This window comes from Miniopterus schreibersii (genome assembly GCF_964146895.1).
Source record: "Miniopterus schreibersii genome assembly, chromosome: 8".
Taxonomy (NCBI): Eukaryota; Metazoa; Chordata; class Mammalia; order Chiroptera; family Miniopteridae; genus Miniopterus; species Miniopterus schreibersii.
The window spans coordinates 51,688,267-51,976,624 of NC_138109.1; the positions used below are offsets into that span (position 1 = coordinate 51,688,267).

The following is a 288,358-nucleotide window of genomic DNA, read 5'->3' on the forward strand; positions in this document are numbered from 1 at the left end:
GGAAGCAAAGAACACAACAAAAAATAACTTATTCCAGAAATGAGCATTCCCCGAAAGGAAATATTTTACAGTTAGGATTGTCATCACCCTAGTCTTAAGCATGGGGGGGGGGGGGTCTGGGAAATTTATGATATGCATGAATGACTAAATGAATGAATGTCTCTATAAGAAGAAACATACCGGCCTGGCCAGTGTGGCTCAGTGGGTTGGGTACTGTCCCATGCACCAAGAGGCCGCCGGGTCGATTCCTGCTCAGGGCACGTGCCCGGGTTGGGGCTAGATCCCCAGTGGGGGGTGCAGAAGGCAGTCCATCAGTTTCTCACATCGATGTTTCTTCCCCTCTCCTTCTCCCTTCCCCCCTTTAAAAATCAATTTTAAAATCTTAAAAAAAAAAAAAAAAAATCTATTCTTCTTACATTTAATTATTTGCCATGGGGTCACTCTTACCAAAATTTTCTCTGTCCTCAAATAACTGCTTTTCCTAGGATTCCTGGATTGCAATTTATTGCCATTTATTGCCAAATGTAAGACCTAGAGTCATCTCTTAAATTATTTAGCAAGTGCAGTAGTAACATAGCTCTTCTACTTACTCTCGAGGTGAGATTTCCAGAAGCATTTAAAGAAAAGAGGAATTAGAGAACTTAAAAAAGGGGGGGCTGTCCTTCCAAAAAAGTGATGTAAGAGGTAAGCAAGTTAAGAGGCAAAGCTGAACAAATGAGTTTGGGGAGAAAGCTAGCCTTTTACAGACTACAAGGAAACAGAGAGACTGAAGTACCTTTGGCCAGCCTAATGAAGGGTTTTGAAATCGAGGGTCCTTAGAGGAAACCTGGAATTAGAACAAGTTAAAGAAGTAAAGGATGCTGGGAATGAATGGAGAGGCCTTGTTTGTCTCGAGCTGGTGTCTTAATAGAAAAAAGGCAGCCAGATGCAGTGGCCACCGCTGATAGATTGGCATGTAATAAGAATGGGGGCAGGAAAGCACAGTGCTAATGATAGAGATTTTTTTTTTTTTTTTAAAGGAGCACATGACCTAATCCAAAGGAGTTACTTAAAATTACAGCTTGCTTTTTTCTCTCTTTCTCAGAACTGGTTAAAGAGAAGAGGGAGAGGAAAAGGAAAGGGGTAATTTATAGGATGTACCTTAGGAACTATTATTAGAAGAATAAAAAAGAGAACTACTGGCAAATGTAAGTGCATTAGAAATGCAGTAATTAAAAGGTTCTATAAGAAAAAGTGAAAACCAGAGCTAACAGTCTTCTATTAACCTACTGTGACTTATAATTCACGTTTCACTTTTTTCTCCTAGAGCAAATTTCCCTGTTCCTCCTGTAATATCCACATGCAATTTTTGTTGTAACCTCATATATGTAGCAGTATAGATGTTATTTTGTGTTGTTGTTTTGTTTTGTTTATGTGCTTTAATGTTAGGACAGACTTTCTCTGTGCTATGAAAAGCACCCAGCATAGTTACTCTGTTAGCAACTGATGTGTCTATTTTGGTAACATGGCAGTTATCAGTAAGTGATATGGAAAACAATGAAATACATTACAACATTGAGGGAAAGGAAAGGACAAGGCTAGATATAAGTGGCGATAGAGTGTATTTATTCTGGGAAAACTGAGATGGTACATGCATTGTTAGGAAGTGGGAAGTTAAGGATATATTTAGGAAATAAAGTGGGAATGCGAGGAGTGTGATGAATCAATTCTTAAGGAAATTGACCTAAGTTCCTGATGGATGTTTAAGCAGTTTATAAACACGTGAAAGCACTCGTGTTTCTAAATCTTAAATTAGGACGTGCTCAAAATTTCATGAGAAATCAGTATCCATTAAAATACTGAGCACATTCGGCAATGTTCTAAATGCTACTTATGTTATCTCATTTAAAATACGTCTAAATTGTGTAAAATAGGAACTAACGTAACCCCCACTTCTGAACGGGAAGCAGCTTGCCCAGTCACTTGGGCAGTTAAGTGGCAGAAATTTCAAATAGAGGCTGAGTCTGTTTTTGAACGCAGGTTGACTCCCAGGCCACTCACCGGTAACCACTATACCATCTGTGTCCAGGAGAACCATAAAGATAAAATGTTACTATTATAGGTAAAATTTTTACAAAAAAACCCCAACAGCTGTATTTAAGTACTTAATTAAAAAGGCAGCACATGCTGAGGTACCAGGGAGGACCTTAGTGTCCTCTGCCTCAGGGCTGAGGATGGTCTCTCCCGGCCTTATTGCAGTGCACCAAACACAACCCAAAGATAATGTCTCCAAGGGTAAAAATAGAGCAGAGGAGCAAAACAGAACAACCAGATATCCCCATTTAGGTTCCTATTTCTTCGGCTGCATTTTCTTTATAAAATGTGTCTGTTTCCAGCTGAAATTAAATCTCATTAAATTATGGTGGAAGGTTATTTTTGTATGCTATTTAAGAGGTGATACTGTTTCATGAATTTTTTAATGTTATCTCCAATAGCCATTGCACTTCATTTGTTCTAAGGACAGCACAGGAAACGATTTGAGAACAAACCAAAGTACTCCAGTACCTTAATCATTTAGCAAGGGATGGAGAGGAAGTATTTCAGGAGACAATAAATATGAAAGCCTTTTTCATGGTAGCTGGAGGCATCATTCCCTGGGAATCCTTGGTTATCAGGGAATGAAAGACAGTATGTGACCAGGAAAAGAACACTTCATAATACTGGCAACAAAAATAGTTTAACTTTTTTAGCAATATAAAATTTACCAAGTGCATAAGCATGTATCTCTCTTTCCCCCCATTTTTATTTAATGATTTTATTTACAATCTAATATAATTACACAAAATAGACACTTCTTATATCCTGCAATTTAGGCTCAAATTTTAACTTCCTGACATAAAAATTCTCAATTCTTTAATCTGCTTTACACTATCACCTATATTAATAAGGAGAAAACCAAGAAGGAAACTTTTAATGCAAATATATTGTATTTAAAGTGCAGCTATGTGTGTTTTCGAGAAACAGAAAATGTGTGTTTTTTAGAAAAGTCATTTATCCTTTCTTAAGCATCAGTTTCCTCACTTGTAAAACAGGAACAACAATGATTCTCCTTAGGTATCAAACACCCCTGCTTACACCCTTCCTCCTATGGTTTCTAGGCTACCAGTGCTTGTGCATTTTATCAGGGAGCTTATAAACAATCGGAGCTGTTTCTCCCTCCCATCCAAATTTGCTGTCCATCAGGTGCTTGGCTAGTTTTGTAGTTGAGGTTTTGATAAGTACTTATGTGACTTTGTTTACCTTGTAAAGTGGTCTGAGTCCAAAGAATGAGTACTTATGTGCCCATCAGTTCCAAGAAGGATATAATAGCATGCCGGTATGTCAGAGGAAAATCTTTTAATGGATTCAGGTACTGCTTGGTTAAAGACAAATAAAGTAAAATGCAACTAATTATATAATACTATAATGCAAGTGATAAAATGAAAGTTCAGAGTTACTTGTTATATATTCTGATTATTTAGTGGAGAGTTTTTCATTCTGATTTTGATTTCTAGAATACCAATTGTAAGTGGTCATTGCACCTTCGCAAATGTGTATGTAACGTGTAAACTAAATTGGTATATATTTAAAAGGAAGAATTTATTAAAGTTGGAAGTATAAGATGTTAAGTGTTATGAAGGCAAAATGAGTGAAAGAAACAAGTAATTTTAAAACTGTTAATCTATATTTTATGAAATGCCATTGAGGATACAATATGCTATTGTGTAAAGTGTTCTCTACTTGAATAAGTGTACTATATAAAAGTCAAGGTACTGCCTGGGCTGGTGGCTCAGTTGGTTGGAGCGTCATCCCGTACACCAAAAAACAAGGTTGCGGGTTCAATTCTGGTCGGGGCATATATCTAGGTTGCAGTGGTTGGGTGCATACTGGAGGCAACCAATCGAAACATGAATGTTTCTCGCTCTCTCCCTCTCCCTTGCACTCTCTCTAAAATTAATAAAAGCATATCCTTGGGTGAGGATTTAAAAAATAATAAATAAATAAAGTTTCACTAAAAAATAATAATTTTTCCTTTAATACTGTATATGTGCATGTAATGAGAGAGAAAGTGTGTATATACAAACACACGAGGCTGGTAGATTTTGTTATTGGGTTTGTTTAATTTTACAATCTCGTATTTAAATAGTGACTTTAGACACAGACTAACATCATCTTCATTTTACCAAAGACTGGAAATACGAAAGTAGGAATGATTTGCCTAAAGTTATATATCAACAACTAGGAAGAGTTTGAGCGAGGTCTCAAAATTCCTTGTCCAATACTGTTTTTCAGATGGATGCTGCTGACTTACATTTACTAATCTACCCGAGAATTTAACCACTTTCATATTCATATTTTTCTTTCCTTTTAACTGATAATATCAAGTCTTCAAATTTATAATGATATAATTGGAGTAGACAGATATCCATTGAGCTAAGGAATTTTGCTTGAGAATAATGAAGACTTTTGGACCATATCCACAATTTGAATTATTAAAATAGAGTCCCTATTTGTGGAGTTAGTGAAACATTTATCTGGAAAGTGGTTAATGAACAATAGGAAGATTTATAGATTTTTGTCTGTTTCAGTCATTTCACTTTCCATTCATTCTTGTTCAGCAACACATGAGTTCTACCAGCATAATATTTAAAGTAGCATTCAGCTACTACAAAATTATTTTTAAATTAAAAGTTTTTAAAAATTAAGAAGATACTGTAACTCATATAGAAAACTCTACCAATATAAGAAAGTTTCTTTTTTCATTTAAAAATCCACTCAAACTTCTTTCCCAGCTAACTCTTTTTTTTCCCTCCTACCATCCCCAATTTAAAATCTGTTGATATCTCTCCAGTCTTTACAAATGACTTAGATGCAGCTAAGAGTTTATTAATTTAACCCAAACATACTTAAGAAAAGCAGAAAACAAGTATGAGAATAATACATTTCTCATCCTGAGAAAGAGATTCTCACTGGATAAATGACAAACAGGTGACAAGAAAAAAACACACTAAATAGTCTATCTAAGACAGCTCGCCTACTATCACCCCTACTTGTTCACACTCGATTCCACCACCTTTCTTTATTTTCTTATTGGCACTTAAAATAACCTGGCATACCACATTCTACCTATTTATTGCCTTTTTCCCCCTTCACTAAGTGGTAAGCTCCATGAGAACAGGAAATCTGATAGATTTTTATTTTCTTAAACAATACCTGACACTTGTAAAGGTTCTTAAATATTTGTTGAATAAATAAACTGGAAGTTATTTGAGGAATATGATTTTATGGCTAACTGAATAAAACTATATTTGTTGAAAAGATTTCTAAAATGTCTGTAGTGAGACTAACAATATTTCTATTGTAATTGAGTTTCATATTCTTTCTTAGGGTCATAGTTCTGAATATCATTTCTTATTATATTGTATAATATATGTCATGGGAGTTATGGTAAAATTTATACAGGCTTTATGACTGACACTGTTTTGAATAAATCTTCAATGTGGATGTGATTTCTTATAATTGGCCAATTTCCCTGAAAAGCAAGTAAGTAAAATATACTGATTAATTGAGAACTGCAGTTAATTGGGTTTTTACCAAAATTTATTATACAGAACAGAGTAGGCACTCAATAAATATTTGTCAAATATGTGAAGTCTAGTTAGGTAAAACAGACTTATTATTTTGTTTTAGTTTCTCAAATAAAAATAAATTTTCAATTAAATATGAAGGCCATAGCATAAGAATCCACACAGCAGACAAGTAAGCTATTTTAAAAATATCTCAAGTTTCTCTCATTCTCTTCTTCTTTTTCAGTTTCCTTTCCCCTTTCCTACTTATTCTCTTTCCTTCCCTTTCATTCCAAACAATTTAGTCCTAAACCCATTAAGTAGGAGTAAGTAAGGTGGCTTCCACAGGGGGTGTGAGCTGGGAACGCGGCAGAGTCCACAGAGCAGTGTTGACATTCAAGGAGGGTGAGGACATCTGTGTGGAGAGGCTGGGCTGTTTAGCAGCAATAGGATATTGGTTATACACAAGGAGATTGATCAAATAAGTAAATATATTAAAGATAATTGGGAGATAAGGTTTTTGTTGTTGGAAAAATAGTTACAAATATTAAAAGAGAGAAACTACAATGAATCCTGTGGCACAGGTTGGGTCATAAAGATATCAGTGTGAATTCCTAGTGTATAGATATTGAGATAGATAAAGATTATATGTATATATGCATATATATATATATGTATATATATATATATATATATATATATGAATTTTTTCATACATGTATTTCCTTGGTTCCAGATCCTGAGAACAATGACACCCCCTTGAAACAATGGGCACATTTGCCTCCCAAATTTTGGTTTCTAAACACTATTCCCAACTGAAAAAAATCCTAGGACTTCTTGGAAAAATAGCTGATTCCAGAGCTGAGGCATGAAAAAGACAAAATGGGTCTAGAATACCTTTATGGAAGTACTCAACGCCAGGGATATGTCAAAGAAAGAAAAAGCACACTGCCCATAGCTGAGCCTATTTGAACATCAAAGTAAATAATGGTAAGAGCAGATTATAACCCACTGGAAAAAATGGACATTCAGGAGTCCATATTTATATAAAGAAAAAAATAAGTTGAAAGTTAATGTACTTCCCCACAATATACTTATAAAAAAAGGGAGTAAAAGAACAATTTTACAGAGTTCATGAGATTAATATTAACATCACAAGGAATGTGTCAACAGATAGGATGCATTGAGATGAATACTGAATCCCTTTTGCTATTTTCCAGCCAAAGATAGAAAATGACTAAGTAGAAGACAAACCTAAAACGAGGAACATCATACAAAATAAGTAATTTGTAATCTTCAAAAATGTCACATCCATAAAAATCATGAGAAAATGAAGGAAATCTTCCAGATTGAAAGAGACTAAAGAGGCATAATAACTAAATCCAATGCATGATTCTCAACTAGATGTTTTTGCCATAAAGGATGTCATTAAGACAAGTAGCAAAATTCGAATGGGGGCTGAAGATTATGTGGTAGTGATATATCACTTTTCTGATTTTTGTATTTCGGTTCTAAAGGAGAATTTCCTTGTTTGTAGGAAAAATATATTAGAGTATTCAGGAGTAATGGGGTCATGATGTTAGAAAATTACTCTCAAATAATTCAGGAAAAATATCATTGGTACTGTAGTTGCAATATTTTTGTGATTTAAACTTGTTTCAAAATAAAATAATTTTAAAATTTCAAATTCAATATCTTCCATGAAATTTTGTCATAATCCTGAAATTGTTTGGGGGTTAATTTATTTTTAAAATTCTTTCATATTTAATGAATTTTTATAATACAATTTGTGGTATAGAACGCAGAGATATCTCCTCCCCTCAGCCCCTTTAAAAATAAAGTGGAATAATAATGAAAAAGAGCAATTATATTTTGTGGGAGTTATAATGAAAACAAGCCCTCTCAGAGGTTTGGTGCTATAGTTGTAGTGATAGTTTTCTGTTTTCTTTTGTTTTATATTAAAGGCTTTTTTATATACCATAGTAAGAAGGAGCCAAATAGCAACACTAAGTATTAAAATATCAATGAATATTATCTAAACAGAAAATTGTTTATGATACTTCCCTAGAGACAGGAACCTTAGTGAAACTGATTATGTGCACAGGTAACATTTTATATTTACTTACATTCATATAATAAAATTATTTTCAAATAGCATGCCGAATAGTAGGTTACAGTGTTCCCTGGCTGCATGAACTTAAAGTGAAGCCCAGCAAGAACAGGCCGTGCAGGCCCCGTGTGAGGAGAATCTTAGCAGGCGCCGCAGACATCACTGAGTCTATTCAGTGTTATCGGTCTGGCTGTGCAACAGGCACAGCCGAAATTAGAACAGCAAGTAAACTTTTGGAGTGGGGCTTGAATGTGCTATCAAGATGGATTTGCTTAGAAGTATATTGGTATACTTGGGAAAACTGGATAATTTCTTTAAAACAAAATATGAAAGTGTGTAATTTCAGAAATTATGATGCTGCACTATCAAGCTTGACAATTTGGGATTTAAATATTAAACATTTAGAATATTAAGCTCATGTGGTGGAATAAATTAAAATATTTTACTCGTATTTAATCTCTAGCTTAGTGGGTCCATCAAGAAATAATTTTTCTCATATCTGGCACTTAAAATATCTGGAAGATCATCTTCTTATTCCTGTTACTAACAAAGGATCACAGAGGTTGACAATCCTTTCCTAAAAGCAAAGAAAGTTTAAAGGATAGTATCTTTTGACTATGCCTTTCTGTTTAAGGGATATACTCTATATTCTTTTAGAAAACTGAATTGTGGTATGAAGGATTTAGAGTATACCTGGAGAGGTGAAGCACATGGGGGCCCAGGTTATCTGAGATTTGCTGGCCCTTCAAGAAGAGACTTTGCTTCATGTCTAAATGTCTGCCCGCCCATAGGGAGTTCCTCCTGGCCAGGCATCGTGGTATGCTGATAGAAGCCAAGAAATAATAATAAGTCTTCATGAACTTTATGAACTCTTTCTTAATTTGCAAGAAAATCAACTTTTCACAAATATTATGATTTGAAGAAATGTATAGTGTTCATGTAAGAAAATAGAGGTCCATGTTACTGAGGTCAAGGTAGACAAGTAACACATTGGGGTGGGTTCAAAATACAATTCTGCTCTATATTTATGGAAACTTAAACAAATTATTTAATCTGTCTGTGCCACATTTTCTTTATATGTAAAATAAGAGTAATAGTACCCAAATCATAGGATTATATGAGCATTAAATGAGATAACACATGTAAATTGCTTGAAGTAGTACCTGGGACATAAGAAACACTAATTCCTAGCCATTGCTATAATTATGGGAGATCAAGGAACAAAGGCCAAATTATCAAGCAAAAATAGAAGCTACACTAAGAAATCAGCGATTTCTTAGAACATATTTTGATGTATCATTCTCTGAATAAACATTTATTGGTATGTGGCTGACACCATATTAGGGTGTGCAAGTACTCTTTTTTATCTATATAAATGGAGATGATAACAGCAGTATTCCTCACAGCATTATTATAAGAATTTAATTATAAAACTTAGCAATTTGTCTGGCACTACTAATAAGCACTCAAAAAAACCTGTAGCTGTACAACTATTGCTAATTATTATTATTATCATTATCATTATGATCTAATAAGATCTGAGTTTGAGAGATACATGTGAAGGCATAATTACAATTCTGTAGTAAGATAATAACAGAAGAGCTAACGTTTCAAGTCTTTTAAAGAATAAATACGGTTTTTCCAGATGGAAAGGAGGGGAAGAACATTCATGTGTTTTACGTAAACTTGACTTGTTTTCAAAGAGTCACTGGACCTACAATTAATCCACTGAGAAAGCGCTTTTGAATTCACCATGTCCGCACAAACTAATCAATCAACAAGTAATTGAGCACCAAGTCTGTGAAATATTCAGTTAAAATGTAAGACAGCCTCCCAGCTGGTTTTCCTATATTCACGTTCTCCCTTCTTTAGCATACTTTTCATGAGATTGACACACTAATCCTCCTAAATGCGGTTTTCATCATCTGTAGCTGCCTGAGAACATAAAGTCGTTCTCAAATGCCTACTGTATCAAGGCCAAATGACTCTGGCTTTAAGGATCTTCTACAGTCTTGCAATTCAGAATCTTGTACCAGCACCAACACCAACATCACCTGGGAACTTGTTAGAACCAGGTAATCTGACAACTCAATCCAGACCTATTAGAGTCTGCAGTTTAACAAGATCCCCAGGTATGCAAACTGAAGTTTGAGAAACGCTGTTTCACAACATCCATGAATCTAAACCAAACAAAATCACTAACCCATAACAAAACCCATAGTCCTATCAAGAAGAGTGAAATCCTTTCAGTAATATTTTTGCATCCAAAGCAATCCCTTTGCTCATGTTCTTAACTCTACTAAACTAGACATACCTTATTTCCTTCCTGCCTACTGTCTAGTCCCATCCATTCTTGAAGGTCCAGTGAAAAGTTCCATATCTTCCACCAAACTAAGACCATTTCAAGCCACACTAACCTTGCTGAATACTCTTGCATTTAGGTCAACACCATGTTATTCTTATTTATTTGTTTGTTTGTTTGCTTTTTCATCCTTCCCCGAGGATTTTTTCCATTGATTTTCATAGAGGGGGGGAGGGGGACAGGGGGTCGAGAAAGAGAGAAACATCAATGTGAGAGAGACACACTGATTGGCTGCCTCCCGAATGTGCCCCAACTGGGGCCCCAGATTGAACCTGCAACCCAGGTATGTGCTTTTGACCAGGAATCAAACCTGAGACCCTTCAGTGCTCTGGCCAACAGCCCAACCACTGAGCCACACCAGCCAGAGCCATTCTTATTTGTTATTCATTCATTATTCATTGAATAATCATTTTCTGAATGCTTACAATTTTTTACCAGGCCCTGTTGCACTGGCCAAAACACAGACAAAAGTCAGACTTTCTATGCCCTCATTAATCTCACAATCAGAGCAATAATGGTTCTGTAAAGATACCTTAAGTTCCACAGGCAAGGAGTACAAGTGGGTAGATGTAGGGGTGCCGGGCCATATTGGATAAAGCTACATGATTTGTGTCTTTTTTTGGGGGGGGGTTAAAACTACTTAAATAAAGGAAGTGATGCTAAAATATACTTAAAAATTTTATAGACAAACACAAGATATATTGTGCTTTCATTGTTTCACTTCAATTTCACAATCATATAGACCATTGTGTTTTTACAGAACAGCAATGACTTTCTTCATTCATTCAACAAATACCAGAATTTTAAAATAGCTCTTATTTGTCCTTTCCTAACTCCTTAAGTTTAGACATGGTAGGCACTAAATAAATACTTGCTGATTGAAGACAGTCTTTGATCTCAAGTTGGGGACAAGGTTTACACACATGGAACAACCATTGCACAAATGCAGCCCTTTCCTCCTATTGCTGCTATTCATGACATAAGGAAACGTTCATGAATTTGCAATGACACTTTAGTTTACCAGTAGTGTCTTTCAGATCAAAAAGTTCCTCCAGGGTGCCATGGAAGTTTCTGTTTTTCTGTAGCTAATGTTTGTGTTCACCAGAAACTGTGTTGGAGCACAGCCAACCAAATGGAATTGGCTAGTAAAAGCTTTTGTGGGTGAGCATTTTGGAAACAAATTTTAAGACCATTTGCCAGCAAAATCTCAGCAGGTGGAATTTTAAACAACATAAGTTAATGTGAAGGTTTGACCTGGAGGGCAGGGGAGGTAAAATACTTAATAAAGTATGTAACATCTCATATTCTTTGAGGGTAAAAGTTAGCTTTTCTTATTATTGCAAAACCATTCATCAGTTCTTTAGATAGAAACAGATGCTTCTGGTAGACAGTCATTCTTCAAAAGATCTCATGCTCCAAACAGCACTGGAATACATTATTAAGGTTAGATATTATGCAAGACCTTTAGTGAGCCCCTTGGTTCCTTCAATATGATTTGAGAGTAAAATCACACAAGGAAACTTCAAAACCAAACAAAGTAAAAAGACTCTTTCCAACTGACATAAACTAGAACTTTACAGGACCTGGTGTCACACAAAAAGTGGGCATTACTTTGAAGAATTGGTAATTTCCTCAAATATACAAAATCTTCAAATTGGTTACAATTTTCCTTTATCTTACTCAGCAATCTCACTGAAGATGAGCATTCCCACATAATGTGCAATTTTCTCTTCAACTTTTAATTTCTCTGGGTACAGAAGAAAAACTCTGGACCCTTAATTGAGAAATTAATATTTAAGTGAACATAGAGTTTGAAGACAGTGCCAAAGTCTTCCTTTCATCTGGAGAACCAGTCTGGCATAGGCGTGTGTTGTTAGGCAGCACCCCAGCTTTAGGTAGAAGAGCCAAGTCAACACTGAAAGGGGAACTCAGGCTTCTCCTCTAGTCACTCCCTGGCACCTACTGAGGTTCTTGAAAAAATGCCAGTTAGGGCCGACTTGCAGGTTCCCTTGGAGGTTTTAGATAACTCTTCAGGAAGAACTGTTTGGCTTTCACATTTAGACCATTTCTCCAGAGTAGGATTTGCAAACTTGCAGCTGAAAATGCTGTTTGCAGATCATGGCTAGCTTCCCATGATCATACTGACATAAAACACTGGTATTTGAAAAAAATTAAGAAGTGACTCATCTTAACTCCCAGGTCTAAATTTGAGGAGTGCTTCTACTATATTTTCTATAATGTTGTCCCAGAATTCAAGTAACAGAAAATAAAAAGTTCATATGCAAACAGTTCATGGAACACACCTAAACAAGGAAATTGCTGCTTCATATCTTGTGCTATTGTTTAAGCACTTCCAATTGTTTTAAGCTTTTCTCTTTTTTTATTTCTAAAACTTTCTTTTTTAAAACATAGGTTTAAGCTTTATTGTTGAAAGTATTACAGATATTCCCCTTTCCCCCCACCACTGACCCCCTCAACCCCATTCCCGCCACCACCCCAGGCCTTCCCCACACTAGGTTAAGCTTTTCTTTATATAGAGCTGGACTCCACTTATCTGGATTTCTATCATTAGTCTCAGTTTTCTAAAACACTATTGTCTCCTTTACATACGAATACTCCTAAGGTTATATGGCTCCCAAACTTCATCATTAATGAGAAATTAGCTTTTCAATAACCACATTTTGAACATAGTCTGCTAATACTTGGCTCAATTAAAATTAAAAAAATACATACGACCTGCATTTTAAATAATCTTTTTTATGTTTGATTAAATTTTGATTGAATGCTCTATTTAGTCATCTGTAATAGATAAGATGTAATCTTTCTGTAGACCCAGCCATAGAAAGCATATTTTAGGCTTCCTACATTAATGAAAGTTTTACTAGACAGTACCAAGTGTTGATTGAAAAAAATGTTAAAATACTACTGTCAGCCACTAGTGTAAAATTTCTCACCAGAGAACTATACAACTTCAGGATTAAATGTTTACTGTCTAAATACATATTTTAACAGCTACTAAAACTGTTAGGAAGAACTTAGATCACTGCTTCTTAATTATAGTTTCAAAACATTTTTATTGCATAGGATCAAATTAAAATATAGTTACAATTTGCAAAATTCCAAACATTTATGAAAATATAATTTGCTAACACTTTACATCAGAATCAAAGACAGTTTAAATATTTCTTATACGCCCACAAAAGTTTCTTTAGTCTTTCGCAAAATGCTCAAGTGATAATTTGTCCAACATTGAAGACGGTTAATTTTCACCCAAGCGACATCAACAATTTAATGCATCATGCCTTTACTTCTCATTAAAATTGTATTACTGAGGCTTGGGCAAATTATTTCCATGCTTAGCCTTCCATTTAAGGTTGATACTCTACAGAAGTCCTCCTATATCAGGTTTTGCCCTATCTTCAGTTATTATCCTTCTTTCTTTACCTGCTTTCAAGAAATAAAAAAAGCCTCTTTGATGTGCCAATCCAAAGTACGTGCCGATAAAAGGTAAATAATTCAATAGGCTTGTTGGGGGGGTTGATATTTGAATGCTGCAGGTTGTTTTCTTTACTCTTTGGCTTGCCTATTGAGGTCAGATGACCCTGGTAGTGACTTGTTAGAGTGTGTTTTGACTTGGAGAAAACTTCTAATAAAGGAAAGGTGGCAGAAATAGCAAAAGAAATACCAACAACAACGAAATAGGAAAGTCCAAATGCGTATTCTTATCAAGTCTTATACTTGTCCAATAGCTACAAGCCTCTCTGAAAATATTTGTATGTGTGGGTGGAGGCAGGTTGCCCATTAAATTGTAAGAAGTGTTATCAGATTCATCAGGACTTGGTTGTAAATTTGACTACAGTTTTGGCTGATAGAGAAACGAGGAGGAAATATCTGATTAAACTGTGCATTGCTGCTGAGGCAACTGAGTGTTGCCATAGCAATTGAGATGAAATGTGCAAGAAGTAAGATAATTAAATCTAACCCCTTTAATAGTTTTGACAGTCAATGCACTGCCAATAGGAAAAGTTGTCTACGGTATTAAGATAAAACATATTCCTCATGGAAAGTCTTCTTACTAGAATTTTGTTGTACCCTTTCTAAATACATTGCTTTTAGGTGTCTAATTTGAATGTTCTCTTTTAATAATCAAATACAGCTTTGACCTTGGATGCAGCTGCCTAGAATTTCTGCTGGATTATTGTATCATGGGAGTAGACATCTAAAAAATATCCATTTTTTTCCCCTCGAGTTCTTAAAAAAAGTGTACTGAAGCCAAATCTGTCATATTTGAGCTTGGAATTCAATAATATCTAGAACGTGCTGCCCTCTTCAGGAGCTGGTGCTTAAAAATACTTCAATAATTTTTTTTAGCCATTTAGAAATTATAAATATGTCTTGTAATATCAAAAGTTGTATTAATAATTCTTCAGGAATAAAAACCAGATGCAGTAAAGTATTTCTAAGTTTAAATTTTCCATTACAAATCTTTTGTTAAAAAATCAATAAATGCAAAATTTTGAAATAAATTAATATTTTGGATTAACTATAAAAAATAGTTTCCTTAAAAGAAACTGCATTCATGGGGAGAATTCATAAATCAGCACAGAACTTCCAACTTCCATATTTACTATCCAAATGTTTCTATAAGAGTAAAGTGTCTAAAAAAATAAGATATTCTCTTAAGATATTCTCTATGTGAGAACATTAACTAGGATACATTTCAAATCCTAATTTTATTCTCTAGCAAAAAGTCAGCATATTTGTGAAAATCAACATTTGTAGTTTGAAATTTTAGCTAGTTTTCACTTGCAGAATGAACTCAGTATGATTTTTTTCTAAAGTTTATGATACTTAAAAACAAGCAAACAAACAAAACCAGAAAATGACCAAAGCTTAATAACATTCATTATCAGGATATAAGAAAAACATATTTTCTTACACTCTGACATGGTCCTTTATATTAGAACTATTGAGCTTATTTTGTACTAATTATAAATGTGAAAGTAGATGTTCATTTAAAGTTTTCAAAACAAAAAATTCAATAACAAATATCATTTCAAAATACAATTTTGTTTTCATTCTTACCCTGTGACACAATTCAAATCTTGTTTATAATAAAGAGAAAATGATAAGAAAATGCATGGTTCTTTATTATCATTTATTTTGAGTGGAAAAGAAGGAGCTTGGACTCCTAATTTTGTTTCTCAGCTTTTACATCAGATTTTTAGTTCAAGATTCCAAACAGAAAATATGCTTACATATAAATGGATAGAATGGTCATTATGCTGACTCCGGGAAAGCAGACTGGCCCTCAATTTCCCCTTAGAGTTTCAGGTACTCTACAGCTGACCCATGTGTATCAATGTAAAATTCAACAGAGCTAAAGGGTAGAAGGAAAAAATAAACACCTAATGACAATATTCCCTTGATCCTATAATATTTGTTTTGCGGGAAATAAAATGTTTTATTCTTGACTTTGAAAGTACTTATCACAGCAACTGCTTAACCCTCCAGTGTCCCAAGGCATGCAACACGAGCTGAAGGATTCTTAGACACTGATCTGTGTTCTCTGCCGTAGATTTACTTCATTTTTGTTTTGCTGCTGATGTATTGCATTTGTCAGTTATGGCCCATATGGATGGGGGTATAACAAATAATATTTTCTTTGTTTTCCAGGGTATTTATGGCACAATGATAGATTTCATCTTTCCCAGAACGGTGAGTAAAAAGCTCTTTCTATATCTGATAGTGCTGAACACAAATGAGAAAAAGTGAGTTGTTATAATAAAATATCTTTGTTAAATGTGTTGAATGATCTGAGAATTATAAGGTAGCTTATACGCTTGACGTGAATAGATGTTACATTCAAATTCTATAACCATTTCAGAATTCTCACCAAATATGCTAGAGGCTCTTCGAAGGGACCATGAGGTTTTGCTTTCCCTGGTGGACTGCAGGTGAATATAGTGTAGTTAATGTTTTGTTGTCTGGGATAATTTATTTTAAAATATACACAGATCTAGAAATAAGTGTGGTTCACATTCTGAGAGCAGAAAGAAAAAGCATATCTCTGATACATATTGAGACTGAGTGAATAAGAATTCTTTGGAATGTGTACTGTTACATAAAAACTGATTGTGATTTATATTTGACCAGGGCTTTGCAGCATTTGTGAATTTAAAAGTATTTGTTTTCTAAGAACGTATGTCATAACTTCCAGGCAAGTTAGCTACTGTATGATTTTGTCTAAACACATACTTTTGTTATCTTTATGCTTTATGACTTTAAAAGGTAATATTTAATTATAGTCTTTAACCATCACCTCTTTACAATTCAAATAATAATAAAAATTAATCTTATTGAGTGAGAAAAGTTGATGTAAAATGATATTGCTCAGCAAGTTATTACTGTCCCCTATGAAGTAGTCCCCCCTCCCCCTGGGTTCTTAGATATTCCATATAAAAGAAGGAATTTCTCACTGTAGGGGGAAAAAATCACTTTGAAATAAACCAATCATCAAAAAGTGCTATGTTAAGTGAAAAAGTAGGGCACAAAATACAGACATTATATGTTGGGTGCTTGTGTATTAAGGGGAGAGAATATTGGGATTATATTGTAGGCTTAGAAAAAAGATTCATAACAGTAGGAATATGGGTACTTTAATAGTCTTCATTCCTTCTTCACTCTCTGAATTTCTATAGTAAATATGTACTAGTCTTATAATCAAAACAAAGGCATTTTTTGAGAAATAGGCTATTCAAAACAGTATATTTATTATTAATGAAATGTGTATATACAAAATTGAGGAAATACCTCTTTGTACCAATTTTATAATAAAAATGATTTTATACCATTTTTAAAAAAACCACCCAATCCCAGAAAAAAATTCTAAAAATATAAAATAAAAAATTAATTGGATAAAAAATAAAAGATTTACAGTGAGGGTAAAGCTATTACTTTTATTAATTTTACTCTAATACAAAAATATTGCTAAAATTCAGACATATGTGTGAAAAAAAAACACATGTAAAAACTAAAATAAAAAGATTTGCAACTTTACATCAGTTTTCAGTATATAAGAATTTGTTATTTTATGAACTTTTTTCAGAAGAACAGAAGGTCTAGCTAGAAAAAAGCTAAAACATTAAGGCAAAACTTTTCAAATAAACTCACATTTTAAATTAGATCAAATTACTCAATAATAACAGAAACTTTGATCTAAAATCTACTGTATAATTTATCCACCTATAACCAATTGTTATCTTTGTAACTTGAATGTGCAGAATTATTTTAAGATCCAAGATTAAAAGAAATTAAAGGATAGTGGACTTCTAAACAACTATAAAGAAATGTTAGCACAAGAATTGCTTTTAACCTAAAATAATGTTAGCAAATCATTAAATAATGTAAATAAACCAAAAAGTCAATAGTAAACATAAATAGTGCAACTAATAGAATATTTTTGAGATTAAAGATTTCTTCTCAAGACTAATTTATTATAGGGTGAAAATTTACCATAAAAATTTAAATTGTATTTCTATCTCATGTGTCCAGCAACTTTATCTGGAAACAAGGTGATAGTTTTAGGAGGAACCTGGGGAGCGTGGGGGGGGGGGGGGGTGCTCTAACGAGCACCTTTCTATATTTGATAATGCTGAACACAAATGAGAAAAGTGTATTGTTATCATAAAAGTGGAGTAGCTAATGCTATTCACATTAATACTTCCTAAATCCTCACTTCCAGAACCGCCTGTGTGATTGTCTAGCTCACAAACTAAAAGGGATACTATAAAAGCTTAGAGGGACAAGAGAGGAATGCATTGAAAAGCTAAAGTCGTTTTGTACCCATTCCCCAGAAGTAAATTGAGGGACTAAGACCAGTTGTATGATTTTGAGTAAGATATTTCATAGACTTGGTTTTAAAATTCCTGCTGTGTTGAATCAGGGAGTTATACTGGAAGATTTTTTATAAAATCTAAATTCCTTTCTAGCCCTGGGATTTTGCAATAAAATGATATATCCTTAAACTTACTATACAGAAAATGATATAATACTGTGAGATTTGAAGTTGTTGGGATGAAAAAGGTTTTAATGAATAAAAGGGCAAATTTCATTCATTTGCAAAATTCACTTATATTGAAGGTCTCATTCAAATTATATTGCATAAAAGAAGGATTGTGCATTGTGTATTTTGATAACCTTACTTCCATATAATTATTTTTTTAATGTACCTTAAAATTTAATCTGAATTTTCTCACTTTGCTTTGAATGAGATAACACTGTATATTATGTGTGAGAGAAAATTCTAGCATTAGTCTTTGCAAAGACTGGAAGTCCAAATTCCTACATGTATTTGTATATGGAAATGTATATTTTTAATAATTTCATGCTGCCAAGATACTAATCTGCTAGATTGGAGAATCAAAATTCATAATTCTATTTTTTATGTCCACTCTATACCACCTTTAGTACAACTAGCATATCATGACATTTTGGAAAGCAAATAAACAAAATTAACCCTCTGTCCATAACCAGTGCAAGGTCAATATAATAAATTATTGGATAAATAAAACATTTGCTCATTCAAACTCTTTCATTTTGATTTGTAAGTGTGCAAATTTAAGCACACAGCCATTCTAAATTACTTGGTGAACTGAATTGAAATGTAGATATATGTTTTGTTGACATGCGTCTATTAAAGCTGAACTTTTTGCATAACACATGGATGCAGACAATAGTGTGGGGAAGGCCTGGGGGGATGGATGTGGGGTGGAGGGGATCAATGGGGGGAAAAGGGAACATCTGTAATACTTTCAACAATAAAGATAAATTTTAAAAAATAAAATAAATAAGCTGAACTTTAAACAGAATAAATTTTCAGCAGTACCAAGTTTTTAAAATAGTTTAGTGATAAATGCCAACTATTTAAATAAAACAAATTTCTCAGTATAATTAATCTGCATTTCAACAAAAGAGATCTTTCCTTTCATTCCCAATTCTGGCTGTAGTCAATGAACAAAGATTGAATGCATATTTCCGTGAAAAGTCACATCATCTAGTTTTCAATCAATGACATAATATACTTTATTTCTGAGAACATTAAAAAAATGTTCTTATTTCATTAATGACAAAAATTCTAAATTGGAGTTAACTGTAGCCAGTAGTCATTTTGCCACCTATCTTTTAAAATTCCACATTTTCCAGTTTACCCAATGCCAATTTTTAGGTCAGATGATAGTAATATTAAATCATTATTAATTGGCCAACAGATTGGTTACGTTTAAGATTTTGAATAAAGCAAAGATAAAAACAGTCCTCTCCTTTTCCTTCAATTAAAATTTCGTGCAATTATTCTTATAAATTATAGATCTCTTTTGGGATTCCCAGTTTCAAACAAACATTTTGGTTCATTTCACAAGAATAATACTCATCTTAATTAGCAAAAAACAATTGATAGGCTTTTTACAAGAGGGAGTTCATTCTGTGCACTGATTACTGCCACTAGATTATCCCTTAAAAAAAAAAAAAGCCCTGCTTTAAAAGCAGTTGGTTGAATATGTTGTCTGTTAGTAGCCATTGCTTTGAAGACTGGATATCTTTCCTGATGAGTGGTTAATAGATTTTGTTTTAACCTCCAAACTTTCCTAAGCAATATCCAAAGTTGGCTTCCGAAATGATTTATTACCATTTTATATCAGTTCAAATACACAAATCAAAATGATGAAATAAATAAAAAGACATTTCTGGTGTGTTATTGAATTGTTTTACATGGTTTATAAGGTTAAAATAATTGCTTCTTATTTTTAAAGGGAAAATGTGTTTTTTAATATTTAGTAGCTAAAACTAAAATTCTTAATACAGAATAAGAAATAACAAATCATAAATGTCTGAGTCCCCAGTGACCTTTCAAGCTCTCTGTCTACCCTTTTAAAATTCCTTAACCTTCTTTAAGCAAAGCTAAACGTTATCCTAAATTTTCTCTATCCCTTGCTTTTCCCTGTAATTATTTCTCATGTATTTGAATCACTAAACATATTATTGTTTGGTTTACATGTTTGCAATAATATGTAAATGAAAATATATGTATTGTAACTTCTCCATTCAACATATCTTCCTGAGTTTCAACCATCTGCAGCACATAAATACAATTCATTAGTTTATACAGTTTTATAGTATTCCATTCTATGACATCAATACTGACGGATATTTGGGTTGCTTTCAGTTTTTATTTTTGTCTTTTACTGTATCATATGCTGCTGTGAACATTGTGAACATGTATAAGTGGAAATGTATAAAAATTTCTCCAGGGCAAGTGGTTCTTAACCTAGAATGATTTTGACCCCAGGGAGTATTTGTTAATATATGGAAATATTTTTGGTTTCAAAACTTGGGGGATGCTACTGGTTTGTAGTTGGCAGAGTCCAAGGGTGCTCTAAACATCCTATAGGACACAGGACAGCCCCCACAACAAAGAAATATCTGAGCTAAGATGTCAATCATGCAAGGCTGAGAAACTGCTTTAGAATATATGATTGAAGATGAAATTACTGAGTCATAGAAAATTTCATATTAATTAGATAATCCCTAACTGTTGTACACCCCTACCAGGAGTGTAGAGATAAGTGTTCCAACAAGTGCTGCATTCTTGTTAGCACTTAATATTGTCAGGTACTTTTGTTTTTTTTTAATCCATTTTGTGAATATGAAACAAAAACTTCTCATAGTTTCTACCATAGTCTGTCTTAGTAATTTTAAAACTGGAATTACAAAACAGAATCTCAGGCACCGTGAGAATTTATTGGTTGATGGGTCCCAAGGAAGGCTGACTCTGGGCCTTAATTCCAGTTATTAAACATTCTAGGGGGTCCATGAACCAGTAAATTGCCTTTGCTTATTTGAGTTGTTTCTGTAACTTGCAACCAAAACGGTCCTGATAAGTACACTTTTATAAAGAAATTAAATTCTGAGATGGTTTCCCTGCATGCTGATAGTTATAGAAGGCAATGGATGAATAACAACTTTAATACCTTTTTCACCACAAGGGAAGGGAATTTGAAAGAGTCCCTGGGTGAGGTCTTTAGAAGCCCTGCCTTGACCAAAATGTACCTGCTCTCTCCGATTTATTCCAGAGGTGGGTCAAAGTAGGAAGAATTACCTAAGATTCTTTTTTATGGGAAGGTTTAGGACCACTAGTATGTAGACAATTAAACTTCTGGTGTTTAGAGGGATTCTAACAAGAAGCCCTCCCTAGATGTAATATTATTTCCAGTCACTTTCTACCTGAGATTTTGCATAACCTGAATGAAAGAGGAAGGGACTGTACATTAAGAGAAGAATGTAAAAATTATGGACATCATGGGGCGAGAAACAAGATGGCACGTAGGTAACAACTGCACCCGCCGCCTCCCGCAACCACATCAAAATCACAACTAAGATACAGAACCACCAGCACTCAGAGCCTCCTGAGATCTGGCTGAACAGAAGCCCCACAACCAGGGACCTGAAGGAGCATCGGGACCAGTAGGAGACGCGGGCGGGTCGGGGCTGAATCAGAGACTCGGCTACAGGCCCACACCCGGTGCCACGGGTTAAACCCGGGAGGGAATCTCGGCGGTGGGGGTTTCCTGGAGGAGGGAGGGGTCCCAGCCCCACAGCAGGCCCCCAGCCCAGGGCTCCAGGCCGGGAAGAGACGTCCCCATAGCTTCGGGCTGTGAAACCAGCAGGGACTGTCCCTGAGGGTTGCGGAGGCTGCGGGAGCCCCAGCAGCTCCTCCTAAAGGGCCCGGCACGGACTCACTCGGACGCTCCCTCTGAGCCCAGCGCCGGGCAGCAGCCTGAGAGGACCCGGGACACTCGGGGAGGAACTAACCTGCCTGAGATCCGGGCGAGAGGTGGAGGGGCGGCTTCCTCGCAGGCAGAAGGGCTGGCGGAGGCCATGGCTCCTGTGGCGAGTCCTCCCCGCACACAGCCGGCAGGCAGGCGCCATGTTTGAGTCGCCAGCACCTGACTCACACCTTTGGCCCCGCCCCGTGATTCCCGGAGGCCCCGCCCCTCCCCACCTGCAGCTCATCCAGGCCATTTCCAGGGGCTTTTCTATGCAAGTGGCCTCTAGAGCCTCATGCTTAGGACTTTCCTAAAATCTCTCAAACAAGCAGCAGCAGGCCCCATACGGCTTGATAAGTGGCCCCAGGCCTGGCACCAGGGGCAGCCTGCATTGGCTCATAGCTTGGCCTCTCCTGGACACCTCCAAGCCCCGCACAAGTAGCAGCCAACTACGGTTTGCTGTGTAGCTCATGCGGGGTGGCCCTGGGCAGGGCACTGGCAGAGGCTGACTTTGCACCTCCTAGGAGGCCCCAGAGACAGTGCACCTGATGGTCAGACTCGGCCATGCTGGATTACAACCCCACCACATCCACGAGTGACACACTCAAGGGGTGCAGTTGGTGAACACCAAAGCTCCACTGAAATAAATCCTACTCCATAGGGGTGTCTCCAGCACAGCAGCTCTTTGGCTGTAGTTGCAGCTGGTCCTCACAGCCGATTGGCCTGGGAGTCAATTCCTCCCAGTGACGCCAACAGCAACCAAGGCTCAACTACAACAGGACAGTGCACACAGCCCACACAGGGGAGCACCTAGAAGGCCCAGCTCAGGGACTGGGGAGGCCGAGCCACTGGACCCTACAGGCCACCTGCTACACAAAGCCACTCTACAAATTCCAGAAGACATAGCAGCTCTACCTAATACATAGAAACAAACACCTGGAAGCAGCCAAATGTGGAGGCAAAGAAACATGTCACAAAGGAAAGAATAGAAGAAATCTCCAGAAGAGGAACTAAATGAAATAGATCCAAGCATGCTAACAGATACAGAGTTCAAAATTTTGTTTATAAGGATGCTCAACCATATTAGTAAGAGTATGACGAAAATAACTGAGAAAATCCATGACATAATAAAGGACCAATTTGAAATGAAGGCTACACGAACTGAAATGAAGAATAATTTACAGGGAATCAACAGTAGAGTAGAGGGCACTGAGAATCAAATCAGCAATTTGGAACATGAGGAAACAAAAAGCACTCAACCAGAAGATCAAAAGGAAAAAAGAATCCAGAAATATGAAGATAGCATAAGGAGCCTTTGGGACAACTTCAAGCGGCCCAGAATTCATATTATTGGGATGCCAGAAGGAGAAGAAAGAGACCAAGAAATTGAAAACCTATTTGAAAAAATAATTACAGAAAATTTTCCCTACCTGGGGAAAGAAATAGACTTACAAGTCCAGGAAGCACAGAGAGTCCCAAACAAGAGGAACCCAGAGGCCCACAGCAAGACACATCATAATTAAAATACCAAACATTAAAGACAAAGAGAGAATCTTAAAAGCAGCAAGAGAAAAGCAGTCAGCTACCTACAAGGGAGCCCCCATACGACTGTCAGCTGATTTCTCAACAAAAACCTTGCAGGCCAGAAAGGAGTGGCAAAAATTGTCAGCAAAGTGATGAAAAGCAAGAACCTACAACCAAGATTACTCTACCCAGCAAAGCTATCATTTAGAATTGAAGGTCAGATAAAGAGCTTCTCAGACAAGAAAAAGCTAAAGGAGTTCATCATCACCAGGCCAGCACTACAGGAAATGTTGAAGGGTCTTCTTTAAGAAGAAGCTAATGAACAAAAGAATCTGATGAGCTGAATGGATCCAGAGACATTGACACATGCAACATATGATCATATTTCAGAGGAAAGAGGGAAGGGGGGTGGAGGGTGGGAAGAGATTAACCAAAGAAGTTATATGCATATATGCATAACCCATGGACACAGTAAATAATGGGGTGAAGGCCTGGGGAGGAGGTGTGAGCGAGGTGGGGGGAGTCAACTGGGGGGGAAAAATGGGACACCTGGATACTTTCAACAATAAAGATAAATTTTAAAAAAATTATGGAGCATTTTCTGCTATGTTAAGCGCCTGCCTGGTCCATTTTAATTTATTTACTAGTTAGGTGTTACAGGCTGAGTTGTTCCCCCAGTTCCCAGAATACACATGTTGAAGTCCAAACCCCAGACCTCAGAATATGACTATAGCTTCAGATAGCCCTTAAAGAAGTTACTAAGGTTAAACAAGGTCATTGGGGTGAGCTCTGATCCAATATGACTGGTGTCCTTTTAAGAAGAGATTAGGACAACCTGAAACTAATACAAAATAATATGAATGTAAACTGTAATTGAAAAAAAATTAAAAATTTAAAAAAGAAGAAGAGATTAGGACAGACACACAGAGAGAAAGACTACATAAAGATGCAGGGTGAAGACCGCCATCTACAAACCAGGGAGAGAGTTCTCAAAGGAAACAACCCTGTCTGTCAAATCTCCCAAATATCTGCTTTACTCTCTGTTCCAACTATTACTACCTTAGTTTAGGCTTTCCTTTTCTTGTTTGAAATATACCAGTGACCACCAGCTTTCATCATTCTAAATCAAGCATTCGTAGTCATGCCACTTGATTGTGACAGCAAAATCTGCTGGGGACTCTCTTCTCATCCCCAGTACATCATCCATGGTTCCTAAACCTGGCTGTGCATCAGAATTTTGGGTGGCATATTTTTAATTGCAGATTTTCAGGCTCCTGAAGTCTTATTCTGTTGAATAATAATCTACAGGCATGTGGACGAGAAATGGGTGTTTTTTTTACTATGTTCCTAAGTTGATCTTATGACTAATGGACATCTGTTACTTTAATTTGACCGTCTTTTTATTAATGATCATGTGACAGCTTACCCAAAATTTCTTACTTCAGCCTTTTGTGCACTGTTTCTTCTTGCCTTCCATTATCACAGTGTTTTATGAATGATAAATCTAGTAACACTTTTTTGAAGTTGATTCTTTTCTATTAACGGTGTATTTCAAGAATTTTCTTGTTAAAGATCCATATCTATTTTACGTTACAATATATCTGTCTTCCGAGAAGTTACAGAAATACCATAAAGTCACTTTAATATATACAACAGTAAAAATAAATGAAGCTTATCCAGTGTGTTCTCTGCATGTAAAACTGGTGTTTCAGCACGAGGATGTCCCCTTCACTCCTCCCTCCAATTATGTGAAAGAACTGGCTGAAGCATCCACTTCTCTTGTAGTTATTTTGTGGCCTGGCCTATTCATAGTGCTACAAATTGTGTGGTAGGATCACAAGTGAAAGTGGGTTTAGAGATCACCTTAAAAAAGAAGAGTGTAACGTCTCAAATTCTACTATAATCCTTAATATTATAAACTGATGTATGCACTTATCATTTGGCAAACATCTAAAATGTTTTACCCTGAAAAGAAAAATTATACTTCTCTTCTGACTTTAAATCAAAAAGGCTTCAAGGCTGAAGCAATGGGTCTTTGTTCTACTCATAGATAGGAAAACTGACTCTAGGAAAAAATAACAAATAATGACAACCCTTAAGAAAAACTTGCCAAACTGATTAATTCAATGAGTATTTGTTTTGTGTCTTTTATATCAAGCATTACATAATATAAGAAGATTAAAACATGACATGATTCTTCATGTTTTGGAGATTTCAATTTAATCAATAAAACTCCTAGTTTGAAGGGGGGGGAAGTGGGGTCCTTTCACAAGCCTGGAATGGGGGAGAGAGGTAGAGCAGGTGAATAGAGGTCTTGCCCAAATGACACTTCCTGAAGGGACCACTTACCCTGTGCTCAGACGTCAACAGCCAGGAGGACCCTGAAACTTGGATAAACAAATGAGCATTACGTCTTTCAGTACAGTCTTTGCTGTCCGTGCATACTTTGTAAAAGGCTGTTAGAAAACCTAAATATTATCCATGGCCTCCTCTTCCTGTTCTCAATGTAAACATTTATGTATGCATTGCACAAATATTTTATTGAAAGTACTTATACAATAAGGCCCCTTAAGCAGCCTGAAAGGGCTCAGTTTGAAGTGATATACTAACCAATCTCCTGGCCCTTGGGTTGTTTCTTCCTGGCTCCTATTTCTAACATTGTGGATTCTTTGGATTATAATTTTGACCACATAGAACAAGAAGATTTTAGTGTTTCCAAACTTGGTTAGCATCTCCAGGAAGAGCAAGCTCATTATTTCTTCTATCAAGATATTATATATTTGAAAAATTCTGACTACAATGGGTTCTGTTTTTAAATGGAAAAATGCCTCATTGAGCTGCATCTTAATTCAGCTTCTTTGGGCCATTTGGAATAAAGCTGATGCCTCTTCCACATAGGTTTTAATTCAAAAAAAAAATAGGTGAGACTTTTATTAAGTCTTAGTAAAGAAGACTTGGAAAATGGAAAGAATAGGTATAAGAAAGAAGTAGCCATATTCCCAGTACCCAAGGCAACCACACTTAAAATTTTTGTATACCTCTTTCTAGGCTTTTTCTTCAAAGAGTTTTGATTCACTGTTATTTTACAGAATTCATCATCACATACTTAAAACATACACACACACATAACATGATTTTGTTTCCTTCTACTGAGGGAAATCTGCTGCACAGGATCCGTGGGCAGCGCTGAGGAAGACAGGCCTGAGGTCACAGTCCAGCATGGTCACTTGCCAGCTTATGTTGTCTGGGCTTGTTACACAATCTCTTTCAGCCTCAGTTTTCTCATCTGTAACCAGAACCCGCTTCTTGCAGCTGTGACTAGCATTAATTAATGTAAAATGTCAAAAATCTTGTTAGCAAATAATAAATGCTGAGTAATAATCAAAATTATTATTATGTTTGTAGTATTCTGGTATAGCTATCAAATATAACAAAGTTCCCGCTGAAGTGCCTCAGTTCTTTCAGCCTTTCTCATAGGAGATGCAGGTTGCTCAATACTGAAAGTTTTGTAATCTTTCCATTTATAGCTTCCTTAAAATGTTGCTCTCAGAACTGAACATGGTAATTGAAAGAACTTGAAATAGAATCAGAGTATGTCCTCCATTACTCTATGCAATCCTAAACTTATTCAGGAAGCCTAAATATTTTTTCTTCCCCCTCTCCCTCCCTCCCTTTCCTCCTCTCTCCCTCCCTCCCCCTCCCACCCTCTCCCCTCCCCATCCTTTCCCCTCCCTTCCCCCTCCCCTCCTCCTCTTCTCCCCCTCCCTCCCACTCCCTCTCTCCCTCTCCTTCCCTTCTTTCCCCCTCTCCCTCCCTTCCCTCTTCCCTCCCCCTCTCCTCCCTTCCCCCCCACTCCCCTTCTCCTCCCTCTCCCTCCACTCCCTCTCTCCTCCCTCTCCCTCCCTCTCTCTCCCTCCCTTTCCTCCTCCCTCCCTCCCTCTCCCTCCCACCCTCTCCCCTCCCCATCCTTTCCCCTCCCTTCCCCCTCCCCTCCTCCTCTTCTCCCCCTCCCTCCCACTCCCTCTCTCCCTCTCCTTCCCTTCTTTCCCCCTCTCCCTCCCTTCCCCCCACTCCCCCTCTCCCTCCCTCCCTCTCCCTCCCTCTCCCTTCTTCTCCTTCTCCTGTCCCTGCCTCAGCTTCTGCCCCCCCTTCCTCCTCCCTATCTCTTCTCCCTCCTCCTTCTTGTAACCCCCCTATACCATTGATTCACTACCAAGTGAAGCTACTCTTTTTTCCCCATGAGTACTGTTGCTAAGCCACAGATCCTTCAAATCAAATTCAGGCAGTTGGTGTTTTGGTCCCAAGGCAGGTGCTCAATATTACTCCAACCAAATCACATATTGTTAGATTTTGTCCATTTTTCAGTTAAGAACTTTTAGATCCCGATCTATAATCGAACCTCTTTATTTACTCACCTCCCTGTGTGACCATTTTTCAATAGGCATGCCTTCTTATAGCTATATCTCCGCCATTGATAAGTATGTTCACTTCGCACAGGGCCAAGGTCGAAGGCCTGTGGTACCACTTGAAAAACCTTCCTCCAGGCTGACCCAGAATCATTAACATCGCCATTGGGTGCAATCTTTTAGCCAGTTATGAAAACACATAAGAGCGCTAACCCTAAACCTATATTTCTCCATCAGGGCCACAAGGATATAAAGAAAGATCATATTAAATAATTTGCTAGACTCCAGATATATCTATTGCCCTGATATACTTGGTTTATTAACTTTTACGGAAAAGAATCTATGAGATTGAGTTGAATAGCTTATTCTTATTGATCTTATACTTTTCCTAATAATCATTTTTTAAAATGTGCACAAAAGTCTTTTACAAATATAATCCAGGCTACCCACCCCCCCAAGAGCAATATCAGTTTCATAGATCTGATTGTGCAGACTCTACAATTTTGTTAACATAAAGTATTCTTCTCATATCCCCTCTCCTCCATTTCTCAAAGGTAATGAGGTAAATACTTCATAATTTCATTTAGAAGGTCTCTGATAGTAATTCACAGAGGTCAAGAGATATATTGATAGCTGGAGCAGCCAGGTTCTCCCAGTATAACATACAGGGAAAGTACCCAGACTATGGACTTGACTGTGTTGCCTAAAATCCTAGCTCTACACTGCTCTAGTTGTATGATCTGGGACAAATAGTTCAACCAGACAAAAGATTCAACCAGATAGTAATGCATGCTTTCTAGGGTTTCTGTAATGACTAAATGAAAGAATGCATAGAATTACTTAGTGCATGACACCTACTAGGTTCTCAGTAAATGTTACCTATATTATAATCCTTTTATCTATTTTGGCTTTCAATTTTTAACCAATGTCTAATGGTCTTGACTTCATTCATTCAGTCAGCAATGATTCATTGAGTAGTGCTTGGTACCTACAAGGCCTGGAGATACACTACCAAGCAAAGCAGGTTCCCTGCACTCATCAAGCTTATATCCCAATATAGGAGAAAGAAAATTTTAAGTATATAAAGTAATGGCAGTCAGTGATTTGAAGAATGAAAAGCTGAAGGGTTAGAGAGTGTCAGAGAGAATTATTTTAGACGGGGTGGTTAGGGTCCTCTCTGAAGAGATGACAGGCGAGCAGAGATACTAATGAGCCAACAGGAAGAAACATAAAGGAGTGAAGGCGCTTCGCTTTCTCTTTTTCATGAATGAATTTTATGTCTTCTACTTTAAAAAATGGGCCAATTCCTGTATTGATCTTCCTCCTCATTTCATGCTAAGGAAATCATTTTGGGTTCTCTTTAGCATCTTTCACAAGCCCCAGCTTGTGCTTTAGTCTTGCTGATGTTATTTTTATAGCCCTGTGCTACCTTCATCTGCCTGTGCTTGATGACGTGTCCCCTTTGACCATCCTCTGCGCGTGCTGTTTTAAATTCAGAGCCTGTCGGGAGGTCCCTGTGCAGCACACTGGTTTCTTTAGTTTCCTTCCCATTTTCTTGCTCATTAGAATCATTTATGTTTGCATAGGCAGAACACTACTTAAATCAAACTCTAGGAGCACACGGTTGCTTTTCCCCAAGGTTCCAATCATTTCCATTTTACCTACCGGTTTCTGTCAGAATTGGGTCCAGAGTAGGAGTTCCCCTGACTGCTTACTCTGCCTTCAGGGAAACAAAATTATCAGCAAAGCCGGTCAAGAAATCGTCAGTGTTTTGCTTTTGAGGAATGAAAATTTCTGCAGGTACTTCAAAACGAAAGTCCCTGACATGAAGCTATGTTGCTGCCCTGGGAATTTCGTGCTCCGCACTGGGAAAGCATCCTCTGGCAGGAACTCTGTGACTCAGTCTCGTGGTGCAATCCCTTCTCTGTCTCTCAAAATATGTTCATCTAGATTTGTCTCCAGTGTTCCTCCCCCCGCAGGTTCTCAAACTTACATGTAGGTTCATAGCTTCTAACCAGCAAGGACCATTTACCTACCTTTTCATGGGCGTGGCCTAATTATAACTTAAAAGAGTTGGATTTAAAATTAAATTGTTTGTATGACCACACTCTATGCCCAGAAACTAGGAAGTTTCCCTACAGCTTACTATTAGCAAGCAGCATGGAATCCTAGAGCCCCATGGAACATCAGGTGAATTCTCTTCATGACCAAGCCTTCTACTAGCCTGCAGGTTGATCACATCAAAATTAACAGGCCCTTAATTTGAGGACAAAAGATCTGAACCCTCTACTTATGAGCAAGTTATGGCCGTAGAACGTGAGTGGACTTGCCCATAGTATCACACCTAGTTAGGGAGAGTCACTGCAAGAAAAGGTTATTTTTTTTCCTTAGGCCAGTACATTTCTCCCTTTCTATGATTAGCCCAGAGACTTACTTTCCCCTTCTGTGAAATCCAAATAGTAGTATCTACCCTTCAGTGCCTCCAGAAGTTGTGAGAATGGGAGAGATAATAGGTGTGTAATAATGGTGGTTGTGTAAAGTAGTGTTATTATAATAATGATTTTAACGATTTAATCCATAGGTTTCTCTGGGCTTTTTCCCCCTTTGTGTTTAAGTGATTTGCATTTTAAATGTAAATTCATGGTTAAATGTGCTTCCTACTTTGTTAAACATTTAAACAAATTGTAGGCTTCATCCCCCAGAAGAGCAAGCCTGAATTTGGGCATCCCTGAGACCAGGCTGGTCATCTTTCCGCATTCTGTCCCTCCAGGGAAGTGTGGCACCCTCCTCTAATTTTAGTTTTCTTACCTGTTTAAGGGCTAAGCATTCCTGTCTCCTACAATTGTGAGAATTGATACAGAAAGTCTCAGTATCAGTGGTGGTTCTGGTTTCATTTATTTATTTTCTGTATTTTTCTCCTTCCTTGGATCATGAGCTTCTTGACGCCAGAGAGTATTTGTTTATATTTTTATTCCTAGAGTCTGGCACTCCGTAGCCACCCGGTGTGTTTGTTGAATGAATCATTTACCAAGGTGAACAACGCCCCACGTGGGGCTGAGCACAGCAGCGTTTTGTAGGTCTGTGTTTTTCCAACTCTGCCCTTAAGAGCACAACGCTGAATTTTCTGGAGGTTCTTTCGGGGCTGCTAACAGTAGTGAGCAGTGAACCCCTGGCCTTGATCTTGGTGTAATCAGAGCAGACATACCTGTTTCTTTTTAACATATTGCTCTGCCGTGTAAGATTGTTTTCAGAGGAAAGGGTTTTTTAGCTAAAAGAAAGTTGAGGCAAGATATGTAGGCATTAGAGTCTCAAAGACCCATCTTCTACTTCTTTTACCATTCGGCACCTTAGGACAGTTTACCTTTCTTTGTCACGATGTCCTCACGTATCACAGGGCTTGCAGCATCTCAGGTTGGTTATAGATGGGCAGGAAGCTATTACATGCACACCTGCCATTTCCCAACGTATTTAGCCAAGAATAGCAAAGTGGATTCCATCTGGATCCAGGTGGCCATTTGTAGCAGGAGCAGGTGCACACAGACACAGTGTACCTTGGCTTGGCTTTTCCCTTCCCTGCTTCCCTATGGGCCACACAGCTGCCAGGAACACCACTGCCAGCGTTGAAAAAAACAATTTTTAAAACTTAAACTCTAGACGAATTTATACCTATGGCCTAGGCACTTCCATGTAAGGGGGAAAAAAATGCTTACGAATATCAGGCTTCCCCAGTTCTAGAGCCAAACTAGCACAAGCAAGGAAGCCTCCTCTAGGCAGGCTGCTGAGGAGCAGGCAAGGTCAGGACCGGGGGTCCCTGAATAGTATCGCTGCCTCCAGCTTCCACTGTTGTCACCTCCCTGGAGGTTTATTTTGAAGATGAAGTATAGTAGGAGTAACACTGAAATATTTAGTAATGTGTAAATGCTTGCACTTGGGCACCAATAGATCAGAACAGATGTTGGTCATAAACCATCAGCAAGCCTTGCCAGTGCATGCCGGCTGAATGCCAACCCTAAAACAAAGTAACATTAAAATGTCCTCATGATACCTGACACATAGGTGATGCTGGATTAACCTTCATCCCCTATCCTGCTCCTCTCTTCCTCTTGAACAAAATCCAGTAAAAATAAACAAGCAAACAAAGGCAAATCCAAGAAGACATATCCCCAAATAACCTAAGTCAAGTTTATTATTTCATTAGTACAATATATTAATGAAGCATTACTTTCTAACACAATTCATCCTGTGGTGTACAATAAGATGGATATACTTAAAAAAAATTAATTGTCAACTATTCCCTGAGTTAGAACCCAGCTGTTAGCTAACTAGCAGTGTACCTTAGTTAGACCCACTGGGGCCTTTGTTTCTCCTCTGAGGTAATAATTTTCCCTGCTAGGAAGGGTTAATTCATTAAATTCAGTTATATTGTACCATTTGCTTTAAGGCAATGTTTCCCAGGAGTTGGCAGTGGAAATGGGGGATACTCTACCCAAACCACCTGGGTCTCTCTCCCCACTCCCCCAGATCCTTCATATTAAGAATCTGCCAGAGTGAGCCATTGGAAGTATGTGTAGGATTCCCCCCAGTAACTTAGCTTAGAAAAAAGTTAAATTAGCCTTTGTTGTTAAAGGAACCTCTAAGAAAAGGATGGACATTTTTGTAGCAGAGGCAAAACCGGACTGTATTAACTTCAATAACGGAGAAGACAGACCACAAGGAGAGAGGGGATTGCAGGACAAGCACTGACCAGCTTCACCGTTTAGTCAGGGTTCTCTCGTCTCATCCTTAGGTCACGGATTTGCTGGGCACTGGGGAGCTTGCAACAGCCTTTCTCTTTGTGTGGTTCTTAGACTAACAGCTGGCATGCATTCACTGCCTGTATTGACTTTTCCTACTTTTTAATTTTCAATTTTTATTTTCTCTTTGCCTCGCCATCCTTAGTTACTCTTATTAGTTTTATTCCCATTTGTTTGTAAATCCCCTGAAAATCTCCTTGGACTATGAAGGGTTAAAAATCAATAAATAAAAGTTAATGTGCCTATTGGATAGCTGTCTTTGTGTTAGGTCTTTCAGAATATAATCAGTTTAACAGATATTCTTCTAATGTTATAGAGTTAAGAAAAACTAAGCACTTTTGACTAAAAAAGAATGAAAATCATACGCTATGAATATAACTAAGAGAGTGGATTCTTCAATTGCTAACTGATAATAAAACAATCAAAAATACCAGTAACGACACCAGCATACAAGTGATGATAAATTTTTATGTAGTCAATATAAAGCTGTATATTTCAGAATGTACTTTGAAATTTCTTTGCTCTAATACAATCCAATATGTAAGAATATTCAAAATTGTACCACATTAGCTTGTACAATTTTAGGCATTTATAGGTAGCAGCATTTTGATGAATTATCACCTATTTTTATTAATGGTACCAAAATAATAGCAAGTATTTGAAGATTATTATGTGCCAGGTACTACCTATATTAATTCATAAAACCCTCACAATGACACTATAAAATATGTGTAACTATTATTCTCATTTTATAAATAAGGAAAGAAAGAAACAGTTAACTGAAAAATAAGCTTCCATAACTTGCTTAAGGACACACAGCTTAAAAATGGTGGTAGGGGTAGGGTGGGAAGAGGTTAACTAAAGAACTTATATGAATATATGCATAACCCATGGACACAGACAATAGAAAGGTGAAGGCCTGGGGACAGGGTGGGGGTGGGAGGGAGGGGGTCAATGGGGAAAATAAGGGGACATCTGTAATACTTTCAACAATAAAGATTTTGGGGTGAAAATGGAGAAGCTCAGAGCTAAACCCAGGTGATCTCATCCAAATTCTAAGCTTTTAAGTTATGTGGCTTTTCAAAGGGGGGAAAAAAATAAGCATTTTAAAATTAACATTAACCAAAGTTAAGTGAAGTTAGACCTGACTTTAGGAATGCTTTTTCAGATCCCTTTCAACAGATCTTTTTCAAGGTAAGGGAAAAGAAATGGTTGATGATTGATATAGTTTTAATTTTTTTAAAAATAACATCTGTGGCTGTTTTGAAAGAATATGCCAAGGGCTTCCGTGGTGGTGCTTAAAAAACTTTTGCAGAGCAAAGTGATTTAAAATGGTATTTACCAAAATCTTGACTGTACCAAATTGCAGAATTTTAAGTAAGAAGTGAATATAAATGATTTCAGCAAGGTCCAGCTTCATTGGATGCTTATTAAGCATCAAGAAAAGAAATTTCACTTCTCCACGTATGTGTTCTGTTAAGAGTCAAAAATAATAGTAAAAATGTCTCATATTTTTATATGGACATAAACTAAGTTAATTGGCCGAATTCATTATCCATTTTTATGCATTCAATATATCTTTTAGCTTGCAATTTGTCAGGAAAAGTGAAAAAGGAGAGAAGACAGGACTTCTGAAAAGTAAAAACTATGATTACTAGGAGCTCTGTTTTATTTTTGTCATTCAGAGGAGACTTGCTTGGCAAAAAATAGGAAAGACCACTTCTAATACGAAGGGGATCCAATCACATATACCAACATTAGTTTCTAGGTTACTTGGGAAATTATTTGTGGTGTTTTCTTTTAAATGGAGGCTATCCCAACAGTTGACAGATATAATTGTTTTTTAAAGTTTTTAAATATGTTTTTGTTGGTTTTAGAGTGAGAGGAAGGGAGAGGGAGACAGAGTGGAACATGGATGAGAGAAGCACTGATCGCTGTCTCCTGCATGCTCCACGGGGAACTGAACCGGCAACCGGATGGTGCCCGGCCACACAGGCCTAGACTGTTCTAAAAGTTTTAATGGTGAAGCTGCTTAGATAATTCTTTAATAAATGGTAGGTAGGTGTTTGTTCTGAAAAGAATAGTTAAAGTTTTATAAAACTGTTAAATGCAGGAGAGCAGTATTTCAATAAGACTACTACAGCGAACACTCAGTCTTTTCAGAAATTATATATTACTCAGGATTTTAAAAAGATATAAAGGATATTTTGCAAACAATGTAAGTAGGGATTTTTTAAAACTAGCATGTTTCATATAGGTGAGTCTCACTTTGTGGAGTAATTTATTATGATCGTATTTTCTATTTGACATACTTACATAAAGCAGAGTTATTGTCTATGTAAAATGTTTTGACCTATAATCATATTGAAAATTTGTATATGGAAATATAAAATATCAAATTAGGAATAATGATAATAATACAAGTAAGAAACATAACATAAATTTGGGATAGTAAAATATATATATATTTCTAACTCAATTTCAGTCGATAATCTCAATTCTACGTAAATATTCCCCTTTGAAAAGTAGAATGGTAAGAAAGAATATTTTTGAACCTATCTGAGAATATCAGATAGAGCTTTTTAATAAAGGCTTTGCTTGTCTGCCATAAAACATTTTGTGTTTAGCTGTTTCTGCTACACCAGCATATCTTAATTATTTGTTTAACTAATAGCTTTTAAACTATGTGTATTAATCCTTAAAAGGGTTTTTGTTCACATTTGTTTGTTAGGTTGAAAAGACAGAGCCTTTCAGTTGTCTTCCCTTGGTGAACTATATTTACGGGATATTAGGTAACACAAAAATCATCAAAATCATGATCTGTTACTGTCAAGATATCTTACCACATAGAGAAACTGACAGAAAGAAAAGAAGGCAAGAGTCAATAACTGTTTAGGAGTGGCGGAAAGTGGTGTCCAGTGGGGAGAAAAAGAGAAAACCAGTAAACGTGAATGTAAGTGGAAAGGATAAGCCAATGAGTAAGAGTAAGGGGGCTCTATAACTTAAATACTGAGCTGTGCAGTAAGTGCGCAAATGAGAGAGTATATATGCAAAACATTTGGACACAGTCAAGCATTTTACTACAATTCAATACATTTCTTCATATCTTACAATGTATATTGACAGCATAAGTCACACATTCATTCACGTACCAATTATTGATCACTGGAACCCAAAAGATTTAAATGTTCACAGAAGCAAGGCACAGAAAGTTAATGACTGAAGGGCAGTTGGGAGCTGGTTGAATTATATATTCCTCTTACCTACCTATTTCCCACTTTATAGAGATATAGGTGAAGCTACATTTCACTTTCTGTTAATGCCACTGTTAAGTAGAACATAAAACATCACAAATTGGGGGATTCATTGCACAAGATAAGTTGTCTTGCTTTTGAAGAGGTAACAAATAGGGCATGGTGGCGAACGTGGGTGAGTCAGAGAAGAGGGTGCCTGTTTTGTTCTGTTTGAATGTTGTTACGAGGTAGTGTACGCAAAATGTTGCCATATCTTTCCTTTTCCCCCCCAGAAGCTGGAAATCTCTATTTTGGTGAAAACCGTCCTCATTTTTAAAAGTTGACAAATAATAAATTTTAAAAACCCCAGTACACTGTGTGACCCATCTATGGGGCCAGTAAATTAAATTTGTTGCCTAGATTGTATACAGGTCAGCAGTTTGGGACCTCTCTTGTATGGATGCTACGAGCAGGGCATATGGAGTTTAGTGAGATTTTGAGGAGCTTCTTGTCTAGTGGGGATGGAATAACTCAGTAAACACAGTGATGTGTAATGTGTTATGATCCTCAATTTCATTCTGACGGCCCTTCAACACTGAGAAATTCCATGTCGCCAAAGAAAGAGAAAATGATATTTAGTATGATTTTCTTAGATAGCAAAGTGCTATACTAATATATTTTGTAAAGATTTTTTTTAAAAAACTGGAATATAAACAAAAAAAGCATTTAAAGTATCGACAGGAAATCAAAGTATTTCTTCCTTGGAAATTTTGATTAATTAAAGTACTCTTTTAAGGAAATATCATCAAAATTTGCTGGCGATTTGGTAGGAAAAACTTAGTTAAAATGCTTTCTGGCTCTTGGATGTAGGGTTCTAGTCTTTGAGTGCTTAGTGAATCATAAATGAGCTAAGATGAAAAGTATGATACTTTTTACCATAATGTATAAAATGTCAGATGTTTTGCTTTGAATAAAACCAAAGTACTAGGGTGCAAAATATAATCCTTGAAAAGCTTCATGTAAGTCCCATCGATTCTAATTTCTGAGGTTCCCTGGATGCATTTTTATCTTATTTAAGTTGGGATAGGAAAAGTAGAAGGGAGGACTGTTCTATGTAAAATGGGTCATTCGCTTTTCAACTTCACTGAATTCAAAACATCAAATTAATTTCTACCTTCCTTGAGCTCTTTCCCACCTCCCCGACACACACACACACACAGACACACACACACACACTCAATACATTTGCATTTGTATTTACTTAAAAGCACACACACACAAACATTATTAAATTATTTTTTTGGAAAACACTCAAATTTTCGTTGCATTGACTAATTCATGCGGATATTAAAATATTTACATGTGGCCTATGAAAATATTTCAGTAGTTTGACTAAACCAATTTTTTAATAAGTAAGTTTATGTATATGTTTATATGTACACTTGTGATAAGTACATTTGTATAAGATTTTTAGGTTATTGATTTGTAATATCCATACCAGCAAAGCAGTGTTATAATACTTGGAAAACAAGTAGCCTTATAATTGAACTAAATATTATAATGGTGTTCATGATTATAGGATCCTAATTCATTTATTCCATAAATAGTTTTCAACAACCAACTACAGCTCAGGCCCTTTGTAGACAGTAAAGAGATCTTTGTTCTTCAAAAGCCTGAGAGAAGGTGAAGTGTTTCAAAAATTATTTTGTCTGATTGGTGCATCCCATTCTGAACAGTGTAATATCACTTCTTGTATCATACAACTTACAGGTATTTTGGGGGCCAAGTGGTCAGGGAGGGAGGAGCTTCCTTCTAGAAAGGAAGTTCCAAAAAGGAGTTTTAGGTGTCCTGACGTTTTTAAAGACTATTGCCTTCCCAAGAGTTCATAATGCTACTTTGGTATATCAGGGACCTTTAAAAGTTGTATTAAACAGCCGCATCCCTCCTTACTAAGGTTTGAGTACTATGGGTAATCGGTATAAAGTGATATAGTTTAAATGCCACAAACAGATTGAGGTTTTAATATTCATAAAATTAGACCCTACCTGGAAAATTAAAGCTAGAAAGAATTTGTTGAAAAGATGGGACAGAAAATTAAAATAAAACCTGGATGAGCCCCAGCCAGCATGGCTCAGTGGTTGAACGTTGACCCATGAACCTGGAGGTAATGGTTCGATTCCCAGTCAGGGCACATGCCTGAGTTGATCCTCAGTGGGTGGTGTGCAGGAGGCACCGACAGAAGATTCTCTCTCAGCATTGATGTTTTTCTCTCTCCCTCTCCCTTCCTCTCTCTGAAAAGCAATGGGAAAAATATCCTGGAGTGAGAATTAAAAAAAATAATAATAATAATAAACATATTTAAAAAATAACCCGAATGAACCCACCAAAACCTAATGGAGAGGGGGATAGTACACCAAAGGAAAAATTAGATAAAGTTTCCAAAAGAAAGGCAACTCTAGAAAGTAAAATCTATCATCTATCTATCTCTATCTCTATCTCTATCTCTATCTCTATCTCTATCTCTATCTCTATCTCTATCTCTATCTCTATCTCTATCTATCTATATCTATCATCTATCATCTATCTATATCTATCATCTATCTATCTATCTATCTATCTATCTATCTATCTATCTATCTATCTATCTATCTATCTATCTATCATCTATCTATCATCTATCATCTATCTATCTAATCTATCATCTATCATCTATCTATCTATCTATCTATCTATCTATCTATCTATCTATCTATCTATCTATCATCTATCTATCTATCTATCTATCTATCATCTATCTATCTATCATCTATCTATCTATCATCTATCATCATCTATCTATCATCTAATCTATCTGCCTATCTAGCTATCATCTATCTATCTACCATCTATCTAGTTTTTAAACATATATAGTTTAAAGACAAAACTATATATAGTTTTTAAACTACATATATAGTTTTAAAACATGCTGTATGTTATACATATAATATGTAGCATGTTTAAAAAGAAAATTGATGATAACCTGTCATAATTTATTCTATAACTTCACCAAAGTTGGGGGTTTATTCAATCATTTTCATTGTTTTTATGTTAAAAATGAATCTTCAGGGGGAAAAAAGAGCAATAAGATCTAGTTGAGAGAAAATTTTGCGAAGTAATAGTCTGTGGAGAAATGCTATACAGCTAAAATTCCCGAATGCCATGCATATTAAGCATATTATATAAATCTGTATGTCCTAATCACTTTTGCGTATTTGCTTATAAATTCTTGCGTCTATTTTTCATTTTCCACGCGTATCTGCCCTTTGTTTCCACGGAGGATTCCTTTCTCTGGGGAGAGAATGTGTTTACCACTCCCCAGTAGCACCTAGAGGATGAACCGAGGAAAGCAGGCTTTCTGTGAGTGCCGAGTAACTGCCTTTATTGTCCTCACATTTTGAAAGTCCTTTCAGCCACAGTCTCGGTGAAACTGCAGATGTCAAAATGAGTTTAGGGGCCAGTGTGCACGTTCCTTTGACATTGGCTCGCCTGGTTCGGCCAAATGCAGCACAAGCGGCCCCCGCCGGGCCCTGTGCGGCCCGCGGGGCAGAGCCCGGTGCGGCCAAGGGCGGCGCCCCCGCGCTCCGCGGCTCCCCTGCGCCAGCGGGCCAGGGCACACACACAGACACAGGCGTGTACGCGCACACGTGCGTGCGGAGACTTTACAGAATTTAAATAATTCATTCAGATAAATTATTTACATGATTTAAAAATTCCTTTGTCAAACAGATTAATGGAACCTTGCTATTCAAAAGATAAATCATTTTATGTGAACTGGCAAAGACTTCAAGGGCTAATAAAGGTTTTATGAGCGACAAACTTTTAATGAATTAATACTTTTGCACGTACTTATTTTTCCATATACGTAAATACACACACACACATGCTAACAATAATATTTATATAAACATTTCTGGCTGATTTTTAAGGAAACAGTATTCAGTGTTTAAAATAAAGTATTTTTACAGATTTGATTTTTAGGAGCTGATGGGTTATAATTCACCAAGCAAGCAGAAGGAGGTTTAAATAACAGGGCTGTAAATATTATTATATGTATAATGAGATAAAATAAACTTTTTTCTGTTTGTAATTTCTATGAACCCGTAATAATTAGTCTTGAACAATTTTATATATGTTTTCTACGGTTTGAAATGTATTTAGCACTCAAGTCTTTTTGCTGTGTAGGTCTTAATTAGAAAGATATTTTGCTCTAGAAAATTATGGTGAACTAGTATTTTTATAACAAGACCTTAAGACCCTGGGAAAAATTTTAAGGATTTTTATGGAGCTCAGTACACATTCTTTAGCTAAATTTTGGCATTGTTTCAAATTGAGACTCCAGTGAAATTCAATTGGTTTATTTTATAATTAAAAACAAGGAAATCATAATAACAAAAATATATAATGTATAGCACTCGTGTTTATAATAGAAACATCCATAAGGAAAGAAACATGTTCTAACTTTTCTCATTACTCCAAAGGGAATTGCATCTTTAATCACACAAAGCACAACTGCTTTCTAATTTTGTTTAAAGTGTTTCAATACTTACAAAAACCAGATCAGGTTATTGTAAATCTAGAGCAAATTAGAATCATTGGCCTCTGCTCAGCTCTATGTAAGGGTTCTATGTAAATCATAAATTTAATGGCATACTAAGACACACATCTGTTTCAGTTTTGTAGAAGTTAATAATCTAACTACAGAGTATTTAAACACTTCTTTCATTAACTGGAAAATTGAAGCAACGATAGACTTCCCTCAGTTATAAGGTGTAATATTTTACCTCCAAAGTTTGATAAGCTATAAATGTACCTAAGTAGTTAAAGATAGTTTTATAAATATTCAATCTAGTATCTATTTTTGATACTACATGGCTTCCCATGTACAGAAATATTCAATATAAACAGAGACCAGTATTATCATTTCAAATCTATACCTGCAAAACATGTTTTGATTTATATATGTCATATTTAAAATCATTTTGCAATAGGGCACTGGAGAGACAGTAAATTTTGAGTAATTATATAAAATGTCAAAATTCATTTTTAAAAATATTTTTCAGATTCCTTATTTGATTACCTATATGTTTATTTTTAAATGATAAATGATAGTCTTCTGGGGATCCATATTATGTAAAAAATAGTTTATATTCTTGGATTTCTTGAACATTTACATTTTATAACTAGCATTCTTATTCAACTTTTCTTACTTTAACAAACTATAAATATTTTTCATGTTATTTCCGTGACCTTTTTCTTTAAGACATGACACTTCATATATAGCAACAACCCAATGTTATAATAAATAACTGTTTCAATTATCATTAGATAATAAACAGGAAATTAGTTTTTCTTGCAGTGTATTCTACATTGTCTGAACAACGAAATATATGTGGTTTGAATTTGGGTCATTAATTCAGGTAGTAAGGACATAGTACTAATTAAATTGGTGTCATAAATTACATTCCCATAATGAAGGGGAGCACTCTTTTAAAGCACTAATAATCTTCTGTAGTTATATTGTAGATATGTGATTTCTGTAACCAGGACAGTTAAATAAGAGTGTGGATGGTTCAGTTCAACATGTCTCCATCACTCAAACAAAACCATGCAAATAACATATTATCCAGGTGATGACTCAGCAACTTCTCTCTAATGTAGAATAGCTGGAGACGTTATTTGTGTACTTTTATTTTTTAACCGAAAACATTTTTTTCCCCATTGGTTATCACTCAACAAAACTTTATCATTACCAAATTATTTCAGTACTCCTTTGAGATGTAAATGACATTTTAGTAGGATTCTAAATTTGGATGCTGATTTTCAAAGAAATGGACTCTTTTCTAAAGCACTTTTACTTATCACAAAAATATATCACTGTTACATCATTGTTTGGTCTAGGACCTAAGTGACTGATTTCATAGTGACCTTAAGAATGCATTGTAAAGGGTTGCAGTAAGTTGAAAATTCAATTATAAAGATTTAAATTATTCTCAAAAACAGAGATAGCAACATTCTATTATTTTATCAAGAAACTATGACGAGAGCTAGGTTTAGAAGAAAAATCTTTGCAAATTGCTGTTCTCCTTTTCACATACTCAGTTTTTTTTTTACTAAAATATACACAACAAATAAAGGCCTTTTAAAAATAAAGCATATAAGTAGAGTTAAAAAATAACTATCATATTAATTATAGAACAAAAGAACAAAAAATGTTAGTAACGTGTAGTATATACAACAATCAGAAGAATGAACCAAATTCAAGGTAAAACACCTTATGTTACACAATGTTAGACTATAAAATATTTTCAAAACTGAAACAAAACAATTTTTTGTTTAGAAAATACTAAGATCATATATCACAATTATTATTTTATCCTGTATCATTAAGAAAACTTCATGCATTGTAATATGACAATATTAGAAGTGTTACATAATTGTATCTTTGACTCACTTTCTAAAAGGCAAAGAGGGCATTTGTGAGTCTGTTTCCTGATTCTTAAAAGCCTTTTGCAAGTTTTGCTATCCTACAATGAACTGTGATATAAACAATCACAGTCATATTTTCAGAGGCACTAAAATTCAATTTGGAATTCTGTGAAATTGCTGTTTGGTTAACTTTGAGGGTTTAGATTCAATAGACTACAGTTGCATCTACTATTAACATTGCCTTGCTTTTGTTTGCCCCTAAGCTATGCATAATACTTGATGAAGAACTGCCCATTCAAATGTTTTATATTTAAAACCATGAGTTGTATGATCTTAGGTTACTCTTAGTTTAACTTAAAAAAAAATAGACATTTCATTTGTATTGTTGACAGAGGTTTGCGTATATTAATGAAAGGGAGGTCTATTTTTCAATGATATGCTTTAATAAAAAACACTTGATTATTAGTATTTATGATGAATGAAATAATTATTATAAAAAGTTATAGATAGCATTTTAATAAAATGAGCGTTCTTACAGTTATACTTCATGGTTTGACAGAAACATTGATAGAAGATGATCTATAAGAACCAATTATAGAAGATTCTCAAAGTGTAGAGATTAACAGGAGTTATGGAAACAATCTAAGAAAGACGAACTTTGAGTTGTGTAAGACTCAGTGCAACTATGACTATGAGAAATTTTTAAAAAGTTGCTTGCTTTTGAGTATCATAATGTTGATGGTATAAAAAGTTTATAATCCTTTATATACAGTTACACATATGTAAACACTGAGAGCACAGAATGATTCATGCTATCATTGCATTGCTGAATATTTTTAAAAAGCATCAATCACAAAATGATAGGTACTTAAGAACATATATGTGATTATATTCTTCCAAATAATATCATTAAGCATGTACACCACAATCACTTTTATACTATAGTTTAAAGTGTCATTATTTTTGAAGACTGCATTTCTGCATTTTAGATAGAGTTTGGCCTTCTTGGACAAAGATTTAGTTAGCCTGGAGAGAGCTGGGAGAATAGTTAAAAACTTATTGGCTTTGCCAAATGCTTTCATATGTTTCTGCTCTCATGGAAAATGAGTTTTGATTTCTTTTCAGCCAACATGCATGGCGAAGCTAAAATGAAAAACAAAGCTAGCAACTTTCAACCACTTCTAGTTACATTTGGTAGTCACATATTGCTTTGATCTTGTCTAGAGCTTAAAATATTTTCTAGAGCAGGCAAAACCAGTTTCAGCACTAAGCATCACTGAACAGTAACAATGAAGAGGAGGAAACTGAGCAAGTTTAGGATGAAATGTAGCTAATTTAATTTCCATTTCTGTATCAGAAGCTACAACAGTTTCACATGTGTCTTGTTTGTTTGTGTCAGTTTAGAACTCTGAGCGAGCTCCCATCACAGGCCAAAACAAGTTCCCCATCATGAATACCACCTACCCTCACTCATTGTTCTCTGTAGCTGTGTAGTTCAAACTTCACACAATTTTTGGCCCACTATCAAGTTCTGGATCTTCTCCCCACCCCACCCCAGCCCACACCAATGCCAGAGCTGGGTGGCGAAGAAGTTCCTCACTGTGTTCTACAGACTTACAATAATCACACTGCTTTGTAACCAACCCCACTTTCATACTTCTTCAGATTCTTTAATTTGGCACCGAAACTATTGTTATTCATACATGTGTTCTGACAAGTACTTCATCACTTCCCTCTAAACAAAAATGCTTGTATGGTAGATAGCTTTAAAAATTAGCATAATTTCTGTATCAGAAATATGTGAACCCAATGAATAAAATAATCTTCAGTTTCTTAAAGTTGCTTAAATTAAAAACATGAGTTACTACAGTTGGAAAAAACATGTATGGTTAAAATGTTTGAAGCCCATCAATCTCTCTAACCACATAAGCTAATGAGTTCCTTCTGTTTTCTTTGAATGAAATCACCATGAGTGGTTGGATGTTGATTTAACATAAAACAAATGGAAATGGGTGTTTCCTTTGTCCTTTGTAGAATTTATTTTTAAAAACAATTAGCAAGTATTTTGAATAAGTCAATGATTTTGCCATTACTTAAATAATAATATAGTTTGAGTAGTTAAGTTGATTGCATTGTGGGGAATGCATAACATACTCCAACTCCTCTTAACTTGCTAACATCTGCAGACATTATTAAGCTTCTCATTTCATTTTTTCTACCATAACACCTGTATTGTTATAAATTATGTTTTGAATTGTCATGAAATGTCAGCAAATTATGTTTTCTGGATGTGTGTGTGTCATTTAAGTGTTCCTTTGTAATGGCAGGTTTGTGGCTAACAGCTTAATCTTGAATATATTAATGCAATTAAAAGCTATTTCAATTCTTCCTTGTGGGTACAAAGAAAGTTGGAGCATTATTATGTGTAAAGTACAAGGAAAGAATGAAAAATTCTTCAATATTTAAAACATTATCCAAGAGAAGGAATACATTTAGATGCAATTTTAAAAACAAGCTTATTATATTCTTAAAAAAAAAAGGTGTTGAACCCTTTGAACTCTATAAAATACACATCCTATTGAATTAAAATGAAAAACTTGTATGAGGCATTTTCTACTCCCTATAGTTTTAACCCACTTCTGACAACTTCTTCCCATGCATCCTCCTTTTGTGTGTGATGTAGTCCCTTTAGATTTAAGCAGTGAGTAATGATTCACTCATGTCCAGAGCATCAAAAATGTCAGGCCTGTGAATGTAGACTGGGTTCTTCCAGAGATTCTTTCTGAGAGAGTTAAATAAATAAGTAAATAGGCCAACATATGGCCAGCCTAATTCAGGCAAAAATTTCTATTGATTACTTACTAAGCTCACTAAATAAAAACTTCAGTCCAAGTTTTGCCTCCCAAAAGAAAATAGGATTAGACTGATCTATGCACTCATTGGGGCTTCTTGTGAATCATGCCCAGATGAGAGAAAAACCTTCAAAGATAAACAAAAGAAAGGGCTAAAATCTTTTGGTAAATGCAAATTATTATTAGTTTGACATATTTTGGTTTACAATCTTGAATAAACTAATTTTTAAATTCCTAAGGAGACCATGATATAAATGACCTCTGAGATTTGAGAATTCTATATTTCTGCCTTTTGTTCAACTAAAGTAGCCTAATTTAATTTTCCTAGATAGATCTGTTGTATGTATACATTCTGACAGATGTAAAAACTTAGGTACAAATTAAGGTTTCATACCAGCTCTGGATAAATGTTGTGTGTTTTTTTTTGTTGGTTTTTTTTTAAAGACTAGTTTATATCCTACATCTGTAATATTTCAATTATATTATCGAAGACATTCCAAATGGAAGTGTTTATGTAGTTTATAACACAAATGCTCTAAGTGGTTCCTCTCACCTTTTGGAATGGTGAGAATATTAAAACATTAATATATGAAGTAGAAAGAAATTTGATCATTAAGGATTCTCGTTTTAATTTGAGAATTATAATGAATCAACCAAAAGAGCATGCTTCAGTTATTTGCACTTTTGAACTTTTATGATTTTTTCACAAGTTAAGAACACACTTGACCAGTAGCTGGATTTACTTTAGTACTACAAGTATCTGGCTTTGTGACAAAATACTGATAGGTATTTAGAGTCTTCATGTTTTTTTGCACAACCTGCTGTTGACATTTTAATAACATTGTTGTTTGAAATGATTTCTGAAGTATGATGACTGCAACATACTCGCAGCAACAAAAAGTACATATTGTTTCTGAAAGCAAAGCAGCTCAAGTTTCGTCGTATTTGCTGGATTTAAATCTTGGAGACTGAGTTTTTTCTTGAAAACCAGTACAAACATACTTCTTTAATTGATGGTTGCATTCATTAGTAGAATTAGTAATTTAGAAAGAACACCTGAAAACTCGGTCATTTTCAGCTCAGAAATTGTGTAATTAAAAAAAAAAAAAATCCAGGTTTGATTTTCCTCATACGCAGAGGACACTTAACTGGCCTTTAAACGTTTTTCAAGCATGATTTGCCCCGTCGTGGTCTGTGCTCTTCACCTTGGATGCCTCGTTGGCGCTGCCTGGCTGCTCACTGACACTACCAACCGAGAGGTGCGAGGAAGTGTGGTCAGAGGACAGGAGCAAAAGCAGTTTCAATGCAAGGAAATGAGGGAAACAGACCCAACAGCAATGAATGCGCTTGCGAGTACAGAGCCTTGCAGTCTCCTTTCCTTCCTTTGCTTATCCTGGTGAGTTTAATCAAAAACAAACAAAACGCTCTTGTGAAATATAGTCAATAAAGTCAAAGTTTGGCTAGCTCTCTGGAACTACAAAGAAAAAGTCATCTCAATTTTAAAAAATGTAACTTTCATTAACGAGCGCGCCGGAAATCTCAGGTATCAAAGACACATTAACCCTGGAGCGTCCCCCGCGCGCCGCAGCCGGACGGAGGCAGCCGCGGCAAACAGACGTGCTTTCTCCTCGGAGCAGCCACACAAAAGGAGGGCTGCGGAGACCAAAAGTTTCGGGGCCTGCGGCTCGCCGCGCAGAGAAAAGAGAAAACCTGGAGACCGGGTGGGTAAAAGACGCATCCCGGGCGCCCCTTCGAGCGCAGGCGAGGGGAAAGCGCCCGGGCCGGGAGGGGAGCGGGGAGGGGGCGGTGAGCCGCTGGCCATGCCCCTGCGTCCCGCCTCCGAGGCCGGAGCGCCCGGTTCCGCCGCGCTCTCCCAAATACCCTTCACCCCGTTCCAGAAATAAATAAATGTTTAAAGTGCGTGTGTGTGGACAGGATGGAGAGCGCGCGCCGGCGGAGCGCGCGGAGCACCGAGCGCGCAGTGAGTGGAGTTTGGGGGTGGGGGTGCGGGGAGCGGTTGAATGGGTGTGTGCGGATGAGGTCGGGGAGGCTGAATTCGGAGCCCCGGAACTGATGTGGGGGGCGGGGGGGTGTGCCGAGAGAAGGGGAGGGGCGCTAGCCACCGCTGGCTGCCTCCGGGGTGCGTTCCGCGGCCGTGTGCGCGCGTCCCTCGCCGCCGCCGCCGCCGCCCGGACAGCCCTGCGGCCGCCCTGCCGGCGGAGCCGGGGCCGGCGAGTCCTCGGGGGGCTGCTTGGCCACCGCCACTCGTACAGCTCGAGCCCGTAAGTGTCCCCTTTTGCTCCCCTCCCCCTGCTCGGGCGCACTGCCGCCGCAGCTGCTCAAATGGAGTGGAAAATGGCCATTGGGCGGCAATGAGTTATAGATTATCTGCTCCGCGTTTTGTAGTTAGCTGCCTGTAATCTTCTTTTAAGTTTGCCCCAGCCCCTTGCTGGAAAAATCAGGAGGGAGAGATTTGTCCTTTGCCGCTGTGCACGCTAATATGTTTATATGATTAGCCGAATTCCGGCGGGGGCGTGTAGGTGGGGGCTCGGGGAGGAGGCGGCGGCTGGAGGTGACTCCAGTTCAGACCTCTCCGGGAGTCTGTGTCAGGACTTCGCGCTCCCCCGTCTCTCCTCTCCTCTTCTCTCCTCGCCTCTCTCTCCCCCTCTCTCACTCTCCGCTCTCACACACGCAGAGGTGCCCGAGCGAAATCGGGAGCTGACTGGAGAATTCCTTGGGATCGTTGGGGGGGATCTCCCCTCCGTCGGGGTGCGTGGCGCGGCTCTTCCCTGCACCTCCCTGCTTGCCCGAGTCCCGAGCTCTGGCCTTCAGCCTTTCGTGGGGCAGCGGCCACGGCTCCGCTTCGGCCCGGAGACCCGAAATGTGAGGACGGGCCACCGCTGTCGCCCGCCCCAGGCCGCAGGGTCGGCGCCAGGGATGCGAGTCCGGCCGGCGCGGACGGCGGGCTGAGGGGCTTCGCTGGACAAACTGAGTTGGCCGCGCGCCGCCCGCGTCTGCGCGCCCCCCCCGCGGCCGCCGCTCCGAGGGGACTCCCAAGTCTGCGCAGCGCCTCTGTCCGGCTCCCGCCTGCGGCACCTCCTTCGCTCTGATTCCCGAATTTTTTGTTTTTCCAAGGGAGCGTGCGGTCTGGGGGCGGGGGGTGCGTGTGTGCTCAAGACCCCTCTCGCGGAGTGGCGAGTGGGAAACTGCGGGAAAATGTTGACTTAACCCCTGGAGCCGCCCGGCGCTGGCTGCTTGGCTGGAGGTGGAGGCGGCGGCGGCGGCCGAGCAGGAGGACGCCCCGAGCCGCGGCGCTGCCTCCCGCGCGGACTCCGCGGCCCGCCACCCGCTCGAGGCCGGCCTGCGTCCTGACCGCCTCTCCCCGCGCGGCCCCCGCGCCAGACGGCCCGCCCCCGGGGCGCGCTCGCGGACCGAGGTAAGAGCCGCAGGAGCGAACAATGTGCCTCTGTGCGGGGCTTGGGAGACCTGTTTGCATTGCGCCTCCTGCCCGGGGGCGGATGCTGGGCGCAGGGGGAGCCGCGGGTGAGTTGGGGCGCCGCTGTTTGTTTATGTTCTGCGGGGCCGAGGGGGTGACCCGCGCCCGCTCGGGCTGCTCGCCCCCTCCTCCTTTCCCCCGGCTCTTGCCCTCGGAGATCGCTACGCAGAACTCCCCACCCGGTCCAGCCGGCGTCTCCTTTTCCCGTGGAGCTGTTACCGCGTCCTCGAGGCTTCAGTCTAGTTGCAGGGGGCGCCGGGGGAGAGGGGAGTAGGATTGCGTTCTGCATATTTTGGTTTTCGGAAAGCTTGGGTCGAAAGGTTCCGTTTACCTTTTTCCCCTGTGCGTCTGGGGATGGGGGGGGGGGGTATGAGGCGCGCCCCTGGCGGGACTGCTCTGCTCGCGGGGCGAGGCCCTGACCCCCCCCCCCCGACCCGTCCGGGGCTGGAAGGGGAGCGGGGCGGCCGAGCGCTGGGAGCGAGCTCAGTGGAAGTGGACGGAGGGGGGGCCGGGCCGAGTTGTTTCGGATTGTTGATTCTTCTTGTCGGCAGTTAGGTGGTGTGGAGAGGCGCGGATGACAGCAAAGCGCAGCCAGATGTGGCCGGGCCGGCGCTGGGGCTGGCAACGATTAGGGGCCGCCCGGCGGGGCGGGAGGGTGGCGGGGCCCGGCACCCGCGGGTCCTGGGGAGGGCAGACCGCCTCCCGGACCCGCAGTGAGAGGGCAGCAGCGGGCCGCGCTGGGCCTGTGCGTGAAGTTGCGCGTTCCCGGGGTGGCTGTGCGGCTGGGCGCCTCGGGAAGCCCGGTTGGTCGGAGGGGGCGCGGGGTGGGGAGCGGCGGGGAGAAGAAGGCGTGGGAGGAGCGCGAGGGAAGGGGAGATCCCCCGGGCCGGCGGAGCGTGGGCTGCGTGATTGGCTGGGGCGACTGGCCCCTCTGGTGGAGAGGTGAGGGCGAGCGCAGCGCCAAAGCGCCGGGGCAGTGGGGAGGCTCGCCGGCGAGACTCGTTCGCTTGGGATCCGCAAAGTTTGTTCGTTTCGCCGAACCCCGGGGGCTTGGGTCGGGGAAATCGCTGGAAGCTTTACTTTGTGCCAAAGTGTCGCTGAGCGGAGACTAAGGAACGTATGTCTTCGGTGTATTTTTTTTTTTTTTTAAATCCTCTGTTCACACTGTCCTCTAAAAGCGCAGTTGCAGGGACACGTCCTGCGGTGTCCGTCTTTCCCGTCTCCTGGGGACTCCACCCCCTCATCCTTCCCCCCTTCCCCGGCCCCCTCATTCGGTTCTTCCTGATGCACACTGCGTGGTCTCGGATTCAGACCGAGGAAATGTTTTCCTCCTGTTTCTTGAAAGGTGTCAGGCTGCTTAGCAGCTTCTCCGAGCAGCCTGCGAGCGTCGGAGCCGCAGCCACCAGCCATATGTTTCCCGTTACAAAGGCCAGGTTCTGAGACGCTCTTCTCCCCGCCCCCGCCCCAAATTCGTAAATTCTCTTCTGCAGCCCTAGCCCCGCGCGCGCCTCTCTCCCTTCCAGAGGCGTAGCTTTAACGGACGCGGTTGGTTCATTCATTTCCTTGTCAGTGTTTGTGTCTGGAACGGGCCCCACCGGGTGTGCTCTTTGCTCAACTCGAGTTGCACAACGAAGAAAAGTCACATCCGTTTGGTAAATAATTGCCTGTTGGGACGTCTCTTACTAAATCAGATTTGATCTTGGGCGAACCTTCAGAGATGGGCACTAAGGAGGCGACATGCAGCCGTAGCAGAAAAATAGATTGGTTCGTGTGGCGTCTTTGGCAACATTCCAAGTGGTGACGGGACTCTTGACCTAGGTTAAAGGTAACTTTGTAACTTTAAGTTTAGTATCTTCCTGAGAAGCCCTTGATGAAGAAAATCTGCTTCTGTTCAGGTGTGTTACGGAACTTTCCGTGGTGCCTCTCTCCACCCTCGAGTAAATTTATGCGTGATAGAGAGAAAACTGCAGAACAAATGTTCTGTTGTTTAGTTCCTTAAGACATTCCGATTCTCTCCTTTTGTTGCTTGCCTCGAAAAGAGGTGCCATTTCACATCATTCTGCACAAATTGTTTGAATTAATGCAAGTGTGAATTCTTACCGTTTGAAGGGGACTATTAGCATATCAAAGGTTTCTTAGCTTCAGCTCAATTGAGAAAACTTCAGCCTGTCTTCCATTTGCTTCCAAGCGAGGCCCAAAGGGCAATGAGAATTGTAAAGGGTAGAAATAGGGAGGTGGATTCAGGCTGTGTTTCTGAACTTTTACTGTTTTGTAATTATGTGAGCGCAAAACATTGTCTATTGCTATGGAGTCCTTGCAAATGGCAAGACAATTATTTTCTATTGATAAATGGTTTGTTCCCAGAAAAAGGGTGACCTTTTATTTTATGATAGTCACTGTTGCCTGCCTTTCGGGGTCCCTTCAGTGGAAGAGAAAGCTTTTCCTTCCAACTTAATACTTTTCTAGGGCCTATACTTTGTTATATTAATAAAATGGGGGAGAGGAAGCCTTTTCATGAGTCTGCAAAATAATAGGAATCTTGTGATAAAAGCACACTCATTTTTCACCTAGAAATATTTATTTTTAATAAACTTGCTAAATTAATAGGAAAAAATCAGTGGAGGGTTTTGAATATTAAAACTCAGCGTGAACTTTGTTACTGCAACTTCTATTGCAAGTGTTAAGTTTGAAAGAGGATTCTAAGTGACACTCAGGTTTTGTGTGAATTGTATTTAAATAGAGGATTCTGCTTGAATATTGTTTTGTCTCAAGTTTGGCATTTTATCAAACAGTAAATGCTAGAATTCAGAGTGCAGTTGGTTTATTTTTATTAATACTTATAGTGTATTCGCTCATGCTTTTTTACATTTGCGAAAAGATTCATTTTTTGAATTTCTTTTAACGATTCAGCATCCATGAGCAAAGAAGCAAGTAAGAACAAGTACTTGGGTCATTTTATGGCGAGCAGATGTGTCAAGAGAGAACTTTTCTCTTCAACTTTTGGGGAAGTATTGATTTTATTTATTTAGCTTAAGATTTCCTAAAACCTGGTTCAAGATGAAAATGAACCTCAAGGAAGGTTTTGAAAATTTGTAAGTTCTTATTTTTTAAAGCTTTACCTTTGATGGTTGGTTGATTTTGAACATAAATTGATATCCCTTAATTGGAGGAGGGCTTTTTTAAAAAATTAATGTTCATAGCTCCTTGTTTCTATTTTTAATAGTGAAAATTAACACTAATAAACACTTCTGGAGTAAACAGTACTAATTGCCTAACATTTTTGGGCTTCAGCTTAATAGGATGATAATTTCTTTCAGATTAAGATATTTTATTTATTTTTATTTTTTTAGTGGCATTCAAATTGTACATCATTATCCTGAAATCATTTTATGGTAGTTTATTTATCTGATCCCTTCAGTTTTCTAAGAAAACTTTCTAGGTAAAAAAGCGTACATTGAGGTAATTGCTATTATTGCACTTCAGTTGCTGTTTAACTAGTTTGCTTTGAATGCAGTGTGCTATAAAGAAAACATATTATCCTTCAGAGCTGTTAGTGATAATCTAAAAATTGTCTTGAAAACATTGCTCTTCGTATTACATGATCGTGATCATAAATTCAGCAAATCTCTGAAGGTGTAAAATGCAGCAAAAAGACTTTTCAGCATTCAGATGACAAAATTGGACTACTTAGAGAAAAATTAATGTATTGTAGAAGCACTCCAGCTGCCATTTTCAATCATTGTGGGTTACTATGTGTTGGCAACAGAAAAGGAATTTAGAAATGCAGATAGCTCTGGGAGCAGGTAGTTGGGGAAATCAGAATATTGAATCATGTGGGGTAGAACAAACCAGTTCAGGTTTTGACTTGAGAATTTCCAATAAATTTATTTTTTTTCCAGCCTTTTGACTCCCTGCTTTATTAATGGACTAACATCAAAGCAGACAACAAAACTTCCAAATGTTATAAAAACTAATATAAACATACAGATCTCACATGGTGTACTACAAGTCTTAATTTAAGACGAGCTGTTGGAGTTTTTATTGCTGCAATTTTCACAATCAGCAGAAACGTTAACACCAAGCTTCTGGGCGTTTCCTTTCTTAAAATTATCAAGAGGAGAGCTTTTGATGCCAAGGTTTACTTATTAGGTTTAGATCTCTGATCATTATTGAAGCTTTCTGTGCTTTATTAAAAATTTTAAAATAATATTCTAATGTCTTAACTAATATAGGAATATGTGAGGTAAGATTGAGATTTTGGGAAGGTCAGGAGGGGATTAGAAATCCGTACACCATAGAAATAAAATGTTATTGCTTTGTTTTCTATCAAAATATTTATTTGACCTGACTTCAGTAAGTGTTCAAATAACAACTTATTGACAGGTGTAGTATGAGATGAAGAGATCATTACAATTTAGTCTAAGGTATGGGCTAAACACACTGGTATCTACCTGAGATAAATCTGTTCTCATTTTAATAAAAATCCGTACCACTTATCAAATTCCTAATATTTAAGAGCACAGATCAATTGTACTTAGATTAGGAATGAAGTACAGTTTTGGAAATTTGAAGAATTTAGTGTCATAGGATTGTTATTTTTATTAAAAAAGTTTTTTCAAAAACTGTACACTTTGCCTCTTGATGGTCACTGTATCGGATTTTGTGTCTAGAAGGAAAGGTACGCATTTAACATCTGTCTGCTTTTCTGCAGAAAAGGTTCAAGTAAAATTAAAGTGGAATTATTTCCAAGCTAGTACATGTTAGAAATAAAGCGCATAATTATTAAAAAACACCACACAACACGTTCGTTTAGTTATTTGAAAAAATGCCTAGCTAAAAACTGCACAGATTGTTAATTTTGATCGTGGGTTAAAAATAGCAACCTTATCTGCTAGACCAGAAAAGGACTTGTAATCCCGTTTGTGTTTTGGTCGTATCAGTACCTAAGGTAATTTGTTTAAATATTAGTTCACATTACCTAAATAGGTAACTGTTTTGTAACTATTTTCAAGAAAGATGAAAACATTCCTATTTTAAAGATAGATTAAAACCATAGCTTAACTTCTTACATAACACTAATTAGTCTCTAGCCCCACCCAAATAGTCACCTCTTCAAATAATTCTTGATTAAAGGTTGAAAGGTTGAAAAGTATTTAATCACCTAGATTACTGTAATTAGACTCGATGTTATCAGAAAAGCAAACTGTTTTCTGAAATCCTTTTACTACTTAGGATTGGTCAAGTAGTGATTATTATTGTTTTTTAATGCTTTAAGAAAAAGGTTAAGGAAATGGGTTATTTAACCTAGAGATAGTTAATTATTGGAATTAGGGAAACAGAACCCTAAAATAATGACATTTCTTGACCTAGTGTGATAATTTTTAAAAGAGTAACTGTAAGTAGGGTGTGTAATTCTTAAATTTTATTCAAGGCTTCGGTGTGGTGTTTTGGATTTAGGATAGATATGTATTATAAACTATGAAAGTCTCTTAATGCTGTTTTGATGTAAGTAGATATATATTTTTTAAGTGGATCATTTTGTCAAAAAAGGTCCTAACCATCCAAAAATACTTAAAAAATCCCTTTAGGTCATTTATCTGATGGACTAAATGGAGGAAATAATTTGCAGATACTTTCCAGTAGCTTCTTATCTAATGATTTTTAAAAAGCTATTTCTTAGAAAAAGAAAACTTCCATATTTTGCAAATAAAAATTATCTTTAAAAAAGGTAGATTGAATGAAGGAACTAAGCGCCTAACACCTGCAAGCGAAGTGCAGTTTATAGCAAAGTGCTATTGATTGCTTTGGAAGCACAAAGCAAGTTTAAATACAATTTGTTTAATTACAACAAAAATGCAGTTTTATGAAGTAATATAGTTTATCTTCATAGAGGATTTTATGCATTGTGTGGTGGTAAGTAAAACCCCATCACAGTTGTATAAATTTGTTCAATTACCAAAACGGCTAAAAGAAAAAAAAAATCAATTGAAGTTGAAATGCAACAGAAATTAGATTACCTTGGTTAGTAAGAACTTGCCAGCAGTGTCTAAATAGCTTAAGAATATCAAAAGTTACCATGTTTCACAGTGTAAGGATATTGGTGCCTGTTGTAATATACATACATCTTGTTTACTTGGTGGCTTTAGTTATGTGAACGTTTTTTTTTTTTTTTTTTTGCTTCCCATTTTTGTTTTTATGGAAGCTATTACGTGACGTACAAGAAACCGTTTTCACTTGTGTATGTTCCCATTTGGTTTAGAGGTTTGTGTTTTAGGAGTTGCTCTTCTGGATTTCTAGAGTTTGTAATCAGTTGATACTTCAGATCAGTGTCATATCAGATGTGATTTTTGTAAATCAAAAGAAACCTAGTCCATCAGTAGGGAGAGCTAGGTTATTATCAGCAACAGAAACACATAGACATTTTTCCTGTTAACTCTTGAAATAATACACGGAACTGTAAACTCTTAAATTCTGGTGGAAGTAAGGCGGCATGGGATTGATCATAGCAAGTAGCTGGGCACCTGTTTTACTCCCTACACCTTGATTCATTCTGGCACCCAGATTTCCTGAAGTGCAGAACAGGCACAACTACTGTTCACAGCCACTCGGCTGTTTTTAGGTCATGAAGTCAACTTCCTGGAATTTCTGGGGGAAACCAGTTGAAAAGGGAGGACAAGTGTCACTTTAAATAGAGATGTTTAAATCAGATTTCTGCCTGAGGGTAAAATTTAGGTCTCTTTTAGCCTGGATATAATGTCTCCCTCTACAGAGCACAGCATTAATCACTACCTGACAAGAAATCGTATGCTGAGCAAAACAGGCCCTTGTTGGGTTTTTCATTGATCCCCCCCCAATCTGTGAGGACTACATTAAAAACATTAGAATTCACACACAGGGATTACACCTTAATCTCTGAATTTCAGTATGAAATCAGTCACCTTAAAAGAAGTCTGCTTAGACCTGGAAAATCTTTGGGAGACTTTTTTTTTTTTTTAAAAAGGATAGTACCTTAATAAAAATAGACTTATTTTCTAATGTTAAAAAACAGGCAAGTTAAAACAGAAGTTAACTTTCTGGAATACTGACTGAATCTTAATTCTGTTTCAAGATGCATTAAGTCACTTCTGCTTTTTTAATATCTGATAGTGGAAAAAAGAAACAGAAAACGAATTATTAGTTCTTAGCCGTGAGAAATGGCAGAAGTTGAAAAGATGTTTAACCTCAGACCCTGATAATTCAAACATATTTTGTAGACTAAACCCAGATACAACCCTATATCCTTTTCTGGAAGAAAAATAATAAAATATTTAGCCGTTGTAGTAGTAAAGAAGAATGCATTGTGAGACTTTTCATTTGAAAAAGGGTTTAGTTTTGCTCTTTTAATTATTAGATCATACTTTAACTTCTTTCTGGGTCAGATTATATGTAAACACACGTGTATATATAAGCATGCAATTCATGTTATTTTCCTTTGTATATATCATTATTGATTGATTGACAGTTATTGGCCGAAAATTAGCGCAAATGCAAGTTTAAAATGGAAATATGTGTGATTAAGATACTGTTTTTTAAACGGATTTTGCAAATGATATGGCTTATTTAATCTCTGTTTTGTTCTCAAAGGTATTTTCTGCCTTTGGACTGTGAAATGCTTGTCCTCTCCACACTTTGCATCATTTTGTAGGTATTTTACACCGGCCTACCCTTCTGGACTTAGAGGACAGAATAATCTAACCCCAATTACTGTCAAAAATGGTTCTTGGCTGCTGGGGGCAGGCTAGGTGACCTTGCTTTGGACTAATGCTTTCTCTTGTAGAAGATAGTAAATAGTGTCTATCTATAGAGACAGCAAAAGAGAATTCTCTGTTTTGTTTATAATGAGTTCTAATTTTAATTGTTTGTTCTTAAAATTGAATACTGTGACATCAGTTGTCCATATAATGGATGAATCATTACAGGATTTTAGAAGTGATCTTCAGTTGGTATATTTGTTTTATGTAGATTATATTTAATCAGTTTTCAATTACAATGTATATAAAAATCATGTTGAAATGATTTTCTGTGTCTTTACTTTGAAGCAAAGTATTCTATTTGGATCAGTTCTTTATTCCAGTGGAATGGTCCACTCGGAAATTTTATTCCTCTGCATTAAAAGCCTACCATTTTTTACTGTTTATTACTGTGGTTATTGATTAGAAGTTACAGAACACATTTTCTATGCAGTGTTTTATCCACTCGTTCGTGTTTTTAATCTCAAAGTGCTCATGGTGTGTGTTAATTCTTTAGTATAACTGGCTTTCTTGTAGTTAATATCCAAGGCAGTTTGGGAAACACCTTAATTTGCTTCAGATGAATCAACAAATGAAAATTATACTAAAATTGTGATGCCCTAGACTTTTCCACCTTTACTAAGGACAGTTAGCCCTTTTGTGGCCTTTTCAAAGTTCTGTTTGCCACTAGAAAGATCGTATTTAGATGTTAGGTGCTTCCTCTTGAGCGCTGCCTAGAGAGGAACAATAGGGCCATTGCCACCCCCCTCCCATTCCGTTTGCCCACTGCGGATGCTGTGTGTGGTGCCCACAGCCTTGATGGAAGCCACTTTTTTCATATTACTGGTTTTAAACCAGGTCTAGGGCCTCATTCTTTAAAAATATAAGTGAAACGAAATTTCTTAAGCAAAAAACTCAGAGAACAATGCTTGTTGTTAAGTTGCCTTTTCCCTTAACTTTTTTTCTTTGAGTGGGGAAAACATATGACCGATACCTCTGTATGGTATTTCTGTATGTTTTAGCATGAAAGTTAGCATATGTTTTATAGTTTTCGCTTGTTTAGTAAGGATATTAGATTTTTTAAAAACCGTTTTTACAAACCTGCTCATTCAGGTCATTTTTAGGTACGTGAAACTGAAGCTGCCTTACATTTCTGCAAAGGGGCCAGTCTTAAAAGGGGAGGGGCATCAAACATTGTTCAACAACCAGTTTTGGTTACACGTTGCCCCCGAGACCTTGAAACCATTCTTAACATTTTTTCCCTCCCTTGGCAGAGATGCACCTTCTATCTGTATACCTGGGGAAGGGGTAGGGAGAGTGTGTGAACAGAAACCTAAAACAGATTCTGCAAAAAATACTCTGGTGGGGTAAAGAACATTTTGCAAGCGAAATCAATTTTTCTTTTTTGTACTGAATTAATGAAAAATCATTTATTTTTCAGAAGTAAATGCTCTCCAGCTTCAAGTTTTAGAGTTATTCTAAGTAATAAAATGTAGTTGTTACTGCATTCATTCAAAATTGATCTGTATCTCACTGTAAATTAATCCTAAAGTGCCACCTTTATTGTTCACTTTGCAACCCTGTGATGATGCGTCTGGTAAACAGGCTGGGCAGCGTTGTTTTGGGTGGTCTATCATTTTAGGCTGCTGCTGTGTAAGCAAGGTAATGTTTTCTTTGCCTTGAAATGCACCTTGTGAGGGTAGCTCTTGGGGGACTGAAAAGTTTGTGTGTCCTGCCTGTTCACGCTGAATTCTTAGCCATCATGAAGGACAAGAATAATCTTGTTGAACCACACATTCTCAGGAGCAGGTATTTTAATCAGATAATTGGTAAGGAGGAGGGGACCATGCTAGAAAAAGAGTGCTTTTATACAACAGTGACCTGCGTGCACCTTTGTGCTGGGAACTGCCTACATGTTTTGAATATTTTTGCTAACCCTTGTTATTACCTGCAGAGGGAGCTTGTCTATGACATAAAATAATCAAGGCAGTATAAATGGGTAATATCTCATTTGAATATTATGTCTTATTAACATACTTTTTGTTTTTGTTTGAGGAAAATTGTTCTAAGGAAAGTAAAGCATTTTGGGATTAGCCAATTATAGCGAAATCCAGTATAGTAAGTGCCAGGTATTTATCATTCCCTGCATTCACACATTAACATATGTGAATTTGTTAATTCACATTTTCTTCATTAGTAAAAATAACTTGAAAAATAAGGAAGTAATCAGGTTAATTTAGAGAGTCTGCCTTTTTTTTAAAAAAATGATTAGCTAAAACTCTGGGAGGATGGCCAAAGAACCATGTCTTGTTTAAATGTCTAGTAATTGTTATAAGAGAGACCCAAATTTTAAAGATAATTTTCCAGATTATGTAAAAGGTTATTAAATTCATACTAAACCGTGAGTAGTAAATTATATTCCCCTACATTTAATTCATAGATCAAATTATATGAGTTGCATATGTTCATTTCTAAAAATAAAAATGATTACTTTGGACTAATGACTTTTATTTGTGATAATGGACTGATCAGTGCAGTGACACTTAAATAGGGAAACTACCAGGAAAGACATAATATTAAATGGTTTAGAAAACTGCTGACTAACTTGGAAAAAAGTGAATGCAGGCAAGATAGTACTTAATAACTGAATTCTATTTATGAACGCTGTGTCAACTAAATTTCTAAGAAATTATAAGCTAGATACTCAGAAATACTTGAGAGTTTTGCCATCAGGTGTTTTTGATAATCAAGGTGATAAAAACCTTTTAGGAACATTTGGATCTTTTTAGTGAGCAAATGTTTCTACTTTACGTGCATATACTTAATTGTGCCGGGAAACTTTAGGATAGAATATTATATTAAATTCTAATAAAATGAATCTTTGTAGTTTTGGTTTGACATTTTGGCTTAGTAATGTTATTTCAGAAATTGCTTGTTGGGGGAAAAAAAAAGAAATGTTCTCCACCTATACGTCTATAAAAATAGATGTAGCAGTTTATTTTTCCCTTAGTTTACCAAGGAATGATAAGACAGAAATATTTATTTTGTATTTTAAGAGGCTTTGTTTCTTAATGAAATTTATTCTTGTGGACTTACTATTTTATTAGCTAATCTTTGCTAATGTGAAAAGTCAAATTGTCATTGCTGCACAGAATGACCCCTAAGTAAGGAAACTTGTGTAATAAAGAGATTTATGGTACTGGCATGGGCTTTTATATATATATTACCCTCTTAGCATGGTCATGTATTATCTTAATAGGTCTATGCTACATTTGTGTAGAGCATTTTCTTTCCTATCAGCATAAGAGTGTTTGCAACAGCAATTACACTTCAGTAGGATTACGGTGGTATGTTTCACAAAAGTATATAAAGGTTCCTTTTCCATAGAATTACTGATAGGCATCCTGTACTGCCAACTTTACTTTATTGTCTTAATATGATAAAAAAGAGATTTCTTATCATAGTTGGTGCTAAATATAAAAGGCACCAGAAAATCCAGTATTACAGTTCATTACCGTTTTTCCTCAAATGCCACACCTCCTTTCACAGTGAGGTAAGGGTTACTAGAGAAATCATTCCAGAAAAATTGTGACTTGAGGAACAGTAACTGTCATGTAGTTAGAGAATTCATTCCAGGAACATTGTTACTTGAGGAGGTAACTGTCACGTCGTGCATAACTTCTGTGAGGTTATTGGAAAGGCACAGCTAGGGTAAGTACTTGTTCTGTCTTAAATTTGAAGGTAGACTACCTAGTGGTTTGTGAAATAGTGAGATTTGAATCCATCGCACAGAAAATGTGTTATTGAAAAGTTAATTAAATTATTGTTCTGAAAGTATTGTTATTAATTTGGGGATATTTATAACAAGGGAGTTATTGGCAGTTGCTTTTTAGTTTTAAATAATCCTGACATTCTTTGTAAATTATCAAAGAAATTTTTATTAAATATTCTTGAATAAAAAAATAATATGAATTATGATATATCTGCTCATTTGTATATACTTTAAGAGTAAATGCCTTTGCATTAATTGTTCCTGCATCTATTTGAAGTTTTTAAAAATGCTATGTTATGAGTAGAATATAATGTGAATAATAATAATTCTTCAGATAAGGGCAATATGTGTTATGAATATATATTTGAAATAATATTTTAATATAAATTTTATAAAAATGAAGTTCATGTTTAAAAAAAAAAGATGATACATTTTATATACTCTTTGAACCAAGAGTCAGATATTTTACCTTGTTAACATTTTAAATGAAAGTTAACAAAACATGCAGCTAAAAACCATTTATTCAGACATACCAGGATTTAAAAAATAATTACATTTTAATTATAAAAATAGATAAATGTTATTAGTGTTTTTTATGTATTTCAAAGACCTTCCTTTATATCTGTTTGATTTCTTCAAACTAGAATCTAACCAAGATTTAAAAAGACCACTTTTTATTATGTACATTTTTAGCATGATTTTGTGGCATTCACATGATGGTGCATTTAATTCCAAGCTGCTCTGAAGAGTGAATAAATTTCTGTTCCTTTTAAAAAAGAATAAATTATAAGATGTCACAAATCTTCTCCATAACTTATATGTAATTGTGTTACCTTTATATAAAAGTAAATACCATGCCTCAGGAAATAACTGCAATTGCTTTCTACTTAAAGATAATTATATCTCATATTTGTGTGATTTCCTTATAAATATGATCAGTAACACTGCCTTTTTGGATTTATATTTAAAAAGGAAAAGAAAACCCATTTAATTACTGAATTTTTTGTGCAGTGGTTTAAAAAATTTAATGCTATTAAATCACATTATTGATTTAAAAGGCATTTTTGTTTTGACTAAATATAAGTCAAAGCAGAAAGGTAGTTATGACTTACATCAGAGACCCTCAATAAAAAGTTAGTTTAGGTTCAAGGAAATGGCTTCGCCCAGTATTTCACTATTTGTCAAAGCATGATTACAAATGCTTCGTTATCTCTGTAGTAATTACTGGCCCACAATAGCGATTGGCTAACGCAGATATTAATACCTGGACATTTGAAATTATTTGAATTATACTTAAAGAAAATTTATGTTTTAGCTCTTTGCCGTGTGGGATTCAGATAAAGGCTGCAACATATTAAGGTATTCAAGAATACATCCTAAAAGCACTTTTCTATCTTTGTATTTATAAGAATTTGGGGTTGATTCGTGCTTATAAAATATTTTGTAAAATTATAGTGACAGAATTACATTGAACTTGGTGGTTAAACATAACTTTTATACTTTGCCTATTTTAATGTAGTCTTTCACACCTATTTTAATGTATTTTTATTTTTTATTGATTTCCTTGTATTGTGCTACTAATATGTTAGGAAGTCAATAAATTCTTCCGGCATTGCAGCCTGGAAAACTATAATTGGTTTCACTACATGAAATTATGTCTTTTAAAACAATTATTAGTCTGTTAATAACATTGTGATTTAAAAAATCCAGGAACAAATCATAAGTATCTTAGAATTTACATTTTCTAGAGTTGTACTTTTCAGAAACATTTAGAATTGATTCTTAATAATTTAAGAATATTCCTAAAAATAAAAATTGGAGACTAAGAAATAGAGCTTGTTGGAACAATACTAAATTCGATAGCCTGTAATATAACCATTGCTTAAGTATTTTAAAGATACTGAGAACCTTGTAGATTACACACACTAATAGCCTCATTTCTCTATATTGCCTGTTAATTCTGTGAAAATCAAGAGAAGCAAATTCACAAGGTTGCAATTAAATCACAATATTAACCTTTAATTGAAAATAAACTAAAGTAAAGCTTTAATTTGTTAGCTTATTTTATTAAAAATGATTTTGCCTGTTTAAAGGATACGTTAAGTCATCACAAACTCATGTATTTATAAAATTGATAACACCAGATTTTTTTTAGGTTCTTAACACCTTTTCAGCATTTTGTAAATGGTTTTAATATTTTTGATATTTCATCTGATAACATGTTTTCTTCAGATGTTTTAATAATTTGATGTTAACTCATTTCTGAGTTGATGTCTGAGGCCTTATATCTCTTTTTTTTTAAAGAATTAAGCCATATTTTTTATTTAACTTCCCAAGTAAGCTGTTTGTCCTTCTAAAAAGAACCAAGATATAAATTTAAGGGTTAGTATTAATGTATAGGTTTTTTAATGAATGTGGAATTATACGGTGGTGGTCTTCAGGGTGTGTCTATATGACCTAATATATATAATTATCCCTCCATAATTTAAAAAAGGGATATTTGCCATATTTCCATTCTTTGGCATTATTCAGCTCTTATAAAAGGTGTTTTTAACATCTAGTCCAATAATCCAGTTAATCATTGAAACAAATCAGTTATCTTGATTTCAGTTTTCTGGCTGAAAATTAGGTTCTGTTACCTGAGCTTATGTTTCATACTCTTATTCAACCTAAAAAACAGAAGCTTTATTTCATGTACTTTTTTCTCAAGTAAAATATAGAAGTTTTTCATTGAAGCATCTTAAATGACAGATTGAGGAATGTATAGATACTGCCTCCTATAATTAAATTTGTGTTTATGAATAAAATGATTTTAAAAGAAAAAACTAGTTTGTGTATACAAATAATTTGTGTGGGCAGCGACATGGCACAGTTTATGCTTGTGATTGGCCTACCATCCTACTTTGTTTTACTTAGATTTGTTTCAGCCAAAATACGGTAAGGCAAATACATGTATTAGTTCTTGGCCAGGATTTCTTCTTCTCTTGATTTCAGTTTTCTGGCTGAAAATTAAGTTATTTTACCTAAACTTATAAACACTGTATTATGTGTAAGACTTACATATCTGTTGATTTTTTTCTCTCTCCCTATCTCCTTTTCTGTTAGAATGTAAAACATAAACTTTTGTAGTAATTTTACTGTTTTGGTTTGTTGACATTAATTTATTGCATAAAAGATATTTTAAAAAGTATATGCAACCATGTATAAGGGTTGGCTTGTAGATAGAGAACTATAACATGTATTAATTGAAGCTGTTGGAAAGTCAAAAAATACTAGGAAGGATTCCAGGAAACAGTGTATAAACTTGGCTAGTTAATTTTTATTAACACTGCTTATAAAGGTTAATTTTTGGACAGTATCACAACTATACTATGAATTTTTAAAGCTCTGCTTAATCTATTTGAACATTAATTTCTTATGAAAGCTTCAATATTTCACATCATTTTAACGTGCAGTCAGAAATTGATGAAATTTAAGTGTTTAATATCCAGGTTAAAATATTTTGACATTACCTATCATGGTGAGATAGAAACAGCTTTAAAGGTCTGACTTCAGTCCATTTTTTTGTTGTTGTTTCAAGATTTATGGATAAATTGAAAAATACTTTGACAATTCAGTGCAAATTAGAAGCTATCTTTAGTAGTAAGTTTTCTTTACATGGACTTTGAGTTTTATTGATTCTGCAAAAGCATAGCAGATAGAGAATTGAACAATAAATCTAGATCAGCAGTTTATATATATATATTACAGATTTTGAAAATTGAAAGTTCTTAGTTCTAAATATAATAATCAGAATTTTATCTTTATCTTTCACAGTATAGTGCAAATAACTAGTGGTGTATTTGGTTGTATAACTGAAAGGCAGAGATTTCCATCTTTGGATTTAACTTATATTCAAGTATGTATTAATCCAACGAAAACTCCTTAAGCCAACTTTTCATTTATAGGGACTTTATAAGGTACAACTAAGACCATAAAGGTATATTTGAATGAAGTAAATATTAATTTTTGGCAGCCTTGTCACCTTGGATAAATTAAATTGTATCAAGGTTCACAGTACTAGAGAATTTTTACTATATGAAAGAATTTTTTTGAGAGTCCAATTAAAATAAAAGTCGTACCCATATTATCTTGAAAAATCTGTTGTTTCATATGTGGGTATGTTCTCTTCAAGTACATTATGCTTCTGTATGTAGTTCAGAGCAGCCATTCCCAGCAGTGCCGCATATGTCTGAGTGACAGGTGAGGGCTCGGATCCGCTTGACTAATTCACAGTATTTTTATGCTTTGAGTTTTACTTTCAGGATGTTATTTTTGGTTTCCTGCGATGCCACAGAGGTTACTGTGGCAGCACATGTGGTTTTAAAAAAGTGACAGAACTTCTAGCACCAAGTTTGCCAAAATTGTCAGACCAAAAAATTATGTGTTTGCTTGCATTGGTCTTAAAGTCTGTGTTTTTAAACACTGATTGTTTCACCCTTCACAAGAACAGTTTTGTCTGTCAGCTCATTTCATCTAGTTATCCATTAACTTCTGGGCTTTAATTGTTCTCGTCATTGTAGATCAACAGCCGTTTATTGAGACCCAGCCTGGAGAAATGTACTATTCAGGGACTGTGCTTTTTAGGTACTTACAAACTCATGAGAGAAAACAGACATTTCTACAGATAATTTTAATATAAGGGATACTGGGATAAGATGCCATGAAGTGTAGAGGAAGGGCTGTGGAAATATAGGGTCAGTGGAGTGAATTCAAAATGAGTATGGGAGAAAGGAACCCCATTTATGTACACCTGAAGGCAGAGGAGAATTTTGTCAGGTGAACGGTTGGGGGGGGGGGTGGAGACGGGACAGAGGTAAAGACGCTGGGAAACAAAGGCAGAAAACGGTGCCCTGAGGAGAACCTATGGAAGGTACGAATTGCACAGGAGGTGGAAGGAGAGGAAACTTGGATAGTAATTTGGGACATGCTATTAAAGAGCCTAATCTGCTAAGATTATATTCTATTATGTAGGCCATAAAGGATGCTAACATTTTTTATTGAGAAAGTGTTACATTTAATTGCTAACTCTCAAGGTAGTGTAATCAATGAACTAGAGTGGGGAAAATCTGGAGGAAATGGAAACCTAGTTAGGAGGCCTGGATGACAGTCCAGGTGAGAGGCTATGGCAGTAAACAGATGGGAAAAGTTTTATAATGGTGGGATAGAATTTAGGAATTGATTGGGGTAGAGAAGAGCTAGGAATCAAAGCCTAGGTTCCAGAAAAGTCAGTCATTCATTCCTGCCATTAGCCTTCTTAAAAGCAAGGGAGGAGTGAGCCCATTTTTCTGACAGTACTTTGAGGTGCATGCATTACACTAAAAGAAGACCAGCTACCCCCAAAATTGCCCCAAGTTGAAATGTATATTTTTTAATGTGATATTTGTGAAAAAATATAATTTTGCTTCCTTTATAGGTGTTTCTAAAATATTCTACATATGTTTAAATGATCTGTTTCTTCAAGTGCTGATTAAAGTGAAAAATTTTATTATGTGGATTTAAGGTTATAAGATTTTGGCTTGTTTATTTGTATTTTATTTGAAGTTTCTGTAAGATAATCAAGACTATAAAAGTCAGTTATAATCTGGTTAGAGAGAAATCTTTATTTTTGTGAAAGAATACTGTGTCACGGTTAGACCTGTTTAGATACTTTCTTTGTTTAGGGTCATTTTAGTAACATTCTCAATAGCTCTTGAACCAACTAATTTGATATTCTTAGGTTTCTTTAGAGACCAGCCTGCCTCTTTTCAGAAAGCTTAGGAGTTTCTATGCCATCAAAGACTTAAGAAAAATTTGCAATTTGTGATGCTTTCTCTTTTGTTATCACAAACTTATATATTTATTCTTTTGGTATATAAGAACGTTCCCAGCTACATATTGTTCATTATAGGAATGATGAAATCATTTTCTCAATAGCTTTTCAGCTCTTTAGACTCAGCAATAACTTTTTGGGTTTTATAGCTGATCCTTTGTATCTAGTTAATTATGGGTGACAAGGCTGAAAAACAACTAAAAGCTCCTATCAGCACCTATCATCAGTGATTAACTCAGAGTAGGCTCTCAATATATTTTTGAATAAACAGTTATTGTTGTTGATCATGAAGATCACAATAACTTCTGCTAGAATCTAACCAATTTCAGATTCCTCTTGTAGATGTAGGAATGATAAAGGTAATAAATAAAAAGAGTTAGTACTGATATTGTCTTTGCTAATACAAAAGTATTCTTGCTTCCTTATAATAGAGAAGCTATCATTGCTTAATAGAGCTGCATACATGGCAAGCTCTCAGTAAGTGCCTATTATTATTGTTATTGATGTGGATTAAATTTGGTTCACATTGATTTGCATATTTAAGTGGAACATGTCATTTGGCATCTATTTTCACTCTAGATTGTTTCTTTTTTTTTTTTTTTAATCTAATTTTTGTTTGGGAGATTCTTCCTCCTGCTCTCAATTATGCTAAGGGTTTTCTATTATTATTATTATTTTTTTATTACATGGCTTTCTATTATTGTTGCTATCTTCTTTAGATGATAAACCAGCGACTGGCCTAACTGGCCTTTGTTGGGATGGATGCTCTGATAGTGAAAACAGGAAGCATTGATGTGCACCCATGCACCAGAAGCTGTCAGTACTTTCTGCTGTGTGATTAAGTAAAAAGGATAGTTTTCCTCATTTTACTTTTATAATCTGAGGTCTGATTGAATTACCATATGGAAGGCATGCAAGTAGGATTTTTTTCTGTAATTCTCCCTGACCTACAGTCACAGCTCCATATCCCTGCTCCTAAATCATCCCCCAAATTAGGATCCTCCCATGTATTACCAGCTTTAAAAGGAAGTAGAAAAGGGTGCTGTCAGCACGTGTCCTGGTACGGAGGCTGAATTTTTTCTCTCCTGGTGCATCAATCATGCTGAAGGCACAGATTAGCGTAAGATACTCAACATGAAATAAAGGGAGGGTAACTCAGTGTGGTTGTTGATACTGTAGTGTGAATTTTATTTTATTTAGTTGGTTAAGGAAACCATAAAAATATAATAGAAATGTTTAAAGAAAGACAAATACTATATGATCTCACTAATTTGTGGAATTTAATGAACAAAATAAACTGACGAGCAAAATAACACCAGAGGCATGGATACATGGAACAGACTGACAAATGTCAGAGGGTTAGGGGGTGGAGGGACCGGATAAAAGAAGGTGAAGACATTGGTCAGAGAACATACGTGCATAGCCCATGGACACAGCGGTGTGGTGATGCCCAGGGAGGGGGTGTGGGGGCTGGGTGGAGGTGGGCAAAGGGGGGAAATGGGGGACATGTGTAATAGGGTCAGCAATAAAATACCAAAAAGACATTTTTAATGGTCATAAGAAAAAATACGTAAAGTTTCAACAAAAGATTTTAACAAGTATATGGTGTAACCATTTAGTCACTTAGCAGATTGAAACAATAGCATTTAATATCTCATGTAAACTTTTAGCAAAGGTGGCACAGATTTTAGCATCAGAGACCTTTTCTGGTATGCAAGGAGCCATTCTTCAGTGGTAATTAGATATCATAGGTGGATTATCTTTACCTTTTAATTATGAAATCATAGTTTTCATGCGGAGGTAGGGATGGTGGTTGGCCTTCCAAAATCCCTTCTAGTGACCCTAAAATTTGATTAAAACTTCATTGTGTTCTTGCATTCACAGCAGAGGACTACTATAAATTGCACTGTATGAAACTAATAGTAACTATGGTTTGATTTAAAGTATTAATAAAATCTAAATCTGTACATTCTAGCTTTAGGGTTTCAATATTTTAATTTAGTGAAATGCCAGAACAGTTTCTTGTATTTAATTTGACAGGTGTTCTGTGAGAAGGGTGTGTTTTTAAATTAGGACAGACATATATGTTAAACCATTTACAGATTCTAATTATTAAAACCTGTTAGATTTCATACTTAATATTCAGATATCTTTTTGCAAACATGCTGCTTAGTTTTATTGTCAACGTTTAATTCATATATTGAAGTTGATTAAATTGCAAATGATGATCTGAGGAAAGGTGGAGTTAGGATTTAGAAATAGCCATGGTTTTTCAACAGCCTCAGTAAGTCATAAATACTTAAAAAAAAAAAAAAAAAAGCACAAAACTACACTGCTGCATGCATTATAGGAAATATCAGATGACTGAAGTTTAGTCCCCAGTGTGAAATTTACTGCTTTTTTCATATAGAGTTGAGACCTAAGCCCAAGATTGTCATTGGAGTGCTAATGTCAGTCCCATAATTTTGGAGGAGAAAAGAAGTGTGGATTTTAATTTTTATATTCTTTGTTCTGAGTGGCAATAAAAATTATTGTACCTGTATGTTGCCCTCTATTGACAAATTATCACTTTTAGGAGGAATTACACTATTGGAAATAGTATTTTCTCAAATTCAGAATAATGCTAGGAAGATGTGTGGATGTGGAAACCTACCTTGGCAACAATTTTTGCAGTAGGTGGTGAGCACACAATATAATATACAGTTGATGTAGTATAGAATTGTACATCTGAAACCTATGTAATTTTATTAACCAATGTAACCCCAATAAATTCAGTAAAATTTTTAAAAAATCTTGCATTTTTAGTGTACTTTGAAAATAAATGTCAATTAAAAATTTTTTTCCAGTTTTTATTTAAAAGCAAATTTACGAGATTTATAGTGTTGTATAATTTCACATTTTGTAATACTTTAAAAAGTTTCAAGTTATAAATTGTTTTTGTCGACACTGTTAAATTTTCAAATATTTTGAAGCAAAACTTCATCAAGGGATTATTCTGCTGGAATTTGGTTGGACCTGAGTTGCAGGTTTAGTTTCCCCACTAACTGGACCTTACTGCCTCTTCACTCTTATAATGAAGAGGCTCAGTGGTTTTTAAAACTCTCCCTTAAGGGTGGTTTATTTGACCTGTATAAATGATAAAAATGATACAGGTACAATAATTTTTATTGCCACTCAGAACAAAGAATATAAAAATTAAAATGAAAAATGTCAAACCTGATAAATTAAACTTTCTGAAAAATACCCATTTTTATTTTGTGTTTTCAATTGGCATTCCTCAATATTTAGTCAAACATTTAATTAAAAAATAGCCCCAAACAGGGGGAAAATAATCTTTGAAAGTCCTATTTTAGGAGACCTCTAAGTGTGTTTCCAGTTTAAAAAAAGTTATGTTTCCGCCTCCCACCTCAGTTTCTGAATTCCTCTCCCTGCTGTGTGTCCTTCCCACTGCTCGCCTTGGTGACCGCCCATGGTTCAGTTTGCCCACCCAGCTCTTCCTCTCCTCCCTCTTTACCAGCCAACCTGCCTTTTTGTCAAAAGCATTTCTTAGGTGTTATCTGCCAAGCTGGCCAAGGTGCCTGGCACTGAGGCTGTAGATGCGAAAGCCAGGGCTTCCCTTTTCAGTTGCCTTAACGAGGATTTGAAAAGGCTGCTCCGGCCCGGCGTGACCGTGTTAGGTTAGGCGCATTGTGCTTTGGGGGAAGGGAGGGAGTTAGGTAGCCAAGGGGTGGGTCTGGGAGCAGGTGGCAGAGGGCGTGCCAGGCAGAAGCAACAGGGTAGGTAGGCCAACAAAGGATGGAGGTGAGGGCACGCCTCTGCGGTCCCCAAATCGAGCTACCTTAATCCTTCAAGAGGAAGAACAGGAGACAAAGGATGGTCGGTCATTCTCAGGCTCCGATGTTAGCTGAAAAAGAAACCCTTTGAAAGTTATATAGTAATTCTCGAGAAATGTGGTTGCTTTGTTGTTCATTCACTTTATTAATCAGCATCATGATTGAAGGGAAGAGCAAAAGTCAAGGTCCACGTGGAGCACTTACTGTCGCAATCACGTCGAAGCGATTTGACAAGTTACTCGTGCCCTTGGCTCATTTCCGTGTCCCCTGCATCACTGTGTGGCTCCTAAGGATACCAGCCGCAGTGCCTTGAACCAGTAGGTCTGTGTCCTGGACATTTTTTTGGTTTGCTTTGACGAGACGAATGTTGAAGAAAGGTAAATATTGAAAACTTTGACAGATGAGATATTAAAGATAGCTTAAGAGCTTAGTTGAAGAGGAGTCATAAGGTAACAGCTATCATAAAAATGATACAGGTAGTGACCGTAGGAATTTGCTCAGGGAGAGGCCCCCCCTCCCCGTTTGAGGTGGCCAGGTTGGCTTTATGGCCTGGGTGGTTTTTAAACCTATCAAGTCTCTTGATAGGTAGAAAGGAGGGGAAATGCTTTCCATATGGTTAAAAAACAATCCAGATTAAAAGTTAATTTGAAAGGCATATTCAGAATTACTGAGCAAGTAAGTTTGATAGAAGCAGAGAGTTGCATTAAATATTTTTGAAGTTAGATCTGTTGGAGTTCTTTTCCCAGTTTTACTTCTTGCTGCATTTTAAAGTTTTTTTCCATTTACCACCGACCCTCTAGCCCCCCCCTTGTAATTTCCATATTGTTAAAATACAGGTACTACATTTGTTGTGATAATTACAGTGAGATAATAATACATGTACTTACGGGAAAATTTTAAAATCAGCAATTCAGAGACCTGCCTTTTTCAACTCACAATCCCTGTGTTTTCTTTGTCTTGTACCTATAGTGATCTCTAGGATTGGTTCCAGTTTTACACATTTTTATGGTTTAGAGTGAAATTAGGAAGATTAGTGTAATGGAGGTTGGCAAGCTCGATGGAGGGTGAGAAATTAGCCATGAGATTTTTGCAGAAGTTTAGAAAGGTTAGGGCCGAGGGAATTAAAGGAATGACGGGGGATTAAGACATTTCAGAGAAAGTGTCAATAAAACAGTGAGTGAGTTTATACCTCTTTAAAATGAAGTGCCTTTTATATTAACAGAGCTATATTTTACCCATACTTACAATAAATAATGCTCCAGAGGGCTTTTGGTTTTAAAAACTATTAGAGACTGAGCTAATTTCATTTATGTGTATATATATATCTCCATGCACACTTGTACACATTTAGTAAGCGTGGTCCAAAGAAAATCTGTCACTTCATAGTGGATGTGATTTTGTTTCTCTTTTACCATTTCACACTAATGTATTTCTTTGTTATTGTAAGTCACCAATTGAATGATATGCATATAAGTCCATACTTGATCAGTATATTGGTCTAGAAGGTTTTTTGGGAGACTAAGAGTAGAGGCTTCTTTAATACATGGCTATATAAAATATTATTAATGTTAACAGATGTTGCACTTTAATCCTCTAGAATGGTTGTTTGGTACCAGCGGGAGATTTATTAAGCCTGAATTGTGTGAAATTGTGTGTGCCTAAGCTGCTACTTAGATAGTAAAAACAGTACTGAAAACTGTTAAAAAGTTTTAGCTATAATTGGCAGAGAAGTATTAACTGTGCTGAAAGAAGGATGTGTTTATGGTTGGCCCGTGTGCTTTAGCCTTTTTATCATTTATCTTGTATTAATGTCACTGAATTTCTAATTCATGAGCGGGTGTGTGTGTGTGTGTGTGTGTGTGTGAGAAGGCACTATTTAAATATTGTGCAAACTTATCCTTATCTCTAGAGACATGAAAAAAACTCATTTTGTGTTATCTGTAAAATGGAAAGGATATTTTAAAATTTCATTTACGGTAATCCACTTCACTTTCAGTAAAACACCTAGATTATTACTCCCATAATATAATGCTCTTATTAAAAATTTGTAACCTCCACTCTTTTGTCTTATATGTAAAATTGATAGAAAAGTTTAGCCTTCATGTATTTTAATGTGATAACTATTAATTGTAGCTTAGAAATGTTATTCTGCGGTTTGTTAGAGCATGACTGTTCAATTTCAAGAAACATTAGGTTGCAGACAATAAAAATGTTTACTGTAATAGTAGCAAAGTATTTGATCGGGTAGAACCTTGATAGTGGGAATTGTAAAGCTCTAGAAATACTTTTTGTTCTAAAAGAAATGTGCTCATTTATTGTGACTTCATAGTTTTTTTGGACTAAGGTAGGTGATTTTGGCCTCATAGAGTTTTTGGCGTTATAGAGCAATTTAACAGATTAGAATTCAGCAGTTTCCTGTTGAATACGGTGTGGAACTGGGCTATATCCATTGTTTCATATGGGTGAGTAGCAGTGGTGACAGAAATTTCAGGAGTTTGAAGCCACTTTTACCAGCAGCTATTTGAAACCATCCTACTAATGGTAGAATACCTCAGGGAGTCTTGTCCAAACCTCATTACTTTTCAGTCTCCTATTACTGCCTGTTTTGATTGGTTTTACATTTTCTCCTGCCCAACAAAGTAGTAAGATAGGTTACTGTGGTAATGTCCTTTATTTTCTTTTCTGGAGTTTCTCCCCAAACACTGTAAGCTGTACTTATGGCTCTGCTACATACGTACTGAAACACTAATTTGTTTTGGTCAGTATAATGCTGCTTTGTTTTATTTCTCTCATTTCAGCATGGTTAATTTACCTTTACATTAACATTTAAATTAATTTCTTAAAATAACAGGCTAAAGTTGGTTTGATTACTTTGGCAGACATTGATAGTTATTGGTCAGTTCATTACTGGACTGAACTGCATTCAGTTCTCTTTATCTTGTGCCTGTTCATCTGCAGCAGGGGCTGGCAAACTATGGCTGGTGGGCTGTTTTTGTAGTCAAGTTTATTGGCAAACGGCCTTGCTCATTCATTACCCATTGTCTGTGTCGGGTTTCGTGCGACAATGGCAGAGTTGTATAGTTGTGAGAGACTGTATGGTCCTTAAAGCCTAAAATATTTACTCTCTGGTTCTTTATAGGAAAAGTTTACTGATCCCTGCTCTATAATATGTCTACGTAATTCCTTCTAACCTTCCCAAACAGACTGGAATACTACTAATAGTTTTTAGCTTGAGTGATTTGGAGAGTCACTAGTTATTATCATTGGTTGGTATTCTTATTAAGTAGTTTTTGTTTTTTTGCTTTTCTTTATATGTGGTGTATATGGGGTGTATCTATCTCAGTTTTCTGAATTGGAAAATTTAAAAAGTTGCAGAAATTTTGACATTAGTCTTTTACCAAGTACGAGAGTCTTGAAAGGTAGTTCAAGCTTCTAGTCAGTTTTTCTCAGCTGTTTAATAACCTACCTTTCTTTTTATTAAACATCACTGTTTTATTACTACTTTAATGTTATTCGAAATTTTAAGAGGTTATAAAATTACATTTTAAAGTTGAAAACCCCTTTTCTAGAAACCACATACCCCTCTACTCCATGATTTAGTTGAGAAGCACAGGTAAAACATATTTTAATGAACTAAAGTTTTTGTTTTTAATTTTATTTTTAACAACCATTCAAAATGACTGTTAATTATTGTTTCTTATAGTTGTGTCCATGAATATTTCTCTTGCCTTTCCATCTAAGCCTCCTAATAATGCTCTTTAGAGAAGTCAGCCACACCATCCACACAGATTCTCAGTGTAACACTGGGAGTAGAGTCTGTTTTGTTCATTCACTGACCATAACTTTATTTCTAATGTTGTAAGTTAAGATAATTTTCAAAAATAATTGATATATTTCTCTTCTCTACAACTCAATAAAATGCTATTATATTGAGTTTTTCTTGTAGATGCAGATATACAGGGTGTCTCCCCCCAAATGTATACACACTTTAACAGCTGATAACTCAATTTTCACTTTTCTTTGTCTTTTCTTATTATTTTGGTACAAAACACATTTATTACCATTAAGTTTTTGGGAGTTTAGCAATTATTAATTCATATTTTGGGTTTTAGTAATTCTCTTGTGTTTAATTCTTAGAAGATTATTCACTTTTTGAAGGTGGCAATCATATCTTAATCTGTTTTATAACCCTTTAGGAATTAATGTAGGACCAATAAATATATAAGGTAAAAATAATAAATGAATAAGTAACACTAATCAGAACTCAATATCAATACCTAGAACGTAATCACTAGATATTCATTGACTTAAACTGACGTGCATGCAATTACAGTGTTAATATTATCTACTTTATTTTACAAGTGAGAATTGCAGGTTTAGATGACATTATGTATTGACATAGTTTGCAAATGAGTTGTATCATTTATTGATTACAGTGTGCTATGTACTTAAAATTTTCTTCAACTTCTTACTGTATATTTTTTAGTTAATTTTTTATATTTATTTTTAAGGTCACTTGACATATTTTACTCAGATTACCTCATTACTTCTAAGAAACCTCTGATGGTCATATCGATGATCTAATATATACAATAGATCCTGGCTCGTTATTATTTCATTTAGTGGTTATATAGACCAAGAGGGAATCTGAATATTGATTCAGGGAATGGGTACTAACAATCATGTATGAACAAAGGATCCAGTGCAGTGAGCCAAACATAAGATTGCATCTCATGAACAACATTGGCTTTTTTTATTTATTTGCCTGACCAATGATTAGTTCAGTCATTAGGTGAGATCAATGATTAGGTGAAAGTTCTTGGCTTATTAAGCCTTTGTTTTTCCTTGTTAGATAATCACTAGAGGAAGGGTGAGTAGAGTACAGTGAGATATTTTGAGAGAGACCACATTTACTTAGTTTCATAATTTATAAATTAAACTTTATCATATGTATGTATAGGAAAAAACATAGTATATATAGGGTTCAGTACTACTCAAGTTATAGGCATCCACTGGGGGCGTCTTGGAACATATCCCTCCATGGATAAGGGGGGACGACTATAATTAGCTTTGATTGGAATTCAAGCTCTGACACCTGCTAGTGGTATTAGTTTCCCTTTCTGAACCTCATATTCCTGACCTTTATAATATTGACCTCATAAGGATAAGTGATATGTGTCTCACACATAACAGGCACTCAGGAAATATTTCTAGCCATAGTACCCATAATTTGTATTCAGCTCAATAAAATTGCATGAGAATTCTCAGCTGTGGGAAAGTTAAGGGGCAATATGTCTTAAAGTTGGGAGAGGACTGCCATTTAACAATAGCTTTCCCTTAGGGAAAAACTAACTTCTGTGTTGTAGGTATGTTATAATTTTAACAATAAATACAAACTATTTTATTTTTTTTAATACAAACTATTTTAATCAAATAGATTTATGTATTTTTTTTTGGTAGAAAAGTTGGGAAAGCCATCAAATTTTCATGATAAATGAGGTAATATTTTGAATTGGGCATATGTAGCTCTTATTTTCTTTTGAAACTTCATTTGCAAGTTTATGTTCAGTCATAAAACGTTCTCTACATTGGTTTGAAAATGACAGCCATTTGTTTTTATTATTTCAACTGGAAGGATTTTAATGAAGAGAATGGCAGACTGCCCTGCGCTGTGCCTCTAGTGTCCACAGCCACAAGCCTCTTCTGCATGCTCAGCACGACTCCTAGATAGATATTACTGCAGATAGCAGATGTAATTTGCTGGGAGCATTCCTGAACTACTCTTTTTCTGCTCCTCCACTAAGCCCTCTCATAGGAGAATTTCTTCCTTCACAACGAAGAAATTTCAGTAAAGGGTAAGATCAATAATGAATGTTAAAGAAACTTCAGCATAACTAGTTTAATTAAACTACTCTAGACTTGATACCAGTGTCTGTAGAAATGAAACAGAAAGAGGAAGGTGACTAGTGGTCAGCCACGTGTGTTTAAAATCTCTCTCTGCATTCACAGCCCCAACCCTGTCCTTGTGTGGGAAAGAAAAGAAACTCAAAGTCGGAGAACGTTGAATGCCTGGAGCTAAAAAAGGCTTTCTGATTAGTGATAGCAAGGGTTTTATAGCAAGGGTTTTACGTAGACAACTTACTGAAAGAAAACTCCCAAGGGGTTGATGTTTTCTCCTAGGTTAACAAGAAAGGGAAATTCTGATCTGGAAGGGCTGCACATAAGATATTTCTGAAAAATGAACACCGAGTGAGGTTTAGCTAAATTGAAACGCAACTAATTTATTTTTCATTTTCTACTGCATGGGGGCAGAGTTGGTTTGGTATCCTTTTTTGTTGTTTTTGTTTTCGTAAAATAAAGAAAAGCAGCTTTCTTTTGCTAGTGGATTCTGTCCCATAATGCTTATAATTTTATAGCACAAATAAGATCAGAAAGAGTGATCTTGTACAGCTATCTTTAGCTTTCATTTAGAGTTGACATACATTTAGTGCGTAGAATCTTAGGCTTATCCCCAAAGCATTAATGTTTTATTTTACGCAGTGTTAGTGCATAGTAACAAGGAGGGGTGACTTTCGTAGGCCTCAGGCTTGGATGGCTCTTTCCTTTCCCTGGTCTCCTCATGCATTATAGGTGTTTTGCATTTAATATCCAGTGTTTACAGAAGTCCAGTGTCTCTGATAGAAATCAAAGATAAAGCTTATATAAGAATCTTTAAGGTGGCTTTGCTCTTAATAGAATATCAACCGTAGTTAACCAATTTTTGACAATTTTAAATGATCTTTTTCTCTTGCTAACTTGAAGCATGCTGTTATTGTACTTTCATTGATGCTTACCAACAGATGATTTTTATTTTTTCTGTTTTTGCTAAATAGGCGTCATCTGGTATAAGGTTAAATGAGATTTCCTGGTAATGTTTCATAATAAATACACAACTATTAGTGATGTTTTCCTAATTTTGCCTACAGTTTAAGGCATGGGATGGGATGTTTAATGCAGCTAATAAATACAGGGTGGGGCAAAAGTAGGTTTATAGTTGTTAGTATGGAAAATAATACAATAATTAATAAGTAATAATACAAGAATAAACTGTGTGTTTCTTGTACTCAGTTGTAAACCTACTTTTTGCCCAACCCCATATAAGCAGGTTACTGTGTAAAGGACAGTACCTGTAACTGTACCTTGTGAGTGGTGTATAAAACGTTGAAGACTGTTAGGATATAAACAGTGCTGAGGAATGTTCCTGGAAGTCATTCTTCAGCTTTGGAAGGTTTAGTAGTAATGATGCATTAATTGACTTTTTACATGACAGAGTAATAGGATACCTAGATCTAAAAAAAAAAAATCTTGACTGAGGTTTGGTGGACAATGGCATGTGGTTTATAGAAACAAGATTAGTATGAAATTGTTTGAATCTTCTTACTTGGAGGCTAAGAAAAAATGTACGAGGTTGTACATTAGAAGTGGCTTTGATCTTTTAAAAAGTCGTAGTTATTTATAGTTTAAGTAGAAATGTTCTGTTTCTGTTTTTATTAAGAAGTGAGCCATTACTTAGCATTAGGAAGGGGTTTCATCTGTGCACTGTGTCTTTACACTCCCAGTTCTTCTCTGAAGTCCTTGGGGGAAAAAGCATTTTCTAAAAATCTAAAAACAAACTGGGTTATTAATATGTGGGACCAGGTTACCCTTTTGTGTGGAAAGAAAATTTAATAGCCCTTTTCTGATTCTGTTTCTTGTTTTGTTTTGTTTTTGTTTTTACTGAACTTCATTTTGCAGGTAGTTACAGAGTTGGCATCTATGCTTGTGAGTGTCCTCTGGCTTGATTTTGATTTAGGAGCAGTGTTTTCTTGGGATTAAGTTTCACCATATTTGATTATTTATTCATTCTGTCCTTAGCTGATTGTGGTTTGCTAAGTATTTCAGTTTTCATTAACATTTTTAAATGGAAAGATTGTTCTTAATTTGGATCACAGCAGTAAAATCTTTTGACTTAGTTTCCAAAATTGCATTTAAAACGTGAGCTTTGCCTTTTTTAAATTCCTCACTTGAGGACATGTTTTAGAGAGGGGAGGGCCAGAGAGAGAGAGGAACATCGATGTGAGAAACATTGATCGGTCTCCTTCCTTCCATGCTTGCCCCAACCGGGGATCGAACCTGCAACCCAGGTATGTGCCCTGACCTGGAATCAAACTGGAGACCCTTCAGTGCGCAGGATGACGCTCGACCACCTGAGCCACTCTGGCCGGGCAAAACTGGAGCTTTTGAAAATAATTTTATTTGATGTGAAAGTGATTGGATCTAGGTTGTAGAATGAAAAAAAAATAAAATTGTTATTCTTTTTACTTACTCATTGCACTGTGATGGGCAAACTTCAGCTTTATTTGCGTAAAAGAAGCTACGGTTTTATTACGTTCCAGAACCAGTTTCTGTTTGTTAGAAACAGTCATTTATACCGTCTCATAATTGACTAGAGCATACTTTTAAAAATTGTGTTTTGCATTCAGATTTTATGAATACAGTGAAATTTTAGTGTAGTTCAAATCTGTTCATAAAATACTGTGTCCTGGCCAAAGACCACAAAAGAGGCCTTGGCTGTGTGGTTTCCTTCTTTCCCCCTCACTAACAGAGGTTTTCCTATTTTGGCAGCTGTTTCCTAGAAGGCAGTCATCAGCCCCTGATTTCTTCCTTCCCTTTCTTCCCACAAACAAGGACTCTTTCAAAGAGCTGATGACTGAAGACAGACTGATCTTGGATCGCTTTAAGAAAGTGGAAGTGTGTTCAGGAGTTGTGCATGTGGGCAATCGGCCTGTGTGCATTAGTTCATTGACATGCAAGTGCCCGTTACAACCCAAACTTGGACAGTCAGAATTCTTTGCTGGAATCAGGAGCATTCCAAAGGCTCACTTAATTCTCCTTGTGGTAGTGAATGTACCTCCTTCACACATTAAAATTACTCTACTTGCTTCATCAGGTCACTGAACAGGGTCTAAGAAATTGTTTATTGATGAGACTTTTCGATGTGACAGGCCATGAAATGATCTGATTTCTCTTTTTGCTTTCCAGAGTAGAGCTTGCGGTTCTAAGGCAGGGACCTTGCCCCAGCAGTTGTGAACTGCAGGTTTACTTTTGGTTTTGTCTTTGGGGTAGTCTTTGGGAGCTCAGAGTGAAAAATGGATAGAGGGAGCTAGCCAGTTCCGCAGGGTTGTGTGCCCTGGGTCTCCATCACGTTAATTTTCAATGTATCATTCTTCTTTTTGTATTTTTGGCATTCAGAAGAGGAAACTTGCTCTTTTCTTTGATTTTTGTCATATTTCTTTGGACAGAGAAGCATCTGAGATGTTCTCAGAACTGGGTAATAAGAATTATGACTCTCCTCATCATGATACCTAGTTGTCTTCAGAGACAGCTAAAAACAATTGGGTTGATTATGGGTGATGGAGGCATATATGGGGAGGCAGTTTCATCTCTAGAACTGTAGGCATGATAAGACAGACTTCTGAGTACAGAAATTTCTTGCTAGATTCATCTATGATTTTGTGGATCTTTATATTAAAGCAGTAGATGATAGCTTTAGATTAATTTCTTAACATTCTTTTCGGTGTGTTTGCTGGTAAAGGAATATAATGACTTTATAACGTGGTAAGTGTTCCAAACTATTTAAATCTGACAGCTTTTCCCCTGAAGTTACATTATAAGGAACTGATAATAAAATATAATGAACTGCTAACAGAATCACATATGATACACGAAACATGTAGCAAATGCAGAGTAGCTCAGATAATGTAAAACAGAGAACTCAAAGTTACCTAGGAAAATTTGTTGTCTAAATTTTCTTTGTGTTAGTGACGGCATCTGAACGACATGACTGCATTTTATTTGCGTTATAGACACAACCTCAGAGTGGAGTTTATTCCCCTCACTGCCCCACTTTTAAAAATGTTATTTGCAACAGGTTAAGGGATAGCTTAAGAAAATTAGGTGAGAGTATCACTTAGAAGAAAATAATAGGAAATTAATATAAAAAATAAAGAAACAGTTAAAATGTCTCCGTAAAGGAAAAAGAAATTAATTTCTTTACTCTGAGAAGCTGGACCAGGAGGCTGGATATATTTGGGAACTGCCTGCATTTTACATGTATTATAAAGCTATTATTTATTCTGTGATTCCTCATGCTACCCTAAAAGTAAAATACTTCAGTGGAACTCGGCAGACGACCTGGTCTCCTGATCCTAGGAACAGAGAAATACTGATTAAGTCGCATGTCTGAAATTTCCATGCTGTCTCTCCAGTTGAAGAACTGGATCCTTAAGGGCCGGTCAGAATTAGACTTGGCTCAGGGTTATATATTTTTTGCCACCTCTCTTCCAGTTTTTTTTTAATAGAGATGCAACCTTGGAGATAAAATCATTATGGTCTTGGGTGTTTTTTTTTTAATTGTCGTTTGTTAGTCTTCACTCGAGATATTTTTCCATGGATTTTAGATAGAATGCAAGGGGAGGAAGGAGGGAGGGAGAGAGAGAGAGCGAGACATCGACGTGAGAGAGACACACTGATTGGTTGCCTTCCATACATGCCCCAGCCAGGGCCAGGGCCAGGGATCCATCCACCCGGCAGCCCAGGTACATGCCCTTGACTGGGAGTCGAACCTTCCACCCTCATGCTCTAACCGCTGAGCAACACTGGCCAGGGCTGGTCTTGGGTTTTTATTTGGGTGGATGGACCAACCTAATCAAGGATATAGTTTTGATCTTACTAAGTTATATCTTGCTGTAAGGAAAACCGATATATGAAAATCTTAAGCTTTCAAATGAAATCGTGAAGAGACTATGAAACTGCTTCCTTCCTCTATGAATAATAGCTGTCAGAGAAATAACAATTGGATATGTGGTATCTGGAAATGTGGTGTTTTGGAATGCCATCATTATATAAAGTTAACAACCATATGTTAAAAATTGTGCACCCTTGTACAGAAAAAGAAACCATTTGATTGTATCTCTACTCTGTCTTGCAAGATAACATGATAAAATTGTGGATGATATTACTGTTAGTTACTATTACTAGAAACGAACCAAAAAAATATATGTTTTTATAAAATTTTGTTAGAGGCATTATGTATTAAAGCTAGTACAGGTGACCCTTGAACAATATAGGGGCTGGGGCGCCAATCCTGTACTGTTGAAAAGTTTGCATATAACTTTTGACTCCCCAAAAACTTAAAGTTCTACCTTGAATCTGTGGGGATTTGTTCCAGAACATCCCCAAACCACAGATGCTCAAGTCCCCTATAAAATAGCATAGATCAGGGCATACAGTCAGCACTTTGCATCTGGAGGCTCTCAAAGGTGAATAATAAAAAAAGTACAGGTATTTCCTGATAATAACTGGACTCTCACAGTTAAAATCTGTGTTGTTCAGGGGTCAACTGTAATGTGATAAAAAGACTAATATTGGCATGGAACGACAGATGAATTATTCTAGAATGACTTTCTAAGCTTTTCAAAGAAAAACTCATTAGGAATTTATATGTGATTTCATATGTTCTGGTTGTCTGTAAGTGCCTTTTGGGTTTTGATCTTTTTTGAGATGTGAGGCTCCACTATCCAGCATGTACAGGTACAGGTTCCATGTTGGATATAGAATCAAAGTATATACCCTTTTTTTTTAATATTTAGGAGATGGAGGGAGGAAGGGGGGAAAGAGAGTTATTGTTATGACTATTTTTGCATTTTTTGGTAATAAACTGGAACCGTAGAGTAAATGATGGATTTGTTTGTTTTTCAGATATGAGGATCAATGATGCAGACTGCTGGGTTCGATGAAGCTGGGCGTTTTTAACTAGATTCATTGAGGAATACAAAGAATATATTTAAAGGGATCAATAATGGTGTCTTCTGGTTGCAGAATGCGAAGTCTGTGGTTCATCATTATAATCAGCTTCTTACCGAACACAGAAGGTAAGATGAAGTTTAGATATTATTGTTTACATCCAGGACACTGAAACTATGCCATGCTACTTACGTAGAAGTAGCTAGAGAGCATTATTTTATTATTTTAGGAACAGGTGTTAAAAAAGACTTTCTGAATGTTGAATTATTTTCATGACACAGCTATATATTACAGAAAGTGCTAGAAGTCTGGATTTATATTTTACATAAATTTATAAATATAATAATTGTAAGTAATCCTGGGATAAATAAATGAAAGCTTTGTTTTAATTTTATATTTTACATTTGTGGACTAAATTTATTCTAGTAAAATTGCAGGTGTTTTGTAGCAATTCTTTTACTTTCATCTTTAGTTTTGTCTGCTTCTTGATGTGGTCATAGTTCTAAAACTATTAAATAAAATTTTTCATATCCCCTGGAAGACAGTTTTTATAGCGCTGCCATTTTAATGTTACCTATATCTTTTTAATGACATCTGATTTTTTAAAGAATTACATACACTTTTGAGGCTTCATGAAATAATTGGAACCATCATTTATCAATTACTGTATGGATTTCCTGGTGTCCATTATTTCTGCAGACATATTTTTCCATGTGAAAGTAACACCCTTCCAGGTGCCTTTTACAGAGCAGGTCAGAAGTTAATATGGAGCTAAGATGTGTTAAGTTTATAGCTAGTTGATAGTGGTAGTTGTATTTGGCATGAAAATATGTTAGTCTTGTAAAATCTGTAAAGATTACAAGATCTCTGAGAAATGCATGTAAAATGCAATGGATAGTTTTGGTCCCAAGTAAGCATTCTTGAAAAAAGTTTTAGAATTTTAAAATTGGCTTACTATGTACTTTTAAGTGTGATCACATTTATACCTATTAGTAAAACAATAGGTGGAGAAAAAGAGGCCTATGCTTATTATTCCAATGTCTTTGTAATAAGCTTCAAAATGTTAACATTTTAATTTTGCCCAAAGAATTTTATTTGAATTGCTTATTTCAAAATTGCTTCATTTCTCCTCCCCTCAAAGTTTCCTACTTGCAATATGTTGCCATAACTTAATAATAGAATTCAAATAAATAACACATTTAGGAATATTTTTAAATCAGAATTTCTGTATTCAGAATGTAAATAATATTGACTTGGATTTAAGTCACACATGAAAGTTACAAATGGGTTAATATTTTATTTGAGAATACTGCTCTTTGCATCAGAATTGAAAGGTACCAAATCTAACGTTGAAATGTAATATGTCTGAATGAACAGTACTGTAATGATAAGTAATGAGCAGAAACGGAATTTAATAATAACAATCTCTGGCTTGGGTTGTTATAAAAATCTTGTGTGTAATCTATAATTTTGCATCTGTTTTTTTTTGGGAGGGGGGTTGGAGACTAACTAAATTTCTGCTGCTATGTTTGAATGATTTTATACATTTGAGAAAATTTGCAGGTGAGGAACCAATGGCTCATTAGTTCACATAATGAAAAAATTTTCCAATCAAGATACAGACCCCTTTGCTGGCACAGTAGCGGAACTCAGCAGGGGGCTAGCAAACGGAGACTTTTTCATGAGATACTGCAGTTTTATTTCTGGGGTCCCCTATCAGGTCAGGATTCATATCTGCTATTAAGAGAAATTTCATTTTGGCACATCAGGCTACAGGGTGTTGCTTCTGAAGCATTTCCCTTCTACGGGTGATAAGAACCTGGGAGAAACACACACGGCTAGTTGTGGGAGTATACAGGCGAATGCCCGCTGTTAAGACAGCTTCACATGGTTTTGTCTTAGAAAAGTTTTACATGACATGCTCTTCCTTTATTGCCAGAGAGCAGATAATGCCCTGTGAACACCTGTAGAGAAAACCAGTCAGAGTTGGGTGTGAGAGCACAGGAAAGAAGATGTAAATGTAACTATTCAACCATTAAATATCATCCGGTCCCTTACACGATTGTTCCTTTTTCAAAACTTGAGGGAGGTGAGCACTTTTGTATCAGTACTTAGATCCTTACAGATAGACTCAGATAAGGTTTCCTCCCTCTTTGCTCACTTAGTGAGTGGCTAAATTGAGCCAGGTGCTTAGGATTAAAAAATGTGCCAGGCACAGCTTCTGCTCTTGGGCCCGTCTTGTGCGCAGGGGTGGAAACCTCAAATGCCTATTGGGGCTCAGCAGACAAAGTAACTTGAGCGTATGTTCCAGGCCAGTGGAGGTCTGCAGCAGGCAGCAGAGTGCTTGCTGGGGGACCCATGATGGCCATTTGTTTTAGCCTGGTTTTGCCAGTTTTCTGGCTTTGTAATACAAAGCAGACATTAGGTTTTTAAGTATAGTAGTCACTAATCAAGTTTTTTAAAAAAACAAAACAAGCCTTTGTATTGGGTTGAGCCGTAAACCATGCCTTCCTTTTTGGCGCGCTGTTTTCTCCTATTTACAGTAGTGTTTTAACTTAGTATATGATTTTAAAGGCTTAACATAATTTTGGATTTGTTTTACATCTATACATAGGAGAGGTGAATTTCCACATTTGCAGGAAGGACTTGTTTGTTCTGTGTTCAGATGAACGTTTTAAATACATCATGTTTTGTGTGTCTATAAGAGAAAATCACTGAGCATTTCTATAACTTTTACTATGGTAAAAGCTGATTATTTATATAAAGGTTTAATTGTTAGAATTAGCTCATCTCCCTCTCTCTCTGTGTCTTTCAATTAATATTTAAGAATCAAGTCTTACCCATTAAAATTTAGGTTTTGAAAAACAGGAACAGTGTTTTGTTTATCCTTAAAGCCTCTACTCCCTGTGTATTTTTAAAAATGATGTTTAGAATTTCCAAATAAAAAATGATTATAAAAGAGCAGACTTCAAACTATTTTGTAAGTTTTTCATAGAATTGATTTGATTCCTAGAGAACTAACCTCAAGCCCTTCAAAAATTAGTTTTGTTGAGAAACTGGTGTGTTTTTATTCTTTGGGCTGATTTTTATAAGCATAGTAACCCACTGTGGAATCATGTATCAGTAAGTAGGAAAGTAAATTGAATTTTTGTGTCCTAGAGAATTAAATTATGGTATATAATGGAGCCCTGGAAAGTATAAGTCAGACATATGAAGGCTTGCTCAAGTGACAAGTTACAAATAATAGCAGTTCTTCAGCAAAGTCAGTAATATGGATTTCAGGTTGAATTTTTATGCAGTGGGTATGTAATTAGATTTCTTTAGTCAGAATTTTAGTTAATTAACTCAAATTACATTTCTGCTTATCCTTATTTCAAAGAAAAATATTATGCCAGGTATAAATGCCAGATATTCCAGATACAGTTACAAGTATTTATTTTATATACATCAAGACAATTTTAGAACATAGCTGAAGAAATAGTATCGTACCCGTTTTTAATGTATTTTTAAATTCTTTAAGCACATTTTACAGTGACTTTGGGTAAATGATATCTTACTAAAAAATGATGTTTGGTTGTGGGGTCTTTTCGCTAGTTGTGTGGCAGAAAAAAAATTAGATCTAGGTGTTATATATGAGTTAGAAAAACTTTTTGGCATATAAGTATTTCCTTCAGAGTGGCCTATAATTTAGTGGAAGGAATAGTAGGTTTGTTCACCAAGGATAAATTTAAGAAGGATTAAAATAATTCAGACCTATAGTCATTTTTACTTTCTTTTATTAACACAGGTATAATGAAATGTATAAAATTTATATTTATACACACCCACACGGTATGCACAGTACGTCAACCTGTCAGCTTCACAGGGATCTTTTTATTTTATGTTTTTGGTTTACTGATGTGTCCAAGTTCTTAGAATAATGCCTGGCTAAGCACTCAGTCTATATCCATCATATACATAGCATAACTCTTTGAAGAGGGTCATGGTCTTAATTGTTAGAGAGGGGACAATACATAGTTGTTAGGACAAGGTGATGGTGACATTCACAGGGGTATTGAGGCGAAGGGTGGTTGAGTTGGGTGGGGTGTATGTCAGGAAGTAGTGATGATGCTTGAGCTGAACCTCAAGAGCAGCTGACTAAAGACAGTGGTGAGCATGGTAGTGGAGGAAAAAACCAATGGAGAGAAAAACAACGTAGATATGAAATAAACTACTACAGTGGTTCTCAGACTGTAGGAGCCGCAGAATCACCTGGAAGGTCCGGGGTAGGACCCCAGCATTTACATTCCCGACAAACTTCTGGGGTGACACTGATGTTGCTCAGTACCACACTTAAGAAGCACTGCAGCCTATTGTATGAGTGAGGTTGGATGAGGTGAGGCTTTAGGGACGTGTAGGCTATAAAGTAACTTTTTAAAACGAGTTTTAGAAAAAGAGTTACGGTTTAATTCATTGTGATTCAGAAGTTGCAACCAGTTGTGTACTGGGAGTTACTATCTATACCTTTTCATGTGGCTCTTCATTCCTTTTTTGAAGCTCCTTGGGTATAATTTTAAGCTTCAAAAAGGAATTATTTTGTTACTCTCTTCTACAGTGTACTAAAAAAGAAAAAAACAAAATTGAAAAACTGTCTCCAGATTGGAACAAGCAGAACATATTTTCTGTTACGGGTAAATGTGACATTTTCGGAACTCCCAAACCCTGGCTTCAGTTTGTCTCTTTTCGTTCTGATAACCTTGTTCTTTTTCTTGCTGGCGGTAACTACATGGCTATTGCTATGAAAATGCTGAGTTAACTTACTGTAGGGACTTTAGATTTCCCAGTCTAGCAAAATTGACTATTTTTGTTCATTTCAGTATATTTGATTAGTTGAAAGCTAGGAGGTAAATTTTCAGCAAGGTGCATGGAGATTTGGCAGTATGACTCCTATTAAACTTAATGGGAGCCACAACTCCCATTAAATTAATAGGAATTGTACAGCATATCTGTGTTCGCTGCAGAGCAAATGTAACCTTGGTTTTAAAATTCACAAATTATGTAAATTAACATTGGGTTAAAACAATGTATTTTTTAAAAAAATGATGTTCTTTATATTTTTAGTGCAGAGCAATGTGATTTTACTCCTTAAGAGAGTTAACTAACTATGTTGCTCTTAGGACACTTTAAATATTCCTTCATGCATTATGTGAGTGTAATGTAATTTGATTGCACCAGCTTTATTCTGCATAGGCTGTGATGCAATTCAGTTTTAAAAATAAATATTAGTGCCATTTACAAACTATATGATGCTGCTCATATTGTAAACATGATATGCCTTGTAGCACTAATACCAGGATTCAGAAGCAAGGTGTATTTGTTCTGAGTGTGGCTCAAATTGAAAAAAATAAGACTAAATAGGATACACTGGCATTTTTTAAAAAGTTAAGTTGGAATTTACTTTGTTCATCGTGTTTGACATTCAGTGTCAAAATATGCCATATTTCACGTGAAGGTGAAGTTCCAGTGCCTGATTTTTTTCCTTTACATTTTTCCTCCCACTTTTTATTCTATGTCATCCTCTCTCACTCCTTTTTCAGTGTTAGAAAAGGTTTGTTTATCCACTGTCTCCGTCGATTCACCAGTGGGCCTGTGACTGGTGGTAAAGTGTTACAAATCAGTGTTTCACACACAGCAGTCACCCGACAGACCTCAGTAACGTTGTATTGCTTGGCTTAAATTTTTGCAAACTTTTATTTTCTGACAGAAAAGACTACCTCAATCTGTTAACTATGAAAAATACTTGCTAAAAGAGGTTATAAACTTGTCCGTACAAAAGGAAATTTTTGAAATACTGATTTTACACCTGTGTTTGGCACTTATCACAGGCATTGCTATCTTTGGAAAGAATCAATAGTGCAGTAAAGGTGGCTTAATTAAAAGCACAGGAAGCATGTAAAACTCCTTAATTTTGCTGAACGGTGGTTGTGTTAATTACTCACTGAATACTGTAAGTTTGGGTGAATCTCTCACTTAATTTTTTGAATTCATACACATTTTCTCTTTTTTATGTTGTCTATATTTAGGTTTCGGTATTAGAGAATAAGAGAGTATACATGATTGAGCACATCTGAGTGTTAATGTTGAACTGGTGTGTCTCCAGAACAGATTTATCTGCCGCGTGACTGAGGGAGTGCCTCGCTGAAGCATATGCTTGGTACCCTGTGGTACTCTTTATTTTCTTTTCACCTCTTGCATGACAGAGAATGACATATGACAGCCGTGCAGTCTGCATGTATTAGACATCAGTGTGGATTAGCGAATATCTCCTGACATCTTTCAACCCTGTTCTTGAACTCTCCTTTTGTCAACTTGACAGAAGTGATTCCAGGAGAATACCTAGCCCCAGCCCTGGGATCTCTTGGCTAAAATGTAAGGCTGGGAAGGGAATTCCCTATCAGAGCTTCAGGAAGCAAAAACATCTATAATCCCTCCTTATCAGCAGGGGACTCCACTGAGTTTGACTTTTACTCCTGCCGTTCTTCTTGCTTTGAGGGCTTATTTTTCTTAAAAGTTCGTTTTTTCCCCCCCTTTTGATTTTGAGTGTAATACAGTCTTAAGAGAAAAGATAAAAAAAATAAGAAAAATTAAGGTAAGAATTTAAAACTGTTGGTAAGTCTAGGACCTTGATAGAACCACGACACATTTCCTTTTTGTTTCTGACACACGTTCTTGATATTATGGATAAAACACAATTACGATGTATAAAACAAAATTGGGTTTTTCATCTCCGTATACTTTTTATATTCTGATTTCTCTTCATATTATCATAACTTTTATTATCATGTCATATATTTAGATAATAGATTTTAACAGCTGCATTGTAATTTACCATGTATGTGTCCAAAATGATTTAAGCTCCCCTCTCTACTCATTGGCCGTTTGAACTTAATTTCGTTCAAGTATATCTAAAATACATACATTATAAATTTTTTCCTTTATATCTGGTTATTTCCTGACACTAGAATTGTAGAATTCAGATTTATTGTATCAGGCACATGGACAGATTCCAGTTTTTTCTGAAGGGTTATATCAGTGTTCATTTTGATTACCAGTGTGTGAAAGAATCAACCTACACACTTTACCAGCATTGATTTTAAATTTTTAAAAGAATTGACACTTCATATGTGAAAAAGGGTGTCTGATTGTAAATTATATTTGTAATTTGGGGGCTAATTGTGAGGACAAAAACATTTTTGGGGGGGATATTGTCATTGGCCAATATTAATTTTGATGTGAAGTTTTCAATTACCTTTGCCAGCTCTTCTGTTTATGTTTTTACCGTTTTTCTTACGTTTTATAAAACTCTTTGATGGTATCCTTAGGTCATTTTTGTTATAAAAAATACACTTGCCTTTTAGTTTAATTCATACTGCTTAATTTTATAATGAAAATTTCAAGCAGAAGGGAGGATTTTGTAAAGTAACTAATCACAGATTTAACAATTATCAATATTTTTATTTCACTTGCTTTATTTACCCCATTTTTTTCTGGACTTTTTGATGGATAGCTATTTTCTTTTGTGAGATCTTCTATAATTTTAATGCTTAAAAATCCATGTCTTGAGATTATTTACTTACTTGCATTTCCCTGTAGCTCTTAAATGTTTTTATTTATGTTTTTAACCCATTATGAATCAGCTTTGTTAAAAGGTGAAAGTTAAGGTCTCAGTTAATTTAAAATGAAGTGGATTAATATTAAATCATTGGGTATGAATCAGATTTTACCTAACAAAGTAGATGAAGTTGAGAATATAGTGGATAATGCACAATAGTTAAAAAAAAAAGACATGAACACAATTTATATGTATACAGATTGAACAGTGGGTGAAAATGTCACGGTTTTTCTGATTTCAGTAATAGTGTTCTTCTACTAAAATGATTTCTTTTTGCATCTATTCTATTTAATCAATTTTATTTTTAAGAGATAAATTTATTTTTTTCTGAGAGAAAAGGGGGGATTTCCTGGGGGAAAAATAGAGGGATTCAGATAAAGGAGACGGATTGTTTTGCATACGGATTTAATCTGAAAAAGAGATTAATATTTATTTTGCTGGTTATTTATAGAGTCTTTTTACTATTGCTTTGTACCTGTCTCTTTGTATCTAATTGGTGTGTGTTTAGGGTGTGTATTAATCATTAGTTCTCTCTCCCCTTCCCCTTCCTGACCCATCCTTTTTGTAGTAAATCCAAATCAGGCGGTAGGTATGCCTAGTGTGAGTCAGGTCTTGATTGCAGACAGTGTGTTAATCAGAGTGAGGGACTTTGTACACTGGTCAGCCGCAGCAGAGAAGGTGCACAGGAGGCTTTGCTGGTGGTAGTGGGGAGAGAGCTGTTGGGTTTTCAAAGACCCACTTTTATGTGGCCCAACCCTGTGATGAGGTGGTGGTGGCAGGTGATTCAACAGTTGGTAAATAAAGTGAAGGAGACAGGTGGTATAGGTAACGTGTGTTCCCTTGTTTAAGGAAAGTACCTTTAATAGTTTTCTTCTTTGGTGGTTTGTAGTAGATCTGTCAGATACCTGAATTTGTTTCCAGGCAGAAAGAAAAGAAATGGAATCCAGTGCAAGGAGAGGAAGTCTCGTCTAGGAGAGGAGAGCGGGTGTTATATTGGGAGGGGAAGATTCAGGAGGAGTTGTGTACTGGAGAAGAAGCTATTTAAGGGAGGTCACGCTGGATGTTTTTAATCTTATTTATCTAGAACAGTGCTCCTTGCAATTTAATGCATGTAGAATGCACTTGGGAGTCTTGTTAAAAGGCAGATTCTGATTCCGTGATCTGGGATGGGCCTCCAGAGCTCCCAGGTGATGCTGAGGCCGCTGCGCTGAGAGGGCATCTGTATCAAGGAGTTTTGGTTATTAAAATGTTTAGTCTAGAAAATTAGATTTTGCGTGACAGTGATTTCTGCCGTTGCAAATCGAGGTTTGTTTCTAACCTTAATAATGCAGTTGAGAGGTAGAAATAACAACACTTTCACTTTTCTAATTTGTTTTATTTTAAAAAGGAACTAAGCCACCATGAAACCTTACCGAACATTTTTATATTTGTTACACTTTTAGTCCTAATTTATATGCTTTCTATTGACCTTTCATCTGATGATTTGTTTTGAAAAATCCCTGAGTCACAGTGCAGCCTGGCCTTTTCTCCCTAAAATTTCCCTCTATTCCCCATTGATCTGTCCCACTTTTATTCTGTTACATGGAAACACTATTTTTAAATAGGATTTTACTACAAATGTTCTTAATTCTTGAAGTAAAATTATAAAATCATATTATGTTTGTCTTAACCCATGTAGAAAAAGTTTGTATTTTACTAATTTTTCAAAGTCAGCATTTTTTAAAAACTAAGAATTGTTGTCCTTTTCAGTTTAGTATTAGTTCCCTGACAAGAAAGCACCCTAAAGAAGTATAGGATGGGAGGGAACACTGGTTATCAAAGAGCTTTTAAAGATACTTCTTCTCCTTAAGGTCATCTAGTCATTTTTCTGCTTTGTAGAATCATAAAAAGATTTTATTTATTTTAAGTAGTAGGTAACATCTCCTTTTACTTTTCCTATCAGGGATAAAGATAGGTTACTGATGGGATTTATTTTAGTTTTCTGATAATACAAATCACAAATTGCATTTATTTCTTCATGAAGTTCATTAGATTCTTCAGCTTTTAAAGCCAAATAAAAAGTAAGTAGGAAATTTTAAACAAAGAGTAACCTATATAGGTACCTTAGAGGTGAAAATATCTTTTGGTTTTATTTGTTGGTAGAACTGAAGAATTTTAGACCGAGAATCACAAACTGGACATTAGTTAGCCATGTAGAAGTTTTCAATTTACAGATCAAGAAACTAAGGCCTGCAAAGATTGTCCCTCCGTCTCGCTCTACTGACTGCCACTACATTTTTCTTCCTGTAGAACTGAATCTTTACCTTCAGGTCATTGTTGTATTTTCCTACCTCATCAGGTTGTCACACAGGAATATTTAAGATGCACTTTAAAATTTATTGCTTAACGTTGTTTAACTTAATGGTGACAATTGAAAAAGCTCATTTATGTCAAAGTTTTTAATATCATTACAGTTTCAGATTAAAACTATATTAGAAATCACTTTATTTTGAAATGTATAAAACATAAACCAATCTCACTAACTCTATGCAATTTTCAAATAATATTCAGAAATTATAGCCAGCCATAGGCATATATATATATTTTAAATCACAGTTTCTCTTTAGAAGTGCAAACAACTGCTCAGAATGATTACCTATCAGAACATTTAAAAACTGAAATATTACAACAGTACTTTTAACTTTTGATGTATTTAGTTTATCAGTTCACACTGATTAACATTTATCATTAAAATAGTTGAAGGCTTGCTTTCATATCCCCTCCCTCCTTCTGGTATGGGCTTTTAGCATTATCTTTTCCATTTTGTTTGCTTACAACAGGAAGCTCCTTGAATCCTTTGCTTTGTTTTAGAGTTTAAGCAAATAGAGACTATCCTTGTTAGCTTTTAAAAGCTCTTACTTTTGTTGCATTAATGGCACTCACTGTAGATTCTGTGATCCTGCTTTATTTACCAGAAAGCTCGCCTTTGAGAGCTGTCCTTCCATTCTTTCAACTGTGTTGTTAATTGACAGCAAAGATTGAGTAGAAAACCTTTAGTGACAAAAACTGGATATAGGTATGACTCCCGTCTCAAGGCTGATGAATCTTTGCTGCTTGATCCCATTTCTGTTTGTACTGAAATACTAAATACAGACGAGAAGAACAAAGTACATTTAAAGGCATTCAGAAATGTTAAGCAACAATAAAACTCCGTAACCATTTAAATGACAGCAGCTGACTATTTGAATTAACTTTGTGTTTGGCTTAATTTGGGGCCCTAATTATTCCTAACTTACGTGAGTAGATTTCAATTATAGTATCCTGCAGGGATTTGTAGCTAAGGCAACTAAAAGAATCATTTTACATAAAGTACTTTTGTTCAACTGATTAGGCAAGTTAAAACGTAATGATGTAAAATTGAAACCTTTCTGACAAGGTCCAAACACCTGTTTCTAGTGACTTTGTTAAAAAACTTAAAATAAGTTTAATTTTAAGTAATATTTTGGCTTTTGGGAAGACTGCATTTATTTTATACTGATAATACATATATATGTATACACACACACATACTTAAGATTTCATGTTTTAGTAAAGTAGTAAAACAGTGAAGATATTAGTCACAGTGGGAACCTTCCTAAATAATGTTTAATCGCTTCATATAGTCCTTGATATATAGTTTGACAGCTTCACATACATACGTTTAGAGGAGAAATACAAATAACTTGAATGAATAGCATCTCTTTTGCATTTTGGAATGCATTTCAATTGAGTGCAAATCAGGGATTCATTTATAGATTTGAAATGCTGAATACCAAGAAGTCCAAGGACACAGTGTGGTTGACGTTGGATTGCGGTCGGTAGACAGTGCGATATTTAACTGGCCCTTCCTAAGTGTTCTTTTTCCCCACAGCTGCCCTGAACAACTTTCCCAGACTGAAACCAACTTTATGACTGTTAGTGATAAATGCTACTTTGGTTTCTTACTAGTCCATGTATTGGAGCAAAGTGTGTGTGTGTGTGTGTGTGTGTGTGTGTGTGTGTCTATATATATATATATATATATATATATATATATAAAGCATTTGCTGGCATTAATAGATCATTTTGAGACTTAACCACAACGCTTCACTGGAGTCTCATAGCTGTTTAATATTAGTCTAGTCCTAGTGAATGAAGTTAAGAGCCAGCAGCTCTGTTGCCTGATCTTCTCAGCACCCCTTTGTTGTACCCCCAGACCACCTCATCCTTTCCCTCCTCTCCCCCTTACCCTTCCTCTCAGTTTTTGAACACCTGTTATATATTATGTTAGTCATTGTCTTTATATATTTATATATGCATTATTTTTTTAATCTTGTCAATTCTGTGACCAGTTGTTCGCTGAGTAAAACAAAATCTACAAAATTCAAGGACCCCCAAATTTGACTTTGACGTGGAGTTTTACTCCCATAACTCCAGCCAAGCTGTATTACTAATTGTTCCTTGAAAACAATGCCAAAAAATCCACCCTCCCGCCTACTCAGTTCTTTAGGATAGTTTAGGGGACTTTTTCTCATATAAACAGGAATCCTTTGAATTTATATAGTGTCAGTCACTAGCCACAAGTGGTTATTGAACACTTGAACTATGGCGAATGTGACTGAAAAAGTACATTATTTTATTTAATGTTAATTTAAATTTAAAGTAGCCACAAGTGGCTAGTTGCTACTGTCCTGGACACAACAGTTTATAGGTACTTTGTTCATGTAACACTTTTGTGGGGAGAGATCACCTCTTATACCTCCTTTATATATTTTAGTGAATTCTTTGAGGTCAGGGACAATTTCCTACTTATTTCTGTATTTTTCATAGTGCTTTGGCACTCAGAAAAATACTTCAGTTCATTAATAGGTGCATTCAAGGAACGTTAGTACCAAAGCAATATTTTGAATACATACTTTATTGATGGTACAGCAGTTTCACTAATGATCACCTAAAAACAATGTGGTGAATTTGTGAATGTAAAAAACAAACAGGTGTCTCTGTATGTTAAGTGTACAGCTTGCAGGAATGGGGTCTTTGGGATTAACAGCTGAGTATACTTTAATAAGATTTAAAGTCCAACCCTAGTTGCTGACTGCAGCCCCAGTTCTTAAATAATTTTTTTTTAAATTTATTTTTATTGTTGAAAGTATTACAGGTGTCCCATTTTTCCCCCGCAATTGACCCCCTCCACCTCGCTCCCACCCCCTCCCCAGGCCTTCACCCCGTTATTGACTGTGTCCATGGGTTACACATATATGCATATAACTTCTTTGGTTAATCTCTTCCCACACTCCACCCCCCCCTTCCCTCTTTCCTCTGAAATAAGATAGTCTGTTGCCTGCGTCAGTGTCTCTGGATCCATTTAGTTCGTCAGATTGTTTTGTTCATTAGCTTCTTCTTAAAGAAGACCCTTCAGCATTTCCTGTAGTGCTAGCCTGGTGGTGATGAACTCCTTTAGCTTTTCCTTGTCAGAGAAGATGTTTCTCTGACCTTCAATTCTAAATGATAGCTTTGCTGGGTAGAGTAATCTTGGTTGTAGATTCTTGCTTTTCATCACTTTGAATATTTCTTGCCACTCCCTTCTGGCCTGCAAGGTTTTTGTTGAGAAATCAGCTGACAGTCGTATGGGTGCTCCCTTGTAGGTAACTAATTGCTTTTCTTTTGCTGCTTTTAAGATTCTTTGTCTTTAACCTTTGGCATTTTAATTATGATGTGTCTTGCTGTGGGCCTCTTTGGGTTCCTCTTGTTTGGGACCCTCTGTGCTTCCTGGACTTATAAGTCTATTTCTTCCCCAGGTAGAGGAAGTTTTCTGTCATTATTTTTTCAAATAGGTTTTCAATTTCTTGGTCTCTTTCTTCTCCTTCTGGCACCCTTTAAATAATTTTGATTGTGCTTTTAACTGTCTGGTTGGTGATAACCTACAATAATTAAATCAGTTAATGTTGACTTTTATGCCCTAAATGGAGCTTCCTTTTTGAAATCCAATGATGAACCTAGTTAATGGTGCCATTTGCTTTCTACGCTTTGAGAAAATGTTGTAGAAGAAAAGTAATTATGTAAGCATCAGTTTTAAAAAGTATGAGTGATGAATATCTCTAATCATTTAGAAAATTCTTCTGAATTTCTTCTTTTAATAACTAGAAAATTCTCTGATTGTAGCTTAGATATAAGAAAGAAATTATATCCTTCTAATAAATAATTGTGTTTATTATTATAATGGTATTTGACATAGACTTATATGTTACATTTGAAAATATATTACTGTTTTGGTTAATGTGGTTTTAATGACTTACTAATATTAAAATGTTTATAGCTCACACACAAAAAAAATAAAAAAATAAAATGTTTATAGCTTATAAAATTAGAATTGATGGCCTTGGCAGGGAATCTTCATAATATGTATTTTAATTTTATATATATATGTGTGTGTGTATATATATATATACACACACACATATATATATATAAATACATATATATGTATGTACATGTTCGTATCTTTGTATACGTTCATGTATGTGTATATGTGTGTGTGTATGTGTAGATATATACTGGAAGTCAAAATTTCTTATTTTTATTTAAATAGCATTTGCAAATGAATACTGATTTTACATGCTGTCTTTCTCTTTTAGAAAAAAATTCTATTTAGTAGAAATTGAGGTAGATGCACAGTGCAACCAGAGGAAATATTTTTATGCAGGTGTCCCCTGCTATTTGCAAGTTCTCGTTATGTAACTTGGCTTTTAAGAAAGACCTGTCTTTAGTACTTGTTTTCACTAACTCAAAGAAATCCAAAGAGGATTTTCACTTTTATGGGGGTGGGGGGGAAAAAAGTGAAAAGCAAAAAAAAAGATGTTCAGCATTTGTTTTGCAGCAAGCCATTATAGAGGCAGCTTATACCCGGAGCAGGCAGAGTGGCCTCGCCTAGCTCCTTCCTGGGAACTGTGGTCAACATGAAGTCACCGAAGCTTTGAACTGTGTGAGCATCTGCACTTTATCTTGATCTATTTCGTGCATCCTTTAGCAAGGTGTGTCCTAAGGTAAATTCATATTTAATAAAAATATGTACATTTATGGTTTTGGCAGCTGAGTAGTACAACACTATATAAATTAAGATCAAATGATGCTGAGTTCTTATTTATTTTTTAATTAAATTTGTTGGGGTGACATTGGTTAATAGGATCATATAGGTTGCAAGTATACGTTTCTATGACACATGATCTGTATATCGTATTGTGTGTCTACAACCCAAAGGCAAATTATCTTCTGTGAAATTTTTTTTTTCTTAACTGTGCTTAAGAGCATTTGATTGGTATTTATCCTGTGTGAGGATATGATACTTTAAGTTTTCCCTATGGACTTGATTTTGTTGTTGTTGTTGGTATAGTTGAAAACAGTATCCAACTGCCAGTCCATTCCAAGAGTGAAGAAGGCAGATGCAGCTGGTCCAGAGGAGAGAGGGTCTAGTTGGTGCATAAGAAATTCATGTCAGCATTTTGACACTGCATTCTTTTGGGGTATCTGTTATCACTGAATAGGAAACTGTTTCAAATTGACAGGCAGACAGAATGTTGTGCTGAATGTGTAAATTGGAATTATCACATCTAGCAGTTCCCTTCACCAGGTGCCTGCTTGGAGCTTGGTTCTGCTTTAATGTCGAGAGAGTGCCAGGAATAGTTTTATTTGTTAATTATCCCTCATCCCATCCATTGTCTAGTTTTTTTTGGTAAACAGCTTGGCCAGGTGTTTTTAGGAATGCCTAGCAGGACGCTGCAACACTGCAGGTGCTTATGTGGCAAGAAGATGCCATACAGAGCACTGAAAACATTTATATCCATCTGTATACAAAAGATTATTGCTCTCAAGGGTTTTACTCCCAAATGTACTGAAAACAATACTTGTCAGTATTTTGTTGGCCCTGAGATACTGGTGAGGGCAAAAAAGTGGGGACTGGCGTTTTTAAAAAAAGCAAGAACATTTTAATTAGGCTTTATATTTGAGTCTCTTAAAAAACTTTGACATCTACCTATGTGGATCAGCAGTGAAGTTTTCAAAGACTGTAAAAAGGAAAGCTAATCAAATGTTAAAAGCATATTAAAGATTTTTTTGTTTGTTTCTTTAGGCTTTTTGATCATACTGAAAAGGTTTTACTACTATATAATATAATTGTATTTTTTTGTCATTTTTTTCAAGAGATACTTGTGTAATATAGTACTGTGATGTCTGAAAACAAAATTGAGAGATTTTTTTTAATGCTTTACGAATTTTTATCACAAGCTATTGCTAAGTATGCTCAAATTAATTTGTGCTTGAAGAATTTATAATAGTTATTTTCTTGAAATTTAGTAACTTGAATCAAAATTATTTTTTGATGAATTCTGTTAATTATGTTTTCCTGACTGTCATAAATATTTTTCTCAAAGAGTTTATGATCTATCTTTTACCTATCCTGTGGACACTGAATTTTCTTAATACATTTTCTATTGTAGATTGATTTTTTTGTTTGTTTTTCCTAATCATTTTTTCCTACTATGGTAAGATAATGAAGAGCTAAGTAGTCAACATACGAAGACTTTATGGAGTTTTGTCTAGTTTGCCTAGGACTGTGAAAGTTGTCGTGGCATTTCGACAGCCGGTCACATCTCAGTGATACTGCTGACCATTTCACAGGATTTATCCTGTCAGCTTTGATTTAGGATTAGACATTATTGTCTTTTGTATTGACTTGGTCTCTGTTTCCTTTCACTGACAAAGCTTGTAGTGAAATTACATTTATACTAGAATTTCCCATGGAATGAGAAAGGGAATATATTCAAGGGCCACATGTTTTGGTCTAAACATGTGGCCTTTTGGTTTAGATTCTTGACTTTTACTTACCAGCTATGTGAACTTGTGTGAATTATTTAACTTGAGTCTGCATTTTCTTATTTATTATAAAATTGGGGAAAATGCCTACGCTTTAGAACTGTTGTGGCTTAGAAAGGAGATGTTTAATTATTTAATCATCCGTAATTATTGGACACGTCCAATGTGCCAGGACTATGCTATGTGCTAGGCATGGTTCTTGCCTTTAATGAACTTTACAGTAATTATGGTACCTAATGATGCCTACAAGGAAAGTAGAGAAAGCTGTGTAAGTGTCACAGCTGAAACTGGCTATGTGAAGGAAGGCTTTCTGGTAGACATACCTGAATGGGTAGGAATTGGCCAGCTAAAGAAGAATGAAGCATTCCAGGAGAGGGACTAGCCTGTGCAGAAACACTGCCACTAAAAATGTGAATTGCAAGCAGTTCGGTGTTTTTGCAAGACGAAGGGTGACAAGACATAGCACAGGTTAAAGAGAATGGGCCGGATCATGTGAAAGAGTTAGGATTTTTATCATGTGGGTATAATCATTGTATAATCATTAAATAATTTCAAAGGTGATTATAGAATTTTTTTATAGAGGTATTTATTTGGATTGGATGGAGTCTACTGTTGAAAGCAGAGAGAATGTTGAACAAGTTCCTATGGGGCCAAGTGATTAACATAAAAAAAATGAGGCAGAGTATAAAGAAATGAAACAAAACTGGAAAATGCATGCCTGTCTAAAGTGGACAGATGTTACTCAGCTTCAGGTGATTAATTTGTCAATATTTTGATACTTTGCCAATGTGAGTACGTTGTCAGTTGATCTGATCTTTGTTTTCCCCAAGAAAAGTCAGAAATTGGTTTTGAATGTTCTATCTCTGAAATGTTGACAACTAATTCAAAATACAAATTCAAATACTGATGGGGCAAATGAAATACACCTGGGAGCTGGATTCATCCTGTGATTTGGTCATTTCTGCTCTTTTTGCTAAATAAAACTTGAAGTAATCTAGGTGAGAAGGAATGAGACTGGAATAATTACAGTGAGATTACATAAAAAAGGAATGAATCGATGAGATTTCAGAAGTAGAATTCAGAAGTGGAATTGATAGAATTTGGTAAATCATTGATGAGGAAAGGGACTTTTCAAGCTGGTTGGTGGTAAGGAGTGGTGCCTTATGGACGTTTAGGAATAGAATAAACTGGACTCCCGAGGGATCCAGGAGCAGTCGTACTGCCTGGCTTGCTCTTGTGGAGTTTGGAAGAGGGAAGGAAACTGGTCCTATCCAGCACAGATCCAAGATCTGGAGTAGCAAGCGTTTCTGGGACTCTGTACTTACCTGCTATGGGTTCCTCTGCCTGCACTTCTCCAGGAAATGAACTGGCTTTTCTTGCCCTTTGGCTTTTTCCCTCTTTCCTTACTCAGAATTTCTACTCCCTCCTCGTGTTATCTGGGGATGACTGCCAGTGTTCCACTCAGTCAGCTTCATCTCTTGCTCTAGTTCTGGAATTGCCCCATGCTTCCCAATTTAGATTCTAGAGAAAAAAACTCAAGGGCCTTGCTCTTCTTTCTGTATGAAGTCACATCATACATTGCGCTTATGGTCATGAACTGGCTGCCTTTGATTCGAAGAACCGTGTCTTTTTCAAGAGTTGTGTTGGGTTGCTGATAGGACCTCCTAGATTGGCTTTGCCCCCCCCAGCAGTGCCTGTAGGCAGACGATTTTCAGTTAGAATAGACTCGGTGCTGGCAGAAGTGTTGATTTATATCTAGGCATGGTGAGTGATGAGTGTGGGCAGTCAAAGTGGATCATGAATTTACCAAGATGAGAAATGAAAAGAGAAATGGATGTGATGGGTAATTTATGTGGTCAGTTTAATGAAGTTGCTACCATTGAAAATATAATTATTGATAGTAAGCTCATAGGTGGACAGCCTTGTCAGTGGGGCATACTCACAGAATTTTTAAAAAAAATCTAAGAATTAGATATTTAATATTAATATTCCATATGGCCTTAATAGGCATGTTACATGAGGCTCACTTTATCACTAAACAATAGACATTAGTAAAGTTTGGAAAATTTTTTTAATCGGCATATAGAAATAACTAGTTTTTTGTTTTGTTTTTAATCTTCACCCAGGGATATGTTTTACTGATTTTAGAAAGAGGGTAAAGGGGAGAGTGAAAGAGAGAAACATCGATTGGTAGCCTCCAGTCCGGCGATCAAACCCACAACTTAGGCATGTGCCCTGACTAGGAATCAAACCGGCAGCCTTTCGGTTTATGGGACAACGCTCCAACCAACGGAGCCACCCCTGTCAGGGCAGAAATAACTAGTTTTTAATGTCTCTCCCTAATTTGTACTTTCAATTTAAATCTAAAAACAATGGCTGTATTTTGTTGGACGCTTACTGGGTACCAAGGATGCTCGGTGCTTTCTGCTCATTCACTTGGGTAATGCTTCCAACAGCTCTGCGGGGTTCGTATTATTTTCTAAATTTTGTACCTGAGGAAGCTTAGGCACGTTAAATCAATAATAAATGCATAAATGAGATTCATTCATCCTCATGACTGATACAGCTTTCTCGATGCTCTTTGATTTGTACAATAATGAAAATCTATTTTAATTTTTAGTTAGAATGTTCCTAGATGTACACAGTGTGGTGTCTGAGATCGAAGCCTTCCATAATTTAAGCAGTGCCTGTGTGTAAAAGGGAAATGGCTTTAAAAGAGGTTCGTAAATGTACACCCACTATGGATACTTTGGCTGGGTCTGCTGGACGCCGGGCAGCCTGTTGAGAAAGTGGAAGGTGAAGGCATTCCACACATGCTTTTTGTCTCTGGTGCCAGACATCTTACTTAGCTTTATTTTTCAGCTGCATTGACTTTATAGTTTGGCATTGTGTCCACAAAGCAGAAGAAAAGCCTCTATCAGCCCACTCATGGTTCCTTCTGTTGGGAACCTTCTCTCTAATTTATCTTCCATCGACAGCTTCAGTGCAGAGAGGGTTGTTCCTGATCAATAAACACACAGTTGAAAGATTACATTGTGATTTGAATATACTTTATTTTCTGTTTTCAAATTTGAAGGTTCTTGGTATATGACAGTATTTATATGAGTTATTTAATAAATGAATAAAATTGGAAAGGACCACTTTCTGACATTTTTAGATAGAATATCATTGGCTATAGATACCACTGATCTAATGATATATGGACTTGAGAGAAGAATTTTTCTTGTGTTTATACAGCAATTAATCTTTTCTCGTTCTCACTGCTGTCATCTAAATCTTGACTGTCCTTGGTATTTTGAGATTGGCCCTTGAAAATGTATGGGTATGGTAAAACATTTGCTTTCAAAAGAGTAATTAAAATGAATAGTTTGGAGCGGGGCAATAAGGAAATAAAAAGACAAAGGTGACTGCGTTTGAACTCGGGAGCCGACCCTGGAGGTGAGAGGGTGAGCGCTGGGTGACAGTCCTCCCAGTGTCCGAGCAGTGAGCAGCTGCGGCCGCTGGACGCCCGGCACCCCGGGTGGTCACAGCGCTGGTGTGAGCCTGGCCGCGTGCAGGAGCCTTCACCCCGTGGGCGCTTCAGGATGGAGGCAGCCGGGCCTGGGCACGCGCGGGACACCGCTGAGCGCTCCTGGACGCGGTTCATTCCTCGAGCCGGGCGGTGTTTCATCCCGCACAGGCCGCATTGTTGAGTTCTTGCTGTGCGAAGCCTTCGCTGGGCTGGGAGGATGCAGGGCTGAGACAGGAGGAGCGGCACCGCTTAAGAGCAAAGTATAGTGGCCGTGTCTTAGAGTATTTCTGTGAGAACTGAGTTATTTTAAACCATTGGCCACTTACATTCCGACATGATTGTGTAAATGTTTTAATTTTAATGGAAATACAATGTGTTTAAGTTACTTACGTCAATTGAACAGTGTTGTTTTTGTTCCTGTGATGTAGTATTCTAGAAATGTTTTGTTCTTCCATCTTCCCATGATTAGAGATTCTCTTATAAGTATAAAAATGAACACAAAACAAAATGTTTAACATTATTTGATTAATAGTTGTTTTTTTTGGTCATTTAGACTGTGAATGCTGTGTGAGGCTGTCTAAAAATATAGAAGTATTTTAATGACGTTATTGAATTCTAAGCAAACAGAAAATTAGGAAGAAAAAATAAAGATTTGCAGTTCTAACACACAGAAAGTAACGATTTAAAAAAAAACACCCCACTTGTTTGGTTTTCTGTATTTTAAATAGCAGATAACTTGCTTTTACTTTAAACCCTTTTTTGGTTTATGTGCTAACGTATTACATGTGCGGTATCTCTAGCGAATTTTATAATCACATATTGTAAGGGTTTAGTCACTTAGGTCCCGCGTTAACTGGGAAAATTTCCTGTGGTTACGTAACACGAGGTGCTTTGAGGAAAAGTAATCTAGGAATCCAAGTTTTTGGATCTTGGTCTAGTTAGTTAACTTATCTGATCCAGTTTCCTCATCTTAAAAGTTCAGAAATTAGATTGGAAGAGGGCCAATATATATGCCGACTCTAAATAGTGAAATAAAATTGCTCATTCGAGCAGAATACGTGTTTTTAATTTTAAAACTCTGCTTGGCTCAGTGTTTATTCCCAAACCTCAGGAACATGCAAGGCACAACTAATATTTTTAAATGAGTAACTATTTGATGAATGCTGAATAGAGTGATGAATTAATGAATTTCCCAGCAGATGACTATACATGAATGAAAAGTGAGGAGTAAGCCTTTTGGGGGGGGGGGAGCAGTGTTGCCGGGGTTGGATTTACTTTTTATAAATTCTAGAGAAAAAAGAGAAATATTAATTTTTCATAACCCTTATATTTGACAAAACAAATTCACATGTCACTTTTCACATCTACCAGTGTCTCCCATGCCGCTAGGACAGTGTATGCCATAGAGGAGATACTAATTAAATATTGGAGGAATGCATGGATGAGTGATCCCTAGCCACACTATTGTGAAAAGAAATGATCGCACCTTGATTCAGAAAAAACATTTGCTCATGAAACCAGATAACATAAAAACTGTACTGGTTTCTAAATACTGAGTATCACATTGGAAGGCTGAGATTATGATTTTTAGTGTTACGGTTATACTTTCTTACAGGCAACATTCTGTGTAGGTTTCACACAGGCAAAGCACTCTTCTTTTTATGGTGGTATAACAGTGCAGGGAATTTAGAGGATTTGTTTGTGATCAACATCTGGAGCTAGTGGTGTCAAAACATAAATGAGAAATCAGTTTGTATGGTTCCCAGGCTATTGATCTGTACCCTGTGTAGGACTGAGAACCGAGGTTGGGCACTGGACTGCTCATGTTGGTCTTCACACTGTATTGCAAGCTTCTGAGGTCCCCAAACCACAGTATAGCCTTTTGTTGGGATTTAGAGTGCTTGGTCACAGCATTTCTGGGTTGCCTCCTGAGTATTGCTTAGTGCCTGAGGAGCCTCGACTTTTAAATGATGGTCCCAGAAAGGATTATCCTCTAGAAATGGAAAAAGTCATCCCAAACCCTGTTTGACAATCCTGCTCTCTCCCCGCCCCAGTTTGAGGAATGAGACACTTCCCTAAACAATAGGGGCACTGTCCTGTGTAGATTCTCAGTTGCCAAGGGTGGGCTGTAGTGAGCAGATTAAAAGATGGAAAAAGGGAGGGAAGGGAAGGGGAAAACCTCAGCCTCGCCCTATTATTTAAATATGATATATTGCAAAGTGAGATTAGATTGTTTACATTAGGGGCAATTAAGGGGAGAAACCCAAGAAACCGGGTATCCTGCATTGAGTCCCTACAGAATTAATGAACATGTTTTTCACCTGCAGAAATTTGTAGCTGAGTTACATACATTAGTTGTAAAATAAAATAATGAAGTTGTCTGAAAATATTAGAAGTCAATACATTTGTCCTAAACTTATTGAATTATGTGTCAAAAGTATTAAATCACCCCTAGACTCTCATAGTTGCTTAGTACCAGAAGTAAATTTATCTGGATAGCAGCAGATGTTTTATTTTTCAGCAGTTTTAAGTACTTATAGGAATGTTGAAAAATAATTACAATTAAAAAAAAATATATTGTGGAGGGAGACCTAAAACTGCTGGGTTTTCATATTTCTTTATTATAAGTCACTAAAACTATGAAAACTGTTACATTTCCAGCATTTTCGGTCTTTTAATTTTATACTTGACTCTCCGTTTAGTGGGTTAACAATTATATGTCATAAAATAGTAAGTTGTCACATATAGTTTGTGGCTTAATTCTGGTATTCTTCTAACAATAAGACACTCAGTGTGAGCTCAGAACTGTCTAAGCACGGAGATTTTGTTGCGTGCAAAATTAATTGCCAAGTGATGTGTCTGAAGGCATTGTCTCACTTCGCAAATGTGTACATGTTTGGTGAGGACCTGCTTCTGATTTAGAAGAAATTGAATGTGTTTCCTACAGCATTGAGACAGTGCACAGAAGAATTCTTTTTCTTCTTCCTCCACATAGCCATCATTGACTTATGCAAAAATTGCACCAGAGAATGAACTGAGCAATGAGTTGACCAATGGCTTATTAACTGTAAAATTAAGAAAAAATATTTGCATGATTATCGCACTGTTTCTATTTAATTTGACGGTTAGCCTCATTTGCATCTTTGTTAATATGAAATTTTCAATAACTGTAAATATATTTCTAGTTAAGTAGGAAAATGAGATTTTCCTGTCTCCTTAGATTTGATTGTCTAGTTTACATCATCTCTAAACTTGTGAAAGCTCCCATGCACCGCTTTACAGAGAGAATATGCTCCATGTGTGTCAGTATCCCTTCCCTTTTTCTCTATTCAGTATTCCCTCTAAACAGACATTTAAAAGAGATACTAGGTTAGCCAACGTGCTCCATTGTCTTTCCACTTCCCATCTAGATTTCTAAAACTGGGATGTAAATGTAATGTAATTTTAACTGGTAGACAAAACCATTTGTGACACTTGCCAACGTATTTCCAGTTACTTCCATGCCAATCTTTCGTTTTTACTTATTAGCTAAAATGTATCAAAATATTAAAAGTTGGTGAGTGAGCTCTATCTAATTTTTCTAATTAGACTTTTACTGAATCAAAGATAAATGTGAAGTATCACCGGAAGCTTTTTTTAGCAGCTTTACTACATTGTAGCTATTTTTTGGGTCACTTTTATTTGGGGTTATGAAACGTTCACATAGTTAATACATTAAAGATTGTGATCCCCCCCCCCCTTATCCCTCCCTGTATAAAAAGATCACTTTGCTCTGAGCACCAGAGATTCAGAGTTTACCTGTTCTAAGAAGTAATCTCTGATTATTCCTAACTTCCTCTATTTTCTCAAATGTGGGATTAGTTATTTTAACTACTACTTTTGAGCCAATGGTTGTTTTTTTTCCTGAGAGATACCCAGGAAAGGTTACTTTGTAAGTAACCTCTGCTGTTTGTATGCCCCACAGACAACTCCCAGGGAGACAGTTCATCCCCCTAAAGGGGGGGGGGGGGGCTTACATCATAACTTTCCATGAACACTTGATTATTTTGAGGGACATTAAAAATTTTGTTTGGAAGAATTTTATTTAAAATCTTCTACATAGATTGTGAAATTTAAAGAGAAAACATTTGGTATTGTTTAAAGTTTAGAACGATGAAAGTGCCACCAGTTTTGGAAGGAACAATTTACTGAGCATTTTTTGTTTGCTGAAGATTTCTTATACCCATGGCCACTATGTAGATTAGGAAAAAGGGGTTAAAAATGCTTTAGCGACTTGATACCCAAGATGACCTAATTTTTAAGTTAGTACAGTTGAGATTCAGATCCAAACTTTGCTCCGGAGTCCTTGTTCTCGTTAAGGCATGCTGATCTTGGAGGAATAGGAAAGAAATGTTAATGTTTTATGAACGTGCCTTCTTTCTCTTTCTGGAACATGCCAGAGTTTTTCTTGTGTCTGGAACTCATTCCTCGGCTTGTCACATCACAGATTTTTTTTTTTTTTTCATCTTTTAGGTCTTGGCTCTAATTAATGTCAGCCCCTGGAGAGGCTTTTCCTAACTATCTTCTGGAAAGCACCTCCCAAGTTACATCACCCTGTTTATTTCCTTCTGAACAGTTCTAGTAGCTGTAAATACTGTATTTGTGTGTCTCTCCCCCTGTAAGCTCTGTGAGGACAGAGTCCTGTCATTTTTCCTTTTGTGTCCTCAAGTTTTGTTTCATAGAATAGTACTTGGCACACATTAGTACATTGACTATCTATTGGGTCGATGAACAAATACAACTTATTGTATACCTGTTGTTGTTTTTAAGTATATAGAGATAAATAAGTACTATTTACTAAAACAAATTGTTTTAAAGAAATAAAACTGCATTTCAGTTTTAATTTCCCTTGTTACTGTGGCGGTCAAGAGTTATTTTAAAGAAATAATAACGTATAAATTTTCATGAAAATTATTGGAATTTCGTATTAAAACTATGCTTTATTGATATGACATACATTTCCCACGCAAGATCCACTTCTGCAAATATGTCTTAATGATCCAGCTACTAACTTGATTGTGTATCTTGCACAAAATAAAGGGGTATCTCACTGATATTTGGGATTTTACACGAAATAGTTACTCTCAGGATCTTGTGTATACCATGAATCGGAATCTTACTTGAGTTTTAACACATTAACCAAGGGTGAGCTCATAATAGAGAATTTTAAGTGCCAAGAAAATGCTTACATTGCTAGAATATAAATTGCTGTCTGTGATTACCAATAAATTATACAAAGTTATTTAAGAACTGCATTATGTTTCCAGACAGGAAAAATTGAGATCTTTGTTACATAAAGAACAGTGGTTACTTTCTAAACTTTGGGAAGCAGAACAAAACTCCACTAATTTAAGTAGTTGTTTTAAAGTAGATTTTTAAGCAGCAACTTTTCCCCTTCAGTGATCTAATAGTAGCCAATTGATTTTGTTGTACAAATTACAGTATTTTTATATCTCAAAATTCTTATGCCCCTTACTTGATTTTGACAGTAAGTTACTATTATGATTAGTAGTTGATGATTACTAAAATCTCAGTGTTTTGAAATGTCTAACTTTCCAAAGATAACAAAAAAATAGCCTGGATATAATAGTGTTTTGTTCGACTGGTGACTAAGGTAGCGATTTTTGCTGAGCCCCATGGGAAGAGGGAGCTCTGTTTTGGGTGCTGTAAAAACAAACCAAACTCTCTTCCTGGGGTGTTCTGAAACCCTTTGCTATGTGCACGTCCTGTGTAGTAGATCCATATCAGTAAGTCAGAGTAGGAGGCAGCTCTACTATATGTAAGAGAGAAATCACAATTGAGGCAAATGGGTGAGTTTTACATTTAATTCTGTGCTTGAAAACTATTTAGTTAAATAATTGTGTAAAACAACATCTGATCATCTGCAGATTAATTCTTACCCACAAACGTTTTTTAAAAAGTATGATTGGGTGCAAAATGAAATGCAGTTATAAAGAAAAAACAAAAAGTCAAAAATAAGAAATGTTTTAAAAAAATTTAATCTGTATGACATTAGCATTTTATTTGAGTGAATCTCAGGAGTTAACTTATTCATCTGTGAAGAACTTAGATTTTTTATTGTTTATTTTAGATAGTTATTTCTTTATGTCCAAGGACAACTCTACCTTCTAGATTTATGGTATGATGTAGGCTTTCATGGCTCTTAAACTTTTGGAGCATGTGGTCTCCTTGGAGAGTCTGATAAAAGCTGGGCAAGAACTCCCAGATAAATATGATATTTCACATAGACACAAAATATTAAACCCTTGACATCTACTTAATAAAAAGCTCTGAAATAGAAATAAACTCATAGATAGATAACAAATTGATGGTAGCCAGACGGGAGGGGCTTTGAGGGACTGGTGAAAAGGAAGGGATAAGTACAAGTTGGCAGGGATAGAAATAGTCGCAGGGATTAAGAGAGAGCAGAGGGAGTAATACTGTAAGAACTGTGCAGGTTGTCAGATGGGTACTAAACTTATGGGAGTCTCACTTTGCAAGTTATGTAAATGTTTAATCACTATGTGTACTCCTGAAACTAATAATATTATATGTCGACTGTAATTGAAAAAAAAAATTATTAAAAATAATAATAAAACTTCTCTTTGGATAGGTGTGTGTGTGTGAGAGAGATTTACTGGCCTTTTTGTTTTATGCTTTAAGGGTTTCATTGATGATATTCGTCTGTGCCACTGCTATATTTCGGACACTGGTTGTTGTTGAAGAAAAGCTAGACACAGTTTAGCGTACAGTTAGGTTGGTCGTTACACTGGCCCCTTTCACCCTTGTTCCTTTGTTTACTCTCCACGGCTTAGCAGAAGGCAACTCTGTAAAATGTAAATTGGATTGCTTTCTTTTTCTATTAAAAACCCTTTGGTGGCCGCAATTGGTGTATACCCCTAACAGATCTTACTTAGGATTCTCTCCAACTTGTGGCTTTGATAGGCCCCCCTTAGCTTCAGGTGTATTCGTTTTATTTCCGTTTCTGTAAACATCTGAGGGCCTTTATACCTGTAGTTTCTTTGTCCAGAATCATTTCCCATCCCCCTACTCACAATTACTTCTCTTTTAGGCTAAAACGTAAATATTTTGCTGAGCCAGCATGGCTCAGTGGTTGAGCATCAACCCATGAACCAGGAGGTCAGGGCTCGATCCCCGGTAGGGGGCGTGCAGGAGGCAGCCGATCAATGACTCTCATCACTGATGTGTCTGTTTCTCTCTCTCCCTCTCCCTTCCTCTCTCTGAACTCAATAAAAAACATATTTAAAAAAATGTAAATGTTTTTTATCTCAGAGAAGCTACCTGCCCAATTAAACTTCCTCCTCTCACACATCCATGCATAAACTACTTTGTTAACTCCTCACTTATTTCCTTATTAGTACTTATTATAACATGAATCTGTTTCTCTATTTTACATCTTTTTTGGGGGGTGGGGGGAAGTGGGCATCTGCTATTTGCATTAGAATGTTGGCTACAGGGGGTTGGGAATCCTTTCTTTGTTATAACTAGCAACTTGCATATAGTATGCTGTCAGCATTTAATAATAATAAAAAAGGAGTTGGTGTGTATAATGGGAGGATATTTGACCAAATGGGGGAGGGGGGTCAAGTTATCCTTGTGTGGAGAACTGAAGGGTGCCTGCTACATTTGACTAATGGAAGTAAAATATAGCTGGTGGGCTCAGAGAACTTGTGTTCAAACCAAGTGGTTCCCTGTGGCCTGTGTTCAGGATTTTCATCTTTATGCTAAGAGCTGGTGTGATTAAGGATCAATAAGTGGATTATCTTGCTACACGTAGAGACAGAGAAAAGGGAATGAATTAAAGAGATACTTAAAACATTGAACCACCCAGACTTGGAGATGGGAAAGGTGGTGTCCTGGGTTCTGGTTTGTACAACCTGGATGAATGTTGGTGCTTTTGTCTGAGATAAAAGAGCACCAGATTGTTTCTTCTCCCTCCTCCTTTTTTTTTCTTTCATTCTCACCTTCAAAGTGTGTTCATTTTCAGCTATTTTCAAATACTGTAAGAATAGAAAAATTCAGGACCTGATCAGAGTATTTTGATTTAAAAAGGAAAAAAAAAAAAAGGATTGTGTGGCCTTGAGCTACCTTGCTTTAAACTGCAGTGTGAGGACACACGGACCAGTTCATATTCTCAGTGAAGACTGTGATCTTGCTGTTCCGTTTCCCACAGAATCCACTTCCCATTGGCCACCCCTGTTATTAGTGTTCTGTCACCATCACAGTGACTTCCAGCCGTGGTGGATGGACCTGCGTGTACACATGTTAAAGTAGCATGATAGTAAAGTACTAACATACAGGTATAGTTTGAATACTTCAGCTGCACTCTGTAATGTACAAAGTACAATTTCTCACTGTCGTGTCGAGAGAGGAAGGAGTAATGTCAGTCAAATCGATCATCAAAACCATTAATTTATTAAATGTTTATAAAATGTAAAAAAATGTGACTTACAGTGGGATAAGAGACATTCAATATTCAATGCGTATTTTCTTTTTATTTAGGTGGATATTAGATTTCTTTGTTTTCAAGGGAGATTGGAATCGAGGTCAGGATGACTTTGAACTCTACTGTGCTCACTTACTGAGTGTCTGTGTCTTTATATGACAACTTGTTAGTAATTTGGTCGCATTGTCAAGCATATGCTTAGTGGCTGCCTCTCTTGAAAATGTTGGGTGCTGTACTGTGGCAAAGTTTAGCAAATAGGAAATGCATTTTTCTTTAGAAAACAGCAACAACAAATTAATAATGCTCGTAGGATTTGTATGAAATGAAAGACTTGGCTTTTGCCGGACAATTATTCAGAATTAATTTCATACATGTTGGCGCGTGTATCTTCACATAAAACGTTTTATGCATATTCAGGAGACTGTTTATATGAGAATAAAATGTGGTTGATTCAGTAAAAATACATTTTTTTCATAACTTAACATTTGTTGAAACGGAAGACTTTTTACAAAAACTTTTATTTACTCCTATTATCTAAATTGGAACACTTGGGTTCCTTAAATCGTATGAAGCACATCTACTGGTCTGAAAACAAGGAATAACCTGTGTTTATTTTTCTCATTTATACTTGAAATGCCCTAAAAGAAAAACTAAATACTTCCTTGAAACATTTGGATATATATTAACACAAATAAGATTTTATAAGGGTAACATTTCTAATTGCAGTAATCAATTTTCAAATAAAACAGAGGTCGAAATGGGGACTTTTAATGAACTTTAAATAATAGCTTCACTTTTTGGAAAGTACCCATAATGACAATCTAATCTTAGCTTATTTGAAAATTGTGGGCTTGAAATTATTTTCAAGATATAGGAATATAAACTACATATTAAGTTGTCAGAACAACTAGTCCTAATGAAAGCATTTCACATTTATTTGCAGACAACGAATATTATGAAATGGTTAAGGTTCTGGTTTTTATTGTTGTTAATAACAGTTAAAAAATGGTTTCTAGCTGTACTTTATTCATTTATATGTTAGCATAGTCAAAACAACCAAAAACATACTTTTTTGGGGTTGAGTTTCATTTTTGTGCTCATGAAAATTTTTACATTTATATTGGCTAGTATTCCCTTAAAATTACTTAAAAAAAACTTTGTACACTTTAACCTAGTTAAAGATATTGCCTAGTTAAAGCATTAGTAAATGATAATCTTCCTGGCCTTTTTTTGAAAACAATATATTTTTAAAATCTGGCCAGATGAACTATACAGCATAATGTAAATGATTGTTGTTGGTGAAAAATGAAAAATAAAACTGCTTTTTAAGTCAGTGTTTAGTAGGTCTTACTTCATTTCTCATTGACTTTAAATATTAATTTGTCACTGGACACTGATAGATTAAAATTGTTTAGGAATTAAAGTTTGCATCTTGTTTTTAAGATGAGCATGTAGATTGGTTTGTCCCTTACCTGTTTTCTAATCTCGGAGGAAATGCAGGAGGCCCCAGTGGTAATGGAAACGTGTTAGCCGCAGCCCTCTGTTTTCATGGACATGGAGACTTCCTTAGAAGTCTTCACTTTAGTCTGAAAAACTGTCAGTGGCAGAATCACCTCCCCGCCCTCAAAAGATTCTTATTTTTAAAGTATGTGGTTGTAATTTTTCATATTTTTATTTTGAAAGCTCTTGTAGTGCTGATTATTTGCACTTTCTCTGACCTTTTTGTATTGACATATTTCTCTCACAAAGACTTCTTTATTCACAGTGTATTAAGTATTGGTGCTGATTGACTTGCGTTTCAGTCTGGCTCTTGTAATGCTCATGGCAGACGAAGGAGAAGGAAGTGTATGTCCTTAGAAATTATTTTAATTACTTTTACTTTTATTTCTGAAAAGTCATTGCCAACCAACGACTCTAAGGTATTTTTATACATATATGCGTAGATATATTCTAGATTTCTTAGAGCTAGCACATGGCCAATATTATTATGATTTTCTTACTGCAAAAGGGGTTAAAAATGTGCTTCGGTGTTCACCAGTATGAAGGAGTGCTGATAAGTCTGTAGTGTGCAAAAATAGATAAAATAAAATATCAGAAACACTTCTCATTTTGTACTTAATCATTTTGTCAGCTTTATTAGTTTAAATGCTTAACTTTTCGGAGTTAAATGATCAGATTCGTGGTATGAAACCATTATGTGGAATGTAGATTAAAATAAGAACAAGCTAAGTACTATGTTTATCCTGTATTACTGCATCTTGTAGAGAAAGTGATGGAGTTAAAGCTCATGTTTATTTTAGAGACAGGGTCTTGACTAAAATGTAAAGGTGTTTTAATCCACCTACCTATTTCAAAGGTGGTGCTGATAGACCACCTGCTGTTAACATGCTGACAGGGAAGTGTAGGGATGTAAAAGAGTTTGGGTGATTTGCTTGCCTTTGAATATAAATGAAGCTGAAAATCATCGGTCCTATGCTCTTACAAATGAATTACTAAAGTATTCAAATCTTTGTGCAAAAGTGAAGGCTGTTATAAGGGATTACCATTAGCTTCTTTTAATTTTTTTATTATGTGAATACTTAATACTGGATAATCAAATATAAATCAGGTGTAATACTTATTCTTTAATGTCTCTAAACGTGGTGCTTTGAGAATGTGCTTTGACACATTCTGATTGAAATGTAGAAAAACTCATTGAACATCATAAGTGGAAGATCGATTATGCCTAAAAATCAGAGAAAAGGGAGTAGCCTTTACAAGGTATACAAAGCAAGCTTAGCTAAGGTAGTAAAAATATTTTCAGGGGTCAGATGACTTCTGTGCAAGGCAAGGTCTGGTTAAATATGCCGAGTATATTAGATAGAAGGAAGGTAGGATTTTTTGAGAACTTGGATAGTATATTCAGTGACTAAAATTGCAATCTTTGAGTAGAGAATGAAGGAAATTGAGATGATCATATGATTCTTAGCCCCCCCCCCCATATGGAAATACCTAATTCTAACCAGTGAACACACCAAAAGTGCCAGTGTTGCTGAATAGAATTTCATTTTGTTATAGTTATCCATTAATAAAGTTTACTATATAGGCTCACATTCCTTCTGGTGGTTGTATATCAAGATGAGAGAAATGTACAAAACTAATTTTAGATATAAGTCAAGAGATGGAATAGTGAGAAATTATATTTGTGAGTAATCAGCTATAGATTTCTGTTTGACATTTAGTGGTTGTATCCTGACAATGTGAACAGAGTGTTCTAGGCCCTTTCCCACTCATAAACTTTCAAAACTACACGATCATGATTCATTTTAGAAGGGCAGCTGCTCCAACTTGCCCTCCTTATGTTCATCCATGGCATCGAAAACTTGCCATTCCACTCTCTCAGCATGCCTCTCTTTGGAAACAACTTAATTGTATGAGGTTGTCATAATGTAGCTTTAAGTCCTTCTGAAGATCATAGGTCAAGATGAAAATTAAAGGTGAGCTTTGCTTTATAGTGTCAATTATACCTTTTGGAGCAATGGTGGATTATTGATTAAACATTTTAATAATAAGTTTCAGTCTGGATTAATTTATATTATGTAAGGTTCATTAAAGGTAACAATCAAATAGAATGAAATGGTGAAATTTTTAATCCTGGAGGTTTCTGCCTTTTTACCCGTCATGAAATTAGTTTTATGAAATTTTTAATGAAATGTAAAATCAAGAAAAAAACTATAAGGTACCCTTATGTTTTCCCCAAACGCTTCTCCAGTTGCTGTCTTCCGGATCTGAACTCTCTCATTGTAAAACAGCAGGGGAGCAACATATTAGCATTTATTAATATGTGCTTACCAATATTACTCTGTGATTAAATCTGTCTTTTATACAACCACCATGCAGATTTAAAGGAAAGAGGGTTTATGGAAAAGCCATTTGCCTTCGTGATACAGCTCTAGGCCTTTGAAATTAGTATTAAAGGGAAGATGTTTGACTCGCTCAATGAGCTAAGAACTTTTATTTTTTTGTTTTTGATTTGTTTACGCTGCCAAAAGAAAAATACCTGGCTGCTTTATGTTTTAAATGCTTATGTCCTAAACGCGATAGGCTGAACACCTTTCTTTCCCAAATCCCTGCAGCAAGTGACCTTGTCAAACAAAAGTGGGCAATAATGGGAGGCAGCCCAGGGATGGTGGCTCGTTTGCAAGCAGCTGTTTGCTGCCATCAGAACAAAGGCAAGTCCGAGTTGCATTAAAGGATGTGACAGGCAGAGTGAGCAACTGTCCAGCTGCCAGCCCGCTCCCCTAATAATACTTAGCTTCTCGGTGTGGCTGGAGAAGTGACTGACTGGCTTGAGTAGCTGTTCACGGAGGTATGGGATAATGTTTCACAACACAGGATTACTAAGTAAAGTTTATTAAATGCTTTGCAGTGAGAGAAACATTAGGAATATGCTACGTTCAACAGACTTTTAATTGCATTGTTACTGTTACGTAGGATTTGAACTATGATATGTTTGAACCTATTTAATATTGTACTGTGTAATTAGATTCTTGATGTACTTTGTAAATTTGGAACAACAGTTAAGTCTTATTCTTTAGAAAGTATTTGAGTGTAAAAGCCTCTTACATGTTTACATGGAAAAACCTTCCATTTGTGGTTTGATATATATAACCTGCTTGCCCTTGGTAGTTGTGTTTGGAGGGCTACCTAGGGTTTATTGTGTGACTTTCGTGCTGATGGGAAATGGAGAACATCACCTGTATCTGGCACTTGTATTTTAATTATGGCTTTAAAAATATTCCAGAGGAGGTACATTTTCTTCCACCATGACTTTTTAATGCACAGCTAACAGTATGTCCTTCACTTGAACTCTTTCTCCCATAAATCAATTATGCATTTGCTATAGTACTTCAACTTCTTAAAGTACATAAAGGAGAATACTGTATATCAAGTGCTTGTGAAATAGTCTTTATTCATTTGAATAAGAATCTAGCCCTTGAGAAATTGTCACATTTTTTTGGTCTTTAATGGAACAGTTAAGGTTATTTAAAAAGTTGACATTAAAAAAAGTTGGCATATTTAAGCTAATTTTAAGAATATTGAAAAAAAAACTAAACCATCAAAATGCTTTCCACATCTGATTTATATGATAGAAATGTATTACAAAAAATTAAAAAAAATAAAATTGTAATACCTGGCCAAATTGAGATTTAGGCTGGTTTTATCATATGCTTTGAATATGTTCCCATTATGTTTTTAAAGCAGATTTTTGTATATTGATCTGTTTTTTTCATTTACTCCTTTCATAACTTTGAATATATTCTAAAATGGAATAATATTCAAGTATTTCAGAATGCCAACATTTATTTTTAAGACTGTATCTTCATTAAATTGTGTTCAGTATGTCTTATTTTCCTGTAAAGCTCTTAATTATACTAAAATGAAAATTCTGTGATCTTTTACACTCATTTAAATGTACTCTAAAAAATTACTTCTTCCATTGATTCTATTAAACCATTTCAGACCATGAGAGAAATCCCTGCTTTACAGTTAAAGAGCTGTTCAGGTAATAACAGGTAGTGTCACCTGAGTATCAATAAATGCTTGTTTAAATTGAGTGACTAAGTTAAAGACCGTAGAAGTTAAAAGGACTTTGGAGATGATTTAATCCAACTCCTTCATTTTTGACTTGAGAAATCATTCCTGACTTGATGTTTGCTCAGGCTAACATCATAAGTTAGTGGCAGACTCAGGGTAACTCAGAACCTCAGGCTGAGAAAAATTCTTACTAATTTTTACTGTTACTCCTTGCCTTTGGTTTTTATATAGGTAACTACTGATGAAGCTCAGCTTCAGAAACTCTCAGCCTTGGCTTCCAAGCCATGGACTGGTGCTGGATACACACACACACACACACACACACACACACACACACACAACTTAGTCTCTGTGGAGTAGAGCTGAAAGTAGAATTGATTCCTTTCTGAAACAGGATTCTCTGGGTGCTCTTCTTAACCACTCCTGCTCTACTCATCCTGCAATACTGAGAGAAAGAGGGATCCATGTGAGAGAAACATCAATCTGTTGGTTGTGTCCTGTGCTCACCCTGACCAGGGATGGAACCCTCTACCTTCTGGTGTGTGGGACGATGCTCCGGCCAACTGAGCCCCTGACCACGTCTCCATAATCATCTCTTTAGTACAGTAATTCCTCGTTTAACATCTTCAATAGGTTCTTGGAAACTGCTACTTGAAATGAAATGGCATATAAGGAAACCAATTTTACCATAGGCTAATTGATATAAACAAGAATCTGGTCACAAAAACCATAACCAAACATCGCAGTGAAGACCCCAAACACTTCTAATACTGAACATTGAAATAAATGCGAGCTAAACATACATTTAAGATGAAGAAAAACAAGTTGGGTAATTACTTTCTAACCTGCATATTGCAGTTCAGGGTTGTGAGTAGCTTGAGCCTATCACTGGCAGCTCAGGGTGGTAGGGGGGACCCCCTTGGGCAGCACCCCCTTCCTTTGCAGGCCACATTCACTCCAACTGGAACAATGTGTGTAAGCCAGTTCACCTCGTGTGCACATCTTCGGGATGTGGGAGGAAGGCGGAGTACCCAGAGACAGTTCACACACAGCTAGCTGGCGAGGCCGTGCAAACTCCAGAGACAGTGGCCCTGGCTGGAAATTGATTTTTTTTTGGACCCTCATCAACTTGATAATGAAACTTTATTCGAGAACCTGCTATAGCTCTTTTTTTTTTTTTTTTTTTTTAAGAGTGCCAGCGAAGTAATAACATTTTGTTATGATAGATATTCTCACTTTAAGATGACATAAAGTGGGATATTTCTCAGGATTGACTTTCAAACTAAAAAAATGTTTGCCTTTATCTCTGTGCATCAAAATTTATTGCTTCAATTGAGATGACTAATGTGGCATGACATAGTGCTTAAGAGCATAGTCTGGGGCCGGAGTGCTTGAGTGTGCGCCTCAGCCTGTTCTGTCTTAAACGGGAGTGCTCTCCTGTCCGTGACCTTGGGCCACTTAATCTCTCTGTGGCTTGTTTTACTTATGTTTAAAATGAGGATTATAAAAGCACTGTTGGAGGATTAAAGAAATTAATATTTGCAAAGCACTGAGACCATTTTAAGAAAAGCACTTGGTATTGTTGCAAAAAAGGTTAGAGATTCCTCTTAGAAGAAATTTTCTTGCTGGCTTAAATACATAGCTGTATGGATACCTTGCCCTTTAAAGTTGTTGAGTGTGGCTTATCTGCATAGTAGCAATCATAACTATTTAAAATGTTTAACTGGGGCTCATCGTGAGTCAGGCTCGACAAAGGCCATTTTACTGTGTTTGAAAGAAAGAAAAATCTCAGTAGTAAATGTTTACAGATTTAAAAAACGGACTATGAATATTTATAAAAATCTGTAATTTTTTCCTTTGTTTACTATATTAGAATACTGTGCAGGTTTTAATGAGTAAGCATTTGCAGTTTTTAGTCCTAAAGTTGTATTAGAATTTGGGGGGGAGTTTTATTCTTCCCTGTTCACCTTCCCTAGAGACGTAGGGAATCCATAGTTTTCCCAGTGAATGAATTTTCTATTTTAAAGCCCATCTCGTAGGCACAGGGAGACTGTTATGGTGCCTGCCTCGCTTTTCTTCCCTAACATAACCCAACATGATGGAGTTTCTCAGTAGGTAAACAGCTCATATACTTGCTGTTACACATTACACATAGGTAGAAATTACTATAACCTAGATTAGAAATCTATTTAGTAATTGATTTGACATTTGTATACTAATTTATTTGTAAATAAACAACTATTATTTTACCCAACTTATTGAATACTGATGACTTATTTTTGGGAAAATTTTCAAAATACAGGAAAATATAGCAAACTATGAAACATGTTAGTATGTGTATGCTTTTAAAATTACATGTTTGGACAATATTTATGTTGCGGGCATAACCTATCTATGTAGGAATGGACATTGAAGAAATATGAAAAGAATTGATAGGAAGTTTTGTTTTTAATTTTTTGCTTTGTTAACATGTCTTGACTTAGTATAATAATAGGTTTTAGATTTATTTATACTTTTCATCAAAGCATGCATTTAAAAATTGTTTTGTTTGGAAGTTGTAAATAATTAATGAAAAATCCTTTTTACATGGCACTGAATCAGTCTATGTTAGCTTCATATTTATTTTTTCTGAATTTCTTTCCTTGTGATGGCCTGTTCCTCACAGCAAAGGACATTTATTCATTACTTTTTCTGAATAATACTAAGACACTAGCAGATGGTCACTTTCCAACTGGTTTGTCTTCAAAAAAGAAATTAAAACATTATAGTACTCGAGAGAGATGCTGTAATGTGTCCCTTTTAAATTATCAGGTTGTCCTTTTCAGCTGTTTTATAATTATAAAACAGCTCAGTGTCACATAAAAGGCTAAAAGCTAGAGTAAATGGCATCATAAGGAACCTGAAATAAATACAGGCCTATGTGGTTTATAGTCCTATTCTTGAACACACCAGGAATTACTAATTTCTTAAAAAGATGTACGTGATATAATGTGGTAGCATTTTGGTTCTACTGGATTCTAGTACAATTAATTCATATAAAAATTAGCAGTTTTAAAACATATACATGCATTCTGAAAGAAGATACTTCATTCAAAACCATTTAATTAAAAGAAATATGTTAGCCTAACAGTGAAATCAAATATGAAAATAATTTATCTGCTTCAAGCTTTTACCCACTACTTGACCCCCATCAAGGAATGAGCTGTACCTCTGATCGGCTTTGAGACTATTGAAGTATTTCCAACCTAGGACCAGACTGAAAGTAGCATTGTAGGATTAGAAATGCAACGTGTACATGAATAGATTCAAAGTCAGTGTGATTAGGAAATATCTGGAGAAACTGAATTATTATTGAAACACGGTTATTATTGAACAAACTTAGGAAAATTCTGAAAATACTGCAGAGTAAATGTTTGAAGAAACTAGAATCATCACAGTTGAAAGTAAATAATTTGCTTCAATCTTTGCCACTAAATCACCACTAAGTATGTATTCTTGGGCAGACACTTAGATCTGGGCTATCATTTCTTCATCTAGAATGTTAGACAAACTCTTAAGTCCTATTTTAAAGCTTTCTAACTATTTGATTGGTGTTTAATTACTCAATCCAGAATAAAATATCTAAAATGCATTTGCTCAAGGCATATCTGTAGTGAAGTGCAAGAAGATTCTTATAATGACTCTTCTACAAAACTGTAGTAAAAAAATCAAGGGTTATAGAAACTCAAATATAAAACAATGAATTTGGTTTCCAGTTCTAATTACTAGCACTGTTAACAAAAACAAGTCTTATAAATGTGCTGAGATTTATCTGAACAAAGGAAACAAAGGAAATAACAATTCTTCAGGTTACCTCACTCTAAAGAGATACCCTGATGTTCTGCCCTTGTCCTCGAGTTACCATCTGACTATCCTTATGGGTGCCTGTGTCGCAATGCTTTGTAGCGTGTTACTCAAGTCTCCCGTATAGTCAAGGGCGTTATTTCTTAAGCAGTTCCATGTTCCCTGTCTCCTTAAAAGACACAAAACAACCTTCTCTGATTTGTACAGAGATGTAAGATTAAGTCGGCCTTAAGTCTTTCTTAACTTAGAGTGTTTTGTAGAAAACAATTTTAAAATCCCTTAGTCCTACCCCCTCAAATCCTGACTTTAACCAGTACAACAGCATCTTACAGTCTTTGACATTGTATGTAGTGGCATTACTCCCCCCTCCCCATCCCTGACACCACTTCTTCTTATATTTGTTTGAAATACCAGTATACTCAAATTACATATTATGGGATAAACAGGTTTATATGCTAAATGTGAAACTATATATTGTTATGAAATGATTTGGAGATCTGATGGATCCCGGGCTCAAAGTAATGAGTGGTAGACCTTTTTTTTTTTGGGGGGGGGTAAGGTGTTGATTTCTGTGTACTTTATTTAAATATTAACCCTGTGTTAATGTTTGCATCTCTTTTTCATATCACTTTTTTTTTTTTTTACAAACTGTTACAAAGAACACAGAAAGAAAGGAAGAAAGACAGACCCACCTTTGAGATTGTTACTCCCGGTTGTCTTCCTCTCTGTGTTGTCAGTCTGATCATTTTTTAAGTTTAAGCTGAGATCTTCCCTTCTTCATGACATCTTCCCCCCCCCATAGCTTCAGTTCTCATTAATCTTTTGTTACCCGCATTCTTTTACACCACACAGGCTGTGCCACATAATTAAATAATTATACACACACACACAGGTGGGCAAAAGTAGGTTTACAGTTTTAATACAAATAAATAATACAATGATTAAAAAACAATAATACAGGAATAAAGTCTGCTTCTTGTACTCACAGCTGTAAACCGACTTTTGCCCACTCCTGTGTGTGGAGATTCTAATACGAATTTGTTTCTTTGCTCCTCCGATAGACCTCGGGCTCCTCAAGGTGAAGACCAGTGTCTTGTTTTAACCTTGCTCTGTGTCTGCTTCAGATTCCGCTAAACCACCTAAGTGGTGGTCAGTGAATACTTGGTTGCTTCATTAGTTTGCTCCTTTTTGCCCACTACCCATTTTCTTTCCTTGAAGGTAAAAATTGTGTAGCGATTACCCCCCGTCCCCCATGCCCACTATCTCAACTGACGTCCCACCAGAGGTAGATGTAGAAGCCATTAGCTTATATAGGATTTGCAGAATTTGCTTTTTGATTTTAGGTATCTGAGGAAAAATGTGAAGATAGACAAATGATAACTCCTGACATATTGTTCTAACTAGAATAAAAAAGTTGATTAAATGTCAAGAATTAGGTTGGTGCTAAATGGACAAAATTCCCCCCTCCAGTAATCCTTGTGGTTGCAGAGTTGACAGGTTTCCACTACTGTTTAAGAGACACTGCTTTCTAACAAACCTATTGTAGGATTTAGCCAGATACACTACTAATAAAGTGTTCCACGTGGATTCTAGGTTCTTTCGGTATTTATCACAGTGGAATTCAATTTTATCTAAAAAAGTTACAGTAAACCCCCCCCCCCCCCCCCAGTAAAAAAGTCATGCTTTCTGCAAAGCATGTCCAAATAATTAGAGCTGTTTATTTGGATAATAACATAGTAAACGTGAACACGGTTTGAAAATTAGGAACATTAAAAACATACAAGTTAACTTTATGGGGAGAAGGTAACCCTGAGGAAGAGACTAAATGCCTTTTATTTCCATGACATCATTTAAGCTAAAAAATATGGAGCCTGTTTTTATAGTTCATAAGATGCTCTACTAGCCCCTTTCAGCTAGATCTGGTGGGTAATTAAGGTCTCTCCAGTGCATCTAGATTAGCAGAATTGGGGAAATACAGACAGACCCTCGACCATTTTATGTAAAGCTTTTATTCTTTTGTGTATAATCTTGGTTGAGAAAAACTGTTTTCACCTTCAGTTGCATAAAACTTTATTTCTCCACAAATTTGTTTTTGTGAGCTTTCTCCTAGTAGAGTATTCTTATTTGACCCAATTTGTTAGCGGTTAAGACGTATTGACTATGCAGTATATTCCAGATCTTGTCGTCCCTCTGTGTTTTCAAAGTTTGAAGTGTTGTAGCCATGTTTTATCGACAGCATTTTTTCTACTTAATTATGTCTTTTGTTGACAGCTCAAACTGTCTCTGTTTACTCTTATTTGGAATGCAGCTGGCAACAGCAGTTGGTTTGTGAAACCAAAGCACATAATTAACTTCCCCACTTAAGCTAGTGTGTTTCTTTGGGAGAGGAAGGATTTTATGGGGTATGTTGCTTTAGTCTGAGAAGTTACCCATTTTCTTTTCTATGATGGTGTATTTTATATGAGAACGTAAGCAGAGAATTTTTTTAAAAAGCGTAACATTCTAATACTACTTGAGCACTAAACTACTTTTTGAGTTGTTGGTTGGGCCAAGAAAATCAGATGCCAGTACTCACTGTAAGTGTCAGACGAACATAGTCGAGCCAATAGGAACATTTGGGAGCATGTTGTTTTTACACCTATTTGTATGAATAATCGAGCTTTGCCGTAGGTACCCTTCCCCGCCTCCTATTTTCAAGCACACTTTGTAGTTACTGGTTCTAAAATGAGACACAGATAGTCCCTGACTTAAAATGATTTGACTTAAGGTTTTTTGACTTCATGATGGTGCGAAAGCAATTCACGTTCGGTAGAAACTACTTTGAATTTTGACTCTTTCCTGGGCTAGCTGTAGGTGGTACAAGACTCTCGTGATGCTGGGCAGGGGCAGCAAGGTGACTTTGCCCAGCTGCAGGCTGCTGTAAGCCTTCTGAGCATGTTTCAGGTAGGCTGGGCTAAGCTGTGATGTTCCGTAGGTTATGTGTATGAAATGCGCTTTGGATTTTAGGATATTTTCAATTTACGGTGGGCTTATTAGGATATACTGTGAAACTGGGGAGAAAATACCTAACCAGTAAATTTTATACTATGAGATTTCTTATGTTTTTGGCTACTTACCCTAGTAAATTGTCCTGGGTTTCTCCTGATATGGCACCAAACTTTGATACTAGATTCTCTTCTTCCAGGTATCAGCCAATTCAGTTTTATTATTTTTCCATTTCTCATGTTCTACCTGAATTCCCATAATTATCACATTAAAAAAATTTTTTTAACTAGTTTTCTTGCTTACCTGCTTAGGCAAGATACAGGTTTTCTTTCTTCTTTAAAATCTAAGGTGCATGGTGTTTTTGCAGTCAGAAGTGTAGCCATGATAGTAGGGACACACTACAAATATTAAAAGAAAAATTCTTCAGTTGCTAATTTTTACACTTACATAAATATTTTGGATTGAGAATTTTTTTTTCTGTTTTCAGATAAAATTGTTTTCTTTGTTGTTCATCCTATGAGAACAACCACATTTTTGTGAATGATTTTTAAAGAATCTTGCCACCATCTTTCTTTGTGGAACTATTTGTTAACAGAATACCATTTCTTAGAGGATATTGTGAAATTCTTTTACCAAAGTTTTACCAAACCTTTTGACCTGGTCTTCCAAATTGCAGGTTTCCTGCCTGGTATTTTAATTTTAAATTGAAAATGGGGAAATTGCTAATGATGAAAGCTAAAATGTATTGGATGATTTCAGACTAAATACAGGGTGGGGCAAAAGCTTTACAGTTTTTCATATGGAAAATAATACATTAATTAATAAGTAATACCAGAATAAACTGTGTTTCTCTACTCACAGACTGTAAACCTAATTTTGCCCCTCCCTGTATGTATTGAACAGAGCTAAATGCTGTGTGTGTATTATTTCATGTAACACTCTCAAAAGCTCTTATAATCAGTGTTATTATCTTTATAGCTGGGAAAGTCACCAGTTCTAGAGAAACTTGGCTTATGTGTGAGCCAGTATTTAGTTCAAGTAAATAAAACAGAGAAGATTAAGTACATTGAATCATAGTAGTTGTCCTGCTATTGAAGAGGTAATTTTGATTTTTTAATGTAGACTGATAGAATAAAAAATATATTTATAATGCTGCTTTTACACTAGTAGTTGAATTGAGTAGAGAGAGCGTCAGAATTGTGTGATCTTAAAAATATTGTTCCAAAATAATACATCAGCCTGGCCGGGCGTGGCTCAGAGGTTGAGCGTCGACCTGGGATCCAGGCGATCGGGGTTCGATTCCCGGTCAGGGCATATGCCCGGGTTGCGGGCTCGATCAGTGACTCTCTCATCATTGATGTTTCTATCTCTCTCTGTCCCTCTCCCTCTCCTTTCCTCTCTCTGAAATCAATAAAGATATATTTAAAACAAAACAAAACACAAAATAATACATCAAAGTGAACTAAAAGAATACTTTCGAAAACAAGTAGAATTATTTTAGAAAACAAATATTTTTAATGGAATCTAGTTAAGGAAGTAAAAAGAATTAATAGAAAATAATGGAAACAGTGTATAGAATTAGAGACATAAAGTCATGTTTGTTTCAAGATTTTATTTTATAATAGTTACTATTCTAAAAATGACCAATATAAAAAAATATAGAAGTAAGGAGGAGAAAGTTATGTAAACCATTTTGAGCTAGTGATAATATATTTGGCACTGATTTTACTGTTTTACTTATAAACTTGGTTTATAAATGTAAAGTTAATGTTTTAATGTAAATATTTATCTTTATAGCTCCTTCAAACTTAGTATTTCATCTTTATATTCAAAGGGATTTTAAAAAAAAAATTTAGGTTTTATGTTAAGATATTAATGGTCATTGGTTTCCCCATTAGTAAAAACTTCCTATAAACACAGCTGCAAAGGACGGCCAAGGTGCCTTGGTTCCCTTTCTTATCTGAGGCCTGATAGGAATATATTGCTTACCAGTTAATTACTGTCTCCAGACAGAAAAGGAAAGGCCTTGAACCCAGCATTTGTGTGGTCGCGTGGCACTGTTCAGTCCCGCTCAATGCATGTTACGTGATTGACCGAGAGGAAGAGAAAGGCGACTTGCTCAGCCTCTGACCGGAATGCATGATAAGGCGTGGTGTCCAGAAGGGCAACATGGGGATCACGGCAATTAGGGCGGAGGCAAAGTAGTTTCCTTGACTACCAGGCTGAGGACTCATTGTGATTTATTATTTATTACTTGAAAACCTTGTTCTGTGCTTTAATTAAGGATTGGGATTTCCTTAAGCCCCCCCCCCCCCAATTTGAATATCCTGTTACTGTTGATACGATGTCCCCTGAAACAATTCCAAACCGAGGCTGCTCTAAAACAGGGACAAATTAGGCTTATCCTTGGCTTTGTGAAAATCTAGACAGGTCATCTTCGGTGACAGTTAACTGAAATTAAATGGATCTTACGTTGGGTGATGTGTCTAATCAACACTTACTAAAAACTTAAATATGACCCCGATGTCCCCATCTTCAGAAAAGGGTGGCTGCAACAAGTGCATTTTTCCTTTCTTGTTGAAAGCAATGTTAAAATAGTTTGTATACAATGTATCATTTTAGATGTTAAAAGACATTTTTTGGCAATTATTTGCATAATTATATACCTTTTATATTGCCCAAATTATAGTGTTTTAAATTTGGTGGTAATCAGGTAATTCTTTACCAGAAAACAAAAGTTCAGCTTCTTAGAGTGAGTTAACCATCAGATAATTTTGCATTTCTTATGTTTTTCTCTTCCCAAATATTTCTCAGATACTTATTAACTTTGCAGATGAAGCCCTACGTTGACTACTTACTCTGCATTATTAATAATCAAGTTTGATAAGCTTTTTAACATGGGGTTTTTATTTAAACAAGAAAAACTGACAAATAAAAATAATTTTAAACCTTTATTGAATTCCTATCCAAAATGAATTATTCGCGTGTACTGTTTTTTAATTAAAATAGCATCTGCTTAGCTCGTTTACATTCTTTCTGTCAGAATTTCTGCCTGAGGATTCTATATATAATTAATGTAAGAAAAACAAGACAGTAATCCCTTGGTAGAAAACTGGTAATGGATTAAAAGACCATAGCTCTGAAATTCCAGGAATGTGACACACTTTCTCAGAAAGATGCACTTAGCGTTGAAGTCTAGAGATATTGAAAAGTGCCCTCTAGTGTAATTAGCCAAAGCTAGACATTTCGAGTATATATGGTTGCTATTTAATAGGGATTATTATAAGTAAATTTAGAAGTGATATTAAATACGATTTAAGGAGAATCATTACTTTGTCCAGAGTGGAGCTTTGAGTGTTTGTTGGAAGCTTCAGATTTCTTCCTGAACCAAATGGAAGGATACACAGAGTGAATGAGACTGCGCAGAACACTGTCCTAGGCAGCGTGACCAGCGTCTTAGAATATCATGTCTGACAGTAGCTAAGCTAGTTCAGGAACTTTGGGGAATTCCCATAATCATCCTGGATTCTCATTTCTTTATTTTAGGATTTGGACTAGATTAGTGCTTTTCAAATTGTAGATTGCCTCCCATTATCAGTTTGTGAAGACAGTATTTAGTGGGCATGAACGGCACTTCAATGAAAGAGAATAGCAAATAGAGTACATTATCTATAATAAGAACACTTTTTTATGAGAGTTGTGTTGTGTATGAACATAATAAATATATTTTGTCTTGATACAGAGTATTATGCCTGTGGGATATCGTTTAATAGTATATAATGTAATACATATGAAGAAATACTAGGATGTGTGTGCTACAAGTCTCTTTCAGTTCCAATATCCCCAAGACGATAGTTTGATTGCTTAGGTTGCTTTTAGATTGCAATTTTAAAAAATAGAATTTATCACATACGGATACTTTTAGGAATAAAAAGATAAGAGTGATGCAAGACTTGATATTCTGAGAGAACAGTGCCTGTATAAATTGTGATTATTCCTAATTACTGAGTGGGATCACTTAGACCTGTATAAAAGCGACGATAGCGTAAAGAACAGGTGATTTTCTCTGATTGCCAGGCTTTGGAAATACCTCATGACATTAGAATATATTCTTGAAAGATGAGTACAGTTTGATTCACTTGGGGTATAGAATTGAGAGAGAGGAGTCTGGATGCTTTGGAAGTGGTAGAAAGTCAGGAGGCCTTGTATGCCATACGCAGGCAGGGCAAGCTGTCAAACCCCTGAAGCCTGCGCCTATTGGATATGCTTTTAGAAAGATAAAGGTGGCAGAGGGGTGTTCAACCCAAGTACAGACAGACTCAAGTTATGGAGACAGTGAGCTATGGGAGAATTTTAGAAGGGCCGTTCACAAGACGATGAGAGTGGAGGCTGTCACAGTGAGACAGAAACTTGTCTTTTGATGAACAGTATATTAGTTTGACAGTCTTTATATAGCGCACTATCGTTGAGCTTCTCAGCCCATGGAGTTTCACTTTAGTATTTTGGAAATACTGGATCAGCTTTTGATACCTTTGCAAAATACCCAAGTAAATATACATGAAACGTTGAGTGCCTTAATTGAGGCTAGCCTTGCTGATTAAACAAAACTATAGTGAGAAAAAATGTTTTCATAGAACACTTTCAAAACTATGCGTTTCATATAATGTGGTATATCTTTAAAATGAAAGTTCTTAGAATAAAATAATAGCAGTAGGTAAGTGAAATAAGCCAGTCAGAGAAACACAAGTATCACAGGATCTCACTTATGTCGATCTAATGAACAAAATAAACCAATGAACAAAATAGATCCCAGAGACACAGAAGCATGAAACATTCTTGACAATCTCAGAGGGAAGGTGGAGGTGGGTGTGTGGGTGGGAAGAGATTAACCAAAGAATTTATATGCATAACCCAAGGACACAGACAATAGTGTGGTGAAGGCCTGGGGGGGGGGGGGAGAAGGGGGTCATGGGGGGGGGGGGAGTACTTTCAACAATAAATATAAATTTATAAAAATGACCTTGTTGAGGTCTGTCATTTCTCTTCTGGTCAGTCCTTACCTGTTTCAGTTCGTGTATTCTCGATATTGGAGATTTAAAAATGTTGCCTTTCCCGAGGAGCCTTCGTTGACATCTTTCCTGTCACGATAGTTTTCTAATCTTTTCTGAGGTTATTCGCCTTTCTCTCACTGTATGATGTGCTCCTGCTTCATACTTTTAAGACTGAGCTGCTAAAAGTTGGAACTGCAAAATTCATTTCAATATACTGTGTTTTGCTAAGCACAGGGCCACCATTCAGTAAACCTTTCAATGAAGAATAAATGAACTAAACAATGGAAATACGCAATAAAAGTAAGGTAATTAATAGGAAATTGAGTTCAAAAGATTACAAATGAAATTATCTCAAGGAATTAAAATTTGATTTAATAACATTTGGACATACCATAAATTACTGTTGGCATGTTAATATATACCCACCTTTGTAGGTGCTGTGATTATAGTTGTGAACAGAATAGAAACTAGTTGTACCCCCAACCAGACTTTTATTTCATCTTTAGTCAGAAAGCACGTGAGTTCATATTATAGCATGATGGACACTGGGAAGATATGAAAAAATTCCTAATTGTACCTGAGAAAATAGTGGAGTTGCTTATGAAAGATAGTTACATAATTTTTGTTACTGAAGTTACTAGATTTTTGACACCACAGTTATCTCTTATTTTTGCAGACCATATATATATCACACATTGAGTCTGAAAAAATGAATGGTAAGAACATTTAGAAATAGTGGGTGCATCTGATTATTTTGGTTGAGGTAAAATTGTTAGTGAAATAGGAGACCAAGATATAGGGGCCTTGGCAAGACGACAACCCCTACATAAAAATACACACGGTTGTTTTCCATCTTCAGAGAGCCTACCCCAACTCTTAAAGCCTTACAGAGTTCGGAAAACTTGACCTTTGGCTCCCTATGTAGAATGATCTGGTTTTGTTGCTTTTTGTTGGTTTTAGATCCACAGAGGATATACCCATATAGACTTCCAATATATGCTTATTACAAAATATGTGTAGGCAAGCATATTTCCTCAGAAACAATGAAACAGAATTTTGGTATGATAGTTAATTTATTCAACAAACTGACTTTGTACTAGACAGTGAAAGCAAAGGTTACCAAGGCAATAGACCAAGATACAGAACTTTTTAGTCCTGTTTCCTTTGAAACCTGCAGAGGTGTTGCGGTCTTTGATCATTCGGTTTGGGTAATAAAAAATGCTGACATCTGAATGCTCAGAAAAAAAATCGTAATGTTGCATGCAATGAAGTTTTCATCATTAAAGTACTTGTCACTAACTTTTGGGTGACTGGCATTTTGCCTATCAGGATTTCAAATAAAATTTCCACTTTTATAATATACAAATGTGTAACTAGGCGAGGGAATTATATGTTCAGAAATATAGTTTGCAAATTGTTTAATATAACGTATTGAAAACCTATGAAAAAATGATTCATGTCCCTTTAAAGGTGCATTTGATGGATTTATTTAAATGTCTAGGAGAGATTTCTTAGGGTGGCAACGATAACCATGGTGAACAGGCTAAAAGGGTGCTGAAGCGAAGTGGCCTGGAATTGCAAAAATTAACTGCTGATAGGACTTGACAAGATACCATGGTATAGTGCAAGGAGCCTTAAAGCCCGTCTTCTGATTCCTTTTTTAGTAATGTGACCTTGGATAAATCTCCATTTTCTGAGCTGTAAAATTAACATCAAGTTAAGTGCTTGCAACAACCAAGCAGTGTTCTAGATGCTTGGGCTAAAAACAAGAGGAAATGTTCATTCCTGCCTTCTAGGCATTTTTGGTCTTAAAAGGGAGAAACACATAAGTAGATAAATATGAAGCCTTGTGGTAAATGCAGAGAATGTCCTTGGTGTGTTGTCAAAATTAGAACAGGATGGAAGGTTTAAGATAGCTTCGGGTGTGGTCAGAGAAGATACCTCAGAGGAGGTTTCTCCTGTTTCTAATCTTAAAAAGAGAGGAGTAATACTCCACCGAGCAGCCAGAATGTTCTGTGGATTCAGCCAGGATCTTTGTGATAATCAGGTGAGGTAATGTGCGCAGTGTGTAGAATATTTTAAGTTCTTGCAAGTCACTGTCCTTTTTCCTGACCTATCTTCCAGTGTATTGTGTGCATATGGAGGGGTGTACACACACACACGCGCACACACAGACGCACGGTCACACACACGCACGCAGAGTTGTCAAATGAACTGTGTGTCCTCCAAGTATTGGGGAGAGAGAGGAACAATAGTGACTAGCTGATTTCTAATAACCTATAATTATGATTGCATAATCTGCAAATTATCTGCGTATAATGAGTTATTCAGTTATATCTGGTTGATAATTTACCAGTTAGGCTCTTTCCTTAGATCAGTGGAGATGGAATCCAGAACTTATACCCAGGTGCCATATGCACCGCTTTTAAGGAAAGTATGCTGACAGAATTGAGCACTTGTAATTGCTCAGCGCTGTTTTGAAGACTTTACAATGTAGTAACCTATTTAATCCTTACAAAATTCTATAGACATAGGAGTTACTATTTTCCAAATTTTACAGATAGGGCAACTCAAGTTGAGAGTTTTACCTCTGAACAACATCACTCAGCTAGGAAACAAAGGCACCCAGGTTCAAATCTTGATGGTCTGTGCTGAACAGTGTGCATTTGCAAAATAGCATATGGTTCAGAAGTTCTTAGAAATAGCGGTCTTGTCCCAGAAGGCCAAGACTCTCAAGCTATATGTGCAGCCAAGAACTAGGTTTTAAAGCACACAGGAAGCAAGCAAGCCAATTAGCCGGCCTGTGGGATATAAGTGGATACTTTCCTACAGGTTAATGTGGTTGACAAGCTTGCCAAGATACTGTTGCAGAGCAGAAACTGGAAATCAGATGTCCGAAGACAGGGAGATGGACAGAGTGTCCCCTGCAGGCAGGGGTGGCCCCCCGTTTCCGCATTCTGGGGGCACCCTTGGGCGTAGGGATGCGCTCGCTCTGCCCTTTGCCTTTCCTTGAGGCTCGGCGTGCAAGAGTGGAGCTACCATAGCCACAGTGACCCCTCCTTTTTTTAATGCTTTTCTTTGAAAAACCTAACAAGGTTTTTTTTTGTAATTTGGGGAGTCTTGGCCACATAACTTGTGTAAAGGCAAAAATTATCTTATTTCTGAATCAAGCTTGCCTTTTAAGTTAGTTTCCTGATAGTCTTATGCTGTGTCTTCTTCTATGGAAGCTTTAGGAGGAGGGAGCTCATGACCCCTAAATGAGGGGGGTGGGGGAGCAACTGCGTATACTGGAGGGAATTCCAAGTGGGGATAATGGTATGAAGAAAGTTATAAAAGCAGGAATGAACATACTAGATTTTAGGTTATGAATAAATTATTTAAGACTCAATTCCATAGTGTAAACAGATTAACTTGGTACATTTTCCTGAATTATATGGAATAAATACATGGGATTTTCTACAAAGCCCCTTGGTGTCACAGGTACCCTTTGCTTTTTTCTTTTATATGAATAATTAATTTCATAAAAATAGATCACTTATCTACCTTTCAGCATGTAAGGGCTAATATATGTACGTCGGCAAAGTGGCAAGCATGGCATGTGCTGGGAAGAAGCCTGGGTTGAGTTGGGGGGAAATTTGGAAGAAGGTAATTATGAGTTGGGAGAGGTAGGGAGTAGGAGAAACCCATGCAGTCTATAGGAGACAGACCCCTCCCCCTGCTTCAGCAAAATACTTCTTTCTTTATTGAATAAGTGTGTTTGCACGCAGATTATCCAAGGAAAATGTATCTGAGATGCAATAAGGGAGTGGATTGTGGTGTAGGAAATGGGATATATGCAGTGTTTGGGGAACCCACCAGGATCTCCATATCGGAATGCAGAGTCTAGCTGCTAAGAACCAAGAGGATGAAGGAAATACTTGAGTTCTCAGGGTGAAAGATGGTCTATTTTCAGATTGTTCTCATAGAGGGAAATAGGATTTCTGTTACCCTCTAGGTTGAGTGCCCTTTTGTTCACTCACTCACTTTAACCCAAGTTCTGCTTCATGATACCTCAGGAATGGTGGCCAGTTTTCATCAGCTCCCTGATTTCTGAGCCCAGTGTGTATTTTTTTGTTGTTTGTTTTTAAAAATATGTCTTTATCTACTTCAGAGAGGAAGGGAGAGGAAGAGATAGAAACATCAATGATTAGAGAGTTACTGATCGGCTGCCTCCTGCATGACTACTGGGGATCAAGCCTGCAAACTGGGCATGTGCCCTGACTGGGAATCGAACCGCAGTCTCCAGGACCATAGGTCAATGCTCAACCGCTGAGCCACACTGGCCGGACAGCCCAGTGGTTTTGATGAGCTGGTCGCTGCTATGCCAAAAAGGCTTTCCATTTCCTCCCTTTTTTTCCCCCCTATGCAAATATATATTGAAGTCGATTTATAATTATTTTGTATAATTTTCTGGGAGCACATTTCCAAATCACTAAATAGTCTTCATTATAGTACTGTTTCTAGTATTTGTTATTATATTTCTAACATAATATTGTTTATTAGGGTTGTGTCATATTCTATATTACCAATTTATTTAAAATTTTTCCCCCCAATTACAGTTCACATTCCATATTACTTTGTATTAGTTTCTGGTGTACAGCATTGCAGGTTAGATAATCAGATACTTCACAAAGTGTTCCCCCAGCTATTTCCAGTGCTCACATGGCTCCATGCATAGCTATTACAATATTATTGACTGTATTTCCTATGCTGTACTTTACATTCCCATGACTGTTTTGTAATTACCCGTCTGTACGTCTCAATCCCTTCACCTTCTTCATCTAGTTCCCCCAAACCTCGTCACCTCTGGCATCCATCAGTCTGTTCTCTGTGTCTATGATTTTGGTTCTGTTTTACTTGTTCATTTATTTTGTTTTTTAGATCCCACATTTAAGTGAAATAATGTGGCATTTGTCTTTGAACTTTCCATTTTTCTTTACTTTGTCTCAAATTTTTTATTTATTATGAATATCTTTTTATCCAAATCTTTGTTAAAGTTTGGGATTCTTTTAAAAATATATTTTTATAAAAGGAATTTGGCAAGGTTCTTTTCAGAAAGACTGCACCAGTGTGTAGACTCAGAGATGCTTGAGGCTGTTTTACAATATACAAACAAACAAACCTTTGATTATTTGATAGAAGAAAATTTCACCTATTTTTAACTTTCGGCTTTCTGTTTGTCCTTCCCAGTGAAATAGAGCATTGTGTATTTCCTCTTTCTGTTCTTTTCCGTTGCCTACTTTGGAATTGCTCTCATGGTTGTTGACCAATTCTTATATAAAGCATTTAACCTTTATTATTTGTTTGGACAATTTATCTTGGGAGATGTGATTTTCTAAAACATGCCTGTTGTCGTCATAAATCAGATTCGCCTAAACTTACTCTGATTTTCTTATAAGAAGCACTTGCTTGTTTTTGAGGCTGTTAGCAAGCTGCCTGCATTTCTTTTTTGCCTTGAATAGTAAGTGCTTTTTTAAAAAGTCTGGTAACATTCAGCTTTATAAGGGTGACATTAAAAGTGTTTGCGGCTGAACATGACAGTGAAATTGAACTCACTTGAGTACACTAAAAAGTTGATTGCACAGTTATTGAATCCCAGGATCCTAGTTTCTTGTATTTCAGGTCAGTTTTTCTCTGCTTTTAAACATGTTGAATGAAGATCTTTTTGCTGGTGTTCTAAATGTAAATCTTGACTCGGGTTTTAGTTAAAGCACCGGGGAAGGGACATTAGAGTAGTATTCTAGGGCATAACCGCACTGGCTCAGACAGGTTTCCTATGAGCCATTTTTCTTCCAACTCCCTGTACAGTTGGCCCTTGAACAATGTGGGGATTAGGCCTGTGGACCTGGCACAGTCAAAAATCTGTGTATAACTTTTGATTTCCCCGAAACTAATAGCCTAGTGTTGACTGGGAAGCCTTACCAAGAACATAAACAGCCAGTTAACAAACATTTTGCATTTCTATGCATTACAGACTGTACTCTTACAATCTAAAGTAAGCTAGAGGAAAGAAAATGTTATTAAGAAAATCATGAGGAAGAGAAAATTTATTTTATGACATTTGTTGAAAAAAAAACAAACCAACCTGTGCCGTACGTGGACCTGTGCAGTTGAAACCGGTGTTATTGAAGGTCAACCCTCGGGCTGAAATGCCTGAAGCCCGAAGCTGAGCGCGCTCTGCCCCCTCTGCACTCGGGTGCGCAGGGAACAGCAGGAAGGGCGGCCGGGGGCTGTCTGTGCCGGGGCGGGGCTTCCACGCGTGGATTCGCCACCACGATGTGTCTTAGTTCTCCCGATGTTCAGGTTGGAAGTTCAAGGCAAGAGAGAAGATAATTTCAACTCTGCAGGAAAGTAGTAGTATTTCTTTTTTACAACATTTTGTATCTTTACGGCATCGTTTTTAAATTTTCTCGCCCTCTGTCCCTCTTTCCGTGAATGTTCTGGTGGCACACAGTTGACAATAGTTGAGTGTGTTCTTTAGAGCCTCACCTTTTCATTAATAATTGAGCAGACTTCAGGCTGGCCAGCGTGGCTCGGTTTGCTGGAATGTCCTGTTCACCAGGCTTGGGGCTCCATCCCTGCTCGGGGGGTTGGCGGGAGGGAGGCAGCCCGTTGATGTTTCTCACATCCGGCTCCCTCCCTTCCTCTCTCTCTCAAATTAACTTAAAAAACAAAACATATCCTCAGGTAACGATTAAAAAAATTTTTTTTCAGCAAACCTCAACCCCGGAACACAAAAATAATAACAGCAAAACCACCCATGAAGTGAAAGTTGTTATATTGTCATTTAACGAATCATTTGATAACCTTCACGTAATTTTGAAAAGTGGTTTCTGTTTTAACGCAGTGAGCCGAGCAGCCCTTTTATAGTCCTTTGTTTCGGGGAGGCCTGTTGGGGGAGTGGGCTTTCTGTGGTCTGTGGAAGTGGTGACGCCCCCAGCGTGGGAATTGTTAGTTTCCCCGGCTTATTCCAGAGGGTCTAATGGAGGCATTAGAATGGGCTCAGCACAGAAATACAAGCGGGTGAATGAATGAACAGTAAGTGTCTAGGTGGGGTTGCCAAAGATGTGTTGGAAATGCTGCTTTCTGTTTGGTGGTGGTTTTGATTGTTTTGACTTTGTATTTTGAAGGCTCACTCCTGCATTTGGTTTCACTCATTTTGTCATTCACAGTTTTTAATTGGTCCAGGAGCATTGAGAAAAGTAATAGCACCGTAATATAATGTTCACCGAAGTAATTTTTTAAATATCGTATTACTCACTTGATGAGTTGTTTCCATAGCTCTGTATATGTTTTAGATATTTATCTTTACAACTGTTCCTGAGATAAAAATAACCTTCAGTGGTAACGGAAGAGACTTAGATGTTAGTAGTGACAGTCTAGATTTGCATTTAAAGTTTTTCATGTAGGTAGCATAATTTAGAATAAAATTTTAAGCATTGTTTAGGGGAAATTTGAGAAATCAATGTTGGTCTTATGAGTTACGTTTTTGAGGTGGGAAAATACTTCATGAAACATTTCTTTCTTTCTTCTAGGACCATGTTGTAAACTGCCTTCTTACCCTTAGCAGAAAATCTTTTCTGTTGTCTCTGATAAGTATTAGTGTGTTTAGTTTAAAAAACCCCAAAACTCCTAACTTTAAGTATTAGTGTTTTGAGGTGTGGGGGAAAGAGTGACTTTTATAGCTTCTAGGAAGAAAGAGGACATTTCTCCTTTCCTCAGTGGGAAAAGAGTAAATGGCTGACACTTTTTAAGTGATCTGAGTATTGGTGTGGGTAACAATTTGTGAAAAGTCAAGATATAACAGTCGAGGCTGGTTTCAGGTTATCTTAATCTTTCCAACTGAAGTGAGAAATAAATACTTGATGTATGTGGAAATACACAGCCTATCTCTTCTAGGACATCGTTTGAGCCAGCAGTGGTTGAGTGGGATTGCCTTTGGATTCTTGCTTGGGACTGAGCGAAATGAGTGGGTGGTTTCAGTGAAGTTTCAATGTAGTTAACTCAAATAAGTTTTAGAATTGGTATTAATTGGCCCTCTTATATAGTAGATGCCTTTAATGAGGAAGACAGCTGTTACACTAGTATCTTCTTTACTCCTTCAGAAATTATTGTTGCCAAATGAAAGTTAATTGGCATGGAGATCTTATATTCATATATAATGTTGTCCCTCTCGTGATTCAACTTAAATGTAGCTTTTAAAAAATGAAATTATGAAAAAATATTCAAAATTAAATGATGGTTAATAATATTTTGTGGGTTTTAAAATTTTTTCTTCTTTATGTTTAAAGGTGACAAGGCATTAACGAAAGGTCTTAGAATCCTACTTTTAACTTTCTTTGATCTGGGAGACCTACCTGGGGAATACTTTAAGTGAGGTTTCCAACCCTAAATAGCTTTATTCATCAGACGAAATACAGTGGCAGGAAAGGAGTAGAATGCTTTAGCCGGTATGACTTACAGGGTGAGTCACTGGATGAGGGAACAAGTCTCATATTTTTGCATTTTTGTTCCTTATTTGACCTCTTTTAAGAATAAACATTCTGAGATTGGGTGTGGTCAGGGGAGCTAATGGAATTTCTGGTAACAGGAGGGCAGTAAAAAAATAATAAAATTGTGAAAAGATTATATTAAATGATCAGTATGGAAGTAGAAGTAAATGTACCTGAGGAAATGATGAACACTTTATTTTGTAAGAACTTGGTATTTCTCTCTCTACTGTCATAATTTAGGCTCCTCACATACAATACTGACAGGCTAAAAGGATTATATGTTAATGAATAAAAAAATTTAGATGTTTTTGGGTTTGATTGATAAAGTTATTTCTTAAATGCACTAACAGCATAACTAAAACAGTAGAGTGACAGTCTGCAAACTTACATGAAATAAGTTTTTAACATGCTGTATACAAAGAAAAGTCTTATTACAGGTCCTTGGTTGTTTTTTTTAACTTTTGTTTTGACAACCTCATGAATATGCAGAGGTAAAAGAAAAAGTTGAACTATTTTAGTGAAATAATTTATCTTGTAGGTTTGCTTTTCACATTCTCTTTTCATCTAAATTATAATGAAATGGAAATACATTTTCTGGAAGCTTGTAAGCTAGAATTTAACTTGGTTGACATCCTGTCCCCTCCTCATTAAGTATTTTTCCCATTTCCATTTTAGGAAGAAATCTTATTAACATATATAAACAGGAGTAAGCCAGAGATTTCGAATGCCAGCACTGGTAATAGACTGTGGCCTGAGTTAATGTTTCAACAGAGTGTGAAATCACAGCCCCAGTCGCATAGACGTCCCCGGTAACCAAAAGTCATGGTGCTTACTGGGACCCTAGACAGTGAGCAGTAGCATCCATGGCAGGGGTTAGTTCAAAGTAATTAGGAAAAAGTACCAGAACATTGAAGTTCTTACATTATGGCTCAATAAGAAGACTTTTATAGGGATATATGATTTTACAGAAATGTGCACAAAGCAGATTGAATGAGACAGTGTTAGACAAGCAAAATGTCCTCAATCACGTAAGTCCGTCGCAAGTCTAAGCTTACTGCAGCATGCAGCATGTACTATGTATTGCCAGAGTAGCATGTTTTCTTGCAAAAATGCTCACCAATGATGATAGAATTTCAATTCTGGTCTCACAAGTTCCCATCTGGTAGCAGTGCATCTGTTTATTAGGAGTTATCCCCTGAATGCCAGTGATTTCAGCCCTAAGTCACTGCACCTGTTGCTGGGAGGTATTTATTCCAGCCACTAGCCTAAAGCATAGAGAGCATTGCTTGACATTTTATAGCCTGGGGGAAAAATCGTCTTTTCAAAATCATTTGTTTAGAGTGGAGAAAATGGAGCAAAACAGTTCATTGTACTCTGAGCACCCTCTTTGGCAGCATTCACATCTGCACAGCACAAAGCTGCAGTATTTTTTTTTAATGTGATATCTTTTTTATTGGAAAAACAAGTATTGGAAAAACAAGTATACATACATATGCATGCATACACACGCACACACTCACACACCCTGAGAAACACAAGAAATGATATATTATAAGATGATCTCCACATCTGGAAGTATGAATTTTTTTCTTTTTTTCTTTATTAGTACTTTCTAAATTTTATACTATTAAACACATATTATTTGATCATAGAAAAAAATATTTTTCACTTTTAAAACAATATAACATTCCCTGGTATTGATGAACCATAATTGGACCGTTCCTCTATGATAATTCAGGTTGTTTGCAACTTTTTTTTGGTAATACAGAAAATACCGACAAAGCTGCAGTATTGATTTTTCGGCTCCCAGGGCCTCCCGCAAGTTTTTTCTTCGATTGTCAGGGTTGCGAGATGGATTGGATTACACTTTACTTGTTGGGATGCTTATTTTTTTCTTTGTTGAAATAGGAATTGGTTGAAAATATGGCTTAGAATAAATGTCATAGTAATAGTGTGATTAAAAGACTTTAATTTGGGAATTTCTTTATGTTGATTATGCTGGCAGAGCAATGTTGTGGAATACTTGGCCGTCAGACGCACTGTTTCCTTTTCTACCCTTCTTTCTCTAAGACTAGAAGCACAAAGTACACCCTAACTGTGCCCGCAGCAGCAGGAGTCCCCAGACCTGCTGCCTGTTGTCATTTGGAGAAGCATTACAGTAATATTTAAGACCATGAACCTGGGAACTGAATTACCAGGTTTCAGACCTTGGTTTCCTTCTTACTGGATGTGTGATCATGGACAATATAATTCTCCATGCCTCAGTTTCTTCCTCTGTAAAATGGTGATACTAACAATACCTATTTCATACAGTTGTTTTGAGAATTTATAGTCAGTAATTATTTGTAAAGTCTTTAGAAGAACGTTTGCTAATGATGGGGTGACCAGAGTGGCAAATCCTTTCCCTTCACAGGTGTCAGCATCAACCATTATTTTAGGGCTCTGGAAATGAACCGAAGCCATATAAGAAACTGGGAAGCATTTAGTGATAAAAAGCTGGTAGAACTTCTGGTGTGAACAAGCCTTCTTACCCTAGGGTTCCTCCTATCCCACTCCAACCCTTAACTTCTTAGCTATGTTTGTCAGTTTGGTCCTTTCAATAAGGTAAGGCTGACCTTGAAATTCAGTGACTTTGCTGCCAGGGAAAGTTGGCTTGATTTGGAGTGGAGGGTGGAAACCCATGCCCAGCAGTGTTGTCAGTAAAAGTGGTCAACACTGGAAAACTGGTAGCTCTGCCTGAGGTGGTGGTCCCAGGCGGGGAGACTGGAGGGCCAGTCTGAAACATAACCAGGAAATCTTGGAATGAAAAAGCCAGAGTTCTCTGTGCTTCCTTGATGAACTGGAAGCTACACACATGTGTCCAGAAGAAAAATAACCCAGGCTGACTTGACCATGTGTCCTGGATTCTGAACACTCTCCCTAACACACACTCAGGTCAGTCAGCAGAGGTTAGAGAACTTACAGGTTAGGGGTTTTTGTGAAGAGTCTTTGCTCAGTCATTGGCTGATCACTAAGCTAGGCAGAGACAAGGTGATCCAGAAAGCCCAGGCAAGAAAATAAAAATAAGAAGTCCTGGTGTGGAGGTACAGGAGCGGTATGGGGAAGGGGGGTCAGTGGGAGAAAAGGGGAGGACATCTGTAATACTTTCAACAATAAAGATAAATTTAAAAAAAAGAATTAAAATAACAATAGTAACAACAATACAGAGAGACATAGGAGCTGTATACTACTGGGGAGACAAACCTGCAGATTTAAATCCAGTCATGATACTAAATAGGAAATAACACAGCAGTAACAATTCTCAGGGGAAGAGATCTGAATCAGGTGTTCCTAAGAGTGTATTGTTTCCAATGTCTAGTTTTCAACAACAAAACAGTAGAAGACATGCAGAGAGACAGGGAAGCTGACCCATACTCAGGAGAAAAAGCATTCTGTAGAAACTTCCTCTGACATGGGCTCAGAGGTTAGATTTAGCAGATAAACATTTCAGAGTGGCTGTTAAGAATATGTTCAAAGATTAAAATAAAACTACTTTAGAGAATTAAGGGGAAATATGATGACAATGACTTAAAAATATATAATCTCAATAGAGAAATAAAAACTATTTTATAAGGCCTTGGAGAAATTCTTGGCACATCGTAGTTATTATATATCAGTGTGCTGCAAATAAGTTCACAGTTTTCCTCCCCAAATTCAGATATCTTGGTTTCATTTGAACCCAGAGATTCTAATTGAATAGATCTGGATTAGGGCTTGAAGATCTGTCATTTTAAAAACACTTTACCAGATGACTCTGATGCCAAGTCATGTTTAGGAATCAATAGTAGAGCCTTGGCAAGTTATTTAAAACATTTTTTCTTTAAAATACCCAGTTTAAACAATTAAGAATTACTTCATGGACAAAGGAAGAAAGTGTGATTAATAAGTAGCAGCCAGCCTAGCCGGGTGTGGCTCAGCGGTTGAGCATCGACCTAGGTTCCTGGAGATGGCTGTTCGATTCCCGGTCAGGGCACATGCCCAGGTTGTGGGCTCGATCCCCAGTCGGGGGCGTGCAGGAGGCAGCCGAGCAATGACTCTCATCGTTGATGTTTTTCCCTCTCCCTTCCTCTCTCTGAAATCAATAAAGATATATATATAAAAAAAAGAATTAGCGGCCATACTTGTGATGATTTCTTCTGTGTGACTCAGTATAGTAAGTCACTAGTGTATACAAAAAAGGGGTTAAATAAATGTTTAGGAATAAGTTTTGTTCTGCTTTTTCATAAGATTTACTTAGCAAAAATACTGAATTTTTAAAATTAATGTTAATTGCAATGTTTTTATTTAAATTATGCCGTGCTCTCAAATTTTATGAGGTCACTTGTTTGAATTTCCACATAGCTTTTGCTACAGAAATGTGTCCTTTCTGAAACCATAAAAATATTTCAAATTAAAACAAATACAATATTACTACTTTAAGCTGGATTCTTTGTAAAGGCAGTTCAATCTAGTATCTGGAAATGGGAGAAAGCAATAGTATATATAAAGTTTATTTATGAACTTGGAGAAGTTCATAAACAAACCCTTTGAAAGGTTGGCCTGTTTACTGTTTGTCTTGACATTTTCCCAGCTCAGTTTCTGTATTTCTTCTTCATTGATAATGCACCTCTCCACACACTTTTAGTAATCTCATAAGACCATAAACCTTCCTAGTGAAAACTTACCGAAGTTGGGGTTTGCCACAATCCCCTAAAGGTTTCTGTGCTCCAAACTGTGTTCTTTCCTTCTCTCGTCATTTCAATTATTCCTTTAGTTTTCTCAGTAGAACTGAGAGGCCAGCCAAGTTTGAGAATTGCTAATTTTCTAAATCCTACTAATGTGTAACCCAGTACCCCTTTTGGAGGATTATTTGCATCTTAGAAAGAGGGTGCATGTTTATCCAGGTGACTTTCTGTTTCAGTGAATTAGTGAGAGGCATTCTGCAGTAAAAGTTAGAGAGCTAGGTTTTGGCTTTGGATTGACCTGGACACAGCCCAGCTTTTAACTTGGAAGTTTCTGCCTTAGAACAGTTTACTTCTGAAGGTTTGTGTTTTTTCAGTAAAAAAGGGAATATAAGGAATAATTCATGTGATGCAGAGTAATTAAAGGATAGAGATAAGAAAATTATTGCTGGTATTTTGTAACAGGAATACTATAGATGACAGTAGGTTAGGTAACTGAAATGAAACAATTGAGGCGGGTAGGGGAGGTTTCTGATACGGCAGCTAAGCCACAGGTAAGTGAACCAGGGTAGCAAAGACGTGCCTCCCCCACAGGTCTTCTTGACTGTTCTTGGCTTTGCTGTTTTTACCCTTTCTCTTATGCTCTGTTACTACTTTGGGACTCCTGGTTGAAAAATGGTTACACTTAAAATTCTAATCTTTTATTTCATCTGGGAATCTTTTTTCATAGCATTCGTGAACGGTAGTTATGTATACTCTGCCTAATGCAATGTACATAAATTCATACAGGATTTCTAAGTAAGCGCTTATATATGTACATTATCTCCTTTTAGAGCCACACAGCTAGGAAAAGAAACACCACAGATGCTTTTTATCTTCATTCTGTAGATTTACAGAACTGAATCTTAGAGAACTTTCACCCTTTCCGGCTGTTTCAACTTGCTGGACTGCCCTGAAGCAGTGCTGGCTCCTTTGAATGCCCATCTGTTGACTTTTGTCAGTTTTAAATACAGTGTGTATAAATTGAAATAAGTTATTGTGCCATAGTATGTTACTGTCATAGTGTCTTAGTTATTTTGGGGGGAAACTGCTAAGACAAAAGTATTTTTAAGATAATGCTACTAACAGGAATCAATATGTCTGCATTAAATGAGAATATAAGGCCAGCTTATAGGCGAGTTTTTATTCAGTTGCATAAATGAATCCCATTTCTTCATTAGTTGTTACATTCTATATTTGTAAAGCTTGTCAATATTTATAAATGCATTAGTTAAATTTGTCATTTTTCTTTAAATTCGCTCAAAAAATCCACTTAGTGACTATGGTTAGATTACACTGGAAAGTATTTTGTTTAGAGTATTTTTAAATTGTCTTATAAAGGTGAGTAGTTGAGCTAAAGGAATATTATATATATATGTGTGTGTGTGTGTGTGTGTGTGTGTATATATATATATATATATATATATAAAATAAATTCTTGACACATAGTAAAGAACCAAGGATTTAAATAAATGTATGAATGGATGACTTAAAAAACACAGTTTGTGTGACATCTCTTGAATATGGACCAGAATTATATCACTTGAAAATGCCTTATTTAAATAATATACTTTGTAAGTAAGTTAATTTAATTTAATTTTATCTTATTTCTTTAAAGGTTTCAGCAGAGCAGCTTTACCGTTTGGGTTAGTTAGGCGAGAACTGTCCTGTGAAGGTTATTCTATAGATCTGCGATGTCCGGGCAGTGACGTCATCATGATTGAGAGCGCTAACTATGGTCGGACAGACGACAAGATATGTGATGCTGACCCATTTCAGATGGAGAATACAGACTGCTACCTCCCAGATGCCTTCAAAATTATGACTCAAAGGTAAATATTCATGTGTTACTATCCCATTGTAGCAACTGCATCCAAATTGGTAAAATTACTATAATATTTTAAAGAGACTGGAAGCAGTCCATAATTCAGCCTATTTGTTAAATTGAGTTTTACCCACTAATGCTGATTTCTACTTTATGAATGTTCATTTAAATGTTTATCATTTTTGTATAGATTGACATATCAGAAAGAATATGTGACACACATCTTTGATAAAAAAATAAAGGGTATGAATATGTAATATTTCAATTGTAATCTTGTATTTTAGGGCTTCAGAATTCTGTAATTTTCTAAGATCAAGAATGTTTAAATGTCTGAGTCTGGGAGTAATTGCACCTTAATTTTTTAAATTAATAAACTTTATTTTTACAGGAAAAATAGCAGAGAGTACAGAGAGGTACCAGAGTATGTTTAGTTTTGTAAGAAATTCCAAACTGTCTTTCAGAGTTACTGTATTACTTTGCATTCCCACTAGCAGTGAATGATAGTTTCTGTTACTACACATCCTCACCAGCATTTGTTGTCAGTGTTTCAGATTTTGGTCGTTCTAATAGGTGTGTAATAGTATCTCCTTGTTTTAATTCACAACTCCCCAATGACACACAGTGTTGAACAGCTTTACATACGCTTACCTGCCATTTTACCTTCACTGGTGAGGTATCTGTTCAGATCTTTTGCCCTTTTTTTTGTTTTCTTACTGTTGAGTTTTAAGAGTTCTTTATATTTTGGTAACAATCCTGTATGAGATAGGGCTTTTGCAAATGTTTCCTGCCAGCCTGTGGCCTGTCTGCTCATTCTCTTTATCCCTAGCTTTAAAAAAACAAAGCCAAACAAAAACAATTCAAGTGAAGAAAGCATATAATGTGCACACACTTTCTCTGATGTTTATTTGTACACACACATACCCATTTATTTGGGTGATAAACCATTGGTTAATTTTGTGTTTTAAAGATGATTTATTGGAAGGTGTGTTACAAGCTTCTATCTCTCAAGTGGACAGTTGCCTTCCTGCATATAGAGAGGATACAAAAAAAGCTACGGATGCTGGTGTCGCATTTCTTCTCCCTGAACACAGAACACCGGACTCTTGGCATCTTTTTTCCTCCAAGCGTGGTACCCTTGGTGTTTTGCTTAGAATCTTCTCATATATATTAAAATCATGGGTAGTTATGATTGAGTGCAGTTAATATCCATCAGTCACTGGTATTTGGAACATAGAGACTCTCTGAAGAAAAACTTAAGTATCACATAATCTGTTATACATTACTGCCTTTTATTTTGTTTACTAGGAAGAACCTTTCACCTTTCTTTCTAAAGCCTTCACCCTCTTCTGCTTCTTTTTCCCCTCTGGACACAATATTCTGTCTAGTTTTCTAGCTTATTTACTGTTCTACCTCAAAGTAGAGTAGCAAAATTTTTAGAAAAGCCTGGTCAGTGTAGTTACACTCAAAACATCCAAAGGTGAAAAGGAGCAATGAAGGAAAAAATGGAAGAATGATTTTTAAAAAAGTCCATGCCATAAGAGTGTGGGTATGAATTGCTATAAGATCTCTAATCTCATAGAGAATATATATTAGCATATTTTTATTGATAGTACAGGCATAGTAATTTATAGTAAGTAGTTTTTTATATGTTGATACTGACCAAAGTGGGTGTTTTTAAGAAACCAGAGAATGTATACAATACTAGTGAACGACGTTCATAAAATATATTTATTTTTATTTCTTAAAGGGTAGTTATTAAACAACTAAGGCTAAATCTTTTCTTAAATGGTACTTGATAAAAGTTTTTTAAATTTAAAACTCAAGTCCTTTATGGCCTATGTAGAATTCAAAATCCGGCCAGAGAAGCAAACCACCGAACACAACTTCCTTTCTTTGGAAGAACAGATTCGGTGCTGCGGTAAAATTATAACAGAACAGTTTGCACATAGTATTTCAGAATATGGAAACTGCCTATGCTAAAGAGACAATAAAGGCAACCATTAATAATTAACCACTTATTCATTCTTCACGTATTGATCTCACAGTTCAAGGAAGTGATACGATTTGAGCATTTAGAGGTAGGCCAGAGAGAAACAGGAAGTGAAGAATTAGCCTGTGTCATTACCTGTCTTGGCCGACCGACCGACAAGCAGAAAGCAGTGAGAGTTGGTAGAAAGAAACCGGAAGAGCTGACCTTGAGGAATTGCACATTGTAGGTAACCTATTTTTGTCTGGGGAGTTAGACATTTTCAAAGTCACGGTTGAATAGTAAAATACATAAGTCTCGTTATACTTCTACATATAAACATAATTACTTATTATAGGAAATACGCAAGGCAGATACCACGTTATTTTTATTGTCTCGTCATGTTGTAAAAACGTGGCTGCGTTTTTGGTAATTCTTTTTGAAAGGAACTGGAGTTTGGAGGTACTTAAATTCCGTGAAAGCATACAGTTGTTTCCTGTACTTTTGTTTTCAAAATCTCCAAACAGATTATGTGTATTAGTGTAAATAAGGGCTCAATTCCAAAATCGGCTGCAGAAGCCCTGTTTTCAAGTTGTTGTGTTATACTGGTGGCTTATAATTACTTAATTATCACAGTGACAGGTTTTTTTGTTTGTTTTTTTTTAATATATCTTTATTGATTTCAGAGAGAGGGAGAGAGAGGGAGAGAGAGAAGCATCAATGATGAGAGAGTAATTAGCTCGGCTGCCTCCTGCACGCCCTCGACGGGATCGAGCCCGCAACCCGGGCATGTGCCCTGACCGGGGATCAAACCCCGATCGCCTGGATCCTAGGCTGATGCTCAACCGCTGAGGCACCATGCCGGCTGGGCTCACAGTGACAGTTTAAACATGGACACTTTATTGACAAGGAGGACAATGCTAAGATGACTTAAAAATGACTTTTATAGTGGTAGCTTATAAGTACTCGTTCTGTGTATGTAGAATACAAACGTTTAAGGCAGTCTATAATACTTGACTGTTACATGGTTGCAAAAAGCTGTAAGAAAAATGGATAGACAATATTTTTGCAGCTGAGTTATTACTGAATAATTTTTGAGCATGTACAGTATTTGTCCCTGCTTTTTAAATTTAAAAATATTTTCAGTACAAATAAAGTAAGAGTTATTTTCACCAAACTCCTAATAATTTGGCAAATTTTTCCATTTATAGTCATCAAAAATGTGGTATTCAATAGTGTAGAAAAGATACTTTTTTAAAAAAATGTAGGCAATTTCTTGTTGGAAAGCTCAAAGCACTAGAATTTTTCTATTAAATTTGAAAGTCCCCCATTTCTTCCTGTAATGATGGAGATTGGCACAGACTTTCTATCACTTCATCAGTTGAGAGGCAAGTAAATAAATACACTTGTAATTCTAAATGTGGTAGTGGTAAAAGTATTATTATTCATTCTTTGTTTTCCATTTCCTGCTCATTTAAAGCATGAAACCAAGGCTCTATTAGTAACTGATAGTGTACTTGTCTTCAAAGTACACCAAATGGCTCAATCTAAAAAGTGAGAAGTGAAATTCCTTTCTAAAATGATACGTATTTTAATACTTTATAAAATAATCGCCATTAGAGATAATTTTTTTTAGCAGTCTTTGAAGATAGTAGTGGGGTAACTTAAAAAAATATGAACTGTTGTAACAGCTTGAATTTATTAAAGATAAAAATTACCCGACTACTACTCTGAGATATTTGATGTATAAGTAAATTAGAATTTGCCAGCAGTATTGGTTCTTTGCAGCAGCTGGGTACAATCTAGTTAGTGTCTTAAACTGAAGTGCTGCATTGAACCTGAGATCCCCTCCCGGCATTGCTTATAACTGTCTTTTTGTCCATGGTCTTCACTCTAAGGATCTGTGCCTTCTCATCTAGGTTAGTCTGTTGCCTAAGATTTTGCCCTATAGCATGTCCGTAAGCTTTAACTTAGACATCTGAAAGTAAATGTTTATTGTTTTTGTTTTCAGTATTAAAGATAAGGTTAATGTGCATGGGTAGGTTCAGTTTTAAAGTCTTAACCCATACTGTTAGTTTACCTCTGTCAATACAAAGAGTTCCTAAAATTATTAACATGTACTCTCAAGGAGATAGTAAGAATACAAGCCTCAGTTTTTCTCTCTGGTAGAAAAGGTATGTGTAGATGGTTCAGACATAGACTCTTTTTTCTTCTTCTTCTGTTTGCTTTTTTGTATTGAAATTGCCCAAGGAAAGTAAAGAAGTGTCCTAGACTTAGAGAACTAGCCTAGCTCCTTAAAAACTTTTACCTATTTTTTTTTTTTTTAGCTCACATAGAGATAACAACTGACTAGTACCTCACAGCAAAACTATATTAGGGTTCTTAAATAAAATTAAGCATATTTTTGGTTGTTATACTACCCACTTAAGCTCCCCGAAGTTTATTTGGGAACAGGATGGCATATAAAAAGTAAATAGTTCATCAGGTAGTTGTTTATACAGATTTATTACTCACAAGAGTGGTGAAAGAATGTATAGATGAAGCAAACATAAACATGAAGTTGATAGTTGCAAGTGAACAGATGATATTACCCACAGAGGTTATGCGGTCGGAGCATGCAAGAGCTCTAGAGAACACCCGCCTTTAGGGGCAAAGGTAAAGTTACCATCCAGGAAACAGCAGGCACAGGAGGAGGGTGTCTCATAAGCAAGCAGTAAAATATAAGAGACAAACATTTTTTTTCTCCTATTGATTTTGAAGATTTTCAAATTCTATATAGAGCTCAAATAAAAGAACACATTAAGCTTTTCAAGGTGGTGTTTTCCAGGATAGAAATCAGGAAAGCAGCATCCATCCTTGCACAGATCAGAAGAATTAGGTGGTCCCATAGTCGCATGGAACCAGACAGTGCATACACATCTAGATTTATAAAGTAGGAGTACAATTCAGGGATTCTCGAGTCTAGCTTCTGGAACTTGAGTAAATTTAGTTAAATTAAGCTAAGTAAGTGCCAAGACTTAGTTTAGAGCCTAGATCTTTTCTACAAAGGTTGGGATGATGGAAGTGAGCTCAGATATATAGGAACCAAATTAATCTACCCCCATTTAATAACTTCTGTCCTTTAATTTATAAACCTATCAATGCCCCAACCTATTATCTCCAAGTATAATAATTCCATTTTATTTAACGTTGTTAAAACAGCAACTCAAGTGGTGACAATTTCTTGTGTGCATGAGAATTTTTTAAAAACGCATTATTGTGTATATATGTGTGTTCCTTTTTCCGTCCCGTGGCTCTTTACATTACAGTAGACGCAGAGTGGGACAGAAAATGGAGCGCAAACTGCCAGTGTGCAGTTAGAAGTAAGGCTGCAGAAAGGGCCACGCATGCCTTAGTCTGGAATAAGCAGAATGAACTTTCCCTCGACAAGGGACCCTTTGTAGGAGGGGAAAAACATAGACAATTGTTTCTATTTTAAGAGAGTTATTAAGTAGCAGATTGTTAGACTGCAGAGGAACTCGGGACTCCCCATGTTCCAACTCCCTTTCGTTACCCTTGGGGCATCAGCTGTCCTTGCAGTCAGTACGACAGCAGGTACCGGGGGCCCCCCTTACCCACAGGATGCATCCGGACGTCCCCAGTGGATGCCTGCAACTGTGGATAGCACCAAGCCTTGCATATACTCTGCTTTCTTTCTGTACAAACAGGCATGGGCAGGAGTTGGTTTACAGCTGTGGGCAGGCGACACACAGAGTTTATTCTTGTATTATTACTTATTATTGTGTTACTTTCCACACGAACAAGTAAAACCACTTTTGCTCACCCCTGTACATACCTATGATCAAGTTTAATTTATAAATCAGGTAAGGTAAGGATGAACAATAACTAGTAATAAAATAGAACAAATGTAACAATATATGGTAATAAAAGCTGTGTGAATGTGGTTCCTCTCAAAATATCTTTTTGTACTCCGCTCACCCTTCTCGTGATGCTGTGAGATGATAAAATGCCATACCTATTCCTGAATCTACGTTCCCATCCCGTACCTGCGAGAAGTCGCTCGGTGTTGCCCGTTTCAGGGCATCCCTTGCTGATGTCTTCGTATGGGCTCCGTGCTTTCTGGTGCAGCATGTCGCCATCCGTCTGAACACGTTTTGTGTTCATGTCTGCTGCCTGCAATTTAAAGCCTTTTCCGCGGTAACTATGCACCGATACTCTTGTGCGTTGGAGCCATTGACTAACTAAAATAATAGTTACTTAAACACAGCACTGTGATACCACGGCAGTTGAGCTAGACAGCTGCGAGTGCCAGCGGGTGGGTGGTGGTAGCAGACAGAGTGCGGACGCTGGCAAAGGAATGGTTCCTGTCCCGCGTGGGGCAGAGTGGACTGCGGGGGATTTTATCAGGCTACTCCGAATGGCACACAGTTTTAAACTGAAGAATTACTTACGTCTGAAATTTTGCATTTAAGATTTTTGGACTGTGGTTGAGGGCAGGTAACTGGAACCCGGAAAGTGAAATTCATAGGTGGGGGGCTACTATATCTTCTCATTTAAAGAAATCCTTGGGAAGGTGTGTCAACACGGTATCCCTGTTTTTCTTTTGTGGACCTTTAAAAAGGTTGAATTATTTGCCACAGGGTCTGAAACATCAAATTGTCCATATCTATAACCTCATTAATTAATACCCTAGTGGCATAAACGTTTATTCTTAAATAATAATTATTCTTAAGTCATAATTCTGTTAACTGGGTTTTTAGACATATACTTTTGTTATTTTTAAGCATACTAATAGATTAAAAGTGTGTAAAATATTTAAAGAAAGAAGATATACGCACCTAAAACCTTTCCATGATGAATATTGGAGGCTTCTCAGAATTTAGCCATGAAAATCCATTAAAATGCAGTCACAGTTCTGCCAGTGTTCTCTGGCAGACTTCGTGATTATAGATTTCAGTGTGGTTATACTCTCCTTGACATACAGCCCTCTCAACTTCTATATTGATCTTTCAGTCTTCATAAAGAAGCTTTGTATTAAAGTCAGAGCTGTATGAAAGAGTTGTTTTTTTAAATTTAATTAACTTTTTTGTTTTCGGATTTCTCTTTATGGGTAACAGTAAACTTCAAACCTCTTTCTAAGATGTTCACATTCTTTTCTTATTAATGGCCTTGACTTCGAGGGAAAAATAATTCAGTGTTTTGTGATATTTTATTCAAAATACTTACTGGTCAGGGATACTCCTCTTTGGCTTAGTGTATTTTTTTCTGTGTACCTGTTTATTCTCATAGGAGTTAAGCCTGCTATTTCTGAGAAACTACGTTCTTACCTTTTATGCTCTTCATCCCGAGTGCATTTATCTATCTGTGGTGTCAGGCTTACCAACCATTTGTCCATTAAGATGAAATGTATCTTGGGAAAAATTAATAACTCAGATGCTACAGTCTCATCATCTCTGCGTGATGTACTTAGGTTATGTTCTGTTGGGTGATGGGTTTCCACTAATTCTTTTACTCTTGGCTAAGTTGTTTTAAGAGAACTAACTGGAATTACAAGAACCTCTGTAGCCAAGGATTAGGAGGTTGCTAGTGTAGACTCTGGAACTTTTGTACAGTAATAAATAATCATTAAAGCTCTAATTGGTATATCTAATTGGACACATACTTTGCATGTCACTTACTGATGGACATTTAAAGCAAAGCACTCATTATAGAAAGGGGAGTCTACTGGCAGTAATAAACATGAACCATATTAAACAGTCACACTTAGTGTGTAAGAAAGACAAAGGAATTATAAAATGGATTAGAAGACAAATCATCTAAATATCCCTTACATCCCTGCTTAATTAGCAAATGTAGAAGAAACAATGTCACATCAAAGATTCTGCCCTGCAGGGGCCTTTGTTTCTCCTTTTAAAATGAACATTAGTCAGATAACTTGACTGGATAATGAAGACTGACAGTAAAAGTGTGAATTGCTGTTTTTCACTGGTGTTTCTGGTAAATAAGTAGGTTTTTGCCCTTTATATTATGCCCATTGGTTTAGGAAGCCAGGACCATTTTCCTTAAGGACATTGCATTGCTGATCTTCAGTATTTCCTAAGTATTATTCTGTGAACTTAAGAGGCTTGAATAATACCTTAAAATTTTGAACTTGATTTTATTTTTGAACAAATACTGGTCAGATGAGGGAAAGGGAAGTTAGTTTTTATAAGCAAAGCACATCTCATTTCAACTCTGATGATTTTGCTTCAGTTTTTATTTTTAGAAGTTGTCTTTATTTTTGAAACCAAAGCCGAGAGGTGAATAAATAAAAGTAAATGGGAACCTTTATTTGACATACACATTACAATAATATCATAATAATGTTTTCATAGTCTTAGTATTATTTATTCCAGCTTTCTCTTTTGAGAGATGAGTGTTACAGATGAGGTGACAATGGTATTCCCTTACTGCATATATTGTCATATACCTCGTAGTTTTTTACTTAGAACATTCCCTACTACACACTGAAATATTGCTTTCTGGCCCTGGCCAGTGGGTTCAGTTGGTTGAAGTGACCTCCTGTACACCGAAAGGCCTTGGGTTCGATTCCTGGTCAGGGCACATACCCAGGTTTTAGTTTCGACCCCAGGTCGTGGTGGGTATGGGAGGCAACCGGTCTGTTTCTCTTTCACATGGATTTTTTTCTCTCTCTCTCTCCTCCTCTCCCTAAATAATCAATAAAAAATATCCTCCAGTGAGGCGTAAAAAATAAATGATAATAATAAAATAAAATATTGCTTTCAGTTTATCAAGTACATTTAAATTAATTATGGTAATTGACAGAAACCAAGCCCAATTCCATGTTAGACAATCAAATGTTAAATAACTAAATGAAAGCACATTATACGTGTTTACATGAGACTCCTTTCAAATACCCATTTGAGTGTTTTGTTTTGGACTTAAATGTAATTTCCTTTTTGTGTGTATCTGCTCTCTGATGTCATACTGATAGTGTCAGTGTACAAATATAGCTTACAAGCATCTTTTTTTAAAAAAACTGTACTTTGAACAAATATAAATCGGTGTTTAATTATAATTGTAGGAAATAGAAATGAAATTTTATTTACATTTTCAAATCAAAGCATAGTCACTATTTTTTGTTTGGATTTAGCTTTCTCTTTCTTCCCTCTCTCAAAAACTTACAGCCAAAGACTACCAAAATGTAATACGATGCATATTTTCTGCCAGTATAAAAAAGTGAAGAACAAATTATGAATTGTAACTTCACTTAAGAATTTGGAATTATTTTTCATATGTAGTATAACTTCATATTCTCATGTTTATTACTAGGAAATTAATACATGCATTCATGGAAGCTTTGGGATAATTTCACTGTCTGGAAATATGCTGTTTATTTAATGCATTTTATTATGTGATAAATAACAACCGAATATAATTTTGAGTGAAGTTGAGAATTTTCCTTTTTCATTATCTTTTTTTAAATTTTGTTTTACTTTTCAGTTACAGTTTACATTCAGCATTATTTTGTGTTGGTTTCAGGTGTATAGCATGGTGGTTAAACAGTCATACACTTTACACAGCGACCCCCCAATATTTCCAGTACCCACCTGACACCATACGTAGCTATTACAATATTATTGGCTAGATTCCCTGTGTTGTACTCTACGTCCTTGTGACTGTTCTGTGACCACCAATTAGTGCTTCTCAACCCCTTCACCTTGTTCACCTGGCCCCCGCCCTCTTCCTGACGGGCAGCCATCAGCTTGTTCGCTGTGTCTGAGTCTGTTTCCGTCTTGTTTCTTTAGATTCCACATGTAAGTAAAATCATATGGTGGTTGTCTTTCTTTGCCTGACTTCTTTCATTTAGCATCATACCCTCATTATCCTTTCTAAGTTAAAAATTACATATATGTTATTTGGTGGAGAAAATACCCTTTTCTCCACCCTGTAGTCATTTATTTACTACAAACCCTTACTTTATTTTCTTACTGGCAGTTGAGTTCTGCTTTGCCACATCAAAAGCAGGATTGTGAGTCAATATTATTCATGGTGTACTCTAAGAACTAATTTTATTAAATGAAGTGAGGAAAAGATTTTATATCAAATTATTTAAAAACAACTTAAACTGTCATTTTTTATGGGCCTGTTAGTTTTTCCATATATCATGTAAGGATAGTGCAACCCTAGACCAGATTAACCACAACAGCAACAACAAAAACAGCAGTGTCAACACTCTTAATTTGTGCATGTTCAAGGAAAGTTATTGTAGGTACTTTGGTTTTACTAATGCATATTTATCTGTCTTACAGATTTGAAAGACCTATTCTTTTAAATTTGTTATGTTTGTTTTTTTATGAAATATCTTACAGCAATTTAGTTACAGTTTTTAGTGCTGTTTGCTATTCCACAGTTAGATTTAGTGGTAATATATCTCATATTTCTAGGAATAATGAAGAAATACAAAGAAGTGAGCCCATTCTGTCATCCTAATATTTGTTTATTTCACATAAATCAATAAAGTATGTCATGTACTAATATATGTCACAGTTCTCCCAATATTTCTTCACATGTTATATGTAACCAATAAAGATATAGTTTTCAAACTCACCTGAACACAGTCCCTGTGGCCTTGAATGATGTCTGAAGTGAGTAATTCTGTATATAAGTTGGCTTAAGATTACAGCAGTGGTCTTTCTGTTCTTTTTTTCAGATTGTAGATATATCATTGTTATTGAACTCACCTATAACTTGTGGAAATATTACTCTGTTACTGTAGATTTACCACGAAACTAATGAATCTTAAACGTCAGAGCCCTTCTCTTGCACAGGCTCTTTCCAAGGTGTTTTTAGGGCCCCTAGCAATCTGCTCACAGGGTCATATGTTTTTGTAAAATTTGCTGAAGTATGATATCTAAAAACAATCTTTTAAGGTTTTAATTTCCTTCTTTGACTTCTACTTTGTTATACTTCCCTCATTTATGGTCACTTAGGAGTAGCCAAGAGCGTTTTGGGATTCTGTTAAGTGGAGGTTCAGTTGGTGATAAATTCAGTTTGGGTTTAGTGGGGCATTTTTATGTGGTTTGCAGACACTCAAGCACAGTTTAGTTATTGCTAGCTACTGGTGAAGAAAAGTGACCTCTAGAAATACTCCTATTACTCAGTATACTGCATTACTGATCATGACGTAAATGTGGAACCAGGTGTCATATTACAATATCTGTGTTCTATGCACCTGAAATATGTGGAGAAATAATGTTTGAAATGTATGGAGCCAGAAGTTATTCTGGGGAAAATTCTTTCAGTCATTAAGTGTGTAAAACAGTAAATGGAGATTTGGTTCTCAAAAGAGAAGTTCTTTCCTATATATTCTTGGTGAAGTACATGTGGTAGGTACATAGAGAGCATATCAAATGTGATACTTAGAAATCAACCACCCTGTTCCCCTCTTCTAATGCCTATCATATAAAATAGAATCATAATCAAAACACCTTTGTTTGTGGGGCACAGGCCATAGCTGGTCACTAAACATGAGCACCTGTGACATTGTAGATGTATGTTTTATGTATCCCAGCCATCAATAATTAGAAGCAAATTTTAATCAGCCGTTCTAGAGGAAAAGCAAAATTCTAGAACGTGACACTCTAAAATTGTTAAAGAGACAGTCATAGTTTATGCAATAAAAAAAATTATAATGAAAGTATTATAAGGAATGTCAGGAAATTATTGACTAAACCTTTAAGTTTTGTGGTATTTGTAGGCTTAAAAAATGTTTTGTTTGTTGTGATTTGATTTTATTTCTTAATAAGTAAGCATTCACTTTGGTACCTGGTTTTCTATTTGTAATTTTTTCAATTTTTGCCCTTAAAGTAGTATGCTTAAATTTTAAGCTTTAGACCTCAGAAAACTTCTCCACATCTTTCTACTTATTTTATTTATAATGTTATAGTTTCAGGCAGGAAGTTGGCACAGTGTTCCACTGGGCATTCATAGGTTGATGTGTGCAATTTAGGACATTTTATTATATCTTATTTATTTATTTTAAAATATATTTTTATTGATTTTTAGAGAGAGAGGAAGGGAGAGAGATAGAAACATCAATGAGAAAGAAACATCAACATTGATTGGCTGCCTCCTGCACGCCCCCTACTGGGGATCGAGCTGGAAACCCAGGCATGTGCCCCTCACGGAGAATCGAACCAGTGACCTCTTGGTGAATGGGTCGACATTCAACCACTGAGTCATGCCAGATGGGCATATCTTTTTTATTTTATTTCATTGTGTCTTTGTATTCCAAAAATTTAGGATTTGGGAGAAGATTGAAAATTTAAAAATTTAACTAATATGCCCGGCTGGGCTTGGCTCAGCGGTTGAGCATCGACCTAGGATCCAGGGCATTGCAGTTCGATTCCCGGTCAGGGCACATGCCCGGGTTGCAGGCTTGGTCCCCAGTAGGGGGCGTGCAGGAGGCAGCCGGTCAATGAGGACTGTCTCATTGATGTGTCTCTCTCTCTCCCCCCTCCCTTCTCTCTGAAATCAATAAAGGTATATTTTTAAAAAAATTAACTAATATAATTTATTAAGGGACATTAATTAAGTAGGTAAGGTAACAAAGCATTCATTCAGTAAAAAATTTGAGAGAGAAAAACCATTTTCACAGTTTATGTTTTTAAAAAAAGCTTGGTTTATACCCTTCATGTTATACTATAACTAGATTAAAGGAGTTTTAAACTAAATGAGGTGTAAACAAATTTTTTTTTTTTTATAATCACTTTTTATTTATTTTTTTTAATATACCTTTATTGATTTCAGAGAGAGGAAAGGAGAGGGAGAGAGAGAGATAGAAACATCAATGATGAGAGAGTCATTGATCGGCTGCAGCCCACAACACAGGCATGTGCCCTGACCGGGAATTGAACTCCTATCGCCTGGATCCTAGGTCGATGCTCAACCACTGAGCCATGCCCGGCCGGGCTGTGTAAACAAATCTTAAAGAAATTATACTAATGGGCTTTGCTTTTATAGTTTCCTCCCACTCTCTGCATTCCCCATTTTTGGAAGTTTCTTTTAACACCCCCCCCCCCATTACCATGACAGCCTCCATATGTAGAAAACTATTATTTTTAAGTTCTTTTTTTTAGTAATAATTTCAGTGGATTTCTAAAAGATCCATAATCAGAAAATCTTTGAGTATATCAAAGTTTTTTTTTTCTTACCACTCTTCAGATTTGCCAAAACAATACAGCTAGAGTAGGCAAGAGAATGTATGCTGTTTTTTCTAGGACATTTTATAACTTGGTAATTTTTTTCATACATTATCTTATGACCCAGTCTTAAGATGTTCTCATCGTTAATTCATGGATTTCTGTATATATGTAATTGAAAAGAATGTTTATAAGTAACTTTTGAAATCTAGTTGTGGATTGTTATGTGAATGAGAACATACCTTTTAAAATGTATATAAACACATATGTTAGAGAGGTAGCTATGGTAATTACCCATATATTATCTGATACGTTGATTTAGGACCTTCGTATGTGCATTACCATTTATTTCAACTCTTGACGAGTAGACCTTTATTAAGCTGTGATGATTACTGAATATGAAATGTAACCAAGATTATTTTTTATTCAAATATAATTTAAATATTCATCAAAGACAAGTTATGCTTGAGACTGACAGAGACTATTAACATCAAAAAATATAATTAACTGCATTGGGTATCATGAAGCAGAGTTAGCCAAATAGCTGAGAGGTCTAATTGCTCTAGAGTTAGAGAAGCAATGGTTTTATTTTGTGCTGTAGCTGTGGAATTAATAGTAATGTGGTTTCCTATGTGGGCCAATTAAAAGCTGCCTGTTAAGGTTCATTGCTCTGTAGGAAACCCATTGAATATCGCTTAGCAAACAGGATTGACATGTCAGTGTGTACAAGAAGATAAAATACTATAAAAAAGCATGAAAACCCTGAAACCATGAGAAGTAGCATTAGAAGAGCTGGTTATGAGAACAGTTCTCATTAACCTCTTTACTGTTCCAGCATTGTGTAGTGGATGTTGTGGTATACCCTCTGGAGGGTGTTGGTTACATACAGATCCCCCCTATGGGATCAGGCAACTCATTCTCTCTCCCCCAGCTGCCCGAGGGAGTTGCCTGCTGATGGGCTCACAGTGGGCCCCTGCCCAGGAGCTGCCATGGGCTGAAGGGATCTTAAACTCTTCTCCCCATCAGTCCTCATCAAATGCCAGAACACAAAGGCTTGGGCCTCCCTCAACCTTTTGCTTCATTTTGAGACTTCTCTGAAAGGTTTTCCCCAACTCCAGTGCTCCCTCCCTGAGGAATTTGCTGGGCCTTTGTTGCAACCACATTGGATTTCTCACTCCCCCTGATCCGCTTTCTCAGGGCTTGACCAATAGTTCTGAAAGCACCGTGTGCCTCTCAGAGATTTTTGCCGCAATCAAATTCCTCTTCCTGAGTTACCCAACCTAGGAAAGGTGATACTGTTACGTATAAAAAGAAGTTTCATCAGTGGTGTTGGTTACATACATTACAGGAATCTGGCAATGAAAAACGCTTTAAAGTTTTTGAAAAATGAAATTAGTTTTAAAGCGAAGAAGAAATGCCATTTTACATTCTTAAGTTTATCTTTGTCATGTGGTCCTTTTTCTTTAAAAAAGGTAATATTCTGACCTTTGTGGCTTTATTAAGCTTTTTAGCTGTATTAAAAAAAAGAAGAAAAAAAAACAAAGCATTCCTGAAAAAGATTTTGCCTTGCTCAGGCTATAGAGATTTAAGAGTGGGCAGACGTTCTAATGGCGTTTTGACATTAATGAGGTTGCTGAAATGGAAAAGTGAAGGGTCAAAGATAAGAGCAGTAGTGCAATCTTCTCGTGTTTCTTTTTCTTCGTAATGACATACCAAATATAGTTAGTAAATTTACTGTGATTCCTAACATAAAATATGTAATTTTATGTGTGAGTGTAGTACTGGAAGTATTAGGGTGCTTTTTGCAAATAAAAATAATTCCAAAACACTCTGGCTGCAAAATCTATGTAACTTCAAATACGTTTTACTAAATTACAACAGTCTCGATTTAGCCCTAACTTTTGTAAGACATGCAGAATCTTAAAGTAGCTTAATAGGTTTTAGTGTGTATAATATAATATAGGATGCGTTGTATCTTTAATCGGCAAAGACAAAGATGTTTTCCTAGCCATTCATTATTTAATGTGCTTACCCCGTTGATATCTGTGGCCTAAGAGTCCGTGTTTGCTTTCAGAAGAGCAGAGTTGCTGCTTCAGGGCACACGGCCCGGTACTCCCAAGCCTGTACATGGTGTTAGCGGTCTTTAAAGCTTTTGAGTCTAACATTTTATAGGTCACGATGAGCTGAGCCTTTCAGACAAGTTACTGATATGAAGCTAATTCAGACCAGGAATATAATACGGAATAGAAGCTTTCTACCTTCGTTGTAATTTTTAAAAACACATACAAACCACATAATCAGAGGTGTTTTAATTTGGTTTATGTCTTACGGTTATGGAACTATGTTTAACTTCTGAAAATTATATCTTTATCTTTTATTCACTGATTTATGCTACCAAATAATTATTGAGGTGTACAGTGTACAAGCTAATGTGCCAGATACTCTAAATTTACTTATGAACGACTGGTAAGAATATTTTCAGGTCTATAGACGGACATTTATGGACTTAATACATTTTAGATAAGGCACGGCATTACGCACTGTGCGTGGCTCAGGGATTCCTAAAACAGGCACTAACCCCTCAAAGGCATCATAACCTGGTGAAGAAGATGTGGTAAGGACAGAAACAGGATGTCAAATCTCTGAGGTAGCACAGTGGACTTCCAGAATCTGATGGGGAGTGGGAGGTGTTGAGCAGTGGCCTGATATGTGAAAAAGTGCTGTGTGTGGAGGAAATACCTCCATAGGCCTGGTAAGGGAGCTGTGCAGCTTCGGTTCTCAGCATTCCAAACTTTCTAGTGCATGCCCCATCTTAGCAGCTTTCTTCTTCCTTGGGGGCATTGTGGATTCATTCTTTCCTTGCATTTAGGCTAAGGAGGAAAGGGTTTTTCAAAGATTGTGTTCTTTGTATTTCTCAAAATTATGGAATAGTTCTCTAAAATATATATAAAAATTTGATTTTGACTCTATAATGTCAATATGGAAAATAATACTAGGGTTTTACGCCTTTTATATTAACTCTGAAACAATACAGAGTTCACTCTTTTTATAGCCGAGAACAGTAATAGATAACTTTATATCCATTTGTTCATTTTTTTTTCTTGCATAGCTATTGCTTGGATGTGGTATAGTTAGGGTATTACTCTGCTTTCAAAACTAGGTATTTCTACAACTTAGCTATGTCTTATGTTGCTGATAATGTCTTAAGCTACAGCTTCTAGTGCCAGAATGGATATAAAATTATGGTTCCCTCCCTCCCTCTCTCTCTTTATCTGTTTTTAGATAATTTCTTGCCTTTGTAACTGAGGTGCAGCGAGAGGACACTTCCCTTGATCTCTGTGAGTGTGTGTGTTTAAAGAGCACTTTGAGTAACACACTAGATGGAATGCCTATGAGAAGGTGTTCCGTTATCGAGAGTGCCATCAGCAGTGCCTTGTTGCTTTCTTATCAGCCGCTTCCTGCTGTCAGCTTGGCACTTATTTCAATAGAGAAGGATTTGCATGAAATGTAATGCCTTATTATATACAGCTAACATGGGGTTTTTAATTGTGCAAACCCATGAGACTCCTGCAGTGATAGTCAATTTGATAAAAGGATTAGATTATGAATATTTTGTCATGATTAAAGATGAGTTCTGAGATATCAGAAGTAAGCCAGTGAAATTTGCCATATATTTATCAGTCAGGTGAGACTCCACTAATTTTGAGAGTGTATGATCCACAGAATATCTACCTCTTTATAAGTCTCTGGTGGATTCGATTATTTATATTAGGGGTATTAAGGATTGCTTTTAGCCTTCTACACCTGCTCTCCTGCTAAGAGTATCCCAAGAGTCTGTGGTTCCAGATTTTTCCCTGTGTTGTTTTTCACCTCTTATCTTACAGAAGAGCTAGGTAAACATCTGTACAACATCTGTGCAATTTTTATTAGGGAAATGACAACTAGTATGTATCAACGGGACATTTCAAATTGTTCTTCAATGATAAAACCTTAGCAAAACACGGAAGAATGAGAGATCCAATTTAGAAAGTATTTACTGAGAGAGTCCTTTTTGCTGTAAACGGGACTAGGCATGCCAGTGGATTTAAAAGAAACCTAACAGTATCTAACTTGAGAGATAAAACTAGGGTCCTAGAAACAACTAAGGGCATTGTGCAGGAGACCTCAGGCACCAGCACTCTTTGGGGTGTTTGGAAAAGAATAGAAAGAAAAAGGAGCTTAAGGCTTGATTCTAAACATGGAAAATACTTGATGTGTTTAAATAACTAAAATGTAAACTATAAGAAGAGTTGCCTCAAAGCAGAATGTAATTAACTGCCAAAATAATTATATAATTATATATGTAATATATAATAAGTGTATACATAGTATAGAAAGATATATTAAAAATATATCTGCAGTTATTGCCATCGGGAAAGGAGAGAAAGGTCACTTCAGGTTTGGACAATCGGGGAAGAATTGAATACTGATCGGCCAGCGTAGGGTACGGGTTGGCTTTCTCTGTGCCCCTCCTTAGCTGATGCTTCCGCGTGTGTGCTTCCCTCCTGCCCGAGTGCATAACCAGGAGTTGCTACTCTGAGGCTTGCAGAGAGGGCACCACTTGGAGCTGGAAAACAGCAGCTCCTCAGACTCTGAGCCTAGTGCCCGAACCCGAAAGTGTTCGACCTCGGAGACTCAAGGTCTTTCGAATGTTCCTTTGCATTAAGGAAGTAGTTCAAGAAGTGTACACAGAGAGTGATTTCTGTGAGAATTTAGTTCAGATGCATCTTTCTAGATTAGAAAGAACAGTGTAAGGAAACCAGAGATAACTTTTTATGAGGCACAAAATTAAAACTAGGTAATTAATAGAAAAAGATTTCTGACTTTCAGAATATTTGCATAGTACTTGTTTTCAGATTGAGTTTTCACTTTGAGCCTTTGGAGAAAGATTTACATATTTCTCTGTCTTCCAAAATTAATTCATGAGTTCAAGTCATATTAAAATGTTGCTCTTATATTTGCATCTACTTTTACCAAGGCATTCCTATATATTTGTTTAAAAACTGTGTCTCATATTTTACCAACAAAATATAAGTTGTAGGAGGAAAATAAAATACTTTAAAAGTTATATTAAGGAAAATGTATTCATCTGAAAAATAAGTTTAATGAGGAAATATTAGTACTAAAAGTTGTAAAAGATTTTATACCAAAATAATTCACTTTGGGTAAAGGAAAAATAACAGGCTTATTTGCAACCTGCCCCCCCCACAAAAAAAACCCAAACCCCAAGCACTTATAGAAAGTACTCATTTTAATAAAAAGTAAGTTTTCCTGAGTTGATTAAGTGCTTTAACAAAACATTTGTTTGTTTGTTTTTGTCTAATGTTTTCTATAGATAGAAAAATTTTAAAAGCCATGCTACCAAAAGTCTTAATGATTTTGTTTCTAAGCTTTCAGTTTGATTTGTATAGGAAGTTCTGTGAACATTTGTTGTTGTGCTATAATCAAAATGAGGTCTGTAAAAGCGGAAATTATATTAGTTGTCAATTAGACTAGGAATTCATTTCGTGTATATGCAGAGATTTATAATACTCACTAAATGACACCCCATCAAACATCTTGGGAGGCAGAAAAATATTTATGCCATAGTTTTCCTGTTTATCAAAGTCATATCCAAACCAAGGGAGTAATCTTTAAGGTGAATTTAAAATAGCAGTGACAGAAATCTGGTTTACTCAGTTTTGCCCTCTAAAATGCCTTTTAGTTGTAGGTTCTTTTTGCATTATTTCAAACTCTAATCCTCTGAGCGGGTAATTAACGGACTAGAAAAGCCATTTGTGGAAAAGAAGAGCCACCAGGGTGAAAGTATTTCTTCAGCAAATGATCTTTAAGAAGTAAATAATTACAAAGGGAAAAGATGTGGGATGACCAATCTAAATCTGAGGATAATTAGGAGGAATAGAATATGAAAATCAAAATGCTTGGCATGTATAACAATTCTCATATCATAATAGGACTAATTAAATATTTAGAAACTAAAAATCCCCTCACAATTTGAAGAAAAATAACCCACGACAAAAGGGTCTGTAACTTTCCACATAATTAGCCAAGGGCTAGAGGAAGGAAAAACATCACAGATTGGCTCCAAGACTCTGCAAGGTCATGTCTTACTACTGTATGTCTTTTATATGGTCTGGTAACAAGTTTCTTGCTAATTTAATCTAACTAGGGCATCCCATAGTGATTTCCCATTTCCCTTGTTAAAAATGTGATAGTCTCTGCAAGTGCAAACTGTAGTAGGTTAACAATTTTAAAAACTCATTGCTCCTAATTGATACAGGTCATAATAATTTCTTCTGAATGATTAAAAGCAGACTTCTTGAAAATTTGGACACAAGTGATGTTTTTAAAGTATTTCAATATTTTGTCATTTTATCCCCACTTTTAAATTATTATTTTTTCCTTTCACTAAGCAGTTAGACCTGATGACCCTGTGAATGAAATTTAGTCTCAGTGGCATGCTTTGTAAATAAATACTTCTTACTTTGCTAATAAAAGCAGGCACATTTATGTTGAATGTGCATTTCTGAAAACAAGAGATTTTGTACTGGATTAATAAGGCTCTGAGTGAGTCAAGCCTAATTTGCATTAAACTGACCCCAAGGTCCAGTAAAAACTGCAAGGAATTTCAAAGGTTCCTAAAACATAGAAAGTTGTCTTTAGCAGATCAGCAATGCCATTTCAAAATGCTTATTTCAGTAATTAATGTGGAATTTTTGAGGATATTTTTAAGTTTTTAAGATGCAAATTTAGCTATAAATATTACAGTATGCATACTTTGTGGTTATTATTCCTGACACAATATTTTACTCTGACACAAATGATTATGGAAGGTGTCACTTTTATGTTATTCCTGTTTTGAACATATTGAAAAACAGAATGACAGTCTTCTGAGCATGATCTTAATCAAGCCTTTATTAATTTGCTCTAGGTTACCTGATGTTTATTTATTTGGCTTTCTATTTCTGTTACATACTGTACACTTTTTCAGTGATACAGGTTTATATTTGTATGTTGATAGTATAGAAAGATATTTTGTATTTTTGCTTAGAGTTATTTTAGTAATAAATTGGCTTTTTCTATACTTTTAAAAATACACTTGCAAAGATTTAATCACAGTTGTAATAAAAAAAAAATCAGGATTATATTTAATTTTTTGAAAATACCAGTATATCGGAAACTAAATGGAATAGAAATTATTTATTTTTCCCCAAATTATGTACCCATAAATGAACCAATATTCAAGCATATTTTCCTAAAGATGTTGGTAGTAACTTTATTTCAAAAATTCAACTTTATTTCCATGATTTTAAAATACTTTAAATAACTATTCTGTAATGCTTAGAGAATACACTTTCCTAACATGCCTACAGAATTAACGACTTTATGATGAATAGAAATCTTCTAGAATACACAAATTATTAAATAAATTATGAGAGCACAGTTGTATGACAAATGGGACCCATATTGTAGAACACCTCTTTTTTAACCGTATTAATTACACACCATTTAGCTTCTTAATGTTATGTTTACCTTGCAATTAGTTAGGCTCACAAATCATCATTAATAAATATTTAAAGAAAGCAGGACCCACTTTCCTTAGCTCTACAGAAGAGAAGTTTAGATGATAAAAAAGCATTTCATTATATAATAAAAAAAATAAAAGGTTAGGTTTAACATTCAACTCAGTTTCCCTCTTTCATCTGTGAGGATGATTGTTACCTGTATCTTCGTATCCCCATGGTTTTTTTTATTACTTTGCTTGAGCAAATCTCTTTGGATTGGAAATTACCTTTCATGTTTTAAGGTCATCTGCTATGTGTATAAAATTATATTCTAAATTTGGACTAAAAAAGATGGGTTATGGTGCCTGCAGTACTATGTTCCTTGCTCGTTTGGAACTGTTAGTGTGTGAAGAAGTGACTTGTACTGCAAAAGGTGCTTTTCCCCTTGCTCCTTAGGTAGCTCTGCCTCCCAAGTGTTACTGGCTTTGATTATACCAAACTATGTCCAAATTGACAGAATTCTCTGAGAATCAAACACAGCTGATTGAAGCAGAATTGGTTGTCTGGTATTTATTTTCTACTAACTGCTTATTTACAAGCAGAAGCCGCCAAGTTAACTATTCATCATTATTTCACTTATTCAAAAATAATTACTGAATTCCTGTTACGTGTTAGGCATACAATCACCTCCGGTAAGACTTTATCGGTTGCCAGTGTCCTTTTTTTGTTTTCACCGTTTGTGGTAATGTTTCTGAAATTTTTTACTAGTGTACTCAAATAGAATAAAATTTACTTATTGATCTATAATTTTTTTTTATTAATGGAAGCTCAGGAATGAGCATCGTTTCTATTTCATTGGTAAGAAAGGGTTTATTGTGCGATAATTCAACTGTACATGTTCTGTTCATTTAGAAGATAAAATTCTCCATGTGGATGTGGTTTGAACTCTCCCAGGGCACTCCTGTGAATGTTCTGCTTATTTTTGGCACTTTTGAAAGGCGTATGATTACATGATACCTTGCTACCTTGAAAACATTTACTTCATCTCCAAAAACTGAGCACTTTTTAACCAAGACAGAAGATAACTCAGGAAAGAAACAGACCTATTACTGATAGCATTTTATAATTGAGTTTTTAAAATAACGATGCCACTAAGAGACTGAAATTGTTGAAGCAGCCTTCCCTGAACGTACAGACTCCATGAAGAACTGGAGTAATTCTAGAGGATGATTCCGGATTTCTGCAACATTGATTTTTAGTTTCTGTCATGATATACTGAGCTTTTCTGTTGAATGCTGGAGTATTTGTTCAAGTCAGTAGATTTTGAATTTTTAATCTTCCTTAGAACTGTGGTGAGTAATGGCCCCTGGCAGGAGATAATGAAATTTTCTTAATTTATATTTTCAAGCAGAAGCTTCAATTGAAAATGGCATCCTATGGCCTGGAGACATAGCTCTAGTGCAAGTTTTAGGGGAGATGCAATAATAATGCGGTGCCGTCGAGACGAGGAATGATGGGGCAGTGAAATATTTAAGGAGGAAAAGAGAATGTACGAAAGCTTTATTGCAGCATATCTAATGATCTGCTCAAGATTCCCAATGGCTTTTGGAGCTTGACTGGAGAAACTAATGTTATCTTGCCAAAACAGAAGCCCCGGCTTAATCAGCAGAACAAGTCTATTGATGAAAACAACTCTCGCAATAGATTACGCTTGGTACACATGGAATCTCGTCTCCATGCTTTGCGCTTGGTAAAGTGCAATAATGAGCTTAAGATAATCAAAAGAAGAGTTAAAGCAATTTGTTGGACATTGTAGTTCAAGGTTAGACTTGGAAAGGAAACAAATTTGCATGACTAGTTTGGGCTGTTTTTAAAGCTGTACACGGGAAATCATGCGCCGTACAGGGACTACAGAAGAATACAACATTCTGCCCCTTTAAGGTTTGCAAGTCTGAGTCCGTCTTATACAAGGGGGTAGTTATTTTTATTAATGATTTCTTTGCCGTTTTGGGTAATTCATATTTGTCAAGAGATTGTGCAAAGAGTTCGCCTGCAATATCGCGTTTAACCTTAACAGACTTCTAGAGAAGGTCCTGCGTGTTACAGACGAGAAAGCTGAGGCTGCGACGTTTAGTGCGTTGCTGCGGACTCACGGTTAAGCAAGCAGCCGTGCTGCAACTTTCTATTCTGAAGTCCAGTTTTTTCGGATTCTAAAGCTTCCGCTTTTAAAAACGAATCTCCCCAATTAGCAAATGGTTTTGCTTCTGAACAATTCACGATACGCCGATATGCCATATCGCTGATTTTTGCAAAACTTATTCTCAGATTATAATAAGTAACGTGTGCATTGTGCCTTTCATTCACAGTTTTAAAAGATCAAGGAAAAACAGCATACTAATAGTTTGTGCTGCTGTTCCCCAAAATAGACACTTCTTTCAAATACTACTATTATTTTTTGCATGACAATTTCTAAGTAAATTTTATGTAGGAATATGTAAATTAATGACCTTATACATTTATAAAATGCCCTTTATCAATTACACATTTTTCTTGGCAACACATCTTAATTTTAAAAAATATTGTATTTACCTTAAAAATTAATACTGAAACCCAAGAACGTTGATTTACATCTGCAAGATAAAACACGCTGTTTTAATACTTTTCACTTTTTACTATCTCCTAATTGCGATGGTTGAGAGATTCATTAGGTATTTCTTGAAGTACTTTTTTCTTACATATTGTGCACAAACCTGGACAATATCACTGACTTGAAATATTATACTCTTAAGTTTGCTAATAAACAAATACATTGCTATTCCCTTGCGCGTAGGAAGCAGATTAGTAAAGTGTTCATCTCTAATATTACTCGGTTTTATTTTCTTCAGCTTTTGAGAAGTCCATTTGGCTTCATTCCTGAGTAGATTTTTTTCTTCTTTAGTAGAAAGACTTAAAAGAATGAGTTTTAAAATAATTTTTAAAATTCAGTCTTTTTGCTCCATTTAAAGCAGCTTTATGGCCTATAAAGCAGGACTTAGGATTTTCTTGGTTGTAGTTGATGGGTTTTATGATTAAAATATAAGTTATGAATATTAATATCAAAAATAATACTTTTGTTCTGGTATTTGAACTTGATAATGTTACAAAGCATTTATTACTGGATTTAATTTAGTGACATGGAATTCTCGGGATGAGTGTTGTACTCTGTATAGTTTAGATTAGTAAGAAGATTAGAGGAAGAAGTATTTATTATGATAGAAAGTTGAAATCTAAAATAATGGGTAGAAATAACATATAGGTGATATTTTTTGATAGTGCTCTTAACCCAGTGATGTGAAATAATGATTAGCCTTTTGACAATCTATGCCAACTTTTGGAAATTTTTGAAATGTGTTTAGAGTATTAAGAATGATTAAATGCTTAGAATTTGAGACCAAGAGTACCTATGTGCTTTTTCATTTATTTGCTAGGTGTAAATCATACATTATACCCCAGAAGTGCTTAGATATTATTTGCAAGGGCTGCACTTATGCAACTCTTGAGTTCTTTCTAAAACAATCATATTATTTCTTTCTATAATTGAGCCACTTTGTTTAAATTTATTTAAATAAATAAGTCAAAGGTTGAATATAGAAAATTTTGCAGTGATTACAGTGAATCTTTTTGTGTTACTGTTATTTTTAACAGTGCCCTCCTAGAGAACACAGTTTATTTTTACGGAATATCAAAAAATATTTATTTAGTGTTCAAAATTTTCATTAGCTGCAAACTTTTAGGAAAAGATATTTTCTCTCTGTTGTTAAAAATGGGCTTGCATGCGATATATGCACGTTCCTAGAAGTTGTAGTTATTTAGACACCTTGTGTTAGGAATTTATAAATAACTAGCCTGCTCACTCAAAATTAGAGCAACTAAAATCTTTGATTCTCACAATTAAAATAGCAGAGGAAGTCATATTAACATTGTAAACTCTGATACGTACTTGCTGCATTAACCTTATTAATCATTTAATGATTTTCTATTTCACTTGTATTTTATTAAGATTTATAGAGCAAACAATGAGTTTCCTTATGTATTTACTCTTTACTAAAGGTAAAGTACCTAAACCTTTCTCTAACCCAGTGGTTTTTATTCATCAGAATCACCTGAAGAGCTAATTAAACTCAGATTGTGGGATATGGCCTCCCGATTTGAGTCTCTCTGTCTTGAGTAGGGCCTGAGAATGCGTTTCTGACAAGTGCCCTGTTGATGCTGGTGCCGCTGATCTGAGGACCACATTTTGAGGACCAGTGCCTAACTATCCTAACTCATCTGTGCATCTTTCCAAATATGAAGTAAAATAGGATCAATTTTTTTAAAAGTTAAAGTATGTAATGTATATCTAGAATTCATTTTCTTTGTGAGAAACAGTAATTCCATTTCCTTAAAGTCATAATCAAAGGTCCACCTATTTAAAAAACTGTATTTTTTCCCTTCCGCCTTGTTCTCATTCATACTCAAATGTATGCTTAACATTTGAGAAAAGTGTAGGTTTTTAACATAATTCACATAATTAACATAATATACTGATACGTTGTTAGTACAACCATATCTTTACTAATGAAGACACCCCGCCCCCGGGAGAAAATTATGCCAGGAACTATACCCAGGAACTATGCCCCGCGCTGAGAATACAAACAAGTGAATGCCTTTTTTTTCGTGGCTTAGTTGTGCCATTTCCATTTCTTTACAATGAAAACTTGAAGCACAGCAGTTGGTGGGAATTTACTTTGCTTCTGTGGCTAATTGCTTTCTCTTTCCCTGTCGTCTTAAATGATAGCAGTTTAGAATTTTACAGTCTTACCAACAGTGTATTGGTTAAGAAGTTTTCAGATTTTTTTTTGTACTAACAGCTCCCATTGGATATTTCCTTTTCCCTTCACTTACTGTATGTGGAAACTTAAGGCTAGTTGCTTCCTTCATCATTGAATGTACGTAGTCTGTATTTTTATTTCCGTCATTTGGACCTCTGAAAGCTTTGGTTTTCTTTCCCATGAATCAAGATCCTGGTATACAAATGCGATATTCTTTTGTGTTCCAATTCTTGCTGACCCTTTACTATTTTAGCCCCTGAATGTCTTTTTCCCCCCTTCAAGATTAATTTTTTTAAATGTATCATATATAAAATGAATGTTTTTGACATCTTGACATGCCATGAATTCTAGAAATATACATAATTTTACTTGCAGGAACTCCATTAAGTCCCTTGGCTTCAATTTTACTTAGGAAGATAGCCCAAGAATTAACTCTGTTTGCTCTCTTAAAGTGAATGTTTTGTACAGTGTGATTATTAATGATGGTGATTGCTTTTGGCACTTATTTGAACCTGTAATTTTGGTAAGATGACTAATGCAAAGATCAAAAAGAGTAAATATGAGCAATTATTCTTCATTTAAATGATGTTGGTCTTTTAAAATATAATGGAAGCAGGACTACTTTATCCCTTGTATACTTCTAACCATACTGTGACATTGAAAAATATAAAATAAAATTTAAATTCCATAGTAAAGGCATATTTATTCTTCTGATCTTCAAGCGGGAAAAAATTGGGTAATCATCAATATATGCTTTATTTTTGAAAAAAGATATCAATGTCCAAACCCTTTGAGCTCCATCCTTTGTCACCTTGGTCGAAAGTCCTTGGTGCTCTCTGTGCATTTCAGCCCTGAGTACAACTCCCTCTCTCCCACCTGTTCTTGGTTGGATGGTGTGAGAGGAGGTGTCTGTGGAAAGGAGCATGGCGACCATGCATATGAAAGTTTACGAACAAGTGGCGTTGCTTTATGTGCTTTCTATCATGAATATGTTTTAGATACGTTTTAAAACCATTTGCAGCATGGCAGGGTTAACATTGTTGAGTGGTTATAATATGTATACTGAGGGAGTGTATAAAAGAGATACCTAACTCACATGAGTTTATTTTGTTTCCGAAAGGTGTGAGGGTGATACAAACAGGATCCTTGTATGTGTAAATATATGCCAAGAACTTTAGTTTTTGATGGGGACCCAGGCACACGGTTGAGAGTTCCTGGAAGATCAAGACACTTGGAAAAAAAGCAATGAACTCTCTCTTTGCTGTAAATTTAACAAAGGAGAAAATGAAACATTAGTTGAAACATTAGATATTGACCTATTGAGAAATCTTAAACTCATCTTCTCTGCTATTTAAAATTTTAGGATGTAAAATTGGGTTCTGTGATTTATGTTAAAATAATTCATTTACACTAAATTGAGTACGATTGGCAAATTTCCTCAAGTGATTGAACCAATTTATAAGAAATACAGAATTATGAGAGTAAAACATAAGAATGTGACGGGGCACCATTTGCATTATCCATGCTCTTGGAAATGATTTTGTATGGTGTGTTTTTAAAAAATGTGACCTAGAGGACTGTAGATTAATTATGATAAAACTTAGTTTAGTATGCACACAAACAATATTAGTTATAGTTTATTTAATGTTTCAGGCTTTTGTTTATAATATACCTTGACCTGGAAAACTTAACCTCTTTGATTCTGTAGCAGTTTCCAGGCTTTGCTGCTCTTTAAGGAAGAGTCAGCCTGGCTTGAGTTGAGATGGCCCCAAGGCGCCTGACTTAGCCTACCCACCCCTCTCTGACACAGGTGTCCTTCCACGGTCCTTTAGTTAATTCCTGTGCTGAAAACTGGGCTGCACCCTGGCTGCCTGGCTGAGTTGAAGCGCTGTCCAGTGCACCAAAAGGTGACAGGTGCCATTCCCCGTCAGGGAACGTACCCAGGTGTCGGGTTCGATCCCCGGTTGGGAAGTGTGTGGGAAGCAACCATTTGATGTTTCTCACATCGATGTTTCTTTCTCTCTCTCTCTCAAAGTAAAAACGTATCCTAGGGGGAGGGTTAAAAGACAAACCAACCCGGCTGCTTTTTCATTCTTTATTTACCGTTTTATAGCCCAGTTATTTTATGCACTATGTCGTGTCTGGTATGCAAGTTGTTAAATAAGTTTTGTTACAGTGTTCTTTTTCTGCTTGCTTTGCTGCTTAATTTATATAGTATTGGAAAATAGAATAAAAGCCTGCAAATGTTTTTTATAAAGGATAATTCTTGCCTTCACAAAGCTCATAAAAAAGATCATTTGGATAAATTCCTAGAATTTAATAAATATCTTGCCTGGAATTCTAACTTAATTCTAATAATCTTGATAATGTACTGACAACACAAAAGTAAGAAGATACTTCCAGTAGGAATAAATAGGACATTCTAGGCATCATGTGAGCGACATTCTTTTTCATGTTATATTTCAGGAAGTCTTGATTTAGAAGAGCCGAGGTTCATAGTTGTATCATATTAATAGTATAGTAAGCGCATTAATGTAGCAAAAGAGTAAGAACAATGTTTAGACACTCAGAATGTGGCAGGCACTGTGCTAAATGCTTTAAATGTGTCCTATTATTTATGCAGGCGTATCATGGCAAGGGCTGTGGGGTGTGGGATTCAGGAGTATAGAAAGTGCCTGTAATAGAAAACTTAACACAAAACCCGATTTAGAGGATAACCCTCAAAACCTGGCTCCTCGTTTGTTTTAACGTGTTGTCTAAACTTACTTTCAAGCTATTCCGTTTGTGATTGTATGTTCTCTTCAGGTCATAGTACCGTATTTTATTGTCATTGCAATTCTTAAATATGTTCTGGGAAGTTTTCTTTTCAGTATATGTTAAATATGTTAGAAATTCTAATGAAAAGGTATAGCAGAATAATAGAGACCTGTTAGCTCTTTTCTTTTTACTTTGCGTTAAAATTTAGCGTGACCCACAATACAGGAATATTACAACATAAAGAAAATACGACTTTTGTAAGTCTAACAATGAAGCGAAACTGAATGTCGATTGAATTTTTTGTGTCATGGTACTAGTTACTTGAGGAAAAACTGAGTCAGTTCTCTGTTATATTTCTCTAGTAAAAATACGCAGATAAATTATGTCACACAAGTTCAATTCGTTTTGTTTTCCAGGTGCAACAATCGAACACAGTGTATAGTAGTTACTGGGTCAGATGTGTTTCCTGATCCGTGTCCTGGAACATACAAATATCTTGAAGTCCAGTATGAATGTGTCCCTTACAGTAAGTATGCAATTTATGTTTTTCACTCTCTCCAGCATTCCTCGTTGATGCTGAAAGACTACACACGTGAAAGAAGCATATGTTTATGGCCTACAAAACCATTATGCATGCAGAGCACTAACAGACTCGGGCCTCCAATTAGCTTCATGAAGTGTGGAAGGAAGCCATAGTGTCATGCTGGCCAAGTGTCTGTCTGTGTTCTTAAGTGTTTGGCTTTTAAGGCTAGTGTTTTTCCAGAAAACAAACTTGAATTAGCTATTCAGTAGGGCAGATAGAAATCTGTACTTTTGCCCGATACCAGTTGCTGACAAATTGGTTTGGCTCACAGTTTTGTAAAGAAGGAACTGACTTTGGTTTTCATCGTGAGCTACTTGAATGGCTACCTGCTGTCGTGGTAACTTTAGTGCCTGTGAAAAGCTACCATTGCAGTAACTGAGGCCAGTGCTTTGCTATTTGTTCCTTTGTCCTTAAGGGAGCATTTCTTTACCGGAGTCATTGATAAAAACTTAACACTAAATAAAATAGGCATAACAAGACCTTGCACATATTTCTATTTTTAATTTGGCCTAATGTTCATTTTTAGTGAGGTCCATAAAGGGATATTTAAAATTCAATTGAAAATCTAAGTAGGCTGCAACTAATGTTCTCATTCTGTATAGTTTTCCTCTGAACTTCAAAATTCATACTTCTAAATTGTATTCTATGCATTCATTGTACATTTTAGACAACTAAAAAGTTTCAGTATGATAGTACCTAATTTTCATAAGTTAGTTTGTTTGATAGTGTTCTTGTGTTCTTTACTTTTAAACGTGGGGGGAAAAATGTGTGATGTCACCTCAATTCATAGGCATTTGAATGAAAAGTTCTTTAGCAGCAATTTTATTGATTTGAAATAGCTTGGGTATTCTTCCCTCCTAAAAACAAAACAAAACTCAGATTCAAACTAAATAATGAAATTACTTTTTCCAGAACCTCAAAAACGAGATCACTAGTTCTGATAGATTCATATGTCAGTTTTTCTGTAACCAAAGGGCCGAAATCTAGCAGATGTCCTATGTCCACTGTGATAGCAATGCATTCTTACGCATCGTGTGAAGGCGCTGTCTCTCTCTCTTCTGCCCACAGTTTTGATAAATTGGCTTTTTGTGGGGTATCAGTTAAAGGCCAAACACAGCTGATGTTTTCTCTTCATTCCTGCTCTGTGTTCCTGTGTTACTGTGAAATGGATGCTTTTTATGTTTTCAGTATTTTCTATACCATTTGTAGGATTGGAAGCCTACTGAGTGCACTGATCTTGATGTCACTTCTCCTGTGTGTAGTGTTGGTGGCTTACATTCTATTCTCCTGTGCCACTAGAGGAACATTGTATTCTTTTGAGCTAACCAAAATTTTGTTTCGTGAAGTCCCTTTCGCTTGAATTTAGCATGGTTTCTGTCCTCAAATTAGAAAAGGAGTATACAGCATCCATTCCCATACAGTGGAATCAGTCAGAGCTGCCAAGAATTGTGTCTTTCTGGAGCCTGTTCCTGTCACCTAGTCTATAGACCAAGAACAGAGTGAAGCAAATATTATTTTCAGACTCTTAAGTTATTTCTTGTGCTGTTTAAGAAAGGAAAAAGTGGATATCTTCTGGAACGTCTAACTTTCAAATTTTTTACTTTTTCAGTTCTCCAGAAGTATTGTACATTGTGCACTAAACAAATAGCTATACTCAGAGAAGTATTTGTTCTTTTTTTATTTTGTTTTGTTTTTTTTTTGTAGATTTTTGTCCTTTAAGTAAAACCCAGGAATTAATTTGCTGTTATCTTTCTAGATGTTTGCACAAGGCAGAAATAAGTCTGTGGCCTTTTTTTTTTTTTTTTTAAAGTACTTCTTGCTAAAGAACTGACTTAATTATAATTTCTGTATCCCATACAGTAGTGACACACTATCAATTGCATGATTTTTACTAATATTAAACTATAATACAAAGGATCTTTTTAGGTGGTTCTGATTTTATGCAGGACTATGTATTTTCTTATCTCTTTTCCCTGTTTCTCAATTCTTTTTGTTTCTTTGTGGTTCTGTTCATTGTGCCCATTCCTCACACTTGGTTTTTTTTTTAGGCCTGTAGCATTAGCTTTCCCCTTGTTTTAACAGTGTTTTTGTACTTGTACCATTTGCATACCCCTTACACTATACTTAGTTGATAAAAATGGTCACCATCAGGTAATATTTATTATGTGTCCCTTACCATCCTGCTCTATGGCAGTTTCTATCTAGAGCAAATTCTTCAGGAGCTTATACATCCCAAGCTATTTTCTCTTCTTTTAAAAACTATTCAGAAAATTTTTCATGGTTTCTGAAAATTTTATAATTAATTTACTCAACAGAATCCATTAGAAATCCTGTTTGTTTTACTTTGCATGTTTATAGACAGGCACGTCTATTATATCTGACATACATTCCTTCCCAGATAATGTCTATGTCAAAAATATCTGTACACAGGTCATCCTTTATCCTTAACAGAAGTGTTAGTAATTGAATGTATGTGTTTAAGAGAACTCATAAGGTTCTTGTAGGGTAAAGGAGACAAATCATATTGGAAATTCATATTCTGTAGGCAGGATTTGGTTTTGATTTTAGTATTCTATTTCAAATTATCATTAAATTATAAAAATTATATCCTGATTTTAGCTATAAATTTTATTCGAAAAAAGTAGCCATTATGGTTGATTAAATCATTATTCATGAATAAACAAACATGAGATTATTCAAAATGAAATAGTGTGTCACTTCAGATACAGAGTATATAGACTTTAGTTTGCTTGGGTCAGTTTCTTGTTTTAATGTCCATGTAGTCCTTCTCTGATGTTAGTGGACCATGTGTTTATGTTTGTTTGGTCTGTAGAATAGTAACCATATTGTTATGAATTTATTCATATAGTCTCTTAAGACAAGCTGCAGTATATATTTGGCATGTGATGAAGAATGCTAATTTCATTCATTTTATTGTGATTCTCTATTATTCTGGGTTGAGGAATTTTAATGGGCTAATTTGACGTATACCTACGCTTTGGATTTTCATAAAAATTATAATGTATAAGAACATTTGTTTTAAGTATCCGTATCTTTTTTGATTCATTAGTCACCAAAGGTGTTATGTAGTTACTTTTTTTTATCTTCACCTTTGGATAATTCTTAGTTTTCATCAGAATTATAAATTAGATACAATTAGTAACCATTTTATTTTTTTAATATATCAGTTAAATCGCAAACAAAAGACTTCCCTATTTAATATTATCTTTCTCAGTAACTGCACTGTCACTTTAGTTTATCAAATAATAAAATCCAGCCATTTTCAATTAATGGAAAACAAAATATACTTTCTACATTCTTTATTGAACTTGTTTTAAATACATAACATTTTAAAGTGTATTATTCCCATCCTTTACATGTAATTGATTTATTTCAGTAAAATTATCCTTTCCTAAAAGAATATAGCTGTATAAAAATACAGTCTGAGCAGTCACAACACTAATGATTTCTCTTGTCCTCATTTTCCCCCCACGCCCTTCCGTTATTGATTCTAAGCAGGTATAATATTGCTCTTCACCGAGGAGTCATTCTAGGACTAGTGGTTATAAAAAAGTGTTTCTTATCAGTAACACTTAATTTCTTCTTTTTACTGGATGCAGTCAGAATTACACATTGTAGAGCAAGTATGTTTCCTGAAAGTAGTTAAATGCACCAAGTTGGATGGGGGAGGCGGTTGCTTAATGTGGAAGGCCTATGCTATTTTTATGGCAAAAATATTAGTGTCATGTTTCTCCCTAAAGTATTTCAGGAGGTCAGTATTTAATCTTGATGAATTATTGTAAATTTAAAAAATTAACCGCTCTAAGACATCTTAATGAAATGTGCGACTACAGTGTCTTTGAGTAATCAGTTTGGAGATACAGTACTAGCACATCCTGATGCATTTTAATAAGGGGAGGAGAGGGAGCATAGACATTATTAACCCGGACACTTGATAAAATTCAGGCAACATACTTCAGAGCCTACATACAATCTAAAATGATGCTTTATGGTTTGTAATTCTTAGAATACTATTTGCCAGCAAGAATCTCACATAGCACCCTTCCTTAACTGCATAACCCATTTCTTTAAACTTCTCGGAGGGAGGATTTTTTTCGCTTATCACTGTACTAATCAGGTTTGTTTTATGAAAGCATTTACCTTTTCTGGGGGTCTGTGAAGTCAAGGTATTTGCTTTGAATGCTTGGTATGATCGTTGTTGCATGCTAGCTTGCTTTCTGTGTAAATTGACAATGGTAGACAATGTCATAATAAGCTAACCATAATTCTTTCTTCCTTTTTCTCCTTGCCTACTGTGCTTGCTTTTTCCTTGTATGTATTTTGCTTACTCTTTTTTAATAGTCTTAGTATTACAAGTTTGAGATATGTATTATAGAGAATTGATTTTATAATATGAAATATATATAATTTTTATACTTAAATTTACAATTATTAGTGGGGAAGGGAGGCATCACCTCACCCACCCTTCAAAATCCCTATTCGGGGTAAGTGGGGGAAATTTTGTATATTCCTATAAAGGAGGCCTTTTTTTTTATGGTTAAGATGAACTTTTGTAAAAATAGAAAATAATAGAAAAACAAAGCATGTACTGAGATGCATTATTATATATTTCTTGTTTCATAAATATATTTGAAAAAATGTCCACATGTAGCCATATTAATATTCATTACATTTGACCTAAGCGTCAAAATTGAGTTGTCATTTTTATAAATATACTTTGCTGTTGTTATGCTTAACCTAATTTTAGTCAATGTAATTTGAGTTCACATAATAAGATACAGGGGGGTGATACACCTGTGCATGCATTTGTGTCTGTAGCATACATATGTAAAGTAAAACTTGATAAGAATGCCGAGTGACTTTGGAAAGGCAAGAGCATGCGTAACGTGCACTAGTGAAGAATTTCATTATTTATTCAGGTACACTAAGTGAAGCAACATGCCAACGTATTTGTCTTGCCTCCTTAATCTATTAAAATGATTGATCCATGTTTTTTTATGTAACTTTAGAATCTTTCTCCTGCTAGGTTTTCCTGTTGTGTGTTTCTCTTGATCCAAAGTAGTGCAGCTCTTATTTTTCCTATATTTAGCATCTATTACGAATTCAGTCTTAGACTAATAGTCAATTTATTTTAATCTTTCTTTCTTTTTTCCTTTCACTCTTTTTATTTTTCTTCCGATGCTTAAAATAGAAGTGGAGCAAAAAGGTAAATAACGTACACAGTCTGAACCCCAGCTCCCTGTTATGTGCCTTATGGATGTTACCTTCTCCCTTCCCTTCCCCCACAACACTCCACATTAAAATAATCAGCAGGATCTCATAAATGCACCTCATACAGAAGTCGACTGTTTACCATGAGATTATATGACTGCTAAATCTGGCGATGGGACAAAAATTGTGAAGTTGGCGAGGGGGAGCTGTCCTTTCTCTGTTTCTTTATCTCTTTTTTCGGACACCCTTGGATATTTTATTGTTAAAGTGTCATCTTGCCTGGTCTCCAGAACCCTCTCCATAGCATGCCATGGTTACAGGGCCTCCTGGTCGCTTCATCACTGCTTTCCTCCTATTTACTTTTCTCGGCCCCTAATTGCATTTCCCGAATATTTGTTTCTTCGATTGAAGCTCCTTTGTTTTCAGTCTAACTTCTGTAAAAGTTCTAAATAAGCCTTCACATTGGGTTTTGTTTTTGTTCTATTTGCTTTATTTTGGTCTTTTGCTTTTGGGTTTTGGGGGGCTCCTAAGCGGGCCAGGGAGGGGAGGGTGCCAAGTTTGGACTAAAAGAAAGTACTTTGTACAGCGTTATGCACAAAGCTCAGAGTTTTAAAGCATAAATGACCAAATGATCTGATAAAAACACATAGCAAAAATGTAAATTCTCAGCTCAGTTATGAATGGTCTTAAACTTAGGTTTATATCTGTGGCAATAAACCCCAGCTACGCTGTGTGCTGGTACTTTGATTTTGGTAACTTGAGGAAAGAAGGGTAGTACGTGTATTAAGGATAAATTTTGGTAAAATAGAATGTTAATAAAATGAATTTTTTTCTCTTTTGATTTATGACCCTCAAGTTTTGTATTTACTGGTGTAATTTTTTTTTTTAACTGGGCTTAATTCTTGTCTTTTCTCTGTGACTGTTAGTTTTTGTGTGTCCTGGGACTTTGAAAGCAATTGTGGACTCACCATGCATATATGAAGCTGAACAAAAGGCAGGTGCTTGGTGCAAGGACCCTCTTCAGGCTGCAGATAAAATTTATTTCATGCCCTGGACTCCCTATCGTACCGATACTTTAATAGAATATGCTTCTATAGAAGATTTCCAAAACAGCCGCCAAACAACAACGTACAAACTTCCAAATCGAGTCGATGGTACTGGATTTGTGGTGTATGATGGTGCTGTCTTCTTTAACAAAGAAAGAACAAGGAATATTGTGAAGTTTGACTTGAGGACTAGAATTAAGAGTGGAGAGGCCATAATTAACTACGCCAACTACCATGACACCTCCCCATATAGGTGGGGAGGAAAGACTGATATCGACCTAGCTGTTGATGAAAACGGCCTGTGGGTCATTTATGCCACTGAACAGAACAATGGAATGATAGTTATTAGCCAGCTGAACCCGTACACTCTGCGATTTGAAGCAACGTGGGAGACTGTGTACGACAAACGGGCCGCGTCGAATGCTTTTATGATCTGCGGAGTCCTCTACGTGGTCAGGTCAGTCTATCAAGACAATGAGAGCGAGACGGGCAAGAACGCCATCGACTACATTTACAACACCCGCTTAAACCGGGGCGAGTATGTGGACGTGCCCTTCCCCAACCAGTACCAGTATATTGCTGCAGTGGATTACAATCCCAGAGATAACCAGCTCTACGTGTGGAACAACAACTTCATTTTACGATACTCTCTGGAGTTCGGTCCACCTGATCCTGCCCAAGGTAAGAGCGTTTGCTTGCTAATGTGTCTTTTGTGAACAGCGTACTTATAAATAACTTCTTAATTTTTCTTCCTTCCCCTTTTCATAAATCACAAAGGATAATGTTGTAACATTGCATGTTGCTGCATAGTATGTACAATTTAGCTTTATTTTAGTTCATTTTTCTTTTTTTTTTATGAATTTCTTCACTGAAATGGTGGCTTCAGAAAGTTGTAGCATCTTTGGTCACTGCAAAAAATATAATACCAGCTACAAACAAACCTGTTAGCTTTTTTTGTTTTTTGCTTTTCTATCTAATTTCTAAATTGATTATAATCTGTGTGCAGACCTTTTAACTTCTTGGCGCCAGTGGGTAAGGGAAATGTGTTAGGAAGTCCCCGGAGGGTTGCTGGGCCTGACGTACAACGCCAGGCGTGAGGAAGTGCTTTGAAGTCTTGGCGTCCACGCTCTGTGCAGGCGAGGGAGTCCTCCAGTGTCTTCCTAGATCATCATGTAGAATTACACGTTTTTATTTCCTGATAAATTAGTAATGGTTTTAAGTCAGTATTTCTCTGACTTTTAACTGTCACACGTGGACAAAACATTAAATGATTTCAAGTGATGATTTATGAAGATGTATCTGCTAGCATTTTTTTGTGTGTTCTCTTCAAGTAACTTTATGGAGGACCATTACTTCAGGAAGTAATGCTAAATCTTTGGAAATGCACTTTAGATTGTCAAGTGAATTTAATTCTGTGGGAAACAATTTTTGAGGTCAAATTAAATGAATATTTTATTAAAACAAGATTACCTCATACTCATGTTAAAAGAATAGCCTATTAGAGAGCTTGCACTGATTATGAGTTTTCTCTTTGAACAATATTTGTGTATTAAAGTTCTGAATTAACGTTTCAGTTTACTGAGTTAATTGGAATTCTCACATAATTGAATAACTTCAAAATTTTAAGGAACCAGCATGTTCTTTGGAGTGATTAAATCAAACTCTTCCACAAGGTGGAACAGAAATTAATATTTTTTATTCTCTTAAAGCAGTACACATCCACACACGTAGACATAACTACATGTACCCACACATATTTTAGGATATACTGTTACTAAGTTCTAAATATTGTTATGGGATCAGAACCTCAAAAGCAGAAGTCATACATAGCCTTTTGTAATTGAATTTTTTGTTGTTGTCTTAGATATTTTTTATTATGATATTCTAATACACACATCATTGGACACAGATTTCTTATGCTTACAAAGCCGATGCTATTCAAAATATCAATAGGATTCATGATGTACAGTGGATGGTGTTTTGCTAAAGCCCCAGTTCTTAACTCATAGTAGAAACACCAACTTGAGATCTAGTTCTACATTTAATTTGTATTTTTAACTTCAGCGGTGCTGGTTCAGAGACTTTCTGTACATGCAAGTGAGTTGTAGGAAAAAGATTAATAACTTCAAGACGTTGTTAGTTTAGGAAAGTCAGAACTCCTATTAAATCTAAGATTTGCTGAGAACCAGGTTTTCAAATACCAGTTTGAATGAGGCATCAGTTAATTGTGTGGAGGTGTCTTTTGTACTAGAATGTAAGATTCGCATCACAGTGCATTGAAATCTGCATCAAATGGCTGTCTGATTCAATGACTGTTGGAACTGGGACTAGAAATATTCTTTATAGGTTATTTGCTATCATACAGTAACAGACTGGTGCAAATAGTTATATACAAAGTCAGGGGCCACCCAACACATTAACTCATGTTATAAATGAAATATAGACTCTTATGGCAAAGCACTATGTGCCTGTATTACTATGTGCCTTGTGATGTCTCAATTCCTCCACCAGTGTTTTTATTTATTTTGTAGTTGAATTTGAGTCATAGAACACTAAAATATGTGATGCAATTTTTGTTTATAAGATCAGTAATGACACTGACTTAGTGCAAGGCACCTTTTTCTTTAATTCATGTATGTCTAGAACTTTTTGGTTTAAAATTGTAGTAGTAATGTCCTATTGTTACATTTTCTTCAATTAAATCGTCTTTTAGGGCATAAATATCGTTATTGATAGTATCTCAGAATTGTTTATTTTTAAATTTAGACACCATTTTTCTCTTGAGGCCAGCAATTTGGGATGTTTTCTATATCTCATTTTTTCCCCTAAAAGCTAGGACCATGTTTCTCCTTTATCCTATAGTTTTATAAAAGGCACATGTCAGGACCTGACACAATTTTAACATTGTATTGACACTTGTGGTAACCTTTTTTGTAACCTGTATTACCTGCACAGCTGTTCCATTTGTTTTGGGTGGTATTAAATCTCTTCTCTCCATTAGAAAAACAAGAACAAAAATAATTTTTAAAAATGTAAATTCACGATCAAGCAATACCTGAAGGGTTGTTCATAGAGAATCATTGCCCCTCTACTTGTCACAAAAGTACTCAGTGAATACAAGATGAGTAATGTCATTTTCCATATGTGGCTTATATTCTAGTAAATACTTTCATCCATTTCAGATGAAAAAGTCTATGATAATTTAGATGCTTTTTGGAAAGAGCAGTTACCAGCTTTGAAAATGAGAAACTTAGATCTGGTAACTGTGTTGCTACAATTGTGTTTTATTATCCAAAAGAGCCATTCTTATATATTCCCAGAAAGTGAAAATTCACATCGGCCCTTTATAAAACTCTTAGTGGACAAAAGTTTTATCTGACCTGAATTTTTCTCGCGGCTGTTTGACTCATAGTTTCTTAGTCTCTTTCCTTATAATTTATCTTCATAGGCTTTTAGAGAGACCCCAGTCTCTCTCATCCAAGATGCGTGCTCATAGCTGGGCGGGGCCTTGCAGAGCTGCTCTGGCCCATAAATTTAGGTCAGACCAATAAGCCACTATCAGCTTTCCAGAAGCCAGATCTGAGAAGCTGATGGGACCGAGCAATTAGAGATCAGGTCTTTGCCTTTCGTACACAGCGGTGATTGACTGGTTTGGCGGAAATTCAGTCTCATGTACTGGATTTGCTACGGTGTGTGTCAGCGAGGCGTACATTGTGCTGTGAAATTATTCATTCCGTTCATTTTTCGTTGTGCACTGCTTCGTAGTGTATTAGCTTCAGTACTTTTTCCATTTATAAACCTAGGCCTTTTTGTTTCTCACAGCACAAATGTGTTATTTCATTGCCTTGGTCCTGGGTTTTAAATAAATCTTTCTCTTTTTTTTGGGTTTTTGTTTTGTTGTTGAGTTTTAGCTTTTTGTGATCTCTGCTCAGTTCATGTGCTGCGTTGACCTAACCTAGGTCTGGTTCTCCTTTCACCCTCTTTCTCCCTAAAGTGGGCTTAGGAAAAACCCATTTCGGTCTTATTCTAACTCTTTTCTCTTTCTTAATCTGAATCGCTTTGCTTAATATTTGCATAATCTGCCTGAAAATTTGATATCCCAAATGTTATCAAAAAAATATTGTGTCTTGGGTTTTGACAGCTCCTGAATAATTGCTCTAATTACGAAGTACAACACTTCAGTAATACGAGGGAATATTTTTATCAAGAGAGTCGGGTTTATTTTTTTTTAGGAAGCATTTAGCATAGAATACACATTTCTTGAAACATCTTCCCACCGCTCTCCACAAAAGATGGCTAGTATTTTTAAACATGAAATAAGGATAACTTTAATGAAGACACAGTTTTTCCTCACCAGCTGCCACTCTAGCTGGAGTTCGCTCGGTGAATCACGGGTTAATTCTTAGGCCCGGATGATGGAAATGCTACCCTTAGCATAAATGGATATTGTCCTTAAATCTTTTCATGCGGGAAAAAGCTGGTTATAAATAGCAAGGCCTTAGTAGACACTGCCGTAGTGAATCGAACCATTCCGTATGTGTTTGTCACAATCTTCATGGCTTCCTGTTAAATATGTTTATTAGCATTTTATTTGCACCGTTTCTAGATCTCTGTATTCAGATGATAACAGTAGGCACAATACTAAATCAGTTAATCTAGAAGAGATGCTTGATACGGCTTCCTGATAACTGGGGTAAAGCTCTGCAGAGTAGGGTTTGCATTGGAAATACAATTCTATTGTGAGTTGCCTTGTTTTCTGTTATCATTTGTAGGATATTCTAGAGTTTTGAACCTCTTGCCACTTACATTTCAGTATGAAACTTTATAGTTTATTGCCTCCAGTATCTTATGCTATCCTCCCAACATCTTTTCTTCTTTTAGAGATTTACACAGAACAGTGTCAGGTTAATGCTCCAGAATAAGGGCAGATGCCATCCTCTTCCAGGGTCTGAAAGTCCTTTATCTAGAAAAGTACAATCATAGCATTAAGAGGATAGGCAAATAACCTTGAACAAATTGCTTAACCTTCTCTATGGCTCAGTTTCCTCATCTTTAAAGGGAATACAATCATAGTCTTATTTCCTGGGGGTTGTGGTGTGGATGGATTAAGTGATCTGATAGATCCTTGAATGCTGATTAGCATAGGGCCTGGTACATAAATGCTGAATAAGTGTAAACTTTTATCATTATCTGATGTCCTGTCTTCACCTCTGGAAGGAAATATTAATCTTTAAAAATACCTCAGCATTTCTGACTTCAACCTTACCAAAAAATTGCTTTCCTTGAAGTTGCTAAACTTCATCCTTGCAAAATCCCAGGAATTCTAGCTGACCTCCAAAAAGGCTTAATTTTTCCACCTAGAGTTTTCTTTCATGTTTATTTTCACAATGTCCCAATATTTCAGTGATTTGCCTTTGAAAATGTGTTGATTCCCTTTGAACTTCTTTTGATGAACAAAAGGTGAAAAGGTATGAAAATGATCAGAAAAACACATGGAAACAGGCTATAGAATGTTGCATGAAATTGTATACATTTCACAGAGGTCATTTTATTACCTCCCTTCACTCAGTTATTATGAATCTTAACAGATCACTACTTGCAGTATTGTTAATACGTATTTCAGAGATTAAATGGGTCCTCCTTGGTGCAGTGTCGAGGGATACAGGAGATGGGATAGCACGAAACCACTTTGCTCTGCCCTGTTCTCTTTTTACTCCGATTCTCCACTCCCCTTGAAAATTGGATTCGGCAGCAGTCATTTGACACGTCTGCAAAAGACTGTGATGCTTTTGACAAATGTTAATTGAGAAAGCACTGAAAGCCTGGCTGCATTGTAATCAAAAGAAAATTACAGAGGTTTAACAAGATGTCAGGCAAGTGCTTTGCAGAAAAAGATAGACGGGTTTGAATAGGTTTCTGCAGCAGCTGGCTGGGCATGATGTTTGACTTATGTACACAGGCATCTCTCATACGGTCAATAAATTATGCCCTGGAAATAAAACATATGTTTAAGAAGTTTCTCTTGCTATAGAAGGAAAAAAAGGTGTAGAAAGTGTGTAGTGCACTTATTGATAACAAGAAGTTTGTCACTACTAGAAACAAGTTTTTCTGATAAACTTAGCATGCTCTGCCAGTAGTGTCAGAATTGTATAAACAGCTACAGGGTGTCCCCCCAAAGTGTACACACACTTTAGCAGCTGATAGCTCAGTTTTGAAAGTGAAATGTATTTTAATAAACACTGCCTTTGTAATTATTCAAAGTGTGTGTATACATTTTGGGGGGACGCCCTATATTTATGGACCAGAGCTTAAAATACTCAATGTAGTAATAACAGAAACTTGTTTTCTAACAAGTGTTAGTGTTCTGATTTGTGTCTTCTAAAGCATAAAGTAAGTTAATTTTTTATAAGGTTATTTGAAAAAAATAGTTATTTTTAATTTGCTGTACTCTTAACAGTTTAAATTTAAGGCATCATATGTATAAGTGGTTAAGAGCCAGTAACTATAAATATTGATAAAACTTCAGTGTGATCACCTAATAGATTTCAAGTAATAGTATTAAAGTTTTTCTGACACACTTTTTGTTGTTGTTTAACCTAATTAAATGGTATTTAATGAAGGAAACATAAGCTCCATTAATTTTTTAACCTATTGGATTTAACAGTTTGAGAGTAATGTTGGAAGTCAAAAAATAACCTTTTAAAAACGTCTTTGTCAATTTGTCCTTTTAAGTGCGTCGCTGTAGTTCCTTTTGTAGCCTCTGAAGGGTCAGTGAGATACAGTGGAATGCAGTGACGTATGGTTGTGAATCAGGCATGATTTGAAGTAACCCGTTATCTTGATAAGAGATTGCATTATAACCTGCTCCCAGAACTAGTAGCTTTTTCATACCTGCGTTTTCAAAAGTAAAGAATCTGAAGCCTCGGATGTTTCCTCAGTGAAACAGCACGCACATGCCAAACGTATCTTCTGTTTGGATCTAATCAGGCGTGCTCCAAAACCTCTCAAGCAAGAATGGCTGCCGGGTAGAAAGATGTCACAGTATTTATATTCCTGCAAGATGTAGAGTGGGTGACTTTCAATTTTCTATTGTCCTAATTATATGTAATCGTCAGACTTTTGTTGATACTTGGAAGTTGATTGCTTATACAAGAAACTAATTTTTGTAAGTCATTTCGTAGTGACATAATGTATTTGGTTTGTACATTGAAACTTTATGTAAAGCTGTCCGTTTCCTGTTAGTTGATATATGGTGAAATTATACTTAAACTGTATTTTCAAATATTTCATTGAGAAGTAAACCTAACACAATTGGAGTCATACAGTAAAACCTATAGTAAAGCCTAAACTGCCTTCGCTTAGCCAACAATAGGAATAAATTGGAATCATTGAAGAGGTTTATTTTTCCTCCCGAGTACTGATGTTCTCAGGACTGCTCATGTTGTTGGCTTTGGGGTAGTTGGATGGGTGGGCTTTTGCATGTGCGTGCACGTGTGTGAATGGGAGTGTGTGTTTGAGATTAACACACTGATCTTTTTTCCCTAGTGCCTACCACAGCTGTGACAATAACTTCTTCAGCTGAGCTGTTCAAAACCACAGTATCAACCACAAGCACTACTTCACAGAAAGGCCCCATGAGCACAACTGTAGCTGGATCACAGGAAGGAAGCAAAGGGACTAAACCACCTCCAGCAGTTTCTACAACCAAAATTCCTCCTGTAACAAATATTTTTCCCCTGCCAGAGAGATTCTGCGAAGCATTAGAATCGAGGGGGATATGGTGGCCTCAGACACACAGGGGAGTGATGGTTGAACGGCCATGTCCCAAGGGAACAAGAGGTATTTCTTGTAAAATACTGTGTATACATTTTAAATCTTACTTTGGGTAGATTCTGAATGACACCGAAGTGATTTTACTTGAGGAAGGAGATATTCACAGTAGCAAACTTCATTATTCTAGTTACTTCAGTAACGTGGCATCTGTCGTTTTTAAACTGTAAAAATCACTTAAGGTCAGGTCCTGAATTACCTCTCCTTCTTCAAGTCCTAGGTCAAGCCTGACATTTTTTGCCCATGGACACTAGTGAGCCTTCCTTACAGCTGTCTCTTTCTCATCACAAGTATCATTTTGGATGAGTCCCAAGAAAATCAAGGGCTTTTTGTTGTTTGTTGTAAATGTCTGATATTTCTATGCTGACTTTATAATTACTGTTTATAGTCTGCATTTTACCCTACTTTTTTGTCAGTTATTGTCAACTACTTCCATGAGCGTTTATTCAAAGTTTAGCACGCAGGGCAGGCTCATCCAAGCTGATTTCCCAAATGCGTGCAGAAAAATGGTTTCAATTTCACTGTTGTTTTGTACATCTGTTGCAGGAACGGCCTCGTATCTCTGCATGGCTTCCACTGGAACATGGAACCCTAAGGGCCCCGATCTCAGCAACTGCACCTCACACTGGGTGAATCAGCTGGCTCAGAAGGTTGGTTTGAACCTTTTAATATGATACACATTGGTGATTGAGGGCTTTAACTTCTAACATAAATGATTTAGCTTTGTACGTTAAAACCAGCTTCATTTCTCTTTGTTCGGTATAAAAGTAAAAAAATTATGCATAGTTTTGTCTGTAAACTATTTATTCAAAGTTACATATGTTTTGGGGCATGCTGTTTTCTTTGGTAAGCTTTTTAATGAGTACATACTTGCTTAATTTCAATCATATTTAGTTAGTTCTGTTTCTTTTGATGTTTGTAAGACAAATAGTGCATTGGACTAATAAATCAAATATCATTATGTTTGCAACTGAATCCACAGACTGCAAGCAGATGTTTATATCACAGATGATTATGATAGAATAAATATTTACAGTAGACTGTAAGTAAAATTATTTGATATTATAACGGAAGACAGTGACATTTTAGTTTCTCCTTTCCCATCTACCTTTCTGAAGTGCAAATGTAGATGGTAACCCTTAGTGTCATACGGACTTTATTCTGATTTCAATTTCTGGACCATGGGAATAAATAAATAAGATTTTAAAATAGCAGTTGAAAATGGTGACAGTGAAATGAGAGTGCGGCCTGAAAACTTTTACAAAGGATTTCTGGTTTTCTTTTTTCTTCCCTTTTGTTTCTTTTAAATGTCTGGTTAAGAATTTATTTTGCATGTTGAGGATGTAAGAACCTTTAATCATCTGCAGTGAAGAGAAAGTTATTGGTTTCAATTAGTTGCAGATTTTGACACATTTGCAAATACATTTTTCACCACAACAAAGATTCTCAGAAGGAGAGAAGCCACAAACAGAACGAGAAATCTTACTGAGATCATGTAAATTGGCATTTCAGATCAGAAGTGGAGAAAATGCTGCTAGTCTTGCCAATGAGCTGGCTAAACATACCAAAGGGCCGGTGTTTGCTGGGGATGTGAGTTCTTCAGTGAGGCTGATGGAGCAGTTGGTGGACATTCTGGATGCACAGCTGCAGGAGCTGAAACCGAGTGAAAAAGATTCAGCTGGACGGAGTTATAACAAGGTAAGTAGGCATTTTCTGTTATATTCAATTAGATATTTTGTATGGCAGCCCTGGATTCTAATAGCAGTTGACTGCCAAACTTCTGGCCCCTTTGACGTACACTTAGAAACAAAACTTCTAATTTGGTTCATGTCCCAAGAAAGAATTACAGTTGAGAAAGGAGCAATGTGGCTTTAACAACAACACAATGTGGCTTTAACAACAACAAAATTAACTACCTGAGGGTGATCTTCGTTGTTGGCAAACGACTGCCTGCGTATGGTCAGTAGTCTCGCTTTAGAATGACTTACATGCTCTTGGGGAGACTCTGTGTAGAGACTGTGTTGTGTAACATACATACTTTGTATATACGCTTAGGGTTGCAACACCGTTGTGACACCTGTAAGAACGTTAGCCACTGAAAATAAACCTGTTTTTAATGGCAGGTTTTGGAAGATGGACAAGTTTCCCCCTCTAGGAATATAGTGTCTCAGTGCTATTAATTTTTCATACTGTGACAAAAATTTAATAGTTATTTTAACCATATATAAAATAAGCGTTTAGATGAGATTCACACGAATCCACAATTTGTGGCTAGTATGGTTTTATAGGGTGAAAAAAATAGGCAGCCTCCTGCTCCCTTTTTGACCACATATTTTGTCTCTAGTTTTATCAAGATCCTTTGGATTAGTGTACTTTGTAACATACAGCTAAAAACTGGAAATGCACAATTTTCGCAGTCGTGCAGACCCACGAAACCCAGAAGACTACGGTACCTAATACATTCTGATCGGGAGTACCAGCTAAATTTTTGAGGATTTCTTCTTTCCTCATTTTCAACAGATAAAATCTAACCTTTGATTTTCTTTTCTTTTACTAAAAAGCTCCAAAAACGAGAGAAGACATGCAGGGCTTACCTTAAGGTATCTCTCCTGTGCCGTCACCCTGCTTTCTCCCCTCCTCGGCTACCTGCCACGCTTTATCATTTGCTGCATGATCCAATGTGTTTCAGTCTTTGATAATTATATAATGTGCCCCATATCAGCTGTACAAATGTTGGCTTTTCACAGGTATATTGCTCTCAGAATAAGCAAATAATTTATTTTTGTAATTTTTGCTGTTTTTTTCCATTCATCCAAATGTACAAGAATTTTAATGAAATATCCTCTGAATTGGAAACTAATCATATAGTCTCCTTGTTTCCTGTTGTCATCTCTGTGGATTGAAAAGTAACTTGAGTATCAACACAGCTATGATATATTCTTGGCAGTTTATCATATCAAAGACTGTATAGTCCTAATGTATGTGCATGAAAAAGTCACTGCTTTCTTATCTGTGGCATACTCTTAAATAAGGTAGGCTTTGTCCTGAGAATTTTCGGGGTCGTTTTTAGAATCAGGTCGATGTTGGGAAGAGTTACTAGAAATGAAATATAAAAAAATGTGACAGTGCTATCAATATGTGTTATATATTGGTTTTTATCAGGCTGATAGGAACAGAAAGCCGCTATTAGGCTGAGAAGCCTTGTCTGTTCCGGCCAGTTTTTCTCCCAGGTATATCCAAGTAATAGGAAACGTGCTGGGTGAGGCTAACAGTGGTTATGCCATGCTAGTGCTGTGGACCACATTGCAATTTTGTTTCATTCTGAATTCTAAATGTTTTTTTGGGGGGGGGATAATTACTTTCTGATCTTGCTCATCTAGGGACCGTATCACTAGTAAATCAAACCTTAACTGATTATTATACATGTAACAACAAAACAAGATAAGTTTCCAGTTTTGTAGAACAGAGGTTATTCAAAAGCGATGGCTTCACCAGTATTTGTTGGCAGGGTCTGGAGAAAAGAGAATGGCCTCTCACTGGTTACTGAGAAACATTGTAGGATCTCAGAGCTTTACAAGAAAAGGTGGTGGGAGAGTCTGTTTTTAGGTAGCAATATTCTGAAAATCCCTTTTTTACTTTTTAAAAAAATACATTTTTATTGATTTTAGAGAGAGGAAAGGAGAGGAGGAGAGAGAAAGATCGATGAGAGAGAGTCACTGAGCGGCCTCCTGTACACCCTCTACTGGGGATGGAGCCCCAAACCTGGGAACGTGCCCCCAATAGGAATCAAACTGTGACCTCCTGGTGCATGGGACAATGCCCAACCAACTGAGCCACCCTGGCCACGGCCCGTTTTAGCCTCCTTAATGGGGGCAGAGAAATAACTGTTAAAGAGCATAGAATTTGTCATGCTGAAATTTCAGTTCACCTTAAACGTATCCTTAATGTGTGAAATGTCATAATTGGTATGTTGCCCAGGACAAATGTCTCAGTGGAAAAAGAATAGCTTTTTTTTTCTGTGGCAAGGAGAGACTACTCCAGGGAGAGGATTAGGCTAATGATCATTTTGATTCCAGGAGAAAAGTACTGATGATAATAAATAAGGAGTATTTCAGATTAATAAAGCTACGCCATCAGTGAGTTATGTGTATACATAGTAAATGTCACTATGGCCTTAATTTCTGACCAGTGTCATTTCCAGCATGTCACAGATGAGTTTCTCTGTTCAGATAAGACTAATAAAACTCCTAAAATTACCAATCAGAAGCTGATTTAAACTATGCAAATGAAGCGGTTTCTTGCTTTGTGACAGAGGATTCATTTGTAACTTAGATTAGAGGCTCTAGTCTGTATTTCTCGGTGACTAATGAATCTGGCCTCAGCAGACCAATTTCTGTTCCACTCTAGTTAATGGCTGCAGCAGTATCAGTGTGAGCATTTTGAGTATTCTATCTCCCAATAGAGAAAGAAAAAAGCCTTTAATGCCCCTTGGAAGTATCTTCACCTGCCAGGAAGGTCGTGGTGGCTCACAAGGCAGACAGAACAAGGATATTAAGATGGATTAAGCTAATTAATCTTACTCTGACAGTAGCCTCGGACAACTTTTCCCCCTGCTCATTTTAATATAATCTCTCAAATTAGCAATTTTTGTTGTCCTTTGTACAATGTATGTTCTTTTTGCATCTGCGATTACCAGTAGATCAGGACAGTTTACATTTGGCCTTCATGACACATTACGACTAGGTAAATGGGATAGAATAAATAAATCTAGTGATTTCAGTTGTCCAAGCCATAGTTAGTAGACAGCTACAGTAAATCAGTACAAAAACCTGCCTTCAGTTGCTTAGCTGACGGGGTTATATTTTTATTTAATGTTATTTTGCGTAATAATAAAATAAGTCTACATCCGTGAATCTTTACAACTTGGGTGTTTATGGAGACTTTATTCTGCCTTCCTGTTTCCATTACATTATTAGTATAGGCTTTAAATATTTTGATTGCTTTATTGATTCCTTTAAAAACAGATCACTGTTTGTGAATTAAGGTATACTCAAGAATTTTTTAGCTGGACAGGGAATTGGAAGAGTGAAAATGTTCACAGATAATTTACAGACTTTGAAATCCTCCCCTCCCCCGTGGTAATTAATAGACAACGTTATAAGGCACAATTTTGGTTATTAAATTTTGGTTCACATTCCAAAAAACAATGTCTTACTTTTCAAGCATAACTCTTAGGCTACTCCAGAGGCATCAGTGTTTTCTATTTAGAACATTCAAGTTTTGAGATTATAACTAGGAGTGACTGTGCATGTAAGAATAATACCTCAGGTTAAGAGCTGTCGCTGGTTGTCTATCTTTTCAACAGCTGAGATGATTAGATAAACGAAAAAGCCATCTTTTTACACTTACTCTTTATAATCAAATAGTAGCCTACTAATCCTCAATTAATCCTGTTTTGCAATAGTAAGATATGTTATAAGTTGACCAGATATATGTTGTCAAGGTGTTCTTCCATCTTGAAATAAGAGTAAATCATCATGACAGATAAATATTACAATTGTCGCTAGTCAGTGATTGAAAATCACCTTGGTACTAGAAGTAGTCAGAACTAATGATGGTTTCCTAATGGATGCAGGCAATTGTTGACACAGTGGACAACCTTCTGAAACCTGAAGCTCTGGAATCCTGGAAGCACATGAATTCTTCGGAGCAAGCACACACTGCAACAATGTTACTGGATACCTTGGAAGAAGGAGCTTTTGTCCTGGCTGACAATCTGGTAGAACCAACCAGAGTCTCAATGCCCACAGAAAATATTGGTAAGTGAATCTGTTGTCAGGTTTTAATTTTGATTTAGAAGACAGATGTTTAAGAGAATGATGTTTCCATTCTGAATCCAATGAGTTATTTCTCAGGGCCAGACTTCTCTTTTGTTGAAGTATTTTTGTCTGCTAACAAGAGACATTATTGATCACATTTCATAAAATTAATGCAAAAGCCAAAATTTTTCTTATATCTTTTAAAGGTTGGTGTCATGTGGTGGTGGTGGTTTTTTTTTAAATTCCAACTGAAAAATCATTAAAGGAAAAATGTGTTAGAGTGCTTGAATGCCTGAATATGGATTGCTGAAGTAATGAAAGTGCTTGCTATGGAACTGTGTCAAATGCTTTTCCATTTCATATATTATGTTCCTAATGAATTTAAATAACTTTCTGGAATGTGTTCTCCCAGTCAGATATTTTAGGCAAACAGAATTTGAGGCAAATGTTTGTATTAAACACAACTACCTTCAGGTGAAAATGTGGTCAGTGAACTACATCTTCTGTAAAGCAGAATACCCATGCTTCATAGATTGCAAAATAGCTGCCGAAAGTTTTGAAGCATGATTTAGAATTAAAGGGCTAGCCACAAGAGTCAAGAATTAACTTGTGATGATATTTGAAAGAAGTACAGTAAAATTATATTAATTTAGGTTTGACTGATTTAAAACTGTCAGTTATTCAGCTCAGCGAGTTTGAGCTTAGATGAAGTTTTGTAGTGCCCCTTAGTAAATGAAGTTAAAAAGTTTCCCAAGCGTAAATGTAAAAAAACCCCATAGACTAGCCTTTCACCAAAAGAGTATATATCTGGAACAGCAGATAATGAACAGAGTCTTGCTATCTGGGATGCCATATCTCATTACCTAATTGTGTCAGCTTAAATCATGGGACTTTATATTAAAAAATGCTGAAAAGTAAGGTATTTAGAAGAGAGAGACATTAACCAGATTATGAAACTTGGATTTAACTCAAAACTTTATTTAAATAAATGAATTTCTAGAAAGAAAGAAAGTATTTTTAAAATCCTGTTTTTATTTACTGTGAGGTTTTAGGATACATAACTCAATAACTTCAAATTCAGTGAAGTCCAAGTAATTTGGCCAGTCCTGATCCGGGAGACCAGTCACAAGGAAAGTGGGACTCTACCTTAGCCTTAGTAGTAATACAGAATGAATAAAGCTCTCCCCTTCTGTCTAAAGCTTTTATTATTTTTGAGGTTAATTTGTTTATTAGTATAATGAAATTCCTAAGATATACCTTAAACAAGTCTTCTCAAGTGTTCCCAGTGATGTACCTGTGAGGATAAAGGAGTGTAGACAAAGATGAGTCATGGAAAGTGTTATCTCAAGTGGCATGTTACGGCCTCAGTTTGTTTGCTAAGTCTTCTAAGGACTGTTTTGAAAACAAACAAACAAAAATCCCTCAAACTGAAATTTCCCTCTTATGCTTCTCCCAAGTGTGCCAGAAAATTTGACAGGCCAGGTTGATAGTCTGTGCTCCCATTAGCTTTGCATAATGCAGAACAACTCTGAGGATATGTCTCAGATATTTTATCTCCGTTTGAAACATAGTCTGCAAATTTAAATGTCCAGGAATATATTTTTCCTAATATATTTTCTGTGTTTTCAGAGCCCTAAGGGATTATTCTTCATACTGTTTTTTTGTGTGTGTGTTTTTAAATTTTTAATTTAAAGAACATTATGGGTGGGAATTCCTATAGGATGTAGTACACATTTTTTTTTTTTTAAATATATCTTTATTGATTTCAGAGAGAGGAAGAGAGAGGGAGAGAGAGAGATAGAAACATCAATGATGAGAGAGTCATTGATCAGCTGCAGCCTGCAACCAGGCATGTGCCTTGACCGGGAATCAAACCCTGATTGCCCGGATCCTAGGTTGATGCTCAACCGCTGAGCCACGCCCGGCCGGGCTGTAGTACACATTTTTGACTTCTCAAAAATAATGCCCTGAACCATATGCAAATATGGATTACCCAAGAATTATTACTGTCAAAGTCATTTTACATATTTTAATATAGTTACGTCTTTTTATTTCTAAGATATGAACAGTCTTGCGACAAATATTATACATGATTTAGTATGAGGATTACATTCAACTTTTCCTGAGGACTTATTCCCGTTTTAGATGGAGGAATAAGATGGCCCATTATCTTTTTATGTCTTCACTCTCTGGATTCTCTTTTCTGCATTTAGAATATGGTTGTAGTGTCTTTGGTTATTAAGACAGTTTGATTTTTCTCCTTAGTGATTTCTCCTTGAACCCTTAATTTACTTTATTGTATGGTTTACCCTTATGTATAACCTCATAAAAATAGTATAATTATATCTGCTGTAACTGTATCTGATATGGCTTTTAAATATCAACTTTGAGATATAACTTATATATAATAAGAACAGTTGTAAGTGTACAGTTTGATGAGTTTTGACAAATGTACACCCATTTACCTAACAGCATGGTCAGCATTTCTGTCACCTCAAAAGGGTTCTTTATACTCTTTTGCAGTCAGTCTTCTTGTACTCCTAGCTCCAGGCAACCACTGATCTGTTTTCTGTCACTGTAGTTTAGTTTTGCTTTTTCTAGAACTTCCGTTGAGTGGAACCATACCACATATACTCTTTTTTGACCTTGCTTCTTTTATGCAGAAATAATGTTTTTGAGATTCATCCATGCTGGTGCGAGCATCCGTAGTCCACTCCTTTTCATTGCTGAGTAGTATTCCATTTTAAGGACATACCACTATTTGTACACTTACTCACTTGTTAGACATTTAAGTTATTTCTACTCTGACTGTTACTATTAAAGCTGCTCTTTTCCCAAGTCATTGTACCATTTTATACCCTTAGCAGCAATGAGAGTTCCAGTTGCTCCACATTCTTACAAACATTTAAGGTTATCTTCTCAAATGTCTTTTTAATTTTAGCCTAGTGGTTTGTAGTGGCATCTCATTTTGGTCTTATTTTGTCCTTGTATGGTTGCTAAGTTACATTTTGTTGATAATTGTTCTTTTCATCTGCTTATTGGCCTTTCATATATCTTTTTGTGAAGTGTCTGTTCATATATTTTGCTCATTTTTAATTTTTTTTTGTTTTCAGTAATAAGTTATAAAGACTCTTTATATATTCTCAATACAAATCTTGTTGAGTATATGTGCTCTGCATGTTTTCCTCAGTATGTGACTTTAAAAATTTTTTTCTTAATGATATCTTGAGAGCAGCAGAAGTTTTAAATTCTGATAAAAAATTATTACCCAGCTTCAACATCTACCCTAATCCTGTTTCACTTATTCTTCTTGTTATTGTATTATTTTAAAGCAAATCCTAACATGTTATTATTACTGTAAATACTTTGGTAAATATCCTGTACTTTTTAAAAAAGAAAACACAATGTCATTGTCATAGTTTAAAAATGAACAAAAATAGCTTCAAAAGATAACAAACAGGTGCTTAAATGCACTTGATTTTTATAAATTTGTTAATATTTAATTACTTAATTTTTTAAACCAAATGCAAAGTTCATGTCCTACATTTGATTGATACATTGCTCAAGTCTCTTTTAATTAAAAGCCTACAGCTTATTTTTTAAAACCTTTTTCATTCTTGTTGAAGAACTTGAACAGATAATTTGTCTGTAGAATATCCCACATTCTGGATTTGGCATATTTCATCCTCATGTTACCATTTTACCATGATCGATATATACTGATAATTAGATCAGGAGGCTTGATCAGGTCAGGTGTAGGTTTTACGCACCCTCCCCCCTAATAACTTTCTGTTGCTTCCTATTCAAGAGGCACATGTTTGATTGTCTTTCTTTGTGAGCTTATGATTGATTAGGTGGTTCAGGATTATCAGCCTAATTCATCCATTATAAAATTCCCTATCATTTATTTTCCCAATGGGTTTAGCAGCCAGCATGATTGTATCTGTCGATTTAAGCTTGGTTACATTGCAGTAACAAAACCCCCAAAGTGACAGCAGCTCCCTACAAGAGAAGGTTTATACTTTGTCCTGCCGAGTCACCATTGGAGGCTTGGCTTTGGCTCTGCTCCATGTGGTTTTTACCCCGGGCCTCAGGTTGATGGAGCCTGCGATGTGGTGGGTCTCCTGGCTGAAGCCATAGTTTTCCCTGTGTGCTCCCTTCCTTACTTCCCCTCTCCTCTCATTGCAGCAGGTACTCTATGACGAATTTGAGAAAGGGGTCAGAGAATATATTAAAATCCTATCTACGGCATTAGTTGTCGATGAGGCTCTGCTCCTATGAATCACGTTTATTCAATTTCAGGGAATCCGTTGAACATGTATTATTTCAAGCACACAGAAATGGAGAATATTGTAAACATGTTCCAGTCACCCAGCTGAGCCTCATCTTAGTATTTTACCATATTCACTTCAGAACTGGGGAGAAAGAAATAGTTTTAGATAATGTGTTATAAATCCTCTGGGCCGCCTCTTTCCTGATCAGATCAAGAAGGGAGTAACCTGTCATCCTTAAATTGCTTGTTAGCATTAGTAAGCTTTTTAAAAAAATATTTTTTTTTGCTCTGCTGGTAATGTACATTTAACAATTACTTTTTATGTTTTTAAAGTTAATGATTTCACATTACACATGTAATTGAACATTTTCTTTCTGCTATGATAATTTTCATATTTATGCATGTTGATACATGCATCTCTAGTTCATTCATCTGATCTAAGAAGACTTCAGAGTTATTTGTGTGCCAGTGATAGATATTTTAGTGGCTTATGCTTTTTTGCTGATACTATAAGAAAACTACAGTGAAAGTTTTTATATGTCGTCTTGTTCAAATGTATGTGTGCCTTCTAGACATACGCACACATATGCTTAGAAATAGAATTTTTGAGTGGTAGAGCATGCCACTCAGAAACACTAATAGGTAAATATTTGTTGAATGAAATGAACTCTTTGTACATGTATATCTGTATTTGGAGCATTTCATGAAACTCAAAGGATTTCCTTTTTTCACCCTGTCTTCCATCCTGTTTTAAGAATGACGATTTAGAGTGCCTTTCCGTGAAAGAGACATATATTAGATGTGCATTTTTGTTACTCTTCTAATTCCCCTTTACCCCCTACCCACACATCTGATATGAGGAGAGCAGGTCATTCATCTGCCCACCAGCTTAATCTTTCTAAGCATAGGCCAATAAAATAAGTATTTCAGTAAGCTTCTGCAGCTCATTGAATTCTAGGAGTTATATGACTTTCATGATAAACTTGTATTTTAGTTGTTTGACATGTGGTCTGATAGCATATAAAAATCTCCCAGGATTATGATTTCCTATTCACAGCTAAATTTATATGTATTTTACAAAACAAAGTTCTGAAAGATAAGAAATAAATAAATATCCAAGAGTTACTCTATAATGGTATAAGCTCATTTTTGTGAAAAGGAATAAAGGGAGTAAATTCATCATGTGTGTGTATGTGTGTACACATACATGTTTGTCTAAGTATAGAAATAGCTTTGCAAGGATTTACATCATTAGAGAGGGTGTTATTCAGAGAAAATATATGGACTGTATTTATTGAATTAGTTAGAATATGTGTTGCCCTTGCTTGGCAAACTTTTACTGTGAAAACCCAAATAGTATATATTTTAGGCTTTCCAGGCCATGAGGTCTAAGTTACAAATATTTAACTGGCATTGCAGTACCAAAGCAGCCATAAGACAATATGTAAATAAGTAAGCATGGCTGTGTTCCAATAAGACTTCTATTTCCAAAAGCAGGTGGCAGGCCAGATTTGGCACATGGGGCCTATTTTGCCCAACTTAAATATGTAAAGATTAATGGTTACTAGTGAGAATTAATGGGGAATTTTAATATCTTGCCAGACATTTTCTCCTAAATAAGCTTTGCTGGTCTTACTACATTTAGAAATTGGAGGAAAATATATTATTGCAAAACTGACCTGTGTAGTCTTATGTATTAAAATGTGTCATACATATAAATAGATGTATACATGCAATAAAGACATTCAGATTTATACTTCATAGTTTTCCCATTGACATGTAAATACCCATGGAAAAGTTATTTAACATAAAGAGCCAAAAATACCATTTTGAAATGTTTTGAATAATTTAAATGAAACTTTGAAATTTTTGTGTTATGAATTCATACACTGTTCATATTCATAGGCTAAAAGTCTGGAATTAGTTCATGACCAAAAATATAAAACTATAAAGAAAATGTTTACACAGAAACGTATGTAATATGTGAAAATGATTATAGGAAATTTTTTTAGAATAGTCAAGGCTTAAGAACTTCTTAGAGTAATTTATTTCATATTTTGTTGAACCCTAACAGTAAAGTTTTGTAAGTAGATAAAAAGAAACTGTTTTTTGTGCAATTATCATCTGCTCTTTGTAGTTTAAACAGTGCTCTCCTATTCCTCCTTCTTTATTTCTTTGCCTCATCCAGTTCTGGAAGTTGCAGTACTCAGTACAGAAGGACAGGTCCAAGACTTCAAATTTCCTCTGGGCATCAAAGGAGCAGGCAGCTCAATCCAGCTCTCTGCAAACACTGTCAAACAGAACAGCAGGAATGGTAAGATGGAACCGTCTTCTAAATCCTGTGGACAGGTTTTTTTTGTTCAGTTATACCTTTTCGCACTAAAATGCTGAGTATTTGACTCCTTATATAACAAATACCCCCTAACATTTAAAAGCAGGTTTAAAATAATGCTTTACTGTTTCCCAGTGAACTCAATCTAAATAAAGATTCCATAAGGACTTTTTCATTTTATTCTTATTTTAATATAATTTTTTTTTTTTTAATAGTAGTAAACACAGTACCTGTAAAGTCATGAGACTGTTTGTATTTTTCTAGGACTTGCAAAGTTGGTGTTCATCATTTACCGGAGCCTGGGACAGTTCCTCAGTACAGAAAACGCAACCATAAAACTGGGCGCTGACTTTATTGGTCGTAATAGCACCATTGCGGTGAATTCCCACGTCATTTCAGTTTCAATCAATAAAGAATCCAGCCGAGTATACTTGACAGATCCTGTGCTTTTCACCCTGCCACACATTGATGTAAGTTATGTATGTTAGTGAAGTAGTGGGAGGTTATAAAACCAGCGAGGAAGGAAGGCAAAGCTGACATGCTGGACATGGGGAGAGGGGGAATGGGGAGATGGCAGAGAGGAAGGAAGGATCTTTTCATTTGAATTTCAAATGTTGGACTAGGTCAAAGAGATAAGTTTATTTAAGTCTGTGAACATAAAACTAATTGAGGTTCAGTGATTATTAGAACTTACGTGTATTCTTAATGAAAGCTAATACAGTAATCAACAGGAAAATGTAAATGACTGTAATTTGTTTTAGAATGAAAATTAACTCTTGCCTTAGCAGCAGGATACCAGAGTGTTAACTGACAGGACTCTGGTTTTTTAGAGTGGCAGATCTTTTTTGGTTTTATTGATCATATTTGACAAAATTGTTATCAAGTACTGTGCTTTTAAAAATCTAGGATTGAAGAGACATGCCTTAGAGTACAAGTTGGTAGTTAAAGAATTACACTGTGTTGGAAGACTGAAGAATTTTGGCATTTGTTATATGTAGAGTGAAAAGTGCCCACCGATAGCCCAGTGGATCTCCAGAAGGGGCAAAGAAAAATAAATTTGTGTGGTATTGATATTATATCTGCTGCAGCTGATTTCGCTCTTTTAAGAACCTTAACGTTGCTCATGTGTCACTGAGAACAAAAATGAGCCCAGCGTGGGAAATGGATTTTAAAACACTTGGTTCTTATAGAATTTTCTTAGAATGAATTCATGGGTCTAATTATGTCAGAAAAGGAAAAGAAATGATTCTGTCGTACGATCAGAATGTAAAATCATAAGATGGAAATTGTAATTGTGTAAAATGGGTCTTTGGTAATTTAGGGTACACTTTAGTGTTTCGGACTATAAAGCCCCTTTTAAGTTCGGTATCTGCCTTGTATAACGTAGTCTACAGTTTTGCTGATGAAAAACTTTATAGTCCGAAACATGCAAAGTTTAATCTAAATTACCTTTTACACATATTAAACAATTGCTATTGCCATCTTAGAGTGTAAAATCCTAATTTTATCTTGTCATTTTATTTCCCAGCCTGACAATTATTTCAATGCAAACTGCTCCTTCTGGAACTACTCAGAGAGAACCATGATGGGATATTGGTCTACCCAGGGCTGCAAGCTGGTTGACACTAATAAAACTCGTACAACGTGTGCATGCAGCCACCTAACCAATTTTGCAATTCTCATGGCCCACAGAGAAATTACAGTAAGTATTTGCACTTCTAATTAGTAGCAAAGAAAAACCTCAGAGATTCAAAACAGCTTGTTGACAATCCCTTCTTTGGGTGCTAATTGTAACTAAAAAGCAGAGTAATGTGGACTTCTAATTGTTTGTACACTGGCCATGTATTTTAGGAAACCTTGGCACTATATTTCTTGTTCCATCTCAAAATCATGGGCTTTACAGACTTGTTCTAAATTTTTCTCCTTTGGCAGAGATGGTTGGGGACTGAACAGCAATAGGTCATACGAAAGAGAGAGGGCTCTAAAGTTTAATACCCACCTCATCATGAATGTTCAAATCTCATTTCACAACTTTTAAGTTTCCTAATCATTTTGCACACTGCAAAACTGCAGACTTTGAAAGGTCGGAATGGCTTCTGGAATGTTTCTTAGGATTCCTTTTTTTTTTTAAATTAATTGGGGTGACAGTGGTTAATATGAACATATAGGTTTCAGGTGTGGGTTTCTTTGTTAAAAGATCTGTATGTTGTTCTGTGTGCTCACCACCCAAAGTCATATCTTCTCCCATCACCATATATTAAGACCTTCTTCAGTTCCCCTCTGGCAACCACCACACCTTTGTTTGTGTCCATGAGTTTCAGTTTTATATCCCACATATGAGTGAAATCATATGGTTCTTAGCTTTTTCTGCCTGACTTGACTCACTTAGCATAGTATTCTCAAGGGCCATCCACGTTGTTACAAATGGCAGTATTTCATCCCTTCTTTTGTCTAAGTAGTAGTCCATTGTGTGCATGTACCGCATCTTCTTTATCAGTCCTCTATTGCAGGACACTTTGGTTGTTTCCATGTCTTGGCCACCGTGAATACTGTTTCAATGAGCATCGGGGGCATATATCTTTGCGAATACGTACATGTTTTGGAGTTTTTTGGGTATATACCCAGGAAGTGTTCCTTTTTGTGATTAAGAAAATAATAGCCAGAAGATAAAAATATTTTAGCATGAAAGCTCTCAGATCTGTTGTGTACTCAACTCTTAGTATATAAATATAAAAACCCAAAGGGAAAGTTCACACTTAAAATTTGACTTGTACGTTAGCTGGGAAAGTCATTTAAATACCAAGTATTTTAAATCATAACTAAGTATATTTTCTATATGTTTATATAGGCAGTTATTTCAATTACTTTGAAATAATTGGGCTCTTGCATTACTTTCTAGTAGAATCTTACACTTTCATAGGTCATTCTTTGGATATAAAAGTTGATGATATTGATCTGTCCTATATGATCAAAATTTCTTTTTAGTATTGAGCCCTATTTGAACACACATGAATGTTCAGAGAGCTCAGTATTAACAGATGAGCTATCACATTTGAAAACTATCTCACCTTTAGTTGATGTAATGAGGAATATTAACGTTTCTTATCTGTTTTTATTTTCAGTACAAAGACGGAGTTCACGAATTACTCCTTAGAGTTATCACCTGGGTGGGAATTGTCATTTCCCTTGTTTGCCTGGCCATCTGCATTTTTACCTTCTGCTTCTTCCGTGGCCTACAGAGTGACCGTAATACAATTCACAAGAATCTTTGTATCAACCTTTTCATTGCTGAATTTATTTTTCTAATAGGCATTGATAAGACAGACTACAGGGTAAGTACCCCTTCAGTTTATTGACCTTGGATCTCTGAAAATTATTATGACAAGTGTGAATCCCCTCATATGCTGATACTAATATTTGACCTCGTAACAATCTAATTGACATGGCACAATTGAAGGATAATTTGTAGTAAATGAAAAGACAGCCCAGTCATTAAGTAAAGTTGTCATGAGTTCATTCATTTCTCATATTTAGGTACAGTTGCATTCTTGGGGGTTGTTACTAAGACATAATTTGATTAGCAGAATGCTGGGGTTACTGAAATGGAAAGACCCTGTTTTTACAATTTTAGTTTTCTCACATAGTTATTCTGACCAGTGATCATTTCTTCATATTCTGAGCACTTTATTTGTCATGAGATTTCCATGTTAGAAACAGAACTTAGTAATTTTTCACCCTGTATTCACCTGCACTGGGGTGAATGTAAGAATCCTCCACATATGACAGGAAAATAATGTTAGGTAATTAGAGCTGAGGTATGTGTCATCAAAGCAAATTTTTAAAATTCTGGTACATAAAAAAATAGAAATAATATATTTGGAAACAGCTGTTCTGCAGACTTAGGAAACAGATCATCTCCAAGTAGAATATTAAAGATTTAATAATGGATAATTCTAGAAGAGAAATTAAGATATGTTTTCTTATTCCTTGAAAAAAAATTTTTTATTTCACTACAAATAGTGATGTCTTATAGTGAAAAAATTTCTAGCACACCTGGCATTATACTATAAGCATTAAATTCTTCAAATTTGGCAGTATTTCCATTTTGGGGGGGGAAAAAAAGAATTTTAAGAAAGCAGTGTTTAAATAACGATGTATTTTAGAGAGAGTCGTGAGCACCGGCGCAGGGACCCTCGGCTTTGGAGCGGGCCGTTTACATTCACCTGTTCTCCCTCGTTCTGTTTGTTCCCTTTTCTATAGATCGCATGCCCAATATTTGCAGGACTTCTACACTTTTTCTTTTTGGCTGCTTTTGCCTGGATGTGCTTAGAAGGTGTGCAGCTCTACCTAATGTTAGTTGAAGTTTTTGAAAGTGAATATTCAAGGAAGAAATATTACTATGTTGCGGGTTACTTGTTTCCTGCCACAGTGGTTGGAGTTTCAGCTGCTATCGACTATAACAGCTATGGAACAAAAAAAGCGTAAGTAATTGCAAGCGACCTGAGTGTTTTTCAAGTGAATAATTTTTTAAAGCCTGTTAGCTGTCAGTGAGGTTCCCTGACAGACTCAAATAGCCTCTGAAAGCTTTATTGGAAAGAGAATGGGCATGCCGTGCACAAATTACAATCAAGTCTTTTGTAATTTTCTGGGTTCAGAGGATCTGTACTCTGTGGAGGCAGATTCTAAATTACGGACTTACTTTTTAACACAAAAGATTGACCTGAAACAAATTGAAAAAGTAAATAACTTTTTGGCCTTTAGAAAGATATTAAGTAAAAATTCTTCTGAACTTAAAGCATCTGACAGGTTTAACTACTCAGTTTTAAGCTAATGCTTCATTAGCTCTCTTTGTGCAGTGGACCCTCTAGCTAACTCTCATTCTGAACTGAGACAGGAGCACATTCCTCCCCATATGTTTTACTTTGATAATATTTTATCAGGCAGTTTGAAAGGCTTAAAATAAGTCACTGTCTTTCATTTATAAAAATATAGATATTTATGGAAAGTGACAGAAGGTAGGACAGAGCCATGTTTCTAAGGATTTTATTTGCTGGAGGCATGAATTTGCCTTCTAATTCTGTTTATTTATTCCTTTGATAAAATTAGTTATATAAAGATTCTTTGGACTAAAGAAAGCTTTTTGACTGTACAGATGATGAAAGACAAATAAAAGAAATTCAGTGGGGATTCAGTGTTATATGAAAAATGAACCACTAAGTGAAATCTGTCTTAATAAGTTTATGCATCATTTACTCTAATACTGTAGGAGTCGATGCTTTGATTTTTTTTTCCTCTAGTATTCATCCATTCCCAGTTGAGGTATTATATTTATGCTGTGCAGTTTTGCAACAAACATAATGCAATCATTTTTTTGTCTGTTGTGTTTCATAGAGGTTAAGCACTTTAGCTCACATATAGATCGGAAAGGCAAAAATTGAAGACAACTTTAACATGATGAAATAATTTGGAATATTGAGTTTCAAGTTTTTCTTAGGAAAGTCGGAGGTCTTAAGAATTAGGGATTGGTGGGGAGAGTGACTGGGGAGGGGGAAGGAACTGGGGGAGCGGGTCATTGGGGAGAAAAGGGGACATCTGTAATACTTTAAACAAAAATAAAAATTAAAAAAAAAAGAATTAGGGATTGGGATGTGGTGGGATTTATTATTCCCTCATACGAACATAACTGCGTCTTTCTCAAATTTAAAAACTGAAATGAAAGCCAGTAGGTAAATAAATTACTACTTTTTAAGGCAAAGCCAACTCAAAATTAATAAAACTGTTCTTGTCCATGACAAATGAATTTTCAGAGGCAAATACAAAGATAGTTTTGTTCATTAGATTTTTGAATTTCAGTTTTCCTTGTGATGTTGAGGGTCCATTGAAGCTACTTAATACATCTTCTTTTCTTTTCATAATAGTTGCTGGCTTCAAGTTGATAACTATTTTATATGGAGTTTCATTGGACCTGTTTCTTTCATTATTCTGGTAAGCAAACTATTTTCCCTTCATTTCTAGCTTGCTGCTTTAGCAGTGCTATTGAAAAGGGGATAATTTGTTTTATTGTAATTAGTACTGTTTCTGAAATCCTCTCTCCTCTAAAAAGTACTTTTTCTCATTTCTAATTTAGTTTGATAAAAATGTCATGTCATAATGTTTGAAAATCTACTCATATATAAACCATGTTAAGATTGCATGATGTGAAACGAGTTTGATAATTAGAAGGGAATAACTGATATGTGTAGCGTATATTGTTTTTGAGTAGTGGAGTGTTTTTACGAAGAGTTTTAATTCAGGAAGTTCTGTCTCCAAAATCTATAATATTAGTGCTATACCAAGTTTGTATGGCATTTATGAATTAAATGAATGTTTTATGGAAGTGAAAGAACATTAACTTAATATTTATTATCTTAATTTTCACACAGTAATTTAGTACTTTTAATTGTCCATACCCTAAGTTCTTTTAAGGATAGATTTTTTTGTGTGTGTGATTTTTTTTTTTTCCATTACAGTTTGCATTCAACATTATTTTGTATTAGTTTGAGAGAACAGACTGTTGGTTGCCAGAGAGGAGGGGCTTTGGGGATGAAAAAGGTGAAGGGATTAAGAAGTACAGATGGGTAGTAACAAAATAGTCATGGGGATGTAAAGTACAGCAGAAGGAATATAGTCAATCATATTGTAATAACTTTGTATGGTGCCAGGTGGGTACTTGAAATATCGAGGGGACCACTTTGTAAACTATATGGTGGTCAAAAAGATATTTTAAGCTTAGATTAATGAGTGAATAATAAATCCATTTTAGGTCCATTAGAAATAAAGTTAGTTTTCTAAGACTTAAAATACCAGCTAGCTTTTATTTTAAAATAAATATGATATAAGTATATTGACATTAGGTATTTTTTAAACTTCTTACGTTAGTGTTAGTCAAATATTTGAAATATAGTTGAAACAAAAAAATGTGGCTGCTAAGATACTTGGATTTCTGTATTTAAAACTTTTCACTAATCATAGCATCGTTAGAAATAGGTGTTATTGACCGTTACAACATTGAAAAGGAAACATGAACAAGTTTAGATACTTCCTACATCTTTTGATTACAGGTTAACCATTCTTTTTCTTTTAAAAGTGACACAAATGAACCTATTAGGATATTTCTCTGGTTAACTTGCGTTTCATAAAATTGAGAAAAATTTTTAGTAGTTCAAGGAAGTATAAAACTACTTTAAGTATATGCACATTTGTCACTAAAATGAATTTTTTACACAGTTATTCAAAGCAAAATGAAAATTTGAGGTGAATGCCTGTATGAATCACACCAGCAAAGTGGATTTCTCATTGGAATTATTCAATCCAGATGATTGCCCCAGTTTTTGTCCTTGGTTTACTGATGTTAACACTGCCTAAACCTATCTCGAATTATAAAACAAATAGCTCACATGAAGGGATACGGTCCTTAAAGACTCAAGCTTCTTTTTCCCCCCTCAGCCCTTGACCAAGCTTACGGATATGTTGAAAATTGTGAAGACCCTTTTAAGGATATTGGTTCTATATGTGTTTACTTCTTTTGTACTGCAGCTTTGTTTATTTTCTGTCTCTAAGGATAAACACTGACTTTAGAGTACTAAAAAACATTTCACGTGGCAGAAGCAGTGAATGTTCACATATACTTATTTTCCAGCAAGAAAAGAGGGAAAGGACATTTTATTACATTGCCCATTTACAGTGTCATTATTATCGCCTACCAAATCATCTAAGTTGAGATGTGAAGGGCTTTGGGGAGCAGTGTTCCCAACTTAAAACAAAACAAAACAGCAGGTAGCAATCACAGTTAAAGATGCTGAGAGTAATTCTTCTCTCGCAATTGCTTTGCCCTCTAACCGTCCCAGCGCAGACACAGAGTGAAATAGAGTGTAGAACATTGTCTTGCGTGTCGCCTGAATTGAGATACAATAGGATGGTAGAATACATGTTTGTTGAATAATAATATATTTACCTGCATTTATTTTTCTGGTAATACAGGACTTTTAAAGGGTAGCTCAGACACAAATCTTAATAATATAAATTATATAGTATCCTCTATGCTTTTAGGGAGTACTCTTATAACAAATGTTTCATTTCCAAATTTTCTGAATTGAATCTGTTAAAGCTTAGTAATATTAAATAAGTGTACATCTTTAATAATGTTCTATGAAGAAAAATAACATGCTATGGAAGATGAAACTTCCCACTTCTGCGTTTCTATTGAATGTCTCGCCTACGGGCCACTAGAGTTATTATATCTATGAGAAGAGTGCTTGTAAGTAATGAGCAGTGGGAAACCATTAGTATGCCTGAAATGGTTTAATGAAAGCTTGGATCATGACACCTCAGGAGCTATTCTTATCATTTGGACAGCTCCATCTGCATCGTTAATAATTAATTCAGTTCAGTAAGAGTTCAGCTCACACACTCATTTAGAAGTCTTCTTCAGAGAACACCTCTCTGGCTGCTCGTCCCTGGGAGAAATCGGTTTCTGCTTGGCTAACAGCAAAGATCTGGAGATACAAGTGCAGTTTTAGAGTTGCATTTGCCAGGCAGCAAAAGCTCCAGGGAGGGCAGAAAGGGTCAGAACATGTGCAGTTCAGTTGGGTTACTTCAGAGTGGTGTTCCTGTTCTTCTGTCTTATCGTGTCCATGTCAGCACTGCAAGCTGTGGAATGAATTTTAAGCTGCTAAGCTCAGGCGGATGTGATTCAGTTGAGCAGGTTGATGACTGTAACACAAACTGTGCATTCCTGTAATCCGTGGACCCTTTTTCTGTTTTTAAATTTCTCATGTCATCAGTATGGGTGGTGATGAGCTGTGCATATCATTAAGTAGTGATTCATTTTATTGGCAAACTGCTGGAGGGTTATTTAAACGATAATTTATACAATTGTTATTTTGTGATAGGTAAAAGTGTCATTTGTCATTGGAAGAGAAAGAATCCCCCCATTTTGGGATTTACTATGTTTTAGCTAAATAGGAAAAGATTTTTTCCTTCTGAATTTGCTGTCAGTCTTTTACACAGAATTCTATTGAGATGCCTATATACCTGTTTACCTGTGTACACACATGCATGTGCAAGCACACGTATACACACGTACACGTACAGGGTGGAGCTGAAATGTGATTAATTCCTGGATGAGTTGCCTCATCTCCAAAATTGATCACCAGTATGGGCTTTTAGGCTGGCGAGTTGACATACAGCATGTAACACAGCCCTGCCAGCCTGTGAATCGTTGAATGATGCCATGTACCCACCAGGGTTAGACAAATCTTTGTGTACATAGCTGCAACTCTGTCTTTCTCCTTTCTCACTGGTACATAACACCTTTCAACCTATCCCAAGATACTGTGTTTCAGACTCCGTAGTGTTTATGCCGGAGAGGAAAGACAAAGAATGAGGGCCAAAGGGGGCTGTGTTGGAATCGGAGGGAGACGAGCAACACTCGCTCAGTGGGGACAGCCCCTCCTCCTTGTCTTGTGGCCCGCCTCCGGTGAGAAATGGGAAGATTCCGTGTTTGTTGGTTGTGATTTATCTTTTCAATGCGTGCCAAATGCAGGAAAATAAATTGGAAGAAATAAAACTGAGAGAAAAAAGAGATCACGTACTCCAACCAAAAGAAAAAAACAGAAGCACGGCAGTGTGTGGCTGGAAAGGGCCATTTATGTCATGGGAAAAGTGCAAAGAAGGAAGAGCTCACAGTTGCATCCAGTACTTTATTTGAAATTAAATGCTTTCAGTCTTCAAGTGACTATTTGGGATGATAGATTTGATCAAAGATGTTTCTATTTGCCTGTTTGTTTTGATTTTCAGTTGTATTTTAAGAGAGCAAGAAAGGAGTAGAGGAGAGAAGGGAAACATATCTGTTGAAGTATTTTACTCTACAAAATCATGATTCTTATTAGAGTATATTATCTCCAGAAAAGATCATAGAACAATATTTATTCTCTGAAAATAAAAATTGGCATTTTTAAAGCATTGGAAAAAAATGAAAGAACTCCACATTTAAAAGTTTATTTACATTTCAGTATATGCTCTGTTTAATTCCAGAAAATATTTCACTGTCATATGTGTTGATAGTAACATATTAAAGTATCCAATACCTAAATGATATTTATTTTTTTATTTGTCATGAAGGTTTTTTTAAATGTAGAGTTGGAGAAAAGTATCTTAGCTTTTTTTGCCACCTTATGTTATGATTTTCAATATGTTATGCAGGCTTTTTTTCATAATTACTTCGACTTGGTGGTATTTCTTCCTACTAACGATACCATTGCCTCTCCACTTGTCTAACTTCAAGTCATATTTCAAAGGCTAAATTGGTGTTGGATTTAACTGTACATTTCGCGGGATCTAAATATTAGTGGATCGTCTATAATTTAATTTCAGTTCTTTGAATTAGAGAATTCACAGACACTTCTGAAAGCATCTGAGTCAAATATCCTTCAGTGATTTTATGATTTTATTTCTATTATTTTTAGTTGGCTTTAAAGAGACTCACTTTTTAAATGTCCTTTAGAAACATTTGATATTAAATACTTTAGAAACTATAGCCCCTATTTTTGCACTCAGCTTTTATGGCTCTGTGTGATATTTAGTTACGTGAGTTTAAGACAAACAGGTTTGAGAAAACGCAGCTGGTAAGCATACAGTTTGGCTAGTGGGAGTGAAAGTGTATGGGCATTTTAGCTGTTTGCTGGTGATGGGATGGTAGTGTTCTACAAAGGAAATTGAGAATTATTTTGGCAAGTCCATCAGGTGGAAGTCATTTGACAAGCACACCTCATGTTATTTAGGATTTCTCTGAGGCTGTATTTTATACAGTCATTATTTTACTATTTATCTTCAACTAATTCACCATAGGAGTGATTTATAAATTGGATTACTCTTTATAGAAGTGGAACACTTTTTAAAATATAAAACTACTATATCTCTGTTTTGTTTGAAGGCTAATTTTTTCTCCCAGAATAAATTGCTTCATTTTATTTGGAGAGACTGTGTACTGTGGAGCCAGACCACAAGTATACTAAATCTCAGCACTGACATTATAGTAGCTAAGGAATCTTTGGCAAGAAACTTAACATCACAGATTTGCAAAATGGCTATTTAGTTATATTTTAAAAGAACAAGAAAGGAAATAGAAGAGAGAAGGGGGGGGGGAGTGCTGCCTGCTAACTAACCTCCAGAAATAAGATTATAGGTTGTTGGTTTTTCCCCCCTTTTAATTTTCAGAACTTTATGTATTGTGAATGCATTACATTTGTTACTAGGGGAAAAAAGCCACACACACACATAATGTTAACCTCAGTAGGGTAAAAGGAGAGAGGGGAAAATGCAGCTAACAGTCGATATTTTTTAGGATTAAATGAGATATGTTTTCTTTGGCACCTTCTACTTGGTTAGTTCTCAGTCTTAACAAGATGAAAATGTCTTTGTATGATACTTAGCTTCAATTCTACTTTTATGTAGTAGAATTTATTTTTATTGAATACGCGTCAATGATTTTTACCTGATTTTTTTCATTGAAAAATGTTTGGATGGGTTCACCCCCAAGATTTCACATTTTCTACTCATTTTCTTTTCATAGCGTAATACTTTATATATCCACATTTTTTTTCACATTCATGTTTTTTATTTTCTTATAGCTTATACATTGTAGTGGAAAATAACTTTTTTCTTCCTGGAATATACTACTACTATTACTACTATTATTTTGTTCCTTAAGGGATAATTAGTATGCTTAGAAAATAATGAACACCAAATTGAGACTCTATATGCTTCAGGAAGTTGTTCAAGAAAAACTAGGTCCAGAAGTTTTGGGGGATAAAAAAAAAAAAACTTCATTAGGACATTCAAAAATGAGGGTCAGGAAGTACAAAGGATTTTAACTCTGAATCTATAAAGCGGCCTTTCTTACCTAAGGGTTGTAGTCACTTTGTTTACGTGGGTTTTGGTTTGTTTTTAGGATATTTAGAGTTCTTGTTTTCAACCATTCCTTACATTTAAGGCTTACTATAGCATAAAATAAAAAATAAAAACACTGTTGCTTTTGTCTTTTAAAAAAATTAGAGATACACTGTGTCATATTTAAAAAAATAAATAAATCTAATATTTACTGTACTGCCAGAAAGATATCTCTAATTTCTCAGAGGCAGAAATTGTCTTATCCACAATACAATAAGCACATTCTTGCGTGGGGCAGTCAAGTCAGCAAATACTTGTTGAATAAAATGTATCACAGTGTAATATCCCTGAAAGTGTAAGCATTTATTTATATTGTGACCAACTGGGAAAATACTCAGAATGTAAAACTAAAAAAGTGTTTCTACAAATGTATTTGCTTTTTCTCTATACAAGTATTTTAGGAAATTCATTTTAAGTACCATTTTAAACAGAGAGCTTCTTTTGTCCTCAAGTAATTAACACAGAACACTATCTGCCAACACTTGCAAATTGTGCCTATTAGCCTTATTTCATCCCTTAAGAAGAAATTCTACATCTAAGAGAAAATAAGGCACAGTGAACAGAAGGACTGAAAAACAGCTTGGGGTCTTTGCTGTGTCCCCTAAACTCGTTAGGAATGACTTGGAAATTTTATTTATTGTCCTATATCATTTTTCCTAATATAAAATTAGAAGTAGGGACATATGGTTAAAATATGTCCTCATTTTGTCATATGGTATTGTGACTTAGTAAAAAGGATCATTTTATTGTAACAAAGTTAAGCCGATTATTATCTACCACCAAGAAATTGCTTTCCTCCCACATTTAGTGGGTCTTTTCCTGAATATACCATTTGGGCTTGCACTGTCTTTTAAGTCATATAAAGCTCACAAAATCTTGTTTTTCCTTTTTAAAAGTGATAATCTGAAGTAAATAAAATGTCAAAAAGCCAGGAACAATCTAGTTTAGTTCTACTTTTACAGCGTAAAAATGGAACGGCCTTCCCTCCGTCCAACATTCTGCCAGGTGACTGTAGAAGCAAATACAAATTACAAACCGTGACCTCTCCTCGATCAAAACCCACCTCCTTTCTTCTGAGTTCACTCATGTTCATCTCCCAAACCTTCCTTCCGTGCCAGGCTTCATCTTCCCCAGTTTGCTTTTGTTACCACCTCATTTTTTTGCACGGCTGAATGTTTTAGAGGGACTCAAAGAGCCTTTTTCAGAAGTTACCTATTCCCATATAATACAGAGACTAGGAAAAAAGAACTGATGGCTTTTAATAGGTAAATAGCAAGTATATATGTATATGTATTTAAGTTTATCTTACTTTAAATAGCTAACCTTTTTCATATATTTTATTACATTTAATCCTCACAATTACCTTACAAATAGATTGTGCAAATGTTATTACTGTCATGTAATCAGCCAACATCAAAAGCTAAACGCTCAGCTAAGTCTTAGGGTCTCATATGCAGCAATCCTTCCATTATAAGCTACGTGATATAAATGCCTTTTCTAAGGAATTTACTTCACTGTTTGCATTAGATGGTTTTTAGGCCCTGGAGTACCTCTAGCTAAAGAAACTAATTTAGGTATCTAATTTATTTAATCATCACCACATGATACTGTTTTAATGAGGTTGCAATTCCATGTCAAATGATCTATTAAAAAATCGATCATACATAGCTAGAGTATTTTATTATTTAGACTTAACTGGATCATTACATATGTAAACTAAAATGGAATCATTGTCTACTATATACTTATGTCATTGATATTTCACTGCATTAACTCACCAAATAAATTTGCAGAATCTTATTTTTTATTCTTTGGTTGTAGTGATCTAATTCTTTTTTTTTTTTTTTTAACTTGTTTTAACAGCTAAATATTATCTTCCTGGTGATCACGTTGTGCAAAATGGTGAAGCATTCAAACACCCTGAAACCCGACTCGAGCAGGTTGGAAAACATTAAGTAAGTGTGTTGTATGTTAGTTTTAGTGCTTGACAAACTAAGTGAAAGATACTCTCCACAGGGAATACATGAGTACCTTCTATCAACTGTAGAAATTATTCAGAATGAGGTTTTATCATACAAGGTTGAGTCTCACTGTGACCATGTCACAGACATTGGTCAAAAATTAGATACTAATTTCTGTCTTGATCTAGAGCCAAGAAATTGTTTCAGTAGCTTTGTGGAAATTCCATATCATTGTAGCCGTCTCATTTGAATTTAAAGTGCAGTTCAGAATGATGTTCCTGTTTGCATGGCTGATAAGATTATATTCGGTTTGTTTTTGTTAAATGACTTTTTTGATTTAAGGATCCTGAGCAGTTTCTAATCTTGCTTTCTTAAGAGAATACACTCTATTACTGTTGTTAACTTGGAGATTATCTGTTGTTTTTATGATAATTAAATAAATGTTTAGCGTATTTCAATGCCGAATAAAAACTGCAATGTACTATCAGTGGAAAAGCGCTATCCAGTTAGCAAAAAAATTGATAGCTGTTGACTCCTGAGTCATCTTATGGAAGCATTGCCAGTTATTTTTTAAGTATGAGCCTTAATTTAAATTTTGATGAGATATTATACCAGTTGGGTATAATGGGATTGCAAAAAAATATATATTATTTTAAATGTAAAAAAATGGCAGATCTATAGTAAGGGTAATTTTTAAAAAATTAGATGTTTTAGATAGGTTAGTCCAGCCTCATTGCATGTTGCATGGTAAGGGAGAGAGCTAATCTTTAGCATCTCTCTTTTCTCCCCTTTCCTCTTTCTGTCGTCTCATCTACACCAGTAATTACCGTGTTTGTGATGGCTACTATAATACGGACTTGCCTGGGTAAGGTAGAACCCTACATTAACAAATTTACGGCATGATTTATATTTTTACATATCTGTCAGTGTCATGAATTGCCCTTAATTCTTATAATTATTTTGGAATATCTAATTTGCTACAGTATTTTAAAACTATAATATGCCTTTATTTTTTTGATTGCTTGCCTCTGCATTTTGACTTTCTTAATTTTGACTAATTTATAAAATATATAAATGCTTTCTTATTACTTTCTATTTTAATTCTGCCTAATAATTTTGTTTCTCTTTTCTGCTTATAATGCTTTCTAGCTATGAAGATAATAAGCCATTTATCAAGTAAGATCATTAGTTAGACATGGAATGCACCGACTTTAAACCCTTCTCATTCCGTCCTATTTTCTGCAGTTTTTTTCTCCTTAAGCTGTTCATGATGAAATCTCTCCAAAATTATTTTATTTTCAAGTTGTTCTCATGGTTTTTTTTCGTCCCATTTCAGCTAGGCTTCTTCATGCTTTAGTTATAAAACCGTAGGTTCACCTCAGATTAGTTTTTCAGAATCTGAAGTCTAGGAGCTGATTATCTGCCATTTAACCTTTCTGTATGTGTCACATTGTTCGGTGTCATGGGTGTCCCACAGAAATAAAAATACAGGAGTAAACTAATGAAGGACTCCTAATTTCTTATACCAAAATGCACATAAAAGGCAATAAAGTCCTGAGGGATGTTTTTGCACCTGTACTTTCATGTAGTTTTGATGCCTTGTTTATTCTGGAGTAAAAAAAGGTCATACCTGCCGTTGCTGTTTTCCCTGGAGGCTGCAGTCCCAAACGCTGTCATTCTTCCTTGAATCAGTGAGAGGTTAAAGCCAAAACGCTGTTGAATCTGAATGTGAACATAGAGAAAGTCAACTGCTACTACTGACCCGTTCATATTTAACTGTGATGTGCGCCGTGCCCTCGCTGACCCTGTGAACAGGACTCCCTTTACTTTTTCAGGTCCTGGGTGCTTGGCGCGTTCGCTCTCCTGTGTCTCCTCGGCCTCACCTGGTCGTTCGGGCTGCTGTTCGTCAACGAGGACACTGTGGTCATGGCCTATCTCTTCACCGTGTGCAACGCCTTCCAGGGCTTGTTCATTTTCATCTTCCACTGCGCCCTCCAGAAGAAAGTAGGTGGCCTCCCCGCCGGCTCGGCTGGCTGGCTCTTTCATTGGAAATGATAGATACAGTAGAGAAGATGCTAAGTTACAACCGGCACATTACTCAATACCGTTATATGTTTAATCCTAAATTAATTGTCGTGCGTGCCTGGAAATTCAGGCTTCACCTGTAAAAGATGTCAGCCATCAGTTTTTGGATCTCTATTTGGGACTGTTATAAACTAGATATTTACGTTAAGATGTCTTCTTTGCTAGTGCGGTTTATAAAAATGCTTTATGGAAAGGGTATACAAGATAAAGAAAGGGTTAAATTATTTTGTTCTTTGCTCGAGGAAGAGAATGCAGTGGTCCAAAGTGAAATTTAGTAAAAGGATAAGTGCCCTTCATTTAAAAGCACTCTCCATACAAAAATTTAACATTTATGTTGCCTTTCGAGTAATTTTAATGGGACTAAAATTTAGTAATTGAATATCTCACATTTTATTATTGAGTTCCGATTTTTATATTAAGTGGTGTAAGCAGAAATGATTAAAAAATTAATGTTTGTTTGGAGATGAAATACGTCCATCTGTTGCAAGAAGATATAAACCTACGAATAGTTTAGCACCATTTAAGTTTAAAATTTCCAAGCGTTCCACTAGGTATCATCTTTTCCCTGTCTGCATATCCAGTGCAGTCTTTTTATTCTGTCATTACTAGTTGGTCACTTAAATTGAACAGAGAAATAGAATTGCAAAAGTGAAAACTATTATGTTTTCAGTCCTGACAAGATGATAGTGTTGTTACTTCCATCAGTTTTGAATAAGCTATAATTTTGAGATAATAACAGTGGAATATGCAGTACTGACAGGTAATGTACATTCACAGCAATATAGGCATTAGGCAGCACCAACACCGGAGAGTATTATTTGGATAAAATACCATTTTGATTGCCATTGTCTTGATTATAGAGCATTTCAGAGTAGTTAGTGGCCATTAAATGTGCACACAGTTTTTGTAAGGTATCATGGGTTATTTAATAACATTGAATTTTAAATTTCTAAACATTATTCAGGTATAACCTTTGTAATTACTTTGGTTTTTATATATTTCTTACTTTATAAATGAGCATTTTGTATACATGCATATGATCACATTCATAATTTCTGCCAAATTATTTTGAGATAAAGCCTAAACATAGCCATTATTTCCTCATAGAGTTATGTGTATTAATTGAACAAAGATTTTGCTATGCTTTTTAATTAGAGTTATATTTAAAAACATCATGCAGCACTTTTGAACATGTTCTGCTTACTCTTGGATACATCCTATTGGGTGTGGCCACTATGACTTGTTAAGAATGTGATATAAACTGATTTAGTTAAAATCATGGTTCTTACTACTTCAGTGAGCATATTTAGGCAAAGAAAATGCTTTGAAAGTTCAATCCCATTGTTAGTTATTCTAATAAGTGTAATTAAATAAAGCTAAGAGGAAAATGCAAGTGCACTTAGATTTAAAAGGTCATCTTAGTGACTTTAATTATCCAATTTTGCAAGTAATAAGTGTCAGAATCATGGTCTTTGCAGGCAGGTAACTGAGCATAGAACTGTGAGTGGGGGAAGCCTTTGAGTGTGTTTTTGTAACCTGCTCAAAAAATAATTTCTTATGCAATATCTCCTTCTAGTCTGTCTTGTAATTTCACAGTCTGGCTCAGCCTCAGCAGTACATGTTTATATGCCAATATAGTTGCATAGAATCCCAGGACTCTCACCTACTCCTTCCAATTTTGTACCACCTCTCCAGGTGCCCTGTTATTTAGCGAGTGTTTGGACTTCTCTTTTATAGTTTACTTTAAACTTTCTTTTAGACCTAATAACTTTTCTATCTATTCATATATCCAAGCTTCAGGGGGAAGAGGGAAATTACACGGGTAACTCATTAATGGGAATGGAAGTTGGATAAGTAGTTCCTTTGTGCTAATGAAGTGAATAGGCATCTTAGACTCCATACTAAATGCTAAAGCTAGACACTTCAGAAAATGCAGAAAACATTCCCTTGTAATTAATGGCATATTATCAAAGTACTTTTTTTCCTTTATTCTTGTGCCAAAATAGTCTTGTCATTATAAAGAGGTTACCCACAAAAACTACGACGCAATCCAGTAAAAGAACTTTATGTATATTGACCTACCTAAGAGGATATGAAGCGTATAAAACTTAAGTGACTGAATTACGAGTGGTTAAATGTAATTAAGCAAGGAAACATTTTGTCCTATTTTCTTAGCACGAAATATAAAATTGGGGTTACTAAGTATATAGACAAAACAAGGCTTTTAGAATATTACTACTGTATTAATAACATTTGCATAATAGGTTATAAAGTATTACCACATAGTACATCACAATTGAAAGATTTCACTAGCCAGTGCTAGCGAACAGAGATATTTTCCTGATTTCAGCAGTTTCAGTTGAACTTGTTTTTGTCAGTTCAGTTTATTGTCTGCACCGAAAAATACCTGTGGAACTCTCGGTTGCCGCCAGTGCGTGTTTAGTTGGGGAGAGGGGGAAGCAGCGGTGTCTGTACTGATGCCTCGGCCCGGTTACCCATCGCAGGTGCGGAAAGAATACGGCAAGTGCTTCAGGCACTCGTACTGCTGCAGCGGCCTCCCGACCGAGAGCCCCCACAGCTCGGCCAAGGCGTCCACCAGCAGGACCAGCGCTCGCTACTCCTCCGGCACGCAGGTAACAGCCTCGGGCAGCCCCCCCCCCCCCCCCCCCCCGAGAAAGCCCCCAGACGGCTCCTGTTCAGGGGCACGAGCCGTCTCATTGTAAGGGTGTCCTGATAGCAGATACTTGCTTTGTTAGTATTGTGGTTTTAATTTCTTCTGAAGTATTGCTCGAAAGTGTTTCTTTAGGTGCGAGCATCCTTTTATGAGAGGTATACTTGCTTAAAAAGTGTATCATCATCATTTCATCTTGGAGGCTTATATGTATGGCACAGTGCTCGTTGTGGGCACTCAGTGAACATCCGCTGAATAATTAGTCGTCTCCACATTTAAAAGAAAGGCAACTTTAAACTAAAAGGTTTTTAAAGAGTATAGGATTTAAATGCCCCTTCGTTGAAAAGCAACAGAGCAGTATAAACTTGCGTAATTTTAGGCCAGTATCCACACACATTTTCTTTTAAAAGCCCAACAGATAGTCGTCCACGGTTTGTTAGGGTAAATCTTTGTGTGTCTTTAATAAGGTTGAGCTTGGGGAAACTAACATAACGTCTGTCTTGCTATTTTATGTTGATAGAGTCGTATAAGAAGGATGTGGAATGACACTGTGAGAAAACAATCTGAATCTTCTTTTATCTCAGGTGACATCAATAGCACTTCAACACTTAATCAAGGTCAGTTACTAGGAAAATTTACAATATAAATTTTGTACCTTTTGCCAATTTACAGTAATTCTAGAGAAAATTGGGAACTTTTCTGTCAAATGGGTTTATATCGATCACAAGCTCCTAAATCTGTTGAGTGAATATTTATCCTTTATTAAAGTACATATAAATTCCTTTTTATTTAGTATTGTCATACAAAAAAAGTATAACTTTAGAGTTCACATTAGGAGTAAGGCTAGAAAAAGTAGTTACTGAAAATATACTTTGCCACAGATTCAAATGTTTTCCTAGTGAGTACAAATTTATTCTTTTAACTGAGACATTTACCAGAGTTTTCCTCCTAAAACCATCAGTACATTTAGAATAACTACTAATCACATTAAACAATGCCAAAATTCCTGTTTGCAAAAGTTTTTATTTTACATTTCTTTCAAAAAGTAAAAAGTGTCAAAAACATTTATAGTAAGTCTTCATAAACAAAATACATGAGAATTTACAAAGTAATTCTTTCTCTTTGAACTGTTTCTCATGTGTCTACAATTAGAACTTTAAATTTATCATCATCAATGTGATTCTTACAATAAGCTGGAAAATAAAATAATTTCACAAGATAAAGACACAAGTGCATGTACACACACGTATTTCTGCATGCAAGCTTACTCAGTTTTAGTTTGGTATGAAGAAAATCATGTTGTTTTATATATCAGTGGAAAGGTAATTTATCCAGGTAATTTTAGTTTTGTTGTGCTGATTGGTAATATAACATTTAATGTTTTATCACAATGACATTTTTTCATTGTTGACATTGCTTTGATAAGAGTTGGTTTAAAATGTGAAAAAAGGAGCATGTATGACATCAAAACCAGGTTGAATCTTAAAATATTTTTGAGTCAGATTACATTAGCTATGCAAAACTTGTTTGATACGTATTGAAAGGTTTGTAATTTGTAAATTAGAATAAGTGAAATGTGTGTTTATTCCACGGCTCTGATGTTTTACCTAATTTTGTTAAGATGACTATCAAAGAGGAAATGAATTATTCAATGATTCATTCTTGAAACCTGGCAAATAAAATTCTTGTTATGTAAAATTTGTGAATGGTCCAATAATTCATTATACACAGCCTTTTTCTTCCTCAGCATGTGTGCTCTTGCATTTACTAAGAGAAGCTTTGTGCAATGTGTCATACTTTTTATCTGTTTGAAGTTGTTTTTCCTCCTGCTTGTATCAAAGTTGGTATTAACACAGATGTTTTCATGAGGGATAATCCCACACCTGTAAATTCTGAAAGTTTGAGATTCCCTCTTCTGGGCCTCAGTGGTTAGGTTTTTAATATTAAGCAGTAACATCTTGAAACATAATGTTGATCTCTGTGCATTTAATTGCCATTTTTGTTTAACAGTGATTTTTTGTATAAATTAGTAAATGTCATCCTCAGCAGGTGTTTACTTGGGGGACTTAGAAAGCACCTGTGAATTACTGAAATTTAACTTCCCTCTACCCTTTCTCCTTCAAATTAGTAGTTCAAATACAGTCAGAAAATTTCAGCAGATTTTTCGTTGCCAACTTGTTGACTACCCTTGATGAATACAAAAAGTACTGTACTGCAACTGTAACACTAAAATAAGAGAACTGATGTCTTGTCTTTTCTTTCCTCTCCTTCCTTTTCTTTTCTTTTTTGCTTTAGGAATGACTGGCAATTACCTACTAACAAACCCTCTTCTTCGACCCCACGGCACTAACAACCCCTATAACACATTGCTCGCTGAAACAGTTGTATGTAATGCCCCTTCAGCTCCTGTATTTAACTCACCAGGTGTGCTTATACTTATGAATAAAACTGCCTTTCTTTGCTGCTATAAACAGAGCTCTGAGCTTTGCCCTTTTTCTAGAATATTCAAGTTGCCATATATTTATTATTACATTCTTAGTTGCTCAATTGAAAAAGAATGGTATTGACCATGCCAGGCTTCTAAAACTGCACTATATTATAGTAAAAATTCAGTCACAATAGTATTTACCAATAATTATCCATGTTTTTGACACAGGTGGCATAAATCTTAATATATTATTACAGGACTGACATCACATGGTCCGAGAGCCCAACTTCAAGATTTATATCATTTAGAGGTATCCTATCTATGTAATATACTGTTCAGTTGACTCTAAAGCTTGCCGATAGAATTTGCTTTTGGAATGAATTAGTTAATAAAGATGATTTGGATGCCTAGGTTTAGAAAACTACATCCAGCATTATCAATGTAACCCAACTATAGTATAGTGCAGCTTTATGGTAGTTTTTCTTTTTATACTTAAAATAACTTTGAAAATAAAGTTAATATTAGTCAGTTTATACCTATAGTTTTGTGTGTGTGTTTTAACTGGGTGGGGAGAGAGATTGTCACTAACCCGTTCTGTATTACTGTGTTTTCTAATAGCTTATTTTTTTAAAAGCCTATATATTTAACAGAATTTTCAAGATTTTGGTAAACATTATCGCATAATTACTGCTAGCGTATAATCTTTATTTGTGATGGATATTTGCCACTAAATTTAACACAGGAACTTGGCTTCTGTGTGTTTTTTTTTTCCTTGAAATTCCTTTTTAACGTAACTGCAGCTTCTCTTTTCATTCTCTTGTTTTTCTTACTTTCCTTATGCTTTCCTCTAGCAACCTACAGAGAGACAAGTATGGGAGTAAAACTTAACTTTGCCTATCAAATGTAAATTTTTTCAGCATGATTTTTAACCGGCACAATTAAAACATAACTAGCAGTCATGAAGTAGACTCAGCGGGCAAGTGGTTCACAATTTGCAACTAAAAAGTTACCAAATTGAAACAGTACATCTGTCCGTACTGCCCTTTCGCAACAATAGAGGTCTGTAGCAAATGCTGTCCATGCTTAAGTATAAGCAATGCTGAAATAATTTGCTTTTTAAAGCCTGAGGTACTGTCAGCCAGAATGCTTAATAATTGACTTGTCATTTCTGCATTCCCACAGTCATCTTGCTACAGGCTGTGGACAGTCTTCAAGTGAATTACCTGAACTTGGGCAGAAAAAGTTGTCTCTTCAAAACCAATCAAAGATGTGCTTAAATCTGCAGTATATCATAGAAAACACTTTCTGGATTATCCAGTATATTTATTTATATTTATTAAGCCACAATAAAAAGAAAGAAAAAAATCTCACCTCTGTAGGAAACAAATGGTAGCCAGTGATCCATCCATCCTGTCACCTGTAACTTAAAACACCAAGTGTTTTCCGGTGGTGGATCTTATAAATAAAGATTGTGGTGCGTATATCAACTTACAAAGCTAGAGAATTGTGTCAGCCACGGTAAAGGAGGCCTTATAAATATCATAACTTCATTTTGTCATACATGGAGCATGATACCAGCTGAACTGTCAGTGGCTCAAATTTAGAAGTTGGATCGGAATTTTTAAAACAACAGGAGTGACCAACAAATATCATCCCCCCATTTTCTCATTTTCTGCTAATGATAATTTATCAAACAATTATCATATATTTATTGGTCATGCAGTTGAGTTTTCTAGGATAAGCTGCAGCTTTAAGAGTTGAGTGAGCACTAAAAAGGGAAATTTCCTATTTTTTCCAAGAATTAAACGTTTTTCCTAAACTCCTCCAAGCCTTGCATACAATGCAGCAGCCTCACAGTGGTCAGTTTCATTTCAATAACATCATTTCATTCTTTTTTTTTTCTTTTTCAGACCTATCTGTAGACAAGTGATTTTTTCCCCCCCTCTAGGATTTTGAGAATGAATAACCTAACTTTCCATTTACTTTCCTATATTTTTCTTTTCATTTGCCTGAAAAGCACTGTGATGTCTTAGTTTACATGTTTATGTGTCTGTAGAAAATACAACTCTGATTCAAAGAGAGCATGTTACCATTTTTTTTTTCTTCCTAAATCTCCTTTCATATCTTCAGTAGACTTATCCAATCTTTCATTCCTTTAGAGATACAAATATATTAGCCAAGGCTGACACCCTTTTCCCATTCCATAGTTAATATTTATCCTTGGTTTAATTTCTGTGACCCATACTGAAGAGATCGCTGACATTTCTGCGTTTAACCTCCATGCCCGTGGTGTCTGTGGGCCGGTCTCGTGCAGTAGACTGCTGCTGGTTCATTCGGTGCTGTCACTGTGACTGATGCGGACTGCAGGGCTGCAGGCAAACACTTGACCACTAGGAGCCTGGGGCCATTGCTATTAGCATCAAAAATATCGATATCTCAAAATAATTAAAGACATATTAAATGGAAAACTAAAAGGCTGCTATTGCTGGTAATCTAATTTGTTGAACCCTTGCTCTGACTAAGTTGCTGAGAAGCTTAGAAATTCTTCATCATGTTACAATAAATCATTTTACTTTCTTTTATATATCAGCTACTCTTAGGCCAGATAGCCTGAGCAGACAGACATGATGTGAGTTGTCCAAAGTGAGTCATTCCACCTGCTGTCTGTCGTGGTGTTGGATGGTGCTTGTGGGCCCCTGGCCCGGTCCGTGTGAGAGATGGCTGCCGTGTGTGTTTAACATGAATTCTTTGTATCTGTCCATTGTTTTCATTCTTTTTTTTATTTCATCTCCAGAAAAAGGAAATGTTAGATGTTGTTTAAAAAAAGTTGCTTGCCACTTACGTGGGTTTGTGTTGTTGTACATTTGCCTTTGGTTTTTGTATGTGACTTGTTCCTTTTTAATTTAGTGTTGTTTAGGACAAATTCTGTTAATTTTATTTTTATAAATCATAGTCTCGTACTTGGAAATGTAATTGTCAGTAATGAATTGCTTTGCATTAACTATGCAAGGGCATGGAGTGAAGTCTTTTTTTTTTTTTGTAAGTGTCAGAGATTTGACCCAAAATCAATGAACTACTGTCTCCCCGAAATTGATGAAGTAATATTCTGGATGCCATCTTCCCTCCCTAGAAAAACAGTATTATTCTTTCACACTTTTTCGTATTACCTAAGGGGTTGCAACTGTTTACAGTTGGGAATGCGGGAAAGCTTGGCACTTTCCAAGTGTTAGCTTTCAAATACAACTTTGTCCTGAACGACATTAAAACGTCTTGTACAAAGGAATGAACGATCCTTTAGGAAGGAGCGGAGGCAATAACGGAAACCCCGTTTTCTGTTTCAGGACATTCACTGAACAATGCCAGGGATACAAGTGCCATGGATACTCTACCGCTAAATGGTAACTTTAACAACAGCTACTCACTGCGCAAAGGGGACTATCACGACAGCGTGCAGGTCGTGGACTGTGGACTGAGTCTGAATGACACCGCTTTCGAGAAGATGATCATTTCAGAGTTAGTGCACAACAACCTGCGGGGCGGCGGCAAGACTCACCACCTCGAGCTCACGCTCCCCGTCAAGCCCGGCATCGGAGGGAGCAGCAGCGAGGACGACGCCATCGTGGCCGACGCGTCGTCTTTGATGCACGGGGACAACCCGGGGCTGGAGCTGCACCCCAAGGAGCTCGAGGCGCCGCTCATCCCCCAGCGGACTCACTCGCTCCTGTACCAGCCGCAGAAGAAGGCGAAGGCGCAGGGCACCGACAGCTACGCGTCCCAGCTGACGGCCGAGGCCGAGGACCACCTGCAGTCGCCCAACAGAGACTCTCTGTACACGAGCATGCCCAACCTCAGGGACTCTCCCTACCAGGAGAGCAGCCCGGACCTGGAAGAGGACCTGTCCCCCTCCCGGCGGAGCGGGAGCGACGACGTTTACTACAAGAGCATGCCCAACCTGGGGGCCGGCCACCAGCTCCGCCCGTGCCACCCGCTGGGCAGGGGTAACAGCGACGGCTACATCATCCCCATCAACAAGGAGGGCTGCGTTCCCGAGGGCGACGTCAGGGAAGGGCAGATGCAGCTGGTGACGAGCCTCTAATCGCGCGGCCAGGAGCGCCCGGGCCACCTGCCAGGGCTCGGGGAGCCAGACTCCGCGGCCCCGAGCGGTTCCCTCAGACTCTGCCCGAGGCGCCGGCCCGGTCACCTGTGGTTTCCTCCAGTGTAAAGAAAGATGACTGAACCTTGCCGTTCTGTGAATTTTTATAAAACATACAAAAAAAAAAAACTTTGTATATACACAGAGTATACTAAAATGAATTATTTGTTACAAAGAAAAGAGATGCCAACCAGGTATTTTAAGATTCTGCTGCTGTTTAGAGAAATTGTGAAACGAGCAAAACAGAACTTTCCAGCCATTTTACTTGCAGCAGTTTGCGAACGAAATTTGTAAATATGGCTGCACCATTTTTTGTAGGCCTGCATTGTATTATATACAAGACGTAGGCTTTAAAATCCTGTGGGACAAATTTACTGTACCTTACTGTTCCTGACGAGACTTGGAAAAGCAGGAGAGATATTCTGCGTCAGTTTGCAGTTCACTGCAAGTCTTTTACATTAAGGCAAAGTTTGAAAACATGTTTAACCACTAGCAATCAAGCCACAGGCCTTATTTCGTATGTTTCCTCAACTGTACAATGAACTATTCTCATGAGAAAAAAAAAATGGCTAAAGAAATTATATTTTGTTCTATTGCTAGGGTAAAATAAATACATTTGTGTCCAACTGAAATAGAATTGTCATTAAAATAATTTTAAAGGGTTTGAAGAAAATATTGTGAAAAAGCTCTTGGTTGCACATGTTATGAAATGTTTTTTCTTACACTTTGTCATGGTAAGTTCTACCCATTTTCACTTACTTTCCACTGTATACAGCGTTCTGCTTTGACATGTTAGTTTTTATCCTTACATTGAAGTTTCTTATTGCCAAAAGAGCGCGTTTTATGGGGAGCAAACTCTTTGAAGCCAGTTACGCCATGCCTTGCACAAATGTGGTGAAATCTAGAGAGATGGGGTGTCACCCTCTGTTTAGTCTGGAACAGAGGGCAGAGAGCGCACTGGGCACTTCTCACAAACTTTCTCGTGAACAAAAAGGTGCCTATTCTTTTTTTTAAAATAAAATAAAACATAAATATTACTCTTCCATATTCCTTCTGCCTATATTTAGTAATTAATTTATTTTATGATAAAGTCTAATGAAATGTAAATTGTTTCAGCCAAATTCTGCTTTTCTTTTCATCCCTTTGTGTAAACCTGTTAATAATGAGCCCATCACTAATATCCAGTGTAAAGTTTAACACGGTTTGACAGTAAATAAATGTGAATTTTTTCAAGTAGTTAACATGTGCACTTTTATGTATGATACACAATTGGCTTTAACACGCTGGTCCTTTCCTACTCCTCCCCCTTGGATATGTTTAGATCCCTTCATCATATAACCCATGGGTATGTGAAGGAATACAATTAAGTTACCTGATGGTTTTATATGCTAAAAAGTATATATTTGTATTCTGATTACCTATTACCCATGCTCAAAATTTGGCCCATACGTTTCAATCAGGGGAATATATTGAAAGCTTTTTTTGTTTGTTGGATTGCACCAGAACTTAAAAAAGAACAGTGGAAAAAAGAAGGGTTGCAAATTCTACAATCAAATTGAGGAGCATAAAAAAAAAAAAATTGATTTTTCAGCATTATTGAAGACATTCCTAAAACATACTTTTACAGTTTGAGGATTATAAGTATCCCTATAGGGAGCTGCGAATGACAATATTTGTTATCGTGGAAAGGTTTAAAAATCATATAATTGAATCTCAACAAATAGATTTTTTCCTGTCCACATCATAAGCGTTTATACCAAATTCTTCTACAGCTTAGTGGTTCTTTCCAGTGCTCCTACCAAGTTAGAAATCACTTTATTTTATGGGGACACACTTAGTCATGCCTGTTGAGTTTAAAAAGAGTAATGAGAAAAAAATTTTCAAGTATATATTTATATATCTAAATGTGGATATAGTAAGGTAGACACTATATAACAGAGTATCAATATTTAATAGTAGGGTAACCATGGAGGAGTATATTCACATGTAGTTAATACCTAACAAGCTGGAGATTGACTATAAGAAATTATATTTCTATTCAAACAGATTTAATTCTCTGAGGATAGTCATATTTCTTTGGCTAAAATTCTTTAGCCACTTACAGAATTTTATTTGCTGGAAGGGGGTATTATAGAATCAAACATTTTCTATTTTATACTTCTTTCCTTTCAAAGCCTGAAACTATACAGTGTTGTGTGATATGTACTTCCCAGGATACAAACTATGTTAGGATCAGGTTGGTTCATTAATGAATTACCAATTAAAACCCCCACACAGCATTGATTATTCAGTTAGAGCTGTTTCTCTTGAAGCAGTTCTTAAAACTGGTATGATGGGAACAAGTACCTTTTAAAAGTACATGTTCTCTTTTAACAAAGTAATTTATTTTGAGTCTTTATATTAGAGAATACAATTTGGAAGGTATCATTCATCTTTGCCACCAAAAGAAAAATTGTTTTGAAAACAGATTTCTTTGTAAAAATACATCAGTGTTGCCTTAAATTCCATCTAGGCTTCCTCCTAGTAACAAGTTAATTTCTTAAGTTTAAAATTATTAATCTACTGTCTGATGCATTACTCTGTTTATTAGCCCAGTAGGTTCTCGGGGTCTGCCCAGACTTCACCTGGATACACAGTGTCTACATCCTTGATTGTTTCTCTTTGTGATAGTCACAACTGTGAACTTTTATAAAGTCACATTATTGTACCTCTTCCCAGGGACAGTTACTCTGCTGGTCTGTTCATAATAAGGAATGCTTGTTTTCAATTTGTTTTAGATGTAGCTTGATAGGGATTAGTCCAGATTTACTTATTTTAAAATCTAGGCTTGTGTGTGTTCTAGTTACAAAAGAAAAGTAGAGCTTATACATGTGTATATATTCATCGTACAGGCTTTTAAAATCATGTATGTGGGAGAGAATCCATACAAGTCTCAAGTTACTTAAATATGTTGCCAAGTCCAGCTCCTCCACATTCATTTGAGGGTAGTTACATATAATATTTTAACCAGTATAACAACAGGACAGAAAATCACCGTCACTGTTCTCTCCCCAGTAAAGAAAAGCACCATGCACAAATTCATTGCCAGATTTCAAAAGAAATATTCATGTGCGTTTGTTCTAACAGTGTTTTCAGGACCCCTGCTTTATGTATTTATTTAAATGAAAAGGGAGAAAATGTACTTTTCCATCAACTCAACTTTGAACCTCAGGCTTCAAACTGACCTTTATGATGCTCTCATGGGATATAATGTTTTGTAAAGAACATTGACTCACTAAGAATTTTATTGTGGTTATAACCTAAGTAGAAAAACTTGAAAGAATGCATACAAGTTGAATTTTTGTAATGAAAACAGCTCTTCGTATTTTATTGATACTGAAATTTTCTTTAAAAACAGTTATTCCTGCAGTGTTTTACAAATAAAAAAAAACTACCTGTGTTCCAGATATTATTTCTCTTTCCATGAAACTGTTGCATTAAACCTCAAACATGAGTATGAAAAGGTACTGACGTGTTGAATATAGATGCGGAGGGCTTCACAGGGTAATAAAATTAGGGTGCTTTTTGGTGAGAAGGCCTTCCTGATCACACGCTTCCTGCGAGGGAGCCTGCAGGTGATGTCGAGCGGCCCTTAAAAGCAGACTGGGAGCAGAGCCGAAGGATGAGTGAAGGGTACTGGGTTTGGAGACTAATTCCTGGCTCCTTCATTATCATTTGAATGGGATGGGATGGGAATTTTCTGTTATGTCACTTTGAGTGTCCAAATGAGCATAGAAACACATTATGTTAGCTAAATGCACCAAGCCCAGAACTTGGGTGTTTAAGGATGTCACATTTCTAACCGGTATACACTTGGTGCATATCACTGATGCTTTGTTCCAAAATGTAAGGGACTGATGGAAGCTCCTGGACATTGTCCAAGTTCAACTCAAGGCACTATGGCCACCATGCTTTCAAGGCCAGGCTGACATCTCTCTGTCAGGGGGAGTTAATAATAAGCCGTAAGTGTACCATGTAATTAGGCTAATTAAGTGTGCCGTGTTTTTCACATATTGGGATCAGACCACCCCTCCTCTCTTTAAGGCCTCTGGAGTCGCCATCCTTTCCCTGGTGGTGGTACTGTTTACTGAGTGCAATTTCTCAGGAAGAAGTCTTCAGAAGTCAGTTCGATTTTTAAAGCTCATTTAAAAAATATTGTTGAAAGGATTACAGATGCCCCCTTTTCCCCCACTGACTCCCTTCACCCCGCTCCAGCCCCTCCCCAGGCCTCCCCCGAACTATTGTCTGCCTGTGGGCTAAGCATATATGCATATAAGTTCTCAGGTTAATCTCTTCCTGCCCCTACCTTGCCCTCCGAAACACATCAGTCTGTTGCATGTTTCAGTGTCTCTGGATTTGTTTTGTTCATCAGTTTATTTTGTTCATTAGATTCCACATACACGTGAGACCGTGTTAAAGCCCAGTTTTAACTGGTGAAGTTTTTCTGAATTAACGCACTGTGAAATGCTGTTGGGTATGCTGGCTTTTAATGCTATAGATCATTGTTTGAAATAAGAAATAACAAGACAAGTAACCCAATACAATTGAGCTCACCGAAATCTTTACCTGCTGTGGGGAAAAAACACTGTCCCGTGAATCTTTCACACATTTCTCTATTTGCTTCTGAAACTGTAAGACCAAAATCTCTTAGAAATGTTTTAAAAGCATAGTTAATCTCAAGCAAACTAGTGATGATCAATGTTTGGGTAGTTTATTGAATATTTTTACATAAGCATTTTTAAATCATATGTCGGAACTGAGCTTTTTAAAAAGCATTTGGCAGTCCCAGCAACGTGGCTTTCTTGCTTGATTTTATTAGGCAAAAAAATGACTGATCTTTTGATATTCTCTTAGAAAGGCTGGCAGCTACGATATAGAACACCCAGGAACAATAATGATAGATATCAGAAATATTGATTAGATGAAAGATGCAGTAAATGTTTTTCTGCTGTAATATCAATCTTTATAAATACATGCCTTTTAAACCAAAACATAGCAGTAGCACACAGTAAATTCTTTTAACACTATAATAAAGGAGCTACAAAGCACGGTGTGTACTCTTTTAAAGATACCGCAGGCAAAATGATTGTGTCCCATTTACTAAGTTTACGTATTGCACCAGAATAAAAGTGCTAGCACCTGGCATTTAATAGGCGCTTGCTATATGCCAGGCGCTGTGCCATCTGTTATGTTCTTGATGGCAGCAATCCTCTGTGAGGGGTACTCATACACTTCTGCAAAAGTAGAGAAATAACTTGCTCAAGGTCTTATAGCTGGGGAGTGGCCGAGCCTACACTAGCGTGATGTTCGTTTGGCTCCAGAGTTGAGCATTTCACCGACATGTGCCACCTCTGGCTTTACTCCAGTTTCCAAGAATATTCCTTAGGCTCGATGGACTCTTTGCTGGGACTGCAGTCAGAGAGGGTTTGTTTGTTTTGAGTCTATAGAGCTGTAAAGTAAAATGAAGTGCTCAGTTATTGCCCTGGCGGTGTGGCTCGGTTGGTTGGAGCGTCTTTCCATACACGGAAAGGTGGTGGGTGCGAGTCCCAGTTAGGGCACAAACCAAGGTTGTAGGTTTGATCCCCGGTCGGGGCCTGTGTGGGGGCAACCAATTGATGTATTTCTCTCATATCGATGATTCGTTCTCTCTCTCTCCCTTTCTCTAAAATCAATTTTAAAAAGGTATTAAAGACATCAGTGTGTTTCAGAAGAAGATACCTCTGGTAGAAGATTAAGAAGTGGGCCCATTAGCTGGGTGGTAGTGGAATGTAAACTTTATTGGTCACTGATTGACCCTCTTGGAAAGAACATAAAAGGTCATCACGAGGGAGTTGTAGCAGGGAGGAAAAAAAAATCACAGATTTTGATTCAGGATGTTGAGTTTGTAGGCCTTATTTGACCAATAAAACAATACTGGTTTACCCAGTCAGCAGTGTGATCAACAACCACACAAAAAATGAGCAGCAGTTTATTCCATTATGTGCTTTGTGCTTTTTACTTTCCTTCACAACCAAGCCGTAACAACAGTGAGAAAGTCATGTGAAAAGTCAAAATATTTGAGTTCCTTAAATTATTTTAAAAGTTAATGTTTTAAATTTAAGTAATTGGCGTGTGTGTGTATTTCAGTATTTAGGGTTTTTCAAGTTCGTAATCTAGTTTTGTCTTTAACATTTTGGTCTGAAAAATGAAGAGTTTGAATTAAGTATTGTATTTTGTTTTTTCCCAAAAAATTGCCCTGCAGGGTCCCAGAGTTACAGGGAAACTCAGAAAGGCAAGGTGGTTAAGGGTTCCTTGTGAATTAAGTTATAATACATGTAGCCTACTAAAACAGGCACTATGCTGAGCTTTGTGATTTATTGCATTAATTCTCAAAATCATAAGGAACCTGTACCAAAGTACTTCAGTGTAGCCAACGACAAAGTGGTGGCTGGGAATTGCAACTTAGCTTCATACCGGAGCCCAAGCACTTGAGCACCGTTTAATTCTGTCTCTGGGACTCATCTGGCCACCTAGAGCCTCCCAGAGTCCCCCAGGAGCTCTGCAGCCGTCAGCAGCAGAAAGCCTCACGCACTGGTTTTCTAGGGGACTGCTCATTATGGAGCTGGCCCGGGGCCGCAGAGGAAAGGAAGAGCACGTAGGGATATGTCTGTGCAGCCGCTGCTACCCAGGGTGGACAGTCTCTTCTGGCCGCTGCACCCGGGAGCCGGCTGAGTCTGGGTGGCCTTGTTGGTGCTTGGCTCCTGCCTGCCTCCCTTAACCCCTTAATTCCCTCTTATTTCTTTCCTCTTCAGACTTTTTGGTTTTCTTTTTCTCTTAATTTCCTCCTTTAAAAAATTATTTATTTGATTTAAAAAAACATTCTAATTCTCAATCATATCTACGTTTATGTGTCATCTTGATATTTCATGGATTTTAGTCTTTTTCTTACTAGGGTATACACAGGGTAGGGCAAACGTAGGTTGACAGTTGTTCATATGGAAAACAATACAATAATTAATAAGAATATAAGAATAAACTGTATTCTGAGTCCTCACACTGTAAACCTGATTTTGCCCCACCCTGTATTTTAGTCTGCGGATTTCCTCTTTCCTTTCTTTGTCTTCTGGCTTCATATGCTTTTTTTTTTATAAAATCTCATTTAGTTTTGTTTATTTTTCCTTAGTCTTAACCTTTAATATTTATTGGAATATAAACTTGTTGATATTTAAATTTCTCCTAATGCTACTTTTTAATTTCCTTCTGCCCCTCACATTATTAAAAAAGCAAAATCCCTCTGCTGCTTTTTCATTTGTTTCTCCTAACTTTCTTTTTCAACAGTCTTCAGGACTCATAGCCACAAAGATGGTGGTGGCATTGAAAAGGGCTCTCCAGTATTTCAGTCCTACTTGTCATTCTTACATAGGTACCCCAATTTTAGTGTTTCATTTGATATGATAAGATATTCATATAAATAATTTAATGAAGTAGAGGTATTATGGTTATGGAAACTTTAGATTCACATAGACGTAGGTTTAAGCCTTTGCTCTTTCGCAGGCATATTACTTAACCTCTCTGAAGTTATTTTCTCCGTAAAATTAAACCGGCCGACCTTGCCGAGGGTGGCCGTGCGCATTAGAAGCCATGTATGCAAAGTGCCTCAGTGCGGCGCTGCACCTGATAGGCACCCGATGCAAGGTAGCTTTTTTCTTTAGGAAGATATTTTGACTGGCATAAACATCTCATGACTTTCAGTTGCAGAAAAATAATAAGTCATCAGGACTTCAACTGGATTGTCTGCCTCAAGCCATGTGGCTACAGGAATATATCAGGGACACTTTTATGAACAATGTGCCTGCAGCCACCAGCCTCCCACCTGTAAGGGGTGGGTGACTCCAGGGAAGGCTCGGCTTCCTGCAGAGATCTAGGTTAATGAGAGCAAAGGGGAGCAGCCTCTGAGTCTCCTTCTGGAATATTAATTTAGCTAATTAAAAACATTTATCTTCTGCAGAGAAGTGTGTCAGTTTTTCCACTTCTCTACTTTCTCTTTCCTTCTTTTTGCCTTCTTTTTTGTTCTTTCCTACATAGCAGTAGACAAGGCTCTTGCTTTAACTTTCTTTAACAGGCATTGGTTGAGTACTATGAGTTTCATGTACAAAAGTAGGTGGTGGGACACAGAAATAAAGGATGATCTTGCCCTTGAATTAAGAATGGTAATGACTAATGTTGATTGCTACTGTTTGCTAAGTTCTGTATTTAAACTCCTCATGAACATAAGGTTATTTTAAAAATTATTCTTATAACAATTCTATAGCATTAAAACTATTATTACCTGCCTTTTTTTCTTTTAATCTTTATCATTGGAAGTATTACAGATGACCTCTCCCCTCCCAATTATTTCCTGCACCCCGCATCCGCCCCACCCCGGGCCTTCCCCATACTATTATTGTCAGTGTTCATGGGTTATGCATTTATGCATGGAAGTTCTTTCCAGAGACATAGAAGCATGGAACAGACGAATCTCAGAGGTGGGGGAGTGGGTGGGGAGAGATTCATCAAAGAACTTACCTGCCTTTTATAGGGGAGGAAACAGGCTTACCACGGTGAAGTAACTTGCTGAAGATTAAAAATGGAGCGAGTGAGGAACCTGAGAGGCTAAGTTTAAGGACCTTGTTATGATAAAACTGATGTGGCTTGAAACCGAAACATATTTAAAAGCATAATTACAACACGATCAGGTAAAGGCTTCACTATTGTGAAATGACAAAGGAGAGGACCATGGACGGAAAGGAACGCTGAGAAAGGCTTTATTGAGGAGATGGGGCTGGGACTGGGTCTTGACGGATAAGTAGAAGTTTGCTGCAAGAACAAAGTACAGAAGGAGCATCTGAGTGGATATAAAATTATGTGAAAAGCAAACAGGTGTGAAAAGACATGAGATGTCTGAGTGAGAAGTTCAATGCGACTGGAATAATACGGTGTGTGATGAAGTGCGGCGAGCCAAAAGTTGGGGTAGATAGATTGAAGCCGGACTGAGAGGGGCCTCGAATGCCCCTTGCACGCCGGGACTGACGTCTGCTGCTTTTAGCGCACGTTGGGAGAACGGGAGGAAATTAGTGTTTAGTTTCCCTTCTGTGTCTCATTTACATTATTTCAGGCTTAATTTACATTATTTCATCCAATTCTCACAACCATACAAGGATGTTATTCATTATTATAATTTTGCTTGAAGTTTATAAATTATAAGGGTAGCATTTGCTGTTTTCTCATGAAATGATCATACCAATGAAACTAGCACCCAGAATGGGGGGGGGGACATGGAACTGCAGAAGCTGCCCAGTGTCCTCTTCAAGCCCTGAAACCTCCAAGGCTGAGGGGACCTGACTCCCAACACTGTAGTTTAACCTTGCCTGTTTTTTAACTGTGTAAAGTGAAACGTTTCAATATATAATATTTTGTGTATGCTTTCTTTTCAACATTATGCATGTGAAATTCATTCATGCAGGCATATGCAGATGTAATTCATTCCTCTTCATTGCTGTATAATGTTCCATTGATCACTATATTATAAATTATGTATCCAGCCTTGGAGTAGTTATTATGATCTCTCTTTCACAAATAATGAAACTTGGATAGGTTAAATAACTAGTTTTATATCAGAGCCAGAGAGTAGCAGAACTAAGACTCCGATCCAGTATCATTGTCTAAAGCCTGAAGGCCAGTATAAAATGAGGTATAAATCATTCAATCTCTAGTCAACAATAATTTATTGAGTGCTTACTCAGTGAAATACACAATAATTTATTGTGTGCCAGTTACCTCTCTAGCTGTGGAGGGCATAGAAGCAAAGCAGATTCCCAGGCTCGTAATGGACATTTAGACATCCAGGAAGCTGCCTTCAGCTGCCAGTCAGGGCCAGGAGTACTGGCTTAGTAGCAGGCCCTATTCTAAGTACTTTATTAATATTGTTTTGTGTAATTCTCAAAACAAAACCATGAGGTAGACCCAGTGGCTGTCCTCTTCACCATTATTTTATAGATGAGGTTGCTGAAGCATGGAGACTGCCTTATGTCCTGCCGTTAGTAAGCAGAGGGCAGGGCCCCAGCCCAGGCGGTTTAGCTTCAGGGTCTGGGCGCATAACCGCAGTGCTCTGAAAGGTAAAATAGTAAACACTGCAGTGATGGGGCTGGTCTAGCCAGGAAGCTGGGAAAGGCCACCCTGCGGAAGGCTGGCTGAGTTGGAGACCTGAGTAGTGAAGAGGAGATGTTTATGTGAAAACCGGGAGGGAGAATATCCCAAGCACAAGGAGCAGCAGTACAAAGGCTCTGAGCCAGGGATGAACTTGGCATGTTTATAGTCAGAAAGAAGAGAATGGAGGGAAATGAGGCCTTAGCCAAGAACAGGCTGGGATCTGTAGAGAGATGGGTTGGAATATCACCTTGGACACATATTAAACATATTTGCTCTGTGTTGTAAATCAACTGCATGGGCCTCCTCTTTGGAATAAATGTGACCGTATAAAAGCTTAGAATGACAAGGCAAGTAGCAAGTGTTCAAAACTTGGTTTCTTTAACCCAAAACACCAATCAGAGAGAACTTATGCACCCCGATGTTCATAGCAGTGCAATTTGCAATAGCTATCAGTAGATGAGTGGATAAAAAAGCTGTGGCACATTTGCACCATGGAATACTATGCAGCTATAAAAAAGAAGGATCTCTTACCCTTTGAGACAGCATGGTGGGGCCTGGAGAGTATTATGCTAAGTGAAATAAGCCAGTCAGAGAAAGACAAATACCACATGATCTCACTCATATGTGGAATATAATGAACAAAATAAACTGATGAACAAAATAGATCCAGAAGCATGGAATAGACTGAGAGATCTCAGAGGGAAGGCGGGGGTGGGGGAGTCGGTGGGGAGAGATTAACCTAAGAACTTATATGCATAAATACATAACCCATGGACACAGACAATAGTGTGGGGAAGGCCTGGGGATACGGCGGATGCGGGGTGCAGGGGATCAATGGGGAGGGGGGAAAAAGGGACATCTGTAATACTTTCAACAATAAAGATAAATTTAAGGGGGGAAAAAAGAAAAGAAAGAGAACTTGGTTTCTTCTTGTGCATGCTTAGCCGTGCTTTCCCACCCGATGACAATGGTGTAACCAAGAACTCTAGGACGTCGGTAGCTTATAAAAGAACATGACTGGCATATGTTCTTAGAGTTTCTTGTCTGCTATCTTTATTACTGATTGCAAATCGCCAGCTGGGGCTCGGAGCCCCCATGAAGGCACCTTGAATCCTTTTCACACTCCTGTAGCCGATGAGGGTCCGAGTGAAGGGAGAGGAGGGCAGAAAGAGCGGGAGGCTCAATGAACTTCACCCGGATGCGTCGGAAGTCCGGAGCTGTGTGCCCAGAATGCTAGAAGCCTGTCCCGGTGCATTTCAAATGCGAAAACTGCCTCTGTTTGAATTAGTCCTTACTTTTGAGACAGGAGGCTGTGCACTGTTTCAAGGTGAGACAATGTTACGGGATGAGCCTGTTCTAATTATACGCCTCCTTGATTATCCTGCAGACTGATTATAACCATATTCGAGACATTTGTAGATCATAGTTCCCGGACACTTCTATATGTTAGCAAATCAAGTATGATTTATCCCTGGAATTACTGGTTAGGGACGGCTTCTTTTTTTCAACGCGTGTTCTCTCTAGCTTATAATTTTAATTAGCGCTTGCTCCCAATTCACACCGAGAATAGGGACGACCCTTCGGCGCCGACGCGCAGCCTCGGCCTCTAGTGCAACTCTGACTTTCGCATTCAGATTCCTTAATCGATGCCGCATGTAAGATAAGGGAAGGTGCCGAATTAAAGTTACAGTGCGACGGGAAATTGGATAGCCCTTCAATTTAGCAGGTGAATTTGAATTAGATTACTGATAGGCAAAGCTGGATTCCACGGTCCCCGGTCCTTATCTGCCAGGCCCGGCTCTGGGGAAAGATCTTCCTCCCCCTCTTGCCCCCAACCCAACGGCGGGTGACGAGGCCCACGCGCTGGAGGGTCCCCGCAGCTGGGAGCCTCTGAGGGCAGCCTTCTCTGCGTGCAGCTCCGAGCGGCAGGGACCTGCAGCTGTCGTTGCTGGGCCACTGTAGCAGCGTTTGCCGCTCAGACTGTCCACCGTCTTCCCTCATCCCCACGGAGACATCATATTTTCTCCCTTTTTTCTTTTACACCGAGGGAGGTAAACAGGAGCCTTCTTGGATGTCCTCTGTCTTATGGCCATGGCGAATGTCTGTGCACGAGGCAAGTACAATTCCTTCCTAAAAATGTAAAATAACTCAGAAAAAGCTGCTTTGAATTTCTGATTACCCTCTTCCCACCGGAGATAATATTGCATTGTTTCTTGAACGATCCAGTATCTTGAACAAGATAATTATATTCTTCCTAACACTCAAGTAGAATTTTCCTTCCGTGAAAAACAAGAGAGCCACCTAATTTAAAGAGATTCAAGTTCAAATTTAATCACTTTGTCTCTGAACTTCAAGTGAAATTTAATTATCATCATCTTGACACACATTGACTAATATACAAACAGTGCCATGGAGAGCGGAAAATTGAGAATGTGCTGAAGAAAATAAAGAGCTGAGGGGAGTTTGACAGAAGTTTGGGAGTTTTCAAGAATGGGATCTGTTTCGGCAAGTTCAAGATTGTTTCTTCTTAAAAATGCGATTGGTATTAAAATACAATATCACTTGGCAGTGGCAATATGAATATTTAACAGTAACAGGTTGATGCAGTTTAAATGATCCTGGGCCTGGGTTTAATAGAATTTTGTAAGGAAGGTTTATTTTCATGAAGTGAAAAGAGGTGTTTGAAATGAAGTAGAATATCCTCGAGTATTTTTATCACCCACTAAAGCTTGGAGAAAGCTTTTTTATCATAGAGTTGAGTTTGATCATCAGAAAACCAGTATAAACTTTGCCCTAAACGAATGAACAGTCTAGGTAAGGGGAGAATTTTCCTAAGTAAATTTAATGCTTTGATATTTGTTGTATTATTCAAATTTCTCCAGAGACACAGAGCCAACAGGATGTGTATAGATATAGATATGGATATATAGAGAGACATTTATTTTAAAGAATTGGCTCACATGATTATGGAGGCTCACAATTCCAAAACCTGCAGGGTTGGCAGGCAGCCAGAGACCCAGGGGAGAGCTAATGATGCATTTTAAGTCTGAAGACTGTCAATCTGAGGAATGCCCTCTCTCTCAGGGGAGGTCAGTCTATTTAGGCCTTCAACTGACTGGTTGAGGAACATCTACACTATGGAGGGCCATTTGTTTTACTCAAAGTCCATGAACATGATTTAATTGTTAATCTTATCCAAAAACACCCTCACAGAAACAGCCAGAATAATATTTGACCACATATTTTGGCATCCTGGTCCAGCCAAGTTGGCACAGAGAGTGGACTGGTGGTTGCTAGAGGGAAGGGAGTTTGGGGGACTGGGTGAAAGGTAAAGGGATTAAAAAGTACAGATTAGTAGTTACAGTATAGTCCCTAGGTTGTAAAGTACAGCATAGGGAATAAAGTCAATACTATTGCAATAAATATGTATGGTGCCAGGTGGGTACTATAAATATCAGAAGTATATGTAAAGTACATGCTGTACACCTGAAACCAATTCAAAATAATATTGGAGATAAACAGTAATTGAAACTAAATTATTTAAAAAAATAAAAAAATTATCTCAGTTGTTGATGATAGGTTTTGCAAATTTTTTTCTACATTCAATTTGAGGCATTTCAAAGTGTTATTCTATTGGCCCTGTTTGGTTTTGCACTTTTAAAATATTTTAAATCTTAGGATTCTTCATATCAGCATCAATTATAGTTGCTATGTAATGGACCTGGATTTTAGGAATTTAAAAAATGTTAATAAACTGATAATTTGGAGGTATGGATAGAAAAAAACTACTCAATAAAATTAATTCCGTTGACATAGAGGTCCCACTGCCCTTCCCATTCTTTGTCACCTGTATGCAGTAATTCACCACGTCTCAGTTTAATTCCTTTTCCATGAAGGAAAATAAAAGTTAAACTAGTGTTTATTAAGTGCCTATTATTTGCAAGGCACCATGCTACGTCCTCAAACACCTGTCTCAACTCATGCCTTCGACGTGCCCCGTCTTCTCCGTGTCTGCGACAACGCCGTAGCACAGGCCCTGTAACATCAGACCTTCTCGTGGTGGCCTGTCCCTCTCTCCACTCTCCAATAGTCACTATTTAACACCAGGTGTAGTTTTCTAAGATTTTGCTCCTTTTTTTCTACACCTTTGCTTCCCAGTGACAGCAAAATAAAACTCATTCTTGGCATTCAAAGTTCTCTATGATCCGACCGCCTCCAACTAGTCAAACCACTGAGGTGTGCTTTCCACTCCCACCCCCCTCGCTCTCCAGCCCCGCTGGGGCCTCGGCGTCTCTTCCCGAGTCTCCTCCTTCCCGTGCTCCCGTCTACCTGAGCTCCACCCGCCACCCTGTCTCTGAAGATTCTCTGACTTCCAGACACTATGATCTACAATTTGATGGACGTTTTCTCCCTGGTATCCCCGTTTCTAGCAGAGTTCTTGGTGCATACTAAGGACACGTTAAATATCTGTATATATTGATCGTATTAACTAATGAACCTTTTTCTGGCAATAGAGGTCTGGATACCTTGACTGATCTTCCCACTGAATACAATTAAAAGTGCTAAACAAAATATTTTAAAATGTCCTTTAAAAGGCATTGATGAGCTATCAGAAAGTAAAGCCGAAAACGAAGAGAAAGATGGAACCTGTAGGTATAAACTTATGTAAGCTAAACACTGAAACCGAATGTTGCCTCTTCCCTCGAGAGCTGTACTGAACCTGGGAAACTGGATCTCTGGTTTTCATGGTGCATGAAAGCATGGGAATCAGACAGTTTACAGGGACCTGTCTGAGAATTCCTAACCTCGAGGTGGCTCTCATGTGGGTTTGCACCTCGAATTTATATTAGGAAATCGCAGGTGTCCTTTTGTGTTAGAGAGGGCCTGCTTACATGAAAGAATAGTAAAAAGTTGATGTTCCCTAAATAGGCGTCCCTAAACCACTCAGAATACCAGGGGTTTTATCATCTTATGTTCAGGCCTTACTTTTTGAAGTATCTTGAGAAGTAAACCCAAATAAAATATCAATTATTTAGTCAATCATTTATTTAACCTATCTACAACTAATAGAAAGTGGACCCAGAGACCAACTGAAAACAGTTTTCCCTAAAGCAGATCATTGGTCTATATGATGCCTTTAATGTATAAAAAGCAATACTGTAAAACTCTAGGAACTATTTGTACTTTTAGGGGGAAAAAGGATCTTTTCTGTGGTGACATTAAAAAAACAAAGCAAACAATCTAAGCTCAATCATGAACATTAAAGCATTAAATATAAAAATTGTAATTTTTAAAGTTAAAAAAATGTAGATTAAGAGGTTTGGCTATAGAAAGATTTTGTATCATAAGAGTAATGAAGGAAAGACATAAATATTATTAGATCATGTGAAAATAAAACTATTCATAGAAATAATGAAAAAAGTATGAAGCAATCACTACTTAATAAAAAAATATTAAAACACATTCAGGTTTGCTAGTATCAAACAGGTATAAATTATTACCAGGGAGAACTGCTCAGTGAGTAAAATAGGCAACTTCAACATCGTAGCAAAATGTCCAACGAACCTGAGTTACCTTTCTTATCGTATTTACCAATAGTGAGCCCAGAATTCTTTGAACTGTTTTGTTCTTCACGAGTTTAAGTGAGGTATTTCTGGGCAAGTTCAGTGAGGAGAAACAGAGATGATGAGATTGCAGCAAGCCCATAGATGCTGATATTTATTTAATCTAAGGACAAGAGGACTTAAAACCATCATAGAATTGTTGTTATACCAAAGGGCATTAATTGTTTTCATTTCTACAGAAGAAAGAACACCAGAAAGTGTATCCTGCAGGATAATTGATATTACAGGCAGGTATTTTGGATATTCTGAGACACAGGCTGTGCAGTGGGTTATGAAAGATGGTTCGGAAATCTTTTTGGATGATATTTAAAAACAGAAGTGATTTTCTTCTATCTCAGGTGCTTCAGCTTGAGATCAGAAGCTCTCCTAAAAATCTTCCTAAGGACCCCTTTGCAGCTGTGATTCCAAACCAGATTTTATGCGATGCAGCTTTAAAAAGCATGTCTCAAACAGATTGTGCTACTCGATAAAACCAACTCTCACGCTCTAGGCTGGAATATTCCTTTAATGTCATGGAGTCCACTTACGCATGGTGCTTGATTCGTTACAAGATCAAGCCAATGGAGCAAGTTATTTGCTCCACCAAAAGAATTCTCTTTGGGGTCTGTTAAAATCAGATATTCTCTCAGGGTTTGTATGAAGTGCATTAAATTAGAGAACCACATGAAAAATGCCTAACCAGAGCCTGATCATAGGAGGCACCTCAGCAAATAAGACTTGGAACACTAGCAGCAAATATAGGTGAGAATTGGGGAGATATATGTGTGTGTGTGTATATATATATATTCTATATGTATTCATATCTTCAAATATTCAAAGCTGGACTTATATTGGTGCTACAAGTAATAATAATTATCACATTGAAAGAGATAATGCTCACTATGTGCCAGACACTTACTTAATCTTTCAATAAGTCTTTGAAGAAGGCACTATTATTTCTTTCTAAGATGAAGAAACTGAGGCACAGAGAAGTTAAGAGAAATACGGAGCTGTCAAGGGACTGCGAACAATCGTCTTGGAAAAGAGCCTGAGGACAGATGGTGGGATATTTAGGACACTTCCAGCAAAGTTTGTATTTTATTCTAGGTAGGCCTTTGTGAGTTTCTGAGAAGAACGATGACTCTTTTGCACAGGGGTGCTGATCGCATTGTGAGTAATTCTTATTCCAGTGGTGAACGGGTGCTAGAGGTGAGAACAACAGTCTTGAGATGCTGAAGTGGCTTGGATCTTAGGTAAGAGAGAGGTGAGTGGGAATAGGAAGGCAGGCTTACTCGAGAGGTTATAGAGGAAGGGTTTGCAGGACTTGATTGCTAAGTCAGGTCCGAGAGAGGGAAAGAGAAGCCAAATATATTGTCTCTGTATTAATTTAATTTAAGAAAGTAAGGTTGCATTTTATGCATTGTTATCTGTACACAATTGACCATAAATTACGAAATGCATTAATCACCCAGGTTATTAACTTTCTTAAGTTTTTTAAATGTGTTTATTCCAAATCAAACCCCAGGTCCCTTAATACATGAAAAACAAAGCCAAGCATATTTTTGAAGTTGTGACTAAATAACAAAGAGATTCAAATCAACCCAGGCAGTTGAGAAACAGATTAGCTCATTAAACGCTTCTTGAATGAATGAGTCAAGCAAATAAGTGGGCCATCTTTCCCAGATCATTGTGGCAAATCTCCTAAAGTTCAGGACTTCTTGGCAACTTTTTAAAGGCTAATCAGAAGTTCAAACGACAAAAAAACGCTAGTTACAAAAACACTAGTCAAGCATTTAGATGCTCATAACTCCTCAGAAAGTATAAGAAGAGAAGAAATTTGAGAATCAGTACTTCTGACTGTACGTGCGAAGAAATAACACCATACACACTGGTAGTGTGAGCAAAGCAGAAAGGCTCTTTTGCACCTCTTTCCAGTCATGGCACCCAGATCTCTCCACCCATTATTCTCTGTGCGCCCATACTAATCTTCTTACCACTCAATTCAATTTTCCACCCTTCATTCAGTTCCTGCTCTCCTTCTTTCTGGAGACACCTCAATTTTCTTTTAATTGCATGCCTGTATGCTTTTCCCTCCAGCGTCTAGAGAGTTTCCCCTGCCTGGATTTGCCAAATACGTTCACTTAGAGCCTTCAAAGATCTCTTTCATTTTTCCTTCCTCCCCACGGCCCATCATACCTAAGTGTGTGTGATATTGAATCTCTCCTTTATTCTAACCTGCTACTTGCTCACTCCACAAAAACCACAGCCGCTGAACTCAAAACATAATGTGATACTTATTTAGAATGGGCTTGCTTCTGCTCCAGCATCACCCAGGTCGGATAATTCTATTTTGACCGCATTAATGCAGTGCGGTCTGAGACGTAGGCCTGTAGACACGGGAATTGATTCTATTTAACTCACTTAGAAAAGCATAAACATAGCACAGTGGGACTAAATGCACTATTAATAAGTCCTGCAGAAATCAGAGATCAGGCTAAGGCTGTGAGCGGAATGGCCACATTCGGGCTGCGTGCATTTGCTTTTCGTGGGGCGAGGTTTGACCTTGAAGGTCAGAGACCGGAGGCAAGGAAAAGAAAGAAGGAAAAGCAGGCTGGAAATGGCCTGTTTCATGAAGCTCCGGGAGGAAGCCCGCCCCTCATCCAGTGCGAACGGGCCCTGCCGGGGCTCAGGCCCTGTCCCGCTCCTCAGGCCCCCCTCCGCCTCATCAGCTGCGCGCGGAGCAGGAGCCGGAGCCCGCGTGCACGGTTCCTCCTCGCCCTGCAAGTACAGCTAACACTCGCTGCTTAATCACTTTCTCTCAACAGGTAAGGACAATAAAACAGTGGGGAAAATGACAAAATTTAGTGCACCATTTTCTGTGCGAGGAGCCAGGCTCTCACTTCTTCTTTGACATTCAAACACTCCCTGTAGCACAGCAAGGGACTCAGGCAGGTGCCACATCAGCATCCCCTGGCCTGACGCAGGAGCAGCATCCTCCAGGGCAAATCCCGGCCGACTGCGGGGCAGCCGTGGAAGTTGCAGCAAAAGTCCTTGGGCTGCCTCTTTTGTAGGACTTCCACAGTTCCCAGGGCCACTGAGGCCCAAATTACAGAATGCGGATCTGGGAGGCCTGTGAGGGATGCTCTACTCTATGTCCTGGGCAAGGCACACAACTAGGCGGTGGGTTCCGTGCCCAGGAGGGGATGCAACGGATTGATGTTTCTCTCTCACATCAATGTTTCTCCCTTCCCTCTCTCTCTGTCCCTCTCTCTCTAAAATTCAACAAACATATCCTTGGGTGAGGTTAGAAAATAATGTATGATGAGAATTCTGGCACTGCAGATATTTCTAAATAAATTCGTTCATATATGTGCTATATATGTGTGTGTGTGTATTTGCTTATAAGATGTATATTATTATACAAAAAATAAGCAGAGATAAGCAAAAGAAAAGGCAATTGATACAGTCTCAACAGCCAGAGTTAATAACTGTTTAAACATCTCAAAATTAATTTTCTCTCTCTGTCTTCCTTTTTTTCCCTTCCTTTTCCTTCACTTTCATCTCTCTTTCCTTCCTCTGTTTCTTTTTATTACCTTTCCCCCGAATGTTTTGTTTTTAACTGTCTTTTTATACTTAACATTATGATTTTAATAATATTTTGAATTCAAGGGAAAATTTCATTTCTACAAATTTCTACTGCTTAGCAATTTTATCTGGTAATTCTCAGGACATTTCTAATTATGGAATTCCACCGACACTTGTACAAGCTACACTCAGAGCTTGGTTTGCCTACGGTCGCATAGCCTGATATCCTAAGCACTTGGTTCCATTGGCTCATATGTGAGAATCAATGGTTCAGTTGCCGCACTATCTGCACTGCGAAAGTAATGAGTGAGAGGGACTCCCTGGCCTTAGTCACACACCGGGAGGAACGGCCAGGCATTTCCATTCTTTGACGATCAAATGTTGATTTGTCCAGTCACTGTATTGTAAAATTGCAGGTTTATTGTCTTCAGGATTTCAGAGGCTTTGAGAATACTACTAAAATTGATTAAATATGCTAATTAAAAAGACCCTTAGAAGATTTGGTGAGTAAGAGCCACCAGCCCTGCAGAATAGAAATCATTCAGGGAAAATCCTAAGTTTTAAAAAAACCCCAAAAAACTCCTGGAATAAATTTGGAGTAAAACATTGTCAACTCTATTTTCCTAGTCCACACCATTCTGTCCATGGTCTGTACAGACAAGTAGCATCAGGAGAAAACAGCTCTTCCATTGAAAAGGGGCCAATGTGTGATGTGTGACACCTGTGCAAACACACCGGGGCCTGGACTTCACTTTCAGCTACTAGAGGCAGGAAGACGAAGGAGAAGTATTAACATAATACAACATTGCCTTTGGAAATTGGGAGAATACTTAAGTTCTTCCCTGACTCCCATTAACACAGTTTGCTATTTGCTATAACTATCCAGTCCCTACATACACCCTGGAGTGATTACTATAGGAAAGAAACAATGAGAAACCCCAAAACTTGAGGCAAAAAAATCTATAAAATGAGGCTTAGGAGTGCTATTAGTGGCCCAGCAACATTTTTGGTGACCCCCACCGTGTATCGCTTAAAGATTGCAAACTACAAATGTGAATTGCAATTAAATTTTATTTAGTCAATTCAATATATCGATGAGCCACATTGTTCAAAAGAAAGCAATTTAGTGAAAACTAGTTGTAAATATAAACATGACCCTGGGCATATTTCTTAAGGTTCTTGAGCAGCGTGTGTTACTTGGAGCAAGGGAAGGCCAATTCCAAAACCATTTATCAAATGCCTACTATGCGTTCAGGCTATGGACTAGTAGCAGAAGCATGGGATACACTGTTTTCCCTCAAGGGCATTTTTTTTTCTTTACCTATTATGTGCAAGGCACTGCACTAAATTTCTCATCCTTACAGCAATCTAATTATTAATATGATTTGAACAAAACTATTATTGCCATTATATTTATGATGAAACTGAACCTTAAAGAGTTTTAGTGGCTTCTCCAAGAACACACTAGTTAAATAGGGGAACCAAAACGTGTAACTCATGGTCTTACCCGCTGTTGCTATTCTGCTCTATTGCTGTTGAGAAGAATGAGTGTGTTAGGATCAGAAGCCATTTTAAGAAGGAATGTAATAAATTTAGCAATAGAATTTAGAGTCTTATTATCCATCCTCAGATAGAAACTCTAGTGTAAAGCATCTGGGTTAATAATCATAGGTATGTAAGAGGAAATAAAAAGAAAAATTAAAGAAAGACAACCCTGAGGGTGGTAATAATTAAATTTTAACAAGAAAGGCCTGTGTAGATAGACAGAAACCAATTACATTTAGCAAAATATACTTGTGCCTCTTGAAATGATTTCAAAGTGTGGCTTTACCTTTGAACAGATACCTACTGGAGGTTACTGCTTGTGAGTCGTCTTCTGGTGCCAAAAGCCTTATGTAAGGAGACAGAGTAATGGTGCCCAAATATGCCCACGTCCTACTGCCCGAAACCTATGAGTATGTTACTTTGCGAGGCAAAGGAGGCTTTGCAGATGAGATGAAAGTAAGGATCGTGAGATGGGGAGATTATTTTTGATTACCTGCGTAGCCCCAATGTAATCACAATGGTCCTTATAAGAGGGTCAAAGTCAAGGAAGGCGATGTGACAGTAGAAGCAGGGGGAGCACAGGAGGTATGGCAAGATTATGTGGTGCCACGAGACAAGGAATGTAGTCTCCTCTACAAACTGGGAAAGACAAAATTGATTCTTCCTTAGAGCTTCCAGAAGGAACGCGGCCCCTGACAGTTAATCTCTATGTTCCGAAATGAAGATAATAAATTGTGTTGTTTTTAGCATTTAGTTTGTGGTGATTTGCAGCAGCAGTAGGAAGCTAATACAATATATAAAATCCCTGGTGCAAGTAGCAAATTTGGGGCTGTAATGATATCTGATACCCACTAGCTGGAGTTCAGCCAAACCTCACAGGTTAAGGGCATGGTCCACCACAGGGCTGCCCTCACTTTAGCTGCAAGCTGAGAGTCCACTGACCTTCCAACTACAAATTCAAGGGCTTCTCATTAACCCCTCAGCTTTGATAATTTGCTAGAACAACAGGAAAGCAGTACATATACAATTACAGTTTTATTATAGCAAAAAGATACAAATTAGGACCAGCTAAAGGGAGATGCACAGGAGGAGGTCTGGGAGGGTCCCAAATGTGAAGCTTCTATTTTCCTCTCCCTGTGGAGTCAGGGTGCAGCACCCTGCTAGCACATTGACGTGTGACAACAGCAGAGTACTGTCCACCAGGGAAGGTCACTCAAACTTCGATGTCCAGAGTTGATGTTGGGGCCTCACTACAAAACACCACAGATTGAATCAATGGTTATGTGGTTGCACTCAACCTCCACTAGCATTCCTCTCCACAGTGGTTCAGCTAATAGCATATGGCTCAAAGCCCCAACCCTCTAATCACATGGTTGGTCTTTCTGGCGTGGCCAGCCCCCATCCTGAGTCACCTTATGAGCACAAACCATCGAGGAGCCCACTTAGAATCATCTTATTAGCATGAACTCAATGTGGTCAGGCCCATATGAATATCAAAGACACCCCTATCACTTAGACAGTTCTGAGGATTTAGAGATAACCTCTCAGGAACTAGGGACCACAGTTGGCTAAGTTCTTTATTACACGGGACCTCTGTCTAAAATTTCTTCTAAAACACAAAGCCTATGTTGACATGGGGTTGAGATAGATGCTGTGCCTATAGGGTGTGGGGCAACATTGCAGATGAGTAGAGATGTTGTATCTGTCCCAGGCACACTGAAACTTGGTTTATAGCACCAAGATTAATTCTTGAGTTGGGGAGCTCACTGATCTGCCAGCCTTGGCTGGGATTGGCTCAGTGCTGAGGAGGAAAGTGATCATAGTAAAATCTTTGGTACCTATGATGTAGGCATATAGCCCTACATGCACCTGCTCTCCACCTTAGGTATCAGTCCTTAAAGATGAATGCCTTCCTCACAAGTGTCCTAAGATATAAAATAAATGCAGTAAAGTCTTCTAGTGGTAATGTACACAAGTGAAAGATGTTGAACTTAGTGGACAACAAAGGACCACACACTAAACCTGACAAGCTCAGGGGAGGCTAGCACGGCAGGCCCTAGGAACTCAGAGACTGAAAGTAACCAGATAGATGGTCTGAACATAAGAATTCCTAACTAGAAGCAAGTCACGGTGGGTAGTCACATCTTTGGCCTTTAGCTTCCTTGACACAGGCCAATCTTTACTTTAAGTGAGCCTGTCTATTGTCTTCCTGCATGTACAACAGGGTTGCTTTTCCCAGAGCTCTTTCCTCCCAGTCACATGATCACCACGATTGGGACTTTGCCATGGGATCAGTGACTCAGTGTGTTCTCGTTCCTGCCCTGTAGTAACAGTACAGAATGACAATTTAATGGTAGTGAATGTGTGAGTAAACATCTTTGGAAGGTGACTGAAGCAGGTTGAATGGTGGTCCCCAAAAGATGTATCTGTGTTCTAACCCTTGGAACCTATGAGTGTGATCTTATTCGGAAAAAGGTCTTTGCAAATATAATTAAGTTAAAGGATCTCTAGATGAAACCATCCTGGATTGTCCAGATAAGCCCTAAGTCCAGTGACAAGTGTCCTTATAAGAGACGTACAGAGGAGAGATGTGCAAAGATGAGGGCCATGTGAAGATAGGGGAAAATATTGGAGTTGTGGTAGGCAGTTAGACAGACATGAGCAGAGCAAGGATGGTGGGCCAGGTACAGAAGGTCGCCAAGATGGAAAGCCCCAAGTGCCAGCAAAGAACAATTGTAGGGTAGGACCTCACTCCCAGGGTGACCTTTCCTCCCCTAGCATATCACCGGTCATATGCTTTGGACCCCCTGACCTTTCCTCCCTAGAGGTAACATCTAGGCCTCAGTTGTATTTCAGCTCCAGGCCCAGAAAAGCAGCAAAACTAGACAAGTGACACCAAGGCTGCCCTCAGGACCAGCTGCATTGAATGATGATCCCCTTGGTGTCAACCAATCAATCAGTGGAAACCTAGACCCTGAAAGGACACACTTGGAAAGCTGCTAAATATTCTATTAAGATCTTCCCCTGGGACCTCCCCTAAAATCTCCACCCTTAAAAACCTTAGGACAGAGAACCCAGAATGCTCTCCCTTCCAGGGGCATGCCCATACCTTTCCCTTTCCCTTCCCCTTCCCCTTCCCCTCCCTCTTCCCCTCCCTGCCATTACCATTAACTTCCTCATTCCCAAACTCCAAAGGCCCTTCCTTTATGTCTGTAACGTATTTCCTAAGCCCATTTCTTCTACAAATTACTTATTCTACCTCTGTGATTTTATAAATAAATGCTCTCTTATAGTTTGAGTCTTGGCTCTGAATTCTTTGCTAGCCAGAACTTAAGTACTGAGGTTGCTGAACCCAGGACCAGTCCGACCCTACTAGTCTAACATCTGGTGCTGGTCCCCACCACCTACAACAGAGTGACACAGCCACAAGTCAAGGAATGCCTGGTGCTACCAGAAGCTGGAAGAGGCAAGGAAGGATTCTCTTCTAGAGCCTTCGAAGGGAGCATGGCACTGCTGGCACCTTGATTTCAGACTTCTACCTTCTAGAACTGTAAGAAAATAAATGTCTGTTGTTTCAAGCCACTAAATTTGTGCTAATTTGTTTTGGCAGCCCTAGGAATTAGTAGAGTGACCATATAAATACATTACATGAGTGCAAGGGATTTTTTACATATTCCCCTTATACTATAAAGCATATTAATGAATTTGCTCTCACGGATTCCTGCTGGCAGTTACCCTTTCAGCCATAGCAACGAACTCTTCCGATTATAGTCATTATAAAGAGCACAAAGAACAAAATATGCTATCAAGAATGAAAAGTCTTAACAATAAGACAGGAAGAATAAATGTATTGTTTAGTTAGTACTACAACAAAATGTTACTTTTATAATATCTTAGAAGAGCTAAAAGAAAATCTTTAGTGACTTTGAATTTAATTCTCAAATACATAAACATGTTTTTAAAGTGTGGAATAAAAAACTGGGATTGTTTATGCATTGGTAATGTATTTACTTTTCAACCTTGGAACCAAAAGTAATATTTAAAGCTTGCTTTAAATGAAGCTTTAAAATTTATGATTAATATTAATCATAAATATTTGAATAAAAAATAAGTACAATTTTGACAATTATCCAACACACTCAAAGTAAAACATGAATCTGAATAATTAATGCTGCCAGGAGTATATGGGTTATTTTGGTAGCCCAAATAATTCAGATTCATTATCTACTTGAGCTATGCTTTTTTTTTCTGATATCTTCTGTTATGTCAATCGATTATTTTTTCCATTCTAACATAAGCAGTAATTTCCTCCCATGTTCCAAATCTTTGTTTAATATAGATAAGAGTTTACCAGATTCTTTCTAGGGCAAACTTAGAGCATTGCCATGCTGAGTTATATTGTCAGTTTTAGGTCATTTCATGCTATGGCTGCAATTGGCAAAAAACATCAAACTATGTATGCAGAAGAGGAAAAATAGATTAAGTTAGTGGATAATCTTCATCTTCACTCAGTATGAAAAAACACTTCTTAGGTGAATATTATATTTTAAGTTTTGCATCTGGAGAAGCTTGGCAAAATCTTTTGGATGGTGGTATATATACTGCAGAAAAGAAGCTCAAATAATAGGTTTAGGAATATGGACACTTGGGGAATTTTGTCATTAATAATCCAAAGGTTGAATAAATCATCAAACCTTTCTGGACTGTAAAATGATTCTAAGAGTAGAATAAATGTGACATCACTATTGACTATCAGGGGTTATTGCCATTTGACCCCTAAACTGACTATGTAACCAAATGTAACCAAATACTGTGTACTTACCTTCAGAACACTCCATTCAGCAGACTTATTTCATTCTCATGTTTGATGATCTTTTGTATTTCGTCAGTCAACTGTGGTTCACTTAAAAACTAACCATAAGTACCTAGCTGAACTTTCACTTAAACTATTTTTGACATCAGTGAATGACCAAAATTCTAATAGGGCATGTTAGGCCTTGCATGAAAAGTTTTTTGTGCAAAATCTGTGGTATTCTTAGTTCCCTAGTACCTTTAATATTCACTCTTAAGTTAGAATCAGTGGAGTTGTGTGTTTGTTTTCCCCCCAGAGACAATCTTGGCCCCTAGAATAGAAAGTTTGGGCCTCCTCTATGTCCTAGTCATCCTCAGATACCTGAACCAGAGGAGGCCAACCCAATCTGTCATTGGACCTGCCTTTCACAATCCCAGGTTTAGGAAAGAACAGACCTGGGGGATTTCATTGTCATGTGACTTGTGTGTCTCCTCCACGGGGTATTGTTTTCCCATTCTGGCTACCTTTTGAATTGTCAAGGCCCAGCTGTGACACTGCGCTCCTTGCCCAGCTTTGCTGGTAGAATTAGGCACTCACGCCTCTTGGTGTTCACATCGCTTCTTACGTTGCCTGGTAGATCACTCATCAACCTGGATCTCCAGTGTTCCTTTTCATTCCTGCCTCTCTCTTTACTCTTGAGACCAGGGGCTGTGTCCTCTGTTTATGTCTCCTGATAGTCACTCCCCAGGGATGAACTAAAACTGAAGGCTGAATGCATGAAGGGAATGATTTCTGTTTTAATAGTAACAATGTATTAGGGTAAATTTTTGACTTAGGAATTGTTCAGATTTCTTTAAGGAATAGCTAAATGAAAACATTTCACTGATTTCTGGTATTTTAAAACTCTAACTATGGTAATAATTTTTCTAAAACTCAATGTAGGACAATGTCCCAAAGCCGTGACTTTGATTTTCTATTTTAGATTGCAGCTTCAAAAATAACGAATGCAACTCCATAATTATTTTCACCCAGGAAGGAAAGTATTTTTCCCCCAATAAGTTAAAAAATAAACAGAAAACAAAACATAAAGAAACCACCACCACCACCGTATGCTCTCAAACAAACAAAATAAGCTTTTATCCCAGACATGAAACATTTATTTGGAGGCTGAGAGTTCTGGTCATCCTCAGGGCCAGTGCAGAGCGGAATAATCTTTTTAAACCTGTTGGCAGCTTTCTCACCTGAGGGCCAGCTGAGTGTCCTCTCTGCCTCCCTTTCCCAGTGGCCCTGCCATGCCGCATGATTGCTATCACTGTTCTGGGATACAGAAGATCTCTTTTCTTCCCTTCTCTTTCAGTCATATCCTGGATCCCTGTCACCATTTATCTTTCCCCATTATTTCCCTCTACTCTGCCCTTTCTGGCCCCTGCATTCAGGTGCATAGGTACAAAGCTCTCTGCTTTAGGACTGCTCCTACCTGGCGGGACACACATCAGCTCCCCTGGCCTGCGAAGTACCTTCAGGTGGCTCTGGATGAATCCCTGGGTTGAATCAGATGGAGCCAGGACTCTGAAGGAGCTACCTATTCGCTCTCTGAAATACAAAACCCCAATCCACCAAAGGCAAGAGTGTCCTAAGAACTTAAGAAATGTCCCACAAAGCAGGCACAATTTCTTAAATTTCTGCTGAGCTTACTGGGAATGTGTATAAGCCTGCCTTCAACCATTTGGAACATGCCATTCCTATCTCCTAATAAGTTTTTAACTCAATTTTCACATTAGAATGTATAATATTCTATAGGAAAAAGGCAGCCTTGCTAATATAATTTCAAGGAGACTGCCTCTTTTATGTGAGATATGTCTAATGCCCTGGGTATAATAACTGTAACATCCCCTAAATTTCCATCGGTAATTAATTGATAACTGCTTTGTGGATGATAAACCACATAATTCAATAAAGAGAGATTTAAGTCCAAATCAAGCGAAGGGTCGCATTTGTGCTTCTTTGCTTCCATGTGCAGCTAAATTGGGGCCCCCAGGTGGGGACTGCTGCCCTTCAAGGGTGGGGTGGTCAGTCCAAGGGAAAAGAAAGGACCAGCTAGCGGTCTTTTTATGGAACAACTTTAAATTAAACTGTGAAAAGCACAGCCATCTGGGAGGCCTGTCCTCTGGCTGGGGTTAGCCTCTGTGGTTGGTGCTTGGAACTTTCTGTAATGAAAGACAAATTAGCACATTGCACATACAAACAGGAGAATCGATGAAACCAAAAAAGAAGCTGCCACAGGAAAATAGAGATTAAACAAGAGATAAAAAAAATAAATAAAAAATGGTGTCCTCAAATAATGGAAATACTCCTCACCCAGCAAAAGGCTCCTTTGTATTGTTTTGCTAAAGGAGACGGTAATTTTGATGTTTCATAAAAATTTCAGTGGAGATTTTCTTTTCGTGGTAGACATAAATCTCCCGGAGGAAAGGTTTTATATGTAATTCTACTTTTGTGCTGCTAAGAAAACAAAGAACAGGTGAAGATTTTACTGCAAGTAATTTTGTAAATTATTAAAGAAAAAAACCTCCCACAGCCAGGCCGTAAACACACTCTCTATCAAAAGCTAAAATAGCAAATCGACAATGCCTTCTCTTAGGTATTGTAGGAGACGACACTCAAATCCTAAACTAGAAATAAAACTGCCTATAAATATTTACTGGTGAGATGACTCTGTGGTAATAAGTAGCTCTTCTAAACCAATGCAGAACATATCAAAATCCTGACATGTACCTGTAACTGAATCTAAAAATTAAGTGCGATCTGATATCTGCAGCGCATACCGATGCATGTGCGTGCTAAAACTTTGCTGAAAACGGCATCTTTGGGATTTTAAATTATTTAAGGGGAATAAAATAGTTCATTACAAATCTGTTTTTAAGAAAGTACAGAATCGGATGCATAATAGGTTCATTCATAAGTTTGGGAGGCAAGTTTCAGAAGAATTTTTTTTTATTTTTTTAATATGGCATGTGTGCTGATCAAGGAAGTTCTTTCCCTTGTGTGGGAAACAATATCTGCACTTGGCAGCTTGCTAACTTCCACCTCTCCAAAGAAAGCAAAGAACATTTGGCATGAAGAAAGATTCTTGAAAAAAAGGGGAAAGGCCCTGAGATTGATTGATCAACATCTTTATCTTTTGACACAAAAATCTATTGTAGTAGATTATTTCCTTTGACTTTTTTTAGAGAGCCATAAAAGGAAATTATGTTTGTGGCTCATTTTGTTGCTAAAAATAGTTTAATTGTGAGAGTGTTTGTCCTATTTTGGTCAAGAAACTAATGGGACTTTTCTATCAAATGAAGGCATTATTCCTATGATGTAAACCTCGATACGTCCTATAGAATTGGGTAGAATTCTGGAGAAATTGGACATACAGTGAGAGAGAGAGAGAGAGAGTGTCAAGGGACAGAGGGAAGAAGACAAAGGCAGAGACGGAGACAGAGAGAAACAGGGAATGGAAAAATCTTCCTGGTGAGCTGCTGAGGGTCTAATGGTTACCTTCAAGGCTCATTTAATAGTCCTTGCTTGCCTAGGTCGCATGAATTCAATGTGATTGGTGGAGTCATTGCCATTTTTCGTAGTCACATGATTCTGAAATGTTGAGGGCAATTTGTGATGCCAATCTGTGCTCACCATTCTTCACCTTTGGACTTATCTATGCAGCAGAAGGTTCTACAAGAAAATGGAAAGTGAAAACGAAGCTCGTTCTGCATCCCCTTGCCACCCAGCCCCAGAACGAAGCACGCTGCTCGGTGCTTCACCTAAAAACCCGGAGTCTGCAGCTCGTTACTGTGAGATCCTTCCAACGCGGGGCTCCCTCGGTCAGGCCCCTGGGAATCTCAGCAGGGGCTGGCAGTCATGGTGTGTGAAGAGGGGGCTGCAGCTGCCTCTGGTGGGGATCCCACATAGCCCGGTGCAAACCTGAGTCAATCTATCGGTAGTGTCGTCCAGTCTAGGGATACTTCACCTCCCTCTTTCGTCCCATCACCTGCCAATGCACAGGTAGACCAGAAGATCAAGAGCAAGTCCCACAGACTACTCTGGACTACTCTGAACTATCTGTGGAGCGGGCTCCAGAGTACATTTTGCAGACTTTAGAGGAGGTGGGTTACAGGCTAGCAATGGGAATGCTATACCATATGCCATCTTTATGGGTATTACCTGGTTCCATAACGTGTTCATATATTCCAAGTCACTCTTCCAGAGACAACCCAGGCTTTGCTAACATTTCAGGGTACACTGGTGCCCGGGGTAGGGGTGCAGACTGTGCACACAGAGTAGGTAGATCCAGTTCCACTATGAGAAGGCCAGTCTGCTTCATGCTCCACATACAGACAATGCTTTGTTTTATTTATTAAGTTTATTGAAATGACACTGGTTAATAACAGTACATGTTACAGGTGCACAATCTGTATGTTGTATTATGTGCTCACTACCTGAAGTCTGGTCTCCCTCTATCACCATAAATCTTCTTCATTCTCCCCCAGCCCCCCTTCTTTTAGATGATGCCTTTTATCTTCATTCGCTGACCAATTTTACTGGAAGATTGATTTTATTTGATTTTTCTCACACAGATTGTATTGCTTTATGAATATTCTACTTCTTTATGTGGAAAAGACATTTAAGAATTTTCTCATGTTCCCATCTGAAAAAAACAACAACTTTTGGTCACCAACCTAACCCAACCTGTGAATTCTCTCTATACCCCTCTTTGAACCTTGTATTCTAGAAATTTCTCCTAAATTAAAATTTTCAGGCGAATCTGTCTTTTGCCACGCTGCTCTGTTTTCCTGCAAAGCCTTCTCCTCTTGGCCTCTCTGGCTTCACCTACTCATGTTTGAAGACTTGGTTTTGGTTTCATGTTTCCTGACATCTGTTTAGACCGGCCCTGCCCAGTAGCAGACTTATCAGGATGGAGTTCTTTACTCCCTGAAGCACTTGCTATAGAGCCAGTATACAGCCAGAAGCATAGTAGGTGTTCAACAAAATAAACGAATGAATAAAAATAGAGGAAAATGCTTCGGGTTGGTTTCAATAAGATCTGTGTGTGAAAGTCAACTTTATCACTTATTAGCCATGTGACTTTGGGCGAATTAATGTTTTTTAGTTTCACTATGGACATTTGTGAAATGGGGCTAATAATAATAGCTGCTTTCTAGGGTTATGTAAAGATTAAATAAGATAAATATATCAAGTGTCTAGCATGTAATAAGCACTAGGTATAGTCCTCCTTCCCCTGTGAATACATAAACATGTGAATTTGTGTGTGGGGGACAAAGATTGAAACAACCAAGGTCAGTTAGTAGAAAAAAGCGTCTGTAAACCTAGCACTTTATTTTTTTTTTTTCAAGAAATCTTCCCCATTCCCAGTCTTCCCATTCACCAGGAAGGACCTTTTCTCATGATTATGTGAAGTGATCCTCTGATTGAATAATCTTTTGGATTTAGTGATTTTTGCTGTGTGGGTTCAGAGTGAGTCATCCCAAGATGTGCTTCTCTGGTATGCAGCTTGTTTTGAGCTAAATGGCAATTAGCCATAAACTCAAGAGAAACTTCTGCCCATAATAAGAGATTATCAGCAATAACCTTTTTGACCCATCTATATGGCAGGGCAAACTATTATTTACTAAGCATCTGTCTTCTTTTCATCCTGCAAAGACCCTGTGAAGCCCCCAAGGTGCTCAGAATGTCTCCTATACCTCAATCCCCCTTTCTGTCTCTGAACCTCTCTTGCATGTGGGCTCTCCAACTCTTTCATGTATGTGGGGTCCTCATACATATGTATGTGTTAAATTTGGTTATTTTCTGTTGCTAATCTATCTCATGTCTATTTGATTATGAAAACAGCCAGAAGGACCTTGAGGGTAGAAGAAATTTTGTTTCTCCCCAAATCATTAATGCTTGAAACAGCTGTGATTGGCCTCCCAATTTCCTAAAATGGTTAGTTAAAAATTAATGCATTTAACCACCTTTAGTCATTTATTTCAAAAGAGATATTTAATGAGTATGTTTTTTTAAGTTTTACAATTGTCATAATCAATTTTCTTGTCACCTCTATAACTTATTCTAATGTGTGTGGCTTCCAGAAATGTTCCTTATTTGACTAACAGCATTCCACAGGTAATAGTAATAAGAAGAAATAATCAGCAACACGCAAGCTGAAGCTGGAGAGGGAGTGTTTTAAAAGAAACAGTGAAAAAAGAATCCAAATTTAAAAAATGTTTCATTCAACAACTGAGGCATCCAAACAATGTGAGAGATTTAATGGCTCATCTTATAGCTGCTGAGAAGATTAAAAAAAATCTACTCATATGTGGCTCTGAATACAGAATAGTAAAGACACAACGCTTTCTAATACTTCAAGCATCTTCAGTTTGTGTTTGGGAAGGCAGTGACGGGGCTTTATATCGTTCATCTGAAATGGGAAATATTGGAAAATGAGAGTCTGAATAACAATAATTAATAATAAACTCTTGCAATTACAAAGCATCTTTCATCCCAGTATCCTCAGGAGTTTAGTAGTTTCCCCAAAGGCACTGTTTAATGCTCCTTGCATGCAATTGACTTACAGCACACCGACATGGCAAATCAAAGGCAAAATAGCACTTAACACTGAAAGATTGAGCCACTGCAGCAAGACCCAATGTAAAACTTGCTCTAGTAAACTCTGCTTTTTTTCTTTAAAAAATATTGTTTTTTAGAAGCTCATAAAGCCAGCCAATGCTTTTAGCCTCTTTCCACAGTCAGTGCTCTGCAACATGGACTAACCCTTTTCATTGCCATGATAGGTCAAATTAATTTTTCATTTTTATTCAAAATCGTGCCCCTTCTCTTTGCTAACCCACTGGGACATATATTAATCATTTTTTAATAGCCCATTAGGTGTAGTCATATCCTGTGGCAACCAGGTCTCTATTAATTTCAGAGTCTTTAGCTTTATGCAGCATATCCAATAAATATATTTCTCCATCTGCTTGGTTAAAGAGTGAGCTTGGGGATCATGGTCAAAACACTGCTTTTTAAGTTTTCATTAGATCATATGCTTTTTTGGGGGTGGAAAGCAATACCTTAAATTATATGTGTTAACTATTCAGAACATAATGAGATCATTATTACAACTAAATGCCAGCAGATTATTCAAATCATAGTTGCTAGTCCATCATCTGTGTAATAGATACAAAGTATGAATAAATATACATACATTACATTCTTGTTTGGACCTCAGTAAACCTGTTTCTAATAAATAACAATCTTGCTGCATCTAGATGGCTCCCTGTTTCTGAAACCTGATTCCTGGACTGCATAATGCTTAATATTTACAAAGGGGATATGGTACATATTAAATCAGGCCATGGTGGTATTAATTTGGTTCTGTAGAGAATTGGCATTTATTGAACATCACCATGCCTGGCACATAGTCTTAGATACTTGCCACCAGGAGAGGTTAGGATTAGTCTCAAACTTTGAGATAAGAAACATGAGCCTCAAAGAAGCTAATGACCCACAGGACGGAATGATGTGCCCAAGATTATCCAGATAATAAATTAAGATTAGCTGAAATTTTACTTTGTGGTCAAGAAATTTCCTAAAAGTAATAACAATTAAACTGTTCAAACGAATCAATTTTTAAAATACTTTAAAGTTTTGCTATACAGCAACTAGCCTGCGATTTCCAAAACGGTAAGAATTTGGTTCCTTTTATTTATCATTGTATCCATATGCCTACTCAGTGTCTGCACAAATTAGATGAATAAATCTGCATAGAATAAATAAATAAATAAATAAATAAATAAATAAATAAATAAAAGCAAATTTTATGGCCACGCCTGTCCCCTTACGAATCACCGCACATGTAGATATTTTCTAGGCTGAGCTATGCCTCGATTTTACCCTCTAGGGAGAAATGCAGCTCAGTTATTATGTTAGAGATATCGGAACAAATCATTCTTCATAAATTACATGAAGCGTCACTCTTCTGAGAATGTTCAACACGCTCCTGATAAATTGCACACGCGCACAGCTTCTGTTGCATGAATTCCGAGGCATCGCTTTGTTGCTGTGCCGGATGGTGGCAGGTACATAGAGGTGCTAAGACCGTGGCCTGTCCTCAGTAGCCGGCGTGACACGATGGAAGACAACTGGATGCGGGCATCAGAACAGAAGCACCGGGCTCCTGCGACCTTGGGCGTATTATTTAGCTTATTCCGGACTTGGTTTTCTTATTTTTTCTTATTAACTGTTTACAACCTGTATCCTTATGTTTTAAAGGTATCTGTTGTAAGTAGCATATCTCTGGATTTTGTTTTAATCCATGTAATATCTTTGTTTTATTTGGAGGGCTTAGGCAGTTTATATGGATGTATTTGAATTGTTTCTACTTTGTAATGTTGTGCTTTCTATTTTCCCTTTTTTTTGATACTTAAAAAATTAAGACTATTATTTTTAAGAGCAAGTTGAGGTTCACAGCAAAATGAAAGGAACATGTGGTTTTCCATGTACTCTCTATTTCCATGCATGCATAGTCTTCCCGTGTTATCAACACCCCCAACTAGAGGAGTGCATTTGCTGCAATTGATGAACCTGCTTTGACAGAACATAATCACCCAAAAACACAGTTTACATTACATTTCATTCTTGGTATTGCACATTCTGTGGCTTTGGGGAAACATATAATGACACGTATCCACCTGTTACTGTTATCCTGCTCCTGCTTTGCCTTACTTTGTATTGGCTCAGTTTCCAGCTCACCCCTCCCTGCCTTCCTCCGATCTTTCTTCTCTCTTCCTTTGCAAATTGTATGGCTTATGCCTATTACTTTAGTGGTTTCATAGTTATTTCAAAATGTATAATTAACGGTCTCTAAAGTTATTCAACATTTTACCCATTGCTCAAGCAATAAAAGGACTTTAGAAAGGATTAACTCTTAACTAGTTCCTAACTTACATGCCTTTGTTTTGAAATATCTTTGTTTTGAAATACCTTGCTCCCTGGTGTCCCCACCTTCATCAAATTAATCATTGTCATTGTTTTAGACATTGTTGTATTAGCCTGGGTTCCTTAGAAAGCAGAGTGTGAGTGTGAGACAAGGATTTAAGAAAGTAGTTTATCTGGGAGCATGGTAACTGAGGGACGATGGAGTGACACAGGGAAGCCGGCACACAAACGGGTTGTTGAGTTAACCCCTGTTAGAAGTGGCTGGGCGTGTAACCCTTCAGGACCTCAAAGGGAACCTAATGGAGACGCAGACTATGGGTAAGGAGCAGTGTGGGGGGTGGGGCATTACTCATTTGCTCCCAGTTCCTTTGGTCAAAAGCTCTGGTTATCCTTTGAGGCATTAATTACTTGCTGGTCCTGGGTTGACCATGTACGAGAATTCCCAGGGCAGAAAGGGAAAGTGCAGTGCTGTGAGCTGATTAAAGTCAGCCTGCAATTTACTGGTGCCGCTGTGGCTGGAATCGAAGGTACAGCCAAGAGAATGGGAAGCGCATAAGAGGCGTTCCATTCAATATTTTTTCTTGATTCTTGGATTATTTCCTTCTGCGTGGAGATCCTTTGCAATCTCCTTTAGTGAAGGTCTTTTTTTGTAGTAAAAATATCAGTTTCTGTCTCTCTAAGAATATCTTTCTCTCCTCTCTTCCCCAGCTCCTGAAAGATTGCTTCCATATTGCAACATAGATAAAGCTCTATGCTGAAAGTTATTTTCTCTCAAAGCATTGATATCATTTCACTGTCTCTCGCTTCTATTGGTGATACGAAGAAGTCGCCACCAGTTTAATTGCCTTGTTTTCTTGAAGATGAGCTGCTGTTTTCCTCTGGCTGAATTTATATTCTTCTTTTTTACTTTGTGCCATACAGTTTCTCCTAATCGATCTGGGTGTCATGTCCTTCTAATTTCCTGTTCGAGGTTTTTTGAGCTTCCTGCATCTGATCATTAGTGTTGCTTCATCAGTTCTGAAAAAAATTCAGTCATTATCTCTCTGAATATTGCCTCTTTCCTATATTCTCGTTAATTCCATCTGGAACTTTGATTAGATTCTCTCATGTTTATTTCTGACAATCTGTGTCCATATTTTCTATTTCTTTGTTCCTTCAGAGTGCATTCTGGATAGTTCTTTATTTTCCAGTTCACTAAATCTCTCTTTAGTGTTATCTTTTCTTTTGTTTAATTCATCCATTTTTTCCTTTAACTTAAATACTTGTATTTTTCATTTATAGAAGTTCTATTTCGATTCTTTTTAAAATATGCTTAATCATTATTTAAAATCTCTCATTCACTAATCAATGTTTGTGCTTTTCTTTTTTATTTAAATGAATCAATGCTATTCATTTTATATCTGTATAAGACTGTCAATTTCTGAAGCCCTTATGGGCCTATGTTTTATTCCTGTTGTTTTTCCTGATTCCAATTCATGGTGCCTTCTCTTCAGATATGTTTTGTGATTTTTTTTTTTTTTTGGTTTACTGTGGGTGATCTATTTTTCTTATGCTTTATAGATTAAGTGTTATTCTGCAAGGACCAGGTTGAATCTTAATTTTCTTATAGAGAATTTATATTTTCTTCTGGTAGTTCCCTGTTGGGACTACCTACTCTGGATCAATTTAGGTTAAATTAAATTATCCAGTTTTATTTTATGATCATATAGGCAACACGAATTTGGATTACTAACCTCTATGTAGGCCAGTTGCATTTATAAACTGTCAGGAAATATTTTTTATTTCCTCCCCCGAACCAAGATCATGGCAAGATATTCTCATTGCTAACTACTACTATGTGGCATATTTTATTTCAAGTTTACTCTTATGTTGAGGATAGAGACCTTTGGGATCTTCCACCTTAAACCACCTCTGATTTTATCTCCTGTCTGCTGCTCACACTGCATCTGTCAAGAAGGAAGCCCAAGATTTCCAAAGCTGGGCAGAAACTCGGGGCGAAAGCCAGATTGAATTACATTTCTCTCCAGGGTCCTGTTCCTTTGTTTTTATTTCCATGAACTTCTTAATACCATGCCTGTTTAGTAATACATTAAAATTAAAAATATATATATTTTATTTAGCATTGTGGTTATTTTAATCAAGAAACTGGAATATGGTCTTTATAATGTAACAATTTTTGCCTCCCATATTTCCCTGCCTTGCCAAATTTCTGTTTTAATCATTCAAACTCAGGGTAAGCAAGCTCATTCTCTTCTCTTTGGTTCCTTTTCCTTCAGGTTGTTATTCCTTTCTTCCCCCACTTCTATTGTTTCCTTTCTTTTACTAGCTTTTCTCTTCCCTTATAAAATAAAAAATGGAAGGAATCTAGTATCAATGATTTACACTTGGTGAAAGATCGATTTACTACCTTTTAATGTAGTTTTAATCTTTCAGCCTCTTACCTTTTACCTATCTTTTTCTGTTACATAAAAATAGGACTTTCTCCCCTCTTGTTTGCTGACATTTGAAATTATTTTAAAAGGGGACACATTGAATTTGGGCATGAATACTACTGAATCTCATTTTCTGTGAGGCTGTGCTGATGGTAAATGAAATTTAATATTTTGGCTATAATAATAGCTCCTTTCTATTGAACACGTGGTATATGCCTGGCACCATGCTAAGTGTTTTACCTACATAATCTTAAATCTCTAAACCACCTGGTTAGGTAAATAATATTGCACTTGTTTTATTGATGAAGAAGAATGTGTCTTCAGTGAGTGAACTAACTCGGCCAGTTTACACGGTCTGGCTTGTCTGGTCCCCAAACCTGTCTTTCCTTTCCACTGCCCCACACTGTGTCTGTTGAGTAACTGGACTTATGAAAACTGCTTTATCATCTCTCTTCTTTGATGACTGCTAAGTCTTAAATGAAAAGGCTTAGTGGTAGTTTTTGAATTTATAAAAGTTCTATCTTAATTCTTTATCCAATATGTTCTCTCATTCTTTTTAATCTCTTATTAAAAAGAATAGGTGACTTCTTTACAAATTCTAGGTGGAGGCTGCAGGTCTTCAGATGGGATATGAAGCCATATATATATATATATATATATATATATATATATATATATATATACACATATATATATATGTAATCACTTTCTCTACATGTTTCTCCCAACACCAGGAAGCTTATCTTACAACTTTTTTTCATTTTCAGACTTCCCCAAACCCAAACTTTACCTCCTTCTTTCATAAAAATTATTTTATTTTCTAGAATAAGTGATATTATTTCATGTAGTGTTGATGATATGATCAGACCATAATTGGCTCCCCTACTGACATACTAGAACATATCCCTAATGCCTCATATATTTCAAGCTATGGTAGTAAAGATTCTGACAATAAAGTGTGCTGTTTGAACATAGCATCTTCATTAATAGAGGCATTACTCTACTTCTCTAATAAAACCCTTTTTGGATGAAAGCCAGCCTTACACTGCAGTCTGCTGTTCACTCCAGAGTGGTTCCAGAGCACTGCCTTCTACACTCAGCCACTGACTCATGCTCTCCTTCCCCTCAGGCAAATGAGGACAGTGTGGGTAGATGGGAAAGCCAATTAAATGCTTTGAATTTTTAAGACAAACTATTATAAATAAAGCTACCATAATTATAATGGAGTTTATTGCATTTTGCAAGGAACACGTTTAAATAAAGAGTAGAAATTATGTATGGCATGCATAGTTTATATAAATGCGATATTAAAATCTGTGTATATAAACATCTGTATAACATAGAATAGTGTGGGGCTGCAGCTCCCATGCTTTAGAATAGCTTCTAAACTGCTAACTTAATTAGTTATTTTCTGTGTTCTAAAGAATATTTCCACGCAGGGAAGACCTATACAGAATCAGAGGTGGGAAAGCCTGGGCTTGGGCTCCAGGAGAGCATTCTCTGGGTGGCGGTACACGTGCCCCTTTGCGTCCTCGGCAGTCACATGCAGGAGTTTGGCACACCCCTCAGGACGTGCAGTGATGAGCTGACATGGCAGATTTGGCTCTGCAGTGGGTGGTTGTCCAAGATGTATGCTCTTCATTATTTTGGGAGAAATCAAAGGTATATTTATTCCATGGAGTTGGGGACTCACAGATGATTAAGATGCCGCTGTTAGCTTGGGGGGGATATGACGCTAAGTTATAATAAAGTGGGGGTAGCTAAGCTCATGACTGAATTATGGTCAAAGACTCACGAGAAGAAGGAAGGAAAAAAGTCCTATTCAGGGGTAAGGAAAATGCAGATTACTATGATTAAAAATTTATTGTAATACTTAAAATAAAACCCTCTGCTGTTTGGACTTTGTACAGTTGGGTGCTGAACCTACCAATAAGCCTGCATTTAAAACTGACAATCAAAATAGAGCCAGAGGCATGGATACAGGAACAGACTGACAGATGTCAGAGGGGATGGGGTTAGGGAGGGGCACTGGATGAAGGACAGGGCAGAGATTAGCCGATGAACATATATGCATAGCCACGGACACACAAAACAGTGTGGTGAAGGCCAGGGAAGGGGCACAGGGTGGAGGTGGGCAAAAGGGGGAAAAGGGGGACATCTGTAATAGGGTCAACAATACAAAATAAAATAAAATAAACCTGCATTTAAATTTCCTTCGCTTCAATGCAGAGAAAACAAAGCAAGCACAACCAACTGCAACCCAGAGCTGTCAAAATTCAAACCCAATGCGTGTGCGGCAGGGAGGAAAGCTCAGCTTTCTGCCCCCGCCCCTTCCCCTCCAGCCTTCAGGCCCCTCAAATGGGAATTTCATCTGCATAAGGAAGTTGAAACGTGACTCTTTGGCTCTAAACACCGACTCAGGAACCACACTGTGAAAATGCAGGCATTTGATTCTTTACTTTCTCTGTTGTGTTTCCACAAGGCAGCTCCTCTCATTAAGGAGACATTCGTCCCCATCAAAGGAAAAAAGGAGTCCTGGACTGTTTGAGCCCCTTCCTGAAGGGGTCTCCCACTTCCAGTCCTTTTTTGGGTTCCATGGCGCTGCGGCCCTTCCAAGCTTTGCCTCACTGACCAGGCGGCTCCAATTTGGTGGATCATATGAACTTTTCTCCAGTCAAGTGTCTGGCAGGAAATGCATGAAACTGGACTTTATGGGAAGTCTGCTAAAAATACCTTCTTTAGTGTGGGGATATTTCTAAGAGGGATTGAAGGGGCTCATTTTAACCCCTTCCCAAGGAACATGTTTGCATGGTCCAGGATGATGGCCTAAGATCTCTCTCTTTTTTAAAAAATCCTCACCCCAGGATACGTTTTTGTTTTTATTTATTGATTTTAGAGAGAGATGAAGAGAGAGCGGTGGGAGGGAGAGAGAGAGAAACATAGATGTGAGAGAGAGACGTTGATTGATTGCCTTCCATACCGGTCCTGACCTGGGATGGAGCCCACAACCTCTTCGGTGTCCTGGACAACGCTCCAACCACCTGAGCCACCCGGCCAGCGCCAAGTGGTCTCTGCACAGAGCAGAGGCAATGGGGCTGGCTGTGGGCTGAGCCCCAGGGTTTTGCTCCCTGGTCATGTGGCCTGTGGTGGGTTGCAGCCCTCTCTTAGACCAAATTGCCATAGCTTTTTGTATTTCTGTCTGGAGTAGTCTCTCGGAACAGGAAGAGACATTCCAGGATGTAAATAAAGGTCCACTTATCAGATACTTATTGTCAGAAGGATCCTTGAGACAGTTCATTGCTTGTCTCCAGAGTCCCGGGTCTTCTCTCGGCCAGAGCTGGGTGTTTGGATGGACTTGAAAGCTTCCTGAGTTTTGATGTGGTGCTGAAACAGAAGCTTTGATGCTCCAAGCTGCTGGCTGCGGAGGAAGTGCAGGGTTCAGAGCTTATCGGCAGATGTACAGAACATACACTATCCAAAACGTTTCCCCGCATAGGTTCCCTGATAGCAAAGGGTAGACTAAATATTTATACAAAGTCCTCAAGAGCTGGGCCCTGACTCCTGTCACACCTCAGCTCTCAGTGGCCCGTTTCCACTGCGAGGTTTTCAGCACACTAACTCAAACCAGCCATAGGGGATGTTTTCTCTCTAGGCAGTTGCCTCTCGATTTTCCTTACCTAGAATGCCCCTTTGTCTTCTCTTTGACCTGGTCTGTTAGTTTTGTAGGGCTGCTCTAACAAAATGCTACACATTGGTGGCTTAAAAAAACCCCACTAGGAATGTATTGTCTCCCTATTCCGGAGGCTGGAAGTCTGAGATCAAGGTTTTGGCAGGGCCCTGCTGCCTCTGAAGCCTGTAGGGGAATTCTTTGCCTCTTCCTGGCCTCTGGTGGTTCGTTGGCAATCTTCTGCGTTTCTTGCTTTATAGATGCATCACTGCAATTCCCCATCCCACGTGGTGTTCTTTTGGTGTGACTTTACATCACCTTCCCTCTCTGTTAGTCTGGCTCTGGGTCTAAATTTCCCATTTTGGTAAGGATACCAGTCACACTGGGTAAGGGTCCACCCTAAAGACCTCATTTTAATTTGATTATCCCTGTAAAGACTGCATTACCAAATGAATTCAAATTGTGAGGTATTGGTGAGTTAGGACTTCAACACATCTTTTTTTTTAGGGGGACATAATTCAATTCATGACACCTGGCTGGAATCTTTTCTGAGAACACAGCTTTTAAACAGTCTTCTTGATCCTCTGAGATGAAATGAACTTTCTGTAAACTTCTTTTGTTTTAATCCTTACCTGAGGATATGTTTTTATTGATTTTTAGAGAGAAAGGAAGGGAGATTATAGATATATACATTAAGAGAGAGAAACATCGATCGGTTTCCTCTGGGGATGAAACCTGAAACCTAGGTATGTGCCCTGGAATAGAACCCACAACCTTTTGGTGTACGGGACGACACTCCAACCAATTGAGCCACCCAGCAAGAGCTCCATGAACTTATTTAACACTTGGAATTTCCCCTTATGATGAAACTTATTATACCGTGTTGCCTGCTTAATTGTTTGTCTTCCACTATAAATGGTAAACTTGAAGCCACGGCCCGTGTTTTGTTAGCCCTGTGACTAGCACACAGGGAGCACTCACTGAACTCACAGTGGCAAAACATGAAGTGGGGGGAAATTTCTGCACCTGTGCTTTTGCAAAATCTTTAACGTTTACAGTGATATTTTATATTGAAAAAGAAAAACAGATTATTTCAGATTATTTCATCTGAAAATAACCAAATGGCCATACTTGGCTTTGGTAAGAAGACTTTGCAATGAGTCAGAATCAGATTGAGATGTGAAAAGGGTGGTGTGAGCACGGCCACAGCCCTTTTTTAAAAGATGAATTGGACAGGGCTCTAGGGCAAGTGTCTCTGTGGTAATGGGGTGTGTGGGACTGAATGCTATTGAGGTGATTAGAACATGGGGCAGCCTGTCCAAACAACGGGCTTCTATTCCTCACTCACAGGATTCACTGTGACCTCCAGCAAATCACTTACCTTCCGACACTCTTTTAAGTGCGTTTAAAGCAAGGATGCTGATCATGACCATGTAAACATATGGAATGTGATGAGGACTGATTCTTAGGTTGGGGTTTAAAGAGATTTTCCTGAAAACTACTATTTATTTTAAATGCTGTGAATGTTATGAACTGGCAAACTAATGTTAGCTAAAATATAAAAAAGGTTAAATAATTTGAATGAGTAGATCCAACTTCATTAATTTTAGAATCAAATATCTTTTTTCCCCCCCTCTAAACCAGATGTATAGAAGGAAAACTGCTTTATAGAAAGAAAAAAAAGTGATTCATCCCAATCTTATTTTTCCCTTTTTGTTTCTTGCTATAGAGAGCTAACTAGAAAGTTGACCCTTGGAGAGAGGCTGGGTAGGAACCAAAATACCAGAAGTGGAGAATTTAAAGAAACGAGAATTGACTACTCAGTCCCTAGGGAATTTTGATGGAGAAAATAGAATTTGAGACTAGACTCTTGCCTGTATGAATTTCAGAGGGAAGTAGCAGAAGCAGCTCCAGAATTTTGGCTTGTGAGGCTCAGTGTGGCAGCATTGTTGCAAGGGGCACTGGTGGCCAGGATGCCAGAAGCTGTGCTTGCAGAGACATTTATATTAAATTATAAAATTAAAGTTAGGCATTTCAGAGGATGGTGGGATGGTACTGATGGAGATTATAGAAGTGTTCCTAAAACTTAGTTTTCCTCTTACACACTCTATAATCTGCCAGTGGGTACTAGGACCAATAAAAGGAATATATGCACAGAAACATACAAATATACACACAGAAAAATGTCAACTGAGAATGATACTCCTGTCTTTTGTAGCTTTAATGCTAAAGGAAAGAAATAATACATGTGCATTCTTACAACAGGGTTTCTGATTTCCTATCAAACCATGAGTCTAGTCAATCCATCCATATACCCGCATGTAGATATCGACCAACTAGTAATTTTTCCACAGTGTGTTAAGGGGTGTGGGGTCATTCAAAAAGGGAAAAGTAAGAAAATATGATGCCAAATTGCTTATAGTTTGGTGATTCAGAGTAGCTGTAAGAGAAGGAAATAACTGTAGGATAATAATACAGGAAATATAATTCTGTGATAAATTATGAGAAGGTAATACATGTAGTTGATTATAAAAGGAGAGACCTTTAATAGACAGAAGTATATAGCAGGTTCTCAAATGACATGGATTGGTTCGAGGTAATTTTGTTATAATATTGATGAGGAAAAAAATCATCAATACCCAGCCAGGGCTACTGTGTGTGGAGTTTGTTTGTACTCCCCATGTCTGCATGGGTTTTCTCTGGGAACTCTGGTTTCCTCTCACATCCCAAAGATGTGCACTGAGGTGAACTGGCGTGTCTCCATTGCCCAGTCTGCGTGAGTATGGGAAGGAAGGGCATCCTGTCCAGGATGAGGTCCCGCCTTGTGCCTGAGCTGCCAGGATGGGCTCTGGCCAACCTGGGACCCTGAACTCAGCCAGCCCCTGAACTGGAATGAGCTGGTTCGGAAAGAATTACATTACTTGTTTTTATTTGTCTTTCTTAAATGTATGTATAGCTCACACTTATCTCAGTGTTTAGTATTTAGAAGTGTTTTAGGTCTTTTTGGTGATGTTTCTGTGAGCAGAAATATGCTGTAGAAATTTAACTTTTTTCTCTATCAAGTGGCCAGTGGTAGTAAAATTGGTTTTGTTGTTTCCCTTAAAGTCTCAGTTTTCAAGAACCTATTGAAGACGTTAAGTGAGGACTTACTGTATGCAAGATAATTATAGAAAATATGAGACTTCAGCTGGACCTTGAGGGAGATTTGAGTTGGCAGAGGGGAGGGGTAGGCCAGTGGTGGCAAATACATGTGTCTGGATACTTACTGTCTCCTTCTTTGTCCATGGCAGAAATTGCTAATCAATCACCCCATAGCGGATTTTAATTTCCTTAAAGAACTACCCACATACTGCTTCCTTAGACTAATTTAAATTAATAGTTTATTTTCCTATTACATTACAGTCTAGTGTAAATGTTAAGCCTTGTTTATCTCGGAACCTACTGAGTCAGGCACATAGCAGAGGCTCCTTGTGGCAACCACAGAGGTGCTCTGCTGAATTGCACTTCATAGAAGAGCTTCCCATTCAGCTGTAAGGAAGGGGTTGGCTGATACTCTGCTTTAGGGATTTGCCTTTGCTGCAGCATTTGACCCAAAGGCACACTCTCCTGGGCAGCCCCCAGCCAATGACTGAGCCCAGTGGGGACCTAGGACTTGGCTTCTTGCTATTTGCAGTCTTTGCTCTGGAGCTCCCCATGAGGCGGGCTGACTATCAGATACGCATTGCAGTCTGAGCTTCTCCATACCCACCCTGCTCCCGCCCTCTGTGTTTCACAGGCAATACCTCCCGGTTAATCTTTTGCACCCCTAATGCACTGTCTGCTTCCAGAAGGATTCGCATGGACTCAGCAAAAGTTTATGGGATTAAATCAAGTTGGTGATAAATTTTCACTGGATCCACCATTTTGTGCCTCTAGTTCATTCTACAAATATTCTCAGCACCAGCAATGTTTTGGGCTCTGAGATAGATGTTGGAAATTAAAAGATGAATAAAGCTGATCCTTACCATTGACAAGACAGACTCATAATCATGGATGCAGAAACTAGAATTAAGAGATGAGCAACTTGCTCAAGACTATTCTCCTCAATGGTCAGCTGAGTTTTGAATCCAAAAGAGGGGTTTTGGTTATAGTGTATGAACTTGTAACAGGTGCAATAGAACCAGTGCAGTTAAATGCACATTACTTTGTCCTAGTTCAAATTCCCAAAGGGAATTCCTTGAAACACTAATCCCTCAGGAGTGCTTCATGGAATGAACATGTTCAACATATTAAAATAGGTTTCTAGACTGCAGTTTAGAGGGAGTCTTTTATATGCTAAGTTACGCTGTGCATTTGCAAGAGCAGGTCAAGTAGTCAATGTTTTCCAAACTCATTTGGCTCAGGAATTGTTTTACAGCACACCGTTGAGAAATCCTATCCTGCCCAGTTAAATCAATTGTTTATTACTTACTACAATCAATAGCTAACATCTGTTCAATGTTTTCTATCTGCTAGTCACTGCGATCCTGTGAAGGAGGCACCATTATTGACCCCAGGTTTCCAATGAGGAATTCGAAGCTAGAGTAAGTGGCTTGCCCTAAGCTACACAGCCGTGCCCTGCCCCACTTACCCTGTAATGTCCTGCACTCTCCTGCCTCCCAGGGTCTTGGCTGTGTTGAGACCAGTGAGCCTGCCCCTTTCTGAGAGGAAGGACATATGACTCAAGTTCACCAGGGACACAGAAAAGCATTTGTGAAAGAATTGCAACCCACTTTGCTCACTCAGAGGGACTGTGGGTTTTGTGCGTTTCAGTGGGACATATGCACAAAGCCCTGACAAGAAGGTTGGTTTGGATGATGATCAGAGGGAGGGATGAGCAGGCCGAGCATGAATGCTTCCATCTGGCAGTCTGGCGAAGAGGGGCCTCCCTTCCGTGAGTCAGCGTACATAGGGGTGATTCGCCCTTCTCTCCGATGCCCCTTCACCTCCCTTTTTGGGACCCTCACTGTTTTTCAATGCCCCAGCACTCTGTCCCTCGAACCCCAGCACATACTGTCAGATAGAAGCCTGCAGATATGGCAAGAGCAAGGGCTTTACAATTAGGCACCTGGATTTAGAGCTTCCCTGTACCACTTGCCAACTGTTCAAGTGAGTTAATCTTTCTAAGCCTCAGTTTTCACTTGAGTAACATGGTGCTATAAAAACTGTCTACTTCATAAGATTATTATAACGAATCAAGAAACTAATATGGGTAAAGTACTTAGTACATGGTGGGCACTTAATAAATGGTGTCAGCTGTAAAGTCTTATCTCTCTAGCTGTTTCTGAAATTAAATTGTAACCTCTTACACTGAATGTTCTCCCAAATGTGAGGGGGAAGAATGTAATTTCAGGAACCATGCAGGTAGCGGGCAAAGGAGAAAATATTTTGCAAGGAGAATGGTGGCTTTTAGATCCTCCCCAAATAAAACCCCCGCAGTTCCTGACTACTGTACATAACTCTCAGCCCTAAAAGAGTCTCAGCTTTGGCCCGGCCGGGCGTGGCTCAGTGGTTGAGCATCGACCTGGGATCCAGGTGATCGGGGTTCGATTCCTGGTCAGGGCACATGCCTGGGTTGGGGGCTCGATCAATGACTCTCTCATCATCGATGTTTCTATCTCTCCCTATCTCTCTCCTTTCCTTTCTCTGAGATCAATAAAGACATATTAAAAAAAAGAGTCCCAGCTTTGGTGTATTTTGTGATGACTTCAGGCACCGCGGGACCAGGTAATCTGCATATGCTTCAGGGGTTTGCTCACCATTGGCTTGTGTTTCCTTGTGACTTCCTCCTGTCACCTCAATACCTTGCGGGTAATTTGAGTCTTTGAAGAGGCAGACAATGAGGGTTTAGTTGGCTCTCATGTCTATTCTGTGGCTTTATTTGCCTCTTTCCCAGAGATTGAGCATTTGTGTCTACGGGCATAAGATCGATTGCTGCATTGTGCCGCGGAAATGAAAAGGAGACGCTCTTTCTTTCCTCTCGAGCCTGCCTGGCACTGGCGGCAGCCAACGGCCTTGTCTGAGTGGCTGCATGTCCAGGGCGTGTGGACGCGGCAACCGTAATTGCGCACTTATCTCTGAGACAAAAAAAATAAATGAAATTGCTGCCTAATTTATTCAGATGGCTCTCAGAACGCAGCATTTCATGTACTGATTTGATTTCCAGGAACTAGAAAATAACTATGAAGGCTTTGTTAGGAAAATTGCTTCGGCAAAAGTGAGTCCTCTTTTTTTTTTTTTTTCCTAGCCACAGTATCTAATAGCTTAAGATATAAGATAAAAATAACGTATTTTGTAATTAATATTTTAATTTACTAAGATGGGAACTAAATGGTGACTAGACTTCTCTTCCCCTTGATAATAATGAACCCAGGCAATTTCAAACGAAGGAGAGCAGCCAGGAGTTTAATACCTTTGATTAAGAACATGTTTCCACAGTGGCTATTATGTTCCTATTTAAAAGAGCAAAGCAAAACCCAGGCTTATTTTGTTTTGGAACTGCAGGGGGTCTTATGGCATCAAAAGAAGAGGAGAGAACGTTTAAGGACAATTAAAGGCGATTTGCCTCATCAGGTCTTTTTCCTACTCCGGTTTCCTCCCCTCCTCTCCCCACAATACTTGCTAATTACCGTTTCAGTGACCTGAGGATTTTTTTCCCCCTTCAAGTAACTTGCCTGTTTGGCTCTTGCCCATACTTATAATTGATTGCATAAATCAATGAATCTCCATTAGTTCATTAAAAAAAGCAGAACATGAGTTACTCCCTGCCCTATCGCGCTGGTTAGTTAGACGTTAGGAAAGCTAAAAGGTAAGAAATGAATTACACATGTTAATTCATTTCATCTCCGAAAGAATGCCATCAAGTGGCATTAGTGTGGGAAACCAGAGTCGCTTTCTTGGGGTCCACTATCTGGAGTGAGATTGGAACTCTAAGCTTTGTTTTCACTTTATTACCTCAAGTGAAGCTTTCTCGGTTTCTTTTTTGCTTGGTTGTTATGTTTTGCTAATTATTTTAAAACCACAGCAAATTACTACAGAGAACGCCCTGTACAAAACAACACCATAAAGGTTCAAGATCAAGGGGTTCCTTTGGGCAAGGCTGAAGATTTCGGTCTCTGGGATTTGGGATTTGGGCTGCAGGCCTTGTTTACGGGTGGATCACCGAGCGCGTGGCACAGTCCATGCCTTAAACAATTTGAACAGAAGAATGGCCATTGGCCTGGGCAGCAGTCGAGGAAGTGTTTGGTTTCAGGTGTCTCATAACTCCTGAAGTTCCCGGGCAACGCAGGGCCGGGTGGGCCTGTTCCTGTCTAACTCCTTCTTAATATGGGCCTCAGTATCCTTCCCTCTGCTATGTTTCTCCAGCGCCTGAGTAGCACATTCTGCCGAGTCCTGCTGCGTCTCCTCTAACATGCTGGTGTTTTTGATCACCGCCTTTTGGTTGCACATGGTTATGGTAGAACGGGCCTGGCCCACCGCAATGGTCTCCCGGGGGAGAGGGGTTAGCGAGGCCCAGACCCTGCAGGAGAAGCTGGCGCCTACCCAAGCTGAGAAGCATCTCCAGCTTTCTCTGTCTCTTTATCCATTTTAAAACTTTCCACTTAGAAATTTCATTCGTTCTTTCAATTTGCATGCCCCTGGCATGCATTTAAATGTATAACACTTGGGTTGCGAAAAGCGAATTTGGCGACTCTCAGAAAAGGCTTTGGGAATCATTCACTGCAGCCTCGCCGGGGACTAAGAAAGCTTAGTCACCCCCAGGAAGTTTTTAGCTCAAGTTTTAAGATAACAGAATCCAGGGTGGGAACTGAGCTCTTAAAAAAGTGTTTTAATTTGACATTATGTTTCAACTCTGAAAATGGATGCCAAATGGCATCACTCACCCAAATAAAGTGGCTTCCTGAGAAGAGGAGTAACCCCGAAACTTTTGACCTCAGAATTGACTCAGGGTTTCTTTAAACTAGGGTGAATTGAACAGTGTGGACCAAAGTGTCACATGCTGGTTAAGAGCAGGAAAAAAGATGCTGAATTACGTAAAGGATTATGTTGTGTGTTCGGTGGGAAACCCACACTGGCCATAAGTCTAAAACGGGGTGGTTGTACAGCTGGTTTGGGGAACGACAAGTGCAGGAGGAATGCAGCACAGGACATGGTTGCATGTTAATTCTTTGGTTAGTCAAAATAAGGGGAAAAGGGGGTAAAATCTCAGTCTCTTCAAATACAGGGGCCTTAGAGAAGTAAAGCGTAGTGTAATCTCCCTTCCAGATTTGTCTTTTGTGAGCAACTCCCCAGCATCCCTAAACCCGCAATCACACACATTTCCAATCAACGTGGGCAGAGTTTGAGTTCTTAAGGTTTTTGTTTTCTTTTCTTTTCTTTTTTTTTTTTTTTTGCAACTTTGATTTTCAACTACATTTTACACACAGAAACAGTCAAATATTTGCATATGAGACACATTTGTTCCAAGTTCTAATTTTAAAAAAATTTAAAACAAAATATTAGAGATAAAGAAAGGCTTTGGAGAGTAACTCAGAAAAGAGGATTGGGGGAGTCTTTAGAATGTGGGGTGTCAGCCTAACTTCTTTAGATTCTAAGGGTCAGGAGGTAGGGCATAACTTTTAGCTTGAACACGCTCAGAGAGAGAGCAGAGTGAACCAGGTCCTAACGCTGTTCTCCTACCACCCTTATTCTGTGCTCTGGGAGATGTTTCAGTCCCTACAAGCCTGTAAAACATTTTTTATCCTAGAAACTCTCTTTAGTTTTTGACTGGTTGAGCCAAAGTTAATTCTACCCTGTTTTGAGGAAATACTGGAGAAACTGGAACTGGTCAGAATTGAAGGTGAACCTGTGGATTAAAAAGTTAGATATTCTTTGAGGGAAGGCAGGGGTGGGTGGGCGAGTGGGGAGAGATTAACCGAAGAACTTATATGCATATATGCATAACCTATGGACACAGACAATAGTTTGGTGAAGGCCCAGAAGGGTGGGGGTGCAGGGTGGAGGGGAAAAGGGGACATTTGTAATACTTTCAAACAATAAAGATAAATTAAAAGAAAAAAAAAGTAGACATTCTTTGAATGATAAACTGCAAATGAAATGAACAATTGTGAATGTGGGTTCATTCTGAAGTCACATTCATTCTAACTTTGGCATAGTTCTGGAGAAAAGCGTCTTTGTGTAGAGTGCTGGCTCCATTCCTGCAGGCTGGCTGTTTTCTTCCCCTCCAGCCCCATCACCTGTGATTCTCCTCCGTACTCAGCTCTAGCCACTGCCTGGCCATCTTTCTGCTTCCCAACCTGCCAGGCTCCTCCACACCCAACCTGGGTCCCCCACCTCAGACACCTCTCCTCGGTCCCTTCCATTCCCTTTTGGGGTCAATTTTTGCTCGTCTGTCAGGTGACTAAAATTTTTCTTGTTTTGTTCTTATACTACCTCGTATTTTTCTTTATAGGATATATAAACACGATTGAACATCACTTGTGTAATTCCTGCTTAAATATCAGTCTCTCTTTAAAGATTAGAGGAGTCATGAGGACAGAGGCTGTAATTGTCTTGTTTATCATTATATAATACTTCTAGGCCGTAGCTGCCAACGTTATTGCCTGAACAAATGTATGACTGGTATTGGGCATCAAAAAGGGGATGAATCCTTCACTGCTGAGGCAACCGAAGTGGAAGCCACATCTCAGTATTGAGGATGAAATAGCCTTAGGATTATAAATGCTAAAAATAGAGAAACGTGGGTGTTGAGCATATATTGAGTGGTAAGGAGTGCTGGGGAGACAGAGAGCAAACAATGTTGTTGATTATCTGATATTCGGGCACAGAACAAAGACCGAGGTTTACCTGAGACCATTATGTGGCAGGTAATGCAAGGGGACTGGACTGAACCAGTTTAAGACTACCTTATTGAATATCCCTGGTATAAAAACATGCTATTCATGGTAACCCAGGTCTGTCAGTAAAGTGATATCTTGACCTTCTGACAAGATTGGGAGCTATGAATTCAGTGTTATCTGCCCACACAGAGTGCAATAGTTCTCATCGCACTCAAAGTTTATTATTTGACCATTTTTAGCATAGATACTTTGATGGATTAATACAAAATCACCTCATTTCTGCAATGTGATTTTGCAGCATCTCCCACCAAGAGATAGTCTCTTTACCCAACCCTTGAATCTTGTCTGGACTTAGAATTTGCTTTGGCCAATTGAATATGACAGAAATAATGATGTGCCAGTTCCAAGCTTATATCTTCCCTCTGCTCTCTTTAAACTTTCCATAATTGCTGTGTGAACAAGTCTAGACAGCTATCCCAGTTGAGGATATCCTAAACCAACTGGTTCCTAGCTGACCCGGCAACTGACTGCAGATAGAATTGATTGAACCTAGCCAAGACCAGAACTACCCGGCTATACATAGCCAAAATTGTTGACCTGCAGAATTGTGAGCTAAATAAATGGTTGTTGTTCTAAGCCATTACATTTCAGGATTACTGTGTAGCAGAAGTTAATGATTAGAATTATGCTACTTTTAATTTGCTAAGTTAAAATAACTGATACTACATTTTGCTGAGAAGATGGGTGCTGATCTGACCCACACATACAGCACTCTATGGAAAGGAGAGTCCTAGATAGAACTGACCTAGTCAGTGGAAGCCTTGAGACATTAGATACTTTGAATGAGAGTTGGAAAGTGACAAAGGAGAAATCTTTTTTAGGTAATAAACAGTGGCTAATAAATAGGCAGAGCCCATGAGGCATCTCATAAAGAGTGCAAGCTTCTTCAAAATTAGAAGTAATTTCAGAGGACAGATCAAACATAAAGGTGAGATGACTTAATGACTTGAAATTCAGGATAAGCAAGCCATGCCATACACAATGCTGGGAGGAACCTGCATGAATTAATATAATTGTAGCCTATCAATATTGGGAAAGAATAAAGATCATATGGAAATAATCATAAAGCATGGGATAAAAATTAGAAGTGATTTTAATCACTTCTAAAAAAGGAAATTAAGGAGCAGTGCTTATAAGGATGAAGAATGTAAATAACCTTTCTTGCGGGGAGTGTGGCGGTCTAAATTTTCCTCTTACAGCTACCTCTATTTGGCTTTAAGAAAGCCAGTGAGCTTCAGGCTCCTCAAGTGGAAATGGGTTGCTATGGTTTTATTTCACAGACAGAATCAAATTAGGTGACAGACAGGAAAGCACAAGTTAGTCATGGAGAGCTAGAACGATAGTCCTTAATATCTAAAGTTGATAGTGGAAACTATCACTCGGTCATTTTGGATGTTCAGTTCATGGGCAGTCATATAGGAAATGCTTTTTGTTTTTTGTTTTTTAAATCTATGGTTTCTGTCATTTATGTCAGCCTTCCCAATTGTCCTTCTCACCTCTCTCCAGAACAACCTTGTTTATTGCAGACAGTGGCAAAGCCTTTTTTTGAAGTTGGAATGTTCACTCACTCTGTGAGTCAGGGTGGTTATGATACAGTTTTGTCTGTTTGTGAATGTTTCTGCTTTTACATTCCTGTGACTTGATCTAGGCCACTGGATGGCAAAGGTATGTTCAAGAACAAATGTGCCCAATGTTATTTTGTTACCCAATCTTTTGGAATTAATATGTGTTTTTTTAATTTGGGACAAAGAAGGCATGATTTTGAAACTTCCTTTTCTGTATCTTTAATTCCTGTTAGTTCCTTGGCTCCAGAGTCCCTCCCGTTGAGTCATGATATATCCATTGCTCCAGGAGGAGGGCAGAACGCAGCCAAGAACAAAGGAGACAATGTTCAGTTTTTCAATTCCAAAACATGCTCTTGAAGCTAATTTCAGAGACAATAGTTTTGAAACGCCAAGGCATTAACTTGCAATACCTAGGTTTGTTAAAAGAGAAATAGGAAGCTTTGCTTTAAATATTAATTATTCTCTTAAAATATTAAGAAGTTAGAAGACTGAAGAAAGAAAGATTTACTATAAGTCACAGAATACAGAACATAAAGAGTATAACACAAAGATAATCTTCTAATATACTGGAAAGAAGAAAACTGGAGGGGAGGAGCCTGGAGAGACAGAATGAGAGGAAATCAAGATTCCTGAGGCCTGAATTGGGGCTGGTTCCAGGGCCTGCGTGGGACTGGGACCCCAAGTGGCTTTAGAAATCTCTGATTAGAGGGAACTTGCTTCTCACATCTTGCCTGGAACTCTGCATGGAGATAATCACCTCAAAAGAGGCATCCTCCGTAGAACAGAAATTATGGTGCTATGAGTACAAAATAACCAGTCTGGAGCTAGTCCAGGTCTCCAAGTCTCAAATCCAGAAAGGAGATCCTGGAAAATTTTTTTTTTAAAACATATCTTTATTGGTTTCAGAGAGAGGAAAGGAGAGAGAGAGAGAGATAGAAACATCAATGATGAGAGAGTCACTGATCAAGCCCACAACCGGGGCATGTGCCCTGACCGGGAATTGAACCCTGATTGCCTGGATCCTAGGTCAATGCTCAACCGCTGAGCCATGCCCAGCTGGGCCCTGGAAAATTCTTAAAACTGGAGCATGAGACGGTATTTGAGAATTAGAAAACAGCACATCTTCCAGGATGTTGCCATAATTTAAATTGGAAACTATGGATTGAATAACCCAAAGCTGGGTCCAGGTGAGGATGTGGCTGAATCTCAGGTCAGTTGAGTCTGTCAGTGCTGAGGTGGAAGCTAGAGGCTATGGGCAGAGAAGACTGAGCTACGTGAAAGCTACCACCTCCATGCTAAGGAATCAGACCACAGATATCAGGAAAACACACTTACTTGGGTGCAATGAAAGGCTGTTTGCTGCTCAGACACCAAGCAAGAGCCAGATGTCCTTTCTCTAATGACAGCCCAGTTCATAAGCCCCTTAGGGATAGGGAAAGGATGTTAAACTTGAAAAAGAAAGGTCCGAGTTCTCTTGAAATAGGAAGATCTAGTATTTGCTTCTGACATCATTGGAATTATGGTTCACAAGTCTGGTGAGTCTGGTTACGTATATATAAATATATATATAAATCTTGACCCCACAATACCACTATTCAGAGGTGTGTGTGGGGGGCATATATCATTTGGGGCCCCTGATATGGGTTAAGCCCCTCTTTCTTTGTTCCCCATCTAAAACCACTCTGTGCGTTGCAGATGTGTTTCCATGTCTGTCTCCCCACCTGATTGTAATCTTTACGATCGTACAGGCCGTATCTCATTCTTTTTTGTATTCTCAATTGCTGCCACAAGGTCTGGCACATAGTTATCTCTCAAGAGATATCTGTTGAATAAATCCACAATAACAGATTAAATTGTGAATGTTTTTATAAAATACTATCTGTAGGATTCCAGAGAATCTGATGATTTGCGTTATCAGGATCATCTGACCATTTTGTCTGCGCTGTGGAGGCATATCCTCTTGCTAAGCACCTTTTATGTGGAATTTTTTTAATGCTCCCAAGGATCCTACAATGTTGCCTTCATGTTATTGATGAGGAGACTCAAGAGCCTGAGCCCTGAAGGGATTAAGAAACGGACTCAAGATTCCATAGCCACTAAGAGGACCAGCCAGGGTATATAGCCTGGCTCTAGTATCTCCAGCTAGATACTATATCTGTCTTTAAATGCGTAGAAGCGTGTCCTTACATAGAAGTGGTCAGAAAATTTGTATTTGTGAATAGTGACAGGATAGCATTCCCTGTACAGTGCATATGCTTTCATATATGTGTATACTTAAAGCATTGTTTTAGTGTTTCAACAAATAACAAGAGTTCCCCAGCAACGTGGAAAGAATGACATCTATATTTCTTTGCAATAAAAAGTATTACTGGGAACTTGTCAGTGTTAGCTTGTTTGTTCTTTCAGGTGTGGAAAGTTCTAGTGAGATCAGCCAGGGGCCAGAGTCTCTTCTGTAATCCCTTTTGAGAGCATCCCCAGGTCTGGAAAGTGGCCCTGGGTTCCCTGTTAATTGACTAGGGCCTTTTGGGTGGAGGAAGGAACAGAACCAATGAAGGTGGAACTCCAGTGCTGGGCTGCCTCTCCCTGCCCCAGCTCCTCTCAGGAGTGAACACATCAGTGCAAAAGAATGCTGGGTGGAGGTGGGCACTTGGATCATGTGCCTTCTTCACATGTGGGGTGAAATGAATCTCACTCTCAGGATAAATCCAGGGACAGGATGTTATTTGAGGGACTGCTCTGACTTTGTATGTGTTGAGTCTCCCTGGGGCAGCCAATGGTGGGCAGAGACTTGGAATCCCTGTAATATGAAACTACAGCAGGGATTATATAGGGACCTTCAGCAAATTTTTGAGATGGTTCTGGAAATTGAAGCTAGTTTTCTAGACCTACTCCAGTACAAAGTAGAAAAATGGTCTCTAGTATTTGGGGGTTACCCCAGTAGGGCTTTAGGTTGTGTTGTGCCACTGGGCATCACTACCACTGTAGTTGATTTTTAGGCAGTTTGATTGGCTGTGCCTGTGCCACAATGGCTGTTTCTTGTGTTGAATGTCACCGCTGGTCTTAGGAGAAGAAGGAATGTTGTCAAAACAGAACTAGTTCAATGAGAATATATTGAGACATAGTCTTTGTTTCACTTCTACATATTTTTTTCATAATTTCTGTAGCTTCACTGTAGGAAGGTAATAAACATCAAAGCTGGCAGAGTCAATGATATTTTTCCAGAGATATGACCAGACAAGCCTCCTTTCATTGGGCTCCTGGGGAAAGTACATTCCCAGGAGGGGAGCGGAACATTAAACCATGTGTCAGTCATTCTGCAGGAATGGAAATGTTGGCTTCTTTGCTTGTAATAACTTAGAGATTAAATGTTGGACACGTGACTGCAGGAAGGCTGTGATTTGTTTCCTAAATCATAAAATCTTGTTTCCATTTCTCATCCTGTATACATCTCCTTTGGAAAGCCATATAACTTGTCCAGTGTGCCATTGTGTGGAATTGTGTCAGCGTGTTTGTGGGCCTCTCAATAAATCATGTCACGTAGAGACTGCCTTCATAAACCAATGCCCCACCTGGCCACAGTCCCCTAAAACAGAATGTGCTTTGTTACACATGATTGGAAGCTTCCAAATCAGTCTTGGCTATTTCCTATTACTTAGTTCCTTCTAACTTTCCCTTAGCTATTGTAGAAAGTTGCTCACCAGCATCTAGTGCCCTGAAACTTTATCAAAAGGAATACTCCATAATCATTTTCAATTGTGTGAAGGTTTGGGACCTGACTTTTGATCACCTGTAATACTCAGTACCATGACTGCCTTTTATTTTCCTGCCTACTTGTCACATCCTACTTGTTGGAACATAATATTTGTGGCTCGCAGATTCCCAAACCTAACCAAGTGATGGATGTACTGTTGATGATTAATCCACATTTCTATGTAGCTTTGAGTCTATTGCTTTCCGATTGATTTGTGCTGGGGGTTAAACAACCAACTGCATGGCTGCTAAAGTTTGATTCTTAACTGCAGTACTTTTTGTAGGTGTTTGGGTCTACATTCTCTTGAACTCCTGATGGTCAGATGGACTATTATGATAGGCAAAACAAAAACCCCCCAAAAAACTAAAAATATACAGTCAAGTTAAACATTTTGTAATGACGAGAGAGTACTATTTCTCTTTCTTGGATCTCAGATGCTATTTAATCCTACTCCCTAGTTCTTAGCAGACAAATTAGCTTAATCCAGTGTGGAGGATTATCTCCTGTTTGTTTCAAATGCATTTCCTTTTATTGCTACCCCACCCATTTACCCTCAGAGCAGAGGCTGCGAGAATGGAAGGGGTTCCAGAACTTTAGTTTAGGAATCTTACCTTTCATGTTCTGGGCCATTGAAAATGACACATGGGGCAGTTTGAATGGGACTTAGGAAATTCTTGTGCACCTAGATATTTTATTGAAAGGTGTTAGTTCCACTACCATAGGCAACTATTTTAATGTGCAAATTTTGTTTCATACATCATTTTATTGTAAATGACATCAGATGCATATCTCATTCTGTTTTTTTTCCTTTCTTTTTTTTTAAAGGATCCATCCATGTTGCTATGACCAAATCTCATCTGCTGTTTCTAATTGCCACTTGATGCTCCATATTGTGCATCTTAGCACATTTGACTTATCTACTCTCCTGTGATGGACACAGGTTGCTTCTAATATTCCCTCCCTAATCACAACTAATGCTGCACTGAAATGTCCAGAACCCAATTAACTGATGAGTTTCCTTCTTTAATGAGTCTTTCTTATGTTTATGGGGAAACTGAATTTTTGAGATAAATTTTAGTTTTGTTTCAATTCTTTTTTACCCTTTAAAAATTCTTTAATATTTTACATAATGCTCCATAGTATAAAGGTTACTTATAGATTAGTCATGCCCTTTGCTCAGAATTGATCTGTTTTCTCTTCCTGCTTAAATTTACAATTATCATAGCTTTCTGTTGTGCTCACCGGGTGACCTATGTTTGAGAGAAAAATTCAGTTTGCATTTTTGTCATGGTAACAATACCATTTCTATAATAATTCGAAATGTAAATTAACAAAGTCCAATACTACAACAAACAGTGAAAATCTGTCATATGCATGGCAGAAACAGGATGGCTAGATGTGTTTTTCACATGTTTTTCTTTGTCTTGAAGAACCTACCTGTTAACTATGCCACGGGTGGCTGACCCTATGGCTCAATATTTTCCTGCTCTCTAGAATGCTAAGCCATAGTAAACTGAAAATAATAAATGTAGCTATATTTATAGAAAAAGTTATTTACAATGCTATTTTGAACAGGAATTCAAGAAACTGTGAGACTTTGCTTTATCCGAAGTTATCTCCTGAGCTAAGCTGCCAGAGATGAGTTAAAGAGCACACAGTGTTGTATGACAGTCAGCATCTATGACTATGGCAGATTGTATTAGGACTATGTCCCTGACCAAGGCAACCATATATAGACTTAATTGTGATCTATGAAGGGGCCTCATATGACAACTTAGTCCCAAAGAGGTGCTACAATTAGAAAATTATTAACTAAACCAATTAGATTATTTGTTTTGGGGCTTTTAAAACATACAGAGAGACACTAAAAATAAAACAGGAAGAAGTAGCTGATAGAAAAAGAAATAAAGTAGTTAAAAAGGAAAAATAGATAGATTTAATTTCTGTGGTACCCAAAAAAAGAACTGAAACAGTTTTCTGTGTGTGATTCTGATCCTAGAGTATAAACTTTTAATAAAACCAAAATGATCGAAAATGAGAAAGCACATGAGAAGCCCAAAACCAAATTTGAAAGTGGCAATGAGAATGAAGTAAATTCTAATTTTAATAATTTATATTGTAAGTATAAAGAATTAAGGAGGTTATTGAATCAATGAAAATATACTAGAGGGCTTGAGTGGCTATAAAAGAAATGACATATTAAGCCCTGATTGTATCCATGTTTAAAATGGAAGGAATAATTCACAACATATTTTTTCAGTACAATAGCTATTGAACTCTGCACTTGGGACAATGTAATAAGCTGGTGGGAGGTAAGGATATTGTCCAAGCTCAAAAGTGGTGGAAGTGTGTGTTGTAGACAGTAAGACTCACCAAATACCCATGTACTCCACTATATTTTGAAGACTTCCTTTTAGTTAGGTTATTCTATGAGTTGTGGTCAATGGCATGGGAGGTAGATGTGACATGTATCACCTCCAGACAATGATATTCATGATTAGTTTTGAATTCTTTCTGCCCTCTTTTTGCTTGTCTTGGAGCCCTGGAAGCCATGTGTTGAAATGGTGGAACCACAAAATAGGACCTGGAAGGGTCCATGATTCACTGCTGGGAAGTGAACTGCCCTGGAGAGTATCTAGACTTGCAGAGGGTTTGTGAAAATGGGTAATAAACTTTTATGTATAGAGCAACTAAGATTCTTGAGGTTGCTTACTACTGCCAGAATCATACTGGGTGGGATTTGAATCATGGCCAATCTATTTTACTAGAAATATTATACTCTTTCTACCACATTATATTGGCTTAACCAAAATAGAAGGCTCTAGATAGATAGGTCTCAACTTTGTCATCTTAAAAAAAGGGGGGGAAGAATGAACCCCACCCTATAGGAATGTTATAAAAGCTAAATGAGGTAACTTTTAAAATGTAAGTTTTATCTGTATTTGTGTATGCTGGGGCCAATAGACCAGGAGGCGATTGTCATTAAAAAGGGTAGTTTGGCCCTGGCCAGTGTGGCTCAGTTTGTTGAGCATTGTCCTGTGCACAGACAGGTTACCAGTTAGATTCCCAGTAAGGGTACATGCCCAGGTTATAGGCTCGATCCCTAGGAAGGGTGTGTGCTGGAGGCAGCCGATTGATATTTCTCACGTCAATGTTTCTCTCTCTGTTTCCTTCTCCCTTCCTCTCTCTGAAAATCAATAAAAACATATTTTAAAAAAATAAATAAAAATAAAGTGTATAGTTATTTTGTTTGTTTGTTTGTTTTAGAAAAAGGTAGTTTGTCACTCATAGTTCCCAAGAGGAGCAGGTGTGTCATATCCTGCAGGGCCACATGGGGAAGTACCAGGTTTAGTCAGGTGGCAGAGGGAATGAGGGGAACATGTGGACAAGAGCCTTTAGTATTATTTTGGAGGGAAGGAATGGTCAAAGCAGGGTAAGAAGGGTTGGGATTGACTAGTATGAATGATTTTAGCAGGCTTTGGGGCCTAGGACCTGTTTGTAGTTGTACTGGTTCTGGGGTGATAGGACAGTAGGGTAGTGAGTGAAAGAGCCTAATAAAGGATGGTTGGGGTATGGGCTCTGGATTGCCTTTTTTATATGAAAGGTGAATTGTTTATGATCTCTAAGAATTGGCAATCCCCGGAAGGGGCAGTCTCTTCAGAGCCAGCAGAGCCCCAGATGTCAAAACCTCAGGATAAAAAACATGCTTAATCCAATGATATATAGGAAAAGTACCCAAGTGAGTGTCTGGCCCAAAATGCTCACTGAAGTGAATTCAAAAACAGGTTGAAAGGAAACAAGTGGGAGACTTAGGAGACCAGGTAGGAGGCATTTACAGAATGCAATATCAACCTAATTTATTTCCATGATAAAAGAGATTCTTTAGAAATGTGTTGTTGATTATGTCACTTCGTTTTTAAAACCCTAAATTAGTTCATGCTCTTCTTCCTTTTTGTGTCACCTTAATCTCCACATTTTTCTGAATCAATTGTACTTATATTGTAAGTCTCAGTGAAAGACATTTTTTTTTCTGGGAGACCTCCCCTCAGTCCCATCCATCTCATTCCTCTCCTCTGCCCCGTTCCCCACTGGATCTGAGATAGGACCTTCTATGCACCCACACATCACTCTTTACCTCATTCCTACTATGGTGTTGGAATTTTATATTTATTTGTCTGTACACCTTCATTAGTCAGAAAATAACACGAAGGTGGAGAGATTTTGAGAACTCCCTCTCCTAACCTAGATGATTCCCCTAATACAAGTTCTCACTGCAGCTATATTTCTCCTTTGTAATACTGATTTCTTTTGTGTGTGACAACTTACTCTGTGTTTGTTCTGTCTTCACTCCAAAAAAGACTACCATTTTTATTGCTGTAATTCTAGCACATGGTCTTTGCTCAATGCATGTTTGTGGAATGTCTGACAGCCAAGACTTGAGTCTGTATTGTTTTTCATAATGCTCAAGCCTTTAAAACAGTGTGTGATCCATTACAGAAGCTCAGTTAAAGTTATTTAAATAAAAGCAAGTATGAATCCTCATAATAATCCTCTAGGGTACATATTGTTGTACAGACTCTTAAGGGTGAGCAAATGGATTCCCAGGAAATGAAGACTCACTTGCCCACGATGCTCAGCAAGATGGAAGCAGAGCTGGAACTCATGCTGAGTTCTTCGGACTTCAATGCTTGTTTTCCTCTGACAATGCTCGTGTGCCATCTGATTTGACATCAGTGGTCCAGTTCAGTGCTTGTCAAACTCTAATGTGCACACAAGTCATCTGACAATCTTGACCAAGTACAGATTCTGAGTCAGTAGGTCTGGGGCACCTGAGATTCTGCATTGCTAACAAGCTCTCAGGTTATACCTGTGCTGCTGGTACAGCGACCACACTTTGAATAGCAAATATAAAGATGGTCCTTGGATTAATTTATCATACAGGCTTACAACTTCTACAGAGAAATAATGAAGAAAATCAATCAGTGTAAAGAATTCTTGTTATTAAGGAAAGGAGTATTCAAGCAAGATTAGTTTTCTAAACTGATCACATTCAATAGACAACTGTCCAACTCTCTACCTAATTTTGCTGTTGGGAAGAGAAGGTCCCTAACTCTGAAAACAAGCCCCTGTTTTTGTTTTATCAGCAGTAAGAATTTGAAAACAACACAGTTTCAGTCCAAATGAACTAACTATGAACTAAAAGTTTTGTAATGAACTTCTTATGTGATGCTACAGTTGCATTGTCTTGGGATGCGTTGCCTGGAAGATAGACTTTGAGATTTGCCTGTAGGAGGTTTACTGGGGAGTGAGGGAAGCAAGTTGGGAACAGAGAAGGGTTGACCTGCAATGTATTTGCAGTAGAAGCCCAGCTGATCCATTTGGGAGATCTGGAACTGAAATGGCCTTTGGAGTTGTCTTAAATCAAGGCAAGACAACTGAGTCTTTATACCCCTAATTACCCTCATTGGGTGCAGACTGCCACCCCCTGTAGGGGTATAACTTGAGTGAGGTGGCTTTGACCAAGGGCAATTCACAGAGAGGAACTCAGAGTGGACAGTCAGCAGCTCTCATGCCCAGAAGATGGGGGAATAGAAGCCTCAGCACAGAGTGGGATCCACAGCGTTGATTATGTGCATTGTTCCTAGAACTTAGACAATTCCAATAAATATCTTCAGCACTATCTCTGGGTTTTGTAAACATTGATCTGCAGACTCTCCAGAGAAATAGATCTTTCTGATGCAAAGAGCTGGAAGTCACTAGTCAGAATGGAGCAGGGGAGTGAGTTAAAAGACAGCAGCATTCTACTACATAGATCTACTATTAGCTCTTTCCAGACCCTCTGAAATAATTATGCCTACAAAATTTCATTAAACTCACAACATGTTTATTGGATTCACTCATATATCTGTTCCTTATATTTTTCTAGCTTTTTTCTTCTCAGTTTTTTCATTATACATGTGGAACTTCAAACAGACAATCTATAAAATCCCAGACAGTTTCAATAAAATACTGATTACATAACTTTTTCTCTTTCTAAATCCCTGCCCTTATCAACTGGCTCAGACAATAGAAACTTGGCCTAATCCACCCCCCCCCCCCAAACATCTATTCCAAGAAGCTAGAAATGCCTAAAAAGACAAAGGAACAATTGAATAAACATGGATTCTTTTACATCACAAATCTCTTTTAAACTAAAAAATTAAAATTTAGCTTAACTTCACAGAAATCTGGAATATAGAGAAAACAAAAGAAGATAACTATCTTAACTAAACTGTTAACATTTAATTTTATTTATCCTTCCTAATTTAGATATAATTCTCATGATATAATTATGCAATTTTGCATCCTATTGTTTTCATTGAATACTGACTATCCAAAACATTCCCACATATATTGGATGTTCTTTGTAATTTAATTTAAATATCTTTATATTATTTCTAACAATATAAATTAGAATTTACTTAATATTTTTAATTTGGAAGACTTGGGTTATTATTATTTCTAAACATTTTTGCTTAATGAATACAGCTTTGACCACAACTTTTTCCTAAAATTTGGATGATGTCTTAGGATAGAATCCCAGAAGTAGAAAATGAAGCAGCTCCCTAGGTCAGGGGGAAGTAGTTAGGATGATCAGAGCAACAGGAGAGACCCAGCCTGGGAAGACAGAGTTTTAGAACAAAGGCCACCTTCTTCTCTATATCATTTGGGGGATGACATTTATTAGGGACTAGTTCATGACCTGATTGTTTTAGAAGTTTCGACATTGATAGTAAACACCAAAAATAAATAAATAAATAAAATAAATAGAGGGAAAAAAGAAAGAGGGAAGGAAGGGATGAAGAAAGTACAAAATAATGGAGAAACCTGGGTTGTTCTTAGACATGTATGGGTTTTATAGATTGATCTTCCACTTCCCTCCTTAGCTAATGACACCTCATTTTGAGGGAACATAATCAAACAATATTACTTTGTACTCTATATTTGCAAAAGTCTGTGATGAGCAAGGAGGTGGATTATGGAAGTCATTCTACACCTCAGGCAGAATGTTATTATTCTAATATGTGGTTTGGAACTGGGGTGTGAAATTCTCCTTCACTGGAGACTTAGAGGAGAATGGAATGTTATTTCTCATTTGGAAACACCATTTTGGAAGAAGAATGATATACCTTTCAAAACAAAACTTCTCCCACTACTAAAAATTAGAGAAAACAAAAAGAAAAGGGCAAACTCTTAAATTTCATCTTTTTTTTTTTTAATCAAAATGCGATCATATTCTCCTAAGCTTTCTTGTTTTTCAGAAGATCTCTATCTCTGTTTTTGGGTTCCCTCATTTCTCTCCCTTTTTAAATTTCTACTTGGCAAGGGTGACCAGCAATACCAGTTAACCTTTGAAAAATAACTTGGGAAAATTTCCAAGGTACCTTACCATAGATAATTTTGTGGATTCTCTCTGCCTACTGTATAAATAACAGGTTAAACCCAGGGCCACTGGGTAATGTCTAAAGGTTTTTTGGCATAGAGTGACCAGGGCATAAATACTCTGAGCAAGATTTAGATTGGTGTTCATGGAAACACTATTTCTTCCTCATAAATATTCTTGACTCAGGTCAATGCAAGTCAGCTCTGCTAGACGTAAAATCAGTATCAGAGAAAAAAAAAAATATATATATATATATATATATATACACATATACATATATATGTATACACACATGTATATATATATACACATATACATATATATATGTATACACACACATATATATCCTATTCTTTTCATTTAACATTGAATACAACAATATATATACTGGCCAATTGTTGCTGCTAGCTGTAAGTGATCATCCAGCCATAGACTCCGTCACTCTGTGGCTCTTAGAGGGATAGTGGGCTTAGTCGGGCTATGAAAACCAGGCAGCACGGCAGCAAATTCTGTTTCTGCAGCTGCAGATAACTTCCTTTGTGCAGAGCACTTAATATCCTAGCGTTTCAGTTTACAACCCTGTAAAAGTGAGTCCAACAAATATTAGCTGACCTTGAAGTGATTTGGTGGAGTTCTAATAAAAATTATAGAAAGCAAATATCAAGTGCTAGACAAACATTTAAGGATAATTTTCTTTTATTTAATGGTTTTGAGTTCCTGGGCTTTTCTCCATTTTCTGACCGATCTTTTCTTTCTCTGTGCCCCTCTTCATACTCCAAGTCAGAGCCTCAGTAAGACTAGCTGAACATTTTGTGTTGGAGATTCCTGCTCTTGGGTAATGCTCTTGGTCTGCGGTCTATGATGTGTCCATGCATGCTCTAATTCACGATTCCAAAACCCTCGGGAGTGTGCATTTTCAATAGAGCAAGTAGTACCGGCACAACTATCCACGATGTTCCCACCTGTATGAGTAAGCCTGGAAAATACACTTGAGACTTGTAATATCACATTTAAAATCATTTGGATTGTAGGAAATGCTTGTTTCTGAAATTTTCATTGATTTATTCATCCAGCAATTATATATTAAGCTTATAATCCCTGCTTTTTAGTTATGGAAATTAAGGATATAGTAGTAAAGAATAGAAATAAAGTTTATGTTCCTAGTTGGGAAATGTATACACACTCAATTAAACAAATTATACAAAAAATGTCAACAAAAGCCATGAGTGCTATAAAGATAGTAAAATAAGGTTGTATGGGACCTTAGGAAAAGGAAAGCTTCTTACACTGAGTGGTCAAGGAAGGCTTTTTGAGCGGTGGCAGCTGCTCTAAGACCTGAATGATAAGAAAACATAAACCATCAGATGAGAAATTTCCATCTGCTGTCACCA

At 37.0% G+C, this 288,358-nt stretch overlaps 1 protein-coding gene across 15 annotated transcripts; it reads left to right on the forward strand.

Annotated features, from left to right (window-relative positions):
* Window positions 1-46,736: 46,736 nt before the first annotated feature.
* Window positions 46,737-224,738, forward strand: ADGRL2 (adhesion G protein-coupled receptor L2). 15 transcript variants are annotated; one of them, XM_081145425.1, is made up of 22 exons: window positions 47,088-47,133; window positions 81,652-81,824; window positions 142,574-142,787; window positions 171,518-171,627; window positions 177,843-178,643; window positions 185,508-185,801; window positions 186,339-186,442; window positions 187,305-187,490; window positions 188,354-188,392; window positions 191,428-191,611; window positions 198,073-198,198; window positions 198,481-198,686; window positions 199,745-199,918; window positions 201,339-201,548; window positions 202,477-202,697; window positions 204,135-204,201; window positions 212,068-212,159; window positions 214,001-214,169; window positions 216,755-216,883; window positions 217,442-217,538; window positions 221,940-221,992; window positions 222,691-224,738. In XM_081145425.1, the coding sequence occupies exons 2-21, from the start codon at window positions 81,752-81,754 to the stop codon at window positions 221,975-221,977; spliced, it is 3,534 nt and encodes a 1,177-aa protein (XP_081001551.1). In that variant the 5' UTR covers window positions 47,088-47,133; window positions 81,652-81,751; the 3' UTR covers window positions 221,978-221,992; window positions 222,691-224,738. The 15 variants fall into 15 exon arrangements, with proteins under 15 accessions (XP_081001556.1, XP_081001558.1, XP_081001551.1 ...); XM_081145429.1 differs by lacking the exons at window positions 47,088-47,133; window positions 221,940-221,992 and adding exons at window positions 47,838-48,588; window positions 219,217-219,345; XM_081145437.1 differs by lacking the exons at window positions 47,088-47,133; window positions 221,940-221,992 and adding exons at window positions 47,838-48,588; window positions 219,578-219,659.
* Window positions 224,739-288,358: the final 63,620 nt, after the last annotated feature.

Coding starts and splice junctions, on each gene's coding strand:
- ADGRL2 (XM_081145429.1), top strand. CDS start 81,752: ATGGTGTCTTCTGGTTGCAGAATGCGAAGTCTGTGGTTCATCATTATA. Junction 188,393..191,427: donor CATGCAGGGCTTACCTTAAG/GTATCTCTCCTG, acceptor TAATGGATGCAG/GCAATTGTTGACACAGTGGA. Junction 204,202..212,067: donor CTGTTTCTTTCATTATTCTG/GTAAGCAAACTA, acceptor TTGTTTTAACAG/CTAAATATTATCTTCCTGGT.